Below are 275,416 nucleotides of genomic sequence, written 5' to 3' on the forward strand. Positions count from 1 at the left end.
GAAAGAAAGAAAGAAAGAAAGAAAGAAAGAAAGAAAGAAAGAAAGAAAGAAAGAAAGAAAGAAAGAAAGAAATTAAATGAAGGATGGAAGGAAGCAATAGAGGAAGTCAATAACATTTGTTGAGAAACAAAAAGAAGGGAAAAAAAGAGGATTGGGTGAAGGATGGAAAAGAGCAGAATAGATGGAAATCAAGAAATGAAGGAAATAAAAAACAGGTTGTAAAACAAAAATGAAAGTGACAGAGGAGGAAAAATAAAAGAAATTATTTAGGGATAGGAAGAAGTGAAACATGGAAAAGGGAATGAAAATGGGCAACAAAAAATAAAATAAAATAAGGAAACCTCAAAAAAAAATGGGACATACTAAGAAGTAATGAAAGAAATTAATTAATGCCAGAGAGGAGAGATAAAATGCAAAGACAGAGGCAACAGAAGGAGAACTTCTTCAGTTTATTACAGAATCTGAGAACAATTTTAACAGCAAATTAAAACAAAACAAAACAAGTACTCTTCACTAAAGTACTTGAGTAACTGTAACTAGTTACTTCTGCAGGGTGTCACTGACCCGGACTGTCTTTTCGTATGGACCCTCTCTTTGACCTGGTGGGCGCCCTGCCTGTGATTATTCCACCCAGGTGTGCAGGACAGACTGAGTGAAGGGAAACGGCAGTGAGTTAAAGACACGTCAAAGCCCTCATTTGATCCATAATTGATCGTCTTTATGTGAGCTGGGTGGTGAGTGGAAAACAGAGGGAGTCTGATCTAGATAACAAGCGCACCTACCTGCGCTGTGACGGCTGTACGTGACCGCAAGTTGGAGAGAGGCGAGCGGGAGAGTGCCTCGCTTCCATCTCTTGATGTTTTTTCCCTCTTTTCTCTTTTAATGAGTGTCAGAATGCAGGTTTCTTTTTCTAAGGAAGAGGGGGAGGCAGGGGAAGGATTGAGGGAGGGAGAAAAACAAAACAACAAGAAAGCAGAAAAAGACCAAAAGAGCAAGCGTTTCTGATAAAGTGCTTACGGAGCATTTATAGCAAGTTCTGCAGACATGCGGTTGAGCACTGATGTAGGGCACAAGCCCACAAGTCATGAGGGGGTTTATATCAATGATTAGAAGCACACAGCGGGAACAGAGAGCAGGAAACACAGATACGACTGGGCATAAAATGCTAACACAATGATTTTCACTAATGGTATGTTCACTAAAGCGATGGCCACTCTTAAAAAGCCCCCTTTGAATCTTTCTATCACATTTCCATGATTTTAGTCTGCCATGCACATGTTTAAAACTGTTTCGGCCATTCATAAAGAGTGACCTGTTGAGGTCATCAAAGGGCCACCAGTTATACAAATAAAATTCATGAGGTGCACTGTTCAGACTAACAGCTACTGCATTCTTTGTGTTTGGCTTTGAAGACTTTAAAACAAGAAGTCTTTGTTACAAACACAGGCTGTATATAAAAGATGAAGGTAGACACAGTGACGTCACCCATCTGTTTTTAAAGCATTTTCATAATTTTAGCTTTTTGAAAGGAGGCGTCACAGTGAGGGTGTGAGTGTTTACTGATCGAGGAAGCTGTGGGTTCTTTACCCATAGACGTGAATCCGAAAAATGTCACCCTGTGATGGATGTTTGAAAGAATGGAGGTTTGAGGTCCTTCACTTTTCAAAATCAGAATCTGTACCTGCAAACTGAAGCTGTGCAGATTGAAAGATGCAGCCATTCACCAGGCAAAGGGTTTATTACAGCCAACTTTATACATAATTCCCTATTTTCAGAGGCTAAAAAATTATTTGACAAACAAATATAAATATTAAATACTGGGATTTTAAAAAAATCTATTTATTTTTTTAATACTACTGCCTGAAGTCTAGAGCTCACAATCAGATTCTGTGTTTCCTCCCTTTAGATGCTCTGCTAGGCCTTTCCTGCAGCTACTTCCAATTGCTACTTGTTTGTTGGTTTCTTCTTGTTCTTGACTTTCATCACGTTGCTCATTAGAGGATGTAAAGGGGTTTTTCCTAACCAAAGAAAGGCTTTGCATTCATCCAATTCAGCTGTTGTCTCTGGTTTTTGGGCCTTTTGGTGTTGCTGAGCTGGCCAGTGCACTCCATCTTTACCTCCACCAAGGATGCGTGTCATTCTGTCTGTAAACACGATAGCTCAAAAAGCTTCCAATGAATTCTGATAAAACTTTGTAGGGGTGTAGAGTTGGGTCATGTTAGCAGCTCATTAAAATTTGGCTTACATCTACCAAGGTCTTCAAGATCAACTTCATGAATTATTTCTCAAAACCTGACAAAAAGCCTTATAACTTAGACGCTATGAATCTTACAAGTGTGGTGTGTATTGTCAATGTATAGATTTAAAATATCATTTCACATTTGACCTCTGACCTAACTTTTACATTTCACATCTGCCTTTCTTTCAAACTGACCACACAATGTGCTTTATCTTTAAAGAAACGATTGTCAAGAGAAAGAATGAACTGCCTAGGTGGTTAGAAATCTACCGTAATATAATATTATATAGTAAGCTCAAGTTATTCATGTTCCCTGAAGAGTAAATACTGCCCAGACAGTGAGCTGCCTTGTTGGAGGTTTGCACTCTGAGTGCTTCTTGTTTTGTTTGCTTGCTGATCAGACCATCTCCGAGGAAGGTTTCTTTTGTTTTTTCAGCACAGTGATGCCTTCTTCACGTGTATTTCTTTTCACCTCATATTGAAATTTCCAGTAAACACCTCCCAAATACCAGTTCAGCACATGAAAGCACTCATCAGTCAATTGTCCAATTACTTCTGAGCCTTTGAAAATGGGGTTATAACAGTTTTTGCAACACTTCTGTTAAAACCCTGAATTAAAGCTGAATGCCTGCACTTTGTTCAAATATTAATTATTTGATTTACATGCAAATTTACAAACATCATGTCATTTTCTAACCTGAGGACCTCAGTGTAGCTGGGTATAAAGAAGACCACAGTTTGTGGCCATGATGTGCCTGAAACAGATGACCATGTGATGATATCAGTGACGTGGCATCAGTTTGCTACGTGTTAAAAAAGCAGAGGTGGAAACTGAGGGGCTGGGGCAGTGTGACACGTGAGTTTTAGTTACAGTTACCTCATTATTTGAAATGCTTGTTACATTGCAAATAAAAATTTGACATTACATTGCATTATAATTATGATGGAAAATAAGTTAAAGCATATAATAACTTCTTTCATCTATCCAGCAAACAGCTGTTGTCCCTCACTTCCTCCTCTGTGACTACAGGCAGGAGAATCTGTTTACTTCTGCCATCACAAAATGTAGAAAAGACAAAAGAGATTGGAAACAAAAGGCTAATGGCCCATCCAATAGAAGAGATGTTTGTCTTCTTTAAAGCCATGAGTTATATTAATAAAACAACAGCGGCTGTCACAGTGTGCGCGTCTTTCTAGACAGGACAGCAGCAAGAAGGCTAATGTGATCACAGCATCGAGCTCCATGAGGAACAATAGATACAATCGCTTTCCCAAACAAACAGAGGGAATGATGAATACTGCAACAACAAAATGCCAATAAAGAGGAAAAGGGTTTTAATGACTCCTCTTAGTAAACGAGAGGCCCTCCGTCTCCTTCATCTTCCTGCTCCACAACCCCCCCCACCTGTCCTCTCCTCTTTCCTCTCGTCTCTCTTCCACTCCTCCACCTGTCTGTTCTCGCAGACTGCCGCTGACTGCCGGAGACGTCGCTGTGCAATGAGCTCTGACTGTGAGCTTGGCTGGTTTGGGACACTGGGCTGATGTGACAAGCGCTGTCCTGGCCCTGCCTGGCCCTGCCTGGCCCCGTCTCCACTGTTACACAGAGTTTGTGGTGACTGGCCATCTCCATAGTGACAGGTCTGTCACAGGATGTTGGGCAAGTAAGAAAATAAAACCACCTGTCTGTTACTTAACAGGTGTGGGGAAGCACTGAGGACATATGCTGCATTAAAGGGAAACTGGAAAGTTGGCTAATGGAAACTCCTTTTAAAAAGTAATGATTTTGCATATGAGTATTTTGTTTGTTTTACAATGGTTAAGTGGCAGGAGCGCTCAAGGATCAAAAGTACCAGTACATCCCCCCCCCCAGTCCAGTTTTAGCAAAAACCAGAAAAGAGTGAATAGGCCTAGAAAGACCAGGAAATATAAAGAAAAGTGAAGAAATTATAGATGGAAAAATAGCCCACAGAAGAACTATCCTCTCAAAAAGTATGTTAAAATCCTGCACCCAGTTTGTGTTACTCTATTTCAATACTTGTGTTAAATAAATGCACTACGACAAGTAGTGGATGAGGTTTATCAGATGCTCATTGAGACAATATCAGTGTCAGTCATGGTGGATGACCTACAAAAATAAATCCACCCCACTCAGAGCTGATGTCTTTTTCTACTCTTGATGTGACTGATCACAGAGCACGGCATCTCAACTACATCCTCTATGTTGTGGGAAAGTTGGCAGTTTAGTTTGTAGGAGTACTCTTCACGTTCTTGGATAATCAGGAAAATGCTTTTTCTGCTGTGTAGTTCAGCTTGTTTGGACAGTGGAAAAAGTTGATGTTTTCAGACCAAAAGCTGGCATATTTATTTTTTTACACCACCGAGGACTCTCGTTTACAGAACCCTGTATGAAGCTGTATTTTTGGCTAGGCTAGTGCTGAAAGAAGGGATGGAGTTAGCTTTAAACTACATTGTTGAGGAATCAAAGTCTAACATTGATTTACTATAAAAATGGTGCATCTATGGCTATACAGTGGGGGAAATAATTATTTGATCCCTTTCTGAATTTGTAAGATTGCCCCAAAGAAATAAACAGTCTCTTATGGAGAAAGAAGAAGCACATTATGGTCATGGCATGGCCTAGCCAGTCTCCAGACCTCAGTCCTATAGAAAAGAGGGTGTAGAAGGAGCTGAAGCTTCATGTTGCCAAGCAGCAACCAATAAACTTAAAGGATTTAGAGAGTTTCTGTAAAGAGGAGTGGGCCAAAATCCCTCCTGAGATGTGTGCAAACCTGGCGACCCTACAAGAAACATCTTACTGCTGTGCTTCCCAACAAAGGTTTCTCCACCAAGTACTAAGTCATGTTTTGCTTGGGGATCAAATAATTACTAACTCAGTGACATGCAAATCAATTTATAATGTTTATGTAACGTGTGTTTTTCTGGATCTTTGGTTGATATTCTGTCGCTCTCCATTAAAATGAAAATCCCATAAAAAAGTAGAGACTGTTCATTTCTTTGGAAGAGAGGAAATTTAAAACTTCAGGAGAGGATCAAATAATTATTTCCCCCACTGTAAGTCTGTATCCTCGTTAAAGGATGGGCCAGTCTGAACAAAACTTTGCATGAACATCGTCACTCATACAGCAGTTATTAACATTATATGTTTTTCAGAAAGATTTATTATAAAACACAATTTTTTTTTCCTCCAGCAAATATGATGCTACATTCTCCGTTTGCATTTGTTTCACGTGTCATTGTCCACGTGTAACTTCACAATCACCAAAATTTGTTTCCACAATGCAGTTTTGTTTGACTCAACACTAATAACGGAATGAAGAATTTGAAAAGCACTGGAGGCCTGGCAAAAGAGTAAACTTTAATATGTTCTTTATTCATTAAATGTAAAGTGAAGTATTTCAAGCCATTTTCTTAACGGTGATGAATTGTGTTATATTCCTAATATTAAGCCATTCCTGAACCAGAGACATGTCAGAAGTGTCTTACCTGAGCTAACGAGAAAGAACTGGACTGTTGCTCAGTGGTCCAAAGTGCTCTTCTCAGTAAATTTCAAATGGAGGTCTAAGAGTCTGGAAGACGAGTGGAGAGACACAGAATCCAAAGTGTTTGAAGTCCGGTGTAAAGTATTCACAATATTGAATTCAATTTTATTTATATGGCACCAAATCACAACATTAGCCTAAAGATGCTTTATATTGTAAGGCAAAGACCCAACAATACGTACAGTATGTGATGATTTGGGGTACCATGGTGTTGGTGGTGGTTGGTCCACTGTGTTTTAGCAGGTCCAAAGTTAATGCAAGTCCACCACGATGGCCTACAATAATTAATTAATGAGCATAATGTGATCTTCATCCACCCACCCATTTTCCTCCGTTTAGCCTTTTGAGGGTTGCAGGGGGCTGGAGCCTATCCCAGGACAAGAGGTACATACTTGGTCTCTCACAGAGCTCTGGATATCCTTCAGCTTAATTTTTCAAAATGGCAGCCCAGTGAAAATCAATGGTATGCCTTCATCATCTGAAACAAAGCATTGCAGGACTTGTCAGGAGAAGCTTGTTGTTGATTGGAGAAGTTTGCCTGTGGGAAATGGAGACTCTGCTGTCTTCACCCATGCTGAAAACATCAGACAGTGATATAAAACTGTATATTAATTACAAATATAGACGTTCAGTTTTTACACATCTGACTCCAATGCAGAAATTCTCCCTCCTGCTCTCATTCAGCTTCACATTGTCTCACAGCTGCATAGAAACTGGCCTGGAAACAGCCACCAAGTGTTTATAACACTCATTCAGCTGATATTCTGTACAGAAGTGAAAGAGGCAAAATGACAGTAAATTCAGCCTGATTGAGCACCAAATAAAATAAAAAGTGTCACCATGCTGCCACCAGTGTACCATTAGATAAATGCAAAATAAAACCTTAAGTGCCACAATCACTAGAGTGCAATTAAATATGAAATAAAAATGCCAGAGGAATAGACACCAAATGGCTATAACTGCTATCCCATATCAGCATCGCCAGCCTGCAGCCGTAAAGCTTGTGTTTGTTTGCTCCTCTCCATTTTACTGGTGTGTTTTTATGGTCAGGCCTCAATCATATACAGTATCTTAATGATGATGGTAATTAGACAGTGGGCTGCAGGGATGATTTAGCCACACCAAAATGTAGCGAAGGAGAGAGCAGGAGTGTAAGAAGCCAGAGGAAAACAGAAGAAAGTCAGGGAAAAAATGAGCGAGTGGGGCGATTGATCTGTGGGGTCATAAACAGCTGGGGGTCAGAATCATGAGCTTCTCTTTGGGCTGGTTAATACAATTAGTCAGACTTTACTCTGTTGGCTCATGAGCATATAAACACCCCCGTGGTCTTTTATTAATGCACTGGGGGATATCAGTGATAAATAAAGCACAGACCACTGTGTGTGTGTGTGTGTGTGTGTGTGTGTGAACAAGCAGGTGGAATAATGATTAGATTTCCATTAGTAAAAGGGGTAATGAATGTGTGTGTGTGTGTGTGTGTGTTTGCACATACAGGACTGTTAATGTCCGTGTGTGTGGAGTAAGAGGTGAATTAAAAGTGCATTGACTATGTGGCAGCACATGCTATATATTAAGGTCAGGCAAAGCTGCCTCAAGCCAGAGGACCTATTCATCTTGCACAGGAGGTTCTCCCCCCCGCCCAACTCGATAAAACCACAGCCCCCACACGCCCACATCCCACTCCACCTAACCATAGACCCCTCCCTCTGAGCACATAATCAAATTAATTAACAGTCCTTAGATCCCACGCTCATTAATCTAGCCGCAGTGGTCAGCGAAAAGAAAGCCAGCAGGGAATAACTTTGACCGTGGCAGTGATCTAATGAGTCAAAGGCAAATTTTGTTTTTTGTTTGTTTACTTTTGTAGTTGTTGCAGTCCGAAGTTCTAATAACGAGATTAGATGTAGTAACAACTTCTCATTCATTACATCTTTACTTAGGAGCTAAACTGTTGTAATCAGGCATGTTTGCTTTCTGGCACAATGGATAAACACAACTGAGACGTTTACTGCTAGCAGTTCTTGCTGATAGTTGAGGTAGTCCTGCTTTAAGACAGACATGGATCTGTCTTATGAAGCTGGATCGAGTATCAGTGACAACGACACAGTCTATTCAGTTCAGGTTTACCCTTATCCCTCAACCTGCACTGCTTGGTGTAAATTTCTTGCACATTAGGCAGGGTGGTTCTGATGGTCCGTTCAGCTGAACGAACCACCCTTTAAGGGCCATGAAGTCCTGTTTAGTGCAGTTTTCCATCCAGGTGGTGATGCTCCCATTTAAGATGCTCTCGATGGTGCAGGTGTAAAAGTTTCTGAGAACCTTGAGTGGGAGCTTGAAGTCTCTCAGTTGCCTGAGGAGGTAGAGATGCTGTCTGGCCTTCTTCACAGTGATGTTAATGTGGTGAGTCCAGGACAGGTCCTGTGAGATGGTCACTCTCAGGTATTTGAAAGGGTCCACTCCTTCCACCTCAGCATCAGTGATGAGAAGTGGATGGTAGTCACACTGCTGCTTCCTGCTGAAGTCCACAATCAGTTCCTTGGTGTTTAATCAAGGCTGTAGGAGAGAGGAATAACATCTTTGGAGAGACAAGAGTGAGGACAAAACATCTTAAATATGTTTAGAACTACAAATGAACTTTATGAAATAACTTCATGACTTTAATGCTTTGCCTAGAGCCACATTACAAAAAATCTATTTTGTCCTGTTTCGTTTAATGTTGGATCATCAAATTTAATGAAAACACTGTTATATGGGGTGTGATTGCTAGCTCTACATTCAACCCTCCTCCATAATCTGGACCACTGCTGCCAACTTTTGTTTAAGAAAACTCGCCATCAGTGATCTCAAAGGTCGAAGGCTGTATGTACACAAAACACAGCGACAGCGGATGATTTCAGGTTTCCAGCCTATCTCCAAAAGTCGCAGATGTCACTGGAAAAGTCGCTAAATTTATCGCTAGTCGCTTATTGGAAAAAAAAAGTCACTAGGGGCTTTGAAAAGTCACTAAATCTAGCGACAAAGTTGTTAAGTTGGCAACACTGCACCTCTCTCACATCTGCGTGCATACTTTGCTCCTCCTCCCCTGCTCTGCTGCATTCTGTCGTCACATGACTCAGTGGCGCTGAACAGACATGTGTCGGCTGCAGTGACTGAAAGCATGAAAACATTGCAAACGGCGATGTTTGTATTACGAGTGTTCACTACTGTGGCAACACCACCAATTTATACAAATCCATGAAAAACCATAAAAGAGATAAGTAAAAGAACTAGAAAGAGGAGGAAATCCCTCAGACAGACTCAGACCCCCAGCACAGACGCCACTGGCAGAGGCCTTTCAGAGAGGCAAAGATTATCTGGGTAGTACATACTGTATAATGGTGAAAGTAATTTTTCAGTCATGACTCATGTCAGATCTTCAGTATCACTTAATTTTTGAAGTGTTATTGGTTTCAGCAATATTGGCCCTGGTATTGATCCAATACTCTGTATTGGATCAATACCAAATTTTGTAGCATCACACGCCACCATGATCTGTACTCAAGAGGCAACACTGAGTGATATTCAAAAGCTGACCACTGTAACCTTGCCTATTTACACCACCTCTATGTTTTAAGCGAAAAGAAAGTACAGTAAACAGAAGCACTTTTAAGGACTTTTAAGGAATTACGACCATTTTTATACCCAGTCTATATTTTTGAGAGTTCATAATCCAAAACGTACCACATCATCTCTAAAACGAGGTAAAGACAATAAGATGCTTGGTTGCCACTGGCACTGGCTACTAGTGCTTATTGATGATTTGACAAAATGCAGAAGAAGAAAGATAAATTCTGTGAGAAAGCTTTATTTCCTGCTTAGATTCAGCCAAATGCTGATAGGTTGGCTGGACAGCATTTTATAATACTTGTGGACAATGACCCAAAATACTGTGAAAAATAAACACAGGCTTTTTTGAAATACTTGGCAGTGGTCAAGTCAACTGAATCACCTGATGTAAATCTAATCCAGCTGCATATTCTTTGCTGAGGACACACTTTCAGAACTACGGGTGCAGCCTTGTCAGTATTGGTGGTTGGACCTGCTTTTTGCTTCTTCTTTTCTGAGTCTTAATTAACAGCTCCTCCCATCTAATACAGGAAAGGATTTCACCTGCTTGGAAACTTATTTAAGCTGGTTTCCTTCCAAGACGGCTTCTCTTTCCTCCTGGAATGCTGCTGCCTTTTAGGCATCCAACTTGGTTTTCATTTACTTTGGTTTGATTGTGTTGTAGTTATCCCTAATGAAGTCACATGTAGTTTATAAGTCAACACCTAGTTTTCTTTTGTTTGCATTTTGCCAGATTGTGATTAATGAATTTGCTCAGTGAAAATTGTTACTGTGTTGTGCTCCGTTCTTTGTTATTTGCTTAACGAGCCAAGCATAATAGTATGTCCAAGCTACAAAAGCTTGTACAAAAGTATCCATATCCACAGATATGTCTGTTAGGTTGTTATGTTAATTAAAAGGGAGTCCTAAGTCAGCTGCAGAGTTGAGATGAACACGGGTGAATGTTAGTGAAGCTAAAAAAGTTTTATAAATGTCACTCCATTTTCAGTTGTAAGATGCTAAATAAACTTGTACATCATTTTGTACCTTTTGTTAGAGCTCCATTTCTCTACTATTACATTAAAATACAAAATCTGTCATGAAAGTACAATATGGTACTTTATTTTCTGAAAGTCCAAAACTAAAGGCAGAGAGACCCACAAACAAACCACTGAAGACGAGTTCTAGAGGTCTGGAAATCACCAACAAAAGAGCTTACTAATTTTTTTTTTAATTGGGAAAGTATTAAACATAAGCATTTATTTATGATCATGAATGAATATATAAAAACACGGCTGTAATTCTGTAAAGGTTTTTGCAATATTTTTTGGTCAACCCATTCTGAACTTCAGTTGCATCTTACTTGTTTCATTTCAGACTGTTGTTTCTCTTGCATGCAGCCAAAAATATTTGAAGGACTAGTTCTGTGTTAGTGAAAATTCTGTCTTGATACACCTTCCTCTGTGCCAAAAGTGTTGTTAACTCTGCTGATGCAATCAGGCATATAAATAAAACCTCAAGAAATTCAACAGTACTTTTTCTAAAGATCAAAAAGCCTCCTTTGAAACGTGGCCTGTCTGTTTTGTCTACTCCAGCTGTGGAGTTTATTTTGGATCATAAGTCTGTCTCACCTTTTAAAATTAATTAATTGATACTGCGAGAATGCAGGTGCTGTACCTGCTAATGAATTCACTAGAGTGAGCGGTAGGAGATTGATTAATTCATGACAGGTAGCTGTTTCCCTTGGCCTTGGGGCTCTCTTGTGACCTAATCCCACCTTCCTCTACCTGCTTCTAGACCGTACCCTCCTCTCCTCCTCTATCTGTGCTTGCTCCCTCTCACTCCTCTGGGACCCCTCGTGACACAGAAGGAAACTGGCTTATTAATTAAAACTTCTGAGAATTAACTGCTATATTTTTCACTCCCCTGTTTAGTTTGTTCTTTCATAAAACAGATCCACCTGGGCCTTTGACTAAAAAGTTATGTTTGGAGTGATCAAGGAAATAAGCAAAGAGAAGACAAATGTGAAAAACACACAGGTAAGAAGGTGAAGAGAGAAAAAGAAATCCTGTTGGATGATAGAGTTTTTCTGTACGGGCATGGAGGCTCAGCCAGAGAGGAGAGTGGCTATATTGATCCCTCTCCCCCTCCTCTAACAAGGAAAGATTTGAGCAGATTTGTCCTCCATGTCTGGAGGAATACATTCCTTTCAACCCCTCACTTCTCCCGTTTATCTCTCTACTCTTCTGAAGAGCAACTCCAATCCCTCCACCCCAAAGCCACCCGCCCCCCCAAAGCCTGCAAGACGGGGGAAACCCTGTTTCTGAAGGCTGCAGTAAGCCTCCCAATGTACACACACACACACACACACACACACGCACACACACACACACACACACACACACACACACACACACACACACACTTCCCACATGCCGACACAAACTGTCCCTCTATTACTGTGAGTACATATTACGTGGTCTATAGCTCATGATTTAAACCTTATACTAGCCTTGTTGTTGCAGCCAAGTCTTCGGCTGCTTTGATCAAAAACACAGTCCTACCAAGCATTCAAATGATGCCAGTCTGCAAACACAATATGGTTTCCAGTTCAAGTGTCTTCATGTTTTATGCAGCACACCTTTGAGCAGACTTTTAATTTGTCCAGGGTAACCCGACTGCGTGGATGTTCCTTTGGTCCCAGTGCACACGTGTGTGAAGTCAGGCAGCTGTAAGCACAATCTTTGGGTATTGCTTCTAAAAGCTGCCATTCAAAGTCTTAGTTTTGGGATTGGGTTTGGTAGTTAAAGGATTAGGTAGGATGATTTTTGAACATGTTGATCAGTTGATCACTGTATATAACTGAAAGAGCAGAAGTCATAAAATCACCAAAATAGGCCTTAAAAGAGTAAAAAGAAAAATGTCCTTAAACTTGAAAAAATAAAAGTATCTCTACTTCATAAAAATATCCCCAGGTTTAAAAATGTGGCTACTTTTCAAAAGGTTTTTACAAAAAAAAGTCCAAAAATTTGCAAAAAGTTTGTCACCAAAGAATTCAGCCAATCACAAGGCCAAACCTGAACCGTCAAACCAAGTCCTTTAAACGGTTGACATATTTTTTAGCAGCATCCTGTTTGCACGTTATATGGCTGTCCTTGTTTTCCAAAAACTCCTTAACATTTTGTTTCCAAAATGCTCTACGACATAACCCCCACGTAGCTTTAAATTGATAAGATGTTATCGTCCTTTTAATCTACATAATTCAGCGTGACTTTATTGCATTCATTTTGTAGTTCATAATTTATGTATTTACTTCATGTATTTGTGATTTAATTTTCATACAGTTTGATTTTGATTTTTGTTTTTTTTTTGCATCCAGGTAAGGCTGTTTCATCTCTTTCACATACTGAAGTGAGGCCCTTATAACAGGATGTACTTGAGTTGAAAGAAGCTAAAATGGTTTGCTTTGGATGTGGTGGATGCTGATTAAGTGTTCTGTTTTTGCTCTTTTATGATGGATTTGTCATTGTTGAAACACTTTTAATTGCACTAATATGCATGAAAGATGTTATATACATTTTTATTGATTGATATCGCTCTATTGATTGATGCAACTTGTTCCTCACAAAGAAATACGAGGAGCATTTGTGTATACACCCACCTCTAAATGAATGTGCACACATGTGAACTACACACCTGACTTCTGCTGTCTAAAACTCTGTGTAAAACTGCAGGTTAATAATCTACCAAATAAAAAAAAAATCTGGCCTGCTTAGAAATGGACACACACAAAAACACACAAACATACACACATACCACATATCCACACTTAATCGCACACTCACACAAAGTCAATATGGCTTAGCTGAAGACTGCTAATATCCTATTTCTGTTTGTCATCTCCATTAATGTGCTTTGTGAGTGAGGGGATGCAATCAATTTTGGCCTATTTCCAGTATATCTGACTAGCTGGTCACCGCAGCTGGACTGTGTGTTACTGAGGATGGGAGAAGGCGTGTGTGTGTGCGCGCGTGTGTGTGTGTGTGTGTCGTGTGGGGGGTGAGAAGAGGTGCCTCTGGGATGAAGCTCCCTTCACAAGGGGACAGCTTTCTGTCCCCATCTCCCCTCCCCCTCCTCACTAACCTCCCGGAGAGGCAGTGGAGTCATTTGCTCAGTCTTATGATGTCGTCATGGTGTGTTACTGGCAAGTCGCGAAGCCCTCACGCAAATCCATCCCTTTCGATGCCCCCACCCCCCCGCACCCACTCTCCGCTTTTCTCTGTCCCCCTGCCATTCAACACCTCCTCCCCTGGCTCGCTGACCCACACCACCACCACCAACATCACCAGCACCACACAAGCCTTCTCAGTGCTTCTCTCCTACCACAACTCCTCATCCCTCAGTGGTCAGTGCGCAGGAAGAGCTGCTGACGCAGGCCAGCAGAGGTAACAAGCTTACCTGCGGATAATCTCCTAAGAGAAATTTCAAGGGAAGAAATAAATGTGTGTGTGTGTGTGTGTGTGTGTGTGTGTGAGAGAGAGAGAAAAAGAGAGAAACGAAGGCAAGAAGGATGGATGGAGGAAAACTTAGCAAAGTTTTTAGTCCCTGAATTGCTGTGCCAAGCAATTCCTATTTGCCAAGCCAACTTCCCCTCTGTGGTCAAGCACTGTTCTCACATGCCCTCATTGAAGAGAGGGGAGAGGAGGGGACAAGGAGAGGAAGCTGGGAAAAAGGTGGACTGACATCTAATCATATATCAAATAAACCCTGAGCATCTAAGGAAATACCTCATATTTGTGCCACCAATAATATCAGCTGGGTTTAGACAATTGTCACAAAAACAGAAGCACAATTTTTGTATGTGTGTGCGTAGTTTTCAGTTTGTTAATGTATATCTGCTGGATCGACTTGGCTCTATTAGCACCAAATCAGGGGCCATCATGTGAATATGTCCATTTTATGGTCCTTATCCTGGTTTTATAGATAGAGCGTTCTGGTTTGACCAGGATACGTATACAGATGGAACTGATCGCTGTTTTGCTGTTAGTGTCTTGAAACAAAAGCTGGAGCTATACTGGCTGCTGAGAGAGAGTGGTCCCATTTCAGGGACTCACAAAATGTGCATAAGGAGGTTGGGTGCCTGCTGGTAGCATACGTCAAAGGGTTACGAGCCAGGAGACCATGGTTTGCGCTCTGCTGGGACCTTTGAGCTTTGGGTTTCCACTGACTCACTGATTCATTTAGTTTTGTCTTGCTTTTTATGTTTACCGCTCAGTTAGTCTTAAGCACTAAACAGCACTTTTTTGTGCAATTTGTGGAAGCACTTGTGATGTCTACACACATTAGTTTTATACATAAATTTATGTACATTTATATTGTAGTAAGTTTTCTTTTTCATAAACCAGACATCTGTCTGTTTCTCCCTTTTCTGTAGTTCTTTAAATGTTATAATAACATAATAACATATTTAGACTTTTCTTTTAAAGACTTGATATATGTCCAATATATTGCTTTATGTCCCTCCACACTAAAGTGTGAGTTCTGTATTTATTGTGTATGCTGTATGCAACGCTGAAATCAAAATAATGAATGCGGACATTTGCATTAAGAGTTTTGTCCTCTGTTGTGAAAACTGAGCCAAAGCAACACTAAAGCACCGTAAAAGTCAAGTAATTAAAAATGCCATGAGTGTGTGTGTGTCTGTGTGTGCGTGTGTGTGTGTGTGTGTGTGTGTGTTTGGGGTATTGTTGGGATCTCTCTTTTAATCAAGTCCAACTTTAATGAACTGTCTTTGTGCATCACTTTCATTAGCGCATTTACTCAATCAATAAGCACTGTGTATTCAAGCAATTCAATGAAAACTATAATGTGATGGTTAGATTAGAAAGGAATGCTGCGTTTGTGTGTATCTGCGTGTTTTTTCCATGTGCACATGCATATACACTTTTGTGTGGTGTGTTTATTTGTGTATATATATTTGTGCGTATACATTTACGTGTGTGTGTGTGTGTGTGTGTGTGTGTGTGTGCTGAGGCTGTCTTAAACTCCTCAACTTTGAGAAGCCTCCACACTTTGTCATTCCACTTCAGCCAGAATCATCAGTAGCAATATCAGTCATTCAGTCTCTATCTATCCTTACTTCTTTCCCATCATGCAGCAGTTCCGCTGCAGAATGCACTGATTAGCCCTCTGACCATTTAATTAATTGGGCCCGGCATTTAATTATGACAAACTGCATTACTGCAGCGGCACGCCGGGGCTCAGGCAGGTTATGTTCGGTAACAATTTGATTTGAGTGAAAATGGGGAGCACTGATGGAGGAGGGGGGGTTTATTGAGCGGAAAAAGACATATGATGAGATTAACAATAATCAGAGCAGCGGGAATAGCCCATGACCAGCCGGGAGGGGGGGGGGGGCGGGCAGGGTGAGTGAAGGGCTGAGATGGATCAAATTAGGTTTTTCTGTTCTCATTAGGATCTGGAGAGCAAAGTGATACTGAGGGTGTACATGTACGTGTCTGTGGGGTCGGTTGGATGGAGAATTAACAGGCTCAGAGTGTCTGTATATTTTTACTGAAGCTGGGATGATAATCTAATCTACATTTTCTGCTGCACTCTTTGTTGGTTTAATAGTGAGAGACGATAATTTATTCAGTGGAGTTTATTTTCCATCCATCCATCATCCATCCATCCATCCATCCATCCATCCATCCATCCATCCATCCATCATCCATCCATCCATCCATCCATCCATCCATCCATCCATCCATCCATCCATCCATCCATCCACTTGAAAACAATTGAAAACTGTCCAAATGTGAATTTGGTGTTTACCAGGAGGGTATAAAGTAAAGGATATTAATACCTTAAACCCAATGCTATATTTTTTAAATTTCCAGTTGCACAATTGTAAGGCCAGTTCAGATGATAGGGTCAGAATTTGACATAAACAGCATGAACGCATGGATCCATCGTGTCTTAGATCAACAGCTCAGGCTGGTGATGGTACAATGGTGTGAAGGATATTTTCTCAGGGAACTTTCGACCTCTTAGTACCAATGGAGCACTGTCTAAATCCCACATATGCATTGTTGCTGACCATATCCATCGCTTTTATGTGAACACATTGTTTGATGGCTGCTTCCAGCAGGATAACGCACCATGTCACAAAGCACAGATCATCTGCAGCAACTGCCAGTTAGCATTCTAGCTGACAAAAACAAGTGTTGTAAGGCAGAAGGCTTTTTTTTTTCTCCACTTTGGTCTCATCTGTCCAAAGGACACTGGTCCAGATACAACTCTGCAAACCTAAGCCATGCTGCCATGTTCTTTTTAGAGAAAAAAAGCCAACCCTTCAAAAACAAGCCACACTTGTTCCGTCTTTTTCTAATCGTACTTTCATGAGCTTGAACAATAACATGCTAACTGAAGCCTGTAGAGTCTGAGATGTAGCTCTTCGGTTTTGATGCAATTTCTCTGCACTGTCTGACCTTAGGGTGATTTTTCTGTAGAATGATGGAATTAAGTGCATTTGATTATTAGCACCTGGTTGGTAGCTTCTTACAATCTTACTGCTCACTGCCAGAAACAGTAAGCATTCTGGCTTGATTAATTCTTAAATAAATAATGACATATGTCTTGTTTTGTTGTTCATCTCAGGTTGTATTTGACTTATATTCAGACCTGGGGCCTGTACTAAGAAGCAAGATTTGGACTTATCTGGTTAACTTCAGGGTTAATCCTGTACTATGAACATGGTTCACTTCTTACTGACATCACTGCTTACTGACCAATCAGTTCCCTGAAAAAAGAAGATCCCTCAGACCTCTGCACTTAATTCCTATGGAGGCAGGAAGGGTGTACTTAATTTTCACACAGCATGTCTTCATTTTGTCTTTGTTTTTGTTAGGTAAATAATGACACAGTGTAATGTCGTGTTGCATAGTTCATCCGAGGTTGTGTTTACCTGATTTGCAGACCTGGTAAGGACCAGATCATTTTTATTATGTCCTAGCATGTAAAATGTTTTATCACTTTAAAGAGGGTGTACTTTTTATCATGACTGTATTTCATTAGTAACAACAAGCAAAGTTCGTTACAATTTCAGTTGTGTTTAAGGATTTCCAATAGCAAAATACTGTCATTTGAAAAGGTAGAGTGAGCAGGCCATTTGACAGCTTTTTTAACCTCTTTTAACTTCATAATTTTTAACCTCTCTACCTCCTACTGTTTATTATGTATAGTTAAGTTTGACAGCGCTCATCTGTCTCAATACACACAACCAAAAGCAATCATTTAAAATTAGTTAAATGATCACTTCATGCACACAGTGTTCCTTTACATATATTACATATACATTTATATGTATTTACATTCCTCCACCCATAAAGCACACTGTGCATGCTGTATACAAATTTACCTGCTACAAATGTATATAATGTTTTGATATCTGTTCTTGTGTTTTATATATATAGTGTTTTCTATTTTATTTTATTTTATTTTATCCTTCTTCTCTGTACTTGAGCTGCTGTAATACACAAATTTCCCCATAATGGGATCATTAAAGTTTTATGTTATCTTATCTCTTAAGCTATATTTTATAAAATGAAATAGTAAGAAAATAAATGTAAACATTTAAATACTGTGCTGAAATAGTACATTTGCTGCAGACAGAAATTCAGCATTTTAAATGCTAATGTCTTGAATAATCATATGTTGAGCATATATGTCTCCAGAGACTAAAATGTACAAATGCAAAAACCCACTAAAAGAGTTAATTATAATCACCTTAATTGTACGGTATTTTTAAAAAATCTAAACAATGTATCCCGTGATTCTTCACAGTACCATTTTGGTAGGACGGATGCTGTCGCTGGCTGAAGCTCCAGTAATAGAGAGGCAGCATATTATAGGATCAGAAATATACTTTACATATCCTTAGCTGATTTTCTTTTTTGCTGTTCATACCTAAATTTCCCTGACAAAAAATGTCTTGTTGTAAAGCTTCGAAAAGCTGTTTGAGGAGGGAATTTAAGGGATGAACTCTCATTCAGATACACTGCATTCTTACATTAGTCCTCTGTGCTGTGTACCCTGCAGCCACACCACAATATGATAATGCCCATGTGAATAGCGAGGGGAGTGGGTATGGTAAAATGATGAATTATGATAAATAAGGCCATAGCATAGGCATGAAGGAGGGGAAATCACCAGTCTAATGCACCATGGTGAGAATGTGTGTGTGTGTGTGTGTGTGTGTGTGTGTGCGTGTGTGTGTGTGTGTGTGTGTGTGTGTGTCCTGGTCAACCAAGCCTCCCTACATCACAGCCCAGGAACACTGACAAAAAGAAACAGATTGGATAGAGAGTGAGAGGTGTGCCTGGAGGGAGGGTGAGATGGAGAGAATGAGAGAGGAATGGAGGAAGGAGGGGGATGAAAAGGCTGTCTCCCAGACACATATATTAACCCCCTGACTCCCCCCGACACCATGAGTCTGATCCCTTCTGCTCACTCTGTGCAGATTTAACATAGCAGGACCTCCTAATGGGGGACAATATTGGCTTGATGCTGCCACAGAGCGATAGCATCCCCACAACATGACACCAACACTGACACAACGTCACCCTCGCGTGGAAGTGGCTTTTCTTGTCTTGTCAGCTGGAATGACTTTTTTTGTTTTTCAGTTTTGTGATCCAAAAATAAAAGAGACAAATACAAACGTCCCTGAGATCAAAAAGAAAAAAAAAAAATCCCCGGCTGACTGATGCTGTGTTGTAACTAACGTGTACACAACTCAAGAAGAACAGAGATATTATACACACTCTCTGGGAGTCGCTATGGCAATCAACAACAAATCGATCAATCCCATTGGACACGCTGATGCTCGAGCTAACGCTTCATGTCCCCATTGACCATCTCACACCACACACAGATCGTTCAGCCCTCAACCCTTGTCTAGAGTTGGGGAGCCACAGTTGTTCATAAAAGCACTGTAATCCAAATGAGGTGCACACCAGAGGAGCATTTTATCAAACCATCCTGGTTACAAAGAACAACAACAAAAAAAACAATCAAATGTAAGACAAAAGTGTCTCAAAAAAGGAGAGTGGTCTGCCTTAGAAAAGAATTCAGTTACTTATCTGGAGTCTATAAGTATTTAGCCATCTCCACTTTTCCATGAAGTGGAATTCCCACTGTGACCCAAAAACGGCCCAAAGTTTTTTTTTTTTGTTTTTTTTTTCATTTATAAAATATGATTAAAAAAAACAAAAAAAAAAACAGGTTTGCTTCCACTGCTTTGTGTATGAAAATACAACAAAAGTTGATAAATTAAGTACATCACAGCACAGAAGTAACACAAAACTCACATTATTAATTTAAAGTGTTTAGAGCCAAATTCTATTTGCAGGTAGGAAAGATTATTAAAATGAGAAGAAATAATAACTGACACAAAACAATTAAAACAAAACAAATACAAAACAGAGACATCATTAATTTTTCATTTTTTTTTTGTTCTTTTTGGATTAAAGGCAAGGTATTTATCATTCAGCTTAAACAATGAATGAACAGACACCAAAAAAAGGCAAATGACAAATTTTAAAAGATGGAACAAAGTTGCAGTTCAGACATCAAATATTACTACATGGACAAAAGAAGCTGCAAATTCTCCCCATTTAAATGCTCTGTTGTTTGATGAATTATATAATTGATCACCACGACACTTTTAAAGGAATGCACTTATTGTAACAAAAGCATTAATCAAACAAATGTAAAGTGACGTTTATGTGCTGCCCTTCTCTCGATTCGTCATTGTCTCTCACCTGCACACGCACACATACAGTAGTGTAAATATACACACATTTGCAGCTCTGAACAGCCGACAGATATCACATCTGTCACTCACACACACCGCTGTGATGACAGCTAATCCATTACTGGTATAGTGAAGTGATGTGTTTGGTGCGGGTGTAATTTTTGTGGCTCCGTGTGGTGAGCCCCCCTCTCACAACCCCTCCTCACACTGTGGTTTGGTTCCCTCCCTCCGGAGCAGAGTTCAGACACATAATCCACCCTGCTAATTGGCCCCTGATGCCTCTGCAGTGACTCAGGTACACAGAAAAACACACACATGCGTGCGCACACACACACCGATAGATGAGTGATCGCACAGAGCAACTAAAACTAACAGTAGAAGACAGGACGAGAGAAGAAATGCAAGCTGTGATGTGAAATACAATTCAAACCATAGTGGAATGTATATGAAGAGGATCAGTCTGATTGAAATATCACACCCCAACTTGTCAAGTAAATGTATGTGAATGGTACATGTAGTAACACAATCAAACAGAAATTCTATTGGAGGATGAGAAATGTTTAGAATGATTATTTTTTCTGTATAAATGCTGTTATATGGTAGTTTTCTGTTCTCTCTGGGAAATTAAGAGCTATCCGTATGAGCAGGACCAGCTTGTTTTATGTTGATGTGCTGTGGATGCTGGTTTGAGTGTGTAGGATCCCAGGAAGATGATGCTAATGGGGATCCTGATCAAACAAACCAACAAAACAATGTCTGAAGTAAATCTTAGAACCTCTGCCATGCATCATCTTTCTCTAACACACCATACTCACAACAATCTGATTACCATGAGTTTAATCAAATGATAATGTTGGTCTACTGTATAATGAGGATTTGTGCTATAATATCTCAGGTGTTGCTATTTCACCTCCTGTCACCTCCTATGTCCCTCCTCCCCCCTCCCCAGTGGGTGGGTGGGTGGGGGGGTGGGGGGTGGGGGGTGGGGTCAGCATGCTGAGGGCAGCAGTTTCAAGACGTCCTGTGAGCGCATGGGTAAACCTGGCTCTATATATATGCAAATCCCATTCATTCCCCTTCCAGAGCGTAATTGACAATCTATGGGGGTTATTGATCTACACGAGGATGTCTCTATACACATCTGACTGAGGACATGCATGTTTGTTTATGCATGTCTACAGATGGACTTTGGATTAAATTAAAGATGAGGGCCAAAGACCCTGAGGTCAGTGTCTGCGCAACTGTTTAACTGTGTGATAGCAGCCTTTAGGGTCCAGATAAAGGTTAATAACGTAATGGGTGAAGTTTCCTGTAAGAGGAGCCGTTGTCTCATTGTAACCTTGCTTGAACTAAAACACCCTGTTAACTTTGTGAGACCACAAATGTTCATAAAGTTCCACAAGAAGAGGAAGAGAAACAAGAAGCAAACCAAATGACTGCTTCAAAATGCGGAGTTTGCAGTACAGCGCAACCTTCTAAAACTCCTAAAAATGGACTGGCATTCTTCACACAACCCTCTTTTCATGCCTTTAAACTGGTTGGTGTACCTTAAGAATCGACACTCAAAAGATTCATTGGGCGTTATTTGGGCATTTTTGCCTCCTTTATTTCTTTTTCTGTCTTTTCCATTTTTGTTCATGGGTAGCCCTGTGATCGACTACTGACCAGTCCAGTGGGCACCCTGCAGTTCACCCTATGACAGCCGGGGTGGGCTTTACCCCCGTCCTTGCTAGGATGTTTTAAAGCTTTGCTTCTTATGTCATATGTTTTACGTCTTATGTCATTTTCTTCTCTGTGCATTCCAGAACCATAATTATATTAAATACGTTACAATAGGCAACTGCACACGAACATAGCAAGCAATCGTTAGCAAATGCATTATAGTTATAACTAAACTTGGCATTATTATTGCTACCAGTTCTAGTATTGAGATGTACTGCAGTTCTGCATGTGGTTTATCCAAGTTGTGTTGCCATATTGAGCAGAAGCCATCGTTTGATTTCTGAAAAAAGAAAAGAAAAGAAAAGAAAAGAAAAGAAAAGAAAAGAAAAGAAAAGAAAAGAAAAGAAAAGAAAAGAAAAGAAAAACTACAATGTAATTTTTGGATTGGAAGAAAATTACTTTTAAGAGTATTTTTTTCTCCAGGGGATGTCCCCCAGCAGATTTGGTCCCCTTCAGTATTAATTCCACAGGTCCATCCCAGGTCTTTTGCTGGTTTCCCCTCTCTTCTTTCATTTTTCATTCTTTCTTCCCCTTTTTCATCTTTTCATCGAGTAGGACCCTGTAGTAGTTTTTTTACTTTGCTGTTATTGTAGTTTTTCAGTGATTATAACAGAATACACATATTGTGTTTCAGATACTTGTGTTAGTACACTTTCATTAAATACAAGATATGCATTTCATACACATTTGTGAAGTGCATAACTGTCATGCTATGATTTTGTGACCTCTGAGCATACATGATACTTCTACAGTGAAGAAAATTTTACATACATAAACACATATAATGAGTGGTTATTGAGGTTTTGCAGACATGTGACCAGTAATCAAGTAATTCTAACTTGTGTAACAGTCATGATGACAACATTGGATCAAGTGAATAAGGCCTCTGACAGGTCCCCCTCAGTATTTGTGAGGGAAAAATGAGCATTCCTGACTGGTTGTGAGTGTTTGCGGGAGGTTGATGGAAAATGAACAGTAAAAACCCATCCATACAGGCCTCTCAGTGAATCCATGGCAACCATCTGTCACTGGGGAAAAATGTGTATTCACTAACCGTTGGATAAAAATCCTCTTGTGATTGCTTCATCACTAGCATACTGCTGCAGTCGTAGTTTGAATGGAAGTGACAGGCTTGTCTACAAACACTGGTCAGCTATTCTCCAATCTTTAGTGAAGCGGTGAAAACTACTGGCTGTGGACGTCTCCGTTTCCAAATTGTACTACTCAGTAACTAGTAGATACTGAGTATTTGCAGACAAACATGTAATCCTACAGGCAAGTGTTGAAATCTGTTGGCAACCAAAACAATCACCAGGAGGTTTTTGGTGCTGCGCCCATAAATTTCCCCCAGTGAGAGCCAGTAACCTCCTGGAATCACTGCCAACATGTCAGGGAATACACATTTTTCCCCGAGCAACCAGTGGGTGTATCGCACCCAATATGGTGGACAACTCTTGAGCAATGTACACATGATGTCACATGAGAAACCCCAATACCAGCAATGCTTGTTAGCTCACTAGCTAGCAATTATTAGCATCATTATTATCAGTGCATATTAAAACCTCCTGTACTTTTATCTATACGAGGAAGCATTTTGTTATGTGTTAAGAGTGAATCACATCATTAGGGCGGTTGTCTGATCTGTTCTTATTTCGGGCCAGAAGTCTAACATATCGAACAATTAAAGAAAATGCTGCTAATACAAGGAGATCCTGATGTTTCCTTATTTTACAACCTCAGTGTTTCTTTGTAATCACAGCTGAGGAACTGAATGTGGAAAAGCAGACATATATCCAAAAACTGTACTTATTTTTTTAGACATATCAGGCTGATCATTATTGATTGTGTAAATCAATAGTTCATTAAATGATTTTGGTCCATGAACGAAAAAGAGTCTGACACCCTTCCATTACAGGGTTTCGTATGTAAGGAGCCTAGAATGTCTGTTACTGATCAGCTACACAGTGATGGGCAACAGGAAGAATGCTTTATATATGTTTATATTTATGTTTACAATTTAACCTACAGCAGCTCCTCTCATCAAACACATACATATACTCACCTGACTGTCATTATCTGCTTTGATCTTCCTCGTTTTTGCTGTAAAGATAACAGCCATTAAAAATGCCCATAACCTGTGCAGGCAGTGTGTGTGTGTGTGTGTGTGTGTGTGTGTGTTTGCACATCTGTGCTTTCGCTGCTCATATTGCAAACCTGTCTCTTCAGCAGGAGCAGCTTCCTCATGTAGAACTGGGAAAGTAGATGTTCATGCACACAAACAAAACTGTTTTGTGTGTGTGTGTGTGTGTGTGTGTGTGTGTGTGTGTGTGTGTGTGTGTGTGTGTGTGTGTGTGTGTGTGTGTGTGTGTGTGTTCCTGTGTGTGATCACATGAAGAAGTATTTACCAGCTGACCAGTGTGTCACTGACAGATTGAGATTGGGACGCTTTCGGCACACAGAGGATTTATGGGTGCTTTGACACCGCTTTCCTCCTAAATCACAGCCGGACTAGGAACGATGAGATGGCCTGGGAATCAGGTCCGATGGGCTGAGCCTCCCCTGGGGTTACAGTCACTGATTCTACTCTCTGCACTCTCTTTTACACCCCCAACCAGCCTTTCATTCTCTTTCCCAGCTCAGAGAGAAGGAAGGAGAAAGAGAAAACGATCTGATAAAAATTTAGATTTTCTTCTTCTTTGAATTTTCAGATATCCTCTCCTCACACACAAAAAGAGATCTAAATCAGTCCACATTAATTTAATAAACAAAGGCAGCAATTTCCACTGAGACCAGTTGAGTTTTATGTGTCTCTGATTATCGTCATCATTTCTCCAGGTTTTCTTCCTTCTGCTGCTCTCCCTCCATTTAGACTTGATATTCTCCCCCTCGCAGGGCTAAAGATGGGTCACTTACATCGATTTCACACCCAAAGCTCTGATAAAGAGGAGAAAAAAAATCAGGTGGTTCACTGCTGTGTGTTCAGTGTCTGTGAACACAAAGGGCAGTGAGATAGATGAGGAGGATTTAGTAGCACGATGAAAAAGGGTGCAGTTAAATTATGCACTCTTATGTAAATGGTTTGCATATGGAGCACAGACACAGTAATTCATTGTTCAAAGGTTAAACTGCTATGGCCAATTATATGATTTCATTTGGTTAAGTGGTATTAGCATATATATCTAGTTATATGTGTCTGTAAGAGTAGACAAACTGTCTTTGTGGTTACTTCTTTGAGAAAAAATCAGGATTCATTTAGCTCACATGTCGGAAAACACACAAAGGAGTGAAAGGTCTTCACGGGTCCTCCTGCTTTGAGATCAGATCCAACTCCTCCGTTAGGTTAGGTCAAAATTAAATTCAGACTAATGGAGTCTGTGTAGCTGCCACCATTGGTCTTTGTGTTAATGTGACTGATACCTGAAAGTATCAGAGTGGACTCGCCATCAGCTTGAATTAAATTCAGAAAAAATTGACATATATCACTACTTTTCCTAAAGGTGGATTCCCACCAGTCTGCATCTCACTAGAGAAATCCATCTTTGGGATCCACATATGTGCATGCTGTCATTCAGAGACATTCAAATGTTCATGCTATAACAAAACTAAACCAAAAACAACAAAACCATTCAAAGACAAAAAAAAAAAAAAAAATTCTCTTTTTTTTTTTTTTCAAATCCTACTTACAGGAAGTCTTTGACCAAACCAACAAAGCTAATAACCAAGTATTTAGTGTATAAATTAACATTTTGAAATCCTTTTTTTGATTGATCTGTGGAAATATTCTAATGATCTGAGATACTGGATTTCTAATTTTCATGAGTTTTAAACCAAAATCATCAAATTCATGAAATTCAAATTTTTTGAGATGCCCTGCCTTTAAATTGCAGCCGTTCCACTGATTTTCTGAATCTGTGCATCATCAAGTGTTTCATGTTTGATTCATGAGTTTCTGAGACCCTGTGACTTAAAATAAACAAATTTCACAATGCATTTTAAGCAATAAACGGCGCAAAAATACAAAATGTAGCAAATTTGATACAAATTCTGAAAACTTAATTAGGGCCCGAGCACGAACTGTGCGAAGGCCCTATTGTAATTGCTTCGTTTATTATTTTTATTTTTTTTTTTATTTTTATTTTTATTATTATTCAGGCAAATGAATTGGCTTTTTGGGGGCTTTATCATATTCAAAAACTCATGAAACTTTGCACATGCGTCACACCTGGTGAAAATTTAAGTATTTTAATGGGCTCGGGCAAGGGCGCGCCCAAATGGCTCGCTAGCGCCCCCTAAACTGGAGCCCCACCGCTGTGTTTCACGTACATGAATGAAACTTCATACACATGTATATCATGTCCAGGCGCACAAAAAATCCTCTTGGAGCCATGCCCTAAACCCAACAGGAAGTCCGCCATTTTGAATTAATTATGCAAATTTGGCGATTTGCAGCCCTCACACTTTTTCTAATAACTCAGAGGTTTTAGACGTTATCATCTTCATATTTGGTTTGTCTAACCTACACCCCCAGGGGAATCTAAATCTCGAAAATGGTGAGTTTTTGCCAAGGGGGAGGGGTCCTTATGCCCCTTTGAACTTTGATCATTCGCCATGAAATTTTGATTGCCTCTCATTCATACCTACATGATCCAATGTGCATCAAACTTCTCCAGTAGGATGAGGGTGCCCCCCTGAACACATACATATGACAATATTTAATATCAGTCGCAGCGCCACCTAGTGGGAACAGGAAATGTCATATTTTACACTTGGAGGTCCAGCTCCAAGGTGGTTTAGCAGAACCATCTCAAATTTCACCTGGAAAGCCTTAAGAAGTTGGACTTACTGTGTTTTCAAAACTGTGAGTTTTTGACAAAAGGGCGTGACCCTTATGGGACGGCAAAGTTCGATGATTCGCCATGAACACAAAAATGGCTGTAACTCAAAGCCAACTTGCCCAATCTGGCTCAAACTTCAGTGGTGTGATAAGCATGCTGCCCTGAACACACTCATATGCATAAAGTCCATAAACGTTAGAGCGCCGCCTAGTGGCAGCTCGGAATATCTTAAAATAGCAAGTTTTTTGAGTAGCCCCGGAGCTACGTTTTATCTACATGTATGAAAATGTACATGCTCATGTAACATCCTAAGACGTACAAAAAAGTCTCTTGGACCCATACCCTAAACCCTACAGGAAGTCGGCCATCTTCAATTGAAGGTGTCAATTTTTGCGATTTCCACGCCTGCTATTTGAACGAACTTGTCCTAGGGCATTTTACCCAGTGACACCAAATTGGCTCCAGATCATCTACACAAGTAGCCCATCAAAAGTTATTCAGGGTTTTGTAGAATATTGAACGGTGTTGCCATGGCAACCCTCTGAATTTGGACTTTTTTCAATTTCAAATTCACAGAGATTCTAAACATCAGCCCCTGGGCTGTGCTTTCTCTATGTACCTGAAAATGTGCCTGCTGATGTAAAATGCTAACATCTACAAAAAAGTCTCTTGGACCGATAGCCGAAACACAACAGGAAGTCAGCCACGTTCACTTTAAAGTGTCATTTTTGCAGCATTTTTCGCCTTTTCCAGGCCTTTTTGCCTCAACTCCTCCTAGGGCATTTGACCCAGTGAGACCAAAATGGCTCCAGATCATCCACACAAGTAGCCCATCAAAAGATATTCATGATTTTGTAGAATATTGAACGGTGTTGCCGTAGCAACCCTCTGAATTTGGACTTTTTTTCCATTTCAGGCCCAGATAGGTTCTAAACATCAGCCCCAGGGCAGTGCTTGGTCTGTGTACCTGAAATCGTGCATGCTGAAGTAACATCCTAAGACGTACAAAAAAGTCTCTTGGACCGATAGCCGAAATCCAACAGGAAGCCTGACATGTTCTAATTAAGGTTTCATTTTTGCAGCATTTCTCACATTTTTCAGGCCTGCTATTTGAATCATCTTCTACTACAGCTTTTCATCCAGTCACACCAAAATGGCTCCAGATCATCTACACAAGTAGCCCATCAAAAGATATTCATGGTTTTGTAGAATATTGAACGCTGTTGCCGTAGCAACCCTCTAAATGTGGGATTTTACTCATATACCACAGTGCACCAAATTGTTACATCTCTGACATACATTGTCCGATGTGCCTCAAACTTCACAGGCTTAATGGGAGGGTAAGGGAGACTGGACACACCCCTCTATCAGCTTTGTTTCACACTCATAACGCCACCTAGTGGCAACAGGAAATCAGTAGGACACTGATACTCATCATCCTATGGTCATTACAGTTTCATTGATGGCTGCAGGCATTACATAGAGCATTGTGACATATTAATTAGTGGGCACTCACCGACGCCACCTAGTGGGAGCGGGAGACGATCGACGCGAAGTACGGCTAGCCTGCTGAGCCGTCAGCAGCCGGGTGAGCCAGCTACTCTCTCGTCTGCGAGAACCTCCGAGCGCGGTTCGGCTGGAGCGTGCCACGGGTCGACGCGCGGCTTGGCTGGAGCGCGCCAGGGGTCGACGCGCGCCGGGTGCGAGGGCCCGCTCATCGCCGCTTGCGGCTTTAATGTTTAAATTGATATTTAATTTCTTTTAATTTTTTTTATTTGTCAGTTTCAAAAAATTTATAGGGTTATAGGGTTAAGTGACTGTAAATCTTCTTACAGCATATCTGTTTGTTGAACAAAGTTTATAAAGCTGTATAAAGACATGAGACTTTATGGATGGCCAAACTGAAACAGATGTGATTTTTCAACATGTTAACTAAGGGAAAAATGTTGAGACAGACAGTTGTAACGAAACAGAAAGAAAACAGCATTTCTCCAACGCTGTTCAACACACGGACTACCCTGAAATGAAAAAAAAAAATAATAAAATTTTATAAGGTCAAGGCAGCAGAGGGGGAGAAATGAAATGGCCTTAAGCAAAACAAAAGATTAAAAAAAGAGAAAAAACTGTGAAGGAGGGAGGCAGAGAAATGTAAGGTAGCACAGAGGTCAGATGTAGAGGGGTGAACGGAGGAAGAGCTCTGTGTGTGTGTGTGTGTGTGTGTGTGTGTGTGTGTGTGTGTGTGTGTGTGTGTGTGTGTGTGTGTTCAGGAGGAAAGCAGATTGTTTATGGCGATCTTGTCACGTTTCGTCTCTCTGGGACAATCAGGAGATTAAGTGTTGAGGAGTGGCTGGGGAGCGGCTGCAGTCACATGCCATTACTCACTCCCTGCATCACAATTAGTGCAAATGGCGCATTACAGAGAAATTATCATCAATATGATATTAAGAGACGCTGGCTAAACCAATCAGGGGGAAAGTGCTTATCCACTGGTAACCAAAGATGACTCTGAGGCTGCGGCGAAGCGGAGGTGACACTGACATGGCCTCTGAGCTCTGGGATAGATGGTCTCACAGACTGATTAAGAAGGTGAGAAAACAAACAGATCTACACAGAAGCATACTGCCACAGAGAGCGCACGATCCTCTAACAGCTCTAATCAGCAATGATTTTTCAGCCTGCAGTTTGATTTCTATCTGTATCAAAGTCACAAAATGATACACACTCAGACTGGTAATGATGGCGTGAAGAGTGAAGATTTAATTTAATGTTTTTCCATTTGGACACTTGACAGCAGTATAGGAAGCAGTAGAAGCAACACTGGCTACATCATCACCGTGCTGATGTGGTGAACTTTGATATTTACACACCCAGCAGACTCAACATTTCTTTGAAGTTGTATTTCCTGCACGAGAATGGATGTTAGCTTAGTACTGATGTACTTTCAACTCCCAGGCAAAATTAATATCTGAATCTGAATTTAAGGTACTAGGGGATTGTCTATGTTCAGCCTAATACAAAAAGAAAGTCTGTAAAATATCTTTTCAAGTTAAATTAAAAACATTTGATACATTCTGACCAATTTTATTCAGTATCTGTCTGGTATCTTGCCCGCAGCAATCTAAGGAACTGAGGAATTAAGCAAGTGTGGAGGTGCAGTTCTTCTAATAGCCACTTGACCTCCAAAAGAGAGTCAATCTCCATATAGTCCCATGTTAAAATGTCCACCTTTACAGCATCAAAGAACAGTTTTCTGCCTGGAAAAACAACAACAATAAACAAAACACTTTTCGTCTTTATGGATAGTTTCCTTCTTCTTAGCAACAAAATTCACCTGTTATCACTGCAGGGGTTGATTCTTTTATTTAGCCTATGTTAGGGTAATTGGTGAGTCTAAGTTATAAAGCCAAATGTATCAATGAATAAACATTTTTCTTTTCTTTTCTTTTTTTTTTTTTTTTTTTTTTTTTTCTTTTTTGGATTGTTTCATCCAAAAGGGCAACTAATATGATTCCCGTGTCAAGTGTGCAGCAGTAGTTCTTTGGAGAGTACGGCCCAAGTGACAAGCTGCTGTTTCCCTAAAGGTACAATAACTTCATTTCAATTCAGTTTTATTCATATTGCAGCAAATCACAACAACAGTTGCCTCAAGGCTTTGCCTTTATATTATAAAGTACAGAAACTACAATAATACAGAGAAAACCCAACAATCAAACGACCGCCTGTGAGCAAGCACCGGGCAACAGTGGGAAGGAAAAACTCCCTTTAACAGGAAGAAAGCTCCAGCAGAACCAGGCTCAGGGAGGGGCAGCCGTCTGCCATCTACCTGCTGGGGGTGAGGAGAGGGGGACAGGACAAAAGAGGATGAGAGCCAGAGATTAATAATAACAATAATGAATGATTAAAGAGTGGTGTAACATACTTTATTTTCTGACAGCTTGTTGTTGTTATTCACTATCTCTACTAGTTCTGCCTTTGAGTAACTTTTTTGTTCCCCTTTGGGGTTAAAAGGTTGAGAAGCTGCATGTTTATCACTAACAAATCAACCAGACCGTGTGCTACCCTGCTCTCATTAACAGCAGCCAGGGGCAGATTTCACAGTTAGACTTTTGTCAAAATACTCCCCATGATGTTTGCCTTCAGTTCAGGACACCATCTCACACTTTCTGATGAAATAGTGCTGCAACCAAGGATGATCTTTGTCAGAATTAACCTGGATATTTCCGATCTGGGGAAAAATGAGCAGCAGTGAAAGAAGATTTTGAAAGTCAAACCCTTGGGAAACCTTGTCCCACTCATCTGTCCTGCTGGTGACAAAAGTAGTGTCAGATAACTTTTTGGGTACATTTATATGATGAAATGTGCTGCAACTCCACACGCCACTCAGGGTAAAAAAAAAAAAACCAACAAAAAAACAACAACAACAAAAAAACCCCCAAAACAACTTGTGGCAATGTTAGTTTGGCATCTGATGGATGGATGGAATTTACAGGAGACCAATTTAGAGATGCAAAGACGTGCAAATTAAACATGACTGCAGCACACGTCAGTGTTTTCTTCCCCTGATAAGGCAGGGAAGAATAAAATGCTTGCTTTGCTTTTTTTAGGTGAATCACCTTTGCTCTACTCGTGTTGTAGGAGACGACTGCAAATCCTACAGTTCTAATATCAGCTGTAATTCTCCACTCCTGCACTCATTCTCCTCTCTCCCCGCTGCCCCTCTCTCCTTCATTACTTCTCCATATGTAGATAGCCACACATTATTATTTCCCTGCCTTATTTTGCTGACACAACACTGGCCAAATGAAGTGAGATATACAGCAGGGCTTATTGGTGGAGATGGCCAATTCCTTCTGGCCAAAAGCATTAACAAAATGGGCCACACTTTGTCTCCTGGTAGTTTTTAAGTTTTTCTCCAATGATGGGCTATTTTTAGAGCTTAATCACATGTGGAAAATAACAAACAACAAATCAAGTCAACTTTCAGCTGTCCAGAGCTTTCTGCTAAGGTAGCCTCTAAAAGGATTTACAACTGGATACAGAAAACTAAATCCCAGCCTATGATCTCATTATAATTAGATTATATATATATATATATATATATATATATATATATATATATATATATATATATATATATATATATATATATATATATATATATATATATATACATACATACTATATTCAGAAACCTGGTAATATAGTAAGATCCAGAAGTTCTTGGATAATGATACAATTTTTTTATAATGGACCACCTGACTGACATGCAGAATTTCAGCTTTAGTTCAAAGGCTTTTACAAAAATTTAGCATTAACTGTTTAGGAATGACACTTGTTTTTATACACAGGTTCTCCATTTTCAGAGGCTTAAAAATAATTGGAAAACTAACATAATTTTAAATATAAGGATTATGTGTCTTAATTATGTATTAGTTTGGATGAAAATCCTTTGCAGTCAAGGATTGCCTGAAGTCTAGAACCCACAATTCACATGAGAATTCATCCTGCTACTTCGATCAGCACTAACATCATCAATAAACACTCATAGGTTGGTTCTACTGACCGCCCAACCACAGGGGGCCACAAGCCAGTGTACTCCTAGCATTGGTCCCAAGCCTGGATATACGGGGAGGGTTACATCAGGGTCTGTGGAGACTCTTTTAGATGTTTTCTGGCAAAAACCTAATCTGGTCTTACTATTCTTGAGTGTAACCTGTGATTTGCATTTTGTTGTAAAACGTCTGTATTTACGTTTCTGAAATTGATAGCAGACCTTGACAATGATGCACGTGCCTCTGTGACAGGTTTCTTGACAAACACTTCAGTTGTCTTATGTGTTCTTGTAAAGTTGTTGGTATCTCTCTGATATGTTTGTCTTGCTTTCTCAGTCTAATGGTGGCCTCCCTCAATTTTGTAGACATTTCTTTGAACTATCTGAGAGTTCCAGTGAACAGCTATCAAATAAGTGTAATGAATAAATACATAATACAATCATGCATAATTCAAATACATAACACGGGTTCGACACTTGGACTCAACTACAGTTATTTTATCAGCTTAATTTGTCAGGAAATAATGATGCAACAGGCCATGAAAGTACTTGTCAGTCAAGTGTCCAATTACTTTTGAGCTGTGAAATGTGGGTGGAGCTTCTTTAAGAATGGTTGTTATTCCTAAACAGTTAATGCAAAATTTTTTGTAAAGGCTTCAAATTAAAGCTGCAAGTCTGAACTTCGATCACATATTGATTACTTGATTTAAGATTCAGTGTGGTTATGTACAGAGGCAATGCTAACAAGTTTGGCCAGTAAGTTGCATTATAAACTTATGTAAACATTAAACATCATGTACTTGTGCAATGCACATACACACATATCTGCTAATTAGTGCTAAATAACAGAACAATAAAATACTAGTTTCACGCGCCACAACTGAAGTACAAACTTCTTAAACAGTCTGTACCTCATAGTAGACCATAGTAATTCCATTAAAAATACATATAAACAAATATAAACACAAACATGGCTGAGAGGTCCAGTTCACTGACTCAGATTAACCAAAGTGAAGCCTAGGAGTCATTTTCTGTGGACAGTGTGGGGACTCTTGTGTATCACAGCATCCGTGCGTCTAACTCAGTATCCCTGATGGATGAGTTTAACACAACTTCAGAAATAAGAGGAAAATTCACCAATTTGTGTTAAATAAGGTAACACAGACTCATTGTCTTTACTGTATGCTTACCTATCATGCTTAATGTCATACATAGCCACCCCCCAAATCTGAAGCAGGAAGAACGCTTCTTTTAGTAAATACTAGGGGATACACTGATCCTGTCTTTGGATATGAGTATGACCCTAACAGCTATATCAGGGGTCAGTGACAAGGATGAGCTAGCAGTTGTACATTAATTCCTAGCAGGAGAGCAAACAGCATGGAGGACGCTAACAACAAAAGATCAACAGTTTGGAGGTATTTCATACCTGCAGGCCAACAGGTTTTTTGTTTGTTTGTTTGTCTGCAATAGACCACACTGTGGTCAAGTGAGCTGACACTCCTGCAGCACCCTGAAGAGCATGGTGTCCCTGTCAACTTCCCCTTCTTTTGCTGCGTGTTCTCATTCTTGTTATGGTCGGTTTAATACTTGTTTGGAAGCTGTTATTCCACTTATGGGATATAATGAGCTGTCTGTGTCAGCCATGATAACCGCAGTATGCAGGAATGGCTCTCACAATGAGCTGAAATGAGACTAGTGCAAGTGTAAATAATGTAAATAATTTTTCCTATTATTAATTTTTTTTTATCTTGGTCCTGTTGTCTTTTATCATATATTAAAAGACACTAATTTAGAAAATGTAGATTCTTGGATATATTTACAAAGTTTGGAAAGCAATATTTAAGTTAAGCCTGATGTTAAACAGCAGAATGATTCCCAGTCTCTTCATCACATTGAACTTATTTATTTAACATTGGTATCAGATACCTTGTACTGGTTCCCTGTTTGATATGAGACCTTATGCTAAAATTTGCATTTTTTAAAATGTATTTTAAATTTACACAGCTTACATTCAAAATCTATCCTGATACTGTATATAATTAGCCTTAAACAAACTTTTTTGCCTTTTATTCATTGGATAATTAAAGACAGACACAGTGCTGCCAGGCACAGGATACATGCTGGGTGATTCTGCCAAGTGTAACAGGACAGCAAGTGACACATTTGAAATTTTGCTCAGTTCATTAGAAAGGCACCCAGTAGAGCGCATACTTCACACACCCCAAATTTTTTATGTGCCCATACTATACTGTGATAGATACCACCCAATAGATACCACCCAATAGATACCACCCAATACTCAGTCATAATAATTTTCAGCATTCTGGATCATTAGATCTGGAATCATCCTTTGATCAAGAACAAATTTTGCTGTAAGACGGAACTTATTATGTTGCACTTTAATTCTTTTTAGAGGATTGAGACTTATCCATATAAGGTTAGACACAATTATGTGAATATGGTAAAGAATCCTTTTACAACATCCTGGATCGAGACTGTGACCCAGATCACCACAACAGACACGACCGAAAACATGACCTTCCTCCACCTGTCGGTGGGTGAGGTAATAAACCCATGACACATGAAGGTGGTGTCCAAAACTAATTTCAGTCAGTTTTACATGAGTGAAAGTGGACGTGACTATATTTTGATGTAGTTCCAGATTTAAAAAAAAAATAAATAAAAATCCAAACATTCTTTCACTGAATAACCATTCAAGGGATTGTGCAGTCTTGGTGGAGGTATGTGCTCTCAGGGTTTGGAATTAGAGTTTGCTCTGAGTATGTGTGTATGTGCAGGCAGGTATAGTATAAATAGTCTGGGCAAGTGTGTGTGTGTGTGTGTAAGAAAGAGAGAGAGAGAGAGAGAGAGAGAGAGAGAGAGAGAAAGAGAGGAAGAGCGAGAGGCAGCCAGAGTGGGTCTAGGTGTGGTGCGTACGGCCCGGCTCATTTCACAGCTGTATAGGGATTAGGTGGTGGAGTGCGGTGGGGTAAGCTGTCTCTTTTATCTCATTCAAACATGTTGCTAATTCAGCAGAGAGCGGCTGCCGCGGGAGCCTGTGCCACTAAGCGCTGTATCATTCTGCCTGCCGTGAATAAACTGCTAGTCCTAATCCCCAATCAGCCGCCGTGACATGGATTATCACCCGCGACAAGCGCGGCGACCCAGCAGAGAGGAGAGGAGAAGCGAAGAGAGGAAGGAGAGGAGAAGGTGTGGAGGGAAGAGAAAAGGAAGGACAAGGGAGATGAGGGCGAAGGAAAGTTAAAGAGAAAATAGAAAAGAGATGCAGTGGAAAATAGAAAAGAGACAAAAGAAGGGGGTTAGATAAAAAAGGAGAAAGGTGATAAGGAGAGGACGAGAGAAGAAAAGGGAAAGAGGAGGTGTTGAAAGCAGAAGGAAGGAAAAGAGGAAGTAGGAAAAGAGGGATGATAAATGAAATGAAGAGTGGGAGAGGGCAAGGAAGAGAAAGGAGAGGGGATGGAGAGAAAATGAGGTGATGTGAGATGAGTGAGAAGAGGAGGATAGAGAAAGAAAGGGGATCACCGGGAAGAAAAAGAAGGTGAGAAAATGAGCAAAGAGGAATAACAGAGAATTAGGACATGAAGGAAGGGGTGAGGAAAAAAGAGAAAGAAGAGGACAAGATAGAAATTACACAGTAGAGGAACGATGTGGGAGGAAATGAAAAGGAAGAGGGAAGGAAAGGAGAGAAGAGAAAAGAATAAATTAAGGAGAGAATGTAAGAGGTGACAAACGGTAGATAAAAAAAGGTACCGTAGGTAAAACAGAGGGGAGGAGAAAGAAGAGATGAGAAAAGAGTGATAAGGAGATAAATTAGAGGAGAGGAACAACACTGTAAAAAAGAAGAGTTAAAGCTGGAATAACAGAAGATGAGATGAGAGAAAAGAAGAAAAGAGAGGGGATAGGTGACTGATATGGGAAGAAACAAAGAAATGGAGCAAATAAGAAATGAAAAAATGAGGGAAGAAGGAAAAAAGAGGACAAAATGGGGAATGGAAAAGAAAGGAACTTAAGATGGGAAAAAGGACATGGAAGAAAAATCAAAGGAAGGAAAAGATGTAAAGATGGTAAGGATAAGAAATAGTCTGCAAGAAAAGAAGGATGTATGAACAACAAACAGAGAGGAAGGAAGAGGAGAAGATAAAGATTACACTTTAGGAGAATGAAGGAGGTAGACAAGGGCAGCGAGAGGAGGGAGATGAACTGTTGTGAAGAAGATAAGGTAAAAGGTTAAAAAATGGAGAGATAGAAATAAATGGGTAAAAGGAAGGAGAGAAAAAGAGGCTGTAGAAAGAAAAGATGGTATGAGGAAAGAGATTATCTGACAGCAAGTGGTAAGAAAAGGAGAGCAGAGAGGAGGAGCAGCCGGAGATATGATAGAGAGAAAAACAGAAGATCGGGGAGATGAAGGGACATGAAAGAGGGTAGGAGGAGAAAAGTGAAGAAGAGCAAAAGACAAATGAAGAACATAGAATGTAGACAAAATGGCACCTGAAATAACACTTAACACTTTTAACAGTTATTGCAATAGAAAAAGGAAATCATAAAACAAACTTTGATTTACACTTACAGAATTTAAAAATGTCCTCAAATTGTCATGGCCGGGGAGGAAACAGGCGAGGAATGGCTGACACGAAGGACTCCAGAAGTCAGCGTAACTTAAAAGGGATTTATTTAAGCAGGGGAAAAACAAATACAAAAATCTTGGAAGGGAGACGACGGGCAAACACAGGGAACACACGGGCACACAACATCAACGACGCCACAGAGAACAAAACAAAACTGAGGGCTTAAGTACACACTGGGTAATCAGGGCAAGAGGAAACAGCAGGGAACAACAGGTGAGGCAAATGAAACTAATTACACAGGGGAAGCAAAGCTGAACACAAAGCACAGGAAAACCAGACTGTCAAAATAAACAGGAAGTGACAAACCAAGGAACATACTGACTAAACACGGGGAACAGGCACAGACTCAGGACAGAGACGCAGACATATCACAACACTAGGAAATAAACTAACACAAAACGCTGGGCCAACGGCCCAGGACATGACAGTACCCCCCCCTCAAAGGCCGGCTCCCGACGGCCAAAACCAGAAAACAAAACCAGACAAGGGCGGGAGGCGGGGGACCAGGAGGGAGGGCCCGAAACAAAAACAAAGACAGGGAGCAAAACAGAAATCACAGGGCGTGAACAAAACAAATCAAACCCGTACAGGAAGAAAACAAAAACACAGGACCAGAACAAAAGGCGACGGCACAAGGCCGGAGACAGTCCAAAACAGGGGGTCGAAACAAGGAACAGTCCAGGAGCTATGACAAAACAAAAAACAGCAGGGGAAAAAACAGTCCACAGTTCAGGGGAGTCAGTGGGAAATCCAAAAAAAAAAAAAAACACACAGTTCAGGAGGCCGCAGAGGCCAAGGGGCCACAAAGCAAAATCCCAACGAGGGAGGCCGACCGCGCTCCCAGCGGCGGCGGCGACGAGGACGAGAAGGAATCACTGGAGGCCGACCGCGCTCCCAGCGGCGGCGGCGACGACGAGGAGGAGTCACTGGAGGCCGACCGCGCTCCCAGCGGCGGCGGCGACGACGAGGAGGAGTCACTGGAGGCCGACCACGCTCCCAGCGGCGGCGGCGACGGGGAGCAGGCACCGGAGGCTGACCGTGCTTCCAGCGGCGGCGGCAGAGACGAGGAGAAGACACTGGAGGCCGACCGCGCGGCATGCGGCGGCGACGAGGAGGGGTCACTGGAGGCCGACCGCGCTCCCAGCGGCGGCGGCGACGAGGAGGGGTCACTGGAGGCCGACCGCGGGGCATGCGGCGGCGGCGACGGGGAGCAGACACTGGAGGCCGACCGCGGGGCATGCGGCGGCGGAGAAGGGCGACCCCGGGCTCTGGTGGGGAACCCTCGGGTGACGTGGAGCGCTCGGACTGAGCGGAGACCCCCATCGGCTCGGACTGAGCGGGACCCTCGTGCGCGGAGTGCTCGGACTGAGCGGGACCCTCTGGCGCGGAGCGCTCGGACTGTGCGGAGACCCCCATCGGCTCGGACTGAGCGGGACCCTCTGGCGCGGAGCGCTCGGACTGAGCGGAGACCCCCATCGGCTCGGACTGAGCGGGACCCTCTGGCGCGGAGCGCTCGGACTGAGCGGGACCCTCTGGCGCGGAGCGCTCGGACTGAGCGGGACCCCCTGGCTCGGACTGAGCGGAGACCCCCATCGGCTCAGACTGAGCGGGACCCTCTGGCGCGGAGCGCTCGGACTGAGCGGAGACCCCCATCGGCTCGGGCTGAGCGGGCCCCTCTGGCGCGGAGCGCTCGGACTGAGCGGGACCCCCTGGCTCGGACTGAGCGGAGACCCCCATCGGCTCGGACTGAGCGGGGCCCTCTGGCGCGGAGCGCTCGGACTGAGCGGGGCCCTCTGGCGCGGAGCGCTCGGACTGAGCGGGGCCCTCTGGCGCGGAGCGCTCGGACTGAGCGGGGCCCTCTGGCGCGGAGCGCTCGGACTGAGCGGAGACCCCCATCGGCTCGGAGTGAGCTGAGCCCATGGGCTGAACGGGGCCTACATAGTGAGGCACCGGATGCGTAGGCTGGGACCGCGGAACAGGGCACACTGCTGCTTTATTGAGCAGCAGGGGCTGCTCGGGGAATAGCCGAGGTGCAGGGGACTGCGTGGAAGCAGGCCGGGAGACGACTGGCTGCGTGGAAGCAGGCCGGGAGACGACTGGCTGCGTGGAAGCAGGCCGGGAGACGACTGGCTGCGTGGAAGCAGGCCGGGAGACGACTGGCTGCGTGGAAGCAGGCCGGGAGACGACTGGCTGCGTGGAAGCAGGCCGGGAGACGACTGGCTGCGTGGAAGCAGGCCGGGAGACGACTGGCTGCGTGGAAGCAGGCCGGGAGACGACTGGCTGCGTGGAAGCAGGCCGGGAGACGACTGGCTGCGTGGAAGCAGGCCGGGAGACGACTGGCTGCGTGGAAGCAGGCCGGGAGCCAGAGAGAGCGGGCTGTGAGCTAGGGAGATCTGGCTGCGTGGATACAGACTGCGAGCTAGGGAGATCTGGCTGCGTGGAAACAGACCGCGAGCGAGAGAGAGCAGACTGCGTGGAAGCAGACCGAGCGCTAGGGAGATCTGGCTGCGTGGAAACAGACCGAGAGCTAGGGAGATCTGGCTGCGTGGAAACAGACCGAGAGCTAGGGAGATCTGACTGCGTGGAAACAGACCGAGAGCTAGGGAGATCTGGCTGCGTGGAAACAGACCGAGAGCTAGGGAGATCTGGCTGCGTGGAAACAGACCGAGAGCTAGGGAGATCTGGCTGCGTGGAAACAGACCGAGAGCTAGGGACATCTGGCTGCGTGGAAACAGACCGAGAGCTAGGGAGATCTGGCGGCGTGGAAACAGACCGAGAGCTAGGGAGATCTGGCTGCGTGGAAACAGACCGAGAGCTAGCTGACACTGGGGCCTGAGAGGGAGCTGACACTACAGAAGGAGCAGGAGCTGAGGGAACTGGGACCAAAACCGAAGGAACTAAGACAGGGGCTGAGGGAACTGACTGAGAGGGCACTGAAACAGCTGACACTGGGGACCGAGGAAGAGTTACTGGAGCTGACTGAAGGCGAGGGAGAGCGACTGGAGCTAGAGCTGACTGAGACCCTGCTGCTGCAGCTAACACAGAAAACCGATGCGAAGGCTTGGACCTGGCTGCCCCCACCCGCGGAACAGGTGCGAGTGCCGAGGTCAGCCCGTCCGTGGCTGCCCCCACCCGCGGAACAGGTGCGAGTGCCGAGGTCAGCCCGTCCGTGGCCGCCCCCACCCGCGGAACAGGTGCGAGTGCCGAGGTCAGCCCGTCCGTGGCCGCCCCCACCCGCGGAACAGGTGCGAGTGCCGAGGTCAGCCCGTCCGTGGCCGCCCCCACCCGCGGAACAGGTGCGAGTGCCGGGGAAGCTGGAGCTAAGGGAGCTGGAGCAGGGTGAACAGAGGGAGCTGGAGCTAACTGAGGGGTCTGGGACTGCGACTGAGGAGGAGCTGGAGCTACAGCTGACATGGAACACTGCGACTGAGGGGGAGCTGGAGCTACAGCTGACATGGAACACTGTGACTGAGGGGGAGCTGGAGCTACAGCTGACATGGAACACTGCGACTGAGGGGGAGCTGGAGCTACAGCTGACTTGGAACACTGCGACTGAGGGGGAGCTGGAGCTACAGCTGACTTGGAACACTGCGACTGAGGGGGAGCTGGAGCTACAGCTGACTGGGAAGACTGCGACTGAGGGGGAGCTGGAGCTACAGCTGACTGGGAAGACTGCGACTGAGCAGGCGCTACAGCTGACTGAGGCGAGAGTGGCTGGGGAGGAGCACGGCGACGCCGGGAGCGCTGCTTCCTTCGCGTTCTGTTGGAGTGGGAAGCACGATTCTCAGCATCCAGGATGTCCACCAGCAGAGGTGAATCAATAATCTCCACATCATCTGGCAGCCAAGAGAGGTCTGGGGAGGCGGTGGGCTGTGGGTGAAAGGATGAAAATGACGAGGTGGGAGAGGTGAGTTGAAGGGATGACGGCGGATCCGGAAAGCGAGGCAGCGCCTGTGGTGCTGAGCTGCAGTGGTGCGGAGGAGACGACGGAGGTGAGATGACCGGCTGCAGGAGAGGTGAATTAGTGATGGCTTGGAGGAAAAAGGTTGTGTCTTTGCCCTGGACAGGGCGACCAATATTATACAGTTTAGCTTGTAAGTTTTTCCGGAGCATGATTATGGAATGGGCAAGGGAGGCAGTGTCAGGATGGGTGAGGAGCCAAGTGGAGGAAGAAAAAAGTCTGCAGCAGAAAATTGCCTGAATAATCTGACGGGGTTCATCAGTGGCATGAATGATGTTCCTGGAGAGATCTATGAGCTCCAAAATCACTTCCTCTTGCTCGGAGGGGCTCCTGGTATCCGCGGGGTCCATAGTCTGGTCGCGTCGTTCTGTCATGGCCGGGGAGGAAACAGGCGAGGAATGGCTGACACGAAGGACTCCAGAAGTCAGCGTAACTTAAAAGGGATTTATTTAAGCAGGGGAAAAACAAATACAAAAATCTTGGAAGGGAGACGACGGGCAAACACAGGGAACACACGGGCACACAACATCAACGACGCCACAGAGAACAAAACAAAACTGAGGGCTTAAGTACACACTGGGTAATCAGGGCAAGAGGAAACAGCAGGGAACAACAGGTGAGGCAAATGAAACTAATTACACAGGGGAAGCAAAGCTGAACACAAAGCACAGGAAAACCAGACTGTCAAAATAAACAGGAAGTGACAAACCAAGGAACATACTGACTAAACACGGGGAACAGGCACAGACTCAGGACAGAGACGCAGACATATCACAACACTAGGAAATAAACTAACACAAAACGCTGGGCCAACGGCCCAGGACATGACACAAATATTGGCAAAAGAATTTTTAGAACCTTATTAATCCTGATACTGTTGCAATTTACAACGTGATATAAGAATAACTGCATTTGTCCCTCATATGCTAAATACTAAACCTGTTGCCTGCAGAGTTTGCACTTATTTTTTAAGTTTGCTATATTAACATTTCAGATTATACTATATGGACAAATGTAAATGGACTAGTTGTTATATAGCGCTTTTCTACTCAGTCTGAGCACTCAAAGCACTTATATAACACATTTTTACATTTACCCATGCACACCCATTTATACAAGCACTTTCAATATTAACTCAGCTAAGTGCTTTAATTTTCTAGCATTCACACACATTCACACTCTGACGGTTGCGTCAGAGAGCAACTTGGGGTTAAGTATCTTGCCCAAGGATACATTGGCATGTAGCCTGGAGTAGCCAGGAATCAAGCCGCTGACTTTCCGATCAGTAGGTGACCTGCTCTACCTACTGAGCTACAGCCACCCAACTGGGTACTGGGTACTGGGCCACCTACACTTTACACCTGCAGGAGCTGCTCAGCTTTGGAAACCCATGCCATGAAGCTCCCAGTGCACACTGTTTGTGCTGATGTTAATGTGATCAAAGGTTTGGAGCGCTGCAGTTGTTGAGTCAGCAGAGTGTTGACAACTTTTATCACTATGCACCTCAGCTCTCCGCAACTGCACTGTAATTTTACATGGTCTGACACTTTGTGGCTGATTCCCTAAATGCTTCCACTTTGCAATAATACAACTTATAATTGTGGAATATCTCAGAAGGAAGAAAATTTCACCAACTTACTTGTTGCAACAGTGGCATTCTGTCACAGTACCACCACTACCATAACAGAATATTAGCATAGCAGCATTTCACTCACCAAAACTTAAGCACCAATGTCTTGGATGGATTGTACCATGAAGCCAGCCATATTGTTTTTTCAGATAATTCCAAAAGGCACCAAGAGCATAAACACAGTTGGGAGGTCTAGTTCAGAGGCTCTCTGGTGATGCCTAGCAGATAGCTGCCAGCTATAGTAATCTGTGTGACCATTTTAACATGGGAGTCTATGGGATTTACTTACTTTTAGAGCCAGCCTGAAGGGACCACTAGAGGAGCTACATATATTGGGTCTTCCACATTTTTGTCATTTTCTGATCCTGAAGCTGCCACTCCATGAGGAATGGAACAGAAAGTAATAATAATAAAAATGATAAGGAGAAAGGAGGGTGGGAAGAAATAAAGGAGACAGGATAGGAAGGAAGGGCCTGTAGTCTGGATTACTAAGTCAACTTCTTTAAAGCCAAGTTACCTGACTGCCTGATGATGCATCACCAAGGTTCCCATTTGTATGTTTGTTGTCCCTATTGTTTTTGGTGTTCCTGCCTTTATATGTTTGTGTGTTTGTGTCTTGGAGCTGTAGATTGAATCCTGCCCACAGGGCTACAGCAAGCACATGTGGGACACCGAGGCTCAAACAAGACCCCAGAGAAAAACAGGGCCCTTTACATCTGCTAACAGCTCTCCCTCAAACACACTGCATCTCTCTCCCTCTGTGTGTGTTTACTTCAGAACTAATTGAGATCTAATTGCTGTAACACGGTGTAAAGCTCAAGCTCAACCGTCACCAGGGAAATATCGCTAACAGCCAGCTTTTCCCGCAGGGGATTGTGGGTAGCAGAGATGTCACATCTACTTAATCTCAAAACAGAGCCTCTGAAAACAAACTTTTCCCCTTTGCAGATTCAATAAACGACCACAGAAAAAAATGATGCCATAAGAGTATCCTGGTAAACTACACTGAAATCCATCAGCTGCCATCTGCAAGACTGCACTGGTTTTATCAACTTAGTGCTCTGCAGCATCCATCCATCTGCTCAGGTAGTTGACTGCAAACTTTTTTATTTTTTTTTCTACTACTTTATGACAGCACATTTTATGATGAGTGGTATTGTCTTAATAAAGTGAAGCAGCAGATTTCAATCAGGTATTGAAATAAGCAGAGCTAAGTGCATCTCTTTGCCTCAGAGGCGGATGTTGCCTCAAAGGAGAGATAATCATCAATGGCATGAAAAAGAGATGAGCTATTGATATAGTTATGAAACCAATGTTTCAAAACATGCCATATCATCAGTACAGCAAGATGCGATATTAAATATACATCTTCCTTTCATGGTGATTATAGAATTACAGTGAGAAGCAAGTGAAACTATTAAAGGATCCTTCATTATAGAGGTTTATGAGGAGGATTTCTTCACAGCACTGTTGTGTTCCAGAAGTACAGTAAGATGATTGTGCTGTTGGTGTATATTATAGCCATATTATGACTTCAGTAATAATATGGCTGCTATGACTAAGGAATTTAAATAAGTTATTTTCTTCCAGCCGTATACAATTGGCACCTATCAGCTTGGTATTTTTTCAGTTCAGTTCAGTTTTGTTTATGTAGTGCCAAATCATAAAAGACACACTGTGGAGGACACCCAGAGATTAATAATAACTAATGATTAAATGCAGAGAGGTATATAAACATATACAGCCGGTTTCCTTGTCATAGATTAAGCATGGTCCTAGACTAAAAGGAAAAAGTCAGTGAAGACCACAATAGGAAAATTTATTTAGTCCAGGATTAGACATAATCCCTGTACGGGAAACTGGGCCATAGAGAGTGAAAACAGGTGAGTGAAGAAGAAACACAGTGCATCATGGGAAGCTCCCAGCAGCCTCGGCCTATTGCAGCATAACTAAGGGATATTTCAGGGCCACCTGATTTAGGTCTAACTAGAAGCTAGTTTTGAGCTAGTTTTTCGGCATCACACTGAAACATGATGTTTGTGCACACTGCTAATGTGCACGCTGAAGGACATATCAAAATGACTCCAAGATTCCTCACAGTGTTACTTTAGGACAAAGTAATGCAATCCAGAGAAACTGGTTCGACATGGTTCTAAGATTTTTAGGGCTGAGTACAACAACTTCACTTTTATCTGAATTTAGAAGCAGGAAATTAGAGGTCATCCAGGTCTTTATGTCTTAAGACATTTCTGCACTCTAACTAGTTGGTGTGTGTCATCTGGCTTCATGGATAAATAGAGCTGGGTATCATCTGCATAGCAATGAAAATGTATACTATGCCTTCTAATAATACTGCCTAAGGGAAGCATGTATAATATAAACAGAAATGGTCCTAGCACAGAACCCTGTGGAACTGAATAATTAACCTTAGTGTGTGGAGTCTATTAGATAATATCTATTATATAATAAATATGATTCAAACTAGTGCGGTGCAGTATCTTTAATACTGTAACTACAGCATATTCTAATCTCTGTAATAAAATATTAGGGTCAACAGTATTGAAAGCTGCACTGAAGTCTAGCAGGACAAGCACAGAGATGAGTCCACTGTCAGAGGCCATAAGAAGATCATTTGTAAGCTTCATTAATGCTGTTTCTGTACTGTGATGACTTCTGAATCCTGACTGATACTCTTCGAATAAACTGTTCCTCTGCAGATGATCAGTTAGCTGTTTTAAAACTACTCTTTCAAGCATTTCCGAGATAAAAGGAAGGTTGGAGTTTGGCCAATAACTACTGTATCTAAGACAAGTGCTTTTTAAATAATGGCTTAATTACTGTCACCTTAAAGGCCTGAGGTACATAGCCCATTAATAGAGACAGACTGACCATATTTAAGATTGAAGCATGAATTAATGGTATGGAGGAAGTAACTATTGAAGTAAACTCAGAGAAATCAATCAGAGAGAAAGAGTCTAAATAAAAAACCTGGGGTTGTTCTTGTTGTTCAAACATTGATGAATAGAAATACATCCTAGCTTTATGGAAGGTTTTTTTTTTATAGAGGAAAAACTATTTCTTCAGGCTAAATGAAGATCTACTAAATTAGTGAGACACCATTTCCTCTCCAGCTTATGGGTAATCTGCTTTAAGCTAGAGGTAGACACCAAAATTAAATTGCCTATATCAATTAGAATAAAATGAAATAAGCAAAATAATTACTGAGCTAATTGGCTTAATGGCAGACTCCTGATTCTATAAGGTTGACATCATAGACAGGAATAGAATAGAATAGAATAGAATAAAATAGAATATAATAAAATAGAATAGAATAGAATGCCTATATTATCATTATACAGGATGTGCAATGAGATTGGAGAGACAGGGAGGGGATAAGAGTCTGATGTGTCACCATACCACAAATGAATAGAATTTAGATGCATGAAATAGTGAATGACTTAAAAGTTGTATTTCTTTAAAAACAAACAAAAAAAAACAGGCTCCAGCAATACTAGTTTGTGTAGGAGGTGAAGACACTCCGTGGGCATCTGTTCACAACCATGTGCTAACTGTATTAGTTGTCACTGTTTAAAAAAACAAAAAAAACCAAAGACAAATCTATTTAATTTCTTGTTTCCAATAATCTGATCTATATTTCTCACTTTGTAATGGACAGTATGTTGGTTTTTTGTACTGTGACCAGTTTTAACTGGGGAGATGATGTCAGGATTTCAACCATGTTTGCTCAGACACTTTTATGTTACACAGGAAGTCTCTTTCCTTATTGTTCCTTATTGTTTTCCTTATTGACACCATCCACCCATACATTATCTGTCACTTATCCAGTTCAGGGTTGTGAGGCCAGCAGTCTAACCTGACATGCCCTGAACTCCCTCTCCAGGGCCACTTCCTCCAGCTCTTCTGGGGGGGAAACTAAGGTGTTTCCAAGCCAGCCGAGAGATGTAATCTCGCCAGCCCATCCTAACTCTGCCCCGACATGGTTCAACCATTATTCCGTGTACAACCATAGTGATGGCTTGTTTCACATTGCCAGCAATGAGTCAAACTCATTCCCAGTGGGTGCTGGACTTGTTAACTTTCATGGGCAAAATTTCTAAAGGAGTGAAGGATCTTGGGTTTGGTGGTCTCAGAATCTTGTCTCTGCTTTTTGCAGATGATCTGGTTCCGCTGGCTTCATCAAAACATGACCTCCAGCTTGCACTGGGATGGTTTACAGCTGAATGTGAAATTGCTGGGAAGAGAATTAGCATTTCCAAATGTGAGACCATGGTTTATGGCAGGAAAAAGGTGGATTGCCCATACCAGGTCAGGAACGATTTTCCCGAGTGAAGGAGTTCAAGTGGCCACAGCTGACATTAGCATGCCAAACCAGAAACATGCTTGAAGGTCTCCACTGGTGCCCAAGGACCCTGCAGAGACCCAACAGAGGCCAGACAGCACATCCTGGTCCTATCCAGACAGCATGGGCACCCAGAAAGAGGAGTCCATAGCACCACAGGAGCCGAGGGACAGGGGATAGACCAAAAGCTCAGGGAGGACACCAGGGCTCCAGGGAACACCCCAAGTGACACAGGATGACCCAGCCCCACAGAGAAAATCTGGAAATGTGAAGCCCCCACATACAGTAGCCGCCACAGCACACACCCCACCACAGTGAGTCAGCTCCCGTAGACCTCCATGTTAAAATGGTCAACATCAGAGAAAAATAATGTGTTTAATGTTTACATCCTGGTAAACATTAAACACTTTTAATCTGTCAGAATTATATCAAAGTTTAGCTGCTGTAGCGCTAACTGTGTATTAGGCATCACCTCAGCTAATTGGATTCACTGAACTTGGTTCTGTAAATTGTTATGGAGGTGTCGGTTCCTTTTCGAATGTTTTAATGGATAGTTAAAATTTTTTTTTTTTTGACTGACATACCACCAGCTAACAATCCACAAATGTACGTACCTGGTAATCTTGTGTATGGTTGGTTTTTTTTTTTGTTTGTTTTTATTTTTTCCAAGGCTGTGTTTTTTTCAGTGAGTAAAATTCTTGCTTTATGTTTATAATAATTTTAAAAAGTATGTAAATGAAAACATAATTACATAATTTGTGTTTAAGGGTCTGGAAACACAGGAAAACAAGTTTTGCTTTTATATAAGTCTTAAACGAATAACCTTTAACTATGGCTTGACAGTGACATTAATGCTAACCCCATTGCATGTCAAAAATGACAACAGTGATGTGTTACTGAGCCAACAAACATGTATACCCTGCCCTGCCCACTGCCTCTTGACTGGTCTATGAAACCTACCAGTTACCACTGTCAAAGCTGATAAATCAGCCAATCACATGCATGGATGTGTTTAATCACACATTAGTCTAATGCATATCTCCTGGTGTTCTGGGAACCATTTTTACTGCTGACACACACACACAAATAACAGCCTATTAGGGCAATCTTCCGCCCCATCAGTGCGTTAACTTTCTAATTTACTGTGTTCTTGAAGTGGAGGAGTGAATGAACATCCCAAAGAGGAGTCAGTCTCCCACGCAGCAGGAGCTGTGAGGCCCCCTGCAGCCTCCACAAACATTTAGATTATCTGAGTTGTTACTGTGATACACGCTTTGTCAAAACAGTGCTGATGTCAGAGTGGTGAGAGGATTTTTTTTGTGTGTGATATTAAAAAAAGACTTTCAATGGACTTTCATTTCCTATAAATTCATTAGACTATTTTCATTATGTTTCATTTCATTCACTTACAGTTCAGCTGCTCTAATGTCTGGTCTAACCCAGGAATCCCGTCCATTTTAACACAGCAGGCTAGAACTGGTTTTGGGCCACACCTCTTAATCTTTGAATTCAGGTGTTTTCAGTTCATTTGCCACAGGTGTATAAAATCATGCACCTAGCCAGGAAGTTGGACTTTAGAAAAATTTGTGAAAGAAAGGGTTCGTGAAAGAGCTTGTTGGTACTGTAATAGGATGCCACCACTGCAACAAGTCAGCTCATGAAATTTCTTCCCACCTAGATATTTCATTATTAGCTGTAAGTGGTGTTTTTGCAAAGTGGAAGCATTTAGGAACCACAGCAACTCTGCCACAAAGTGTCAGACCACATAAAGAAACAGGGTTGCTGAGTGCTGAAGCTCATGTATGTAAAAGTCAGCAGCGCTCTGCAGCTGCAGAGTTCCAGACCTCCTCCAGTGTCCTTACAGCTCACTAAAACCCAATTGTATCATTTTTCTTCTAGGCTCAAAAATGTGTCACTCACGGTGTGGTGAAACTTGTTCAAACCTACTGTCAAACCAAACATGTCTCCATACACTCCCAATCTTTTACTATGAGACTGAAAACTGGCTTGTTTTTTGTGATCAGTTTAGTCATTTGTCCCATGGCTGAACTTTCATAATCCTTGCCAACACAGAACATGGTTGGGTAATGAGATGCGGTACCTGCACGAGCGTATGCTTGCTCTGTTTGGTGGTTAAAACTTCACGAGCACCAGGGCAGAGACAACAGCAGATGAGAGAGGCTGAGCAGCCAAGTAGCCGTGAAAATCCTCTCTACACCTTTCTCCTCGTGCAAGCAAATCCCTATGAAATGGAATCATTTTTTCTTTCTCCACCTCTTTATCTCATCCCATCCTCCTTGACAACCCCCTTCTCATCTTCTGGTCCGTCCCTTCTATCCAAACTGCCACCGTATTGTGCCATGTAGATTACCTTTTTATCCCTAGTTTCTCTCCAGATGCTTCTCTGATGGCCTCATTTTCATAAAGCTACAATGTTCTGCAGGAGGAGAGAGGTAAAAAGGTAAGTCACGGAGGGAAGAGAGAGAGCGCCAGAGAGATGGAGAGACAAAGGGAAAAATGAAGAGAGAGGGGCTAAAAAAGTTAGTGGTCAGCAACACCGCGGGCATCATAAATCAGATTTCCCACAATCCCCTGTGGAGGGGCCCTTCGCTCGGCCTTGAGTGGACACGCTCAGCGGGGCGCGGAGCATCGATTGGCGTCGCCATGCCGATGCTGACTGTGCCGGGTTCGGAGGGTGAGAGGGGCGAAAGGGTGAGGTGTTGGAAGGGGGTGTTGGGTGTGTATGTGTGTTAGTGGTGGTGGGTTGGAGTGGGTAGTGGGTGGGGCGGTGGAAGGGGGGCAAAGAAATCTGCCTCAGCATCAGACTAAAACAGCAAACCAAACCCAGGAAAACGTGTGTGTAAGTGTGTGCTTGTGTGGGTGTTTGCGCAGGAGAATGTGCAGACTCGGGGGTAATTTCTTCCCCAATCAGCACACCCTCACTCACTTCAACACTTGCCCCTTTCTTCTTGTTCGTCTTCTTCCCCACTCATCACAATCTTCTGCCCACTCACTCCGGGGTAAAGAGTGGGAACAGGACCTTCCTGCTTCCTCCTGTAGGGTTTGTGTAGAGAGGCCGAGATCCAACTCACACAGCCGCGGGGCTCGACTCAAACACTGAACCCTGGGCAGGAAACACAGCCCGATTAACCAACATGTCAACTTTATCTCTTAGTAGGTTTGAATAAAATTTATCTTGTTTAACTTAAGGGAGACTGAAGGCGCAGTGTTAGCAATGCTATCAATTGCCTCATTTTATTATAGAAACTATTGTTTAGTTTTGGTTGTATTCATTATTTGTCAGAGAGATTGCACAAAATCATTGTTCTCTTAAGAGAAAATATACCTTGTACCAATTTTAGCTGCAATCTCTGGGCTGCCACTCACAGTTAAATACTATAAAATACAAAATACATATCCAAGATATGAGCATCATTTAATACCATAAAACTACAGGGTGGGCCATTTATATGGATACACCTTAATAAAATGGGAACATCAAACTTATTGGGAATTTCACAAGAAAAACAATGGTGTGCTTGGTTTTAATGTAAAGTTATTCATTCATGAGTTATTTACAAGTTTCTCTTTGTTTACAGCCATTGACAGAGGTTAACACATGAGGAGCGGATAGAAATTATGATACGAGATGTGCAGCACCTGAAACTACGGATACTGGAAGCCTGTGCTAGCATTTCTCCTGCGGTGTTGCTATCAGTGTGTGAAGAGTGGGAGAAGAGGGTTGCATTGACAATCCAACACAATGGGCAGCACTTTGAACACATTTTATTAGTGGTCAGAAACTTGTAAATAACTCATGAAAGAATAAAGTAACGTTAAAACCAAGAACACTGTTGTTTTTCTTGTGAAATTCCCAATAAGTTTGATGTGTCACATGACCCTCTTCCCATTGAAAAAAACAAAAGTTGGAGCCACAATGGCCGACTTCAAAATGGCCGCCATGGTCACCACCCATCTTGAAAAGTGTCCCCCCTCCCATATACTAATGTGCCACAAACAGGAAGTTGATATCACCAACCAGTCCCATTTTATTAAGGTGTATCCATATAAATGGCCCACCCTGTATAAATACATAAAACACATACAGTGTAAGCCTTGCTATTCCATCAGTGTTTAAGCATAATATATTTGTCTATATACATATAACATATTTTTCACTCTGAAACAGCAGCACTTTTTGAACTTAATGAAAAGCTGATGTCATGGTTTGGTAGTGTGGCAGGCATGCACAGGATGCAAAGCACGAACTCAAAAACACACAGCTTTATTGCTGGCTACTCCTGAGATACCAGGAAACATGGAAAACTCAACAGGAGCAGATAATTCAACAGACTAGGATACTAAGGAAACCTCTGAACATGAAAACACACTACCAATTAGGGATGACATGACAAAGAACAGAGGGAAAACTCAGGGCGTAAATACACAGAGGGGTAATTAGGGAAACGAGAAGCACAAGGATACACGACTGAAACCAATCAGGGAAAACAAGAAAAAGGAAGAAAAACTAAACACAATGCACAAGAGACAAGAGACAAGGGACCATCAAAATAAAACAGGAAATGATTAAGCATGACAGACAAAGATGCAGACTTGACACTGGGAACACAAGGAACAAGGAATTAAATACAAATAAACTATAAGCAAGAAGGTGACTCGGAAAACTACAATTCAAAGCTGAGAATGCAGATATAACATTTTATCCCCACTGGGGACGAATATTTAGCAGAAGCAGGGACATGTGGACCAGAGGAGCGTAAGTTTACCGGCCCCAAAATTCCTCCACAATGATATGAAAGATTGATACAGTCATGCACGAAAGGGCAAATAATAAATGGCAAGGATATGCTCATTTGAAGCTTACTTTTTTAAACATCACAAACAGGTGTAATCTGGGAGGAACTCCCTCAGAGTATTCTTGAGAAGTTTAGATGTATGGGAATGTAAATTTTATGAAAGAGGGCAGGAATTTTCCACCACAGCAAAGCATAAAACTTTTATTTTGTGTCTGATTTTAGCTTTTTTACTTCTTTTAATTTTTTTTACCTATCTGTCCATTTCACTGAGGGTTGTTTTTAAAATGCAGGTGAATATGAGCATAAAAACAGATCCATGTGGTACCCTACTCCCAAAAACAGTCATCAGTGGGCCTTTCTCATTTTTTCCCCTCTCGTGTTACTTCTTCTTACGATCTCTCTATTCCTTCCTCATTCTCCTTTCCTCTCCCTTTCACTCCTGCTCTTTCATAAATTTCATTAACAGAGAAATCCCATTAGCTCCCTCTCTGGCCCTGCCTCTCAGGGTTAACAACTTTGCTTAGCCATGTAAATTCAGAGCTTAGTCAGGCCGATTCTCCACACAGCCACCACCACATGCACGCTGTCCTCGCCACATTAAACTCTATCTTTGGATGCGTTCATGTGTGTAAAAATGTGTGTGCATGGACTGGGTGAAGGAAGTGAGGGCTGTGTAAACCTATTCCAGCAGATAACCTGGATAGTGTGTGAGAGTGTGTGTCTGTATCTCCATATCATATACATACTGTACATATTCTTAGTGTCTGGTGGATGAGGTTGAGGGGGATGGAGACTTATCTCCTGTGGGCAGGACCGAGGCATCTTACCGCTGGCCCCACACAACCCTCCTCCTCTTCCTCACTCTTCCTCCAACCTCCTTCTTCCCTCTCTAAAGCTTTAACACACAAACCCAAGAAGATTTACTCCACATTGGCACCACCATCGGCTTGCTGGCTCTCAAACAAAGTGTAGCAGCTTAAAGTGATATTTCACATCAGGGGAGCATTTATTTCTCTCTTTTATAACAGATATGTCCAGGAAAATGTGGGTGCTTTTCGCCATCTCACAGATAATTCTAAGCTAAAAGTGTGGGATATAAACTGAAAAATATAGTATATGCAGATCAGTTATTGTGGTTCGCACAAGTTTTACTTTCACTTCACTTTTTCTTTCCTTCCTGGCTCAAATCCACTGATATAGTTTGAGCTCTAAAAAGAACATACCGGCCTGTTTATCCATCCGATCATTTTCTTAGCGCTTATCCAGTTCAGGGTCGGTCTATCCCAACTGTCACAGGGCAAGGTGAGAGCCACGGTACACCGTGGACAAGCTGCCAGTCCCACAGGGTTATAAAGTTTTAAACATTTTCCAATACGAATGGCTGAAGATTCTTAGGGATTCTGATTCAGGTCAGGTCATAGATGAAATAAAAGGGCTTTTGGTTTTTGTAGTCCCAGCAGTCCCAGAATATATTTTCACATAGTGTATTATGTAATCCAATATCAGCATTTAGCCATCTGAGGTCTAAGTTATCATAGGTCATAACCCTAACCCTATCATAACCCTATATTTTGGAGAAAGATGAAAAGGGGTCAGCTCCAGTAATGACTTACACATCCCTCCAGAAGTACTGGAACAGTAAGCTCAATCCATTTGTTTTTGATGTAGACGGGAAAAATTGGGGTTTGATATATATTAAAAAAAAAAAAAATCAATATGAGACAAAAGATCAGTATTTTATTTCCATGTATTTACATCTGGATCTGATACACAGTTCAGAAGATAGCACCTTTTGTCTGAACCCACCCATTTTTCTACTGAACAAAAGTACTAAAAAACTTAAAATACAGTCTCCGCTCTGATTCATCCCACAGGTGTTTTATTGGTTTGAGGTCAGGAATCTGTGCAGGCCAGTCAACTTCTCCCACACAACTGGCTCATCCATGTCTTTATGGACTTTCCTTTGTGCACTGGTGTGCAGTCATGTTGGAACAGGAAGGGGCCATCCCCAAACTGTTCCCACAAAGTTGGGAGCATGAAATTGTCCAAAAGATCTTGGTATGCTGAAGCATTAAGAGTTCCTTTCACTGGAAATAAAGTGCTGAGCCCAAGTCCTGAAAAATAACCCCTCCCCATGCCATGGAAACCCTTTCCATGAAGCTGTCTTCACTGTTCTTGAGCTAATCTGAAGGCTACGTGAAGTTTGGAGCACTGCAGAAAGTTGGTGACCTCTGCGCACTACTGTACATCTGCTGACACCGCTCTGTCTTCGTGGCTGAGTTGCTGTTATTGTTACATATGTATCCTTTATTTAACCAGGTAAATAGACCTGCCCGAGAGGGAAGCAAAAATTACAACAGATAAAACATATCACAATTTAACAAGATATTATCAATCAACAATCTAAACACAGATATGCAAATTAAAGCAGTTAAAAGCAGTCACATTTACCACAAGACCTATTTTCACGTTTCCTCAAAATGGACTTAAACTCCCCCATCGTAACCAGTTCTGACAATTTCAGATCCTTTTGTAGATTGTTACAGGAAACAGCAGCAGCATATTTAAAAGCCGTTTTCCCTAATTCCATTCTTACTCTGGGGACATGTATTTGTATTACATTTTGAGAGCGAAGTTTATGTTGGTTAAGACTCTTACGCATATAGAGACACAGATTAGAAGGAACCAGCCCAAGTAGACATTTATAGACTAATCCCAGTTGCTCCCACTTTCCAATACTACTAAGAGTTGACTGTGGAATATTTAGTAGTGAGGAATTTTCCTGACCGGACTTGTTGCACAGGTGGCATCCTGTCACAGTCCTATTCACTGAGCTCCTGAGAGGACCCATTCTTTCACATGTTTCTAGAAAGCCTGGGTGCTTAATTTTATACACCTGTGCCCGGGGAAGTGATTGGAACACCTGAATTCAATGATTTGGATGGGTGAATGAATACTTTTGCCAATATAGTGTAGATTAAAGTGAATAAGACTTAATATTTAGTTGCAAATCTTTTGCTTGCAATAACTTAAACGTTTGCATTCTTCTTTTGTGATGCTTTTCCAGGCTTTCACCACAGCCTCTTTCAGTTATTTTTTGTTTCAGGAGGTTACTCCCTTCAGTCTCCTCTTCAGCAGGTAGAATTTATGCTCTATATGGTTTAAGATTGACTGGGCTAGTCCAAAACCTTCCACTTCCTGCCCCTGATGAACTCCTTTGTAGTTTTGGCAGAGTTTGTTTTTGGTCATTATCTTGCTGCATAATGAAGAATCTCCCAATCAGTTTGGGTGCATCTTTATTTAAATTGACAGACAAAATGTTTCTGTAGACTTCTGAGTTTGTTGTGCTGCTGCCATCAAGTGTGACATCATCAATGAAAATGAATGAACCCATCCCAGAAGAAATGATGCAAGCCCAAGCCATGACATTACCTCCACTATGTTTCACAGATGAGCTCCTATGTTTGGGATCACAAGCAGATTCTTTCTTTCTCCTTACTTTAGCCTTTCTATCACATTGGCAAAGGTTCATCTTTGTCTAATCAGTCATGATTCATGTTGTGTAACAGGAAATAGTCAGATGGTGCCAAATCAGGAGAAAATGGAGGGTGATCAACCAGCTCAAAGCCACAGTCATGCACAGCAGCCTGGTGAAACAGGACCAGTGTTAATTTTGACAGCAAATTTTGATTTAGTTTTAGTCATAGTCTTCTGATGAAAATGTAATTTAGTTTTAGTCATAATTTTGTCATCTGAATAGTTTTAGTTTTAGTCTAGTTTTAGTCTAGTTTTAGTCGACGAAATTATCATAAGAATATAGTCGACTATCTACAGTCGATTTAGTCGACTAAAATATAAAGGGTGTAAAATGTAAATGTTTTTTCTTCAGATCCCTTGAATTAGTCATTATACACACTTACACAAAATAAAAAAATGTTTTAAAGTTGTGGAATATTATTAATAATATTAACATTAGCTTTTCACCTGCTTCCCACACACCTGATCATTAACACCACCTTACTGAGATAATACAAGCGTTTTACAGCAAGACACGCTCTGAAAGGTACAGGGCAGTGTTCAGGACTAAGATTAGGAAAGGCTAATCCACCGTGGATGTGGAGATTTTCTCTAAACACGAATGCTAAACTGGGAAAAACACTTTACCCTGCATGATATTAAAATGCTGACCTTTGCATGGAGATCTGGGTGACTGGTTTACAGATGTTGTTTAAGATTTGTCGTGTTTTTACCCGAGATAGTCGCCCCACATGGTTTACACATCAGTTTGTTTGTCACAACGTCAAAGGACAAATGTGTCCATACATCGGCTCTTCTCTTTCTCCCTGCTGACATCGTTTACATAACTTAGTTCTATCGGAAGGAACGACCAATCACAGGCTAGTTTGGCCTTCCCGGGTTTAGAGCAAATTTGTGCAACTGTGCGTTTGATTGGATGTTTTCCTAACTTGTCCTGCCCGGTCACAAAATTAAATAAGTTCTGATTGGATTTCATCCCCGCCAAGCAGTTTCGTCTCGTTTTCATTCGTTGATGAAAGTGTCAATTAATTTCGTTATTGTTTTTATCATTTTAGGTAGTTTTTATTTAGTTATCGTCATGAAAAAAAGGTTCGTCGACAAAATCTATGACGAAAATATTTAGTCAACGAAATTAACACTAAACACGACCCCCTTCATCAGTTTTCCAGGCCATTTTGACTTGATTGCCTTTCACAGCTGCCTCAGCAAGTTGACATAGTATTCTTCATTGACAGTATGGCCTTTTGGAAGGTAGTGAATGAACACGAGGCCCTTTGAATCTCAGAAGACTGAGACCATCACCTTCCCTGACGATGACAACACCTTGGTCTTCTTTGGTGGGGGAAAAGACGGGTGTTTCCACTGCATGGACTGCCGTTTGGTCTCTGGCTCACAGTCATCTTCAAGGCCCTCCCTACCCTCTTGAATTCAGCTGCCCACTTTTGCACAGTTAATAAAGCCAGAGCATTGTCCCCTAATGTAGCAACCATGTCAGCATGAATGTCCTTGGGGGCTAACCCCTTTTTCTGCAGATATTTGATAACACCATGGTACCAGATTTTATCCATTTTTTAAAAATGTGTCTAGTACCATTTTTCCAAGTCCTCAATTCTGTATCGAATGGGTTTATCTGAAAAGAAAACCTGCCATTAGCATCAGTAAAGGTTGAATTTAAGGCATGCCAAATTTAAGTACTGTATGATAACTCCTTCTTGGTCAGCCTATGAACTTTTCAGCCCACCCTCGTACACGGGTGAAATTGGGCTGGAACAGCGTTTTAGGTGCAGATGTCTCTAAGTTGTGGTTGCAGTACTTCAGCATCAAGCTAGCTCTATAAAAGAGGAGCAAACGTAAAGGGAGTAACATTTTTTAAGCGGCAGCTTTACCGTAAGTGTATGTTAAGTGGAAATTTTTCTAACAGCTCAACAAATATCAGCAAACACACAAACTGTTTGTGTGCAGTTTGCAGAGCTGGGAAGTAATGACGTACAAATACTTTGTTACTGTACTTATGTAGAATTTTCAGGTATCTGTACTTTACTTGAGTATTTATTTTTTCTGACAACTTTTTAATTTTAAACCATATAATCTATTGTAACGTTGTAAACACACTTCCACAGTCGGCGATGTTCACAACAAAGGTCGTCTTTATTAGCAGAAAAACGGCTGCTGTAGGCCACAGCCACGCCAACCACAACTACAACAACGGAACAGCAACACACACACACAGGCAAGCTCTCGGTCTTTTCTCTCTCACCATGCTGCCTTCACGAACCTCCCGAACAGTCCGAAATCCCACAACATCAACACGCTCTCTAACTAAGAGAATCGCTACATTGCCCCCCCTCACTAAATCCCTCGCCCCGAGGGATCCCGTACAAAGTCTCTGAGGTGACCTGGGGGTCTTCTCTGCCTCTGCAGCCCCCTTGTAGAAGACACTTGGGGCTGTGTCTGCTGTCCTGCAGCACCCTGCTTTTGATCTGGGATGGGGTGCAAAAGTGGAGGAAGCTGTGGGGCAGTAGAAGGGGGCACAGTCAGTGAGTCTGGGGCTGTGGCTGTTTCATTTCTCAGGGGGGTCGACTGGACCGGGCGCACATCACCCTTATATGGAGCCAGCCTGTCTCTATGAAGGGCCACTCGTCTCCCTCTAGTCGGCAGCTGAACCCTGTACACCACTTCCCCCAGCTTCTCTACCACTACACAAGGCCCCACCCAGTGGCAGTCCAGCTTAGGGCACCGGCCTTTCTTCCTCCTCGGGCTGTACACCCACACAAGGTCACCGGCCCTGAAGTCTTTCCCTTTTACCCTCAAGTCATAATTCCTTTTCTGTCTCATTCCCGCTTTCTCCAGCTGATCACGGGCAAAAGCATGGGCCGACTCCAGCCGGTCCTGCAGTCTCCTGGCGTATTCCGGACCCGGTACGACTACCGGAGCGTCCGGAGGCCTCCCCAGTGCCATCTCCGCTGGCGTCCGTAGCTCTCGCCCCAGCATGAGCAGGGCAGGCGTACACAAGGTGGAATCCTGCACAGCGGACCTATACGCCAACAAAACAAGGGGGAGATGCATGTCCCAATCACGCTGGTGCTCTGCAGTGAGGATGGCCAGCTGTTTCGCCAGGGTCCTGTTGAAGCGCTCGACGAGCCCATCACTCTGCGGGTGTAACGGTGTCGTCCGGGTCTTTCGCATCCCTAAGCGCTCACACATGACAGAGAAAACAGCCGACTCAAAGTTCCTTCCCTGGTCACTGTGAATGGTTTCTGCCATCCCGAACCTGGCAAACATGCCCTCCACCAGCCTGTCGACCACCGTCTCCGCCTCCTGGTCGGGTATGGCATATGCCTCCGGCCATTTTGTGAAGTAGTCCATGGCAACTAAGACATAACGATTTCCTCTGTCTGTGTGTGGAAAAGGCCCCATCACGTCCACTGCTACTCTCTCCATCGGGGCTCCCACTGCTAACTGCTGTAGCTGGGCCCAGGACTGGTCTGAGGGACCCTTGTGCGCTGCACAGAGGTCACACCGGCGGCAAAAGTCCTCAACATCCCTCCTGAGCTGCCCCCAGTAGAAACTCTGCCGGAGCCGCCGAAGGGTTTTGGAAACTCCAAAATGCCCCAACCCGGCGGTTCCGTGGGAGGCCTTCAAAACTGCCTCCCTCAGGGCCCTGGGGACCACCACCTGCCACCTCTCCTCCCCCGTAGCTGGCTCCTTCCAGGCTCTCTGCAGCACTCCGTCCTTTACTCGGAGAGCTGAAAATTTCACAAACAGTCCTTTAGTTGCAGGTGAGTATCCAGCCACTCCGCTCCACTGCGGTCTTTGACCAGACTCCACCCATTGTAGCACTGGCCGGAGGTCAACATCCTGCTCCTGTTGCGCTCTCCACTTGAGCGGGTCAATCACCTGTGCCACTCTGCAGGCCAGCTCACCTCCGCTACACCCGGAATCATGCTCTCCCCCAGCCCGGAGCTCCTCCTCCCGGGCTTCCCGCTTTTCGCAGTACCGGCAACCAGCTGGAGCACAGGGGCGGCGGGACATGGCATCTGCGTTGGCGTGGTGAGCCCCCGCTCGGTACTTCACTTCGAAGACGTATGGCGCTAATTCCTCCAGCCAGCGTGCAATCTGCCCCTCTGGCTCCTTAAACGCCATTAGCCACTGCAAGGCTGAATGGTCTGACCGGACAGTGAAGGGCAGGCCACAAAGGTAGTACCTGAAGTGACTTATTGCCCGTACTATGGCCAGGAGCTCCCTTCGCGTCACACAGTAGCGTCGTTCAGCCTTATTAAAGGTTCTGCTGAAGTACGCCACCACTCTCTCCCCCGCTGGCCCCACCTGGCTCAACACTGCCCCCATTCCGACATCGCTGGCATCTGTGTCTAGAATAAACGGCAGACTGGGGTCCGGGGTGGCGAGGGTGGGAGATTCTGTTAGGGCGTTTTTCAGCCGCTCAAAAGCCTGTTCACATCCTGCTGACCAGTCAAAGTCACTATCCTTTTTCTGCAGGCGGAACAGGGGCGCAGCAATACAGGAGAACCCCCTTACAAACCGCCTGTAGTAGGACGCCAGACCAAGGAAGCTCTTTAAGTCCTTCAAGTTTGTGGGGGTTGGCCAGTCCTTCACCGCCTGCACTTTCTCCTCCAGCGTACTGATACCCTCACCCCCGATTTTGTGTCCCAGGAACTCCAGCTCTTTCCTCATAAAGCAGCACTTATCAGGGTGGAGTTTCAGGCCCGCTGCCACTATCCGCTGTAGAATCTGCCACAGGGATGCCAGAGCTGCCTCGAAGGAACTTCCGTGGACCAGGATGTCGTCCAAGTAGACCAAACATTCCTGTCGGGGAATATCGGCCAGCACCTTTTCCATCAACCTTTCAAACGTGGCCGGCGCATTGCATAGGCCGAAGCAGAGAACACGGAATTGCCACAGCCCCCTGCCTGTGCTGAAAGCAGTCTTTGGTCTGGCTGCGGGGCTGAGGGGCACTTGCCAATACCCGCTACGCAGGTCCAGCAAGGAGAACCAGGAAGAGCCGGAAACCAAATCCAGGCACTCATCGATGCGGGGCAGCGGGTATGAGTCTTTCTTAGTCACACTGTTCAACGGCCTAAAATCGACACAGAATCTCATTTTGGGGCTCTTCTTCTTTTTAACCATCACAACCCCCGAGGCCCAGGGGCTGTCGGAGGGTTCAATGACGCCAGCCCTGAGCATCTCCCCGATCGCACTATCAGCCGCAGCCTGATGCGCCAGGGGGAGGCGGCGAGGGCGTGACTTCACAGGCCGTGCATCTCCCGTGTCAATGTCGTGCTGCAGGAGGTGAGTTAAGCCTACCTCGTCTTCTGACAGAGCAAAAATGTCCTTGAACTCCAGCAGCACCTGCCACAGCTCCTCCCGCTGTGGATGATCTAAATCTTGGCAGCTACGTGTCCATATGTCCCTCACTACTGCCAGTCTATCCCCCTCCCCCATTACAGTGTGCTGGTCTGAGGCAGGAGAACCCACCACGGTGGCTAAATCAGGGTCAGGGGACAGGGGTGCAGGGGGGTAGATCGGGGGCGGAAGGTGTGCCTCATGGTGCACCCCCGCTGCTCTCGACTTTGGCGGGTGTAGGTTCGGGGCCTGTGCGGGGCGCACCAGGTCAACCATGGGGCCCCCTGGAAAGGTCAGCGTGTTATTCCCCAGGTCTAAGACACTCTGTGAGGCCCGCAGAAAGTCCAGGCCTAATATGCAAACGTCCTGCACCGCTGCCACCCACACCTCCAAGTTCACTCCCAGGCCCCCCACCTGAATAGGGACCAGTCCTTTTCCCAACATCGGGGCTAACTCACCAGTCACTGTACGCAGTTTTACTGTAGTTGGTTCCAACTGGGTTCCTACCGGCACCACGTCAGGTCTCATCAAGGTCGCAGTGGAGCCAGTGTCGACCAGAGCTGTGCACGGAGCCCCTGCCAGGGTGATGGGGATGTGACAAAAATCCCCTGCACGCGTCCAGCCCACCACCCTCGCGGACTCTGTGCTGTCGTCTGCTTCTGGGGGGAGCTGAGCCCCGCACCCCCAGCTGTACCGTTGGGCTCTGTCCACCGGCGCCCCGGCGGATTGGGACACAGAAGAAGGGGCCTGCGCCGTCCCGCCTACGCAGGCCCTGAGGCGTTTCCCTGAACACCGGCACGGTCTGGGCATCGCACGCTGATGTGGCCCAGCTGTCCGCACGTCCAGCAAACAGGAGGGTCTCGGCGAGGACGAGCACCGCGGCGTGAAGATTGTAGAGACACGCCTCGAACCAGTTCGGTCAATTCGGCCGCCCAAGCTGGCACCCCCTGGCCCGGGGCCTCCGGCACCGCAGCCCTCACCACCGGGTCATACTCGCTATGGTCGCACCCCGCAGAAGCCACCACGGCCTCCCTCTCCAAGGCCATCTCCAGGGCCTCGTGCAGATTGCGGGGGTGGGAAAGTTGAGTCTGGATGCGCAGCTCACCAGGGATAATGGCGCGGATGAACTGGTCTCTGGCCAGCTCGTTCTGCATGTCGATGGGCATGTGGGCATATGCTTTCTTCGCTAGCATCTCAATGTCATTAGCCAAAGCGCGAAGCGGCTCACCCGGTTGTCTCCGTCTACTCGTCAGTTCGGACCGCAGGACAGCAGGCTGGCCACACTGCCCAAACCGCCGCTGCAGAGCACCAACCAGAGCCCTGTAGTCACCCCTCTCCGCTGGGCTAAGCAGTAGCAGGCATGCCAAAGCGTCGTCAGTGAGGCACAAGGCTAGCTGGAGTGCTTTAGTGTCTGTGGACCAGGCCGCAGCATGCGCTAACAGTTCAAATTGAGCATGGAAGGCCTCCCAGTCAGCCTTACCGGAGTACTTGGGGGTTTTCACATTCGCCTGGCAGGGCCGGGCGCCACTATCGCCAAGCACGGGCCCCGCGCTGTTCGGGGCGGGCGTCTCCGCGCCCGCGTATATTCCTGCAGTCGATGGGCTAAAGCCAGCGGCGGCCGCCAGGCCTCTGGCAGTCCGTCTGAGGCGGGCCAAACGCTCTCCGGCACTGTCCGCTCCCTCAGGACCCAGCGTGCCCCCAAAGTCACTCATCTGTGCTTCTCTAGCTTCTCTCTTGATCTTCGGGCAGGCCCCGGCCACATCTCGCTGCGCTGCCATAGTTAGCGCAGGCTGTCAACTGAGGTAGCCGAAGCAGGGCTAGCCGACGGTTAGCAGTTTGACTTCTGACACCAATGTAACGTTGTAAACACACTTCCACAGTCGGCGATGTTCACAACAAAGGTCGTCTTTATTAGCAGAAAAACGGCTGCTGTAGGCCACAGCCACGCCAACCACAACTACAACAACGGAACAGCAACACACACACACAGGCAAGCTCTCGGTCTTTTCTCTCTCTCCATGCTGCCTTCACGAACCTCCCGAACAGTCCGAAATCCCACAACATCAACACGCTCTCTAACTAAGAGAATCGCTACACTATGTATCATTTATAGCGCTATACTCAGGGGTTAAAGTGGGCTGGACCTAGTGCAGATGTCCATAAGCTGTGGTAAATTGGGGTACTTCAGCATCTAGTTAGAGCTACTGAAGAGAAGCGAGTATAAATGGAGTAACGTGTTGTGGCAGGTAATTTTAAATGCAACATTTCTAAATGCTCAACAATATCAGTAAACACACAATGCATCTGCAGTTTATCACACAGTGTGTCTGTTAGCTAAACAGACACTAACCTTGCATAATTCAAATGCCGCATTTCCTTTAGTACCTACTAAGCGCAGGTCGACTCGACTTGGCACGACTCGCCACGGTTTTGTTTTGTTTCCATTACTATTGAGGACCGCCTCAGTGTGGGTGGAGTTGATATAGCAACGCGGGCAGAAGTTCCATGACGTCATCATTATGCAACTCAAAGTGTGTTAGCTTTTGTCTACACTGCTGTGTTGTACGATGGTACCCGTAAGCAGCAATTAGCTCGGAGACCTCATGAGAAACTTTCTCATTTCTCGTCTCATCTCCCACCAAGCACAGAAATGTCTGCACTTCCTCATTTGACCACGGTGTTGGTTTGTGTGCCTCCAGTTTACTTACTTTAAAAATGGGGCGGTTGATTCTGGAGAAGGAGTCGCTCTTATGACTCCGCTAGTGATGACACTCCCTGGCTAATCAGTGGCATGTTGTTCTTCGATGTCACATTTTTGGATCACCTCGGATATCTTGGAACCCCGGCCGAGTGGATACTAAAAAAAGCAACTGGTACCTGGCACCAGGTATTAATGGAAATGCCTACAAACCGTGCCGAGTCAAGTCGAGCCGCGCTGAGTAGATACTAATGGAAATGTAGCAAGATTGTATGAAAATACTCTGCAGTTTAGTGCAGGATAAACAGGTTAATTTGTCGTACTGTATTTACAGTACAGCTCTGTGTTGGACTGGTGCACAGCAGCTGTGTTCATGGTCACAGGTTACATGAAGTGTAGCAGAGATGAATTTGAATCAAAGCTGATGATACTTAGATTCATTCACTGAATTCAACATTTATACACCCTGTATAAAGACAGTATAAACAGTATACTGTCAGTGTAGGGGATGGAAATCAGCCAAAAAAGCTTGTTAAATACCGGATTACATCTTTTTGAATTCAGTTCATCTACACAGACCAGTAACTCTCAGAGCAGCTGATCACAGCCTGCACACCAAGAAAATTTACAGTAGAAAGTTGTGATTCTTCTCCCCACACAGAGCCGCTGATCTTGTTTAGGTGTGGAGGCACAGTCACCCACTACAATGTAGATAAAATAGAACTGTTTTTAAATTCCCTTTCACAATACATTCATTAGGATTAAAATTTAGACTGGAATAACATGTATATTTTCATGTAATATTATTTTATATTATTATATTCATATAGCAGGTTCAGTTAGCTTTACACAAAAATAGCTGGTAGAAATGTCCTGGAGCTACTTTTACTTTCTTCCTTTGAGTACATTTCATAGTCTGTACTTTTCCACTTTTACTTGAGTCAAGAAGTTGAACACTTCAACTTTTACTAGAGTATTTTTTTAACATAACTACTTGTACTTCTACTTAAGTACAGAATGTCTGTACTTTTGCCACCTCTGGCAGTTTGTCACACAGTGTGTCTGCTAGCTAAAGGTCCAGCTGCTGTATTTCCCAGGGAGAGAAAAGCATGAGAGAGAATTTCACTCAGAGGTGGAGAAAGATGTTAAAAAAAAAGACAGAACAGGACAGGAAGAAGAGAGGTTAGATTTAAAGGTAAGGGCTGCTCAGTGACATTTGTTAAACTAGAAATCTAAAGCTTACACGTAATGTCCTCATTTATAAATCAGATATTGGATCTGTATATAATGTGAAGATCTGTTTTTTTTTCTTATTGTGAAACATCCTGCAAAACAAACTGAGGTATACTAACTTTGATATACTGAAAATACTGCAGTTTAGTGCAGGATAAACAGTTTTGCTTGCTGTACTTACAATAAAGCTCTGTGTTAGACTGGTCCACAGCAGCTGTGGTGTTCATGGTCATGGTTAGGTTACATCGAGGGCAGCAGAGATGTTTGTTTCTTGAATACGTTTCACCTCTCATCAGAAAGCCTTCTTCAGTCAGAAATGAAGAAGGCTTTCAGATGAGAGGTGAACAAAGAAACAAAAAGAAGTCCAGTCGCCCTTTTTTTCAAGCTCCAGAGACTACTATGGCCTCCATGACTGAGAACCTACACAGACATTTTGGTATTGTATAACTGTGTCATCTGCATAAAACTGAAAGTTAAATTTGATATTGCCAATTGTCTTGACTACATGTATATAAAAATGTCATTTGGTGTCACTATGGAGCCCTGACCTTTGACCAGAAAAAATGCCAGTTTCCATTAACTTAGAAGAGGAGTTTTAGCCAAAACTGCTATGGATCCTTTGTTTTAGGAGTAGAAGGAAAAACCTACATATTGAGTCCTTGTTTGTTAAAAAAAAAAAAAAAAAGAAACACCTAAAGAAATGTTGCTAATAAAACATAATCTAAGTGGCAATACACAGTAAGCTGTACTGATATACAGATTATAAAGTGAGATAGGCAAGATTTTGAGAAGCTCTTATTTCCATCACGACCTCTCAAGTACATTACAATGTTTGTGCTTTGGACACTTACAAAAGGAAACAAGATGGTGTATTCAAATCATAATTGATTGTTATGTTTGCCTGTAGTCATTTAAACTTATGGATAGTTTTTAGATTTGGTGTAGAACAGTAGTGTGGCAGGCAGGATGTGGACCCAAATGCAGGACTCAGGAGACTGAATGTAAACTTGCAACACAGCTTTATTGCTGGTAAGTTGCAGGAAACAATCCAAGACATGTGCAGATCAGGGCTGGCCCAAATGAGCTGAAAAGATATAACTGGGAGACACATTACCATGAGGGAGGACGTGAGAAAGAACAAGGGGAAACTGGCAAAATATATACACAAGCACATGCTAACAAGACGGTGGGTAACAGGTGGGAACACAGCTGGGGATAATTACTCAGCACAAGACAAAGGAAAGCAAAAGTGAACACAGGACACAAGAGATGGGACACTATCAAAATGAGACAGGAAGTAAGTAACACTGAGACAGACTTAAGCATCCAAAACTACCATAAAGACAAAAAGGTAAACCGACACAGAGACAAGACTGACTTCACACAGGAGGCACTAAGCGCGAAACACCGAGACGTGAGTAGGACAGACTGGACATGAAAGGACATGAAAGGGAGCTATATCCAAACAATGAACCAAGGACTAGAAGCAAAGAAACTCAGAATCCCTAGAAAATACAAACACTCAACAGAAGACCATGAACCTATCCCAGATAGCTCCAGTAAACTAAGCATCAGAGTCAGTCCGAAACATAAAATGCTGGGTTACAGACCCAGGATCGTGACAAGATTAGATTCAGATTAATACCTGTAGTATTTATATTAAAGTATAATGCCCATGATCAAATTCTTGATTGTACTACTGCTTTGAAATTTTAACAATCCACCAAATACCTGGCATAAAAAGCATCAAACAGATTTCACTTGTTCATGCACAAGTAAGTGAAAATAAATGAGTGTATTTGTATACCAGTTACTCTCAGCAGTTCTTATTTGTCAATGCTAAAAAGACTCAACATGCTTCTTTTTTTCCTTAACTCTGCTCCAAATATCAATAAATCTAATCACCAAAAACCAGCCTCCTACTATCTTGGTGCTGATAAAAAAAAAAGAGCAGCTGAAACAGCCTGCTTGATTCTCACCTGAACAAAGAGAGGTTATCGATATTTTTCCACTAATCAATAATAAAATAACTAGGAAACCTTAAAACCTTGCAGAAAAAAAAAAAAAGCACAACGCTCCAAATTTCCCCTGTCAGCAAATCACAAACCAGCACTTTTTAGTTTCATCTTTCATGTGTGACTGTAACAGCTCCAGCCTGTGCATTAAGTTAAAAGATCCCTGGCTCCAGGGATGAGGATTTGACCCATGAACAAGAAAACATGTCAATAGTGTTTGAGGGTCAGAGGTCAAGTGGCATAAACCTGTAAGCTCCATTATGAAACACATCTGTGAGGTTAACAGCAGGTCTCTGATCCATTTCCTGCCCCGGGCGACCAGAGCGAGGAGGGACGACATCTTCGAGCGGTCAGCACTGACTCCGGGCTGACCCTATTCACTGCTCAAACTCAGGTGCTTTTTCACTCTATTTTTGGAGCAGGCTGCTCAATGCTTTCCTGATTGATTGCAATTCTGATCAATGGCTGGCAGTGGCTGGACTCCTGTCCCAATCATGGATCTATAGCAGCTCCCTTCCCAGGCCTGCAGTCTGCAGTCTTCCTTCACTTCTTCCTTCCTTGTCTAGGATTGAAGGAGGTTTATCAATGAATCTCAGATCCCACCCCCCCCTGTCTGCACACTCCAGCCACTTCCTGACCCGCTCAATGTCCTGTCTGTCTCCTGACACACACACACAAACACACACACACACAGGAAATAATGATCCAGTGGTTAACAGTTGGTTAAAAAACCTTCTCCACCACCTTTGAATAGTCATAATAATGACTCATTAATGTTGATAATAATAAGCTATCCAACAAAACTGATACTCAGCAGTTAGGACTTAAAATGTAAAGTGAAGGAAGAAGTAAGAGCTGTTAGTATCTGACAACTTTGAGCTGAATGCATGTTTGAGATTTTCTATATTTCTGTACAAATATGACCTTAAAGATGGTCTTATTTTAACACAAGTTGTGTTTTGGACACTTACAAAGAAAGAGTCCGTTTTTTGTTGTTTGCTTTATCAGTCGGATGCTTTTATTTAAATAACAGAGCTCCAGTATTTTAAAGTCTGATCTTCACAAAATAGGATATTCCTCAGAACCTCAGAAAAAAGTTCTTGACACTAATCAGCCTGCGGATGATTACCAAACCATCTCTAAAGGGTTTTTATTCCAGCAATCCAAAGTCAGACAGACTGTAAGAACAAATCTCTCACATCAGTTAACATTTATGTTCATGAGTCCAAAATTAGCTGAACATTGAACAACCCTGCTGTGCATGGCAGGCTGGCAAGAGAAACTCTCCAAGAAGAAGAGCCATTTGTAAAAAGCTCACATGGATGAGCCAGTGAAGGAGTTTGAGACCAAAATAGAACTTTTAGTTCTAAGTTTTAATTTTGGAGAAAATAAAAAATACGAATCTTATCCCATGTGTGAAACACATCACTTCATCACACAAGGTACTTTCACATATTTCCCCCCTCAGAGATATGAAATAATGGATTATTTAAAATTATTATTATTATTAATTTGGTTCTCTGTATCAAGTTTTAGCACTTGCATCAAAAGATGATTATTTTCAGGTCAGATAATCATGCATAAGTAAAGAATATTTCACAAACTCTTTCTTCCAACTGCAGGGCTGCTAAGTGGCTATCAGTGCCAATAACTGTTAATTCTTTTCAGTCTTTGGATTAACTCCATGTAAACAAACAAATCACTTCAGGATTTTCAGTGTTTTACTGTAACAAATATACAGAACTGAAGATCTCCATGGTGAAATGAACAACAATGAAAGGAAGCTCAGACAAATATACATATTGGCGTACACACACTGGTTTGTTGCAAGAATGGTCTTGGGTAGGGGTGGGTGGGGGCTTTCATTCACCCTCTGTGAAAGCGCTTTGGACATCCCTGGGATGAGGAAGGACTGTCAAATCTTCCTGACTGCACTGCAGCTCTTCTCTGTTCCTCTGTAGGATCAGGCCTGGATGAGAGCCGGCTGCAAAGGCCCAAAGCTGGGGGATTCAGGCCACGGCCGGCCAACAGAGCCGGCCGTCACTCAAATGGGCAGAGGGACTGAAATTGTTCAAACAGCTTCCACAGGATCAAGAAGACCACTCTCCTCGGCTTAGAGAGAGGCTGCTGAGAGGAGAGGAGAAAAAGACGTCATGTGAGACAGTCTGAAGTCCACAATCAGGCCTCAGCCTCCAGCTTTGAGCCTTTGTTTGGGGATAAAGAACAAAACAATGCGTTTAGATAAAGACTGTGTTTCTCTGCACCGTGTAATGATAAGAACCATAAACAAAGAGGTGATCAAGTGATGGATAAGAGATGGTTTGGTATAACAGAGCGCACTGGATGCCACTGTGATGTTTGTGTGTATCACTTGGTGTTGGCTCTCACTGCGGTATTGTATCACTTCCTGTTCCTGTTTCGGAGCACAGTGTTTTGCTGTCTGTTAGCTGTTATATCTGTATAACTAGATTTATCTGGATAATAACATATTTTAGTGTAATCTTCACCTACTTTAAATAGCATACTCTTTGCTGAATCACCTGTATTCACATTACTCACTTTATTTGTTTTTAGAAATTCGCTAGCTTAGCTTAGCTAGTAGCTTAGCCCTTAGCCGACTCACTACCAGCATGGCTTCTTCTCCTGTCTCTCCTGCACTTTCCTGCTCTGGGTGTCACATGTTTAGTTACTCCTCGGCCTCCTTTAGCAGTAACGGTACTTGTAATAAATGTAGTCTGTTTGTAGCTCTGGGGGCCAGGCTTTCTGAACTGGAGACTCGGCTCCGCACCCTGGAAAATCCTACATCTAGCCAGGCCCCTGTAGCGGGTGCGGACCATGGTAGCTTAGCCGCCGTTAGCTCCCCCCCAGCAGATCCCGAGCAGCAGGGAAAACAGGCCAGCTGGGTGACGGTGAGGAGGAAGCGTAGTCCTAAGCAGAAGCCCCGGGTACACCACCAACCTATTCACGTCTCTAACCGTTTTTCTCCACTCGGCGACACACCCGCCGAGGAACAAACTCTGGTTATTGGTGACTCTGTTTTGAGAAACGTGAAGCTAGAGACACCGGCGACCATAGTCAAATGTCTTCCAGGGGCCAGAGCAGGCGACATTCATGGAAATTTGAAACTGCTGGCTAAGGCTAATCGTAGATTTGGTAAGATCGTTATTCACGTCGGCAGTAATGACACCCGGTTACGCCAATCGGAGGTCACTAAAATTAATATTGACTCGGTGTGTAACTTTGCAAGAACGATGTCGGACTCTGTAGTTTTCTCTGGGCCCCTCCCCAATCAGACCAGGAGCGACATGTTTAGCCGCATGTTCTCCTTGAATCGCTGGCTGTCTGAGTGGTGTCCAAAAAACGACGTGGGCTTCATAGATAATTGGCAAAGTTTCTGGGGAAAACCTGGTCTTGTTAGGAGAGACGGCATCCATCCCACTTTGGATGGAGCAGCTCTCATTTCTAGAAATCTGGCCAAATTTATTAACCCTCCTAAAAACTGACTACCCAGGGTTGAGACCAGGAAGCAGAGTTGCAGTCTTACACGCCTCTCTGCAGCTTCTCTCCTCCTGCCATCCCCCCAAAACCCCATCCCCATAGAGTCGGTGCCTGCTCCCAGACCACCAAAAACCAAAGCTAAAATCAGCAAAAAACTATTTAAGCATAAAAATTCAAAAACAATAAATAATACAGCTTCATCAACTGCACCAAAGAATAAAACAATTAAATGTGGATTGTTAAACATTAGGTCTCTCTCTTCCAAGTCCCTATTAGTAAATGATTTAATAATTGATCAACGTATTGATTTATTCTGCCTTACAGAAACCTGGTTACAGCAGGATGAATATGTTAGTTTAAATGAATCAACACCCCCAAGTCACAGTAACTGTCAGAATGCTCGAAGTACAGGTCGAGGAGGAGGATTAGCTGCAATCTTCAATTCCAGCTTATTAATTAATCAGAGACCCAGACAAAGTTTTCATTCTTTTGAAAGCCTGACTCTTAGTCTTGTCCATCCTAATTGGGAAAATCAAAAACATGTTTTATTTGTTATTATCTATCGTCCACCTGGTCCTTACTCAGAGTTTCTGTCTGATTTCTCAGACTTTTTATCTGATTTAGTGCTCAGTTCAGATAAAATAATTATAGTGGGTGATTTCAACATCCATGTAGATGCTGAGAATGACAGCCTCAACACTGCATTTAATCTATTGTTAGATTCAATTGGCTTCTCTCAAAATGTAAAGGAGCCCACCCACCACTTTAATCATACTCTGGATCTTGTCCTAACATATGGCATAGAAACTGAAGACTTAACAGTATTCCCTGAAAGCCCCCTCCTGTCTGATCATTTCTTAGTAACATTTACATTTACTTTAATGGATTACACAGCAGTGGGGAATAAGTTTAATTACAGTAGAAGTCTTTCCGAAAGTGCTGTAACTAAGTTTAAGGATCTAATTCCTTCATTGTTATGCTCTTCAGTGCCATGTGCCAACACAGTGCAGAGCAGCTACCTAAACTCTGCTCCCAGTGAGGTTGATTATCTCGTCAATAGTTTTACATCCTCACTGCGTATAACTTTGGATACTGTGGCTCCTCTGAAAAGGAAAGCTTCAAATCAGAAGTGCCTGACTCCGTGGTATAATTCACAAACGCACAGCTTAAAGCAGATAACCCGAAAGCTGGAGAGGGAATGGCGTCTCACTAAATTAGAAGATGCTCATTTAGCCTGGAAAAAGAGTTTGTTGCTCTATAAAAAAGCCCTCCGTAAAGCTAGGACATCTTACTATTCATCATTAATTGAAGAAAATAAGAACAACCCCAGGTTTGTTTTCAGCACTGTAGCCAGGCTGACAAAGAGTCAGAGCTCTGTAGAGCCGAGTATTCCTTTCACGTTAACTAGTAGTGACTTCATGGATTTCTTTACAAATAAAATTTTAGACATTCGAGAAAAAATTATTCATAACCATCTCAAAGATTATTCTTCATGTTCGGCTGCTTTCAGCACTGCTGGTATTTGTTTAGACTCTTTTGCTCCAGTTGATCTTTCAGAGTTAACTTCAATAGTTACTTCCTCCAAACCAGCAACATGTTTGTTAGATCCCATTCCTACTAGACTGTTCAAAGAAGTCTTTCCAATTATTGATGCTTCAATCTTAAAAATGATCAATCAGTCTTTATTAGTTGGCTATGTACCACAGACCTTCAAGGTGGCTGTAATTAAACCTCTGCTTAAAAAGCCATCACTTGACCCAGCTGTCTTAGCTAATTATAGGCCAATCTCCAACCTTCCTTTTCTCTCAAAGATTCTTGAAAGAGTAGTTGTAAAACAGCTAACTGATCATCTGCAGAGGAACGGTTTATTTGAAGAGTTTCAGTCAGGTTTCAGAATTCATCACAGTACAGAAACAGCATTAGTGAAGGTTACAAATGATCTTCTTAGAGCCTCTGACAGTGGACTCATCTCTGTTCTTGTCCTGTTGGACCTCAGTGCAGCTTTTGATACTGTTGACCATAACATTTTATTACAGAGATTAGAGCTTGCTATAGGTATTAAAGGTACTGCACTGCAGTGGTTTGAATCATATTTATCTCATAGACTCCAATTTGTTCATGTAAATGGGGAGTCTTCTTCAGACAGTAAGGTTAATTATGGAGTTCCACAGGGTTCTGTGCTAGGACCAATTTTATTTACATTATACATGCTTCCCTTAGGCAGTATTATTAGAAAGCACTGCATCAATTTTCATTGTTATGCAGATGATACTCAGCTTTACCTATCAATGAAGCCAGATGACACACATCAATTAGTTAAACTGCAGGAATGTCTTAAAGATATTAAGGCCTGGATGACCTCTAATTTCCTGCTTCTAAATTCAGATAAAACTGAAATTCTTGTTCTCGGCCCCACAAATCTTAGAAACACGGTGTCTAACCAGATACTTACTCTGGATGGCATTACTTTGGCCTCCAGTAACACTGTGAGAAATCTTGGAGTCATTTTTGTCCAGGATATGTCCTTCAATGCACATATTAAACAAATATGTAGGACCGCTTTTTTGCATTTGCGCAATATTTCTAAAATTAGAAACATCCTTTCTCAGAGTGATGCTGAAAAGCTCATTCATGCATTTATTACTTCTAGGCTGGATTATTGTAATTCATTATTATCAGGCTGTCCTAAAAGCTTTCTGAAAAGCCTTCAGCTGATCCAAAATGCTGCAGCTAGAGTACTGACAGGGACTAGAAAGAGAGAGCATATTTCTCCCATATTGGCTTCTCTTCATTGGCTCCCTGTTAAATCTAGAATAGAATTTAAAATTCTTCTCCTCACATACAAGGTCTTGAATAATCAGGCACCATCTTATCTCAAAGACCTCATAGTACCATATCACCCCAACAGAGCACTTCGCTCTCAGACTGCTGGCTTACTTGTGGTTCCTAGGATACTTAAGAGTAGAATGGGAGGCAGAGCTTTCAGCTTTCAGGCCCCTCTTCTGTGGAACCAGCTTCCAGCTTGGATTCGGGAGACAGACACCCTCTCTATTTTTAAGATTAGGCTTAAAACTTTCCTTTATGATAAAGCTTATAGTTAGGGCTGGATCAGGTGACCCTGAACCATCCCTTAGTTATGCTGCTATAGGCCTAGTCTGCTGGGGGGGTTCACATAATGCACTGTTTCTCATTCACCTTATTTACTTTGTTTATACTCCACTCTGCATTTAATCATTAATTGATATTAATCTCTGGCTCTCTTCCACAGTTCTCTTCCCTCAGCCCAACCGGTCGCGGCAGATGACTGCCCCTCCCTGAGCCTGGTTCTGCTGGAGGTTTCTTCCTGTTAAAAGGGAGTTTTTCCTTTCCACTGTCGCCAAGTGCTTGCTCATAGGGGGTCGTTTTGACTGTTGGGTTTTCTCTGTATTATTGTAGGGTCTTTACCCACAATACAAAGCGCCTTGAGGCGACAGTTTGTTGTGATTTGGCGCTATATAAATAAAATTGAATTGAATTGAATTGAACTGACTGATACTGACCACTGTCTGTTTTACCATTCAGTTTTTTACCATACATCAGAGATCTCACACACACACACACACACACACACACACACACACACACACACACACACACACACACACACACACACACACACACACACACACACACACACACACACACACACACAGAAAAAGTACTCTGAGATCTGATAACAATATAGTTTGAATTGCTATCAAAGAACTGTCATAAACACACAAATACAGAACAACTCAGAAGTGTGTGTAGTTACAGTGGTCTTAAGTGAAACTGTGTGACACCTCAGAGCCTCCAATAACTGATGTGAGTAAAGTGACAGCATGGACAGGAATCAGGGCCCTCCCTCTCACACATTCTTTGGCATTCTGAGCTTAAAGTACTGCCTACACTTTGATTCCAGCGGCATACTCAGATACAGCACACTGTAAATTTCAACCTGTGCATGCAAATAGGAGGCAGGAGGTGCCATTTCTGACACCAAGAGGTGTAAGGACATCATATTAGAGATTAACAGTTTTGAAGCATTCAACATCTTTTTTTTTTTCTGCAGCAACTGTTTTGGCATCTTGTCATTACATTTTAGAAATCTCTAGTTACCCACTCCATCCAGTTGCAAGTGACTTGCTTCAAGTTAGGTCAGATCAAGGTTCTCATCTATCCCTTTATATGGAATTTTCACCCATTTGACCTACTCAGAAAGAAATTTTATAACAAAGGAAGTGTAAAGACGAGTAGTATGTGACTTGAGCTGAAACAGTAACATCTTCTGACTCTGAAGCAGGAAGCTAACTCTGAATCTGTTCGTTTTAGTTTCATGTAAACAAACTGTAAATTGAAGAGGTTACGTTACTGTATGGCAGGTACCATTTAAGAGGTCAAAAAGATACTGGTGGTTCAAGACAAGCCCTACACTGACCAAGCATTTCAGGTCAACTGTATGTCTAGTGTTTCTGACAGGACTGACACCAACTGCTGCTGCACTAAAACAAGATATAAATTAACTGGGAGAAAGTAATGTTATATATGGCTATCTACTCACTGATTTATTGACTTTAATAATCATCTAAAGTTAAGCATTTGAAACAGTTTCCTTGTAAACTCATGACATGAGGATTTGTTTAACTGTACACAATGATGTCAGCATCTTGTTGAAGCAGGGAGCTTTTTGTGCACGGCACATAACACGTAAAGAGTCCCTACATAAATACATGTTGACAATACATGTTGTTTTGTTTCATGTTTCATTACAGAGCTTCAGAGGACAAAACAAGCTAGAGATCCCAGCAGCTTGACCTCTGACCTCATGTGCTCATGTGGAATGACAGGAGAAATAAAAACATAAGGAGGGGAGGAAGGAGGTAGAGTAGGCAGAGGAAGGGGAAAGGGTAGATAGGGAGAGGGAGTTAAATTTTTCAATAGGACTGTCAAGGACACACAAAGGTCCAGCCCAGCTCCACTCACCTGAAAACAATGTGCCTGGAGACCAAAAAGCAGCACATGCGAACATTTGTTCACCATTCCTGGAGAATTTAGAAAGACGTCAATACAAATCACAAAGTGGTTTATGAGCTGTGGGGAAGTGACTGCTTTCTTTGAAAGATTAAAAAATAAATGTATATATTCATTCATTTACCCATGCTTAGAGGAAGGGATCTGACAGACACACACACACACACACACACACACACACACACACACACACACACACACACACACACACACACACACACACACAACCATCTACCTCCTGCCTCCCTGGGTGGCTGTTAACAGTGTTTCACATGTGTGGAGGAGCTCCTAGGAGAGACAGCAGGGAGGAGCGTCACAGGTCTGCCACTTTCAGAGATCACCCCAGTAAAAAATTTATGTCAGAGACACCCAGTGCCAGTGTGTGTGGTACGGGGGGGCGTAGGTGGGAGCCAGTATAGAAGAGCACTTGAGTTGATGCATGTTGAATGTCTGGAATACATGTGTTATTGTAATGGTACAACAGTCTTGTATGTGTGTTTACTGTGCCATTTTTTAAATGTTTATTCTGATGGGTCACTTGTGATTTCACATGCTTCTCTGGTGGTCCCATTTACTGGGATGAAATATTGTTTTTTGCCTTCAGTATGTGTGAAGAATGAAGAATGTGTGAGGAATGCTTCATTACTCAGAGGATTCAAACAACACTTTGATAACTTTGGCAGTATATAAAAAATGTTACCAGGACTGATGAAAGGCAGGACTTTGCATTTTCAATAATAATTAATGGTTACCATGACCTACACACACACACACACACACACACACTCAGCCACTTTATCGTGTACTGTTCGACTGCCTGTTAAAGTAAATATCTAATCAGCCAATCACATGGCAGCTACTCAGAGAAACCAGCACCAAGGGGGAAAGGCAAAGGTCAGATGATACCAGCAGCCAGGGAGTTGCAAATATACTTTTCCATTACCTCGCATTCTAGTTTGATGAGGCTGTAAGATGACTTGTGGGCAGCGGAGCACCGGGTAGCAGGTGAATGGCACGGTTGTAACACTGATGGGGGGACAGGGAAAATTGCATGTCTTTATGAAAAACCTCTTCCAAATCATGATATTCAGCAGAGATGGCTAAAAGGTCTGGAGTTTCCATACTAGCACATGAAGTAATATTCTCTCCTGGGGGAAAAGCACACTGTAGACTGAATTCATGGCAATGAGGGCTCCACCCATTTATCTTATTTTATGCCCAGTCAATTGTTGGGCTGTGATCTTTCAACCAAAGGTGGCGCAGAATCAGTGGGGGACGAGCTGATTTACTCATGAAGGTTTCCAGAGAGTATTAGGGATGCAGGTGTTGTCCGATGGGTAATGTTTGCCACAAAACTGCCATTTAATGCTGTGACCTGGAGAGACTCGGGTAATGTTTCCTATGGAATGCCTGGTTGTTTTGCGAGACCTGTACCAGAAAACTTTGCTCTGCTGCTGAGTCCACTGAAAAGCTTAAACAGACAATGAATTCATTTCATGATAGATTTTAGCACAAAGTCTAGATAGGGATTATTCAAATATGCCAGCAACCTCACCTTTAGTGCCAGGGCCTTTACTGCTTTTTGGCTACCAAGAACAGGTTGCAACAAAATGGCTCTTTTGCCCACAATATAGGCACTAACCTGCAGTTATTCTTCTCTGTCTTTCCATGGGAGACAGATGAACTCTTCCTAGATGCATGGGCTCATGATTAACATCTCCATGGTTCTCAGCAGGTTCTCAGCAGCTTCCAGGGCACCTCCACTGGAAGCGGAAGCTTGGCAGCCCAGAGCCCCATGGGAGTTGTGGTTCTTAACGCAGCAATGTTCCCAAATATGAACGGTGTTCCATTTCATCTCTGAAATATTCAAACCATGCAGGAAACACTTTTTAAAGTGCCTTCACCCCCCCAACCAGCAAGAATCCAGAAATCCACTGTATGACCTACCACAGTCCTTTTGTCCCCACAGGATATTAAATATGCAACGGAGCATCTGGATTTGTTTCATTATCAAAAATGCTCTTGAATGTATATATGAAGTCTGAATAAGACAAATCCTCATTACTATTTAGTACAGCCTGAGCCAACCTAACCCTCTGGAGTCTGTGGGGCATAACTGGCCATTTTTGACTACTTGTGATTTTACCTTTATATTTTACCTTAAAAGCCTTGCCTTATTTGGTATCCTTTCTTTCAGCACAACCTCACATGTGTGACTCTACAGTTATTTTTTAATTTTAGCATAATGTCTTAACACGTTGGACCTAAAATCACACAAAAACATAAAATCAGAGTAGAAAAAGTTCAATTGTTTTTAAGCCAAACTGCATAATAAAAAGGTCCCAACAGAATGTGAACCACCGCTGACAAGACTTACTGTACGCCACTGTCACCACTCGAGCCTCATAACACAGATCTCTAAAAAGATGTCGACCACAACTGATGTCAGAAGGCATCATCATCATCACTTGATCTATTTATCCATTCATTTCTCTGAATATTCAATAATTATTTAAATCCATTGTTAACAATCAACAAATTATAGTTAGTTAAATCTTAGTTAATAGCTATTTAACAAAAGAATGATTAGTGATGTCACAGAACACAACACATTATACAATATATAATTCTGATAAGAAATCATTTTCAATTAGGCAAATGAATGACAAAGTAACAGAAAATATTAATGATTGTTAGTAAGCAAACATCAATCATCCACATTTCTTCCAAGCCACAAGTCTTCCTCACACATCTACACACCGACTTGTTGATTCTTCACCTTGAGCTGGATGTTGCTCCACCCATCACCATTTACATCATAACTTCCCTGTGCTGTGTGACACAATGCACCAATGTAAAACAAGTTTTTCAGGGAGGCCGAGCGGGAGCACAACATTTCCCCAAATGCAGCCCCGTCAGATTAGATTAGGATTAGACTGAAGCAAACAGGATGTCATTCTGTGTTAATCTCCCCTAAACTCAGTTTAGCTCTACCACAGCTGACAGCTGAGGCCCATTTGGTCTGAGAGGCGGCCAGTCGCTCCTGCCATTATCAAGCTCGCCTCTCCATCCACGCGCACGCACGCACACACACACACAAAAAGGACACATACACGAACACACACAGTTTACAGAGTTGGGAAGGCCTGGAAGGAACATACCAAAGCTGGCAGCCACCTGAGGGAGTTGATCCACACAAGTGCCTCCGTCAGCAACTTCCTCAGAGCTTTTTAGCCACTTTCCACTTCTAATACAGCTCCTCGTCATGGGTTCACAGTGTTCCACTCCACACACGTTTTGGGTTTGACATCCTCGAGGCCTGAAGAAAAAGTTACACAAGTCTTCCCAGGTGTGAGGAGATGACGGGGAGGGAGGAAAGCAGCCTCATTTCTACCAGCCCCCACACCTTGCTTCCATATCTCTCCATCCTGTCTTATTTGTCCCTTTTCTATCCATTCCCTCCATGTATGGTCCATCAGCACCCAATGACAGGGAGGTCTAGACTGATTGACAGGTGGCTCATCAGGAGGGACATGTTCAGCCTATTGAAATCTACTTATTATTAATAATTCACAGACAAATCCCTCTCCTCCTTTCTCCCCCTTTTCCTCCAACAACATTGCAGGTGGAGGCTGAAAGTGTTCCTCAGTAGCTCTTTGACTCGCCTGCACACAAACATACCTCAGTAACATGCTCTTTTTAGGGCTTTATACCTCATCACCACACTTAAAAATAGCCTGAGCACTGAACAGAAAGTCCTTTCAATACGTATCCTTATTTTCCAAACATCCACATCACCTGTAAAAAGTAAAGTAAAGCAAAAGATCACATAGGTTCCATTTAGGTATGAACCAATCCATTATTTTATATGGATATCATTCCAGTTATGACCGAAAAAGCTGGCTGAGGTATAGGTGACAGTAGGCCGTTCTGTGGGGAAGACCTATCCCATTCATTTCTATGTTTATCAGACCATGCAGCAGCAGCAGAGCACTGGCTGCTAGTGGGGGCGCTAACATGGAGGATTCTTAGAGCAAAGGATCAGCTGCATTTCACAGCAGTTCAGTTTAGTTTTTGAATTCACCTCAAACTGTTGTTAAGGCCTTTTGAAAGTTGTGTCATCAAGGATGATATAACCAAAGGGGTAAAAGGGTATAAAGGGGTAAGGGTAGTAGTGGCTGACGTTGTAAAGCATGTGCTTTAAAGGTTAGGAGATCAGCTCCTGGTGGACTGCCTTTTTCTTGCCGTGTCCCCACATCTGAAATGAAATGAATCCATCACCTCTACGTGTCACGGGTTTGGACTTTGTTGTTTATACTGCTTCTGTCATTTCCTGGTACTTACCTTACTTACTTACCTTGTCTTAGTGCTTTTAGTTATACTCTTGATGCTTGTCCCCTTTCTGGCCAATTTTCTGTCACACCTTTTTAAAAACTCTAAAAAAACTCCCCTGTTTGCTGTCAGTGGCTTTGTTTTTACAACACCTTCGTTTTCTAACTATTTCCAGCATCTGGTGTGTTTCATCTTTTTTGTTTCGGGATTATTTGTATTTTGTTTTTGTTTTTTTACTTGTGTCTGTCTGACACTGCCTGACCTCCTTTGGATAACCTCAGCCTAGACTGAAGAATTGGATTTTTAACATTTGAATCCTCCTCTTTCCAGAACCCTTGCAGGCAGAGGCCGGACACGTGTCGTCCAAATGCCATGTAGGAGAAGACTGAATTATCCCACACACTTGCAGACAGGATCCTTCAAGTGGTTTGTCTCTCCATTATAATATCTTAAATGTCAAACGAGCTTCCAGTGATGAAAACAAAAACTGTGGAGTCATATGGAGACGACATCCCTCTTGTTAATACATGAAACATACAAAAATACAAAGCTTTCAGTATGTTTCCTACAGTGTTTTCTGTTGTTTGAGGTTTGACTTCTTTTTCTTCCACCCTCCACTCAGTGCTCTCAATTCTCAGTAGTCACAAGCTACAAGAAGATGGAAGCCTTAACATATCAGTGAGTGTTGAGATAAGGGACAGAACAAGTTTCAAAATCTTTTTTTTTTAAATGCAACACTTTATTTATTGCAATTGTATTTTTCTTTAGAGAAGAGAGTCTTAGCTATTTAAGCATGTAAAGGAACAGGTTCTATATAAAACTGGTTTGTGTCGACTCCATCAGGCTCTCAAAAAAGTAAACAATTTTAAATCTAAAGTTCTGAAGTATGTTGGAATAAACTGAGTGGTTCTTATAAAGAGCTTTTCTACTCTGAGCACTAAAAGTGCTTTATGCAGCATGCCTCATTCACCCGTTCATACAAGCATTTCTTTCTAAGGCTAAGTGCTTTCCAGCTAACATTCATGAGAGGATGTAGATCAGATGGTTATTTATTACATAAACGACATAGTTCTGACTGTGCTGACAAAATTCTGACAGTGTGGGCAAAAAAACTGATTGACAAACATGTTTTCAAAGAGATGGGGCACCAATAGATGATTAACTAAATAACCCCTTGTGTTATCCATCCATATTTTTTCTTCCACTTATTCTTTTTCATGGTCAAAGGAGGGCTGGAGCCCAACACAGAGAGACAGACAACCATTCACACCTATGGGCAATTTAGAATCACCAGTTAACCTAACCCCACTATCTGCATGGCTTTGGACTGTGGGAGGAAACCCATGCAGACACAGGGTGAGCATGTAGGCTCCACACAGAAATCTCCCTGTGGTTGATTCATCACCAGGGCCTTTCTGCCATGAGGCAACAGTGCTAATCACCGCACCACCATCCTGTCCTCCTTGTCTTATATAGATCATAAATAAGATAATAATAATAATAAACATACTCTAAATTATCCCATTTCAAAGGCAGTGATGGAGAACAGGAGCCTTCCATCCTCCTCCACTTCCTCCTTTTACTCTTCCTCTCCTCCATGTTCTTAATCTCCATCTCTTTCAGTCTTCCTCCAACTCCTTCTGAATCTGTTTGGGTCCTCTGGTGCACTTACTGAAGCTCACTGGAAAAAAATAATATAGAGTGTCAGACAGATAACATTTTAATACTGTTTCAGTTGTTCATTCGATTAGTCTTAATCCTGATTTTCTTTTTTAAAGTGGGATGAGTGTGTTGGTGACAGAGAGAGTGTATGCACTGTTTGCTTCAACTAAGTATGATTTTTTTAAATCGGCATTCTTGAACAACAATACTGTTCAAAATGATTGCTACACATAAAATATGTAACCTAGAAACAGGTTACATCAGTTCACTTACATAAGAGTTCATCTTTCTCTAACCTGCACTTATACCTTAAACAACAAGTGTCGGCCATGCTCACACTCTATCAAGTCTGTCACATCAGGGGCTATGCTGTAGATTTGTCTTGCTCTTGACTGGAGTGGTGATGGAGTTTCCCATTATTTTCACTATGATGTCTTCAACTCAGGAGAAACAGACATCATTCTTGCCAATCTCAGGTTTAACCTTTGCTGCTGGACCATGGGGATGCAGAAATTCCACTTTCACATCTTGGTGCTCAGTATCCACAGCAATGATCTTGGCAAAACACTACTGCTAGCTATGGAATATGGTATTAATTTAATTGACATTTTATCTATCTATCTAAAATCTTAAAGGTGCAGTGTGTAGTTTTTGGTAACACAAATAAAGCCATTAATGAATCTGGCAGAAAGTGAATATAACATAACAAGTTTAACTGATGTAATTATATGAAAATAAGAAATGTATTTTCCTGATATTGGAATAAGTCCTTTAAACCTACACTGAGGTGTGTCCCTCCATAGAGGCCACCACCGTGCAATTTAATAGTTTCACCACTAAATGTTGACAAAATCTACATACTGGCCCTTTAATTTAATATATAAATGTAATGCTGTGGAAATTACACAATAATAACTACAACCTGTCTACAGGCTCTACAAGTCAGAAGTGCCTACAAGTAGCCTACAAGGTTAAACAGTGTAATTCATTCTCAACATTCTGAAATAACACTTTAATCCTGCCAAAAAATGCTCTGTACACTGCAACTAGCTGTTTCTTCCTCACTTGTTAGCTGTCCATGTAACCTCACTAAAATACCTAAATTCAGGCCCCTACTGTTAATACAAATGATCATAAGTGGAACAAGGTGATGACATGTTCCAGCTGTGACTGTAGGAATATCAGTATTGTGTGTCAAAAATATAAAAACAAGTCAAAATTACCTGAACATGCGTGTTTGTGCAGCATTCAGCACAGATAGGAAGAGGAAAGGGGGTTCTCAGGGACATAGGTGATCATACTATTTCCTGATTTAGTGAGGTTTATGAAAATATCTGACAGAGTTGACAAAAAGTGAGGATGTAACTCTGACAGGCAGATTTGTGGGGAAAATATTGTTCACTTTATGTATTGTTTCATATATTTGTAATTATTTTTAAAAACTGGATGAATATATTTGCACACTTGTTGAGTTTTTAAAAGTTTTTTTTGGGTGGGTCAATATTGTGACAATGTTGTGAGGACAGGTACAATAACATGGATCAGCTAAATACCCCCCCCCCCCCCCCCCCCCCCCCAAAAAAAAATGCTTGATCAAAAATATTCTGGGGATGCACACTGCTCTAGATTTAACTTTGTAAGTATGTGGATCATGATGAATTTTTTGATTTTTTAATATAAATTATACTTTTCTGAGTAGGAAATGTTTTGTTCCAACGCTCAAGAATCAGTGATATACTTTTGCCATTTACCTGGATATCCAGTACAGTATCTGTGCTACACTTGAATGATGTAATATAATGAATAGAAGTAGCTGCATGGCTGTGTTTAGCTCTTTCTTCAGGATATTAAGACAGTCTGGCTTTTAAAAAGAATCATTTAAGCTTTCTGGCCTTTCTCCCCTCCCGTTACTTCCTGGCTGGGCTAATAAAAGAATTTCCAGCTCTGAGCAGAATGGAGGACATCCCCTGTTCCTTTTCACTCTTCTTTTGAGCACTTCTTGTTTTTTGGAGGTGAGCTAAACGTCTCCTCCTCTTTTCTTCATTTCCTACCTCTTAGCTTCCTATTAACCCTCCCCAAACCACCCAGAGTCCACCCAAATCCGGACTCAGGGGGAGACAGGCCGAAAATGAATATGGGGGGCTGAGGAGGGTCAGCTGAAAGGCATGATGGGACTTATCATAGAGCACATATGGGAATTGTGGGGGATTTGAGCGGGAGCGTAGCGGACACAGGAATGGATCAGCCTGTGACATCATTAACCAGAGGGAGCTTCCATCCGCTTGGATTTCTAGGATTTCTGTAAGCCAGACAGTGAAGGGTTGGGAGAGGCCAATTGGTCGAGGGGGAAGTGGTTCTGTGGGATTGAGAGAGCCGAGACTGTGGTTGGCTGAAAAGCTGATATTGTGGTTGATTTGAAAATTAAAAATGAAACTGGGAGATGAAAGTAGACAGACTGAGGGATTTTCCTTTCTGACCTCTGTGTTTCTGGTTTGTACATTTTTTTTTCTTTTTCCTCCAAAAACTGAGCTTTATATCCTCAAAGCACACACAAACACAGATGCACCCTCCCTCGTGTGGCGGCAAACCACCGGCACAGTTTGGGAGTGTCAGTGGATAAGTTTGTCTCCGTCAGCAAGTCTGGTTACTTGATGGTTGGACTTTGTCGAGGTGTTGTTTTTTCTCCCTTCGTTAGACTCGGCGTTAATTACTAATCTCACGGTCCAGCGCAGGACACTTGTGCTAACGTTAACGCTCTCTCACTAATGAGGGGGAAATCAGACAAACAGAGGGGATTTACAGCACAATGCATGCGCACTATTTCACTGTCACACACAAACAGACAAGGAGGCAGAAGCTTCGAGAGAAGCCACAGAGGATGAGTGCAAATACTGGAGAAATATGCTTTATTTTACTACGACAAAAAAAACAAATGTGTGCAAAAATGAAACTAGCTGCATGTCTTCATTTACAACTTCCCTGTGCTTTGATATGTTGGGACATGGTTTTCCAGAAGTTCTCTAATGATAAAGGTTACCAGGCTGCTGTTATCAGAGTGTGCTCAATCAGAGAAACAAGATCTTTGCATATTTTTTGCTGTACATGTTTTTGCTGCTGCTGTATTTGTGTACACACAAATACAGCAGCAGCATCCTTAAACGCTAAACCAGCAGAACACACACCAGATGCAGCAGTATCAGGGTAACACCCCCATCAACACACACACAAAACTAATTTTTATTTCTATACATTTGAGGACCTTTGTTGACGTTTTTAAGACAATAGCAAGACTGCTAACCTTAAACCATGTAATGGTGTTTGAGCTTCAGTTTAACAGACTTCTCTCATTCCCTTGATGTTCTCATTTTCCCTCTGTCTTATTTCCTTGTCTTTGTCTCCTGAGTTGTACCAAAGTGACCCCTAGATCACTTGAATACATTTTTGCCATAATTGGGTTAAGAGGTCAGAGGTCAAGTTTTTCTGAAAATCTTGTGAAAACGATAACTTGAGAACTATGTCACCTAGAATTTTCAAATTCACACCATAGATGCATCTACTAAATATCTCGGATGTATTAGTTCTTACCTTTATGATGCCAGTCACACAAAGTGACAGCATTCTCAGTGGTTTATATTTATTTTGATCTTAGCATTTTTTTATTCTTGGTTATTACTGAGCCATTTGCAGGTCACTGAGGCTCATGTGAACTCCATTAAGATCTACTGAGTCCTGGTAATTATGTCTTCTAGAACTTGTACTTTCAGGGGATTTGTGCCACCTAAAGATTCAACTGCCAGGAGGCTGAGGGCAGCACTGGTGACTGACAGTATTTTTTTTCTTCAGTCACTGAAAGCATCTTTTTAAAGCAAACAGTGGAGGGATTCCTCAGTTCTTCCCCCTGTTATACTTATTTTCCTTGTATTAAAATTGCTTTTGTGTCTGAGTTTCATAATTTAGTTATTGTTACTTCCTGTTTTACTTTGCTAGTTAGTTGTCTTCTGTGTCTTGTATTCAGTTTTACTTTACTTGTTTTCCCCACTTGGGATGGATGATGCCGGGGCAGACAATGTGAACACGAAGGGTGTTTAGGGAGAGGATGTAGGGCCTAGTTGGAATTGGGCCTTAGCGTGGGCCCAGTTTCTGGGATGCATTTGGATGTCTATAGAGGGATCTATGCGGACATTTCAAGTCCGGAAACCTATTCAAATGTGAAATTATGTTTTTTTTTTTGTTTTGTTTTTTTTAAATCATCAAATATATAACCTTATCTTCTCTGAAAAGGTCTCTACAACATGGAAAATATTAATTTTCCCAAAAATCTGTGAATTTGAGAAACATCCAGTTTCTTAAAGTCTTGTCTTGTCTAAATATCTGAATGATTCTTTTAAAAATGTACTCACTTTAAAAAAAATGACCTTCCAAATATACAAAATTGTTCCATAAACATCTAACTCTACAAAAACAAGTCCTAACTTTCAAAGAATGTTCTTGACTCCCCAGAATGCCCTCTCCTCCACTGATGTACCCTCTCTCAAGGTGTGAAACTGGTCCTCACAACAACAGACGTACAAAAATACAGACACACACCCGAGCACACACACACACACAGATGACACCTTCGCCTTCCTGTCCCGTCCTCCCTCAGTGTGTTGCCCCCTGAGGGACACCACAATTAATGACCCTTCTGATCAGAGCTGCTGGGGCAGGTGGTGTCCTCCGAGAGTGTACATCATGACTGCATGTGTGTGTGATCAGGATGGTGCGTATGGAAGAGCTGAGGGAGGCACCTCTGGGCCCAGGTGATGTCACAGAGTGCTATCAGTGGCTGCACGTGTGTTCGCTCATTCTCGTGTGTCTTGTGCGCACATTACTTGCCGGTTACTCTGCGCCAGGTGACGGGTGTGTGTCGGCAGGCCGAGTGTGTGTTTTTGCTGAGCATGTGTGGACGTACGTGTGTGTCGGGGGCAGACGCAGCATTTTAAAGCTCGTGCTTCAGCACAAAGTGAGCTGTGGTAGCTAACCATCAGCGCTTTAGCAGAAGCGTCCGGTTCTGATGGGGGTGGTGGGGGTAGTGTCAAACTTTTCTCCCTTCTGGCCCGAGCTCCCTGCTACCCCCACCACCACCATCACGCACACATCCACCCCTCCCTGTGGCACTAAATCCTGGCAGGGCGATGAAGGAGAAGCTGTCAATAAGAAAACAGGCCACGCAGAGGTTCAAACAAACTGCTGTTAGAGACACAAACTAACAAGCCTCAGGCCAAGGCCTCCTCTTCTTTGTTCTTCTTCTTCTGTGGTCTTCAACGTCGGCTTTTTAGTTGCTCAAAGAGTCCTTTTATCACGCACGTCACCGATTCCACCCTCTTCAGCACTTTGTTCGTTTGATTACACCTGTTTATGTGCTGCTGATGTTGTTTGCTCAGCCACTCGCTGCGTGTGTGTGTGTGTGTGTGTGTGTGTGTGTGTGTGTGTGTGTGGGTGTGTGTTCATGTCGCTGGTGCGTATGGGCGTGTGTTCTGTTAAACCAACGTGCTGACACAAGGTCTGTCCAGTTTAGATACCGAGCACTGAGGGCATTTGCTGAACTTGAAACTCATTTCTGTGTCTTCAAAGTTTACACTGACATGCTCACATTTACACTCGTTCAGCTTCTGCACGTACAGGTTCTCTAGGTGTGTGTTTTAGCTGCAGGCTTTACTGATTTCAGCAAACACATGCAGGTTGGGAAAGGCATATGAGTGAAATCTGACATAACTGCCCCCCACCCCCAATATGCTTAATCTGCTTATCCAGATCCCTGAAAATTAAAATCACTGCATGGACTTCAGAAGAGCAGTGTCAGTCATTGTCAGGGAGTGTCCTGTTTATGGTAAATGGACTGTTACATACAGTAAATAGCATTTTTCTGCTCTACCTAAGGACTCAAAGTGCTTTCTACTATAAGTCTCATTCACCCAATCACACACACATTCACACAAGCACTTTTTAAATCTAAAAGTCTCACACACCAATGAATTCATTGGGGCCCCAGCCCAAGAATACTTTCAAAAGCAGACTGGAGAAGCCGGGGATCAAACCACCAACCGTGCGACTGGGAGATGGTCTGCTCTACCGCCTGACTCACAACCCTCCCCTGCGATGGTAAATGGACTGCTACTTATAATACACAGCACCTTTCTGCTCAAATTGAGCACTCACATCACTTTCTACTACAACCTTATTCACCCAATTACACACCCACCTTCACACAGTGCTTTTTTCTACGTCGAGGCACTTTCACCCTCATGCTCCGATGGATGCATCAGGGGCACCTCGGAGTTCAGTAGTTTACCCAAGAATACTTTGACATATAGACTGGAGGAGCCAGGGATTGGTCCACCTTCTGATTTTTCCCTGGGTCATCCACCTACCTGCTGACTGGTAGATGACCCGCTCTAAAACCTGCTCATTGTGCTGCCCATTTTGGCAGCACAATGCCAAACCATATTCTGCATATATTCCCAAAACAAGGATTTGTTTAGGGAATGCAAAGTGGCATGTCTCCAGTCCTGGCCTGTCACCCAGCACCTATAAATATGACAAAGGAGGCCACAAACTGTTAAGCAGCTAAAGGAAAGAAAGGAGAAACATTTGGTTTTGAAAAGTTCAGCAGCTGCTGTTCTCCAGTCCCAAACACAGAATGTTGTTAGAATGAAACACAGACGCGGGCCTCTGTCTTAACTTTGCTTGAAATGTGTTGTTGGAATTAAATGAAAAATGAGTATTTATTTAAAACATTTCAACAACCAATTATCAAACTCAGCATTTTCTTCTTTGTGCTGTTTTCAATTAAATATGGAGTTTAAGTGCTTTGAAAATAACTGCATTGTGAGCTTGGTGGAGGGATAATACATGCAGTTAAAACAACAAGTGCCTTTCACTGATGCTGGTGACTCATGCTGCTACAAACAGGCCACCGCATAATACTCGCCACAAGGAAGCTACAAGTGTCTTTATTTTTATAGGTGTGTTTAGTTTTTCATGTCTGTCAACTGCTGCAGGTTAGCAGTAATACAACAGAACAGCAGCAATTTCATAAAGTCTTGGCTTAAGACTCCATCATTCAAATTTAGAAAAACTTTTTGGACCAACAAAGTGTGACAAATTCTCTTAAACATGGCTGAAGTTGCTCCGTTCAAGAAGCTGCTGAGTGTCCTGTCCAGCATGTTGTCATGCAGGCCCGCATGTGCTGTGACCTTAGATGCTGCCCATAATTAGTTTTTATAAGGCATAATGAATGCTTATGCATTCTCTGACCAGCTCTGATTAATATTGATGAGATCCCCGTATTGCTGACATGCACCTTTTCCAGAGAGGCTTGATTATGACCCGTGCATGTTAACACACGAGTGGGCATGAAGAGGGACGAGAGGGGCAGGCAGGTGTTGCTTTTCATCTAAAGTGTAAAAATCATAGAATCGAATGAAAACGTCACAGTGAAGAAAATGACCTGACGGCAACACCACAAGACAAACTTTACTCTGAATTATTACAGATTATTTTATCTGCTTGCTGAATATGAATCCTCCTCGAGTCTTGTAGAGAGGGAAAAAAGATTTAACACAAAGATTTCATCCATGTTAAAATAAGAAATTATGACACTGATGAATTAGCGTTTCATATTTTAAGGTGCAGGCTTCACTTCATATCTATATAGAGCAAGAAACCCAGAAATTCCCCCTTGAACAGAACTTGGCAACAGTGGGAAAAGCAAAGTTCCTTTTCACAGTAATAATCCTCCAGCAGAATCAAACTCAGCGGGGCAGCCATCTGCCTCAACTAGATGGGGGTAAGAAAAAAAAGATGAGCAATGAGAAATAATAAAGGTGGGAAGGTGGGGCAACCAGTAACCACATATCAGAAACATGCAGGTGCGGCGCCTGAGATGCACTCAGAAAGGTAAAGGCAGAGAGGACAGAGTGAAAAAAGCACAACCCACAGGAGGTAGATGGCACACAATTAATGGCACACAATATTAGTATATAAATGAACGGGAGTGCAAAAAAAGAATAAGTGGATAGTGCATCATGGGAGGTCTGCTAAAGCAGGCTAAACCTATAGCAGCATTTAATAAAAGCAATGATTCAGGGTCATTTGATCCAGCCTATAAGCTATATTGAAAAGGAAAGTTTGATCTGGCTCCGTTGTACTTTTGGAAAGTCTTGGAGCCACAAGTAAACCTGCACTCTTAAGGCAAAGTGGTCTGTTGAGGTCTTTAAGATATGATGGGGCCTGATCATTCAGGACTTTGGGTGTGAGGAGAAGGACTTTAAAAGAATTTCTGGATTTATAGGCAGCAAATGAACATGGAAGAAATATGGTCTTACTTTCTTTTCCCGGTTACTACTCTCACTGCAGCATTTTGGATTAACTGGAGGCTTTTCAGGGAGCTTTTAGAGCACTGCGATAATGAGGAGTTACAATAGTCCAGTGAAGATGTAACAAATGCATGGACTAGTTTTTCAGTATCACTCTGTCATGATCCTGGGTCGTTGGCCCAGTGAGCCTTATGTTCTTTGAGTTGTGTTGTTTAGTTATGAATTAGGATTTTAGTTTGTCATTGTTTTCTGTGTTAGTTCCTGTTTCCCTGATGTTGTCTTCCCGTGGTCTGCGTTCAGGTGTTTGTGTTATCCTTCTGGTGTCAAGTCTGTGTTATGTTTTGATTCCCTCATGTTTGGTCAGTGTTCCTGTGTCTCTTTTGTTTCTCATGTCTTTGTCCCTCATCCTGTGTTTTGTTACTCTTCCCAGTGTTTTCCTGAGTGTTGTGTTTACGTTCCCTCTATGTCTGCGTGTACCTTGTTGGTTACTTCCTGTTTTATTTTGATGATCCTTTGTCCTGTGTGCCTTATGTTTGGTTTTACTTCCTGTGTCTTGTTAGTGTGTTTTGTGACCTGACTTTCCCCAGGTGTTTCCACTCCCCTGATTATCCCTTTGTGTGTTTGTTGTCTGCGTTTCCCCTCGGTCTTTGTCGCGTCTTAAGTTTTGTTCCTCGTTTGTTTTCCCCTCTGTTTGCCTTTATGCTTTGTGTTCATGTTTATCGAGTTTATGTTTATGCCTCAAGGTTATGGTGATGCTTCAAGTTCATGCTGTGTTTTGCTAAGTCAAGTTCTGATGTTTGAGTAAATGTTACAAATGGGGCGTTTTTAAACAAGAAGACTGCTCAAGTCACCTGTTAACATCTGTTACCTGTTGAGAGATGACGTCTTTTTCACTAATGCACCTTGATTATTTCAGCAAGACAATGTAAAACCACATTCCGCACATATTTCAGCTGCACAGCTCCAAAGTAAACAGTCAAACTGTCTGAGTGTTAAGCTGGTCTGCGTACAGTCCAAAATGAAAACTATGGCAAAAAGAGGTCCTGAACTATTAAGCAGCTGAAAAAAAATCTTTTTTTGGAATCCAGGTTGTAACAGTAACTCATTCTTTGTGTTATGGAAGTTTGTCAGACTAAAATTTCATGCAATCTAAATTGTAATAATATGTGAGTATTTGTTGATGATAAAGACTGACCAGGGATAAACAGTTAAATGACAGACTGATTAATCTTAGAGTATCAGTGGAACACAACATTTTAAAATCAGTTTAAAAATCTGACAACTAAACACAAAAGGAGCCTTAAGTTAAAAGTAGCTTCACTTTGGCCCCATTTTGAATATATAGAAATAAGTGAACGTGCTTGGTAAGAGGTAGAAAATGCATTAATAATCTCAAAGTAGACCCATCACATTCAGGTGGGAGTATAGCTGTCACTCACCCACATCACCTGGATTTAGCCCCGCCTTCAATAATTCAAGAAAATGGAAGGTAGAAATGGACTGTCCCCATTAGAGCCACCTATCTATCTACAGTGTGTCACAGCAGGATGTTCGTTCCCTCACATTCATATTCCATCATGTTTAAATCCACAGACTCTCAGTAGCTCTCTGGTTAAAGTAACTGCTGAAACTTAGAACTTTAACTGCTTATAACTTTAATATAAACATCTACCATATATATAGAAAACAGGGGAAAACGTAATAAGGCCCCTTTAATGTGACAGCTGATAATACCAATATAAATACTACTTTACCAAAAAGGCAGCATTACATTGTTTACCAAAGCACAAGGACATATTTTACTGCATACTTATACACTATGTAAAAATATTAACACTGCTCGCAAGAAAACAGGCTGTTGTGACGGTCGCTCTCCTTCACGAGCAAAAATGAAACACCTCTTCATGTCGTCACTCACTTCTCCCGTGTGTTTCATCCCTGCTGACTTCTTGCAGAGTCTATAATCGTGTTACACATGTATAAGGCTGGAACACATATAGAAATCATAGGTGTTTAGTGTCCATGGGCAATGTACACACTGACTCATAGCACACTGGGAGAAATAAACTCCTAATTGAAGACAGAAAGAGAGAAACTCATTTACATGTAACTGATCTGTATGAAAGCAGCAGAATAAACTGTATACTCTCAGGAATATAGTTGCAGGATCAGTCCATTAGTGGTTTATTGGTGATTCTGAGTTGGCTGCAGGTAGCAAAAAATACTACACAAATCTTAGTCCATTTACAACTATATAGATCAGTAATTTTTCACCTTTCTTTTGAATAGGTCCACCCTGTATGAATTACTTGTTAATCTACTGCACACACTCATTTCAGCAAAAAAATAAATAAACACTTTTGCAGACAAAAGAGGCACCAAACATGTCTAAGAGAAATGTGGCTTTCTTTCAAAGAATAGATTTTTATCATTTTTTTAAATGAAAGTTCAAAAATTGTCTAAAAATCTGCATTCAGAAGTGCCTTCATTTGACATGCACGTGGACCAGAAAATAAGATATTCATAGATCTGTATTTTTTATACACTTTTCTCATGGTAAGCATGGCAAATTGGAACTCAACAATAGGTTTTGTATGACTTTTTATAATGAGTAAATTATTCAAATTTTTAGTCTCTGTGAAGTAACCAGCATTACAATAAATAGTACAGTGATTTTACTGCTGAGGAGGGGACTTCAGGCAGCCCAGCCTTTATAAGCTGGATCTCTAGAAGGCAGCAGAGCCCGAACATGTGTGAAGATGTTGACTTACACGCTGTTTGTGTTCTAATACTCCCAGAAATATGAGGTATTAATTTAAAAAAAAAAATGTGGATACAAGTCTAATTATGAATGTGCATGCAGTGTTTGCATCAGTGTGTGTGGAGTGTGACTCTGCCTGGCTGGAGTGAGAACTATCTCCTTGGTAACTTACCACCTTTCCCCCATCTCTCTCTCCTGAAGTTGACCTCCCACTGAATATAATAACACCCCATCACTTCCTGTTCCACAATAACACACACACACACACACACACACACACACACACACACACACACACACACACACACACACACACACACACACACACAGAGCTGCTGCATGGCTTATGAATATTTAATCAGAACTGGTCTTATGACATGCAGTAATTATGCTGGTGAGGAACAGCCCATCTGAGCTATGCAGAAGTTGATGATTAACTCACCAGGCTGCTAAAGGGACACCCGACACTCAACCATGAACCAGAGCAGTTCATCAGTGGGGTTGCCTTCTCGAACAAGTGTCACACAATCTCTCACACGGTGATTTTATCTGTTCATGTAATTAATTTCTGACTCGTCAGGGTTAAATTCCCAATCTCAAGGTTTTTTATTTCCACCCTTTAACACAAAAAACAAATTAAACAAAAAAGTCCTGGAAACTTGGATCCATTTTATTTGTTGTACTCTTTCAATAGCACATCCCTATTCAAGAAGTACCACATGTGCATCTGTAGATGACAAAGAAGGGCGTCTAAAAATGGTTAAAATGATAAGTCGTTAAAATGATAAGTAGTTTGGCAAATCTAATTCAGAAACTTTGACATTCAAGTTTTGGCCATATTTGGATGAGAGGTTGAAGTGCTAAGTTATCAGCTAATGCTAACTAGCTACATACCAAACTGTTGAGGATTACAGAAAACCTCTGCTGGCAGTGGCAAAGACATTTAGTCTTAACAAAAAATAAATAAAATCACCCACCATACAGCTGCTATGAAGGAGAAAACTCTCCATAAAGGTCAAAAAAATGTTTGTAACAAGGTGTAAATGTGCTCTTTGGAGTCAGCCTCAAGTACAACTCCAGAAACTGTAGCTTTTGCATTGGCTTTATTTTTTAATGGCTTTTTAAGAAGTTGCTGCTTGGTCAGGATTTAATTATCATATGAGCGTAATGAGACTTTTTAGTCGTGTGCTTACTTATGAATGTTTAATAAGGTTTAAATTTTTTTTTTTTACTAAAATTTCTCCAGGAAGTCAACGCTGACACTTTGAATATTTTCTAACAAAGGTGATAAACCAGTAGCATCATGTCCATATAAGCCTTAAAATTCTCCACCTGTGACTCTGGAACAACAAGTACACCAGCTAACATTTGACATATTGTTGTCTAAACCAATCAGAACATTCAGAGCTTTAAAATTATAACCAGAGATTTTTACCTCATTCAAATGCCTTAGTGTGACCACAAGCCAATCAAACTGCAATATGAAAACATCCCAAAAGAAAAGCAGGTGCTGGTGCAACCTGAGCATCAAATGTATGAGAAGGTGAATACTGTGTTGAGTAACCTCCCTGTTTTATGATCAAAGCCAGTCACAGGGAGTTAGCCGACCTCATGCTAATCCTAACTGAAGGTCTGTTAGGTTGCTGTGTGACTTTTTTGTTGCTAGGATGATTGCAATGGCAAAGTTATTGCCTCAAGTGCCAGTCATGCAAACTGTGAAACACATCCAACTTCATTCAACTGCATCATGTGTGTTTTCTGGTTTGGGTCTTCTAAGGTGAAAGCTGCTAAATGTTTCATTTGTTGACTCACAGGATTTTGTGATTTTATTTTCACTGTTAACTGACATTTTTGTAAACTGAACTTTTTCACAGACCTGTTTAGGGTCTCTCACATTGTGGCAGCTGGTACAGGCTGCAGCCCATCCACACACACCATCCCCACCCCCAGCCACCAATCCGCAACCCTGAACTGGATGGATGGATGGAACCTTTTCACAGCAAGGAAAAAATCACAAAGCAGAATATGGTTTTTCAGGCTGAAATGAGTAATTTTATCACAAGTTTTTGTCTTCAGGGTTTAGGAGAATTGAACTGTTCTGATTTTACAGCTCTGTCTGTACTTCCTACTCTGCTTTTCGTGACCACTGCTCTGCAAGCTCCACTCCTCCGTCCTTCCATTTATTTTCCCTCTGGATTCCCTTAAGCTGTCACTCATTCCATGTTCTTCTTACGTAACCGCAGAGGGCTAGTGGTCTGGCAGGATGTGGAAGATGAATCTGTCTCATCAGGAGCAGGGTGCTCTCCCTCTCCGGAGGGGATTCCCGTCCACTCCCCTCTTGACAGTTTTGATGGATCTCCACTTGCCATGTTTCCAGAAGCAAATCCTGAGGTTTTACCCAAACGCCTCACTGCTTTGTCGGGTGAGAGATGCACTGTGGGAAATTTCACTAATGAAAGCCATGACATTTCAACCCTAACTTCGGCCCAGCTCGACCTGACAGGCTGCAGATGCGGTTTGTCCTTCTGCTCAAAGTCAGCCGAATCAGAGGTGAAATAAGAATTTCAATATTTTACTGTACAGATATTCATGTTACATCCCCTCCGCTCTTCACTTATATAAAATAAAATAAAATAGCAGTATATGGAAAAATGTTTGCATATCTACAAAGTACAAGTAACTGTGATGAAGAACAGTAAAAAATGTGTTTGGCTTTATGTTGAATAAATATAAAATTTGAGATGTTCAGTTCATGTTTTCTGAACAGATGTCGTGGAAAAAAAGGAGAAACTAGGATGAAATAAGAAAACAATTAATATGTTAATATAACTGTTTATTTATGGTAAATGGTAAATGGACTAGTTCTTATATAGCGCTTTTCTACTCAGTATGAGCACTCAAAGCGCTTATACAACCTGTTTGCATTCACCCATGCACTCCCATTCATACAAGCACTTCCATTTTTACGAAGCTAAGTGCTATTAATTATTTTATTCACACGCATTCATACTCCGACAGAACGGTCGGAGAGCAACTTGGGGTTAAGTATCTTGCCCAAGGATACATTGGCATGTAGCCCGGAGTAGCCAGGATTCGAACCGCTGACCTTCCGATCAGTAGGTGACCTGCTCTACCTACTGAGCTACAGCCACCCCGCACAGAAGCACAGAAGCTTTGTTAGGTTCAACCAGAGCAAGGTTAACTGTTAGGTGTGGTTGTGTTTCTCTCTGTGTTAATCCTGTGATGGACTGGCAACCTGTCCAGGGTATGACACGCACTATGACAGCTAGGATAGGCTAAGCTGCAGGGGTGGAGTGGCCAGTCGGGACAACTTATGGCCTGAGGGTCATTTTGGCTCGCTATTAGGCTGGGAATAGTTAGGAACCAGGTCAGTTCAAACAGTACAAATCCCAACTTCAAAAATAATGTTTTAAAAGCAGTTTCGTCTACACTTGGTGTTTTATTTTGATTTTTCAGATTCTGTATGTGTCTGATTTTCTTACCTCCTTATCTGCTCTGTGCAGCGTGATGCGACATCTATTTTAAGTGAGATGGAGTGGTGATCCACTTTTGGAATGCTTCTGAAATAAATAACCAGACGAGTCGAGCCAGATAACCTGTATCCTCAAACATGTTATCTGCAGTAACCATTAGCATGCTTGTATGTATAAGTAGCAGAATCACCAGTTCATCACAGAACAAAGCTGAATGAACACCTGAAGTCACAACAGAGACAAGTTTGTACAGATGTCCTGCTCCTGAAGACGAAGCAGGAAGCTAATTAACATGTCATTACATGTAGCACCAGCTGCTTTTTTTTTTTTGATTTATGAACATGTGCATGTGATCTTCCCCAATCCTTTTTTTTTTAGTAATAAGTAGTCTGTTACATTTTCATTTAGAGCTGATACCCATCACCTTTCAAAGAGGGCCGAATGCACCACAATGAAACCCACAAACAAAACATTCCAGTAAGGGTGAAAAAAACAAGCAGGAACATTAATAAGGTATTGCGGTGATTTGTGTTGAAGCTGCATTTTTGCGTGTCAGTAAAAACTGCAGAGGAACTGATTTTTCTGTTTGAGTCGATGTGTTTAATTACTTCCCCTTCTAAGAGAATCCAAGAAGTGAAAGTGTGCAACTAGGTGGAAACTGATATAATTTTATCTCATTCTTGAATAATTGTAAATTGCAATACTCAGAATCACAAAACCCCTCCCAAGTTTGTACTTCTGCCGACTCTGAGCCTTTTGGCTTCAGCACTAACACTGCTGACCTGTAAATATTTCCTTTAACAGGACCTACTGTGCTTTTTGTTCTTGTTTATCATATATATATACTGTTACAGAGGTGGATGCACACATTAAAAATGTTTGAGACACTGGATGATGAGCTGCACTAAGTGACAATATGAGATAAATAAGGATTATATTCAGTTTTGAGTCATGCCCTTGTAGAGTCCAAGAATAAAAGATAGAAATGGCCATGACAGTGCCACTGTAACACCTGAGGAACAAACAAGCCTGCTTTTGTTTTTTTTTTAAATAAAACTTTATGGTTGGTTCAAGAGGAGCAGATTAGAGGTCCAACGTGAAGTCAGTCCTTAAATCTTAATAAAGGCTATGCAAATTTAATCCATGCAAACAGGCTGTGGTGAGTGAACTGTGGAGGATAAATTATTTATGGAGGCCTATCCGACCCAGAGCTGCTGGCAGAGTAAGGGCTAACCGATGTCCAACTGCTCATCAGGCTGATGATGTGTGGATGTAATCATGCTCGATTGCTAATCTACACCACCAAGGATTACAGGTTGTGGTGTCAACACAGAATTGCACAGTAGGACATACTTTAGTACAGTAAATATGGCACACAACAGGAATGAGAGATATGACTTTCTATAAGACAGGCAGGAAACAAGGCCTTTAAGTTACTGTTAGAGGATAAAGCTCCAGGAGCACTTGTATTACATGGAACAACTTTATTATTCCAGCACTTTTCAGCAGGTACTTATTCCTGCTAGTGTGATTTTTAGTTCATCTGTGAAGGACCAATGAGCTCGTGCAATGGCGAGGCCTCCGTTCCTTCGCAATTCACAAGAATCACTTCAAATGTTGGTGAAACTCGCACACAATAATCACAATATTGGAGCTTCACCCAAATTGTGCTCAAGGTCAGGTCATATTTGTTGATTTTTAGGCACTTTTCCATTTTCATGTTCCTCCCAGAACATTGGTCAGACTTTGATGGAGGTACTTTCAGGACCAGCACAAGCAATATGCGGGCTTGTGACCCCCTGAGGTTGGATTTGTCTCCTCCCAGTCTCGACCTGAGGACCTGTCACATGTAAGGTGAATGTGTTAACTGCTTCTCTAAGGAGCCAGATTTTAGTGAAAAACTCATTAAGTCTTGGATATGACTGTTTGGGAGCCGCTTTGACTTTTCAGTGGGTTTAATGTTCATTAGTTTGTGCAACACAGCAAATCAATGACAACAAAGCTCATAACTTTCTTTTGTGATGCAGCATGAGCCGGATGATCTACTACATCACTGACATTCTGTATTTTCTGTATTTTTTTTCTAAAGAAGCATTCTATCATCAACTAACAGCTTGGCTATCAGTGCAGTTTTACTTAAGGGGACCTATTCTGCTCATTTGCTGCTTCATATTTCTAAAGATGTTCTAGAGGAAATCTGCATGATTTACAATTTATAATAATCCTTATGTATCCTATACAGGGACTTGCCAAAGCCTCTCACTTTATTTGCTGTTTGAAATCAGCTGTTTAAGCACCTTTCCCCCTCCTTTTAAACCATCTTCTGATTGACTGCCTCTCTCTAACAAAGGATTTGCATTGAAAAGCAGCTGCTAGTTTCACACCCAGAACTGTTTTCTTGAGATGACCATCATGCTACAGACCAATACACAAGGCTAATCACACATTTATTACTTCTAGTCTGGACTATTGTAATTCATTATTATCAGGCTGTCCTAAAAGCTCCCTGAAAAGCCTTCAGCTGATCCAAAATGCTGCAGCTAGAGTACTGACAGGGACTAGAAAGAGAGAGCAGATTTCTCCCATATTGGCTTCTCTTCATTGGCTCCCTGTTAAATCTAGAATACAATTTTAATTGTCAGACGTCAGAGTTATTTGATTCACCTGTGTTCCCCACTGTTTGCACTCCCCCTCATCAGCCCTCTTGTATTTAAGTCCTGTGTTTGTTGTCGCGCCCTTGTCATTGTGTTGACTTCCAGTTCTGCTGTGTGCTTCCTGCCCTGGATTTGTGTTTTTGCTTTGGTTCTCGTCTCGTCAAGTTTTTTTTGAGTCTGTAGTTGCTGCGACTGGTTCTGTCCAGTCTTGCCTTTTGTTCTGCACTTAAGCAAATTTTACTTCCACCTTGGGTGTCTTGCATTGGGGTCCTCTACGTTGTCTGCCACAGCATTACATGACACTGCTGGCTTACTTGTGGTTCCTCGGATACTTAAGAGTAGGATGGGAGGCAGAGCCTTCAGCTTTCAGGCCCCTCTTCTGTGGAACCAGCTCCCAGCTTGGATTCGGGAGACAGACACCCTCTCTATTTTTAAGACTAGGCTTAAAACTTTCCTTTTGATAAAGCTTATATTTAGGGCTGGATCAGGTGACCCTGAATCACCCTTAGTTAGAAACACTCAACCCTTAGTTGAGTGTTTCTTTTCATTCACCTCTTTTTACTGTTTATACCCCACTCTGCATTTAATCATTAGCTATTATTAATCTCTGTCTCTCTTTCACAGTGTGCCTTTTGTTGTGTCTCTCTCCCCTCATCACCAACCGTTTGCCTGGCCCCTCTCTCAGCCTGGTACTGCTGAAGGTCTGTTCCTGTCATCAAGTGCTTGCTCATAGGGGGTCGTTTTGACTGTTGGGTTTTTTCTGTAATTACTGTAGAGTCTTTACCTTACAGTATAAGGTGCCTTGAGGCGACTGTTTGGTGTGATTTGGTGCTATATGAATAAAATTGAAATGCCAGTAGTTATGATCAGATCACCTGAGATGCATTTTAATAACTAGGTGCCAGCAGACAAAATTAATCAGGTTCTGTACGTATGCATTCCCTTCCAAATATTGTCAAAACCTTTATAAAGTTATTGTCTTTATATACAATTCAGAGTTTGGGAGCTAGAGCCAACACATTAGATGATGGATTGATTCAAAAGTATAATATAGTAATAAATTTGTAATAGAGATTGAATGGAAATGTTCAGCACTGGGCTTCAATTTGAAGCAGAATATGAAGAGAAAGACAGTTAAATATTTATCACAGTTACTTTGAGCACAGACTGACAAAGAACGGACAAAAACTGAATCAACGTGAGCACCAGAACAAAACAATGAACTGAAAACAGAACGATAACAACAGCAGCAACGACCACAACAACAGCAGTGAAGGAAGAGAACGTTACCAGTTAGAGAAACAACCACAAGACAAAAAGCATACAACAGCTGGCCCCAAACTGCCAACATCTCTCACCACAAAAAACTACCTCTAAATGAAAAGGCACCATGTCAGACAAGTAGCTTCTCTCTTTCCATAACTCCCTTTACTTTCTCTGTTTCCACCTCCTTTGCCTCACACCGCTCTGTCACCGAGCGAGGGCTGCTGTGACAGTTTGAGCACCCTGTCTCCGTATCGTCAACACGCCGCCAGCAGCGCTGAGTCTGCACTCCTTCACCGCAATCACTTCTACATTCCGTTTCTTTCTCCTGGTGCATCTCATCCCACAGAACGGTTCCTCTGCTCCGTATTAAACAGGCTAAATGAGGACATGCTTTCATAAGGCAGGAGCTTTGAGTGTACCCCATTTTAAGTTACATTGCAGAAGAAAGAAGCTGCTGTTGTACCATCGCTTTCTGGCACTCTCTGTCACACAGTGTGATTACATTTTTTTTTTCTTTTTCTCCCTCGCCGTGTTCCAAATGGTATTCTAAATTTAACAGAGAAAAACTTTCAGCGACACAACTCAAACTTTTACCACGGCATGTAGACCTGCAGTGTACTGAAGCTGTCGTTACTGATCGTTGGCTTAAACTGATTAAATGGCAAATGTGTGTGTTATCCTGACCATGACAGTCCGGTCCGGTTCTTTCCGGTTAAATACTACAAGCTCCAGGGCTTGAGCCACTGTTTTGTTTTGTTTTTTTCAACAGATCTATGCAACCCGGTCTTAAATCACAGCTGAGGATGAAATATTTAGTCAGACACTGAGATAGGTGGAAAGAGAAAATTAAAACATTCTGGATGTTGAGATATTACTAGTGATACTGGAGGAAAGAAGGGATGAAATGACCCTTTAAATGAACCCAAACTGAATCAGTGTGAGACATAATTAGTGCTGTAGTTTATACATTAACAGTGATGATCTCTGACATATCTGTCAGGGACTGAAATACATTGTGGACAACCAGGATTTGGCAAGGAAGGACAAAAAAGGCAAAATCTCTGGGCTTGCTGCGCTCAGTTAAATAATTTGTTTTTAAATTGTCAACTATAACTGTAATAAGAATATAAAATATCCTGTCCTGCTTCCAAGGCCTTAACAATTTTGAAACAAAAGTATGAAACAAAATAAATGACTCTAAGGAAAGTTTTCAGGAGGAAATTCAAGTGAGAGACCAGAGAATCATATTTGACCATCATTATCTTACAGAAGTAGCCCACAAACAAAGAGAGCACTGAAGGAGGATGGCATACACTTTCAAACACCCTACACCAAAGTATGAATCCACTGGAAAGATGAGGTGAAGAGATACAAAGGAGAAGGGGCCAATGACTTTTGGGTGAGAGGACTCATATTAGCAGCTTAAGGAGAGCAGGAGGCTGGAGCATTGGGAGAAACTGGAGCACTCCTGGATACCAACAAGTGAAGTGCATTAACCAGAAACAAAACAATGTAGAGTGAGTGTGGGAAAAGCTAATGGGATTCAAGAGGTAAACTTTTATCCAGGCCCCTACAAGCAAGTGAAAGAGAAAGAGAAGTGATCACTGGGACAAGAAACACTGTCAGCTCCTCAAAAGTATAACAGCTAAATATAGGCTTCTTTCAAATTCAAATGAACAGATAGATGAGAAAAGTTTGAATTTTTGAAAATGTTGGACGGGAAAACCATTGAAACTGTATTTTGGCAGGTGTAGAGATGGGCCCTCACCCACATGTGGATTTCCTGTCAGGGAGCAGGGATTTAAGAGGGATCAGTTACCTCATTATGGAAGCCACAGTATAGTTCTAGTTATGTAAATACTGTTGTTCATCAGTTGACTTGGAAGATGTGAATGGATTGAGGACACCAGTAAAGAGGTAATGACCAAACTAAAAAAACCAAAAAACTACAAATGATCTGTTTAAAGGAAACACGCCTACGAAAAATTAAAGAGATCTGGTTTTCAGAACATATACTGTAGTTCAAATGAACAGGGTGGAGAGGAGGAGGAATCAAATTTGATTTGGAAAAACAAATTACAGATAAGGAAGGAAAATACATACTGGTAAAAGGAAAGCTAGAAAATGAACTAGTTACCTTGGTAAATATAAATGCTCTGCTGGAAAGGAGGAGATGCATCAGATCATGATCCACTATTCCTACAACTTCAACTGAAACCTAGAAAAGGACAATCAGGAGACTTAATGTGGGAATACTGAATAACAGAGACATAGTAGAGGAAGTGGAAAGATAAATTAAATAAATTAAATATAGAGATGAAAATAACAATGGGGAAGCGGATCTGACCCTGGTGTGTGTGTGTGTGATGAACCAAAAGTGGTTCTTTGTGGAAAATTAATAGCAAAAACAGCAATAAGGAAACTTAGAGGCAAATAAAACCAATTCAAGCAAAATTACGGGAGTGAGAGATAAAGTTTCAGAACACCAATGGATGGACAGAATACAGCCAAATTAAATAAATTATAAAGAAAATAGATGATACCTCACTAGAGGAGGTGGAAAGGAAAAATCGATATTTAAAGCAGAGTGACTATGAAATGAGGCCAAAATCAGCAAAACTTCTAGTAAGACAAATATGGAAAAAACAGACCAGAAACACAATACAGAAAATTAAAGACCCACACTCAAATAAACTAACCCATAATCCAGAAAACACAGAAAGGAAATTTCTCAATTATTACAATAACCTCTATACACAACCACCAGAAGATGATACAGCAAAAGATTTCTTTAAGTAACTGGACCTACTGTCAGCTGGAGCTTCTCAAAATGAAACACAAACAGCAGAAGAAATAAGCAAAGCTATAAAATTATTAAAAAACAAACAAACAAATCTCCTGGTAACGACGGGTGCCATCCAGTAGGATGGCATAAAATATTTAAAGAAGATTTAATATGAATACTTCATGCCTCCTTTAATTGGACTGTCAAAAATAACAAGATGCCACCATCATGGTCAGAAGCGATAATCACAGTAACTTCAACCAACCAAGGATAAAGAAGATTTTAAGGTGCCAGTCAAAAGTTTGGACTGGTACTGTATATCAGAAATTATACATGATGATCAAACATCTTCCAACATCGTCCACTTTACCCTGAGATTTAAAATCTAAGGGTGAAATAGTCAAAATAAACATATTACCCAGACTCTTATATTTCCTGATAGAGGTCCCCCAGGAACAATTCATAAAACGGCACAAGACAATATCAAGGTTTGTTTGGGGGAAGAGAATCAGATATGAAACTCTCCAGCTACCCGAGGACATAGGGGGAATGCCCCCCCAAACTGAAACTGTATTTCTTAGCTGCCCAATTAAGATCCATATACTGCTGCTGTAATCCAGATTATGTGGCAAAGTGGAAAATATACATATCTCCCAATTCAAACAGTAATTGGACACAAAAACTAAATATAAATAACTAACTTATGACATCAACTTTATACCATCACATTATGATCAAATATACAAATATTGGGTGTATTACAGCCTGATGTGTACTGGAAACAGAAGGGGACCTGGAGAGTTTCCAAAGTCTGAAAGTGAAATACAGATCCCAACAGATAAGACACTACTATAGGAAGGAAACACAGGTGGACCCCTCCAGGGAAATGAACGAAGTGATAGAAAGCAAAAAGCAAAAACATTAGAATAATCTAATTTTTAATCTTATTTTATGTCAAGCATTTGAATCCAGTGGGAAACATTGATCAAATTATATAAAGAAGAAATGGGAGGAGTTAGAGGATAACAGCAGAGATGTATAGCTCACCCTACAACCACCAGTTCAAGAACCTGGAGGGTGTTCACCTGGAAAAATCTGGTGTGATTCACACCATGAATAAAAAGCAAAGAGCTAAAGAGAACATGGGAATGCTGGAGAGGATGTGGAGTCTACAGCGCTGGATACATGCACATATTTTGGAATTATCAAAGACTAAATGAATTCTGGGAAACAATATGTTAACTGATGAAGCAGATACTTGGCCATACAATCCCCAGAAAAGGTAAAATACAATATTGTTGCTATTTTAAGGAAGAAACCATCAAAAAGAGAGACACATACAGTACCAGACAAAAGTTTGGTACTGTAGATGGTACTAATACTAGCAACAAATGAAGACTTTCAGTAAAATAAAGTGAGACTGGAATAAGAAGGGATCGACCCAGAAACACTGTTCGCTGTTGTGCATATCTCATGTTCCCCAATTCTTCTCTTTTTGTTTGAAATGACTGGCTGCTCTGGCACAAAGATATATAATAGTACAGCAAAGTTTATTTCTTAAAAGGAAAAAAAGAAAAAAAAAGAAAAATAAAGTGAAACAAGCTGAGTTTGAGGCTGATCGGATGAAGGTGTTCTGATATTATGGCTAAAAATTATGGCTCCACTCTGTGTGTAGAGAAAGAGGCATGCGCACACTCACACAGGTATTCTTACTTGGTTATCGCTGTGAGGACATTCATTGATAATAATGAGGTCCCAAGTTTTGACCCCTACATTTAACCATAAACGATGCCAAACTATTAGCGTAACCTAAGCCTAACTAACTTTGGCCCTAAAACCAGGTCTTAAACCTCAAACAGGCCTTTGAAGGTTTCTTGCACGACTTCACTAATTTCCAAGTTGCACTGAGAAGAGCAAACATCTAAAGACTGAAGTGTGAAGAGCGACTTTATTACTTGACCAATGGGTTTCGGCCTGTAGCCTTCAGAGACGTGTGTATCTGGAGCTTCAACAGATAACCTTAATGTTTGATCTTTGACACCAGCGTAGCTGACAGGAAACCTTGTCGGCGAGTTGAGTTAACTGTGTCCTCTTTCATGGCAAACATGACAAAACCCATTTAACAAAGATCACACTGACACACACTGATGCATTCTATCTGAGGAGGAGCCACATTTTAGACATGCATCAGTTGGGACAGTATATGTCTGCCTCTGGGTCCAGGTCCTCAGTGCGTGTGTCCAGCTCGGTGACACCGCAGTCACTTTGACTGTGCAGCTGCACCGTGTTCCCCAACATGAGTGCCTGCGTGGCATTTTGCGGGTGGAGAGGGTGACAGGGTGCACGACAACGGACGGCATGGTCCTGACACTGCCCTGTCACCTATGAGAGTCTTTTTAGCAGAGAGCAAACATGAGATCCACCCTCAGGAGTGAAGACAAGTCTCATTCAGAGGGGGAAAGAGCTCTTGTGCCACATGGGATGAGACGATGCTTAAAATCTGGTTTGGGTTCATGTGGTGGGACATCACGCAGTCCTGATTAGAGACAGCAACAGACTGAAGGGCTGAGAGAGCGCTTTTCTTTTTTTTTTCTTTTTTTTTGTAAAAAGAAAAAATCTAAACAACAAAGCTCTGTGGTGATGTAATACTGTGTCCAAACCCACACACCCCCAAGCCTGTGAGGAGGCAGGTTCATAGTGGAAAATTAAAAAATAAATAAATAAAATAAGAAAAATAAAGCCTTCTGTCCAAATGTCCCAATAAAGCTCTGTGCAGCCTGGAGAAGCACATTTCAGTAAGAACATGCAAGAAGATCATCAGTTAGAATCTGGGTGACACATTTTGTTGTATTTTCATCCCCTTTCAGTCTTTTTCTGTCTCATTTTTTAACTCTATGTATGTACACAGCACTGAGAAGGCCAAACGCAGACTCATCCATCAGATCACCAGATGGAAAATGATTCATTACCTCAAACAACACGTCTCCACTGCTCTAGAGTCCAGTGGCAGCGTACTTTACACCACTGCATCCAACGCTTTGCATTGCTCTTGGTGATGTAAGGCTTGGATGCAGCCGTGGAAACCCGTTCCCTGAAGCTCTCTACGCACTGTTTATAAGCTAATCTGAAGGCCACATGAAGTTTGGAGGTCTGTAGTGATTGACTCTGCAGAAAGTTGGTGACCTCTGTGCACTATACTCCTGATCTGTTAAGTACGGTGTGCCACAGCTGCCAGTACTGAGTGAAGACACAGTCACTATGATTTTATGTCCAATATTTCATGTATTGTGCTGAAGAGGACTGGGCCATACTTTTATATAATATCATTTTGTATGACAAAATGTTGCAGTGAGTCAGTGTAACCTTTGTTGAACCAGTCAAGTGATTCTGAACACGTTTCTATCCACATTGGGAAGTTTAAAAAGGCAAAGCCTCAAGTGAAAATGTGGGTATGGTTAAAGTTCTGGTTTTATTTTGCAGAGCAATTACAAAAAGTAATTAGAGTTGAATAATTTTCTTTAAGTAACGTCGCACAAAATGGAAATCCTTGTTTTGTTTTTTGTTTTTTAAATCCCAACACACAACTAAACAGATTCTGGAAAACATCAAATCTGCTGCAAAGAAACTCGAGGTCTGCTTTGGCCAACCTAAAATTGGAGCACACACCATAAAGCTTATATAAATGTGTTTTATCATCTTAGAAATATTTCACAAAATATAATGTAGTTTCCAGATTTACAGATAAAATTTTTCATGCGTTTATCTCATCACAACTGAATTATCCTACTAACAGCCTGTTAACCTGAAAAAAAAAAATCTATTAGGGGATTCCTGACTGTATACAACTCAGCTGTCAGGCTTTTAACCAGTACTAAAAAATAGACCCATCACCCATCATGTTTTAGCCTGACTCAGCCTCTGCCTGAGGATATCAGGGCAGCTGAGTCAGTGATCACCACTAAGTCACATCTTTTGGAGAGCTTTTTCTAATTTTACTTGAGTTTGAATTTCTTTTGAACTGTGTTTTATTTTCCTTTTAGAATTTGTGTAATTTTGCTTTCTGGGTTTTTAAGAACCTGATTTCAATTTTCTGTCTTCTTTTAACCTCAAGATTTTTTTGGCTGGTGTCATTTTACTGCCCTTGTCAAGCACTTTGACGTGCATTTTTAGAAGTGCTCTAAAATAAAAGTAATTACTATTACTGTTACTATTATAGGTAAGAGGGAAAACCCAGTGTAATAACTGTTGGGGTGAGAGATCAGTTTCTGCTGTGCAATATTTGGATGTTTGGTTCCTTTCGATTTTATTTCCAGAAATGAGGAGCAGGCCTACGAGGGAATGACAGGAACTGAAACTTCCTACCGTGCACACATGGTCAAGCTCAGAGCTGAGTCATTAAAAACCCACTTTTTCAAACACCTCTAAATCTCACCTCATTTCAAGGAATAAGGAGGCGGATGCATTTACAGCTCTTCTCTCCACCCAGTTTAAGTTTCACTTTCAGACAAAAGCATCTGCCAGATGATGCAAAAAAATAAAATAAAAAGTTTTACCACGGAGTTTCAGATTCACTCAGCATCAGTCTGGGTGCTGTGGAAACACATGCAGAGCGTTTAAAACATGTCAGGACAAAGTGAGAGTTCAAAAGTCAAATAATTAGCTGAGGTCAGTCTTTCTAACTCAAGCCAACTACAGAAGATAGTCCACTTCTCCATATCGAGAGAGATATGGATATAAAACTATCATCTTTCAAGCCTTTAACGGTGGGTTTGGTTGTCTAGATCACAGATGGGACACAAACAGAGCGTGCCTACCATCCATCCTCGTTCATAAATATGAAATATGAAAAATGAAATAAAATGTAATCCAAACAGTCATTCTGTTGCTCCTAAACATTACAGGGAAAGCAGCTGTACGGAAACCAGCTGCTGGTGGACTTTTCCGAGGCTTCAGTCATGCTTTGTTTCATCGACTCATGCAATGTTTGTGGAGCGCTGGACCAGAACCACAGTGGTACTCAAACTATTACATTTCAGTAAAGTTCTGTACAGTAAAGTAAATTTGCACTCATTAAACTGTTTTTGTCATACAAGAGGAAGAAAACTGTATGTACTGTATGGAGGGAAAAGCTGTAGGGTGTATTAGCCTCCGCTGCTGTGGTTGATATTATGCTGTCGTTTTAGTGTTCCTACTGTCATAACCAACAACAGCTTAATCTGAATCCGAGAACTGATCACCTCAGACTTGGCAGATGTGTTACACACAGGACATTTATGGAAAACTCTTACTCTCACCTAAACTTAACTCCTAAAACCAAGTGATTTAAAAAAAAAAAGCAAAACAGAGAGACCGATCAAAAGTTCTAACATTAAACATTTTATCACTCTAATGGGCTAAAACTCAAACTGGATCCCACAAAGGAATCTGCACATGGGAATTTCACCCATTTAACCCAATTTTGATCATTTAATTGTTTGCATTTATTTTCTTGGGTTTCCTGTCAGTTTCTCCTGTTGTGTAGATGAGCAGCAAAATCTGCACGGGCACACTAACACAGTCACACAGATGCAATCAGTGAGTGTATCCTTACAGCTGTTCTCTTTTCTGAACAGTAACTTTTTCTATTTCAAGCAACCACCAAAGCTTCAGTTTGCTGCTAAATTTGAACGCCTTGAGTCTCATCCAGGGTTTGCAAAACTTATATCTAAAGGAAATTAATTCTGCCTAATTTATGTGTGCAGATGCAGGAAACCAGCAGGAGACAACCAGCAGGTCCAAACCAGGATCTGCACTATACTGATCACCCATAACTGTAGGAAATGACTCTGAGAGGGTTTTACTCTAAATTAGGAAAAATCGCTGTTAACCATTCGCCAAATTAATATAACATAACCAGAAAAGTATTCTTCAGTCACTACACCATATTCTTCAGTTGTTACACATAATGCAAAAAATGTATGGGCTCTATGGGTTATATATGAACTGAAGACCAAAGGAATGTAAGTACAGTGTGTGTGTGTGTGTGTGTGTGTGTGTGTGTGTGTGTGTGTGTGTGTGTGTGTGTGTGTGTGTGTGTGTGTGTGTGTGTGTGCTCTCAGTGTAGGAAGTGAATCTGTGGTGTGGCTGCAGGCCAGGCTGAGTGGAATAATTGATTGCCGATTGACCCTCCGTTGCCACTGAGGACAGTCCTTTCCACTGCATTACTGCACAGACTCATCTGGTCAACAGCACAGCTTTACAGCTTTGTGTGCGTATGATACAGCATGTGTGTATTTATGTGTCTGCCCGCAAACCGCAGCCCAAACCAGACGCTACTATCAAAGCTAAAAAGGCTGGAGTGACCTGTGACACACAAAAAATGAAGTTTGAGAAAGAGGCGAAAAAATGCTGAATCACACGCACCCACACAGACACACAGAGGTGAGGAAGTGAGGCATGAAGGGAAGTGATAGTGGTGGTTTGAGGGATTCAGCAGGAACTCGACCCCTCGTTAAAAGGTTGACTCAGTAAATCGCCTCGTGACCAATGTCAACAGGAAATAAAATAACATGAAGGAAATTCTGCTTAAGTAAATTCCTGGCATCAAATTATGAGTGGAAACTGCTGCTGGCTATAAATGTAAGAAATAAAAAGCACAATAACTATGCATAAATATGGAACTGGAAGAGCAGTCGCTGGCTTATTTGTGACACTGCAAATGACTTTGATAAGAGTGATTCTGAGGTAATTTTGCCTTTGTGGCACATTTTAAAGGGTGTATTTTCCACTTTCAGGTAAAAAGCAGGTTATTTTCTGCTACTCGCACACCACCCCTCCTCATCCCTGTTTAGACATCAGCACATCATCGCAGCCCTCTCATTTATTTGTTTGTTTGTTTGCCAGTTAGTTTATTACTGTATTTTCAAAGCCTGGGACAAGGTTAGATTTGCTGTTTGGGCATATTTTCTCCTGTGATAGCATGTTTGAATTTGTCTACTCAGCATGCAGCATGTCAGAGTGTGTGTGTCTGCGCGCGTGTGTGTGTGTGTGTCTGTGTGTCTGTGTGTGTGTATGTGTGTGACAGCGTGGAGCTGGTGGAGGCAGGGCACGCGCTCAGTCAGGGGTCGCAGCAGAAGCACAGCACCAACAGTGCCAAATTGCTTTTCCTGGTTGTGTTGGGTGGGAACCAGCACAGTTGGTGTGGTGAACACCCCACCACCACCACTCCCACCACCCCTCATTCACCCATGCTCTGTAGGGGCTCCTGGCCCCAGGTCACTAACTCCATCACAAGATCAGGAGTAATAATTATTAATACCCCATGAGTGTTAACAGTGTGCAGGTGATTTATCAAAAATGTCGATTACATTTTGTGCAGGGTGACAACTTTTCAAACCTGAACACCTCCCTCGGGAGCGCGTTCAACTGGAGCATGAGCTAGATGGAGGTCGTTTCTGCTAAATGAAAAGGCCTGAAAGGCACACAGGAGGATATTTTTAATAAGATAACTCGTTTTTTTTTTATGATTTTTTTTTAATTTGTCAGAAAAGAACATATCAACAAACACGGTTTTGTTACAGTTAACCATCTCTGCAACAACAAAAAAATGCCATTAGGACCACACAAACAACAACAAACAACACGTGTAGGTGTAAGGCTGGTAAAACAGCATTAACGAAACACGTAACATGTGTTGACCTGTCAGGTGTTCACTGATGGTGGTTATTAGGTGTTTATAAAATAGGCAGCTTAATTGACTTGCTCTGTCTTCTTAGTGTCGTTTCCAGAAGAGGTTAAAACACTGTGTAAAATATAAATAAACACAATGCAAATATTTTCTCTCGCTTTTTATCTTAACAGTTTGAGATATTTGTCATATGTGTCAGATGACCCCCCCTCCCTGAGCCTGGTTCTGATGGAGGTTTCTTCCTGTTAAAAGGGAGTTTTTCCTTCCCACTGTCACCAAGTGCTGCTCATAGGGGGTCGTTTTGATTGTTGGGTTTTCTCTGTAATTATTGTAGGGTTACAACAAATGAACCTTACAATGTAACGCACCTTGAGGCAACTGTTTGTTGTGACTTGGCGCTATATAAATAAAATTGAATTGAATTGTTTCACCAGTTTAAAACAATAAGTAAAGTCTTCCTTATATCAGCACAGATGTTATATAAGAAGGCGATACAGCACGCTGACTGGAAACCTTTGGGAGATTTTGAAACCTAAAGATATTAGCTGTCCCGCCTCTACACACAAAGATCCAGTCAACAGCTGAAACAGGAAACTATTAGCCAGTCATGTTGTTGTGCTGATGCGACTCAAAGTGCTTTAGACTATAAGCCACGTTTTAACCATGCATTCAAACACTGCTGTCTTCTATACGCTTAAAGCACTTTATCAGGTCACATGTCTTTGGACTGCGGGGGGGAAGCTGGAGTAAGTGGAGGAAACCCACGCAGGGAGAATATGCAAACTCTACACAGAAGGGTCCCAGCTGGGGTCTGAACCAGGAACCCACTTGCTGTGAGGTGACAGTGTTAACCACTGCACCACTGTGCTGAAGAGGGTACCCAGCCATGTGCATTACTTATATATTATATCATCACTGACACTTTTGAACTATGCACTGATTTAAAACACTCGGTGGTCCCTCTGCTCTTTAACTCATAGGATGCAGCTCCATAATTTTCAAATAGAATTTGGGATTTTGATTGGTCAGACCACAGGACAGTTTTCTACTATGAGCTTGGTGCTGGAGAAGGCAGCAGTGTTTCTGGATTTTTCTTTCCATGGTAAGGTTTTAACTTGCAGCTGTGGATGCAGAGACACTGTTTTCAGGAGAGCCCCATGACAGACAAGAGTGGTTAAGAAAATGGATGGTTTTCAGGAGCGTTCTGAGCCCATGCACTGATTTTCACTACAGAATGTAAACAGTGCTGCCAGAGAAGCTTTGTGTTTGTGTGGAGAGATTTAATGGCATCGTGGACTGAAGAATGGATGATGAATTCCACAAATTCTACTCTTAAATTATTGAACCGCAGTCACACATGCTCACAGAGTGGTAAACCCTCTCTCAGATTCTCCTGTTGATATTCATCATGCTACTGACCTGTTACCAAATAATCTTATTATCCATGGCAGACTCCACAAGGTGTTCTACACAACATCCTTTTGCTGACCCTGTCTCAACTTTCAAACATGCTCCTGCATCAAATTCATAATGAGCTTATATTTCTCTAAAAAACACTCCAATTTCTCAGTTTCAACATTTGGTATGTTGACTTCAGGTTGTTTTCAATTACATATAAATACATATTTTTTTACAATTACATATTTTTCACTGCATTTCTTAAATTGTGGATTTATGAATCCCTCTGGAGATTTAAAAACTGTAACAACACTATTCCTATCTGAAATAACTTTGACTATCTTACTAAATATTTTTAGAATTACATCCTCATCCCTTCATTCTTAATGGAAAACCCAGAAACTGTGGAATTATGCAAATAAAGTTCATTTAAACTCAACTCTAACTGCCAGCAAGTACAGTGAAAACAGCAGAAACTGCACAGCAGCTTCAGTGTGTGAGCCGACACTTTTACGCTAACTGATATTCCTGTGATGCGTTAGCACAACCTGGCTGCAGGTTTTGTGTGTCAGTTGAGCCTGTCAGTTACTGCAACCACATTTGTGCACCATGTTTGTACAATATGATCAAAGTGTATCTTAAAACAATAATAAAGTGCTCCTGGAAACAATGTGGGACAAAATCAGCAGTTCTGATGCACTTCAGTCCCCAATATCTGCACACTTCTGGACAGCGAAGGCAAGATTCTGAAGATCTCAAGAATGAAATTGTAATAACCTTTCTGCAGAAGAAAACATGCACATTTAAATTTTTATTATGCATTTTGGTTACTTGACAAATAACCAAACAGCTTTCAGGGTTTCTCCTAAATCTGTAATCAGGACAACAGTCGTGTGTACAACAATAAAACAGGTGCAATAAATTCAGAGGGACTCACATTTGAACATTTTTGACCTTTCAAATTAAGGAAAAAGTCGCATTAAATCTTTGAGTTCTGAAAATCTTATCTGGAGTTTTTGGGCACGTGCAGATGTTTTGCTAGCAGGGATGCTCTAAACATGCAGCCTTTTCAGTGTAACATTTTGTGTTTGTCTTTGTGTTTCCACATTGAGCTGCAGTGCAAGAAAACTAACAAAGAGAAAGATCCTTACACTGATCAGGCTTTAAATATAGAAGACATCCACCTGATCTGTGTGGCTGTTGAAGCCATGATCTGTTCAGATAAACTGAAAATAAAGGCTGGAGTTTGTCCCTCATTGCTCCCACTGAAACCACGCAGAGAAAATATCTTAGGCACAAATCACATGGAATCCGATCTTTTTCACTTTTATGCCACCCACCTGACCTGAGTGTCTGGCCACAAGAGTCACAATAGATGCTGACAAATAGTTAAAAGTGACCCTTCAGATCCTGAAATTTGGCTGTTTGTGTGAAACCGTTCAAACACGCTTGGCTTCAACTCCACACCCACGTTCACTGGCTTCGACCACACAACAACTTATAAACGAAAGTGGAAATGCAGACTTCACATTTAAAAATTAATGTGAAAATCCAAAGAAACAAAGAATAAAAATCAACCCAAACTGAGCTCTCAGTGTTGCACTGTGCATCACCACAGTGGCTTACATCTAAGATTTAATGTACTGAGACTTTTTTGAAGATCTCAGATTTACACCTCAAATGTGTGATGTGAGCGTAGACTTAATGTCCAGTAAGAACAGGAGGAATGCCTAAAAAACTGTGACTGTGTCCTCAAGGCCACATTAAGAGCACCTGTCTGAGATGATGCTCTCAGGTCTGAGGTCTCTGACCAGTTTCAAACGAATGAAAAAGAAAACTGTCTGTCACAACCCTGGGTTTTTAAGGACAACAACAAGACGGGGCAAAGGTGGTGGAGGCTGTGACTGCAGCTTCCACTGTGTTTGTCTGGACTTTGTGTTTATGGTGGGTGTGTGTGTGTGTGTGTGTGTGTGTGTGTGTGTGTGTGTGTGTGTGTGTGTGTGTGTGTGTGTGTGTGTGTGTGTGTGTGTAGGTGGGTATACTGTAGGTAAGCTGAGCCGAAGAGACGCTGACTGTGTTGAATCTCAGCAGCAGAGCAGCTCCAGACGCCAGAGACACGCCGCACCTCTCTCTCTCTCTCCATCCCTCTCAATTCACTCACTTTGTTTCTCAGATGCGGCTCAGATGGACTCTGCCCTGATTTATGGAAAGAAAAGCCCACTGAGTAGTCATGGTGATATCTCTCTCTGTCTCATACACACACACAGAGCACACGGCTGTTCCTTCATTCCACTGCACACCACCACAATCCCAATGTGTTGTGTGTGTTGTGTGTGTGTGATAAGCACAAATACACTCTCTGGTTCTCGGTGAGATGACGGCTGTCACACTGCTCCCTGTTTTCTCTGAGTCAGCAAAAAAGGGGAAGGAGGAGGAGAGTGACGGAGAGGCTGAAAGGTGGTGGAGGAGAAGGAGGAAAAAAGGAGAGATGTTAGGAGAAACGTTAAATTTGAAATGAGGTGAGAGCTGAAAAAAAAAGACTGCAAATGAATTAGTTTGTGAACTGAGGAAAGGAAGAAAAGATGGACACGAATGTGAAGTAAATGACAACAGTGATAATGCATGTGAAGATGGAATTTGCAGAAATAAGGACCTTGAGGCGACTGTTTGTTGTGATTTGGCGCCATTGAATTGAATTGAATTGAACTGAATTGAGAATTGAGTATTAACTAATGAACTGATTCATAACAGATGTTAAAACTTCTGTGTTACAAAGAAAGGAAAGAGAAAAAATCGATTTTAAGCAGTAAGACTCTTTAGAAACTATAAAAGCACTTCCACCCTTTGACTCACTCATGCACACAAAGATACACACAAGTAATGACTGTTTTCAGCTGTTGCTCTGAGTGTGTTCAGAGCTTCAATAACATGTGAAACTGTTAGATTTGTCTGTTTTGGGGGTTCTAAATGACTAAAGGTGAATGTAGTACTGACAGTAAAGTCCATAAAGTTTTTAAAATTCAAAAAGCCATAAAGGCACCAAAGAGAAAACAGACATTTAAACATGCACCTGCAGAAGCTGCAGCTGCAGGCCTGTACTGTGTGGACCCCACTCCCACAACACACACACACACACACACACACACACACACACACACACACACACACACACACACACACACACACACACACACACACACACACAGTAAGTTATGATATGTGTTTGAAGGCCCGCAACTCAACGGGCCTGACGGCGGTGTCGCATCAGCACCAACACAGGGCGACATACGTCTAAACCCACGCTGCTTCCACCCTGAGAGGAGAAAAGACCACTTAATGCTGCTTAGGGCGCGCGCGAACGCACGCACGCACAGACACATACAAAATTCGTGGACATCTAGAGTATCATGCAAAACTGCCCTGTGGACACACTCAAAACAAAGTGAGTGAGAAAGAGCTGTTCATCTACCTCGCTGTCCGGCGGTGGCAGGGATCAGCAGCCCCGCGACTTCATCCATCCGTCACCGGCTGAGCAGGCGCGCCGAGGCCCGCTGACAGGCGGCCAGAGCCGGTGCAGCAGAGCGTAGGAGGAGAGGAAGAGCGTGGCCCTCTATCAGCCAGTGTCTCCCTCACACACACACACACACACACACACACACACACACACACACACACACACACACACACACACACACACACACACACACACTCGCTCGCACAAATCTGGAAATCCTGCATCTCCTGATGCAGGAGATGAGAGCAGCCTCTGAACCAACAATCTGCGCTCCACATCGGCTCCACCAGACTCGGCGCGCCCGGTGCAAAGATTTCTGTCACCGGCTCTCACTAAACCGGACGAGCCGGAGCCGAGCGGAGCTCCTCTGCAAAATACTGAAGCATAAAATGTCGCAAGAAGGAAAAACCGAAATTAAATTAGGGAATGATTCGAAATTCATAACTCAAATTCTGTAAAACTTTTTCGGCTTTACCAGTACAAATATTAGTAGGTTGCCAATAATAATAATAATAATAATAATACAGAAACCGCGTCAACCTCTCCTTCACATTATGAATCTTTGCATTGTCAACCTTTTGCTTTACTTCAATTTTTGTTTTCTTTACGGGTTTATATGTATATATATTTTTTTTTTTTATTTTCATTTTTAGCTATTTTGGCATTTAATATTTTATTTTTAAACGGCTATAAATATGCTGACATTCTTTTTAAATGGTTTAATTTATTTTTAGTTGTTCTTTCGCTTATTAGAGAGTTCAGTCATATTTAATAACCTGTAATCTACTATGATGGTTATTATTATTTTACAAACACACAAAATTGGCCCGAGAAAAATAAACAAAACCGCGCTAGATTTCTGACTTTTATGAATAATTTATGAATCATTTTTTCTTATTCAGAATAAAAGCTGTTCTGAAAGAATGACGGCAGCGGCAGGCTGACAGATTTGGGACAGAACTTTTTATTAAACATTATGAAAACAAGATTCTCAACAACGTTCCACTTTGTAGGGTTTTCACTTGTTGACAGTCAGGACACGTTCATTGAATAAATATAGAAATCATATGTACAGATATAAATTTACAGCACTGTGCAGAAGTTGGTTTGCTTTTTATTCCCCGCAGTCTTTAAGTCCACATGTTTCAGCTCTTGGTGCTTTGAGTAGATATGAGAACATCTGAGGTTCGACAAAGGCCAGAGAAATCTAATTAAAATAAGGAGAGTCAGTGGAGAGAGTCTGCTGTTTGTCTACATTTTGGAACTATTTAATTTGTTAGTGAATTCGCAAGAATTAAGTTACATTTTATATCCCTTTTTTGTTCATTTGCTTCACATGTAAGAATTTGGGGAAGAAATAATTCATTTTCTGTTTTCCAGTTGTTTTCCTCATGCGTTTGGATCTACATCAAACATTTCCAGCCTCTCTTCCTGCACGGTTCGCCCTCCAACAGGTAGGCTGAGCACAGGATACTTCTGCACAATATTGCACATATATCTACGCAGCAGAAAACACACGAACCAGGGATTTCTTGTTGACAGAATAATGCATCGAGTTACTCCAGGATCAGAAGCTCTACCAGCAGTCTTTACTATTAGCTCTCATTACGACGCCGAGCTGCAGATTAAACCCGCAGGCCCTGCATGATTTTTGTCTACAAATAACGAACGTAAAAAGAAATAATAATTAAACTAGAAGTCTTTTTTAATCATCGGGTTGGTGCATAGAATTTTAGCAGCGAATGCAGTCCAGGTAATAACTGAAGGTTTCCCCTCATCGAATTTACATCCAGGTGTTTTTTTTTATTTTTTTGTTTTTTTAAACAGATCAAAAGGTCCTATGAGTAGAAAACAAAATGTCCAGTTTGATCTCTTCTTAGTGCAGTATAGGCTCGCCTTTGACATTACACATGTTCAGTAAAAGGAGGAGGAGAATATCATAGACGATTTGCATGCTGTTACATACAAACATTTGTATTAAGACATTTCGAAGAATCCAAGCAACAAAAAAGCAAGTTTAAAAAAAAAGAGAAAGAGAGAGAGAGAGAGAGAGAGAGAGGGGGAAGGTAAAATAACACAGATTACTGTTTTTCTCTACACAGTATGTACAGATGGAAATAAATACAGTCTAAAATCTGGCTCAGTTAATCTCTTTTTGTCTTGTTTTTTTTTTCTTTTCTTTTTTTAAAACAATAGAAAAATTGATTGAAAATAGCAGTTAAAGACGCATCCAGTTTTTACGCACTACAGCAGATTGTTTAGCATTTTTTCTGTCCTTGTACCTCTCCGTTGTGGGGGTGGTGGATGGGGGGGGGGGGGGGGGGGGGGGGGGGGTACATTTTTGTGGCTTTTCGCATACCCAGGCCTTACTGATGGCAGAGGAAGAGGAGGAAGAGGAGAAGCGAACCACGGGCCATGCTTTCCATACATGTGGAAGAGTCAGGGAGAGGTTACCATACATGTCCTGCATGCAGGGTTGCAAATTGGGATGGGGGGGAACTATTAGACTTGCATTACTGAAAAGTCTCTGCATTACAGGCCCATAAAGTCTTTCTTGGCAGGTGGTGTATTGCTTCTTCTGCTTCTTCTTTTCAGTTCATTTAGTCTTTAAAAAAAAAACAACAACAAAAATAAAAGACAAAGAAAGAAACTTTTGCCTCGTTTTTAAGACAAACCCATTGCTCTCTCTGAATTAAGACAGTCACATGTCGTTTTGGTTCAGTAAGACTTGTGATAAGCTTCTGCTGCACCAGAGAAAAAAGTCTACAGGCTAAGTGATCCCAAGTGCCCATCTGACAGGCTGCAGCGGGCTTACAGAAGTTTAGATTGAACATATTTAAGACTGAAAATGCGCACGAGGATTGCGTCCGTGCACATCTACTGTTTAAGTCTTTTCAGTGGAGGGAATAACTGTAAACAAAATACAAACGAAGAAAAATATAAATTAATGTAAGGAGGGTGTTGAAGTGAGGGGTGCATTTCAGAGTCTGTGCTACAAATCACCAGTCTCTCACATGAAGAATTCGGTGTTTGCTTGTTTCCCAGACGGATCTCTCGTGTTCGCAGGTCCGCCGGCATTGTAGGTCCGGCTGGCCAGCTTCTCGTACTTTTCCTTGTATAGATCCCTCTCCTTGACTAAGCGCGCCACGTCCTGCTTGAGCTGCTCCACTTGATTCTGCAGGGTGCACTTCTCGGTCTCCAGCATGTGCCTCTGCTGCACGCGTTTGAAGCGGCAGGACTGCGCGTAGCCCCGGTTCTTCAGGGTGCGCCTCTTCTGCTTCAGGCGAATCACCTCTTCTTTGCTGAAGCCCCGCAGCTGGCGGTTCAATTCCCGCACTGTCATGCTGACCAGCTGCTCGTCCGAGAAGCGGTCCTCCAGGCGGGCGTGGTGGCCGTGGTGGTGATGATGGTGGTGGTGATGCGCTTGGTGATGGTGGGCCGCCGAGGCCGCGGAGAGGTCCTCCCCGACGTACTGCTGCCCGCGGAAGCCCTCGTAGGCCTGGTGGTGGTGGTGATGGTGGTGCGCGTTGCCGATGAGGGCCTCCACCGCGTCCTCCGGCGTCAGGTTGAGCGCCTCGGGATTGATGTGATGCTGGTAGCTGGGGATCCAGTACAGGTCCTCCAGTTGAGGCTTCCCCCCGTTGCTGTGATTGTTGTTGCCGCCGCTGTTGTTGCTGCTGCCATTGCTGTTGACACCGTTGGCGAGGCCCTGGTTGGGCTGCGCACCCGGGCTCGGGGCGCAGAAACTGGGCGAGGAAGGCACGGAGGAACAGGGGGTGCTGATCGGCGTGGAGGAGAGGGAGCCCGACGGGAGGCGATGGCAGTAGCGGTCGGCCTCTGGCGGCTCCTTCTTGACCTCAAACTTCATCAGGTCAAAGTCGTTGACATACTCGATGGCCAGAGGGCTGTTGGGCAGCTCTGCGCTCATGGCGAGGTCGGTGGCCATGTCAGTCCATGCGACGACTCCTGCCCTCACAGCCAAACCGACGGCGGGCAGTCCTCTCGGATACAGATTGTGAACAGGAATAAAAGCCTGTATGGTATATATATAGACACACGCACACGCCTGGTGCGTGGAGCTACTGCAGGGCCAGCGAGTGGGTAGAAAACTTATTAAGGTTGTTTGTCCCTAAGATAACTTCTATATTTAGTGGCGTGAATATACCTCTGCATGTAAATGAACTTGTACACCTGCCAGTTCGCCTCCGCTCTCTGCTCTTGTTGACAACTTATCCCAGGTCAAATGCACGCTTTAATACCAGGAGCCCCCACAGGGTGCTTGAAACTCGAGCCCAGTGAATTTGGAACCACCAACCTGTCCTGTCCTCGCTTCACCTCTCCAACCCACTTGCTTCCTTGTGATTTACAGTCCTCGGTTCTGCTCGATCGAGTGACACGAACAGATCTCGTCTCCTCCGCTGTCCAGCCGTGTTAGAAATATTTTCCAAGCATCCCTCCTCCACTCCTGCTGTTTACAAGTTGATCGCGAGCTCCTATAGGCTGCTAGCTGAAGTCACTGCAGCATGGCCCGGATTTAAAGTTTCTCACACAATCACAGCGAGCAGTATGTGACTCACTGAGAGCTGCTCAGGCGTGCGTAAGAGGTGTGCCAAAAGTCCCAGGAATCCAGAAACCGGAATGGCACGCGCATATGGTCACAAAACTCGTGAATTTCACATTAACTTACAGGCAGTTCTCTCACTTGCAGGGGCAGGAGGAGACTGGTCCCTGGTTGTTGTGGTCAGTCCATATATTCATTCAAGCAGTCTACCTGCAGGCTCGGTCCCCTCGGTCCTGTCCCCCCTCCCCTCTCTCTCTCTCGCTCTCTCTCTCTCACCGGGTCGCGCTGTTGACCTTTCGTGTGGAATTTTATACAAGAGGTGATAAATTCCAGCTGTTTTTGTCTATGACAGCCCTATCAACGTTTTTCACAGCTCCACGGTGCAACCACGCAGTGTCACTGAGGCGCTGGAAGGCACTCTGCACTTATAAAGACAGCGTGGCCCTCCGACCCTCCCACACCGAGGTTCGATGGGCCAATGAGGAGGAGATCGCTGCCGCGTATTTGCATTCTCCTATAGGGAGAACCTCCCAATTGTCTGGCAGCGGCCGGCCGAGGACAGCCGAACGCAGCCGAAGGGGGGAAAGAGAAACGTGGAGGGGAGAACAGGTGCAGCAGATCCCCCCCTCTAGTGACCGAGCAAGCGCTACTGCACGGAGGAGCGCACGGAGTAAGATGAGAACTGCGGGAGTTTCTCAGAGAAAAAGATGTTTACTCAGAACGGAGAAACACTTTGAGTGGTGGGAGTCTGTAAGGTAAAGAGGCTGTTCAGATTCACAGGAAAGAAAACGACCTCCAAGTCTTTAATTCTTGGTATTTAATATCCTGCAAACATATAGCAGCTTTATAGGCAGCATATTTTACCCAATTATAGGCTGCGACCTTATGCAATATGAAACTTATCTGACCCTTTTTACATTTAATCCTAATCGCCGGAATGCAGGTATATGATACTGTTTCCCTGGTATCAGTACATAATCCACTGTAAATTGTCAATAAGTATTTTTACAAAGTTTATGGTTCCATTATGTGTTTTACTGTAATATTTCCAAAAATGTATATAAAAAAGTGCTTTTTTAAAAGACAGCCCCTGCTGACGTAATAATTTAATCACAATCACATTTATTGGCCAAGTTGAGATCTGCTGTGTTTACACACATAGTAAAAGGAAGAATAAACAGGAGACATTCAGCTAAATACGGACAAGGGAGTAAAAAGAAAAGAAAATATATAGAGAGGGATGATTTCAAAGTGCTGGTGGAAAACTAATGTACAGGTTTAAATGTTAATATCCCCTATATAACACACTCCGCCGGGCTGGTAACTGCAGGAGCGCAAATCAAACGTATAAAGGAAAAAATAAACGTAAAACAAGCATCTACATTCCTACTAAATTTACTTAACGTATCACATCCACTTTTCTCTTTAAGGCTCCTCACAGGAAGCGCCGCTGGCACTGCGCACGCACACACACACACACACACACACACACACACATCTATCAATCACTGATCGATTTAAAGCCGCGCACCCCTTTGCCAAAAGGACGGGAAAAATCAATCCGCATATCCGCAGTTCTGCGAGGAGGCCGCGAAGTGGCCGCGCACGGGGTTAAGTGTGATTGGATAGTCTTGGCTGTTTTCATTCGCAATTAACCACAAATTGCATCCCAACTCATCTCCGCAGATCGACGGATAATTAAACCCCCGTCGCGCGCATCTCCATCTGGGACGCATACGTTTTTGTTTTTTTTTTTTCTGTCTGGAGTGGAGGTGGGGGGGTGGGGGGGGGGGGGGGGTGACATGAAGGTTGATGTCGATAAGTATCATGGGAGCAGGACTTAAACAGGGGACATCGCTGCACCTGACCCGTTTAGTCTCTTCAGCAGCGCCCGCACCCCGGAGTACCATCTCACTGACACCTGAGTGATATATCCGCGGGAGAAAGTGCCTATCTGCGGGGAAAAAAGAAAGAAAAAAACAGGTAGCAGTAAGTTTAACTTGGTCAGATGTGAAAAGGAAAACCTTGCGCAGCTGCTGAGCTTAACTTCCAGTCCGAAGTGGCCATGAAATACGCGCCCCCTCTGCCTCAAATCTGCTGGCAAGGATGAAAAGATGAGTGTGAGATGAAGGGACGGAAATCATATCAAGGTATTTTAAGTTTAGGTGCGCTAAGTCATTATTAGAGTTTTTTTTTTTTTTTTTTTATCTAATAAGCAGGAGCTGGCCCTCAAACGCCAAGCTAAGCAGTCTGCATAGAAATAGCGCATTTAAGAAGATCTGCTGTGTCCATTCATTGTCAGGGGAAGGGGAGTGTCTGCGGCCGAGGGCTTGGGACATAAATTTTTGAAGTCAGGGTTTTCATTGTGTCTTTGCATACTGGGACTTCGCTGCAAGTGCAGTTCTACCGATTTAAGCAAAACGGACATCAGCAAGGTGGAGGATCGACGAGGATCACTTTGAGCCAAGGTAGCCAGCATCCAGACCAGCTCCAGGAGGTGGCTCAGGGTTATCTGAGGCCTCCAGGGGTTTTGTCACTAATGCCGCTGCGGAGGAATCAGGTTTAATTGTGCAAGGAAAGGATGTGACACGCACGCATGCATGCGCACGGAGGAGCGAAGTTAACAGGGAGGCTTACTTTAGAAAGCAAGTTTCACCGCATTTCGGAGGCCTGGCCTGTATACAAATCTGGTTTGTTCCCCAAAGAAGCAGAACACGTGACAACACCTAATCTGAGCTGCAAAGTGAACAATTAGTAACACACTTCTGCTTTGCTATGAGTGGGCTCTGAATTTTCAGTCAGAGTGTGAGACCCGAGGACATGATGGCATCACTGAATCCAGGGTCACATCTAGAAAGACCTGAGAACCCACATGGGGCAACATGCACAGATTTCTGCTGTCCGAATGACAGAGTGAACTCAGCACACTAAGCAGTCCATAGGTGATGATCACAGACACTTAAGACAACCGAAATTCTTGATCTCCTGTGGAAAATACTCCTGTGGAAAATGCTCATTCAAAAACATTCACCTTGCTAAATCTGTTGTGTGAAAAATGGAAAGACACCACGGAAAGGAAAGCTAAATTAGGAAGAGGTGCTGGATGGAGACGTGAAGGTGACAGAGTGTCAGCTTCAGAGTTTTGTGGAGGGGAGGGCGCTTCATCAGAGTGAGTTCAGTGCCATTAAACTGCATTTACTTACCAGCTTTACCAGGTCTGGCTTTATTGTTGTTAAAGGGGTTGATTATAGCCAAGAAAACATAAAAGTATCTGAGAGTAAAAGGGTCAAAAAGAGTGGAAATTTGCTAACTGGAATACTGTAAACACTAAAAAAATATTCTTATTTTAAATAAGTGTTTAATTTGTACTAGTTTTGAAGTTTACTTACTTATATTGAGTTGTGTGTACTTTTTGTCAAAATACAAGGAGTAAACTTCTGTATTTGAAGTAAAGAACACCAAAGACTCACTGGGCTTTACCGTCAAGTGCTTCATTATGATCATTATTTCAGTTATGTTGTGTGTTTCATCTCGATGGTTTTCAGTGTTTGTGTGGCCGAGAACAAGCCAGCATATCTACGAGCACTTCTTTCTATGCCTCAGTGCTTTCTATCTAACACTCACACTTCTATGAACACATCGGAGAGCAACTTGGGGTTCAGTATCGTGCCCAAGGATACTTTGGCGTGCAGACTGGAGCAGAGGGATCGAACCACCAACCTTCCAATTAGTAGATGACGTGCGCTGCCTCCTGAGCCACAGCCACAGAGGAATAAATGGAGTTGTTATACTTTTGTGGGCAGCACAGTGGCGCAGTGGTTAGCACTGTTGCCTCACAGTTAGAATGACATCTGGAAGGCCTGGGTTCGATTCCACCTTGGCCGGCCTCTCCCTCTCTCTGTGTGGAGTTTGCATGCTCTCCCCGTGTCTGCGTGGGTTTACTCCGGTTTCCTCCCACAGTCCAAAGACACTTACTGTTCTGGGGTTAGGTTAATTGGCCACTCTAAATTGCCCACAGGTGTGAATGTGAGTGTGGATGTTGTTTATCTCTCTGTGTTGGCCCTGCAATAGGCTGGCGACCTGTACAGGGTGTACCCTGCCTCTCACCCTATGTCAGCTGGGATAGGCTCCAGTGACCCTGAGCAGGATAAGCAGAAGTGAATGGATGGATAGATGCTACACTTTTGTAAATTGGATTGAGGTTATGTGATGAATTTACCTTAAGTACTCTAGAAATAGTGCTCACCTCTCTTAACTTAGCATAACTTTTGTTTGTTTCTTTTGTTCTGCAAAGCCAGCTCCTTAAATTCTAGAGTGACCGTTTTTGTTTTTTGGGGTGACTGGTACCTTTGAGGGTCAGTGTTGGCCGGAACCTGAGAGGGAAAAAAAAGGATTTTGAACACTTGAACACTTTCTCACAAGCCAGTTCTTATCAAGTCTCCAACACACACTCTCACACAAACACACCCAATGAAGGATCACAGTTGACCTTTCTTTTGGTCTCTTCGAGTCTCCGTGGACAGATGATTTCTCTCCCTGTCTTCTCTCCATCTCGTGCGCTTTTACTAAAAATTGAAATATTGATCTTAATTAGAGTTTGCCGAGCTCAGCAGCTCATGTTGAGGGTTTTAGACAAGAAGCAGCAGACATCTGTCTAAGGCACTTACATCTTCAGTGTAAGAGAGCAGCGTGGGTGAGCAGGAGGAGGAAGGAGGGGGGAGGAAAAACGTGTGGTTAGAAAAGAAGAGTGATGGCTCCCTCTCTCCTGCTTTTTCTGAGAAACATGTTAAGCTCTCTATCTCCGCTTGCTGCTGTCAATACCACTGAGAGAGAAGTGAAATGAAGAGTGACATGCACACACACAACTCAAATATCTATTCTGGCTAAATGTATTCCTCACAGTTTGACTGGCATTTTGTGGCAATCTGTACTAAAGTTTTCAACTTGGTCATAGTCATCATCTCAGTTCACGCTTATTTGAACAAACTGTCCGAAAGGATGCAGCCCCCTCTTCTCTGTTTGAATAGAAACACTTTTAAGTGGGCTTAGCATTCACGCTGAGTGCCGGCTAGTGCTGTAAAATTTGGAAGCGAGATCTTGTGGTTGTGGTTGTCAAACTGAAGCGCTTAGAGCCACTGCTGGCTCTCTTCCACAGCACGTCGTTTGTCCCGTCTCCTCCCTCTCGCACCCAACCAGTCGTGGCAGATGACCCCCCCTCCCTGAGCCCGGTTCTGCTGGAGGTTTCTTCCTGTTAAAAGGGAGTTTTTCCTCCCCACTGTTGCCAAGTGCTTGCTCATAGGGGGGTTGTTTGATTGTTAGGTTTTCTTTCTCTGTAATTATCCTAAAGTCTTTACTTTACAATACAGAGGCGATTGTTTGTTGTGATTTGGTGCTGTGTAAATAAAATTGAATTGCAGGTGGGGAAACATGGATGAACATGAATGACAAATGGGATTTTAATGGAATGAGAATAATTGGATTAACACTTTTGTATGCCAGAATTTGTAGTGCCACTAGTGACCACTTGAGGCTGGGTTTAAAAGAGTGTCAGTCCCTGTGAAGTCATGTTAGCATCAAAGATGAAATGAATGTGTTTACAGTCTGGCACAAGGACAGCTGTAACCTGCTGATGTCAAGCAGGTATTACCTTCAGCATTACAGACAACTGAACACAACCTGACGACTGCATTAGAGGAAAAGTCAAAGGGATCACCACAATTCATGGTCCAAAAATCAGCCTCTCTGATGCTGTCAGCCTTTTATTATGAAGAATTATTTGTTTCCAGGGCACAAAAGGAGGAATAAATAAATAAACAGAAAACCAAAATAAACTTTATGGCCGCTGCCATTGGTGGGTGGAGGGTGCTATAATCAGCACTGTTTGCCTTCTACAATATAATGTTCATCTCTGATATTGCAGCGTGAAGTATGAAGAGAAAAGCATAAGTGAACAAATCACATTTAAGCAATGAATGATTTTGATGCTCAGAATTTTCTGATCGTTTTTGTCGAACACCACGGCTGCCACAGTTCCAGCTTTTCCACACAGAATTACTGTGGCCAAAAACAAACAAATAAATAAGCTTTACTCAACAATGTAACAACAACTCGACTGCATCTGTGTGAGTGAGTTTGTTGTGAGAAATGAGAGAAGTGGCTGCAGCAACAGAAACAGTCGCCTTACTTTAATCAGCCATGAACTGCGTAGATAAAATGAAGCTGCAGGAAAGCAGTGACTGACAGAGACCCCGACTACATCCAAACATGTCTGTAACTACACTGTCATCATAAGCATATTTTTAATGCATTATCAGTTTTTCAGTTTTAATTAGTACCAGCATATTTTCACGCCCTATGTTACAATATACCCGAGTAATCCGTAGTGGGGTTGTCACTTTACAAACTGGGCCAAAATTAACAATGACTTCAACATACACAGTGGTTTGTTTGTGCAGCCCACAGAACTCCATTCAAAAATTGTGAAACACAGAAACGGGCCACACGGTCACACTTAGGTGACATCTTCCCTCACTGCCATGGACACAGCCAGACGGGCTTAATCCTTTATTAGTTTGTCAAATTAGCAAAGCAGTGTAAACATAGATGTGCGTCATCAAGCCCAGTGACATCCTGACGTGTAGATACTCTCCCAGGATAGAAAGTCAGTTGGAGGCTTGTTTCATAATAAACTCCACTGTGTTCATCATAATGGGGGAGAGCAGTGAGTGGCTGCACAGTAAACACTTGTTACAAGGAAAAGCCGCCTTTCAGAGGAGCTGCTGGTGAGAATAAAAGGAGAAAATAACTCAAACAACACAGGCATAAAAGAATGATCTGAAAAGAAAGCTACTTTGTGTTCGTGCAGCTGAACAACACAAATACATGTGAAAAAAACAGGACTCAGGTAGCCAATCACACACTCCCCCCAGCTCCTCCGTGTGGTTCTTTTTCATCTGCTGGACTGTATGGTGAAAAGTAAAGTCAAAGTCAGATTGAATAACTTAAAGTAATGCACAATATGATTTTTTTTCTTTTTTTTTTAACTCTGAGATATTTCTGCAGTTTATGGCGGAACATAAATATGTGACATTATACTATACTAATAGCTTTGATTCAGTTATCACTTTAAACCGAGTTGTCAGAATTATAATACTGTTGGATCAACACACTTTCATATATCGAAGGTTTACACACACATACACATATGGGCATGAATGTTATGGTAATTTTGGGCTTCTAATGATTTCTTTGAACTGTTCCTTTTCCAGGGTGGAACGATTGTACAGCATACATCTTTAATGACTTCAAAAAACAAGAATTGGATGCACAATTTTGACTTTTTTTTAGGATTTTCTTTAATCCACACACTCAAAATTACATATACCGCTTAAATATATACACACAATATTGCCAAAAGTATTCACTCCTCTGCCTTCACACACACACAAACCTGAGTGACATCCCATTCTTTATCCATAGAGTTTAATATATCGGCCCACCCTTTGCAGCTACAACAGCTTCAACTCTTCTGGGAAGGCTTTGCACAAGGTTTAGGAGTGTTTGTGGGAATTGTTGGCCATTTTTTCCAGAAGCACACTTGTGATGTCAGACAAGTCTCAGCAGTCTCAGCTCTAATTCATCCCAATGATGCTCGTGATGAATGCATGTAAAATTGTGATTAGAACTGTAGTTATCCATAAGTACAGAAGGAAAGGAACAGTTCATGATCTGAAGCAGAGCACATTATCTGTGACACATGGTGGATGAAATGTTATGACATGGACATGTGTGGCTGCCAGTGCAACCTGGTAAGTAGTGATTATTGATGATGTGACTGGTCATAGATATGTTCTGCTCAGATTCAGCCAAATGATGCAAAAATGATCAGACGGCACTTCACAGTGCAAACGGATTATGACCCAAAGCATACTGCATGAAGCAACCCAAGAGTAAATTATTTTTTATTCAAGTATTAAAAACAGTCCTTATATTTAAAATGATGTTAATTTTTCCAATTCATTTTGAGCCTCTGATAATGGGAACTATGTATAACAATGTAATTCCTAAGAAGATAAGTAATAATTTTGTGAAACCGCTTGAATTGTATCAAAAACAATTACCAGATGGAATTTACTGCTTTATTGTCAATCTTACACCACAGCAGAGAAATCGTGTGTTCACAGAGACAAAATATATAATACAAGGAATATAAAACAGGACAGTCAAGATATTGCTTGAGTATTTGTTCAGTCTGGTAAAGAGAATGTATTCTGCTCATTTCCAGCTCCGTATTATTTTATCTTATGAGATTTATTCTTAAACTCTATTACAATGACTTTATGATTTACAATTAAAATAATCATGACTTATATAGTGACTTATATGACTATATAGGACCTTGGTCCTATATAGAGTCGGGTGTTCCAACTAAGGAGGGAGCTACAGACTCTTGCTGCTACCTCCACTTAGGAGTGGGTGTCCTGCAAAGCGCACACCAAGCGCACAGTGTGCAATCGTGACAGATGAAAAAAAACCAACCCCAGAAATTTTTGTAACTATGTAAAATATGTTCAGAGAAACTCAGCAAATAAGAGTTAAAGCTACAAAAAGGACCGAGGGATGTTTGTTTTTAAAACACCAGTGAGATTTCTTGGGTGTGTCCCCCCCACAAAACAGTTTTTTTTGTTTTTTTTTAGGAGGGATGCTCCAAAGCTTTTTCTCAACTTTCAGAAGCAGCTGCAAGAAATGCCTGGAGGAGGTTGTTGCTGCTGTGAGGTTCTGCAGGTCACTAAGGATTTAGGAATTAGCTTAGAAGGAGTGTTTATAATCAGTACAGGAATTCTGCTCATTCCAAAATGTTCATTTTTTCCCCCTTGTGCACATGCATGTGTTCACGTGGTGACCTAGCTGTGTATGAAGTAGTCTGCATGTGTTGCACTGTTTGTTTGTTGCCATCACAACGCATTGGTTAAATTGCACGTTTACATTTTAAAGCTGAGGATACGATGTCACACTCACACACACACACCGTCACTGACACACAAACTGTGTGTATCATAGTTTTATCAAACTACTTCAGTTATATTAGTGGAGGCCTGAGCTGTGCAAAGGAGAGGAGGAATCACTTCTTCCAGCATGTTGTCTGTTTGCTCTGAACTGAAACGGTCACAGAGCTTAAACACACAGAAAGGACTGAAGTAAAGGCGGAGAAGCCTGGAAGGTAAATGCTGAAGGCCATTTAAAACAATGTTGTAATGTCAGAGGGCATTCTCAGTACTGAACATTGCTGACCTTAGCTCAGTAATGGGCTTATCAATGGTTATCAATCATGTTATTATTTTTTAAAGAAAAGGAGGAAACAGTGTATGTTTAAAAAAATGTGCACACAGCCCAGAATTACTGTAACAAACACACATGTACAGTGTGAGAGGTCATCTGTGTGGTACGCAGGGCCACCTCGATATTTGGTCCATATTGACATGATAGCGTCACACACATCCAAGATGCTGTCATGGCCTTCAGTCTTAGACTCAGTGTTTTTAGTCCTTGGTTATTTAGTTCCATTTATATTTTGAGTGTTGCTTTGTATTTACATCTTTGTGTGTTTCAGTTTCATCCAGCTCCTCTAGTATTCCATTCGCTTTTGTTAAATCTTTCAGCTGTGTTTCCCACCTGTTACTGCTCCCCTCATTATCTTGCGTATATATATACTGTCCGAGTTTTGTTCTTTGTCCTGTCATCCATGTTGCTGTGTTCCTCTTATGTTGTGTTCCCTAAGAGTGTTCTGGTTGTTTGGATTTTTTGGTGTGGTGCCCCGTTATTGTTTGGATTTCGTGTTTTTTCTGGACCAAGAAACATCAAAGCTTGTTTAAAATGTATTCCCGTCTCAAGAGTCCTGCATTTGGGTCCGTAACATTTTGCCCTCCACACAGTGTTTTGAATCTTTAATTCCACCACGTCCCATAGGTGCTCTAGTGGATTGAGGTTTGGTGACTGTGAAGGCCGTTTGACTGCAGTGAACTCACTGTCGAGTCCAAGAAACCAGTTTGAGATGATCTGATCTTTGTGGCATGACGCGATATCCAAAAGAGACTCACTGCTTTGAACCTAAATGGAGTGAACAAGAACACATAAAAGCTCATCCTATTGGTGTATCCATCACCAGTGCTTCTTGCAATCAAATGCACAGGCTTCAAATAAATGCTGTTGATGCAGATGCCCATGAGTTGTGGTTGCAGTATTTCAGCATCTACCCAGCACTACAGAAGAGGAGCGAGCAAAAAGTGAGTAATGGTTTGTTTTATTTAAACGCAACAAATATCAGCAAACACACAAAGTTGCAGTTTGTCACAGAACGTTTGCTAGCTAAATGTACAGTTGCTGCATTTCCGTGGGAGAGGAAAAAAATGAGCAAAAAACAGTTTTTTAAAATTCCTTTAGTTTTTCTCTGCTCCTCTTATACAGACATTCAAGTGGCGTATATTCATTATAGAATTAGAATTTCAGCTGAAATAACGTTTGTATTCCCTTAATGTGACAGAAGTTGACTCTTAGCTTGACAAAAACAGGTGGTAGAAATGACTTTTTACTTTTATACTTTGAGTACATTTCAGAGCCTGTACTTCTGTAGCTGTACTTCTACTTAAGAGACAAATCTGTGCACTTTTGCTACCTCTGCTTCGTTGTAATGAGTGGTCGAGTTCCCGCTACAGCTTTAACACATAAACAGAAAAGACACTTTCTCACAAACACACAGACACACACTCACAGTGTGACGAAGGTGAGGTCACTCTGTGCTCGTGTGTCTCATCTCCAGGTTTTAAACTGCCATTTTTGTCACCTCCTGCCAGGCTCTCACAAACACACTGGGGTCATACACCACCACTCCAATTCAGTTTATTTACATTCTATCTATAAGGCAGCATTTCATAATTGGAACGAAACCCCGACAATCACATGACCCCCTTTGAGCAAGAACTTGGTGACAGTGGGCAGGAAGAAACCTGCGGCAGAACCAGGCGGCTTGTTCAGGACAAAACAGATACTAAACAGAAACACAACCTATAAACACTCTGACAGCACTGACATCACATTAAAAAAAACAAACAAAAGACTACAGCAACACACATTAAAAGTTGATACTTTATTTTTTTATTTTTACAAAACCTGATGAGAAAGCCGGCATTGTAAACATCCAAACTGATATGTAAAACATGTCGATAGATTAAAAGAATAAAACTTTCAGGCCCTGAGTAAAATCATTCAGAGGGAAACGTGTCAGGACAAACCTGAGCTCAGAAATCACGCCGCTAAATTTGATAAAGCTCGTCACGTCCAGCCCCACTGCTTTCAGCCAACTTACAGGCGAGGCTTGATCTGCAGTTTCTTCTCTGTGGAAGAAGAAAAAAATGCTCAGAAGATTAGGAGGAAAAGTATTTGCAAAAATTAAATGACAAAAAGGTACAGTTAGAAAATGACAAATTGTGTGTTTGTTCGTGTGTAACTGACACTGTTGAATCCTGCTCAAACACTGAGTGATGACATCTCAGTTGATGAGCAAATGAGGAAGAGGACAGGAACAGGACAACAGCGATGGATGGAGGTAGGTGGGTGTGTGTGTGTGTGTGTGTGTGTGTGTGTAGTCTGGCAGTGATGCATTGCATCTGAGCTAATTTATGCAAAGTGAAGAGGAGCTTGTTTGGCTCAGTTCCACCTTTAATGAGGCTCTGGGCGGTGCAGTGTGTTAGTGAGAGACCAGTGTGTCATTAGTATTACTTAACAGCACAAACCAACCGGACAGCTGGGGTGGACAGATGAGCCACTGATTGTGTGAGCTTGTATTTTTCTGGAATACAAAGGATGAGCTCTGGTCTCAAATGTTCTTCACACAACAAAGCAAAACAAGACAAGACAGCGTTTCCTCCTTCTTCTGGTTTCCAGGTGTTTTTACATGTTTCTCAGGATGTGAGGGAACTCTGAGGAGAAACTTGCAGTCGATAGCTGATAACACTTCCTTCCATACTTACTGCAAGCCAACTTGAAACGTCTCACACTATTATTTTGAAAAATGACCTAAACTAGCTTTATTTTTAGTGGTCACAGGACGTAAAAACTGCATTCATATGAGGGTGGTAAACAAAGCTCTTCAAAAAGTGCCTCTCAACACAAATCCTAACTTATGATCTGTTCATACTCAACTTCTTGAGGACTTTGATACATTTCAAAATAGAAGCTGTGCTGAAAACCTTCAGTAGAAGTTCTGTTACATGTCCATGTACCTGAGACTCTGAGATTTAAAAAAAACTCACAGCATGTCTACTGCAAGATTATTATTCAAAATTTGGACTGTAACTATATGTTAATATAGACGGTCAGAGGTCAAGATGATTCAGATTGGTCAAAGGTGCGCCTCGATTCCAAGCAAGATGAGGTAATATGGAGAGGGAAAGAGGAGACTTAATATACTGGAGCCTTTCTATGGGGAGTTTGGATGTTCTCCCCTGCAGACATGCATGTTCAGTTACATGCAATTCTGAACTGCCTGTAGGTTTGAGTATAAATCAGCTGTATGTCAGACCACTGATGTGTCTAGGGTGTACTCTGCTTCTACCAAGGCTGAAACACCCTCCACATTATGCATGAATTGAGTCTTTTGATTATTTTTAATAAGGAGCGCGCAGCTCCTTTTACAGTGCACAGACTTTAACTGACTTACTGAATCGTTCTGTCAGACAAATACAAATAAAAAATAGTAATTAAAAAAAAAATCATCACAAACATACTGGACCAAGTCTAAACTTTTTATCTGTTCGTTGCACTGTGACAGCAACAAAGTATCAAAGTTGTGTTTCTCATGACGCTTTGAGTGAGGAGAGTTTTGGAGTGTTTCTTGTACTTCTTGATGGTTTTAGCAGAAACAGGATGCAGTCTCAGAACTCAAACTACCCTTCAGCATAATAACTTTATCAAGGAGAAAATCTCATTTTTAGACAAATAGAACAGGAGTGGAAGAAAAATATTTACTTCTTATCAAGAGGCACAGGACAAAGATGTGAGTCCTTTTGAGTTTTAACCATCTAATTATAATTTCAGTCTTTTTTTGTACTTTTGCTGTCATGCTTTTTGATTATTGCCTTTTAGTTGTGGAATCAGACAAAATAAAGGAAATCATAAGACAAACTGAGTGAGAATTTTGGAATGTGTGGTCAAACAGGTTGAACACAGGTGTTAGATGCAAACAAATGTTACACCAGTGACACTCAGTGTGCGTGCGTGTATGTATATGTGTGTTCAGCAGGCAATGGTGAAGCCTGGTGAAAGCGAGGAGGGGGATGGGATACCCTCTGTCCTATCCTCAATCTTTCAAGTCTGTCAACAGAGAGCTCAGCTGTGCTTCTATCCACCCAAAGACCTAAATATTATTACCTCTGTCCTCTGAGCATTATTACTCCTCCACTGAGCAACACCAGACACACTTAAAGCTCACCTCCTGATCATCATTATCAGTCTACAGCTCAGATAGACCACCACTCCACAATCCCATGAATTAAGCAGTGATCCATTTATGACAAAATAAAGTTCCCCTCAAAGGATCTGCAGACAGACAGTCAGCACTTTTACACTGAATGAAGCCCAGTTAGTCCTCTTAGGCAATATTCGATGACAGCTTACCTTTTGCCATCACTCCTATTAATTTAAACATTCTACCACATCTGGAGATACAGAGCAAGTAACAAGGACTCTCAGAAACTGAGACAGGATGTAAAAAACTATCTCAGGACGTCTGTCCCCACAGCATCACTGAATAAAAACGTTATTGTGTGCATGTGACTATGGCAGAATACAATTGAGGGCATGTGTGTGTGTGGAGGGTTTAAGCTTCAGACTGATCATTTGCCCTTAAAAACCCCCCATGATAAAAACAATTAAAATAAAATAAAATAAATCAAGGGTCCAGTTAACCATACCCAGGGCAGGGAAGGGTGAGTGTCTGGTGGCCGTGCCTCGGTACATGGGGCCCAGCCATGCTTAGCCTGAAGAGATTGCATGGGTCCAGCCTACTCTGGGCCCACCACCCACAGGAGGGGGCGTAGAGGTTTGGTGCTGTGTGGACTGGGCGGCAGTCAGGGTTGAAGGTCCTGGAATTCTGCTCCCCAGCTTTCAAAACTAGCTTCCAGTACATGGAATGTTACTTCTCTGGTGGGGACGGAGCCTGAACTGGTGCGTGAGGTTGAAAGATGCCAACTAGATGCCGCTGGGCTCCCCTCAAAACACAACTTGGGCTTTGGAACCAGTTTCCTGGAGGAGGGCTGGACTCTGTTTGCACTCTGGAGTTTCCCTAGGTGAGAGGTGGCGGGCAAGGTGGGTATACTTGTATCCCCCTGGTTTGCTACTTGCACATTGGGGTTTTCCCCAGTGGATGGTGCTTTCTTGCACAACAGTTCAGGGTAACCAGACTTCTTGGAGTCACTTGGTGGGATGCTTGAGAGTGCTGAGGTACTCTGGGGACTCTGTGATTCTGCTGGGGGACTCCAAAGCTCACATGGACAAAGACAGTGTGACCTGGAGGGATGTGATCTGAACCAGTGTGGTGTTCTGCTATTGAACTTCTGATGTAACCAAAGTTTGTCCATAACGAGCACCATGTTTTAACATAAGGCTGCTCATCAGTGCATGTGGCACCAGGACACCCAAGGTCGCAGCCCAATGATCAACCTTGTAATCATAGATCTGCAGCCATATGTCTTGGACACTCAGGTAAAGAGAGGAGCAGAGCTATCAACTGATCACCAACTGGTGATGAGTTGGATCAGGTGGTGGGGGAAAATGCTGGGCAGGCCTGGTGTACCCAAACGTATAGTGAGGGTGCACTGGGAACGTCTGGCAGAGGCCCTAGTCTGTGAGATCTTCAATTCCCACCTCCAGCAGAGCTTCGATTGCATTCCAAGGAAGGCTGGGGACATTGAGTCCTAGTGGCCCATATTCCACGCCTCCATTGCTGAAGCAGCTGCACAGAGCTGTGACTGAAATGTTGTTGCAATTTTATTGTTCTATAAGCATTAATATATGATCCAAAAACAGGACACCTACACTCTACTTACTGACCTCATCAAATTTGTATGTTTGAATTCTATTTTTAGATTCAATCTTTATTCTCAAACCCTTAAACACCACTGAGGTTGCAGCTGAGAGAATAAAAACTGTCGGTAGCAGGTTATGTTCAGAGTTTTGGTTTACAATCAGCTTGAAGTTCCACATTTTCACTGCTTTTCTTTAAAATGAGAACCCTATTTGTCACATGCTGTTCTCGTTTAAATTACCGGCATAAAACAACAGGGTTAGAACGTGCTGTAGTGAAGTAAGATGTGCATTTTGTAGTTCATCTTCTGCATATTGTATTTTCAGCACGGTGGACATCCGGTGTCACATCAAGGTCAAGGAAAAGAGGTTAGGAAAAGGAAATAGGAGGTACTTTTGGAATGCACCCCAGCTTCATGTGACCACTTATCCTGATCGCTGATGTTAGGGTAAGTGAATCCAGATAAAGGAAAGACAGATAGATGATGACTGTGGCACAAATCATGATCCTTTTCCTCAGTGGGAAATGTAGCCCAGTAGGCTAACTGTAGCCAAGTCCAAATACAACATGACCACTGCTCACTCTAAGTGTTGTTGGGTGATCTGTGGTTATACCTTTGACTTGCACTGTATCAGTAGGCAGTGTGTCTGGTGCGTCTGCCTCCTCTGGAGAGCTGGAGAGGGAGATAAACGATGGCAGCTCCAAAGAACCCGTGGGAGGCACCCCCGATAATGTCTGAGAATCCTGTGGCATGATGACAGACAGATGGGGTCTGAAAGAGGAGAAAAAACAGAGGGGAAAAAACAAAAAACCACACAACACATGATCAGTCACCTGGGCAGAGTTTTAAAAGTCATGATAAAGGTTGATCTGAATTTGATACCTTTTCAGAGGCTCCTTGGTGCGTGCTTTCTTGACTGGAGTGCTCAAAGTGTTGCTGGCACTGCGTTTGACTCGTTGCCGGTGCTGCAGCTTACAGCGGGAGCCACGTGGGCAGGAGCCCGACTTAGAGAAGTCTGGACACACCAGAGTGTGTTTCTTCTTACACTGGTGATCAAAACACACATTTGTAGTTTCACTGCATACATAAACAAAGTACTACTCATAAGATAAATATGGACAATATGGGTGGATTAATGTCTGACCTCTAAAACCTGTGAACTAGTGTACCTTCATTCATTTTGAGCCAGTCTGTCCACATAAAGACAGACATGTCAAAAATTAATATTACATTGCGTAGAGTCATGCATGTCACTGCAGTCATTCACCGTGAAATTCTGCAGCATAACCCAACTACTTTTTATCATTTAAGGGGGTTGCTTTGCTTTAAGCCGGACTGAGGTGGTCTCATTAAACAAACACTGGGTGCCGCAGAAAACCCCAAATCCAGGAAGGCCCACTATACACAGTCCACTATACCCAAAGGATCTGCTGCTATCTTATTGGTGCCAGAAACCACAGGACACCCACGGAGATCAGAGGTCCATGCCCAACAAGTCAGTTTGTTGTTTGGCAGCATGAGGGGGACTTACATGACATGGCATAAATAAAGCTGCAGACTAGTGTAGTTTAAGTATCAGAAATCTTCAAGTACTGGAGGACGGTAATGAATTTCTGACCATTCAAAATCTTTCTTTTTTCTTCCTGATGTGATTCAAAACTTAACTAATCTACAACATTATGAAACTTAATTTTGGCTGTGATTGGACAACATGCAACATCAAGGAGCTCTGCTCTATAATTGTACCGAAATTACTATCAGCACTAGTATCAAAAACTTATGATTGGACCTTTGTTTTTCATCACTTTAATATGATGACCTCTAAGTTTACAGGCACGATCCTACTCTGATGAATACTGTATACATTTCATGGCTTTACAGTCTTCTAGCTATATTTTACAAAGCATGCAAAAGGAATAAAGAAGCAGTGTTCCCTCATATTAAAAGATGACACTGTTTTGTAACAATTGAGATGTAATTAAAGACTGGTTCATGAAGACCTGTATTGCATCCAGTAATTTTAATGACTCAATCTTAATCTTTGAGAGAAAACAGTGAAAGACAGAAATCTGTTTGAGTGGTCAGCTGATTTCACAGATACTGAGTAGGCCTGTAACAGGATTTCAAGAGGTGAAAGTGAGGCCCCTCTCCTGATTAGGTATTTTATATGACTCTTCTTTGTAAGTTACTTCTTTTAAGAGACTATGTCTGTGCCACCCATCTCTTTTTACATGCAAGCTGAGAAAGTGGGTCACATTTAGTGTCATTCTGGGGAGTAGTGTGCATGAGAGAGTGATGCATGTTTGCAAGTGAGTGTGTATGACAGTGTAATACGGGTGTAAATTGGTAGCTTCATTCTCCACGAGATCTGATCCCTCCCACCTGTCAGAAAAGCTAATTATATTCACTCTGGGATGCAGGCTGCACGGAGTGCATGTGTGTCTGTGGAGGGGGTGACGAGTGCAGGACTGGGAAGCACACTGGTCCAGAAATAGCGTGTACCAGGGTTTGTGTGTTTGTGTGTTTGTGTGTGTGTGTGTGTGTGTGTGTGTGTGTGTGTGTGTGTGTGTGTGTAGGGGTGAGGGATCTTGAGATCCATTTTCCAGGAACACTGTGGACTCTTGGTCAACCCTCTCTGGAGCCCAGTGGCCCTGACTCGCTGCCATCAGAGCCCCTCTCACCACCCTCACACTCATGTTCCTGCACCCCCTGGTGCCAGGAAGGCCCAGGATCAGCTTGCTGTCAAATGTTTCTCTGGATCATCTTATAGGACTGTGGTTTTGTCACATTTCTTTAAACAAATCAGGTCCTCTACTGGTGCCCATCATGACGAATCCTATTTGGTGCATGACATCACCGTGAAACCTGCCCGGTATCTTGGTATATGATGCACCAGAATAAATAACTTTTATAGATTGAGTTCATTTTTACGGGTACTATTAAAAAATTTCTCCAATTACCAGATGAAAATCCAAAGAGATTCAAATTATATTAGTATAAAATACAAAGGCTGTGGATTGTCAAATGACAGTCAGGATTCCTGGCTCGAAGGTGCAGGGAAACAACCCTCTTTTCCCACCAGTAAAAATTCCAACGTACTGGCAGCAAGCTGACAGGATACAAGGACACCCACCCCGGCCCTCCACCTCTCACCAAGGGCAGACTGGAACAGTGTCCAGCTCCTCTCCAGCTGTGTGCTGAGGTGAGTCAGACTATACTGTACCAGTGAAAAGTTTGGACATGAATGGGTGAGTGTGTCCAAACCTTCGACTGGTACTGTATCTAGTTGGTAATTCTCAACCTCCCACACTAGCTCAGACTCCTTCCCCCACCAGAGAGGTGATGTCCCATGTCCCAGTCGCCAGACTTGCTAGCAGGGTATCCGTCTACCAGGGCCTCCGCCCTTGGCCGCCACCCGACAAACACTGCACCCTGACCCCTATGGTGCCTCCCTTTGGGTGGTGGGCCTACAGGAGGGCAGGCTCATGTCTTGTCTCCTTTTTCAGGATGCACCCAGCTGGGCCCCATGAGCTAAGGCCTGGCCACCAGGCACTCACCCTTGAGCACCCTCCCCAGGCCTGGCTCCAGAGTGGGGTCCCAGTAACCCTGTCACAGGTAGTGTAAACTGTTTCCTTGGCCTTTCTCTTATGGGGGTTGTTGCTCAAATACCTCCAAAATAAATTATGTATTAATGGTGCCTCACACATGTATAAGTTTCCAATGTCAAGTGCACAAGAGACAACTAATGATGTTATGTAGTGTAGACACGAAGAAATCCAAAAATCTCTGCAATTTTATGTTGAGGAACGTTATTCTGAACCAACTGTCTTTCACCTGATGACAAACCCCTCCACGTCTTTACTTCTGAAAGAGTCAGCGTAGCTGGGATGCTCTCTTTCTCTTTTTTTTTTTAAATAACCAAACTAACCTGAATTAGCTTTGACATTTTCCTTTGAATAATTATATCGGGTGGCATGGGTAGGTTAGCACTCTTGCCTTAGAGAAAGAGGGTCCTGCACTGACTTGGGGCTTCAGTGTGGTGTTTGGATGATCTTCCTTTACCAGTGTGGATTCTTCACGCATGCTAGATGGATTAGTGCTTCTAAACTGGCTGTAGGTGTGAGTATACAGTAAATGCTTGTCTGTCTCTCTATCGTAGACCTGCGACAGACTAGTGACCTCTCCAGGATGTACCCTGCTTCTCACTCTGTGACAGCTGGGACCGGCTCCAGCCCCACCGCGACCCTGAACAGGATAAGTGTAAAGAAAATGAATGGATGGACAGATAATTATACAGCAACTTGTTGAGCAAAGGGACAACCAGTCTTTTGTGACCCTAACCCTTTTTTGAAATGTGTTGCTGGCATCACATGGAATAAGCTTATATTTTACAAGAATACTAATACAACTTCTTAGTTTTGGCAGTTAATGTGCTGTATTTTTCATCGGTTAAAATAAAAGAAAAAAAATAGACTTGAATGAGTTCTAAATGATCACATTCTGTTCTAATTTACATTTTACACTGCCTTTGAACTTTCTTGGATATTGCTTGTATAAAACAATGTGGGAGAAAGCAGTGATGCAGCCCTGACAAACACCTGCAATTAGACAGGCAACTCTGCACATCTAAATCCATATGTGTGATGAAAGGATCATGATGTTTCTTTGTCAGATACAACTTCTCCCAGCATATGCTCCCAACCCTATTGTGCCTACCATTTAAAAATGACACCAAAGGACTCAGGACAGAGCTGCGTTAAAACTGAAGTGGTTGTATAGAAACCAAGTGTCAGAGAAATGGACTGTAAAAGCTCAGTCCACTCCCCTGAAGCTCCATACATCCTCATTTTCATAAAAAGACAGAAGCAGTGAGAAAGAGAGAGAGAGCGAGTGAGAGAAGAAATGAGAGAAAAGAGCTAAAGTGGACAGAACATCTTTATCCCACACCAAGTTAACAATTTTCCACTTGATTTAAGGAATGCTGGGATGTCTCTGGGGCCTATTAGAAAGCTCTCTGCTGGGCCAAAACCAGGAAGAGTCAGCACATTTACCAAGAGACTGAGAGAAGGAGCAAAAGAAGCAAGAAAGAGAACAAGGAAGGGAGGGTGAGAGATGGAAAAGACAGTAAAATAAAAAAGAGGATATCACATGCATTTACAACTTTGGCAGCAAGCCAACAATCGTTGAGAGCAACTTAGAGTGAATGGAAGAGAACAATAAGGTTGACAGATTATTAAGATTACAAACTGAAAAAGGGAGAAAAAGGGGGATTTACCGTGTCGCTACACTTTAGGCTGTGATCAGATTGACATTAGTATCTTCCTAATTCATTTCAATATGAATGATGATGATGAGTGTTAATGCAGTGGGGGTGCCAATGCAGAAAGCTTAAGTCAAAGAAAGAGCCAGGGCCATCCTGTTGCATTGAACTGTAGTATTGAAAAGGGAACCTGGCTTCACTTCTTGGGCACAATTCTAATTTACGTACAAGCAAACATTCTCTGTGCTCAGTAATTTACCAAATGATCATTCAGACGGAGGGAATAAAAGCTGCTGAAAGATCTTTAGGAAAATCCTGTCACTTGCTGTCAGGATTTGGCATGGATGTGAAAGTGAAACTGGTCTAAGACCAAAATCTATTTCCTTAGCAACTGTATAAGCAGCACACTTGCATCAAAACAAACCTTTAAGTGTTTCCTAACAGAGAAAAGCCTTAGTGATTCTGGGATGTTACGGTGAAACCTTCAGGGTAGTACAAGAAAAATAAGGCTTTCAACACTTGGAGTGAGGCCCAACTTCAAAGACCAACACAGCATCACCATGATGGCATGCTGGCACACAGCACAGTCCAGGCTGGTTTTGCTGAACGTTTAGCCTCAAACAGCAGATCTCTGTATCAACAGTCTCACCCTGAAGGATGAATTCATGGCACACAACAGAAGATGATCCTGAATGGCAGCTCAGCCAAACTCAAATCAGATAGGATCTTTCTTTATGGGTCTGTTCCCTGAACTTTTTCATCACACCTTCAATATTTTGTAGTTTTCTTTGTATACCCTTCATTCATTAGCTCACACATCTGCAACCAGACCAACTGATCTGTCATCTCACATGTTGTCTCCAGTTAAACACACAGGAAAGACTGAAAGCGAACATGCAATTTTTCCCCTGCTGGTGTTACATGCCAGCAGTGATGAGTATAACCAGCCCTTCCCACAACACTGAATTTCTTTGAACGGTCTTGTCACACACTACAGTATGCACAGCTTGATAATGCATCTGAAAATCTTTTGCTTTGCATAGTTTTGTTGTTAGTGGGAGCAAATGAAAGGCAGTTGTGAAATATGTGAAGAAGCTTGATACAAAAAGGGCCAATTCACTGATTCATTATGAGGCTAAAGAGCAGCTCAGACAGCTCTCCGTTGCAGACTGGTGCGGATGCTATTTTGACGAGCTAAAGTGGCTGAATGGAGCTTATGAAAGCCAACTATTTAGCTAATCTTCCAAAAAATATGGATTACTGGCCAGAGGCATGCAACAATCCCAGGTAACTGTGAGTTTCATGTGTTAAGAAATCTGAAAGAAGACAGACCTCATGAAGGAGCTACATTCAACTAAAAATGAAAGTAGGGGGAGTAAGAAATGTAAGAAATTTAGGAACGCACAGAAAAATCCTGCGAAGAGCAAGTGAGACAAAGCTGGGATGAGACAGGATGGTAGCAGGTCTACAAGGAGGAGGAGGAGGGAGAGGAGGAGGAGGAGGAGGAGGGGGAGGAGGATGGAGGACAGGAGCAGACTTAACCCCTGAGCTGCTGAAGTGTCTGCCTGCCTGGCCTATAGTGCCATCCTCAGCAGTTTTCCCATCTATAATTACTGCCTGCTATCCATCATAGAGCCGCCAGAGCATCGCAGCGCAGTGCTCCATAAACACACACACACACACACGGGGGAAAATCACAGACCTAAGCACTTCAGCTAATAGAATAAATATTAATATCCCTTTTGTTTTCTATATCCTCATTTCCCCATGCACTATTTAAATGAGGTTTGACAGTGTGAAAAAGCATCTGTTTCACACTCAAAAATAAGCACAACAAAAGGGAGACCAAGAGGCACAAACACAGGGGGGAGGGGCAGGATTGGAGGGTGTGTTTGAGGTTGACATGAGGGCAGCGAGTGTGTGTGGGGACTTGAGCACTGAGTTGTGTGGAGGTGGCTCTCTTACCCATCAGACCCTCAATGTGTCACTCAGACACTACAGTTATGCCATTATGGACCACCACCCCCTGCAGCTGTTCCTGCCTTCTGAGTGTGTGTTCGTGTGTGTGTGTGTGTGCGTGTGTGTGTGTGTGTGTGTGTGTGTGTTGGGGGGGGGGGTGTAGATTGGTTACCAAACTACTTGTTTACCTAAGCCTTAACTTAAGGGAAACTTTATACATGTTATACAATCTAACTGTATGCTCAAATGAGGAGCAGAGCTTAACGAAAGAACTTTGAAATCAGATAACGGCATCAGTGTAGCACTGAATCCAAATTTAGAGCCAAACAGCATTAAGTCCAAATAACACTGAGATCATATGCTTGTCATCTATTGTTTCCATCATTGCATTTAGACTGACACAGTGATATAAGTTAAACATGTGGAAGTGAGCTAATTAGGTGAGTTTCAGCTAACCAGTGTTCACAACTCCAATTTGAGGTGCACTGAAAACTGCTCACTGCCTGGATTTGGTGTAAAAGTGTCTATATAATATGTGACGAGAGAGAAAGTACAAAAGTGACAGAAGAGTCTGTCTTTTTAGACTTCTGTCTTTTTTACCGGAGGGCCAGATTTAGACTTTATTAATACACTGGGGAATTTCAAGGACCAACAACAGCACACGCACAGTAGCCCACATTATGCGCAGTGTGACCTACCACATGTGGACTTGGGTTTCCAAAGGTCTGTGTAATACTTACCAAGACACTACCATGCTGGGACCTTATGACACATAATGCGATCACAAACAGCCTGTGACGTCCAGTGTGTAAAGTCTGATTTAAAGTGTTTTCATGCATTTGCACGAGTGTTTACCTTCTCTCCTTCAGGACAGTAGCCTTTAACAAAGTCCTGACATACTTCAGCTTTGCGGGACACGTAGACGTGACTGTAGGGACAGTCATTGTTATTACAGATGCCCTTCAGGAAGTAGGAACACACCGGCATCTGGGAAGAAACAAACACGTGTAAACCATATGAACCTGACAAACTGCTCAAAGAGCTTACTAAACACAGGTTAAAAAAGAACCACTGTGAATGGGTGAACCACATTCACAGACATTCATACAGCACTTTACTCTCATTTAAGTGCTTACTAATTCTCATGTGCGCACACTACGATGGGTTAATATCCTGCCAAAGGGCACTACGACGTGTGGAGTGGGGGAGCCAGGAACCGAGCCACTGTTCTGATTGGTAAATGACCTGCTCTACCTCCTGAACAGCAGCCACAATTTATTGGTGAGATACTCAAAACCTGCCCCAAACTCCCAGATTACTGTCAAAATTTAAATGTACCTCTGAAAGCAAGAAAGAGAACACTGGACACAGAAAATAAAGGGTGGAATTAGCATATGAGTTAGAAAAGCCAAAGACAATCCATCAGTTCAAAGCAGTGTTTGTTTAAATATACATGACAAAACCATCAGCACAGGGAGGCAGAGAGCAGGGGCGATGAGGGGATGAGATAACATGAGATTATACAAGTTTGTAAACACACATGCAGTTCTAAAAACCACCACCAGACATATCCGGTGTGCCAAGTGATCTGTCACACTGAGCAGCTAAATGGCCTTAATTGCAGTTGACAGCAGCCGAGTGAGAGTGAATGTGTGTCTTGACAGCATGTGTGCGCGTGTGCAGAGAGATCTACTGATTTGGGTGCAGGGGTGAGCCTGGTGGAGGTCGGTCTAAATATACCTCTGAGGGGGATTCGGTGAAGAAAGATGAGGGAGGAGGCGGATTGTGAGAGGGACTCCACCCTGTTGAGATAGGATCAGTTCTACCTAATTAACTGCTACAGAAATATTTATCCAGGCTGAACCTCGTCCAGCTCTCATGATGTGTTTATGTGAACTGGATGTGTGCTCAGACTGGGCCAGGGAGAGCAAGTGGTGAGCGAGATGGCTGGGGGGTTGGGGGTTATGCCAGGGGAGTTGGCTCAGGGGTATCTGGTTTCGAAGTATTTGTGGTAATGGGGGGAATGGAGGGTGGGGTGAAGGAATTGGGATTCTACACTAGAGCATGGATCAAGTTCGGAGGGGTGCTAGCTGCATAAGCCTGCACACCCTTTCTGTCCACATACAGTTCTGCCTAAGGAGTCTGCATGAAATCAGAGCGGGTGTATCCCATGAAGGGAGGGGCCAAAAGTTTGGGGTGGGGGGGAAGCTGGCATTACAAAAAGACAACTGGGCTCTCAGCACTTATAGGGCAGTGTGACAACACACACAGGTGCAGAGCATTGTGTGTGTGAAGGGTGAGGCAGCAGAGCACCTGTTGGTGGGTTACTGGTCTCTCTTTGAGACCAGAAAGAAAAAAAAAAAAAAGATAGCTTTCCCTTTTGTTTTTTTTTAAAGCTTCACCACTTTCACCACTGGTGATGAGGAAAACCCCCCACAGTGGAGCAATAGGATCAATGAAATATTTTAGATTTTTAAAATGAACACAAATGCACATAATCATGTTTGAAACATGTGTCAACTATTTTCCTGAGAGATTATTTCACGCCTTATCTGGATGACCAGCAACATCAACAGATCAGTGTTACGCAGAGGGACAATTTACTGGACTCAGCCTCTTTTCACACCAATACTTCAACTGTTCGTCTGAATCTGAAATGACTGGAGTCTTTCAGCGGCAGAATATTGTTTGAGTTTAGTGTCTAAGCTCTGATAAATATTTATCCCTGCTGAGGCTACAGGTGGATACTGGGGTGGTGGAGGTGTTGAAATGCAGAGCGGCAAGGAGAGATGGGAAAATCTGAACTGCCTAATTTTACAGAACCGTGTGTGTTCAGTATGACATTAGGAGAGTGAGTACAGCTCAAGCTGCCTGCCTGTAGTAGCTCACAGGCTTTGTTCCCTTTTTCCTCTCAGTTTGTGTTTCTTTCAACAATGAGAAAAATCCAAGCAAACCACATGAGACCAGTTATTCCACTTACTGTCACAGTAACGAACAGATAAAAATTGGACAAAAAAGTCAAGCACCAAGTTTGGGAAAACTCAATGTCTGGTAAAAATTGATTTCAAATGCATCCATAATTTTAAGCAATCCAGCTGATGCACGTCAAACCACTCATATAACCCCGCTGGCAGGGGTACTGAGACTGAAGAGCTGAGGAATCATGTTCCAAAACCTGTGCTTACACTCTCACATCAGAGAAAACAAGGAACCCAATTAAATCCGTAACAGCCTATAGTAAACTGCTCACAGATTTCCAAGACAAGAGGTGGTTTGCAGATGCCAAAGCATGGGTAACCCCTACACAAGTTGTGCGTCTAAAATTTAGGCTGCTCATTTAGCCATAAGCCCAACCCTGAACCCGCCACCCCCACCCTCCAATCAGGTCAGGTTTTCCTCACTCCTTACTGCGCCATGGAGACAGGAGACATGCCAAGAGCGCAAACATGATCCATGAAGACTGCAACCAATAGTGTGTCATCTTATAGTCTCACACTGTACCAACCCTTTGCACTGAACTCCTATAAAATATGTTGTCCAGCATGCATGAGAATGAGTGTGTGTGTGTGTGTGTGTGTGTGTGTGTGTGTGTGTGTGCACATGTTACCTTCTCTTTAGCCACCTTGTGGGAGAATGGACAGGTACCATCTGCCTGCTTGCATGTCCCTCTCAGAAACCTGCAGATAAAAATAAAACGAAGCACAGACGGTGACAGAGCTGTAAATGAGGAGCAACTGTTTTTCCCAGATTTCCCTGATAATGGTTCCAGTATGCTGGTTATTTATCACAACAAGAGTATTTTAGATCTAAATATGGCCATAATTTGTCATGCCAAATGATTTTGTTGCTGTAACAGACCAAAAACAGTGTTTAAAGATAGCTGGATGCATCCAGATTTGGCAAAGAAAGAAGAAAAAACGCTGATGTTTACTGCTGAAGTTTTTTTCATTAGGTTCCTTGAAAGTGGAATCTTTTAGCTGTAGTTGTGTCCCACAGTGCACACAACATGGTTGAATCCATGAATGGATGAATAGTATGGATATTTTGTAGCCAACAGTTTTTATAGTTGGATTCTTGTATGTCTGAAATGAACCAATATTTTCAAACATCATTGTTTTTGCATTGACTAGTTTTGTTCAGAACAAATGAACTCCTCCCCGGTGGCTTGGGGCTCCTTTTGTCCCACTGATAATATAGGTCAACTAAACCAACCAAACAGGAATGGGATGCTGGGGCTCTCAGAATACAGGCTCAAATCTCTCATTTAAACCAGTGTCCACATAAAATATGCACATAGGAACATATCGTCACCCTCCTAAAATAAAGTAGTTTTTCAACAAAAAACTTATTTTTGCCTAAATCATCATATTTTTGATATTTGGTTCATTTTTTTTCTGAAAAACCAGGCCATTATTTTAGGAGGGTGACAACACGCAGCCTCATTATGTAAGACGATGCTGTTTCTCTACAGATTACATTTAGTAAACTTCAAGTGAAACGCTCAGACGACGGAGCAGAACGATGATTAAAAAAAGAGAGAGGTCCTTACCACAGACACAGCTAAATGTTGAAAAATAGATGCCAATTATAGCAGGGACTCTTTTTTTAAAAAAATAAATAAGTGCACAGGATCCATAGCGCAAGTGTATGAAAATGGTGTGTATCAAACAATGATCTACAAACTCAAGTCCAGGCATCTTCGTCCAATGATCCTTTTGTGAACCTGCCTCCTCCTCCCGACCTCTCAAACACACATTCAGCCATGAACACTCAGTACAAAGCAACTCATGAATTATGCACACAAATGAAGCTGCTGGTGAGTGGTCTGTCCAGTCACGCTGTGCTCTGGCAGTGACCATGTGGCCACCCTGCAGCATTATGCATGAGTCTCCACAGTATTTGTAGGTCACAACAATCAGAGCGATCACTATACATACAGGTATCCCCCACCTTGTGATAGCATTTAAAAATAAACATTTGAGGTTTTAATGGTGGACATGACACATTTATAATGACGATATCCAGAGTAATGGCTGTCACAGAGCATCACAGCTTTAACTTCAACACTGCAAAGTTACACAGTCTAAATGTGCAGGTGCTGATGTTGTGCTGGGTGAGAGTGGAGAAGGTGGAGTGTGTTTCAGCCACTATGGTGTCTCCAGTACAATCTGTGACTTTGTAATTTATGCACAATACTAGAAGATATCATTGAAAACTAATAGCACTCTGTTCTGAAACTCTCATATTATAACATAAGGTAAAAGGACTCTATATTTACATTTAATATCAGGGAAAAAGAAGACAGACTTTTTTGATTCCTGCCACTTCCTGCTTTTCAGCTGCTCTGACCTCCACAACAAGGGTGTCAGCAACATACAGCTCTTCAGAACTCCAGGGTGGGAACAAATAACACTGATGATTTGAATTTTAACAATAAGGTGGATATTTAAGTAACATGCCATATAAAGTGAAATTAAATGTGTGAGATGACGCATCAAGCATAAGGCTTCCTTGCATTTAATAAGTCACCTGGTGCAGACGGCCACTTTGTCGGGGTCGTGTATGAAGGGACAACTTGTGCCACGGTTACATTTGCCGAAGCGGTTGTAGTACATGCAGTATTGCTTTTGCTGCTTCTTCTGACGAGCGTGGCGAATGATGGCGAGACTCCGCTGGACTGCACGGCTGGATTCATGAAACACACATAAACCACACACATCCACAGTAAGTAATACACAACTGTGGTAACTAAAGATGACAAACTAGGTTAGGATTTAAGTTTGAACAATCCCCCTGTGAAGATTTCAAGGTAAAGGTATTCCCAGAATACTAATTTTAATATTACAAGATTACATCTGGCATTTCACTTCTTAGCTGACAGTGACAAAAGGCCATTAATATTACTGCAGAGAGCGAGAGGGGGCTCAAATGCAAAAGCCTTGGCTGGATTTGCTTTCAACACAACAAGACGGTCCACATTTAACTTTGGAGGACCTGTAACTTTGTTTGGTCATTTTTGCATACATGCCCTTGAATATTTGTATACAAGTGTGTCTGATGAGTAGAGACTACCTGGCTAAGTGACGAGTGCTGGAGGGTTTGGCCATGACAGGAATCATGTGGGAGACCTGGGGGCTTGAGAACCTTCCTAGAGGTAGAGAAGAGAGACAAATGATTTAAAGACAGCCTACTGTGCTGTGAAAAAAATATTTGCCCACTTCTTGATTTATTTATATGTACATTTGTCACACTTACAGAACAAACAATATTAGACAAAGGAAACAATACACAAGGCAGTTTTTAAATGTCTTGTTAAATCATGGATTAACTGTGATCAACTACATCTTTTGGAAAGCTGAGTTCACTTTCACTGCCACACGCAGGCCTGATTACAGGCAGACATGCAGAACTGAGAAATTACTTGAATAGAACCTGTTTGATAAAGTGAAGCAGGCTAAAAAAAAGCAACAGATCATGCCATGATCTAAAGAAAATCAAGAACAGATGAGAGTCAGTCTGGAAAAGGTTGCAAAGCCAATTCTAAGGCTTTGGGACTCCAGCAAATCATGGTAAGAACCATTATTCACATTTGGAGGAAACTTGCAACAGTGCTGAACCTTTCTACGAGCTCACAGAAGAACCCAGAACATCTAAAGACCTGCAGGCCTCACTTGGCTCAGTTAAGGTCAGAGTTCATGGTTCAACAATGAGAACGAGACTGGGCAAAAATGGCATCCGTGGGAGAGTTCCAAGGAGAAAACCACTGCTGACCCAAAAGAACACAAAGGCTCATCTCACATTTGCCAAAACACATCTTGATGATCCCTGAGTGATGGTGATGGACTTAAAGGATGTGTTCACCACAGCCATTTCCATCTTTTTTGTAAAATCCACTACCGTCTGTCCTTCTGCATTTCTCTCAATAACACCATACCTACCTAACACCTTCTCATCACCTCTGTTCCCTTCACCTACATGTCCACTGAGGTCTGCTCCAATCTCGACCCCCTGGGGATATGCTCTACCACCTCATCCAACCTACTCCAGAATTTTTCTCTCTCTTCTAACTGACATCCAACCTGTGGGGCATATGCACTGACATCATTCAACATCACCCCTTCAAACTCCTGTCTCTCTTCACCTCCACAACACCATTCACACTCTTCCTTCAAGATTGTCCATTCTCCATTTCTCTTCCTCTCTACCATCTACAAGCAATCATCCCATCTACAAACAATTTGTTTGCCAAGTGATAAATATATCAGCATAAAAGGGTAGCTTTTGTTTTTGTTTACCATTAATCTATAAAATGCACTGTCCTGATGTTAAGCCTTGCCTTAAATATAACCACTTTTAAGGTATTCTATCTATCTACGTCAGCTATGACAGAAAGGAAGCTATCTGTATGTGCTCTTGTGTAGCCAAATGGAATAAAAACTAATATGTGACTGGTTATTTATACTGTGGTGGTTTGACGCATTAGTGCCAATGCCAAATGTGACATCCAGCTCTGTCTGAGGGCATTATAAACACTATGTACCCAATGCACGTCACAAACAGTGGAGGAAAATGAGTAGAGGAAAGCAGGACAAGAAGATGAGGAGGTTGTAGTTACAGATGGCAGTTAATCTTACTCAGACCTCTAAATTTGGCACTTTTCTGGCTGTTAAGACTCTTGTCAAGTGTGTGCTCTTCATTACAGTATGGTGGCTCTGTACCAAGAACAAATGTGAAGCATGCTACAAAGATGTGAAATCACAACTCCTGTTCGGAAGACACCCGAGACGTGTCTCTAGATGCAGGAATCTGTGTTGCGATGCTGGTCACGAGCTGAACTGATCAGAGCTTCTCAATTTCACCTGCGGCTTTAGTGGCAGCAGAATGTGTAAAAGAGAGGTAGAGAAGTATGAAGGAGGTGGAGGCAGATCCGGGCTTTAATCTCCCCCTTCCACTTCTCCAGGCCCTCCCCCTCACCTCTCTGACAGATGACAAGTTTATTATTTCAGATGGCAAATCCAGCCAGCTCCCCTAAGTCTTTTAGAGGATTTGTGAACAGAACTACAGCCACAAACATGAATATACACTCTTATACGCACACTTACTGCCCTGTTCCTGGAATAAACATCTTAAATAGTGCTGGGTATCTAAACTCTGCATTGTTTTATATCAACTGAAATATGTCCAAACCTACGAATACAGCAATGAAAGGTATTGCACTTATAGAATTGAAATTTCTGCTGCTAAGGGTCTCTCCATCAGAGAGAAAGACAGATTTTACACCTAAGGAGACGGAGACTGACAGAAGGATTGGTGTCACACTTACAGTGATGCAGACGGTATACTGGTCTGCTGTGGTGAACAGAGAGCCGAGTGTGGAAGTAAAGCTGTTGATTTACCAGTCAATCCATGTTTCTACCGTCACCTACGGCCACAAGCTTTGGGTAATGATTCAAAGAATGAGATTCAGGATACAGGTAGACAAAATAAACATTCTCTGAAAGGCGTCTAGGCTCTGCCGTAGAGAGTGTGAAGAGCTCGATCATTTGGGAGGGCTTGGGCAGCTAACTAGGATGCCTTCTGGACACCTCTTAGTTGAGGTGTTTTGGGTATATCCAACTGGAGAAGACCCTGGGAAAGGCCTAGAACATGCTGAGCAGATTACATCTCTTGTCTAGGTTGGGAGCACCTCCATGTCCTTCAGGAGGAGGTGGACAGGGAGAGGGCCACTCTCCTCACCCACAAGCACCCCCGCAACCCGGTCCCTATCCCTCGTACGAGGCAAAATAGATAGATGGATGGATGGCAGGAAGCCAACCACAAAAAAACAATTATATTGAATTTGGGTACAATATAAACAATAGATTATCTGCGAATAATTTCAAATCTATATTTAGCTGATACAAAGACAAAATGTGATCCTATGAATTCCACACTTTGACTCATCACACCGGAGGACACGTCATCTTTAAAGACTTAAGAGGAGGCAGTAGTGTTTCTGGTTCTTTTTTTATGCTTTTTCTTGGATGGTAGACTTAACTTGCGTTTGTGGCTGCAGAAACAAACGTCACTGACAAGGGCTTTCACAAGTGTTCTCAGGCAATGCAGTGACTCATACACCAAAACCATGTACATTATTAATACAGTGCCATATGAGTGCCTAAAGACAACTAGAGTTTTTGAATTTTTTAACAATTTAAAGTACCACACAAATGAGGAAATTGCAAATAAACAGGATTTGCAAGTCATTGCATCCTATTTTATTAACACTGTACACAGCATCCCAACTTTTCATCACGCAGAAGTCACAAAGTAGTGTTGGATGATTTTGTCTTTTACACATCAAATTCTGTCCATAGACTGAGTAGTGTATTAAGGTTCAATTCATATTACAGTTAGTCAAGTACAGTTATTTTATGGCATCTCTTTCATGTGAAAAAAGCTGGGAATATTAGTCAATGTAATGAAATTACTAACTTACAATAACATGACAAATGTTATTTGTAGTCAGCTCAAAATGCTTAAGTTAAATAACCTAAATGATGTGTCATGTTTAGATGTGACTCAAAAGCTGATTAGATACAGTCCAGTATTAACAAGTAAACCTCCCCGGTCTTTTCTACAGTATTTTCTTTTAGACAAAACAGAATCGCTACACTTTCTGTTTCACGAGGTAAACATTCCAAAAACGTAGTTTCTGAGCGGCACATTTAAAATAAGTATGAAGAAAATCATTCAAACTCTTTCAGCCTGGTTGTTCTTGATCAGATCATAATCTTTAGGAGAAAGCAAACCACATTTCAGGTACATTTTGAGTTTCCACAGCGATTGAGTGAATGATTAGTCCTCTTTCAATTTCACCGTTAACTCTGACTGAACCAAACATCTGCCAGAAACACACAACACGTATACCTGTTCGATTGATGGACATGTTCGCAGCCACGGTGCGAGACAGCTTATTGGCCGACACACGGTATAAGGAGCCACGAATCCAGCACATGCTGCTTCCTCTCCACTGCTGTGTGGATGCTGGGTGTCTGTCATGGGGAGCTCGAAGACGGCTCTGAAGGAAACTCCTTAGAGAAAGAGGGATTAAAATAAAAGAATATAAGACAATCAATTTTTTCACAATTTTGGTTTATTGCTACTTAGAATTAGCCATTTAGTTCAGTTTACACATTGTAAAATTTTCATTCATGCATTGCTCTGAGAGAATAGCGCCTGCTAGAATACTTTCCGCACACCCTCTCTTTCAGTTCCACCTTTCTTTTACCCATCCTCTCCTCAGTTCTTCCAGTATAACTCCTTTCTTCACTTTATGTTTCCCATCCTGTAGTCCCCCCTCCCTCTCTCTCTCTCTCTCTCTCTCATGTCACAGCACTCTGTTAAATTGCTCCTCTAATGGAAAGGACGGTAGTGTGGAAATGGAGAGAATTGAAAAGAGGAGAGGAGGAAATCAATGAGATAATAGGCAGGGCAGGGGGCCAGAGCAGTGAGGTTGGCCCCTACACTCGAGTGTAGAGACCACACACACACACACACACACACGGACACACACAGTATTACAACACACTCCTACTATGGTATGTACAGTACACAAAATCACAGGCCTTTGCACATGGTTCACGATTCAGGAGTCACTCAGTAGGCCTGTGTATGTGTGCAGTATCTGCACATGTGAGTCTACAGTGTGTGTGTGGAGCTGCTGGGTGGTGGTGGGGCGGTGCAGGGGTTATGGCGATAAATTGCGCTGTCCTGTCAGTTCTATTTGGGGCGGATTGGGCTGGTGTGCAGGGCGCCGCTGGAGGTAATTTGCTGCCGTATTTCAGATGGGCTGGAAATGGGTTTAGAGCGAGAGTTCATGCCTCCCATTACAGAGAAGAGAGAGAGGGTTACCCTGAACGCATGGCGCGCACAAAACAACTGACATGGATGCTTAACATGTCCAGAGCTGCTGCACTGCTGCAAATAATATCAGCCATCAGCTGTGTTCACATACACGCTCTACCTGACTGTGTGCCATAACTCAGCAGCACAGACACTCAGTTTCACTGATACAAGATCAGTGGTTGCCCTACACAGGGCAACTGCAGCCAGGGGAGCTGTAATAGAGGCTAATGTTGGAGTGCTGACTGCCACCCAGGGAGGCTTAAACAAGGACTGGGTGGCCTAGGGAGCCACAACGGAGGTTAATGGGGATATGACATGAACAGTTAACACAGAAGGCAGTTAACCCTGACACAGGGCTGTAGTGAAGGGGTGACTGTTTGGATGTTTTCTCACTAGGTTCATACGTTCATTCAAGTCTAAATCTTAGAGCAATCGTCCAAGTGATTTCACACATCTCTGGACCAGTGCGTTAATCTGTGTCGTCCCCATCACAGTGTAGTTGTTCCTTATTGTCACCAGAAATGATCACTGTTTGATGCACACACCTCTAATCTCGTCCCCATCCAATGAAGAGATTGGCTCAGGAGATAGAACAGGAACTTTACTAATCGAAAGGTTGGTGATTTGACCCCCAGCTCCTCCAGTCGGCACATCAAAGTGTCCCTGGGTAAGAGACCGAATCCCAAACTTTTCACTATGCATCTATTAGTATACATTCATGTGAAAAAGAAAGCTTCTTTATGCTTTCTCTATGCAGTGGTTTTAGTGTTTTTTAGTATGATTTTATGACAACATTGTTTCAGTTCATTGAGGTTTACAGACATTCATTTATGCTCAGCTCTCTTAAGATCTCGTCACAGCATTTCAGTCAGGTTGAGGTCTGGACTTTGACTAGGCTATAACATCTGCTGTAAATTTGCTAGTGTTCTTGGGATGATTGTCCAGTTGCTAACCCAATTTGAACTGAGCTTTAGCGGTCAGACAGATGGCCTCACATCTGATTCAACAATATTTTGGTATAGAGAGTTTGTGGTTGACTAAATGACTGCAACACTCCTAGGTCCTGTGGCTGCAAAACCAACCCAAGTAATCATCTCTCCACCACCAACTGGTACGAGGTGTTTGTGCTGATATTCTGGTCTTAACCTTGGTGTGAATTTGCTGACATGAGTTCCTTTCACGGGAACTAAAGGGCGGAGCCCAACTCCCGAAAAACAACCCCACACCATAATCCCCCTCCACCAAACTTTACACTTGGCACAGGGCAGTCAGACAAGTACCGTTCTCCTGGCAACCAACAAATCCAGACTCGTTCATCAGATTGCCAAATGGAGAAGTGTGATTCGCCACTGCAGAGAACACGCCTCCACTGCAATAGAGTCCAGTGGTGGTGTGCTTTACAACACTGCATCCAACATGTTGCATTGAGGTTGGTGGAAACCCATTCCATGAAGCTCTCTACGCACGGTTCTTGACCGAATCTGAAGGTCACATGAAGTTTGGAGGTTTGTAGCAACTGACTCGACAGAAAGTTAGTGACCTCTGCACACTATGCACCTCAGCATCCGCTGACCCTGCTCTGTGATTTTGCATGGCCTCCCACTTTGTGGCAGAGTTGCTGTCATTTCCAATCACTTCCACTTTTTCATAATTACCACTAACAGTGTTATTACGGAGGAAATTTCATGACTGGACTTGTTGCACAGGTGGCATCCTATCACAGTACCACACTAGAATATACTGAGCTCCTGAGAGCAACCATTCTTTCACAAATATTTAGAGAAGCAGTCTGCATGCCTAGATGCTTTTTTGTGGCCGTGGAAGTGATTGGAACACCCAAATTCAATGATTTGGATGGGTGAGTGTAGAGAGTACTTTTGGCAATGCAGTGTATACCTGAATACTCTAGATGAGAAAACTGCCAAAGCTCCTGCTTTTATACAGGTGGCCATACCTAGTGATGTCAAATTAATCAAGATTAATTGATCAGCAGTACCAGGCTGCTGATTACCCTAATTCCTATGGAAGCAGTAACGCTGTACATAGTTTTTCAAAGGACCACATTGAGTACTGTAAACAATTTATTTTTCACATGACTATAAATAAATAGAAGTGATTAAGGTGCTGAGAATAAAACACATGAAATTGCACCTGCAAGCTCCACAAGACTGGAGGAGGAAAATGATACTGATGCTGCAGCTCTGAAAGAACACCATTTTTTGGTAATGAAAAACTAATGAGTTAGTTTTTTAAGCAGGCAACACTGTGATATAACAGATTAATTTTTAATGGAATACACACAATATACACCATAGTAACACTTGAACATCATTGATGTATCATTAGAGCCACAAAAATAAGAGTGAGCAGCACACTTTCATGTGAAAGACTGAAAAGATAACAACCATGAGAAAGACCCAGAATGACACTCATTGGCATTCTTTCATGCAGCCTAATCGTCACCAGTGTCATGTTCTACACAACATGATTTCTGTGAAACTGTCACTACAGTTGCAAACATATTTGCCACAACACCCCACAAACTACAACTACAAGCCCCAGGCACACACTTCTTCCTTCATTCTGTGTGCAGGTTATTCACACACTCCACTCATTTACTCACACACTACACTTCAGGACCTTTCTCCTTGCCATTTTATGATGCTAATTTAAACATCAGCTAACTGTAATTAAAAGGTTATAAACCCACTGGCTTTATAACCTATTCTTAAAGGGCATACTTTCACCCCTATGGACACGGAGCTTGGGGATAATGTAGCCCATCCTCAAAGTTGAAGGTTGGATTGGTAAACCATCTGGCAGTTAGTTCATTTATAAACAGCAAGACAAAACATCAATTCTTTCTCATTTATACTGCACCAAATCACAAGGAACAGTTGCCTCAAGGCACTTTACATCGGAAGTTAAAGACCCCACAATAATACAGAGAAAACCTCAACAATCAGACGACCCCCCCCCCCCCCCCCCCCCCCCGTGAGCAAGCATTTGGTGACAGCAGGAAGGAAAAACTCCCTTTTAACAGGAAGAAACCTCAGGCAGAACCAGGCTCAGGGACGGGCAGTCATCTGTCGTGACCAATTTGGGACACACAAACGCACGCACACGCACACACACGCACGCACACAGGCGGTGTGTGAGAAGATGAAGATGAAACACTCGGAGCATCAAGGGAAACCCCCTGCAGCCTAGGCCTATTGCAGTGTAACACAGAGAGAGTTCAGGGTCACCTGATCCAGCCCTGGCTATAAGCTTAAAAGTAGAGAGGGTGTCTGTCTCCTGAATTCAAACTGGGAGCTGGTTCCACAGAAGAGGAGCCTGACAGCTGAAGGCTCTGCCTCATAAAAACAAGTTATGTTTCAGTTTTGTTGAGTGAAATTGTTTCTATTAGTCCATTCCTTAGCAGTAATTAGCAGGTATCTGTGTCTAAAGAATGCAGTTAGACAGCCTGTAGATGTAGCTCATAGACCCAATCCTGACTCCGAAGGTGGATCGGGTACCATGACAATGAACTAATCTATGCTGTTCTGTTTTTACTGCACCATGTGTCAGCAGCAGCACCCCTTTGTTAGTGGGGGAGCTGAGATAGCATGGAGTAAGTTCACAGCAACAGTAGTTTGTAGCATGCCGGCTATAATGACAACTTTTCTTTGACATGAAGTCCAGTCTGGAGGTCTCTGACTCAAAGAATGATTCCCAGTCTCTTCCTCACAGCAAGAATTAAAGTTTATTCACTTAACACTGGTATCAGATCTATCAAAAGATACCCAAAGTCAAGATATCTCTTGTTTGAGAGGGAGACTCTTTTTTAAAGTAAATGTGGAAAACAGCAGAGTTCCCCAAATATTGCACAATAGTCAAATAAACCATCACAAGAGATGATTCACTGCTCTCAAAATACCACTTTCACGAGTGTGAGAAAAAAATATTAATTGGTCAAACTGACTGACTAATATCTAATTTATTTAAATGCCTTATTAACCTGAAGAACAATAACAGTCAAAACCACAAACACATTCAAATTAGAACAAGCGCACCAGTGAGCAGGTGCGGGCACTCGGCTGTTTTGGATTCACAACAGGGGTGTGTGTGTGTGTGTGTGTGTGTGTGTGTGTGTGTGTGTGTGTGTGTGTGTGTGTGTGTGTGTGTGTGTGTCAAAGTGCAGTTATAGTAAAGTCAGTGAACAAGTGTGTGAAGTTTGATGGGTCTAGATTGAACAGTATGCATTTATGGTGTGAATTTGAACATCCTTAGTGAGATCATTCTGAAGTTACTGCATTCACAAGGTTTTCAAAAACCTTGACCTCTGACCCTTAGCGTGTGGTCAAAGCCTCCGTGATTCAAACTCATCTGAGAGTTTTAGTAGGTTCATCTATGGCAGGGCTCTTCAACTCCAGGCCTCAATCCAACACAGGTCAGGTGTGTTGGATCAGGGACACATCTAAAACCTGCAGGACAGGGGCTCTTGAGGCCTGGAGTTGAAGAGTTGAAGAGCCCTGATCTCTGGTGTGAATTTGAACATTGTAGGTCATATCATTCTCAATATATGCCCAAGTTAATGTTTATGTGGAACAGCGACCGCCACCAAGGCTATGACAACAGCTCGACTCTCACTTCAAAACAGCCAAACTAAAAAAATATAAGAGCAGCAGGTCCTCACATCACAGAAAGTGGGAGGAGTTTGTTTCCATTTTGCTTGATTAATTTACATGATAAGTGTATTTACTGTTGGATTAAAATTCTGCTGATTAATAAAGTTGTCCAGCTCTGAAGCACAATTTATGTAATGTTCACATTTTTAAGTATGTTAGAAAGCATAACATAAAGGCTGGAGGTCACGGACAGTAAAAGATCTTAAACTCATCAAAAAAGAACTGTAAAAAAGGAAGAACTAGAGGACAGGGCAAGGCTACAAAGAAACTCTCTCGAGACTTTCCTGTATGTCTGACTGTGTATGTGTGTATGCAGGTGTGTGTATATGCACTGATCTGACCATGCAATGCACAGATAAAGGAGAGCGCAATTCAGCACTACCGGTGCCGTTGATGAATGATCCGACTTTTGTTTTAGTGACAAGGAAGAATTTGGAGGGTCGTGCAACTGCTCAGAATAATGCTGCCCTTGTCTTATTTGTCTGCAACCCCAGCATTAGTAAGCTCATATTGGGAAACAGTTACCCTTGAAACAGAGCACAGCAAAAACAGTTGTCTGGCTAATTCTAACCGAGAGGACTGCTGCTCTTCTTTAGACATTTAAAGGACGCCAAAGCAGTGGAGTTATGCCTCAGGATCCTTTAGAATCCAACTTAAGGGGAGCTGACTGTCGTGTGTAGAAAGTAACATTAAAAAGTATTTGTTTAGAATTCAGCGTTAAGAGCAATAGAAGAGGATCTTAACACACAACTGTAGGTGGATGACTAATGTGGTAAGTAATGAGCAAATGAATGAATTGTGGTATAAAGTGGAATGAATGAGGCTGTGAATGCGGAAAAGAAGAGAGAAGTGAAGAAGAGGGAGCGCTGCTTCACTTTATTGCCCAGTCTCTTACATCCTGTACTGATCAATACTGAAGCACTAAAGGAGATGAGCGCCTGGACCAAGTGTGTGTGCGTGTATATATATATATATATATATATATATATATATATATATATATATATATGTGTGTGTGTGTGTGTGTGTGTGTGTGTGTGTGAACATACACACATACATGTCTCATAATGTTGGAGGCTTTAACATTTATGCCAGAAATAAAGCGGAGAAAGGTGGAAGACTGACGCAAACTTTTATCAAACAGAAAGACATAAAACACAAGAAAGAACAGCAAGAGAGCAAACATGGGGGATAGATAATTAAAGAGTGGTTCAGGGGAGAGAAAAATAGCAAGGGAGATGAAAGGAGGGTTGGGCTGTAATTTATCCTCTAGTGTGCATGCTTTACGGCTTTCTTAATTCAACTCCTGCTACTATTAATGGAGTTAATGTTGAGATTATATCTATTTTCTGGTGGCGTGGCCTGAAATACTGCAGCCGATTCCCCCGCCCCTTCAAACTGACACCCAGTACTAAATCACTCGCCGTGCCTGTTATGGCTAAAACTAGGGAAGAGAACAGCATGTTGGGTAGAGGCAACCTCACTTCCTGTGGGCCTGGGAGCAAGATATTTCTGGGACTAAATGGATGAGCAGGGACTGCACCTACTCTAAAAAGTGGTCCATTGGATTAAACCCCCAAACAAAAAATATAACCCTCTAATGGATAGCATTAATATCACCCCCAAAAATATGGGCTCTAAACTCAGGTAGCTTCAAGATCCCAACAAAGCAAGTAATTTCCAGTGTTGTATGTGCATACGGTAGAACTGCTTCTACTATTTTACTGTTTTTAGTACCTACTCTAAAATGTGTTGCCAAGAACAATTTTCAAAAACCTAAATTTACATAGTCAACAAGCACAGAGGAATAGTGGTACTATAGATCAGTTGTGAGTGAAATCAGCAAAATGGTAATGTATAATACTCAAACATAACAGCAAGCTTGGTAATTGCAGTCAGTGTTCATGAGTATTGCAGTATTCAGAGCTGGCAACTAAAACTGGGTGATTCGAACATTATATTGGCAAACAGTGACTGGTCAAGTCCATATCTGGTTGGTTTTATGAAGTGTTTTATTTTTCTAATTTAGTGGACTGACTCTGTGAAAATTTAACTAAATAATTAACTTATATCCATCCATTTTCTTCCACTTATCCAATTCAGGGCTGCGGGGGGTGGGGCGGGGTGCTGGAGCCTATCTCAGGGTGAGAGGCAGGGTACACCCTGGACAGGTTGCCAGCCTGTCGCAGGGCTAACAGAGAGAGGCAGACAACCATTAACACTCACATTTACGCCTATGGGCAATTTAGAATAATCAATGAACCATCCCCCACTAACTGCATGTCTTTGGACCGTAGGAGGAAGCTGGAGAACCTGGAGAGAACATACAAACTCCACACAGATGGTGGATGATTTGAACCCAGGACCATTTTGCTGTGAGGCAACAGTGCTAAACACCACGCCACCACGCTGCCCATAGTTAACTTGTAAAGTGCAATTGTTTCCTTCCTCATTCTTTCATCCATTTTGTTGTGTTAAGATTTCCATGTCTACTAATTTGTGATCTATCCCAGAGCCTATGCTAGGTAAGCTAGCTATGCAAATATAGGCAGAACATCTCTGCAGTCACTGAGTGTGTCTGATACTGTCCACAGCACAGACTGAAGTAAGCAGAACTGGCAGAACTGCTTCTACGGTAAATAAGAAAATCAAAACATTGTTCAAAAAACACAGACTGGAACCTCATAACTCACCGACACTTTGACCTGCTGCAGCATTTATGATATAACCACTGATAAAATGGTTTACTAAAAGACCCGAAGGTGGTCCTGAAACATTATACACTGTTATCTTGTAGTTCTGCTACTGTGCAAACTGACCTTTAACAGCAGAACTACAAGATAACGATAAGCTTTTGGACAGACACTTGTGTTCAGTACTTGAAATCTTTTTTGTTGACTGAAGATAGAACTTTAGGGAAAAATGCATTTAGATTTCTTTAAAAAAAAAAACAACAACATAAAAATGTTTAGTACATGTATGAGCTTGAGGAAAGATAACAAAATATTAAAAATAAATGAAATGATACAGTATCTCTTCTAAACTTTTCTCTATAGGTTACACTGGACTACTGAGTGCTCAGGTATGTTTTTTTTTTTTTTTAAGATGCATGTGAGTATGTCAGCTGTGAGCAGGCACAGAGATAAGAGCTGAGTACATATGAGAACAGAGGCCAGTGGGTCTGATAGGCCAAAGATAAAGAGCAGTTCTCACTAGTTAAGAGCAGAGAATATGAGCTCATGCTCCACTCAATAGCTTCAAATTGATAAAAGTGGTGGTGGTCTTTGGAGTTAAACAGATAGATAAAGCATGAAAAAGGAGTGGGTACCATGGGGGGAGGGGGGCCCTCCCTGGGGACCCAATGTGTCCCCCTCCCTCCCTATCTCTTTCCTCACTTCTACACACTTGGTGATATTTCACAGGATGTCAGGGGGCTCAAATTGAAAATCCCTTGATGAATCAATATTTACTGCAGCAGCTAAATGAATAGTAATAAGTCACCAGATGCTGAATCCAGCCACAGCCCAGGGCCCTCTGTCTCACCAAATCTGGATTGCACAAATGAACTCTGCTCATCAACAACACACAAAACACAAATACACAAAATGATTCAGTTATAAGTGGGCTACTCTAACAACTTACAAGATCCCATCATCTAAATGACAAGCACAGCACTGCTGTACTTACCAACTGAGACAGCTGTAGACAGTATGAAATCTGTGATTGACTCTATGTAAGAGCGAGGCACAAATCTGAACCCTCAAGCTCTTTGTTATGTTAAACTGAACTATTTTGCAGGGGCCAAATTCTGCAAGATACAATGCAAACAGCTGAAATATTTGACGAGCTAGCAGAGCTGCTTTTCAAACCCAACCACGGAGACCTCTGGATTTAAATACTGTTACTTTACACTCTCCAGGTGTAGCTGGTTACTAGCCTCTGCTTTCTGGACCGAGTCTCCAACTCTCCAAAATTAGTAAATAGTACAACACGTTTATTGTTTCCATATGTACAAAATAAGGCAATCCCATATACTATAGCAAATAAAAAGAATAAGACATGTCATCTGGATCTCAACACTGAAGCCAATGCCTTAACCCTCTGAGGCCTAAGTCATGGGTGACAACCCCAACTCTAACCCCAACTGTGACCCAAACCTAACCCTAACTCTAACCCCAAACTTAACCCCAAACAACCAGAGTATGAAACTTTTGCTTTTAATTAAATGGTTCTCCCAAGGCTTTACAATCAGGAAACAAAGAAAATAATCATTACAACATTACAACACAACATTACAACACAGAGAGACAGTTTTGTTTTACTCCAAAATAAAGGTTTGGACCTCTGAGTGTTAGGTGTCTTAAATGCACATTCTTTAAACTGGCCAGGAGGGGGGAATCCACTAGTTACAAAAAAGAAGTCTGACTGTGAAAACTTCTATGAGAAAAAGACTCCAAATTTCACTTGATTTGTTCTCAGTCACGAGTTTCACATCTTCTTTAACACCACATGTTCATTTCATAAATCACAGCCACATTTAGAATAAGAGATAAAACTCCTAAATCATGTTAGCCTAAAATCAATCAACCAATAATTGACCTCCTCTAAGACATTAATGGACTCTCTCAGTGCCATATCACTCACTCACTCACTGGGCTTAAATGATTAATTCAACTTTTCAAATATTATATAAATTGAATCTATTTGAATTCTGGACAATTTCTCAAACAAAACAAGAAACAAGGACATATCTGCAGGATTCTGGAAAGAAGACATTTTTGATGGACAACAATAGTAAAAAAACAGTGAGTCCAGTTAACGTGGATTTACTGTGAAGATTAATGAATGAAGATAAAGAAGGAGGAAGAGATGAGGGCTGCAATGAGGAAAAAAAAACCCACCCAGCCACCATCTCCCTCTGTCTGTATACATCCTGGATTTGATGCGTTCCTTGCTGGGATAAATTAATGTGAGGAGCACACTATAGTAAATGGTTTATTCTCTGGGTTATCTACTGTGTAAAAATGAGCACCATAAATTTCCCACCTCTTCCGCTCATGCTACACATGCCTGTGACATAAAAGACAGGGCTCTGCTCTGCACTGAAGGATATTAGAGACTGAATCCCATTAAAGCCGGACCTGAGGAAGTGTGTGTCTGTTAATGTGGATTACCTGGCAGACTGGATCCTCTTGGCACACCAGGAGAGGGCTGGGTTGTAGTGGAGGGCCTGCATGGTGCTGGAACCCGGATGGGTCACCATCTTGTAGCGTGTCCTGAACACCCTTTGGGAGGCGGGGTTACGATGGGAGGAAGAGGTGGCATCTATGGGCAGGGATGATTAAGAAACAGAAACCAAAGTTAAGTGAGTGTGAACAAATGCACATTTACATCATCCTGAATGCATAATGTGTGCATACACGAACAAGTTTGTCTGAGGACTCTGGCAGGTGTGCTCTTTAATAAGCTTCACATATAAAAATGAGAGGGAATAACAAAGGCAGAATTTTTATGAGTCTAATAAATCATATGCTCTGTCTCTTTGCTCGCTGCCATCATTCCTCCTACCCAGCCTCCCTCCTTCCCTCTCACTTTAAGTCTCATTCGTTATATCATTTTACAAATCCATCAGAGAAGAAGCATAAGAGCAGAGAGATCGGAAAGGGAGGGGGGGGGGACTAAGTATTGTTATTTATTTATTTATTTGGCTGTTTATCCATCAAGTTGTTTTATGATGGCCTGGGCTGGCTGACGCACAGAGAACAGAATTTGCATTGAGGATCGGCCAAGTCCCTGTACACTACACTACACTACACTACACTACACTACAGAGGCCTGCAAGCTGAAGTTTAAATTGTGAGGACATCATGAATAATTGTAAACGTTTAATTTTTTTAGTAGCACTTCTCTGTTCTGCAGTTACTGGTAGTCATCACTAATATGTCAGATAAAATTTATTTTTCTGAAAAACTACCTACTTTTATTTTCCGTCCATTATGACACAATAATCAGGATGATTGATTATTGTGGCATATCCCATTTCACAATGTTGCATTCATTCTGTCTTTTTATAAAGCCTGTGCACATTTTTGCACTTTAGCTCCTCTCTAAAAGCCAAGAAGATAAGAGAACCTTTGGTCAGCAAGATCCAGATACAAGGAAAAGTGATAAGATTTCTGCAGATGGACATGTGGAAGGGTCCTCATCATTTGCAGCATGCTCAGTTGAAGTGGGGTACTCCCTGTCATATTTGCTTCCAGGTTACCCCCACCTCCTCCTTCCTCCAGAGGAGGACAGCAAAGGGTTTAAAGCTGGCAGGCAAGCTTTTAATTTCCTGGGACTGAACTACACCTTCAGCCACAAACTGTAGGCAGTGTCTGGGACTGACCCTGCAGGGCCCGACAAGGTTGTGTTAGTATTGGTAGTCCATAGATACTACACAGAGCTTTGCATACCTTCATGTTGTAGCTGTGTACTGTCAAAAACATGCAGTAATGTAGTGTACTCTTGTTCATGTTTGTTCTGTAGTTGGTCCTTCAATGGTACATTATACACAAAGAACTTCTTTGTAGTAAACTGGAACAGTCTTAAAAATAATTGCATCTGTACACTGCAGCCATCGTGTGGGCTTCTCATCTGTGCTTTTCTGATCTTTGATGTGGTGAACTTGCTGATGTTCACATTCTTATTAAAGTCAACTTTTCAACCAGTCAGCATCTCAATGGTCGGATCACAGTTGGGCTGCAAGCTCTTGTTTTTTTGGAGGGCAGAATGCAAGCACAAATGCAGTGATGGTATACCAGAGCCCTTCACTCTGTATCATTCACACAGGTCTTCTAGCAATGCAACATCAGGAATCCCACATTAGAGAGACGGTGAAGAGCTCACTCATTCAAGAGGGGTTCATTTAAAAAAAAAAAAAAAAAGGGACACATTAAAAGGAGTCAGTCGAGGTGCTTCTGATTAGGAAGCTTATTGGACAATAAAGTTTTCCAGACATGTCTTTTTATTGTGTATATTAGTTATTAAAATGCGCTTATATGTTATGTGTGGAACCATAGTCTAGTTGTTTACACATTCACTTGAAAAGCGATAGGCTGCTGGTTCAATTCCAGACACAAATCCCCTTTGGGGTTGCGTCAGGAAGGGCATGCAGAGTGACCCACTGTGACAAGGAGCAGACAAAACTTGTTTTATGCATTTATATGTTATGCCCCTTTTTTACTGAAAGAAAAAAAAAGATTTAAAAAAAAATTAAATTTTGACACTCAAGAAAAATCTACTGTTTGAAAGATATGTCCTTTATTTAATTCAGTGGAGAAACTGGTTGAATGATAATGGCCTCAAAATTGACCAAACTAATTGTGATTACAAGTTTTATCCTAAGCAGCATCTATAAAAGGTGGAAAAAGGATAAGCTCCATGTCTCCTTAGAGATCCTGCGTAACTGTTTATTGAAATACCAGAAAGCAGTAAAATATGCAAAGTCTGCTTATTTCTCTAACATTGTTTCAAGTAACAGTCACAGGCCTCATTTTCTTTTTAGTGTTTTTAATTCACTCGCTGATCCTCGCTGTAATGTAAACCAAGCCAAGGTCTGTCCTGCACTGTGCGAAAACTTTAAGAAATTTTTTGTGGAAAAAATTTCTGCCCTCAGGCCTTCATCACCTCAGGCTGAAACAGACTCATCTGCACCTCCTCCCAGCAGAGCTGTCTTTGAGCAGTTTGAGCCTGTCACACTCTCCACACTAAAGGAGGTGATTCAAAATATGAGACCTGTAAACTCTCCCACAGACTGTGTTCCGTCTCGCCTTTTTAAAGAGGCTTTTGATTCAGTGGGACCAACTATCCTCGCTCTGATTAACAGTGCGCTTGCATCTGGTTGTGTTCCAGCTGCCTTTAAACATGCAGTTGTACAGCCTCTAATCAAGAAGAAGAACCTTGACCCTGATGTTCTTTCAAATTACAGACCAATTTCTAAATTACCATTTTTATCCAAGGTTCTTGAAAAAGTTGTTTTTAAGCAACTTCAAGCATTTTTAAGTGAACATGGAATGTGGGAAAAGTTTCAGTCAGGTTTTAGAATGCGTCACAGCACAGAGACGGCTCTTTTAAGAGTTTTTAACGATCTGCTTTCAACTGTGGACTCTGGTAGTCCTGCAGTTTTAGTACTTCTAGACCTGTCAGCTGCCTTTGACACTGTGGACCACGAGATCCTTCTATCCCGCCTAGAACATGAAATTGGCATTAAAGGCACGGTTCTGACTTGGTTCAGATCATATCTTACTGATAGAAGTTTCTCTGTCCATCTAGGAAACTGTTTTTCTACCACAGCAAAGCTTTCTTGTGGAGTGCCTCAGGGGTCCATTCTGGGCCCAATTCTTTTCTCATTGTATATGTTGCCTCTAGGGTCGATTTTTAGGAAACATAATATTTGTTTCCACTGTTTTGCTGACGACATCCAGGTGTATATGCCCATCAAACTGAACAGCAGAGATCCATGGGAACCCCTGCTGAACTGTCTAAGTGACATCAAGTCCTGGATGAGAAACAATTTCCTAAAACTTAATGAAAGCAAAACCGAGGTCATATGCTTTGGTAAATTTGACCCCTCAAGCTACTCCTCTGGCACTCCGAGTCATTTGGCTCCTCACTGTCGTGATGCTGTGAAAAATCTGGGTGTCATTTTAGATAGTAGTTTTAAAATGGAGAAGCAAGTAAGTGCTGTTACCAAAATCAGTTTTTACCAACTCAGAGTCATTGCCAAGGTAAAACCTTATCTCCCACAGCAGGACCTGGAAAAAGTTATTCATGCTTTTATTACTTCCCGCCTGGACTACTGTAATTCTCTGTACTTTGGCATAGATCAACCATCTGTGCGCCGCCTGCAGGTAGTCCAGAATGCGGCAGCTCGTCTTTTAACCGGTTTAAAAAAGCATGAACACATTACCCCAGTCCTGTCATCCCTTCACTGGCTCCCTGTCCGTTTTAGAATCGATTTTAAGATTTTATTGCTTACTTTTAAAGCCTTAAACGGACTGGCACCTTTGTATCTGTCTGAGCTGCTTCACTGTCACACCCCTGTAAGAGCTCTGAGGTCATCGAACCAGCTGCTCTTACAGAGGCCTAAAACTAGACTAAAACAGAGAGGTGATCGAGCTTTTGCAGCAGCAGCACCAAAGCTATGGAACGATCTACCTCTCCATATTCGCACAGCTCAGACGATACACACATTTAAATCTCTATTAAAAACACATTTCTTTTCCTTGGCATTTGGCTGCAGTGCTACCTCCTTTTAGATGATTGTTTTATGGTATTTTATGGTACTTGTTTTAAACGTTTTAATTTTTAATTTTCTTATGTTATTTATTGTTCTTAATGTTTTTATTTATTTATTTTTATTTTATTATTTTATTTATTTATTTATATATTTTTATTTTTATTTAGTATAGTCCTTGGGGTTACAGATCTTGTACAGCACTTTGGTCAACGTCGTTGTTTTAAATGTGCTTTATAAATAAACTTGACTTGACTTGACTTGACTATAAACTTTGATTGACCTTCATCAAAAGTTATCTGACGCAATCAGTTTGGCTATTAGACTCTAAAATTCCCTTTCTTTCCCACACACCCACACCCACACCCACACCCACACACAGACACACTTCTTCATCTGTTCCTTCTTTACAAATTATGTCAAGTACTTTATACTCAATTTATACTTGACTCTGGAGAGATATTAGCTTAGTTTGGCAAACCCAGGGGTTTTCTCATGTTTGACACATTCTGAGATATGAGCTTTATCACTCATAAAAAATAATAATGTCACCATTAACAACAGGAAGAATAATCCAAGTTGTGGTAAGCCAGGCATATGCTCATAGGTAAGCTTTTGCGGAGAGGGCTTCCATTACTTTTCAGGATTTAATTTGCCACAAGCTACATGGTACTTGAAGAAAAGCTAAAAATCTTCCACTGCTACAAGATTTAATGCAGCATGAATCAGTTGCTCAACGTATTCACTCAAACTATTAAAGAAAAAAGAAGTCATTATCTGCACTCTCTCTTCCCCCCTTCTACCAATCATTCAATGCAGTGGTCAGCGACAGCACTCCATCTTCCTAATGAGTAAAGAAAAGAGTGAAGAGAGGTTTCAGAGGGGGGATTACGAATGAGTTTATGCACCCGGTGAGGAACTCATTTCCCATTACCTCTTTTTCAAGTCTTTAAGTGCCAGTTGTTAGGATTGTTGCTGTTTTAATTAGCACCCAATAACAAACCGTGACCACAAGGCCTGTGGTGAAGAATAATAAAATGATTCCACTTCCACCTCTGCTCATTCAACTTTCTCTCTCTCTCCCTCTCTCTACTCCTCCCCCTCATTCTTCCTCCTGTTCAGACATACTGGTTTCATTTGTCAGCCTTGATGCGGCTCTGGATCAGCTGAAGAATTTATGTCAGACACACATTTACTGCTCAGATAAGATAGAATCGATATACAAGACCCGTCACCGATGGGGATATCCTTCCACGATTAATGTAAATATACACTAAATATATACTAAATGAAGAAGTCACGATAACATTGCTTAATTAATTTGGAGGCCTTGCCCTAAACTTTTATCCAAATGCTTTTAGTCACCCCTGGGTTTGTAAAGATGTAATACATACTGGTGCTAATGCAGTGTTTCTTCTTCCCCCTCCACATGCTTATACACCACTATTGCATTTAGAGGTTTAAGCCACCATTAGTAATTATTAAAATCTGTCTTTCATCCTCTCTCCCCTCACCACCAACCAGTCAGGGCAGATAGCTGCCCCGCCCTGAGCCTGGCTCTGACAGCTTTCTTCCTGCTAAAAGGGAGTTTTTCCTTTCCACTGTTGTCTGGTGCTTGCTCATATGGGGTTGTTGGTGTTTTCTCTCTAATATTGCCGGGTCTTTACCCTACAATATAAACATCTATACATGTGAATTGAATCAAGTAGTTTCTGAAAAGGGAGTGAAAAGCAATCTGTGTATTATAGTGTTAGAACACTACATCCTAATAAAAATTATTTTACCAGGTTTTCAACAATAATATACATTTTTATTTGTGAAATGTTAGAAAAGACACTTTGTTGAATTAGATAACACAGACCGATCATTCCTGTGTGTGCAATCATTTCTCAAAGGCCCATTCCGATTAGTGAGTGCCGTGTTTTTAATCGGAATGAAGTTACTGTGAAAAAGTCTAAGGCTCAGGTCACGACAAATTAAAATGAATGAAGCCAGGCCAATGTTACTTTAAATTAACAAAACTGTATTCGGGATATTGTTGTCACATGTATTATTTTAGAAAAAGAGAGAAAGATATACTGTGGTAATGATTTTAATTGTACTTCTGTTCTTTGTTGGGTTTTGGGAGAAACCTAGCTTAAAAAAGAAGACAGTACAAGAGGGAGCCTTAGAAGGAGAATATGGGTGGGGGTAGTCATTTGTACAGGATTAGTTGCCTGGCTTGTAGTCACTTTTTCTCCCACAATCCATCTGTACTCCAGTCAGAGCTATTTGGGCATCCTGGGAGATGACAAATAGGGCTTGTCAAAGGTGCTGCCACGATTCCCACCCTGCAACCTCATACACCCTCTCTCACCCCCCTTTCCTCCCAACCGGCACCTCAATGTGCCTCTAAACACTCATTGCAAACATCATGACATCAACCGTGTCCAAGACGCTGTCGCACAGCTGTTCCACCTCTGCTGGTGTTTAATGACATCTATAGTGAGTTGTGCTGTTGGTGTTTTCGTTTGTGTGCGTGTCAGCAGGGATGGATGGACGGCGTTGCTCTGATTGTAAACCACTGCAGGTTGTGTTGGTTGAGTGGCTCTTGGAGCAATGGGGTTTCAATCTTCTACTATAGGATCATGACCAATGAGCATGTGAACACATACACGCACACACAAACACACACTTACTCACACATATCCACCTGGGGTCTCCATCTTCCCTTAATAGATCTTTGACAGTGGCCTGCCTTGCAAGTGGTGCCCTACAGTGTGAAGCCACCATTTGCAGACGCATGCAGCTCGCATCCGTCCATCCATCTCTCACTGACTTGCTGCTGTGAATCTACTGATAATCTACTCTTGTCACCTCACACTGCACTCATTGCTCCTTTTGCAAGTGGTCTGCCTTCCTGTCACAGAACCACGTTAACCACATGTTTTTCCACTTCTCAAGATATTCTTGTTTTGTGCTTCTGGCTCAGTAGAGGTGAAAGGAAGTTTGATTATACCAAGTAGGCATCATCAGTGCCAATTCTATCCTTATTAAGCAGACTGAGCATCAGCCATGACATGACAAGTTCCTTTAATTCTTATTTCTATTAATCAGTCAACTTTTAGTGTTTACAGATCATTATTATTATTATTATTATTATTATTTAATTCAGAGAATTAGAACCAATAACTTAGTTCACACTGGCACATCATGAGCAGACAGTGTCAGTGGCAAAAAGAACCAGACAAATTTTATTACAACAAATACATTATTGAGATGTATTTGATATTTATTTGTGACAATAATTGTTATGTTAAGGTGTTTATGTCTATTATGTTTAATTACCTACCTACATTTGTATTGGCATATTTTGTTCCCTGATGTTTTTTTTGTGTAGTCTTGTCTAGCAGCTAAATCTGGTACATGTCTCCTCTTAAGAGATTTGTGTTTTTTCTACATGGTCCCTGACAAAAAAAATAATACAAATACAAAACCGTTTCACCTTCAGTGGTCCAGCTGAAATTCAGCCATTTACAGTCTCCAAATAGGTTAATACGTTTAACTGTGATCTGGTGCATTTCAGACATTTAAGGCCTCTTAAGACCTGTTGGCCACCCTGCTAATTCAAAAGACATCAAAAAAGGTCATGACCTATACAACCATACTGGAAAACTAAAAAAGTGAAGTCAGCCATCTTAGTGGAGAGCCTGCATTCAATACTGTGCAAATACTGGAACAACAGCACAACTTTGGAAAACAGAGGGACTTAAGCAATGAGACAATTGGGTACATTTTAAAAGATCCTGCTTGTGTTTCTTGCCCTTTCTGGCTCTTTGTTGTAATGTGGTGGTGACAGAAATGGTATACATCTCAAATAGATCCACAACAATCCTAATATCTAGAGTGTGCTAAATGTAATTTGGGTGTAGTAGCATCTCAAAACAAGCTTTTTTTCCTTCACTTCTCCCCTCTATGATTATAACAGCAGCAGACAAACCCACTCAAAACTTGCAACGAATTATTAATTTTAGATCCTACTTCATCAACACGAAGAGACAGATGGAGCATCACAGAAGTGGATCTGAAAGTGTTGAGCTAGAGTTCCATCCCTAAGATGACTGAGCCTCGTATCACAGGCTAGACTTTAAGTAAACTTGTCTTCCGTGCTCTCTTTCACACTCTATCCTAAGCTCTCTAATTCAGGCTACTGACAGGCCACCACTCTGAGCCTCCAATCCCGCATCCTCTTAGGGATCCCCCAGCAGTCTTCATCTCCATACCTGACGGATAATTCCAGAGAACAGCAGTCCCCTTCTGCCCCCTTCCCGGGACGACCCGATGGATCATAAATCTTATTATTGACAGTGCCTGTTCCCCTTACCATCACATGTTCCCATTCCCTGGGGCTCATCCTCTGACTCCCACAGCTCCATCTCTCTCAAAGAAGACAGCAGTGCCATCCTAACACCAGACTTAACAAGCAAGTTACCACAATTTAATAACCCACTGGAAGTCAACACGGTTATAATAATATGATCTCTGCATGTTTGACACCAAGCAGCACTTTCTGACAGATGAGCCAGACACGTCAGAGTTTGATATCCCGCCATGCCAAGAGAGAACTGCATTCTGTGGTCTTGGAATTACTGCATCCAGTAACTCATAAAAGAGTGGATCATCCAGTCACAGAGTATGAGCAGAATGTGAGGCTGGTAGGATATGCTGCATGTTAACTAGTTTAGCATCTTGTTTAAGGAAAATTAAGAAGGACGGAGAAATGTGCCAAACGATTGTAAAAGTTTCACATATTTCCATCTAACACTTAATGCTTGAAGCCCTCTTTCTCAGTACAAGTATACGGTATTTTTTTTAACCCACAATGGTAAACTGTGGTCTATTCTGTCTGCTGTTGCAGGACATAGGATATGAGTAATTCCTGATCTCTTATCAGATATCAAATATGCGTGTCTGTTTAATGTTTTGTATAGACTGACCAGGTACAGAATTAAAACCATTGACTGCTCAAGCAAGTAACATTGATCACTTTATAGCAGCTTCTGGCATTTATGTGGCTGTTACAGATCAAACACACCAAAACCAATAAAACAAAACAAAACAAAAAACCAAATGCTGGTTTACTTTACCACAATCTTTGAATTAGGCAGATGTATTTTTTTTTTACTCTGCTGAGGTGAGTCATCTCACACTGTGCTGTGGAGATACCAACAGTATGCAGCTGTGCATGCTGCAGGGGGGAGGGTACAGCATTCACGCCACTACGTTTATTTCACAGTTTTAGTTAATTACTTTGAACATTTTGAATATAAATATCAAATATAAATCAACTAATTAATACTATATTATTATTTTATTATACATGAAGCTAATCAGTAGTATATAAAAAAAAGATTTTTTTTAATCCTCTTTTTTTTGGAACAGTAAAAACACAGTAAAGGTGTGATCTACTGGCTCAGCGAGCTAGTGGAGTCCAAATATTACAGTGGACTCTGGCATGCCACACAATCAACCATCCCACAAACATCACAGTTGACCCTCAGAGGTTCCATGCCCTGCCCTGACACACACACACACACACACACACACACACACACACACACACACACACACACGCACACACGCACACACGCACACACGCACACACGCACGCGGCATATGAAATTGTTAAAAAACATTTACAAAATGGCACAGGCTCATGAATTCAGAGGACCTGTGTCTATTTTGAATTCTCTGTATGACCCCGATCCATTCCTGCAGACTAAAAAAAAAAAATCCACATGATGAGAAAAAAAAAGGAAATATAACACTTGGCTACAAGTGTTATATTTACCAAAGTATTTCTGTATGATGGACCTGCTACTGTCTTTTTTAGACAAATACTCAGGGGTCCATTAGTATGTCTGGATGAAGTGGTGCCATTAGCAGATGCTGTCAACTGATGTGTTGGTAATGTCACCACAAAGAGGCGTGTTCGGGGGGAAGAATGTGCTTTGGAAAGAGAAGGGGGAGGCTACGGGCCTGTGGCCTCGTCCATCATCACAGTAAAGCTATCAGCTGTAACATATACCAGCTGACCTGGGAACCCTCATTGGAAGGGCAGCCCTTCCGCTCAGCCAAATGCAAACACAAACGCACGCTGGTAGTTTGTCGCTTATATAAGCAAAAACTGAAATGGTATAAAAAATAGAGAAAAAGCAATATCGTACTGCTTCTGATATACTTCTATGGTTTATGAAAGAGCATGTAAAAGTTAATCTAGTTATCTAGTGCCAGTATATGATAGTCTAGTTTTGGAAAAAGTCACAACACCCAACTCCAAAGAAAACTAAAAAAAAGTGTCATTTTTACACTTTACATTTTTACTACAAGCTAGTGTAGCCCTAGTTCCAAGATCAGATACATGGGGATAAATGGGGTTGCGTCAAGAGGAGGATACAGCATAAAATCTTGTAAAAACATGTGGATCATAAAGAATTAGATTTCCATACTGGATCGGTTGGGGCCTGGGTTAACAATGACCACCTCCAGTGCTGCTGGCCAACAAGGTGCTGGTGGAAAATGTGCTACTGTTGGTCTAAGACAAAGGAAGAGGACATGGGGAAGCCCTGTTAGGAAGCAGTAAGAGAGGAGGAAAGGCAATAATGTGGAGGTGAGAGTAGAGACTAAATCTAAGGAAAAGGAGAGAGTTAATATTATGGAGAGCTGGAAGGCAGATATATTGTGTGTGCAGGAGACCAAGTGTAAGGAAAGCAAGGACAGAAAAACTGGAGAATGGCAGGGGAGAATGTAGCCGAGCAGCATCAGATGGTAGTCTGTAGGTTGACTTTGGACATGAAGAAGAGGAAGTGATTGAAGACAAAGGCGAGGATTAAATAGTGGAAGCTGAAGAAGGAAGAATTCAGTGGACAGGAGTGCTGGGAGGACAGCAATACGGCAAAGACTGAGGTGGTAAAACGTTATGACGATGTCCCCCTGTGCCTTCCCATCGTTACTTCAGAGTTGGTCCAGACAGGCTAGTTACCAGTAAATGAGACCGGCTAGAGTGAAAACCAAAAACAGCAGCTACGGATCTTCAAATATAAATCTCTGAAAAAGGAGTTTAAAGTATGACAGAATTCGAAACTTTTTAAGAACCTAAAAAATACACTGTTTAGTTTTTTCAATTCATTCATTTTTTCACATTGTTTAAAGTGAAATAGAAGCTCAGGCTGAAAGAGCCTGATTTAAAGAGAAGTAACTGTATGCTGCATTGCACACTGATCTAAAAAAGAAAAATCATTTGGTAGTTCAACATTAAGTATTAGCTGTAAACTTGGCAGAATAAACCAGGAACAAATGTTTTACATCTTTCCAAAATGGTGATCAGTTTTGGGAAAGACTACTACACTTTTCAGGACTGCTTATCATTCCATCGGAGTTCATTAGATTAACTGTAATTTGGTTTAGGGCCATAAATAACCAATGCTCTTGTCTGTTATATGTAATCAATATAAACTTTGTCACTTTATCGCAATCTATCATTTCAAAACACCATACTATCTTTAAAAATGTTTTTTTAAACAGACCATCACTAGACACTGGCAGCACAACCCTTAAGTATTTTTCCAAATGCTGAATATTATTCAGGTAGACCTGACAACATCCTCTATGAATAATTAAATGTTAATAGCACCTATGTGCGCTTTTCTAGAGTAAATGTATGCCCCCATAGCCATAACGAACATCAATAATGTAAATAAGACAAGGTGAAAACATGCGTTCCCTGTGAACTCAACTTTGACTCTGATCCCAACCCTGAAAGCTGACAAAATCTTTAATGGTGATTGGGAATCACCTCAAATACTTCACGTGTCCCAAGAAAACACACTGTGTTATGTTTGGTCAAAGGGATGACTGGCTGTCAGCACATCCCATTAGACACATCAAGAGGAAGAGCCTGGGGCTTAGGCCACTTAAGGACTGCCATTATTCCATACCTTATATGTACATCTATTTGTGAGTATAGAGTCTTGGTGTGTATGTGCAGGTATTTGTGAGAGAGTGAGGTTAAAATGTGTCTCATAAATCCCTTTCCAAGTGCAAAAAGGGCACTTGAAGTTAAGTGAATGCACCCCTAAAGAGCAACCTAAAATTTAACAAGGAATGTAAACTTTTGCCCTGAAGCATACACATCGACAGCTCGAAGTATCTAAGCAGCCAGTGGGGCAGCAGAAAACACAGAGGAGTGATTGAGTTAGAAAAAAGAAACATGTATAGATCTATGGGCAGGCATTAAGTTCTTCTGTTCTGTTTTGGCTCTTTATATTGCAGCATTGACAAAGATCTGTCCACTTTAATGATGTCTGGAAATGGAAACTCTCAAAGCAGCAACACTGAGCTCAAAAGCACTATCAACATGGTAAGAAGATTACATGGTAAGAAAATATAACCTCAGGTGCTTCTGAGGGTTGAGGGGTGAGAGTTGGGTCCCTGGATGCACAGAGAGGGCGACCACCAGGATGAACCCACTTCCCGAATGGCAAGCCAGGACAAAGTGGCAGTGGATAGGGATCCTGCAAATCCTTCTACACAAATGGACGGTCAACATTTGTAAATATTTGAATTTTCATTAAATTATTATACCATTATATTATACCAAATTATTATACCAAATTATATACCAAATATATTATACCAAATTATAATACCATCCATCCATCCATGGATGGATGGATGGATGGTATTTTAAAATAGTTTATTGGACTGTTTATTTGCATTTTTCATTATGGTTTTTACCAGAGATCAACAGAGCTTCTCAGTCCATACTGAATAGTATTCATGTTTAAAATCCCAATCCCTCATGTCAAGTCTGTCAGCTCTTGAAGTTGGCCACCAGGAGTGAAACCCTTAGGTCGGGAGTGAAGCTTAGACTAGTGGGTGTTTTTGATCATGAAGGTCATCTTGCAAGGGCAGCCACCCTTCCCTGCCGACCTCAGGCTCCACCAGGGGGGCTCTGCACCTGCCTGGTGTCTAAGACTAAAACGTCTTGCTGTTGCATCCACAAATACCTTGTGCCTTTTTATGATATCTTATCTGGAAAGAGACTTGAATAAAGCAATATTAAGAGAGACGAGCTAGTGTGTGTGGACTTACACTATGTTGGTTTGATTTGGTTGATTCATCATACTGAGTGATGGGTTGAGGGCCCTGCAGTTTGTCAGTCACCACAGACACAGGGAGCTGAGGTGACTCACTGGTAGAGATTTAAGGCAGGACTCAGGTTCTGGTTGCAGATGCCAGTGTGGTGTACATCCATCATGCTGCCGATTCTTTTGGGCCAGTGACTGATGGACCCTAGTCAGCCGGTTGGACACTGGCCCTCAACTTATGTTTCAGCCACAGAATGAGAGACAAGGAGGTGATGTACAAGCCCGCAGGGAGACACACAAGCATCATGAATGTGTCAGAGTGTTAAGAGAGACGGAGAACTGAGCACAGGCTGAGGAGAAAGGTGGTCAGGGTGTTGAAAAGGGACCCAGAGAGGCCAGACGATGGCACTGCAATAAGGAGCATGCTTTACACCGCTCTCACATCTTTCAGAGGACAAGGTTCAGCTTCACATACATCTGCACCCCTTCAAGGTCAGGGAACAACAATACTGGCAACAGTTTGCCACTTAGTTCTCACACTACCAGACTATCCACATCATTACCACCATGAAGACAAAGAACTAAATAAAGCCTTTCTGGATGATCCATATATGGCTAAAAGCAAAAAGACATTTTTTTACAGATACTTTTAGGTTTGGGGCTCGTTCTGTAAAAATTATTTCCCTTTACATAAGAAACTGTTGCAGTTTGTGACTATGCTGTAGATATTACTAAGGATTAACTTAGCAGACTTCAAAAATTTGTAATGGAGTTTTATTTTATGATCACTGTTCAACTCTCACCATATGTTATCATTCACATATTATATGGTTATTATAGTGTTTTCATAGGATGCTCATTAATTTATATGCTATTTACATTAAAATCTATAATCTATATTAAGACCTTACCCTTTCTTTTTATAACTTCTTCTCCCTCTATAATAATAACAGCTTTTTTTTGTTTTTAACTCAAGATGCCACATATATACATCGAACGTGTCTTTATGTTACTGTAAAGTTTTGTGCATGTAGTAATATGCAGAGTATAGATTTACAAATGACCCTGGGCAATGACGGTGATATTCAACCTCTGACTCTCAATGTAATGAAGGCTGCCTGCTGGAATAACTACACAACTTGCAACTTGACAGTTCAGTCTGGCCCTGGGCCATGATCAGCTCAGTAAAGTGGGGGCAGGCTCCTGATATGGCACTGCATTACCAGGGTGAAAACTAAAGCTAAAGGTTAGTAGGGGGAAAGAGGGATGAGCAACAGCCGAGTTTCTTGTTGGTCTGGGTGCTAATTTGGTGAGGGGAGGAGCCTGAGAGGATTCCACCCTCCCGTCCTTCATATAGAGACAACAAGCAGGTGTTCTGAAGAAAACAGACCAACAACAACAAATTAAAAATAAATTAAGAAGTAAAATCCGGCCCTATGAATGCTGGAAAGTATTGACAGGTGTCGTCCCCTGTAGATGATACAGGTAGCAAGCAGAGATGTCATGTGTGCCAAAAGCTACAGGTTGAAACATCTGTCACTTGGTATTCTTGTGATACATCACTAGCCCCTTTTTTTTTTTTAAAGAGGAGAAAAGAAAAAGAAAAGGGACAGAAAGAGGGAGAAATGGGAAAAAAGAAGAAATGGGGGGGAGAGAACAGGGAAAAAAGCTAAAAGTAGAGGAAAGAGCACAAGTAAAACCCAGTGGATTATCAGCTGCTGCACCTGTGACAAAAAACTCAAAAAACTAACAGCACCTGAGAGAGAGAGAGAGAGTGTCATGACATGTACTTCATAATGAGAGTGAGAAGCCCCCCCCCCCCCCCCAAAAAGCAGAAGGCAGACAGAGAAAGACCAAGGAGACGTGGGCCCTCCGCAGCCTCCCAGGACACAAGTCATCAGTGCTCCTAAGGACAACTGCGTGTCCACCTGTGCAGAAGGAAGAGGGAGGCCCTGGACAGAGCACCCACAGTCAACGGGCAAGAGCCTCAGAGAACCAGAGGCAAAGGTCAGCCAGCCCCACCAGAGGCCAGCCACCCTGGCACGAGCCAAGGACAGGGCCCAGACGCCCAAGAACCACCCAGCACGCCGCAGAGCCCTAAAGAGGCCCAAGCCATCCCCAATCACAATCGAGTTGAACAGGTTGAATTTGATCTTGGAGAGACGGTCGGGGAGGACCAGATTTTGTTCATACTCTCAAATACCGCTGCCACCTTCCCAATACGGCATTTGACGTCCACCTCCGCGTTGCCATCTTGGTAGATCATACTGCCAATAGGTGAACTTCTCTACTTCTTCCAACTTCTGTGTACCAATGAAAATTCCCCACCATTGATCCATGCTGCTGACGTGCATGATCTTTGATTTCTCAGTGCTGATTCTAAGGTCAACTTTTCTGGCTTCTCCTTGCAGGTCGATTGTCCTTGTAGCTTTAGCTCATTTTCCTCGAGCAGGGCAATATCGTTGGAGAAGTCCAAGTCGCCAAGATGGTAGTGGTCGGATCCATGGATGCCGGCCTCGGTACAGGCTCCAGCGCGCCGCATAACATAGTTGGGGGTGACGAGGAGAAACAGCGGCGAAAGGACGCAACTCTGCCTGTTGCCGGTGGTGATCTCAAAGAAGTCGATAGGTCCTTTTCCGGTCTTGACGCAAACAGCTCGATCGAAGGTACAGGTCCCTGAAGATGTTGATGGAGATGGAGATACTAGCTGCAGCTGCTTGCTAATCATGGTGATAGTGATCAGTTCTAATAGTGATCTGGTGAAACTCTCAGGCCGGCCTAGCGCCGGGTGATTAACCGCTAACAACAACCCTTAACAGTACTCACCACCCCCAAAACCATCAATGTCTAAGGTGCTGATAAAATTGAGAGGTGAACAGCAGTGAAAACGGGGGCCACCTAAGCAGCCCCACCAACCAACCTTTACCTAACTTAGGTTTTAGGCTCATTCAGTAAAAATAATTTCCCTTTACATAAGAAACTGTTGCAGTTTGTGACTATGCTGTGGATATTGCATTTAGTCCTTTATTTCATTAGATCTGAGACAGTTAATGCAGTTTGATTTTATGATTACTGTTCAACTCTCACCATATGTTATCATTCACATATTATATGGATATTATAGTGTTTTCATAGGATGCTCATTAATTTATATGCCATTTACATTAAAATCTATAAACACTCCTATATTAAGACCTTACCCCTTCTTTTTATAACTTCTTCTCCCTCTATAATAATCACAGGTTTTTGTTTTTTTTTTTAACTAAAGATGCCACATATATGCACAGAAAATGTCTTTATGTTACTGTAAAGTTTTGTGCATGTAGTAATATGCAGAGTATAGATTTACAAATGACCCTGGGCAATGACGGTGATATTCAACCTCTGACTCTCAATGTAATGAAGGCTGCCTGCTGGAATAACTACACAACTTGCAACTTGACAGTTCAGTCTGGCCCTGGGCCATGATCAGCTCAGTAAAGTGGGGGCAGGCTCCTGATATGGCACTGCATTACCAGGGTGAAAACTGAGGTTTTGGGGGGCTAAAGGTTAGTAGGGGGAGAGAGGGATGAGCAACAGCCGAGTCTCTTGTTGGCCTGGCTGCTAATTTGATGAGGGGAGGAGCCTGACAGGATTCCACCCTCCTGTCCTTCATATAGAGAAAACAAGCAGGTGTTCTGAAGAAAACAGACCAACAACAACAAAGTAAAATTAAATAGTTAAATAAAATCTGGACCTCTGAATGCTTTCCTCCATTCACAATCAACTGCTCACCTCATATTGCGTTTACACTACACTTTTCTCTTTAGTTTCAGTGGATTCTACCTCGCCATGTCTGCGTATGTGTCCTCATCTTTATCTGTCCTTCTCATGTGCAGCATCCTCACCCACCCACAGCCCCCCTTCATTCCTTGGTGGCATTCTGGGTGCAGCTGCCAGGGCCTAATTGGTCCCTCTGGGCCAAGGAAGAGCTGGCAGCACCCCGGTAAATTGCTGATCACAACCAGGAGAAGTGGGCATATGCTAGAAGCGGACACTGCTGCCGAACCACTGGCATAGTCTGCTCACAACACAGCAGCAAACACACTAATAAAGGTCCTTCAAAGTCACAGCTAAACTCCGAGCTAAGACTGCTTACTGATCACAGCATCAGACCGTGTAGAAAAATATACTACTTTATACATGAAATCATGTTTTATACCAAAAACGTTACGTTAAAAGTATCTACTAGAACCATTACTGTTAAGTAGATGCTGCGGAAATACGTGTTCTGAGATTTCAGTCAAGTGATCAGTTTTCTAACCTGCCATTATTAATTCTTTTAGTCAAGCACAATCAAGTATGGTTTTATTTTTCAACTGAAAAAGTGCTTTTTTAGGGTCAAACAATAACTTATTCCTTCTTTTGCTCATGTGAAAAACTCATGAAACTATGATATCAAAAGTTCTCTGGAAACAGCATAAAATTATTGTTACTGATGAGAACTGGAGCCATTAGGTTAACAGCAGTCAGCACTCTGCTGCTCACTTTCACAAAAAATCCAGCCCTCTTAAGGCTTCATTATTTTATCATGGTTCTATTATGATAGTTGGCAGAATATGAAAGAAGGCCTAGAGACCATTTGGTGACCCCCCCCGGAACCTCTGGTTGCTAGGGAAAATTCAGCAGCTGGTTGGCGAGTGGTTGCTGGAGGTTGCTGGCTGTTGCCAGGTGAACTGGTCACTGCAAGAGTTCTGGACGAAAACCTCCTTGTGATTGTTTTGGTCACTAGCAGATCCATACTTGAGAAAGTTTTTCTACCACTTGGATGGCAGTTAGCACGTATTTGCAGACAGGTGTGACACAGGTGTGACCCTAACACAGGTCAGCATCTTTCGTACAAACTATGGTGGACTGTAGCAACCTGCTAGCAACCAAAGCAATTATAAGGAGGTTTTCGGTACAGCACTATATACTTTTCTGAAACCAGTTTCACCTTGTTGTTTAGGGTTTCAGCAACTGATTTCACGGTGACTGCCAGCAACTCGCAATAGGTCAGAAAATTTTCCACAGCAACCAGTAGTTGCCAACCAGTCAATAGGGCAAAAGGGTGGGCTAGATACCCAACACCCAATATATGGACAGGTATACCGTGACAACTGGGAGTGTGATCCTCTGCCAAAGTCAGGTCTGTAATTTGCAGTTTTAAGGAAGCTGACCCCAGAACCCAAAATATCATACAGAAGGTTCTTGAAATTCAGCTTGGCTTCTTTGTGTCTAATCTTTCTGACAGACAACTTTGACAATTCTAAGAGGACTAATATGGGTCTTTCTTTACTTTTATGGGGTAACACTACTTTGAATTTTCTGTGTTTATGCTGGAGTTTATATTATTAATGGTGGCCATTTTGCAATCAGTCCAGCATTACTGTCATTGAACAAGATGATCAATGATATCAGCGTGTTCTCCCACAGAGACAGAGTGAGGTATTTAACAGCTAAGCCACCCAAAGACAGGACACAAATTAACCACACACACCACAGGCACACACACACACGCGTATATATACGCACACACAGAAGAAGCCCTCTGGACACGAGGTAAATTAACCACTTCCCACAGAGCAATTCACAAGGGAGCAGGGGACAGTTAACGGTAAACGATCAATACTGCCTTCTTCAGGAGAGCCCACACAATATTAGCCCCACATGTAGATACATATACCACAAGTGCATGTGGAAACACATAAGAAATTGTCCAGTCACAATCCATATTTCCTCTGTGTAAACGGAACATTTTGAGCCCAAAGAAGGACAGTTTGATTTATCTGTAGCCAAGCAGGTCTGTGAGGTCATGATGCTTGTCTCTGTAGACAAGTGGCTTCCTTCCCCCAACTCCCTTTTTTTTTTTAAAAACTCCTCTTTAACTCTGAAGCTATAATGACAGGAGACAAACTAGCCATTTCCCCCAGAGCAACTCACAGGGGACAGAAGAAAATGAACTGCCCCCGATCAATACTGCACTCTCTCACACATTCATGCTTCTGACACAAAGCAAAGAGTGTCCCACTGTGAAAAAGACACTGTTCTAATCTGATTTGAGAATTGGAAATAAAATGACTATGTATGTACTGACTAGCAAAAAAACAAAAAACAAACTGTGTTCATGTGACTTACACAATAAGTGAGAAGTGCAGAAACTAATGAAGCCAATGTGGAAATGTTTCTTTGTGTTTACATTCATGATGCAGCCTGGTAATTTATCACACTCTGGTTAAGGTCAACCTGCTTTCTTGCAGCTACATACACTGCAACTCAATATCTGCTTTCATGAATAAAACTATTTACTTGGAGCGTAAGGCCCACAATTGAAATAATATACCCACAGCAGTGCATGGCTGCTTTAAATAAAGCTGTCTTTTAGCTAGCTGACTTTACACTGCATCACCCTCCTGCATGTTTTTTTTCTTCACACAGACAATCCTTAACAGTCCATTTCATCTTACCCGGTCCATTTCTGACTCTTCAGACTGAAATGATCAACAGTTTGATGCACTTTAGATTTAGATGCTTTCCATCATCCCATAAAATTGCCATATCAGAGCCAAACCATTTCACAGCATGATAAAAGCCCCCCCAAATCAGCTAGAATCAAACAGAACAAGAAGAACAAGGCGGCCTGTGACAGCTGGTATAACCTCCCACAGAGCCCTGACCTTACAGTTTAACTCCACCCACTGCATAACTTTTAAAAAATGTTAAAAAGTTGATAATGAGGCAGAGAGAAGCTTGTGGGGAGGGGCTGAGGAGGAGACTTGGATGTGGGATGGGATGCGTCTCAGTAACCCTCATAGCACAGTAAAATGAAGACTGACACTGAAAGTACCTCTTCTGAAGACGCAACTCCTGAAACACGTTAGTGTGTTAGCTGGAGGACTGTGACGGTTGCAAGCCGCATCAATTCAAACCATTAGATCAAACCCCGGTAATGCCCAAAGCCAAAGCAAAACAGAGTCAATGGCTATTTCCATGAGATGATGAGTCATTTGCGAGCCTGATGTGAAATTATTAAATAGTAGGTTAGCAAAAATTACATTTTTCTGTAAATAAAGACTAAGGTTCATAGAATTCCCCAGAAGGGCAAAAACTGGAGGAGATGCTTTCAGAATTCAGCAATCTAGGAACACATCATCGAGTCTGCTAACTTAGCCTCTTGGGGGCAACGGCCAATTATTGGGCTCTTGCAGAGTAGCCAGTGAATATCTGTATAAAACTTCCTTTTACATACAAATCAGTCTGAGAGACGTCTGCAGTGGAATCAGTTTACAAAAACAATCTCTGCTCTCATTTTGAAAGTTCAGTGTGTTTTAACCAGCCAGCCACAGCTCGTTTGTGGTTGGAACCCAACTCTGTAGCGGACAGCAGCTGGTGACAGCAGACCACCTCCTGCTGTGGGGATCCAGAGCAACTCATATCAGACACTGCTTGAAGCAGAGAACTGGTTTGTGTGCCAGTACTCACTTGAGACACAGCTGATCATATTGCTCAGTTATTAGTCACAGAGCACTTGGTCAATCGTGTTTGCAGAAGAAAAACCTATGAACAGCAAAAGCTCCTTTCAGGGCACACAAACATTTGCACAAATACCCAATTGATGCAAATAAATGCATATGCCTCCACCCTCTAGCACAAATGGAACGTAGATCTACAGGAAACACCATCAATGTTCAAGAGTGAAGTTAAATAAAGGTAACAAAAAGCAAAAGCCTGCTCAGATGTTAGCTGGTAGTTTTGAGATTTTATTTCAGAAAATGTAATCAATTAAAATCTGCTCCCTCACCATAAAGACTTGATGTGGAGTTAAATATTAGCTTTTTATACCATTGACTCTCTGTGTTGTTTGTACACCACCACTATATTCTCCATGCTCTTAATTTAGGGGCTGCAAATTCCAATCAGGGACATTCTGACTCACTGTTGTCAATTAGTAATTTGTGGAACTGATGAAAATGGTTAAATGTTGACTAGCTGAGGTGATTTTTTCCCCCCATCCTGGCATGGCTTTAGCAGAGAACTGAAATGCTTTCATCTGTTAAAGAGTCTTCTCTCTTCTCCAAAAATATTTCATCTGTCAGTAAGAAACAAATGAGAGTGAGACAAATCTGTGACTAAATCATTACTGAAGCAGAACCAGAAGTATAGTGTGAATGAGTTTTAAGTGCAGGCATAAATGTTATTAAGAAATAATACACTGTGGTCGTGGCCTTCCAAAAATTAATAAAGTTAAGTGTCAAGTTGGATCCTGATAATAGTTGTCATGGTTGCCAGTGATTTTAGATGCCAATCCAAAAGCACATTTGCTGTGAAGTTAGAGATTGTACTTCCAGCTTGAGCGAGGCACAAGTTCATCGGCTGCTCAACGTGCTGAGGCAGCAGCACACATGCGCAGAGCCCCCTCTGCAGCTCGCTGGCAGCAGTGCAAGAGGAGGAAGTGCTTTTGCACAGAGGTGTTCGTGTACGAGGTGCGTGTTTGTGTGAATCCTGAATCTGGCTGTACACCCTAACCCACTCACAGGTGAGTATAAATAGTACTGACCCCTGATTCTGCAGCTCCCTGACAATTCTGTGCTGGCCCAAAAAGACATGACTGAATCAACACCACCAGTTGTCGACTGACCAATCAGTGCAGTGTGCTGCAGACTTCAGTCGACCACTGCAGGCCACAGTCAAACTAGCAACACTGCCAGTAGACTGCATCTGATAACCAACCACAAGCCAGGTTTTATATTTAGTGCAGACCAACTAATCATCAACACGTCATCAAAATATTATATTTACTGAGAATTTTATTTTTGTTCTGCTATGTAAGTGTGAAATTATTTAGCCAATCACGAATCAGACTTTAATTATAAGTCTCTTTTATGAAACAAAAGTTGGGAAGCTGTGTAACAAGTATAACAAAAGAAAAGAGAATTAAAGAATTGAGAAATCCTTTCAAATTGAAAATGTTATAAAGACAAAAATAATGCTGGATCTTAATCCACAGGGTTTAATGTGATGTCGCCCCTTTGCAGCTATAACAGCTTCAACTCTTCTGAAAAGGCTTTCCACAAGGTTTCGAGGTGTGTTTATGGGAATTTTTGACAATTCTTCCAGAGGCACATTTGTGAGGTCAGACACTGATGTTGGACGAGAATGCCTGGCTCACAGTCTCCACTCTAATTCATCCAAAAGATGTTCTATTGGGTTGAGGTCAGGACTCTGTGCAGGCCGGTCAAGTTCTTCCACACCAAACTCACTCATCCATGTCTTTATGGACCTGCTTTGTGCACTGGTGTGAAGCCATGTTGGAACAGGAAGCGGCCATCCCCAAACTGTTCCCACAAAGTTGGAAGCATGAAATTTTCCAAAATGTCTTGGTATGCTGAAGCATTAAGAGTTCCTTTTACTGAAACTAAAGGGCAGAGCCCAACTCCCGAAAACAACACCACACCATACCCCCCCCAACCATACTTGGCACAATGCAGTCAGACAAGTACTGTTCTCCTGGCAACCAACAAACCCAGAGTCATCCATCGGATAATCAGACGGAGAAGCGTGATTCGTCACTCAAGAGAACACGTCTCTGCTGCTCTAGCAGAGTGGCGATGAGCTTTACACATTGCATCCAACGCTTTGCATCGAGCTTGGTGATTTACGACTCGGATGGAGCTGCTCAGCCATGGAAACCTCTTCCTTGGAGCTCTACGCACCGTTGTTGAGCTAATCTGAAGGCCACATGAAGTTTGGAGGTCTGTAAGGTTTGACTCTGCAGAAAGTTGGGCAGCACTGTGCATTATGCAGACCCCACTCTGTGATTTCACGCAGCCTGCCACTTTGTGGCTGAGTTGCTGCCATTCCCAATCACTGCCACTTTGCTATAATACCACTAACAGTTGACTGTGGAATATTTATTAGTGAGGAAATGTCACGACTGGACTTGTTGCACAGGAGCGACCCATTCTTTAGAAGTAGTCTGCCTACCTGCTTGATGGGTGCAGGAAAATATATGTGTGTGTGTGTGTGTGTGTGTGTGTGTGTGTGTGTGTGTGTGTATGTATGTATTTGTGTGTGTGTGTGTATTTGTGTGTGTGTGTGTATTTGTGTGTGTGTGGGTGTATTTGTGTGTGTGTGTATTTGTGTGTGTGTGTGTGTGTGTGTATGAATGAGAGAGGGAGAGAGAGAGAAATTCAGGAGAGATGTTCTCAATAATATTGCAAATATAAAACAGAAGAAAGGAGCAGGAGCAGGAAAACATGTGCCTGAACTAAGCAGTAACTAATAAACATTCAGCCTCAGAATTTAGGGTCCATGTGTTAAGCCGCAATTACTACAACGATGATCAACAAATCTTTCGTGGTTGTTGTTGCCTGTAGCACCAGTTATTAATATCACACTCAGACCTCATAGTCTGAGCACCTATCACAGCTACCAGAGTTGCCATACCAGAACAGTTACACCTTCACTACCGTAACTGCCAACCAAATAACAGTCGGATCACAGCGGCACACACTAGAAATCAGAAGAGCTGCTTCAACTTTAGCAGGACATACTAAACATACTATTTTATGGTGCCTTCAGGGTGCATGCAACAGATAAAAATAAATACATTTCCTCCCCAACCACACATAGAGTTGAAGACTTAATTACACTGCATCTGTTCAAAGCAAATCTCACTAATTAAAGGGTTTAAGCATTAATTATTCAACCAGAGAGTGAGGGACTCTTGATGAGGCACTGAGGAAGCATGGGAAGGTGGTGATTGAGGGGAATGCAGTGTCTTCTCAGGCTATAAAAACAATCAACCTAGACCTGGCTAATCAATACAGCCCTAGCAGTTATCTTAAAGACCTTTAACAAGAGCATAGCAACTGACAAACACAAACAATCATCTATTATTAAATACCAAAACACAGCCCAGGCTGTGTGAGGAGGACAGGAGGACGGATGGGCAATGGTACAAGTACCACAGATCATTATGCCCTCCTTATCCCTTCTGACTGATTTTTCTCTAGTTTTAGTTTAGTCTGGTAACACCAGATAGCACCTGCAGCCCATTCAGATTTCACAAGTAGTTCAGCTCCTCCAGGATGGTACATCCATGCGTGCCATTGTATGTTTGTATCTCCAAGCACAGTATGTCCTCCACTTCCTTGAGGAGATACCAGGAAGTAGGCTGTTAAACAAGCAGCGCTGGACAGGACCATAAAAAAGGAGAAACAGGGGAAGTACTGCCAGCACTGTAGCAGGCTGCTCATGTGTTTCCAACCAAGGAGGCACGAGGGCCCAGTGCCCTTTGCTGGGACCTGTGCTTCAGGGCCAGTGCAATGCAGATCGACTGGCACTCACCAGAAAAATAAACAGAACTGCTGGGTCCACCACTGGCACCCCATTCTCTTCATGAAAGTGCAGGTTCACACTAACCATATATAACAGATGTGAAAAAGTCTGGAGATGCTGTGGTGAATATTATGCTGCCTACATCAGCAGTGGTTTGGGGAGGCATATCCTTGGAGGGCTGCATAGATTCCCCACGCTACTCAACAGTACCCTGACTGCTATTAGGTACAGGGATGAAATACTCAGACCCACTGTCAGAACTTACGCTGAGCAGATTTTAAACTTGAGTATTTCATTCATCACAATCTGATGTGTGATTTAATTTCCCCTCACTTTTTTGAGCTGGATGTGTGTCAGATAACACTATTCATCCATTTTCTTCCACTTATATTCAGGTTCACAAGGAGGCTGAAGCCTATCCCAGCTGCCATAGGGCGAGAGGCAGGGTACACCAGGTGACAGGTTGCCAGTCTCTCACAGGGCTACCACAGAGAGACAGACAACCATTCGCAATCACAATCACACTTATGGGCAATTTAGACTCACCAATTAACCTAATCAAAATAACTGCATGTCTTTGAACTGTGGGAAGAAGCTGGAGTACCCAGAGAGAACCCACGCAGACACAGGAAGAACATGCAAACTCCACAGGAGAAAGGCCCTGGCCAGATGGTGTATTTGAACCCAGGTCCTTCTTGCTGTGAGGCAACAGAACTAAATGCTGTGCTGCCCATTAGAACCAATTCAAGAGTTTTAGTTCAATCTCTCCAATCTATATCTGTCAGTCAAAGCTGCCCTAATAAAATTAAAAAGGAGACCAAATACTGGAACCAAAAGCTAGGCTAAGGGAAGCCTACACTTTGCTTGCATGCAGGGAAATCAGGGACATAAAAGAAAGTTAAGGCTATGAGCTCAGAGTTTTAGATGTCAATCATGACTGGAGAAACACAGTCAAAAATCACAGAGGCACAGAGAGAGTGGAAAAAAGTTAAGTTTCCCCATGGGAGAGATAAAGAGTTAAAGGAAAGAAGGGAAAGGAGATAATAAGTGGTGACCAAGAGAGTAAAGGAGATATTTAAAGGGATGGGAAAAGAACATAAGGGACTGGTGGGAGACATGGTAGAGGTGCCAGTGAATAACTCACTCAGACCAGAATAGATTTGCAGGGGTTCGGATGTCCAGGCCAGTAGGACTAAAACGGAAATTTGAAAGCCTGAAAAAGGAAAAGGGGGGGAAAAAAAACAAAGAAAAAAAAAACAAAAGAAAACAAAGAAACTACGATTGTACTATTGTGCAGCACTACATCACTGATGCACACAGTGTGGGAAACGTGTCTACTTGGTAGTGCAAGCAGGCCTGGGTGCTTGACAACCACCAAATTTTGTTCTGTGGCCTAAATGTTTTCAGGAGTTTCCAGAATCCTGCATGTGGCTTTTACCCACTGGGAACGCCATTTTCATCTACCTCTTATAAACTGTATCCTGAAGTGACTTTGTTTCCTGATGAGAGGTTTTTTCTGTTGAATGCAAGAAAAATGTTGCACCAACAGAGCTAATAATAAAACAAGGCACAGAGAGACTAATATTAGCTACATAATGTTTGTTTAATGTTGTTTTTTTGGCCCCTTATGCTGTCTGCCAATACTGTACCAACCACACGTCAGAAACCTCCCACGTAAATGGCAAACCCACAGGAATTATTACGACAACACGTGTGTGCAGACATATGAAGGGGAGCTGGGTCGGATCGTGTTACTGTCATGGGGTCAGGGTACAGCAGGCTGCGGGCTGACCAGCTTTACCAGCTGACAAAAGGTGAAGATTTATGGAGCAGCTCTTAACAGCCCCTGACTTTCCCCTCCCTGCTACCCGAACACACACATCTATGTTACACAACAACACCCATAACTGCACAGGAATAACAACTGATTAATGAGCTGTTAAGGAAGAGATTTAAAAAGCTGTTAAAAAGGCCGTGCTGCTACTTTTGCAGTTAGTGTTTTATTTAGTGTCTCTTGTTTTGTTTTTTTGTAATAAACCATAAAAGCTTTGCATTCCCATAGACTAGTCTAAAAACTATGCTGCAGTATTTCAGGATTTTGATAATGAATAGATTTTTCTTGCTGGAAGCTACTGACAGGAGAGGTGAATAACTTTGACCTGCTCTGGAAAGGGCTCGAGGAATCTGATGCAGCATTCACAGGATCTGCTCGAACAAAGACGCTCTATCCTGAAACCAGCAGAAGCCACAGGAGATGACGCCAACATCCCTATAGCAGACACAACAAGATGCTCCGATGGGTTGGAACCATTTTGGGAGACCGACGGGAAGCCTACACAATATTTGGAAGGTGGTTTAATGTTATGGCTGTCCAGTTTGGCAGTTGGGAAATAAATACAGATCTGGATCCAGAAACAGAACAATTTCAAAAATGAATCATTTTTATTTAGTGCCAATCCCCATATGTAGTAAAACTGTTATGTAGATCTGTCCATATATTTAAATATTCCTGCTAACAAACAAAACTGAACCATATAACCTCTGTGGAGGTCATCATGAAATACACAGGAAAAACTGCAAAATGATGTATGTTATTCTGGACTGGGAGTGCATCTGTTTAGATAGTGTGACAATTTATCATCATCGCAACCATCATTAAAATTACATAATAATAATGACTTATTATTGTTATCAATTTTGTTATTATTATTATGAATTACTACTGGCAAGAGTTTATTCCATACTGTCATATCTAAATATAGCAACACCCATTGGCCCAGCCAAGCCATTTACCAACAAGCAACACCCATATAGCCTGCCATGTGTTCTCAAACCATTAACAGGGCTCTGCCTGCCTCCTGTTGGGTTTCTGATTTATTCAGACAGCCCGGCACATGGGCCACTCCTCCGGATACCAAGAAAACATTTACCTCCTTAACTGGAAAGGAGTCACAATCAACTCAGGATAAAGTTTCTGGACTCACTAGTATTGATGACACATGTCAACACGTGCTACTCATCCCCACAATGTGGAGTTAAAAAACAGCCCCTTACAATACCACACAGGTAATCTTCGAATTTGCTCCAAAAAGTATACAGAATAATAGAATGACAAGGAATGCTCCAGATAATCCTAAGCAATTTGAATCTGTCGTCATCTGAGCAGGTTTAGCAAAGAACAAGTGTTCTCTACCCCTCGAGCGTCCTCAGGAAGGCCAGGGAGGCATGTTAAACCCAAATGAGCGAAAATTTTAATTATTGCCAGCTGACAGTTTGATGAGAGTCCAAGAGGGAGGAGAAGGAGGGGCTTTCTAGCACAGTTGGGGTGAAGTTACTCATGTGGGCATACTGTAGCTTCGGTGGTCAGATCGTTGGCATGTACGGCTCCCCGGGCCCTGAGAGGTTAATCAAAATGCCAAATGTTACAGTGCACCATGGCACAGAGCTATACTAAGCCAGTAATGCGCAAGACGCCATCTTACACGAGAAACTGAACGATTCATGCAACTGAATAGCTATACTGCTTATATATAGCCACAAAGATAAATGCACGCAGACACTCGTGCCATTTCTTCCTTGCATGTATGTGCACAGAAAAGTGTGATGATTAAAAGTACACAAAGTGGTCTCTTGGCATCACTCCAGTGTGGCCTGAGATAAAAGACGATGTGGAAGATGAAACTCTGACATTCTCTTGTTTATTATTCATTTTTGTTTGCAATGATTACAAGAGCTTGTGTCTAAATCATTAAGGCAGCATTACATTTGTGGATGCGTGGTTTGTTTGTGTGTGTGTGGGCGCACATGTCTCACAGAGAATGTGTGTGAGAGAGACAAATGGTGACACAGACAGAGAGAGAGAGAGAGAGAGAGAGAGAGAGAGGAGAGAGAGAGGAGAGAGAGAGAGAGAGAGAGAGAGAGAGAGAGAGAGAGGCCACAGACAGTTCAAGACAGATAGAAAGAGAAGACAGAGGCCCACCTGTTTGACACAGAGAGCCTGAGAAAGTGCAGAGGAATGAGCAGAATGAACATGTGTGTGTGTGTGTGTGTGTGTGTGTGTGTGTGTGTACATTAGTTTAATGTCCATACTTTGGACCAACTGATAATACTACGGGAGCACAGGGAAATGGCATTTAGAGAACGGTATGTAGAAATGCAGCTGTCTGGAGGAACATACAGAACAATTCACACACACAAACTACTAAATCATTTTAACAATAAAACGTTAGAAAAAGATCAGCATGCAAAAATACATATGCTGTGGAGTGACAGTGCGCACATAGCTGAGCGTTCCAAACAAGCAGTGACTTCATGTCCTCTATAAGCTGCTGCTGTGTGTGCAAATGCAGGAAAGTGAGACAGTGAGAGAAGACTGCAGGACAAGTGGCCACGGTGTGAAGGAAAAGTGGGAGAAACCGGAGCAAGTGTGAACCAGAGAGTGATGCAAATAAACAAACAAAAATAAACAAAGGTTTGGCGTGCCAAGTGAAAGTTTAAAAAAAGCACGGGCTGGGTAGCATGTACATGTGTCAGAGCTCAGAGCAGAAAAAGGCTTCAATACTTTACTGTCCAAAAGCTGTGGATTGTTTTTGTGGCAGAAGGTTTTTTGTTGTTGTTTGTTTTGGTTTGTTTGTTTGTTGGGATGGGGGTGTAGTGTTCACATGAGGCAGTCCTCACATGCATGCTAAATGCATCCACTGTGTATATTTTATTTTCTAAGAACTTTGTGATAGATAAATAAATAACTAAGCAACACAATCCGGTGTCTCTCCAGTGAAACTCTCATCTTATGGACGACTCAACTAAATGGTCTTTGACTGCACCCCCGCTCGGTTCTGCAGCTTCTGTGAGCTTCATGCAGGTGCGAAAAAACCTGATCAAGTTCAGGCCTTATGAACCATCTAAAGCAGAACAGTATCAGATCATAATGTCCTTAAAAAGTAGGGGAAAAAACCCAGCAAAGACCCGACAGACGCATCGGACCCTTCAGCTGATTGATTGTTACGGAGTCCAAATTTGAAATTTTTGGTTTGGTATATGGAGGAGGTCTGATGAGAGGTTTAACAGTGAGTGAGACTGTTATGGTTTGGGGCTGTATTTCAGCCTGCCATGCAATACCATCTGGAAAGCATCTGACTGGCAACAGTTTCATTTTTCAACATGACAATGATCCTAAACACACCTGCAGTAAGAGCATACCTTGATAGAAAAACACACAATGGAACACCATTAGTCATGGATTGGCCTCCCCAGAACCTGGACCTCAAAATTATTGAAGTGTGGGATCATCCTGACAGAGAACAGAGCAAAAGGCAGCCAACATCCAAAGAGCTTTGAATGTCCTTCAAGAAGCCTGGAGAACTGTTCCTGAAGAAAACATTACAAGAAAGCTGCCTCAGAGGCTTCAGGCTGTGTCGAAGAATAAAGGTGGTCACACCAAATATTGACTTTCAAGCTTGTTAAATATGCCAGTAGTTTATTTTTGAGCAATTTCTCATGTACATCTATAGCTGAGTGTTAATAAAATTGCCCGTGTGACATTTGGGACATATAGCTTTGATTCAGAAGTGCCTTTTTGTTTATACCATTTGGGAAGAAAAAATATAGAGATATATATTGTATATCGCCATTCAGCTAAAAAAAATTGCAATATTATTTCTGGTCCATATCGCCCAGCCTTACTTGAGACTACAGCCTACTATCTCAAATAAAAGTTCAAATGTGGTTTATCCATCCTTAGTTACGACTTGGCGCTACATGAAACCTTGAAAGAGTTATACTCAGGAAATAAAATATTTTTTATTGGGAACACTAGCACAGCTGATGCTCACGACCTGCAGTATTCCCCAGATGTTGCTTCCTCCTTCCCAAAATTAAAGCTAAGGACTGCAGAGTCCTTCCTCAGATCATACAACAATGCAGTTAAAAAATAATCTTCTTTTATTGTTTCAACACGTTGTGGATTACTCGTTTACGTTCTGCCGTGAGGGGATTTGCAGAGTTTCCTCTGGTGGACAAACTATGCAACATCAACTCTCATATGATGGCTGAGGGGCAGGTCTCCCTTCTCTTCTTTACTATTTTACATTTTAGCTAATATCAGCTGATATATCGGTCGGGCTTTACTCTTCATGGGCTGAACATTGCAGTGAGAAACTTGATACTTTCTGGGCACCTCTGTTTGAATGTGTCCACACGTTTATGTGTATCCACTGATATGTATGCACAAAGTAGAAAAGGTCTGAGAAAGAGCAGGGCCTTGATGCAGAGCAATGCATATGATTTATGGACAAAATAAATGGGATCACTGTTGGCACGGTAACTGGATCCCTATAGGAGCAGGAGGTGAGGAAGGAGGATTCTTTTGTGGTGCTAATGGGTTCCACATTGTGTAAGGGCAAAGGTGGCAGCGCTGCCAGTGTAACAGAGCCATTCTAATTACAACACACAAACAGGTCACCACCAATCTGACAGCAGGTGTGTGTCTGTGTGTGTGTCATCTGTACATATTACCTCAACATTTAGAATTCAGTTACTCTCTAACATTCTACAGTCTATAAAACACCTGTTGGACTAATCAGTAACAGAAACGACTCTTTGTAACACGATTACGAGCCGGTATCTGACGCGCACTTTCCTGGATGTAGTCTGGATGAGTAACACTGCGTTAAGAGAAAGATACACAGCAAAACTCAAATGTCTGGCACAGCAGAAGGTGAAGGGCTTGTTCCTCGAAGAGGACCATCGTTTGGAAATACTTCCGATTTAGCCCAAGTGAAATTAACAAAGAAGAAATAATGTGCAAAGAGAACTGTAAATTTGTAGAGTTGTGTTTGCACCACAAACACAACTTGTTCAGGTCACAACACAAACTGCAGGATAATCACTAAGGCTAAGAAAAACAGTGCAACATGAATCATTCAACAATTCAGTTGTCCACAAGAGTGAGGCTGTGCAGTGAGTCTGCATCATATCACAAAGACGCACTGAAATCACCAGCACAATCTGGCCAAAAAAGTGTCCAATAAATGCAGTGAGCAGTGAATGCTTCCTACTGAACAAACATATTGTCCCCTGTGCTGTGGAAGGCCTGCCACAGCTGTCCGGTACTTTTATTGCAGTGTTACATACAACAACAACATTTCTGTCACTAAATGAACGCACAGAGCTCAAAAGAATGCTGTTTCACTGTGTGTGGACTGGGAGGAGCAGGCTGTCATTCATTTGATTTGTTTAAGAAAAATTACAAATATATTAAAATGTCAAAAATCTTTTCTGTTTCATGTTTTATTTCTATTTCATATTTATTTCCAGAAAATTTAAGTTCACAAAGTCTCATTAACTTATGGCTTTATTGTACAGTTCAGACATAAAATGCCTGCAGTCTGCAAAATGATACAGTGTGCTGGGTTGGGCATATTAACAGAGCAGTGAAGACAGCCAAAGCGAGGAAAAAGACTGAGTGAGACTGGATGAGAGATGGTGAGGGAGGGAAGAAACTGGAGTGAGATAGAGACCTAAAGCGCTCCAGAAGCCTGTCACATGGGGCCTGAAGCCGCACGCCTCAGCACTCTTCCTCTCTGTGTTCTGTCCGCTCCTGACATTTATCTGCTTTATTAGATTATCTGGGCTACATGGCTGTCTCTGGGTGTATGCAAGCACATACACACACACGCACCTCTCAATTCATTACAGTCCTAACTGCTTACTTAGGTTTATGCCCTCTTTAAATTAAACCTCAGATAACCAAGCACCTCAGAAAACACGGTCCCCTGAACGTGGACAGGAAGCTGAAACTAGCACACTGAGGAGGAAATTAAGAAACATTGTTTGTGAGTGTATTATCATGCATGTGTGAGTGGTCATAAGGTTGGTTTTTAACAGGCTCATCTATAGGGAATGTGCTTCCCATCATTAGTAATTCAATTTGCTCTTTATTAGCAGCTCTTATCAGAGGCACAGACGGCTAAGAGCAGCATTCCTCACTTCATCTTCCTCTGCACTCATCCCCACTCCACCTTTCCTCTGTCTCTGATTCTGAATGCCCATCTTTAATTAGAGAGACATGTTTTCCTGCTGTCCTGTCAAATGACATTAAAAACTGGGAAATGATTAAGATACGGAGAAGGGCAAATGATGTAGGAGGGGTGGGAATCAAAGCACAAAGTTGTGTTAAAGCATCAGAAAAAGAGGAACAGCGTTTAAGATGCAGAGCCATGGGGACAAATAAAGCCTAATGTTAATAGTGATGGTTTTTCTAATGTCTTCTGACTCCATTGAGTATGGGAGATTATACTAAGATGGCCATGAGCCGTGTAGGGTACAGACAAAATGACCGGAGGGTTCGAGGGGCAAGTGGAGGCAGGAAGGGGGAGAGCGAGGGGGAGCGGGGTTGGGGCTGTAAAAACAATGATTGCTTTCCATCAGGTTAAGCCTATATTCTACAGTTCGTTAAAACAATCCAATTTGCAAAAGGATAATTATGCATTAGCTCCTTTTTATCTACTGGAAGGAGAGTGGTGCCAGGGCTTGATAGCAGTGGTGCTGCCTGCCTCCACCTCTGCAAATTACCCGCTATCGGCACTTGTTCGCCATCACCGCTGAATTGGGCAATCAATTAACCTCCCCCCCTCCTCCTCTTATAGTCTGCCTGTACACCTCCCTGTGACAGCTGGCAACACAAAGCCCGTACAAGGACGACATAGATTGGAACTGCTGCCCTCTGCTGGACATGGCTGTAAGAGCTACAGCTGAAGCTTCAATTACCAGCCAGCTTTGTCCCAGTTCCACATTACAACGCAGATGTATGCTGGTCGAGTATGCACTGTGTTCACACTGGATAAATAAATAAAAATAAAAAAAAAATACAGTACACTAAACAACAACAACAAAAAACACCCTCTGTACAGCTGAAGGGCAAATTAGGTGCAGAAATCAAAAACTTTGGGTTTTTGCAGCAGGTTGTAAATGTGGTCACTTCACCTCTCACACTGGGCCTGCTAACACTGAATTCTGGGGATTGGTTGCAGTTTTTTTGGCACTTCCATGTTGGTTTAATTTTTTTCAGCCCCAGAGGTCGTTGCTTCTTTAAAACCCAGAGAGGGACTGTGAATGCTGAGCCAGTGCAACAAAGACAGAGGAGAAACAGTACTGGGAACAGGAACAGAAGGAGCAGAGGAGAGGAGACCATCAGACACACAAACAGATCCACTTCATCTGGTAAAAACCAACCCTTGGTTGCTTTATTTAGTGTAAATTCAAATAAAGTTTTTTGTGTTGGTTTTGTCAGACTAGTTTTTGGTGTCTTCAGTGTGGAGAAAAACAATGGTAGTCCAAAGTTGCTAATGCAAGGCTGGCTTTAAAGGGTTACTCATTTATGAATGTGTTAAATTGTTCTGATACTTGAGAGTAAAATCTTTTCTTATTGTCAGGATGCATCATTTCAGTGCTTTAATTGTTACAGTAATGATTATGTTTGGTTAGATGCATTATATATTTTCATTTTTTTCCTGTTCTGAGAACATCCCCACAAACAAGAGATAATGGGAGACCGAGCCACTGAGAGTGTGACGTAATCAAACATGCTCCCAACTGATGACCATTGTCGGCCATCTTTGTTCCGACTGCTGAAAGCTGTCAAACGCTTGTTTAAAATTGTTTGTAATGAGCCTACACACTCCAGAGCTGCCACTCTCAGCAGCCTAAACGATTCTTTCAGGTTATATTTTTCCTTTGCTCAGTTATAAAGAATTGAAAAGAATGAAGAAAAGCTTCAGGGGAAAGAAATGGGAAAAAAAATAAAATAAAAATTTTAACAATAATCTGAAACAGGCAACGGAAGAGGTTGACTGACAACCACGCAAACTGAAGCTGCATATACATTTACAACAAACTGTATATATTTATAACATAAAATAAGCAAATTATAAGGATTAATATTATATTTGTACAATGATAGAGTTATAACTCTCTGCACCCCACAGCTACCAGCCGGCGTGCTTCAACTACTGTTTGTGTATCAAAGTGTTTCTGTACACCCTATAGTTTAACATTTTAATAAAATCAACACTTCTCAATAAATCAGGAATAATAAACAGATATGTGACAATCAAATATTTTTGAGATATTTTACGTTTTTACTCCAGAGTCCCCTCAAACACCCTGGCAGGCATTTATCTAGTGAGTGTAGGCTGTCAGATCAACCTTTACCTCGTAATGCCGGGCGTGGAGCGCCCACAACTATTTAGTCCAGAGGAAGCTGTAAAACTTTGATACACATCAATGAGTCAGTTAACCTCACTGATGACTGCGGTGACAGCGACACTGAGGTGAGTTGTTGAGCATTTCCAGTACTTCTCTGTCAGTAAGCTCTTCTGTTTTTGCTGCTGTTAGCTACTGTTAGCTGGAGTAACAAGGTGAGGTGAATCCAACGTCAATGACTCGGACACTGAGCGAATAAACTCTCTAAAATAAATACTACAGTGTGAAAATGTAATTAAACTGTTTATCAGAGGGAAAGTTTGACTTTTTTAAGATACTCAAGCCTAACATTAGCTGGCATAATATTAGCTCATACCAGCTGTTTTTGTTTAGTGGGAGGGTTACATATCTAATCTGCTGAAAATCAGTAACTGTAACAATATCAGGAATAAATAAGCACCTTTATGATATGCTAGAGCTATCAAGAGCTGAAATCAGGCTATTGCAGTATTGGGAGTATAATACATTGAATGCCATTCACAGAATCACTCTAAGCACTGTTTAACAAACGTTTCTGAAATCAGCAAACACCCATTCTAATTCACTGACCCTTAATTTTTCCATTCATCATTAGATTGAACTCGACTTCTCACTATTCACACTCTTGGACTCAGCATTTATCGCTCACCTGTCTCTGTCGGTAGGAAATCGATGACATTTGTAATTCTGACCTGTCCTTGGGTCAGTGGAAGTTTTGTTATTATTGTTTATGGCACAGCAAAATCGAGCACCTTTTGTGGTCATACTGGCAGAAATTCACAAAAGTCTCAGAAACCTGATGCAAAATACACTTTGCCTAGCAATAATCACGAGTCGCATGCGAATGGCAGCTTCAGAAGTCACGTGATTTGCAAAGCACACCACCAAAAGCACTTCGCTCAGTCTTCCCATTATCTCTCTGGAACATACCCAACCATGACCAATGTTCACCCCAAACACAAACATAATAAAGAACTCTGGGGAGATCTTAAGAAGCAGAATAATGCTTGCTTGACAGGCAGCTGAGGTGAGTTTGGGCTTTGAGTTGCTCCAGCACCACCAAATGGCTTTAGGATATTACTGTTTTCAACCAAATAATGGGCGAGGCCTTCAACCTTTCTGGAGTGAACTGTACTGTATGGCTACACACAAGCAAGTGTGTAGGAGAAGAGTCGGAATCCTACAACGACTTTTACCACCCACAGCTACAGGATTTTTGCACTTCCGCTATAAGACCACAGACAGTTAACATGTATCTTAACCAGCTATGTGAGATTAATTACGAAACACGTGTTAATTTCCATGGTTGACAGTTCATTAGAGTAATTAGTCATAGCTTCTTACTTGTCCTTGATAAGACAGGGGAAAGCCGCCTCAACTTGTGTCTGCCAAATGACACAAGTTCCCTGGAGGGTGTCCTCCTAACTCCCATGGGATTCCTGGCCAAAGTATATAATCGGCCCCGTGGAGAGTACTTCACAGCTGATGGGCTGCTCCCTTTCTCTGATCCACCGCCACTGTGGTCACAACACAGCATGTAGACACATCAATAAGAGTAAGAAACCATTAAGTGTAAGAAATCTTGAACCCTGATTTGATGAACTCTGAGGTGGGAAACTAAGATTTCAGCTCCAGAACAGCTGGCCAAAGTTAGCTGAATCAACTCTGAGCATATTCACTCTAAGGCACACATGTTCCCATTTACTGGGAGAAAAACTAAAGATCAATGGAGCTCTGATACAAGAAATGCTATGAAGCCCTAGATTAGTTTTATTTAAACAGTGGTTACCACACTAACACCAAGTTTACCGCAGCACCACCTACCGCAGTGTAGGAGGTGATCCTCCTACACTGCGGTTGGTGGTGCTGTGTAGGAGGATCACCTCTTACTGGGGCACATCAACATGATAATTTCTAACAGGACAAAATCAATAATAAATATAGTTCTTTTATGCCTTGCGCCCTTCAAGGTACAAAATGAGGTCTACCTGTGTCTTATAGAGTGAGTTGTGATGCTGAAAAATGTATTAAATGACACAGTCAGACTCTGAGTTATCAACTTATCAATTCATCAAGTTGATAACCACCTTCAAGTTACTGCTAAGTAGGACTGCCAATATTAGGGTAGGTGAAGCCTGAGAACAATGAACCTGCTTCATAATAGGCTGAATGTCACTTACCCTGGTAACTAAACTACAGTTTAAGAGTTTTCACCTTTTCCACATAAACATGATCCTAACATGAACAAGGACACATTAAGTACTTGGCTGACCCCTCCTGACAAAGATGCAGGAGTATAATTAGGGTGCAGGCCAAGAATAAGCCTTGATAAGAGCCAATCATATCATGTCCATGCTCCAGTTACTCACCTGTTAGTAGATCTTCTAATAATTTTCATCCTGCTGCAAACCTTGAACCCTCCAGGTGAGGACGAGGAGGAGGATGATGACAGGGAGGTACGCTGAGGTAAACTTAGGGACACAGAAAGCCCTCCTTTCGACCCTTTGTTGCTTTTCTCTGCTGTCCAGTGGAAAGCAGATCTACGACGGGTTGGTGTTGATCCTGCTGCCCCTACCACAGATGTATTCTGCCCCCCAGCTTTCCAGCAATAGCGGCTACTCTGTGAGGAGCCGGTAGAGGAGGCTGCAGTTCCCTTTTTCAGTTTTACAGAAGGAGAAGATCCTGGTTTAACTTTCCTTGTGGCCTCTCCTCTGTCCAGGGCTCTCTGAGCAAGAGTCAAGGGTTTGGGAGATGGAGGCTTTCGTGATGTCTTAGCCTGGGCTCCAGCAGAGGAGACCCACCGATACTTTGAGGTCTTGGCAGCTACAGTGACCAGGCTAGGCCTTCGAAGTAACTTTTTAGCAGGGGTTCTCTTAGTGACTGCAAATGAAGAGGGGCTTCCTGTGGCAACTGCAGCTTTTGAGAGAGATGTTGGGGCAGCAACTGCTGACAGTGAGGAAATGGAGCTAACTGGTTTGAGCTCCACTCCTCCAGCACTCTGACCTTTTACCCAAGTGAACTTTGATTTCTTTGAATAAGATGCACTGCCCTGGGCCTTGCTGCTTTGTGAAGACAAGTTAGAGGAAGTTTCTTGTAATGCAGTAGAAAGAGCAGGGAGAGCTGGGGTGGTTTTAGCAGCTGTGACGGTTGATGGAGATGTTTTAGCAACAATCTGTTGAGGGTCAGTTCTGGTTTTGCTGGTCAGGGAAGGTGTGATCTTTACTTGGGAACTGCTCTGTTGAATGGCTGAGGCACTGGTTATGGCAGAAGAGGATACTTTGAAAGAAGCACCAGCTTTCTGTTCCTGCAGACCTTTGTGCCTGTTAAACTCTGCCACTGACCCTGGTTTTCCAAGAGCATCTGTATATTTTCTCTCCGTTGCTACACCTCTAATCTCCATCATGCTGCTTATAGGTTCCTTTTTCTTCAGTTGTGATGTCCCTGATGATAAAGTGGCAGTTTTGGTTCCCGCGCTGCAGCTGGACAGTGGCATGCTGTGAGAGTGATGGACAGAGGAGGAGGTAGAAGCAGAGGGATGTCCAGCAGAGGACTGGGGGCTCTTGTTTCTCAGAGAGTATGTTTTCCTCCAACTTCCACAGCTCTGAGGAGAATAGAGCTTTCCTCTGGAGCTGTGAGGGTAGGTCACAGATGCACTTTGACCTCTGCCTCTGGCTGACGTTGAAGACTGAGTGTGACTCTGCCCCGTTCCTGTAAACGGTGTATTGCCATGGGCACTTTTATGTTTATTGATGAGATCTAGAAATTTAAAAACAGGAACAAGCATTAAAAACAAAAACAAAAAAAAAACACCCAAAAACAAAACAAGCATAAACTCACACATGTAAATTGGTGATTTTGAAAATAAACGAAACCTTTAGACTTTAGAGCTCTGCTGTCAAATGTCTTTCTTGTACACTGCGCGATGTATTGGAACAAAAACTAATTTGGCTGTAGGTCAAGCATCATTGAGGCGATAGTTATTTATTTTGTTTTTTTAACAAAAAATTATTTGTCAAATATTTATTTGACCTCTGACCTCTCCTTCAAGGTCAATAGATCAATCTGAAGGTCACTTATGTTTTACATCTGCCGTTTTTTAAAGTTGACCCCAAAATAGGTTATATATTTAGATCTTTAAAGAAACAGTCAAGAGAAGGAGAATGAGCTGCCTAGTAAATTAGAAATAAGCTGCAGTATATTATTAATAATAATCAGCTCAAGTTACTCATGTGCAGTTATTTAAAAAAAAAAAAAAAAAAAAAAAAAAAAAAAAATATATATATATATATATATATATATATATATATATATATATATATATATATATATATATATATATATATATATATATATATATATATTACCATTACCTACTCCTACATGTTTGTGTACTCATAGTAAACATCTGTCATGTGACCTTTATATTATCTGATTTTTATGCACTATAAACTTCTTAAAGTATATTTAAAAAGAACAAAGACAATGAAATGATATCCAAATCCAATATTAATCCCCTGAAAGTATATACTGCCCAGAGAGTGAACTGCCTTGGCAGAGGTTTGCGCTCTCATATATACAACAAAAGGCAAAAACGAGAGAAAACATTTTGTTTGTTTTAATAACTTTACTGTTCTTGAACATAACTCCTGAAACAAGTAAAAGTACAAACATGTCCAAGTTACAGAGTTCCTTCTTAATAATTTTACCCAGCTTTTTTGGAATGATTTACATTCTGAGTTAAAGGAGAAAGAGATTCAGAAGTAAAGTAGAGGAAGCAGAGTCGAACATCGCTGAGGCAGTTTCTCCTGCATGAAGTCCAGGTTGCTGGTTTTCCTGTGAGGTGCTTTGGACCAAAAAGCTGACTCCAAGTTCTGAGAGGTCATCATCTGTCAAAAATCATCTTCCATGTTGTCACATTGTGTAGAACGGATGCAGGTGTGTCCTAATCTCCCAGAGGAGTCCAAGCTGTCGTCCACAAACAAACCTACACACACAAATTCATTTAAAACATAAAAATCAACCAAAACTCAGCAATGATTTAATAACTTCACTTTCTGAAAATTATTTCCACATCATTTGCTGTATACATCACAACACTTGGAGCCTTTAGGGAATCAGAGCATACAGAGAAAATTAATAATAAAGTGAAGCAATTTCAGGTTTTGCTTTTCACTATGTATATTTTTATTAATAATAATTTGATTATCAGAATCTTTACCCAACATTTCACTACATACTGTAGGTGTAGTGACACTTAAACGCCATTCACTACAATATACTAGACGTCCATTACTTAGATTCAACACTCTGTTGAGGAGGCCTGTCATATATTAATTTAGAAACTCATTAATAAAGACAGCTGTCATGTTAAATAAAATAAAACTGCATGTTGTCTCTGACGCCTGTCTGTTTTCAGTTCAGAATGAATGTGTGCACGCGTTTTCTTAAAACAAATGAACTTAAATCAATAGTGTCATCTCTAGTCTTTGCCTTGGCAGAGGGCAGTAAATCAAGGAATGACAGAGTGACAGCTGTCCGTTTAATGACCCCATCTCAACTCTTAACTCTTCAGAAAGTTATGTGGCAACATCTGGACCAATAACACAGCATTAAAATCATTATTTTAAAGGCTGCATGTTGCAGCCATTGCTCTTTACCACTGTATAAATGTAACAGGGCTCAGTGTTAGTTCTAACAGTTTGAGCTGCTTCAGGCTTTATTTGTGAAAAGCACATTAGCTTACTAAAAATGACAGCTAGCTAGTTCTGCTGGGACGCAATATTTTCACAAGCTAACATGATCCTAAAAGAATGGGACTACATACAGTGATGCCAGTGTTTGTCATGTCAGCACATTACCTTCAACTGATGGTCAGGCTGAGTCCACCAGTGCACACGCCGAGGATCAGGACTCCATTCTTCATATCCATATTGGATATTTTTAGAGAGTGAATACAGAGTCTAACTGTTCTTGTAAAAGCACAAACACTTCTTTAAAGGGTCCCCTTAGCAGTGCAAAGCTATCCCTGCAAACAGGAGCATAAAAAAATCCAGACGGCTAGCCTGCATCTCTCTGTATCAGAGAGCTTACCACATGGCTAATTTGAATGACTTTTTTCTTCAAGTACCAAAAGAGTGATGGAAATGCTAAATGATGAAGCTAATCAAGCAGCTAATCTAATAGTTACTCTAGCAGCTAACAGGAAAAGGAAATGGAGGAGTTGAATCACCATTTTCAATGTCAGAAAAAAAAATCTGTATTCGTAATTCGAGTTTTGAACCATTTACTTATTTCTCTTTTTAAGCTGTATTTTTAAAAAGATTCTAAAAATCAGTTTTTATTCTGAATTCAGCTTTTTTTATAATTAGGATTTTATTGCGTGTGTGTGTGTGTGTGTATATTTCCATTAAAGTATTTATTAATGGATTAATAGTTCATTTAAATATATTTATTTATAATTCTATTAAATAATCAAATAATTACTTTATTAATGTCTAAATAAACAAAAAAGTAATTTGTAAATAAATTTGCTAATGCATATTTTATTGCATAATTCATTATTAAATCCCAAAATGCTTTATTTCAATGTGCATATCTCTCCTGGTCCTCCACAGCAACAATGGTTCATTCCTAATAATTAGTTAGAAGTATGCATCCATACACATTTTGTAGAGATCCTTGTTAGACTGTAACTTAAACACCATGTCAGTGTCCCAGTGAACAATACAATATCATTTGTTTACATCCTGTCACATGTCAAGCATACCTTATTATATATAACCCATGAAGTTATTGTTGTTCTGTGTGTGAAATGTGCTCAAGTCTTTCACACTGATAGCTGTCATGGATGACTTCTGATGTTGCAATTGGATAATAAAATCAGAAGAAAGATTTCTACAAGCAGCTAGAAGCAACAAGCTAACTTCAGCTCATAGTTTTGTTAAAACTCAAACTACAGTGAATACCGGTTATTCCAGCTTGTCAGTCACAGTAGGGCTGTGTCATCACACCATCCATGAAAATACCCATTTTAAAAAGTGTAATATGGTGACACTAATGATAGAACAATGCCATGCGTTTGCGTCCCCAAGTGTACACAATGAAACAAACCCAGATATGTCTGAGTGCGAGAGCCTGTGCAGGCCTCAGAGTGAAATTTAATACCTAAAAGTTAAAGTTGTAAGTTTCCAAGAAAAAAAAAAAAAAAAAAAAAAAAAGTCAAATCTGTCAAGAAAACAAAATTACTGAGAAAATAAGCTGGAAAAAAATTTGTTTTTAGTCAATGACTAATGCACAGCATCACTTCACTTTTCAAGGCTGTTAGCAAGAAATCCCCATACTGAACTCTTGGGATTGATAACTCGTGGGAAATGTTATTAAAACCCTGATAACAAACTCAAGCTCATTAAAATTAAAACGAGTCGCCTCCAACCTGAACTAACAACACCAGTCTGTGTGTGTGTGTGTGTGTGTGTGTGTGTGTGTGTGTGTGTGTGTGTAGGGACCTTCTCTAAGTCATATTCATCTATAACTTTGTTTAGTGTGCACATTGGTGTTCCTGGCATATTAATTAAACTCAGAATATGAATACAGAGGTAGTGAGATAACCATAACACAAAGAAAGCCTACAAAAAGAACAATTACACTATTATTTTCAAAAATGATTAATTAGTGAATTATTAAAACTTTAATATTTCAATTTTTAAATCACAGTTGTCATCAATGTGAGATCGTCCTAACACCCCTACTCTACACCACAGTCTAATATAGTCACTGACATTCGTTTTATAGATGTGACTAATGATTGTAACTGTGCGGTTTTTACATCCTGGCAGTGGAAAGCACAGGTAAAAATCCAGAAATTTCAAAATGGCTGCCTAGTGGTGAGAGGTGCTTGTAGAAAGATTTTGCAACATAAGTGTGCAACCCTGCAGCAGTCCAAATCAGCATCAGATCACACTGATAATGGAACAGGCTGATAACCCTGATATATACATGGCTCAGACTGTGTTTGTGTGTATAATATATATTAAGAACTGAGGCTGATTTCTTAGTTTAGAACATACTGAAGACCTCGAGTTCCCCTACAGGAAATCCTGGAGTAGTATGTGAGACTGTGACTCTCACCACACTCAGGAAGGAAAGAACATCTCTGAGATCAATCTCACCCCATCCTTCAAGTCATAGGCTGGAAAAATCTATGCTCATCAGTTTTCTCTGCTTCTCCTGAGGACTTCTACACGTGCTTTCGCCTCTGTCACCTCTACTATGTAAAAAACTGATATTAATACTTATTACTTTAGTAAGTTAAGTATTTAAAACTGGCTTTGTTATTTAGCTGTGCTGTATTCATGACAAGAGTGCGAGAGCCTTTAAGAAACTCTTAACTGTGACAGAGAGCTGACAGACTGACTTCCACAAGATGACAGCATCCGTCTATCAGCGGACACTAATGCTTCCGTTTAGCGTTTCTGAGCCCGTTACTGTGGCTGCGTAGCTGGGGCTAAAGCTAACTGTTCACCTTCTTTTTACAAACAAACAAAACGTGGACGCCCGACAACCTTCAAACAGCGCTTAATTTAAAGCACGTAACAAACTTTGTTAAACCGCCAGTGACCGCTACAGCTGTCACCATTTACCTAGAGAGACTTACTTTGTAGAAGTTCAATTTGCCTCTTCAGTGCTTCTCTCTCCTCCATGTTTACGACAACAACCTTTCGTCATTAAGCGGCGACGCATTTGAGAATGACGTATTTTATGTTGACCAATCGGAGTCTGAATAATACAATCATTGTTCACCCTCAAAAGGGACTTACAGGCCCTTTTAGAAGAAATGCGGTATAAGCATTTTTTCGGTTTTTTTTGTGTTTTTTTTTACTGGACGGTGAGTATAGCTCTTTGGAGACTCAAACTGTTACCAAAGCACAGCAAACACTAAGACTGTGTTTGATCTTCATGCAGCATGTGTATTTGACTGAAAGGCTGATGACCAGAAGTGTGAAGGACTTCTCTGCAAACAGTGACCTGGTTAATGAAACACACAATCTGTGTTTCGAGCAACAATAACAGGCTGCCTCTTTCCCCAGAAACGTCTTCCACGGAAAACTATTAAAGTGCGTGGATTATCCAGATTCATTCAGGGAACTGTTTATTAGAATACAATTTTTTGTATTTTCATACTGTTCAAACAACTAAGACAACATGATCTCAAATTCAAATCTATCTTTTTGGAATTATATTGAATTGATTTTTTTAAAATTTAAACACAGAATTTTGCGGTTGTGCTCATGTGCAAGGTCTCAATTAAATGTCTTCATTTTAAAAGTTTACCAAAGCAATAATTACACAATGATGAAACAAACCCTGAAGCTTCTCTCATCTGCAAAAAAAATAAAAATATATAAAGCTCCAAAGGCAGGTCACATAACAGAGGATCACTACCTGTCAGAAATATTAATCGGATATATCTACATCTGTAAAATGTGACAAAAACTTCATGTACCAGTAAGCAGTCAGTATGCTTGTGATTGGATTTTCACATTCAGTCAGGAGTACCTGGCTGTCTGTCAGACTGTACTGAGGGCTTAAAGCCTGAAACACGGTCACGGACACGCGCAGCGGTCTGTCAGACTGTACTTCTTGCTTAAATCCTGGGTCACGCGCACGGCTACAGGCAGCTGGTTGTCGAGCGGTTTGAAAACAGCGCCGTTAATTCCTCAGGATTCCCTGTTTGCGCTGTACGAAGTTAATCATTCCTCTCAGGGAAGTATTTTTTTTTGGCCTTTTGTTTGTTTTGTAACTTTTCTGTCATGGACCAAATGTCAGTGACGCTGCTGTGAAATGAAATGAAAGAGGAAGTGAAAGTTAGAGCAGTTGACTGGACGTCAAACAGAAAGAGAGAAGACTCAGATAGTAAACTTTGAAGTTGCTCCATAAGTGAAGGTAAAACGAACTAACACGAAGCTGCTCATAAATACTTGCTGGAGAAACTGGCTCTGACTTCGCTTTGCCCAAAGTGTTCGTGGTAAAGTTAACTCTGTAGCTCGTGCGCGAGCTAACTTTGAAGGCTGGTGTCAAAATTGATAACAGGTGTTTGTTTGTTTGTGTATTTACTCTGTGTGTGTGTGTGTTTTCCATGTGTCACTGTTCACTAGGTACCCATTTACATCTTCTGGCCTGGACAACATGGCATCAACAGATAATGTGTACTTCATTTTAACAAAAAACCCTGAATACAGTTACAGCTGCAAAGCTGGGGGTATTTTTTACATGTCTGAACATAAGTACAAATTGGAAAGCAAGAAATCTTCCCCTGCATTAAAGTTGACAGTTGTCTCAGTAAACTCAGGCATTGGAATACCGCGTGACTTAGAGGCCAGCAACTTGGAGAGGCTCAGTGTCGATGAAGTTGAGCTGCTGCAGGCCCTGTCTGATGATGCTGAGAGGCTGAAATGGTTCAGGGAGAAAGTTGCTCTCCAAACAGCAAGACCACTTGATAAGGGTGCTGCAGTGACTGTGGAGGAAGATGGGAAGAAGCTCAGAGGCATCATTCGTTATATTGGACCAATCATTGAGAAATCTCGTTTCCATCCCATCCCAGGAGTGTTTTTTGGAATAGAACTACAGGTTTGGGTTTTATTCTGTTCTGTTTTTGTTTTTTTAATCTTACTCGTACATGGCATACATATAGTTTTGGTTTCATTTTGCTCTGAGATTTCTGCCTCTACTCAAAGCACAGTGGTACTGATTGGGACTGGGTTTTTTGCGTTCACAGAAATCATGCAAATTGAAAACATGCAGTGAACTATTGATGATTTGCCTCTTAAATTTTAGTGCATTTAGGCAAATCTTCATATTTCAGACTTTTAAAAAGTCTGTTTTTTCCTGTGAAGATTGACACAATACTACTCCACAATGAAACGGCAAGCATGGGTTGTTGAAGTGATTTGTACTTTTATAAACATAAACGAGACTCAATCAGTATTACGTTCGTAAACATTCAGACCCAAATCACAGCACTGGGTTAAAGCACCTTTGAAAGCAGTGAGTCATCTTCTTACAAGCTCAGCACAGCTTTCTTTTGTAATCGTTATTGTTCTTTTGAGCTCTGCCCAGCTGGATGTAAAGCACCACTGCACAGCTATTTTCAATTCTTTCCTTAGAAGCTTTATTGGATTCAGATTGTGAGAAGTTTTGCTTTATGCTTTCTTGCAACATGCATCAGGATCCTGACCACTCTGGTTTTCAGTTTGATTGTTCTCTATTTTTCCTGCATCCATCTTTTCTCTGTTCTGATCTGTCTCCCATAGCCTGTCACAGAAGAACATCCTGAGAGCATGATGCTACCACCACTGTGTTTGATGGCAGGGAAGGTGTTTATAAGTTAATGCTCATTGCTCAGTTTCTTCCCCGCAAGTCTCAAGATAGTTCAGTCTTGGTTTCATCATCTCATGGTCTCAGAATTGGAAACCTTCCTGTGAGCTGTTATGTACTTTTTATTCAGGAATACCTTGCGTCTCGCTGCTCCATTATTAAGGCCTGATTGGGGGAGTGCTGCGCCATTACGCTTTTTCTGTAAGGTTCTCCCATGCTCAAAAACAACCTCTGGATCTCCTTCATAATGACCAGTGGGTTCTTTGTTGCTTGTCTGACCAAGGCTCTTTGACCCTAGAGTTACCTAACCCGGCCGAGGGACCTTATCTGTCTGTCCCTCCACAATTCACAACAGTCGTTACTCCTCCTTCAGTATTGGTCAGAATTTAATTAAACTTGCACACAGTGACCACCTTGACCCTTAGTACAGTGCAGGTTAAGGTCATGTTTGTCATCTTACTTATTAACCTGTGAATTGTGATAGCTTGTGAGCTGGGAGAGCTACTCAGTCATTGATGTTCTGTTTTAGTATCTTGGAAGACTTGATGATTCTGAAACATATCCAACAGAGAGTAATGGAGGCTGCCATCTTTTTGGGCATGTTGAATGCCACAGAAGTTTTCTTGTATTGTTCCCCATCTGGTCTCACAGATCTGAAGCCAGTTCAGTTGGTCTCCTGTCTTGGTTTTTGCCATCAGTTGTTAGAGCCTTTACAGAAAGACGTGTTCCTGATCACGCAGAGTGAATTTATTAGGCATGGATGGACAAAAATTAAGTTGTGGAAACATCTCAGTGACCACTGACAGAAATAGTGTGCGCTATAATGAATTTGTGATTATTGTAACAAAGTATCTAAAAACTGTTTCAGCCATTTATTTTTGAATAAATGATCAAAATAGCCGAGAACTTGTTTTGGGATATTTTGACTTGCTTTGTCGTTGTGGAGTGGTGTGTGGAGACTGATGAGAAAGAAAAGAAAAGAAAGCCAGGCAACTCCACAACTGCAAGGAATGGTGGGAGTAAATGTTTTTGGGTGGAGACAAATTTAAGAGGTGGAGATCTCAAAATGTTGATAAAAGGAAAAGAAATGATTTGCATGCCAGCGGCTCAGTGAACTGTAAAGTGAGTGAACTGATTGTATGATTGTGGTGACGGTTGGAGAAATGAAACTGAGGTTCAGCTCAGATGAGATGCTGTGCTTCTTTTTCTCCAGGAACCAGACAGAGGGAAGGGCAATACTGATGGGAAGTATCAGCAGAAAAGATTTTTCCAGTGTGAGAAAGACTGTGGCATTTTTGCCCCATTCAACAGAGTTATCCCTGTATCACAGTCTATGCATGAGCCCTCCTCACAAACAGAAGAGCTACAGTTGGGAGACAGAGTGACTTACTTCATCAATAATAAATGCCGCCATGGAATGGTGCTGGATTTACTGGACATAGACGGGCAACAGTTTGTTCAGATCTCCACAGTAAGTAATCCTTTTTTATAAATTTTTGTCCCAAAAAAAAAAACAAAACAAAAAGATCTCAAATGAGAAGTACCCACATATGGAAGATTTTCAGAGCTTTTCAAGGCTTTCTTATGTTTGACACACTAAAAATTGATTAAATTCAATTTGTTGCTATAAATCTACATAAATTTATGGCAAAAATAACAGTATTCTATGAAATCCGATTTTTTTTTTTAGTAAATTATTACAAATAATAGACTGAAATATGACCTATTTATATAGGAAGTGGACCCTTTGTTATGACACAGTTGAGCTTTAGTGCATCATCGCTTCATATCGACTATGTAAGGGAGCTGAAGGGTTTTCCACTCTCTCCGTGTGTCTCAACCTGACGCAGCTCGGCTGCTCCAGCTTCAGCATCTCGTATTGCTGGACTGGTGAATTGTGTTTTGCCACTGGGTTTAACAACCTCTGTGATTGAAACCCAGCTTCATTTTCTGTGTCGAGCACAGACGGGCAGCTGCTGGGTTTGCTTTTGTGTGTTAACTTTTTGCAGCTGAATGTCTTCTTTGATAATGATTCAATATATTTTAATTTCATTAAATTTAGAATTTCTGTTGTGCTAAATAAATCCAAGAGACAGAGCACACAAAGACCGCAGCCTTACTGAGGCATAAGTTACATCCATCACACTAACTAGTGTCTACTAAATGCTAATGCTAACATTGCCATATAACTAGCTTCAAAATAACTTAATGTTTGATAGCAGGGTACATGTCCATCAGAAAATATAAAGCAGTGATCCTCACATTCAGGCCTCAAGTGTGTTGAAGCAGAGACGCATCTAAAACCTGCAGGACACCGGCTCTTGAGGCCTGGATGTGAGGATCCCTGAAATAAAGACACTAAATAACATTGTTCAGCTGTGATAATCTCACAGTGATTGTAATAAACAACTTTTCATTTCTCACACACAAACTTTCCTCACCAACAACAATTTCCCACATTGTTTCACTTCTGGCTGACTTTCACTGTGCTTTCTGTATATGTGTTGAATATCTTCCATTTGTGTTGTGGCTTTTGCACTTGTGTTTTCTAATTTGTGCAGAATTTTGACATCCAGATTCATTTAGCTCATCTTGCGCAGAGATGAGGTTTCACAGCCATCATAAACTGGACTAATCGCCTCTGTTAAATTTATTGGACATAATTAGAAACATAGACACTTTCTACATACCGTAGTCTCATAAAGTTGGTGTATGTCAGAGAGAAAATAAAGCCATGAGATGATAGTTGCCTGCTGTTTTTTTTTTTTGTTTTTTCTTTTCACCAATCAGATTACATGTGGTCATCGTATATGTGCCCCTGCTTGTCTTTGAGTTCACAGCTTTCTTAAGAATCTCAAATAAAATTCAAGGCTGTCTTCAGCAGAGTTAGCGGTGTACAAGACAGTAACATTTCTTTTGTTTCTTTGTGTTTTCAGGACAAAGATGAATCTGGTAAGACAGGTGGTGAAGTTAAAGTTCCATTAGACATGGTCGCCAAAGGAGAGGTGCCTGCAGGTTTGAGCATCTCTTTACATGAAGAAGAGTAAATCCTTTTTCTACATTTGTGTCTTGCGTAAGCCAAACATATTTTTCACTGTAGAGCCAGACAAAATGGATGTTGACACACCCCTGGAGACTGACACAGATGATCTGTATACGGGTCTGAGTTTGAACTCTATGGTAGAAGTGACTCTGGGTACACGCACCGCATATGGCATTGTTCGCTGGATCGGCAATCTGCCTGATCGAAGTGAAACTATGGTTGGTTTAGAACTGGTAAGTCCTTATACATTATCATCTAAAGCGGTCTTCTATGGCTTTCTAAGGAGTTTTGCATATTTGGGTTTTAGCTTGTGTCTAATGTTGGATTAAATTTGAGCCACTGGTCTAATCAGTCTGTGCTCCCATCTGCAGGAGGAAGATATAGGAGTGAGTGATGGTACCTTCAAAAACCAGCGTTATTTCACATGCCTTTGGAAGAGAGCCCTGTTTGTGAAGATGAGCTCATGCCGTCCTGACTCACGCTTTCAGAGCGTGTCAACCAGTCACAATGAGAAAATGCAGGTGGAGGACACCGGTTAGTACGAGAATGACAGACTTACATTATATAGACAGTTTTTTTGGGCCACACCTCTTAATTTTTGAATTCAGGTGGTTCAGATGCCACAGGTATATAAAATCAAGCACATAGCAAAATGGGTTATTCACATGAGTTTCCATAGCCAAGCAGCTCTTGTAAGGCTTAATTGGTAACCCAGTACCTCAGTCCATATAGTGTACATCTTACTGGACTTCAGTGACCCTTGTTCACAACCGATTTGGGAACAAGTGTATTTTCTCAAAAAAATGTTGGTTGAGGATATAGTTCTGTATGGAGTTTGCATGTTCCTACCATGTTCATGTGGGTTTTCTCCGGGTATTCCGGCTTCCTCCCACAATCCAAAGACAGGCAGTCAGTGGGGTTAGGTTAAATGGTCACTCAAAATTGCTCGTAGGTGTGAATGTGAGTGTGAATAGTTGTCTGTCTCGCTGTGATAGCCCTGCGGCAGACTGGCAGCCTGTCCATGGTGTGCCCTGCCTCTCACCCTATAGCAGCTGGGGTAGGCTCCAGCCCCCTGACCCTGAAAAGGATAAGCAGAAGATAATAGCTGGATTCAATTTTTCAGTTAAATTTTATTTATATAGCTCCAAATTAGAGATACAGACCGTACAATAATTACAGAGAAAACCCAAAAGTTAAAACGACCCCCTATGAGCAACCATTTGGCAACAGTGGGAAGGAAAAACTCTCTTTAACAGGAAGAAACCTCCAGCAGAACCAGGCTCAGGGAGGGGCAGTCATCTGCTGCGACCGGTTGGGCTGAGGGGAGAGAGACAGGACAAAAGACATGCTGTGGAAGAGATACAGAGATTAATAATAACTGCAGATTAAATGATTAAATACAGAGTGGTGTATAAACAGTAAAAAGAGGTGATTGAAAGAACCACTGCATCATGGGAACCCCCCCAGCAGACTAGGCCTATAGCAGCATAACTAAGGGAGGGTTCAGGGTCACCTGATCCAGCCCTAACTATAAGCTTTATCAGAAACGAAAGTTTTAAGTCTAATCTTAAAGATAGAGAGGGTGTCTGTCTCCTGAATCAAAATGGGAACTGGTTCCACAGAAGAGGGGCCTAAAATCTCTTAAGTTTTCTAGGAACCACAAGAAAGCCAGCAGTCTGAGAGCGACGTGCTCTATTGGGGTGATATGGGACAATAAGGTCTTTAAGATAAGATGGGGCCTGATTATTCAAGACCTTGTATGTGAGGAGAAGGATTTTAAATTCTATTCTATTCTATTCTATTCTATTCTATTCTAGCTGCAGCATTTTGGATCAGCTGAAGGCTTTTCAGGGAGCTTTTAGGACAGCCTGATAATAATGAATTACAATATTCCAGCCTAAAAGTAATAAATGCATGAATTAGCTTTTCAGCATCACTCTGAGAAAGGATGTTTCTAATTTTAGAAATATTGCTCAAATGCAAAAAAGCGGTCCTACATATTTGTTTAATATGTGCATTGAAGGACAAATCCTGGTCAAAAATGACTCCAAGATTTCTCACAGTCTTACTGGAGGCCAAAGTAATGCCATCCAGAGTAAGTATCTGGTTAGACACCATGTTTCTAAGATTTGTGGGGCTGAGTACAAGAATTTCAGTTTTATCTGAATTTAGAAGCAGGAAATTAGAGGTCATCCAGGCCTTAATATCTTTAAGACATTCCTGCAGTTTAACTAATTGATGTGTGTCATCTGACTTCATTGATGGATGACGATGGTAAAGCTGGGTATGGATCATATAGTTCATGTTTCTTCTGGCAGCAGACGGACAAATAGTTTGCAGAAATTCAACTTTGTTTCCTTCCACTTACTTAAAAGATGCATTTCTGTTTTCTTTTCCCCACTTGTCTGTTTTTAAAAATAAAGTAACAAAGATTACAATTTTCTGAAGCATTGTTAGCAGCATCAGGGCTGCGGTTGCTAGCTTGTCCAACAGCTGAGTGTAGCACTCACTTTATGACAACCATTTGGACATTTATGTGATTGTGTAATATGTTTATATGCATAATAACATGCGTGTTTGTGTTTTGCTTTAGTGGATCAAACAGACCACAGTACAGATGAGTTGCAGACTGTTCCACCTATCAGCACAGAGCAAGTTAATCAGCTTCTCATTGGACGAATGAGGGGGATTCAAGGACACTGTAACTCCTGCTACATGGATGCTGCCCTCTTCGGGTCAGGATAATGAATTATTATAAATACTGTATATTGTAGATGAATATCTGGAGGGTTTCTTTTTTTTATTATCCTTGCAAGGCAGTTTGCTTTATTTCCAAAAGCTGTTCTACATGCTGTAGATTTTACTTACAAAGGCACATTTTTAGCTCAGCTCTTTCAAAGAGAAGGTCGAGCTATTGCCATAGCCTTGCTGTCAGTGGCGTCTGTCCACAAAAACTTTAACGTTGGCCACAACTTCTATAACGTTCAAGCTAGAGCACTCAAACCTTACACAATCGTTCTCTATCACAAGGGCTACATTCTGACCAAGGGCCATAACTGACACAAAATTATCCCCTTTTTTTACTTTAAAATCAAACAATGAAATTCTTATAGCATTGGTATTTTCAGTGACATATCATAACAACATAAATCATCTATAAAGTGGGGGTGTGTGAGTGTGTGATGGATCAAACATGCTGTGACTGCAACTTGTTGTGTTCTGATCACTCAAAGTCACACTAGTGACTGCATGTTGTGAACATTTGTAACGTGTCATACCTCTGACCACACACATGATAGTTTAACACTTTTGAATAATACAACGCTTCCACAACACATGAAATGTGTGATTTTTACTTGCATCGTCTCTTAGCCTGCTACATGTAGCTAGCGCTGATATCACCATGAATGCAGTGCCGTGTCCTCCTCCTACTGGCTGGAAATTGTTTGGTGGTCCCTCGATTTCTACTTCGTAGCCAAGATGGCCACCACATTCAACTTACTTGGGTACTCGTATAACTAATACTGTACTTGAAATTGGTGAAACTACCTGTGCGCTCAAAATTGTGAGTCTACGTATAAAAGCAGTTCATGTAGAATTTAAAACATACTGAAAGGATCAGAACTGGCTTATTGTGTAAAAAATGACGTTTAATCATAATGTTAGGGAAGGTGTGGCTCCACATGTTAACTCAGTTTCTTCCTTTGCTTTCAGTTTGTTCTCCTGCTCCTCCGTGTTGGACTCCATGTTGTTCAAATCAACAACACCTCAAGATGCCCCAATTCAGAAAACACTGCTCAGTGACATAGTCAACCCCCTCCGCAGGTCTGTGTTTTTAATGTATTCCTCTCATGGATTAGATTACATTTTTGCTGTCATTAAAGTTCTGTGTGTTCTGCAGTAAGGGCTTTGTAGAAGCAAGGCACGTCATGAAGCTTCGACAGCAGCTGCAGAAACACGGCTACAGCAAGTCGTTCACCACAGATGAGAAGGGTCTGTTTAAATCCAAAAGCTTTTCTGGAAGACAACCATGCTGTCTAAAATGGTTGAGTCTGAAGTGTTTGTGTTGCTTTTGTCTTTCAGATCCAGAGGAGTTCCTCAGTGTCATCATGCACCATATTCTTGCCCTGGACCCTCTGCTAAAACTGTACACTTACTACTGTTAAATTACTGCTTCCTACTGTATAGTTTGAGTGTAATGAATTTTCAGACTCATACATGAAATGCACACAATTCTTTTTGTATTGTCCCGTTTTTAGATCAGCTGCAGGTAAAGTGCAGGAGAGTTACTGCTATCAGATTTTCCTGGACCAGAACCACAGCCTGGTTCTGCCTACAGTGCAGCAGCTACTGGAACATTCCTTCCACAGTGCAGGACTCAAGCTGGCTGAGGTGGGAACACTGGGCTGTTAGTCACTGACTTTAAAACTAAAGTTCCAGTTTCACATTGTTTTTATCTAACAATTAGAAATATAATAGCATTTATCAAACTATAAGGGCAACTGCATATTAATATTTTAGTTACAACAAAGTGGAAACTTTTTTCTTTTTAACACATTAATCCAACAATCGATTTAACTGTTTTCTCACTCGCACATAATGTTTTTCCCTTGTATGGTTGGTTAACCAGTAGATGGCTCTGTTGGACAGCTTTCTAAGCAGACCTGGAATCAGTTCACTTAAGTGTCTTTATGGTTTCTCATCTTATTTCATTGTGCCATCACTCCAGGTCCCATCCTGCCTCATCCTCCAGATGCCTCGCTTTGGGAAGAAATTCAAGATGTTTGACAAAATTATTCCCTCTCTGGAGCTAGACATCACTGACCTCCTCTCTGAAGGTCTGATTAAGCATACACCATTACAACTCGCAGGGACTAGTGTAATTTAACACAGTGAATACAACACAAGGTGTGTCTTTCAGGTCCCCAGCAGTGTATACTGTGTGGAACCCTGGCACGGGTTGAGTGCATCGACTGTTTTAAAGATCCCGTTTTCAGCCCGACGGGATTCAAAGTCTTCTGCAGGAAGTGTTGGGAACAGGTTTGTCACATTGTCTGGAAACCTGAGTCATTTTGTTCGTCTTTGGCTTAATTAGTGAGTGTAGAGGGAATGTATTGACGTCATTTCTCCACGTGATACATCCCGCCTCGCCACAGATTCACCACATTTAGCTTCTATTAGGAGGTATGACTGAGATACAGAGAGGAAACAAACAATTAAAATCACAATCAAGGATGATCTGTACCATGAATGTGACAGTCAGTGGTCTGTCAGTGTTGGAATATGGACTAAAATTTACTTTTGATATTTTCTGTACTATAGGTCATCATATTTTAGGGTAGGATTTGTCAGTCTGATCAAAATTCCAGGTGGTTCGAGGGATATTTATTAGTTACATTTTTCTTCAGTTTTACAATAGTGCATTTATCTAGCTATGCAACACATGGCATTGTTTTGCTTATCTGTGTATAAAAATCTATGGTTGGCTGCTTTCTGAATGTGTGTGTGTGTACTGGATTGGACAGCAGCTAATTAACTCTGCTCTTTGTGCATGACATCACCTGCTCACCATCTGCTGTTTAATTGCTGGCTTTAGTAAGTACAGCTGAAACACTTACTCAGTCCAGTGGCATACATTCAAGCCTTAACTCTAAATCAAACACTGCATAAATTTGGATATTTTATGAAATATTCAAATTAGTTTTGTCAGACATCAACTAGCTCCAGCTTTTTAAATGGTAAATTTTCCTTTTTTTCCTTTTGTCACATAAAAATAACAGATGAAGGGCATGCACAAGTAAGCAGGTCATGCTCAGATTACACACTTAATTGTGGTTTCTAGCTAGCAGGCCGCTCTCCTGTTGAGCCAGTTCCCAGAGTTCTGTAGACGGGTGCCCGCTCTACTTTTAAGATTAGGCATCAGACTTCCTTTTTTTTAATTTATTTACTTTTTTTTAATAAAGCTTATAGTAAGGGCTGGAGCACATGTTCCTGCACCTTCTGTTATTTATGCTGCTATCCACTTAAATGATGATGTAGTGACTAGAGCTGTGCCAAACCATGTTGTCCATAATAATACATAATTTTTTACGTGATATAAAAATGTCATATGACAAATGTCAGTGACATAGCAACATCATGATTTGGTGTTCCGTAGCACCACAACAATGAGACAAGCCAAAGCAGTGAGAGCTGAGTGTCAGGCTTCAGTGACGGTTTGGTAAAACGGGAGTTACTTCAGCACAAAGCACAATGCTCTGTGAAATATGCAGGAAAACTGTTCCTGCTAAAGGTGGAAACAACAAATTTCAGACCAACCGTGCGATGGAGGAGGAGATGTTAAAAAATGACTCCAGATCAAACATTGATCTGGAGTTGATCTGGGGTTAAAGGAAGGCTTTAAGCAGCTGGTTAAAAAGCTCAACCCAAGATACAATATCCCAGGTAGAAAATATTTTTCAATTTTATTGTGTGACAGTACTATGAGGCTCCTGAAGTGTTACAGGATAAGGTAGTTTAGTTCTTGTTTAAACTAAAATGTTAAGCAGGTACTGTTATACTTTAATTTTCAGGGAGAACACTACTTCAGTGAAATTTGTTCTTACATCTGACTTATGCTTTGTCGCTGTACATTATGCCAGGTTACTACTATTTGACTCTAATGCTGCTGCTACCATTGACACTGATGCTTTGAATTAGGTAGTCTGTCATCAGTGACAGGAGCTCATTGGAAATGAAGGATTGAAAATATCCTTTGTTTCAACAGAAATGTGATTATTGCAAGTTTCCTTTAGATGTCAAGATCTAATTTTGAGGCTATATCTACTGTAGCATCCCCAGTATCGACCCGTCTAAGCATCTCATTTGTTGGATGAGGCTCTTGTCTTTTTTACATTCTCATTTTTTTTTTTTTTTAAATAGATATCTGTACCCTAAACTATACAGTTGTCATTCTCAGCTTCTACAGTCTTTTATGAGCACTAGTCATGTATAGCATGAGTGGTTTTTAAAACTCATGCCTCACTGCATCCCAGACACCAACTATTTTAACCTAAGTGACTCACCTGACACAAATTTCATTGTGGACATTAAGCTTAGGATCGGGACTTTGTCATGACAAAGCAAGTAAGTAAATATTAATGACTAACCCCATGTTGTGGATGGGCTCATCTCAAATGTTCTATTGGTTCATGTTTTATCCATTGTTGTTGTCTCCTTCCTGCCATATTATTGCATTTGTCTATGCAGATAATGGACCATCAACATGTATTTTTATTGAAACCAATTTATCCGTCATGCTACATTTTTCCTGTGCTAATGTGCTCGGGGACCTATAATGTTTGTTTTGTCCCTCTTGTTTTTCACGGCCTCTCCATACTTCTCTTTTCTGTCTTCTCTTTCCCCTTATCCTCCAGCCTGGGAGAACAGCCACACTGAGCATTTTATTGGAGTTAAAAGAATCTTGTCCTTTTTTATTTTTTTTAACTCTTAATTAATGGTGTCTCAGTGCTTGTTTGCTTTTGGGAACTAAAGAAGCATTTGGACTGAGAAAAGACTAATGACAGCCTGGTGGGAATGTTTAAAAATGCACTATATTGCCAAAAGTATTTTGTTTGCTTTCACACGCGTATGAACTTGAGTGACATCACATTCTTAATCCATGGGGTTTAATATGATGTCGGCCCATCCTTTGCAGCTATAACAGCTTCAACTCATCTGGGAAGGCTTTCCACAAGGTTCAGTAGTGTGTTTGTGGGAATATTTGACCATTCTTCCAGAATTTCATTTCTGAGGTCAGACGCTGATGCTGAATGAGAATTCCTGGCTCGCAATCTTCACTCTAATTCATCCCAAGGGTGTTCTGTTGGATTGAGGTCAAGACTCTTTGTAGGCCAGTCAAGTTCTTACACACTGAACTCATTCATCCATGTTTTTATGGACCTGCTTTGTGCACTGGTGTGCAGTCATGCTGGAACAGGAAGGGGCCATCCCCAAAGTGTTCCCACAAAGTTGGGAGCATGACGTTGTCCAAAATGTCTTGTATGCAGAAGCATTAAAACTTCACACAATGCACAATGCAGTCAGGTAAGTACCGTTCTCCTGGCAACTATCAAGCCCACATGCGTCCATTGGATTGAAGATGGAGAAGCGTTATTTCTCACTCCAGAGGACACATCACCACTGCTCTAGAATCAAGTGGCAGCGTGCTTTACACCACCGCATCTGACGCTTTGCATTGCACTTGGTGACGCAAGGCTTGGATGCAGCTGCTCGGCCAATGAAATCCGTTCAATGAACCTTTCTACGCTCTGTTCTTGAGCTAATCTGAAGGGCACATGAAGTGCCCTTCAGATTAGCTGAAGGGCACTATAGAAGTTTCGAGGTCTATAGTGATTGACTGCAAAAAGTTGTCAACCACTGGGCACCTACGCACCTCACCATACGTTGACCCCGCTCTGTCATTTTACGTGGCTTACCACTTTGTAGCTGAGTTGCTGTCATTTCCCAGTTTCTTCCATGTTGTTATAATACCACTAACAGTTGACTGTGGAATGTTTAGTAGAGAGGGAATTTCATAATTGGACTTGTTGCACAGGTTGCATCCTATCACAGTACCACGCTGGAATTCTCTGAGCTCCTGAGAGCGACCCATTCTTTTACATATGTTTGTAGAAGCAGTCTGCATGCCTAGATGCTTGGGTTATACACCTATGCCCATGAAAGTGATTGGAACACCTGAGTTCAATGATTGGGATGGCTGAGTGAGTACTTTTGGTAATATAGTGCATCTTGTGTTTTGTCCTGTTTGTTGTTGGTGGTCTCTGCGCTCCTCTTTTCTCACTCTGTTTCCTCCATCCTGGTTCTGGTGATGGTCTCTTCCTGTTAAAAAAGTCATTTTTCCTCCCTACTGTCACCAAATGCTTGCTCATGGGGGGTTATCTGATTGTAGGGATTCTCTCTATACTATTGTAGGGTCTTTACCTTACAATATACAGGTAATTTTTTAGACAACAATCTAAACTGATTAATGTGAAAAATAACAATAGCTGTGCGTGTCCTTGCAGGTGCACTGTCATTCTCAGCGACGCAACCATAAACCAGTGACTCTGGAAATCCCAGAGGGTTACATTGGTCGTAAAAATCCTCACACTATCACCAGAGACAAACTGGAACTGTTTGCTGTGCTCTGCATCGAGACAAGCCACTACGTGTCCTTTGTCAAATATGGACCAAACTCTGAGGACTGGATCTTTTTTGACAGCATGGCAGACAGACAAGGTAAGCGGGCCATTTTATGCATACCCAAGTTAACACTGAGTACCTTTTGGCATCTTCTTTCTGATTGATCTGTCTGATTTAACTTCAGTAGTTACTTCCTCCAAACCATTAATATGTTTATTAGATCCCATTCCTACAAGACTGCTCAAAGAAGTCTTACCATTAATTAATGCTTTGTTCTTAAGTATGATCAATCTGTTTATTAACAGGCTAGGTACCACAGGCTTTTCAGGTGCCAGTAATTAAACAATTACTTAAAAAGCTGTAACTTGGCCCAGCTGTCTTAGCTAATTATGTACATATTGCAAATCTTTTTAATCTCCGAAATTCTTGAAAGAGTAGTTGTAAAACAGCTAACTGATCATCTGCAGAGGAACGGTTTATTTGAAGAGTTTCAGTCAGGTTTCAGAATTCATCACAGTACAGAAACAGCATTAGTGAAGGTTACAAATGATCTTCTTACCTCTGACAGTGGACTCATCTCTGTGCTTGTCCTGCTAGACCTCAGTGCAGGATCCGATTATAGAGATTAGAGCATGGCATTGGTTATTACAGGTACTGCACTGCAGTGGTTTGAATACTATCTAATAGTCTCCAATTTGTTAATGTAAATGGGAAGTTCACACACTAAGGTTAATTATGGAGCGCCACAGGATTCCGTGTTAGGACCAGTTCTATTTATATTATCCATGCTTCCCTTTAGCAGTATTATTAGAAAGCAGATGATACCCACCTTTATCTGTTCATGAAGTCAGATGACGCACACCAATTAAACTGCAGGAATGTCTTAAAGACATGAAGACCTGGGTGACCTCTAATTTCCTGCTTCTAAATTTAGATAAAACTACATTTATTGTACTTGGCCCCACAAATCTTAGAAACAAGCAGATACATACTCTAGATGGTATTACCTTGGCCTCCAGAAAGACTGTGAGAAATCATGGAGTCATTTTTGACCAGGATATGTCCTTCAATGCACATATTAAACAAATATGCAGGACCGCTTTTTTGCATTTGTGCAGTATCTCTAAAATTTGAAGCATCCTGTCTCAGAGTGATGCTGGCTATTTTCCATAGTGTGTCTTTGTCCTGTCTCCCTCCCCTCACTGCTGGAGGTTTCTTTCTAATAAAAGGGAGTTTTTCCTTTCCACTGTCACCAAGTGTTTGCTCATAGGGGGTCATTTTTTATTGTTGGGTTTTCTCTGTAATTATTGTTTAGTCTTTATAGTATAAAGCACCTTTAAGGCAACAGTTGTTGTGATTTGGCGCTATATAATTAAAATTGAATTGAAATTGAACTCACTTGTCTGTTGTGTTCAGGAGAGATGGATGGCTTCAACATCCCAGAGGTACAGGCTTGCCCAGAGGTCGGCAAATACCTGGAAATGTCTCCCGCTGAGCTAGCCAATCAGGCGCCTCGAGATATGAAAGGCGTAGCAAAGCGTCTCTTCTGTGATGCCTACATGTACCTGTACCAAAGCACCACCATGTGCCTCTATCGCTGATGGGACTTCACCACACAGGAAAACACTTTTTTTTTTTTTTTGCTGCTCCTAGAATTTCCTTTGCTGGATTAATTTTCCTTTCTTTTTTATAAATATGCAAACATTTAAGATGTGTGTGTGTGTGTGTGTGTGTGTGGTGCTCGGGTCCTGGAAATAATTTATAGCAACATTAATTTTCTAGTGTTGCATTGAGAGGATAAACTTAAATTGCTTTCTAAGTAATTTTGCACTATAATCTGAAGAAAATAACTGGCTTGTGGTGGACATGAAATACATATTGCACTGTAATAATAGTGTTTTGTAATTTACTGCAAAGCTTTCATTTTATTTACAGCTTGTATATTGAGAGTAGACAGTACTAATGATTCAGTTTGGCTCATTATAAAAGCTAATTCACCAACTCAATTTTAAAAGCTTATATTATTTTGGATGTTAGCTGGATTCTTTATAAATTTATATTTCACACCAGAAATTGTGTTTATTCTTGACATGAAATTTGTGTTGGCAACCTAAGAGACATGATGTTTGGGGTCATATCACAATGGAACACTGTACCTTTGACCTTTTCCATTTTTACTGTGTTTATTGACTGGTTGTCGAGCGTCTCCTCTAACTGGCCGTTAGAGGAGACGCTGTTTTTGGCACTTTTCACGTTGGTTTTTCAGTCCCAGTTGTTGCCCCTCAATATAGTTTCATCTCTCATTTTCTTAAGTGCAGCCTTGGTGTAAAAAAACACACTTCCATGTTCAAGTTAAAAATATTTCCACTTGCGTTTCCTCCTCCCAAAGGCAAACTTTCATGTACTCATGTTGAGTGCAGTTCTTTTTGTTTTTGTTCCCCCCCCCACTTTGAGTCTGATAAGATAATCTCATAGGATCTAGGATCCTTTTTTACATATTACACAATGTTTACTTGTGTTGTTTCTTAAATGATTCTTTTCATGCAATAAAGAGATCACTTTTGTCTCATCAAACATGCTTTTCTTTCTGATTTCAGTGCTGTTGGTGTTACTTTTGGGGGGGGGGCAGTGGAACACAGAACAAGCAGCAGATTAACTGTTGGTCAGATCCTCACTGGAACCTAGAATGTCTGTTAATGTACGTACATGTACAACAAAATGGGGCTTTTGTTGGCCTTGAAGTGTACTTGGGAGTCACACCAACCTCCGCTTGATCAGTCCAGCGTGTGTGCTACTTGCTGTGATGCGAATACACACAAGGTTTTCTTCCATTAAAGTGCAAGAGTCTCCTCAGCTCTGACTCCTTCTGTCTCATCTTTTTTTCAGTCGGTGCCTCACTGGATATTTGTCTTCGTTCCGGATGCTTTTGATCCTGCTGCCTACCGTGCTTCCCCTTCATCTTGCTGTGATCAGCTCTCTGAATGACCTCTACATTAGTTAGGAGTGCTGCGTTGAGCTGTGCTTTGTGATGAGTCGGGTTCTTTGGTATACTCGAGGACACGGATGGCTGCAGCAGTTGGAGCAGCCTTGAGTCCTAATACATGGCCCTGCAACTCAACAACACAAGCTATAGTCCGACATGCTCAGCATATTCAAGCATATTCACTATTATGCAAAAAAGTACAGATTCTGCAAGTGTGTGTTTACATAAAGGGGACAGTTCTGCTTGTCTGAGCAGTATAGAGGAACTATTCCTGGGTTTGTTGAAAGAAAATAACATAAAACACAACTCAAAGCAGCAGACCTTTTCCCTATCAAAGGCAGGATGACATTTCTAGTCTGGCTACACTGGAGAAAAATATACTTTTCACAGAATGAGCAGACAATCTGGAGTTATGCTTTCCCTAGCCATGGGACTTGATAAGGTTTTATTGATACCAATGCCATTATCTAATCTGTTTATTTATCGGGTTCTTTATCAGCTGCCATATTAATTCTTGACCCAGTTTTATATAAAGAAACAAGTATACTGACAGATTTTCAGTGTAAACACAAGTGCTTTATTATCTAAATCCCAAACAGACAAATGCCTAATACTAGATGTAACATCAGTCTTTCAGTCAACATTAAAATGGAGGAAATGGGAGAATATTTGCATGGCGTTCATTTTCATTCTGACTTTCTCAGTCAAAATGAGTTAAAATTGTGTTCACCTGTGCGGATGAGCTGCTCTGATGGGAAACAGTAGCAGTAGCACTTGAGTTCCACATACAGAATGTCAAATACATGGCACTCCTGTAAATGAATTCCATGTTGCGTAGAGAGGTGTTTCAGCATGTTGCTGATGTTTCCACCCCACTTGAAATAATGTCACACATAAAAACTAGCAAAGCTTCAGACTGCTTTGTCCTCTCTGCCATGACTCCTTTATTATGGCAACATGAGATGTGTCTGTATGATGCTGATTTGCTATAAGTCTGCATTTCCAGCACCTGCAGATATTGATAAAGGAATTAGATGATTCTGTATTTTGGATAATTTGGAATCAATTCAATTTAAGGTACTTGTATCTGTCTTCAGTGTCTGCAATGTTGCCTTCTGGTAGTGCAATCCCCTCAGTGCTGACTAATTTTCCTCTCTTAGTTACCATCCAACTACACTTCTCCAGTCCGAATGACATTCCGATATCATTGCTGTAGATTCGTGGTGTGGATCAGTGAATCGATATCTCATTCACTCCTGGCATACAGCTTGATGTACGAGGAGCTTAACGGCAAAATTCACAACAGGTGTTTGATCCTCGAATCGACCAATAAATGTCCTGGTTCAATTAGAGCTGGTGTTTAAACAGTCGTCCTCATCATGAACCAGGACATTTATTGGTCGATTCAAGGATCAAACACCTGTTGTGAATTTTGCCGTTAAGCTCCTCGTTAGAGAACAGCAACTTGTGCAAAAAGTTCTGAAACATTTAACAGTTGGACATGTGCATTCAAAAGCTTAGAGAAGGTCACATTAAGTTCACCTGTAAAGGTTTGAATGCATTTTAGGCTCGTCCTGAATTTTCACCCAAAAGCCAAATATCCCTAACTTTTTGTGAGTAGTGTATATATGTATATACATATATATAAAATTTACGTCAGTTTTTAAAGCTCATTAAACGTTTTGTTTTTTTAAGATATGTGCTTCTCACAGCACAGTCACTACGATCCTCATCTTTGACTGCCTTTTTGTAAACGTCACATCACCAAAGTGTACAAAGTGTACTCTTTTTCAGTTCCCCCTCTCCCCTTGTCATCTGAATAGCCAGTCTTGTGCCAAAAAGTGATCGTCTGCCAAAAAGTGATTTCCGGTATTTGCCAAAAAAATTATTGCAGGTATTTATATTGTTGTAAATGACTTGTTGACCTATAACCTGTCAAGCATATCTCAAACATTATCTCTTATGAATGATATCAATTCATTTTGAGTCATAAAGAATTCCTGTCATGTGGTAGAATCTGCAGTTAGCTTTTGGCAACACCTGTGGCCAGTGTTGCCACCTTAGTGACTTTGTCACTAGGCCTTTTCAGACCACCCAAGGGACTTTTTTTTCCCCAAAAAGCAACTAGCCACAAATTTAGCAACTGTTTCCGATGACTTAGGTGTAATAATGTGACATTAAGCATACTTTATAGATTTGATTGCTAACAAATTGTACAAGTTTTACAGTAAATGCATATTTATAACTCACTGCTCTACTTACATAAAATAAACTTTGGTGTCAGATTTTATGCATATGTATGTGTTCTTTATAATAACAGTGGAGTGACAACTATGTTGCTTCAATACACTACAATACACTACCTGGTAGTAACAATAACAATGATACTGATAACACATTCACATGGACCACAAACACGAACTGAATAGTGAATTGTGAAAATTTGACTATATGGACTGACACACAAGGACTACTGAAACAGCATTATTGCTGCAATGTTTGAATCGATGTGTTCCATTTGTTTTGTTTTAATAAATGATGAATGCGTGTCCTTAACTGATACATAACTGATACATACCTGGAGAAGATCTTAGCTTACTCTACATTCAGTAGTGGTTAAATGGGATTCTTCTTCAGTTCCTGCAAACATGAGTTGACAAACATCTTCCACCCTTAATGATAGAGCACTACACTCTGTAAAACATTGTGTTTACTTGTTATCTGTTTCAGATCTGAACACATTCATCTTCTCTGTGTTGAGTCAGGAAGCTTCCAACAGGAAGAACATCAAATACTATCCATCTTGATTGACTGGAAATCGTTGCGACATCGTTCTCCTGAGCCTCTGAGACAGCAGAATATGACAAATCAGAGAGAGCCACATAATCAAGAGCTCACTGCATCATTCCAGCTTCATGTATTAATGTATTTTATGGACCTTATGTCATTGTGAAATATATTTTTTTATTGATCTATAAATTATTTCACGTTATTTTATCTATAATGTTTTTCAAATTTCTGATTAAGCCAGGTTTTTGGCCACTTTCCTTTAAATAAACATGCATTAAAGGCTTTTATGCACATCTGCATTCTGGTTTAAATCCCACCTTTAATACAGAAAAGTCCCTCTTCACCCATGAAAAAAGGCTTTTATTGCCCCCTCTCTCCATAGCCACTAATGACTTTCATAGCCATATGCTCTTTCAATTACTTATCAGCATTAACATTCATAAATGTGCCGTTTAAGCACACATGCTAGCCTAATACAGTTTCTTTATGGGTGGGTGAAGTTGTGGCTTTCATCCCAGTCTGACATTCACGCGCAGCAGTGGATGTGATGATCTTTAGATCATTTTTGAAATGTGTATGTCAGCTCCAGTGGGACTCTGATCTACATCCATCATGATGAGCGTATAAACTCCATTGGCTGTCCAATGTTACATCTGCATAATTAGCAAAGGAAAGGTTAACTCTCTAATTTGCAGCTTCAAATTTTCTTTCCCCTGAGTGTTTTCGATGTCTGTGTTCTTCAGCCAGCACCCATGACAGCTGAGAAATGTGAGGGGAGTAAATTGTGTTTTGTGAAAGATTGAAAACAGGCTGTAGAAAGTTGGTGTGTGAAATCTGATAAAGGAAGCATGTTGTGTGTTTGTCATACTCAGGGAGAAGCTTCCCGGTGGGACTGCAGCTGATTTATCCATCACAATAAACCCAGAGATGAGTTTACCCATAATGGGACCAAGGGACGTGACTTTTAGTGAGACACCACAGATCGATGCCCCGTAGACTGTGGGCCCTCAATGCTACTGGTGGCTTACTGGTAATTTCCTACTTAATGTGGCATGTGAATGATACAGCCACTGATTTGCAACCTTAATATTGGCACTTTGAGGGACATACATTTACTCAAAGGTGCATTCCAGTTTCAAAAGCAGAACCACAAAAATCTCTTTAAATTAGGTCTGGAATGAAAAAGAGTCTCCTGACTGATCTGCATCTGCCAAATGAAGACATTAGAATGAAGAAAGCAATCAGACAGCACTAATATCAGCCAAGATTGCAAAATTATCTAAAAATGTTATTGTATTTAAATACTTTTTGGAAAGTTTGTAGTAATGCTAGTGACATGAATTTGTGGATGATAATATTGGCTGGTGCACAGCTGTGATCCAGATGTGTAGATAATCTTCTCTCTGTCATTACCTCAGCATAAGCATCATCACTTTTTGCTTTCTGCAGCTTTTTCTGTCACATTAAGCACTTGCTTCTGTTTGTCCCTTTTCTTTTATTTGCCAAATCTGACTTTTCTTGTTTCTTTTTTACATTCAAATTTAAATTGATATTTCTAATAGAACATTGACCAGAAACAAATGTTTCCCTGTATCTGCATTAATTCACTGCAGCCATTCCAAAGTGGCTGTACGGGCCAGATTTCTTCAGAAAAGAGAGCAAACATAATATGAATCTTTACAGTCTTGAGTCTACATGTGTAAAATGAGAAAATGCCAAACAGCCAACCCGACAGATTTCTGGCTTGCTCATGATGCTAAGGGTAGTTAGCATGCTTATCCTGGTTAACTTTATGAAGATGTCAGATGCAGTCACCACCACACATTTTACATTTTGTTTCAGTGAAGAAAAAAATATGCATTGTGCTTGAGATGTTCACATGATGTAGTGTTATTCACAAATATTGTGACCTGCATCCTGGTGATGCATGTTTATTTTTCTTAAAAGCTTCACATCAAGCCATGGCAGAAGATAATTAACCTTCTGAGAGCATCACCACAGCTATAACTCAAACCCTCTATTTTAGAGAAAGGCAAAACTAACATTTTGGAAGATGTGATCGACTTAATACTTTCTCTGTTGCCAAGACTTGGGCAAACAATTAAATACAAATAGAAATGACATTTTCTGTTTGTTTAGATTTCAACTTGCGGTCGTCACTAATGATGGCTTAGACCTCAGAGAATCAGATATGTATTAGGCTGATGGGCTGGTCTTTGGTCACATTTGAGTCAAATCACTGGCTGATTGATATGTGCATCTCTAATTTAAACTCATCCAGATTCACATGCGCATCATTCCCACTCCCTGCTCTCTCTACAGATCAAAATGCCATCTGCAGTCAGAGTCCACAGAGACTCTTGCCTAATCTTTTCAGTCAACCTGTCCATCATCACTGCAGAAAAGAGGAAACTCTATTCGGTTCTCTGTCAACATGATCCCATAAAACTTCAGTATGTTAAGGAGACCAATGTGTGACTGACAGTGTTCCACTGTATACTTTTCTATCCAGATTATGAATTATTCCAGGCTGCTAGTAACAAAGGACCTAACTTAAAGATCTGATTTAAAATGGGTTTAAAATGGGTAAGTTGTCTGTTAAATATAGACACAACAGGCTTGAGTTAGGTACCTTTTATGCTCGAATGATTCACAGGTCAGTGTTAAGTGGTTTGACAAACAAACAAACAAACAAACAAACAAACAAACAAACAAACAAACAAACAAACAAACGGTGGTCATACTTTTCCATCAGTCCTCTCAAAGCAAACATTACACGTATTGTTGTGTCTATATTGCTCATTTCTGACAAGAAAAAATACTCACTCACAAATCTTTACCTCTCATCATAATCTCTCTTCAACATGTTTGCTGTAGTTGATCAGCTTTATTGCGCTATCATTAGTGCAGTTTTGTACATGGAAGGTACACAATACCTTTGTGATGTTGTGAACTTGTATGCATATGACAGATAGTTCCAGGTAATGCTGCACCTTAAACCAATGGTAATAAATGAAAGCCATTCTAATGGAATGAATGTGTTTATGTCCTTGAGAGATAATGATGATGAATGCATGGCTTTGAGTGTTCAATTAAGACACACCATTAGAAACAGAGGAAATGTGTACGTTTGGCTTCATCTGATTAAACCAAGACCTTTGAAACTCTATAGCAACAGTGACAAAACAGAGAGCTCAATTCTGCAGAGAAACAACATGTAAACAGAGGAGCTCAGTGCATCCTCTCTAAAAGGTACATGAGTCAGGCTTTGGATGAGACCATAATTAGAAGCCAGTCATTGGTCTCCAACCTAATATCCTCATTAAACCCAAAGCATAGATGTAGTAGTGTTTCTGAACTGTAGCACAGTAGTGCCAAAGGTACAACAAAGCAGATAGACTCATGTTTATTACATCAATCAGTTTGTGTTTGCTGAAAGAATCTGAGAAACTGAAACTTTTTTCAGGACAGTGGTGAAGACTTCTGTGAAAAACAGTACACCCCATGATTCAGTAAGTTGTAGAATCACGTTTAGAAGTAATAATTAGAAGTAATGATTTTCTGTAAGACTATAAGTTTCTCAGATTGTCGTGGAGGAATTGTGGCCCACTCTTCTTTACAGCCTTGCTTCAATTCTTTGACGTTTGCAGGCATTTGTTCTTGCACCGCTCTCTTAAGGTCCCATCACAGCATTTTGCTTGGGTAGAGGTCTGGACCTAGACTGGACCACTGCAGCACCTTGAGGTTTTTCTTTTTCAGCCATTCGTCTGAAAGCTAGAACACCTTTGGGACATTATGTTTTGGTCCATCCAACACCATCAGGTTGCACCTTAGACTGTTCAGGAGCTCACGCAGATCCAGATCCGGGAGGAAATCCCTGAGGACACCGTCTGTCATTTCATTAGGAGCATGCCCTGATTTTGTCAGGCATGCAAACAAGTATGTTGGGAACATACAAACTCCTGAGTACCGTTTTGAGTTGCTACAGTGAAACTTTAGCTAGCCTGGACTAGCCTGCTGCAACATTCATTTTTAGACTGCCTTTGAATTCAACCCTCTGTAGGCTCTATCAAGCACTGTGGCATCCTTTCATTCGTAAAACATTATGCATCCATATCAATATAGATATCATGCATGATTTTTTCCCCCATTGAGGTCTGATGTGTTTTCAATGTGTCCATTTAATTTTTTGGAGCAGTGTATTTTCTCCTGTTCTACTGGTATTAAAGTCAGCTAAACTTTCCATTCTTTCCTGTGCTTGGATCCATTTAGGTAACGTTGACAGGCTCCTTCATGCCCCTTTAATTCCAATGGAAACAGTGAAGCTGTGCTTTTTCACAGGACTGGAGATTAATGGCCAACAGCCAGCCTAACACACCTGTTTTTTGGATGGTGGGAAGAAGCTGGAGTCCCTATAGGGAACCCTTACAGGCACATGGAGAAAAGGCCCCAGCAGGGTTCAGACCAGGAACCTTCTTGCTGTGAGACCACAGTGCTTGAGTCATTGCCATTCCTTTAGCACCAACAGCCTGCTTCCTGTGGTCAAGACACAGTAGCTACAGGGTGGAATTCCAGCTCTCTTTATTTTAAAGGTTCTCTTAACCATAACGCCACATAGCATCTAAACTGTGTTAATGTCAGGACTCTTAATTGGCATTTTCAAAAGTTATTTTTCAGTTATTGGTTTACTTGTGTGCTTGAGTGCCATAAATTGACCCATTTCTTTGATATTATTAAACCAATGGAGTTTCATATTTTTCTTTCTTTTTCTTCTTTTTTTTGTCTTTCTCTTCAGTTTTCGTGGCTCGTCTTGACTGCTAAGCTCAGTCTAATGAAAAACAAGAAAACAGTTTTCATTCTGAAGCGCTGCTCTCAGTCAGTGGGGACAGCTGCTGTTGCTGCTGTCGGTCCTTGTGAAGATAATGCTGATCATGTTTCTTTTTAATGATGTTGCTGTTGTTGTGAGAGCAGCTCCAAGGGTCATGGCTTTGACAAGCATTACCGGTGATACTGCCGAGTGCTGTGGTTCCAGTCAGTGATATAAAAATATTCAACTTTTCATTGTAACTGAGCCAAGTGATCCTGACTGAATCAAAGAGATATGTTTTTATGTTTTCTGTTTTAAACAGCTTTGTAGCCAGTTAAGGACCGTGTATGTTATGACACTGCATTAAGGGTCACAGCTGGTACTTTTTTTTATCTGATGTTTGGACTGTGAGATGTTGTGTGAGTCAGTGCACCCTCAGCTGTGGCTGCTCAGGCAGAAAGAATGCTTAAAGAGAGAGTTCACCTTCTCATTCACTGGCAGCTGCAGAGACTGATTGAGACAGACTGTAGTGGTGATTATGACTGTGGCCAGGGGATCTTGCTGTACCAGCTAATGTGGCTAGAACACATTAGTTTAAAATGAAACCACACGCAGCAGCTGTGTGGGAGTGCAGTGAGGCTAATGTGTTGGCTGAGAGTTTTATTGAAGCTGCAGTATTCATGAACTTCTGTGAGTTGTTAACTCATCTGTAACAAGATAGGCACACAGCTCATAGTAACACATTATGATTGGTTAATGTTAACATATGTAATGTCTGCCAAATAAACTGTTAGAATACAATATACCACATATACACTCACTGGGCACTTCATCAGGTGGACTTGTTTAACTGCTTGTTGCTTGCGAATATATCATCAGCTAATCATGTGGCACCGTCAAGATGATCTGCTGAAGTTCCAACTGAGCATCAGAACGGAGAAGAAAGGTGAGTTATCTGACTTTGAATATGGCATGGTTGTTGGTGCCAGATGGGCTGGTCTGACTATTTTAGAAAGTGCAGATCTAGTGGGATTTTCCCAAACAACCATCTCTAGGGTTTAAACAGAATTTCCAAAAAAGAGATGCTACCCAGTTGTCTGGATAAAAAGGCTTTATTGATATAATGGCATGGGGGACATTTTCTTAATACATTCTGTGCTCACTTGCTACTAAGGGGCCCAAAATGTAAAGGGATCGACATGGTCAGCAACGTCGATCCCTTTATGACCACAGTGTACCATCATCTGTAGGCTGCTCTTTAGCCTACAGAACACACCATGTCATAAAAATAAATAACCATGTTTTTATTACTCTCTGGCTCACTTCCACAGTTGTATTTTGTCCTGTCTCTCTCACCTCATCCCCAACCACTCGCAGCAGATGACTGCCCCGCCCTAAGCCTGGTTCTGGATCCTGGTTCAGAGATTTTCCTTCTCACTGTCGCCTAGTGTTTGCTCATAGGGGATCATTTTGACTGGTTTTCTCTGTATTATTATAGGGTCTTACAATATAATGTGCCTTTAGGCGACTGTTGTGATTTGGCGCTATATAAATAAAATTGAATTGAATTGAATAAAGCTGAAGTCATCTTAGGCTGTTTCTTGAACATGAAAATAACTTCACTGTACTCAAATGGTCTTCACATCTACCAGATCTCAATGCACTAGAGCACCTTTTGGATATGGAAAACTGCAGCAACAACATGATGCTGTCATGTCAATATGGATCAGTTTGGTGTTTGGTTATTTCGGAAGTTCTTTTGTTCTTGTGTAATGTGTTTTGCTTTATTTGTCTTGCCTTGTTACTCTGATTTAGTTCGGGTGTGTTTAGTTCTCCAGCTGTGTCTCATTATGCCATTATCCCTGGTTGTGTCTGTGTGTATTTAATACAGAGACACACACATCTGTGTGTATTGTGCCCACATTGTAATTTCTTTCAGGTGGATGTTGAGAGAAAAATGCACAAGGATGCAGTTTGTTGTTAGAGACGTGAGACAAGACTGCACCTAGTCCTGCATTCTGGGCCTGCAACCTGCCTGCTTCACAGTATTTCATGACAGAGTGATGTAACCATGAAGGACCCAGCAGGTGTGGAGTTCAGTAAATTTTAAAAGTTTTATTTTTGGACAATGGGACTAAATGGACTCTGGGTTGCTGCCTTTACATTCAAAAAGAGACACTCGGTCCAGACCTAGCTAATTCAGGTGGTGTTGGGCCATCCTCAAGGAATTTGTAGTTTCCACGACCTTGTTGCAGCTGGTTAATCCTCCACCACTACAACACCTGGATAACTCATCATCCTTGCCACTGCAGACAGCCAGCTCCTTGGCTTCACTGCAGCCTACCAGTTTATCCCCATCACGGCATCCAGCTCTTCATAAACAGAAGTGTGGATCCCCACAGCGGGACTGGCAGCCCCAGACTGTCAACACTGCAAGCTCTGCACAGCCTCATCCTCCCGACACCACGTGCATTATGCAGAGACAGTTGCTTCACCTGAGGCCTCCCTCAAGGCAGAGCACCCTATACTCATTCCTGGTCCCAGGGTGGGGATGGTTCGGGCCTCAGCTACAGTTTCTGCCTTCAGAGTCGGCTGTGCACCCTAGTATGCCGTCCTGTTCATTGGAGGAGTCCTCCAATGTGCGCCCTGCTGGTCCTGTGCATCCTGTGTCAGAAATGCTGGCTGTGGGCCTTGTGCAGCCCAAGCTAGTGCTGCTAAAGCCTGCCAAGCAGCCCCAGCTTCCAGAGATTCCCGAGAAAGGGCTGCCAGAGTCATAGTCATCTCTGGCTTTAACTGGACCTGATGAGCAGCCTTAGCCTGAGGGTCTGGAGCCAGTGGATCCCACTCCGCCTGAGCCTGAATCCAAGGGTCTGATGCCACCTGAATCAGAGGTGTCCCTTTGCCTTCATTGACATCGGGCCCCGAAGGTCTCACTGTCACTGTCGTTGGTTCCCAGCCAAAACATCAGAAATGTTCCACTGCCTCTGCTAACGTCGGCCTCCAGAGAGTCAGTGGCCTACTGGCCATCCTTCAGAGTTACTCCATCTCTGCCGCTGGCCATCTGGCGACCTCCAGAACTATTTTGTACTCACCCATTGGCCAGCCCCCTGGACTATCTTCCTTTTGTTCGGATTCTGGTGCTCCTTATGTTTTTTTTTTGGTTCTGTTTTGGTCCGTCCTTGAGTTCTGTGTTCTGCTCTTGTTTCTGGTCTGCATTCCTAGTTCCAGCCCAGCTCCATTTTATATTCTGTTATGGTCTTCAGCATTAAGGCTGTTTTTCTGTTATGTCCTTACTCCCAAGTCCTGAATTCTCGGTCCACAACCTGCTTGCTTCACAGCATTTCATGACAATTTTCTATTTTCCAATATAAAGAAACAAAGGGTTCAAGACTTTGCACAGTACTTACAAAGTAACAGAAAGTAGTGAGTACTGTAAATTACAGGTAGTACTTAGTTTAATTTCCTGCCCATAGTTCCATTTCTGATGACATCTAATGCATAAAAGTGACAGAGGAAAATGGGATTTCCAGATGAACCATTGCATTATTATTCCTCACATGGAAACCTGTTGCTTCTCTCTTCCTGTAAATCAGCCTTGTGACCACTTTATCCTCTTTAACATCTTTAAATCTGTTTCCAGCTGGACACTTCCCTCATCAATAAAATTAAATCCAGCCTTCAAATGGCACCGTGAAATCACTCTCACACATCAGCTGAACATCAAAACCTCACCGCAATTTAACAATAACTAGGAGTCAATACAGTTTACATTGACTGCGCCTTTGTGTGTTCAGGCCAAACCTGAGCAGCACGCACTCACCCACACAGTGAATAGAAGATGAATCATTCCCATATAAATGTAATGGTTAAACACAGGGGGAAATGTCAGTGAATGTCCTTATTTTTGTCAATATCTGCTCATTTACAGTCACAATATATTTTCATTTGATTTTAATAAAAGTGCTTCAGAACTGTTAGAAAGCACTTTAAACTGATTGGGAGGCATTAGTGAAATAAAACAGTAAAACATGAAGACAGGAATTAAATATCAAGCAACATAACAAGGATGAAAAGGCAAAGATTAGACAAGTGTCTTCCAGGAAAGTCATTACTAATATAAAAGCCAGTCTGGCCTAACAGCAATATAAAATATTAAATGTTTTATAATCATCTTCTCTCTGTGTCATCTTTCAAATCACCCTGCTCTATCTTCATAAAATGTTCCCTTGTGATTTCCAGAGGGGAGTCTGAAGGTTATCATGTCCTGTGAGTCAATGTAACGTCTGTCAAAGACGTCATCAAGAGCAGCGACACTGATTCGAGAGCAGACATTCAACATTGACTCCAATCACACAGGATAAAACGTGAGCCTGAGGCGAATATACAGTGATTACAAGAGGCTTTTATTTTGAAATTTAAGAGGGGAAAAAAAAAAAAGTTCTTCACTGCCAGAGTCTGTGTGCTACATGCGTTCATAACTGAAGGCTTTATCACGTGTCAGTGTGTTTTTTTCCTTCTCCCTGCGCTCAGCTTCTGGCCACAGCTGGTTGCCCATCGACACTGGCAGCCTGTTTCTGCTACAAAAGGCTGAAACAGAGCTCTGATTGGAAATGACATAACAGTAAATAAACAGCTTTACTTCAAGTTTTACATAGAACACTCCCCTCCATTTTTCTCTGTAACTGGACTTTTCAGTATAAATATCACTGCAAGTAAACAGCGCAATGATGCCATCAATATCTGTGTGATACAATAGATTTTCAGTGTTTCTTTCTTTTTTTAAAGGAAAGTTATCTTTTTCTGTAATACGGGACAAAGAGGAACTATTTAGAGGTTCATGCCATCACATGAAGCTTTGAATGAAGAGTATGAAAAGCCATTTAGCTCATAACTAAATGGCTGAAATAACTGAGTTTCCAGTAGGAAATAACTGAGTTAATTCCTGCTGGCATTTTGATATCGCTGACTGACATTTACTGTATACATTCGGTACCAAACTGTGTTCATGATGTTTTAATATGCCTGCTTTTGTTTATGGATGTCACCACAAAATGTAGATGGTATTTGTGAAGAGTGTTTAATAAGCTGCGTTCTTTGAGCAGGTCCTGCATTATGTTATTTATGTTAACTGGCAGAAAGGATTGTGAAATATGGTATGACTGTCTATTTTAAAAAGTGAGTACAAAACTCACAACTTTGCTCACAATCTTACAAATGTTGATGTTGCACGTAACTGATTCACAGTGTGCGCTTCTTTTACTCATGTGCAAAACTCTTGATCCACCTTTTATTTCTCTATACTTTGCTACCAAGAAGCTGCAGTGGTTTGAATCATATCTATCTAGATTCCAGTTCCAAACACTAAGGTTAATTACGGACTCCTGGAGTTCTGTGCCTGGACCAAATCTATTTACATGATCATTATTACAAGGCATAGCATACATTTTCATTGCTATGCAGATGATAGTCATCTTTATCTAGTCATGATGCCAGATGACACACGCCAATTAGTTAAACTGCAGGAATGTCTTAACCTCATCAAGAAAAGCTATGAGCAAAAGGCCTGGCAAGTAACCCATTAACGACAGTTTACCAATCAGTTAAAATCCAGTCTGGTGTGAGACAAGTATGCCTACTATCACCATTCCTATTCCTACTGGTGATCGACTGAGTAATGAAGAAAACACAGAAGGAAGAAGATATATGCTTGAGTATCTGTACTAGCGGGGTGGTTTGTGTGATTTTTGCCCTTGTCATTTACGTGTATGTGCATGCAGACTAACAGAATCACCCATCTCATTCCCCATGAAATAGTCATCGGAAAGCTAAAGTCTGTACCCTACAACAGGGGGCCGTATGAAGGACCCACACTTGAGCAGCTTGAACAGGAGATGGGAAGTTATTTTTGACAATGAATGCAAATCCATAAAGTTATCTTTCAATGGGTCAAAGGAGCCATGGAAGATAGTGACTCTGAAATCCCCAATCATCAGTAGGCAATATATCCCGGGGACCAGGTCTACATTCAAAAGGAAGTGAAGCCAACCCAGAAGGAATGGACCCTATACAGTTACCTTAGTAATCCCTACTGCTCTTATGGTTGCAGGTGAGAATGTGTGGTTCCACTTAAATAATTGCAGCCACACGTACCTACATCACAGACCAGATCCTGAATGAGACAAGAGCCCATACAACAGTACAACTGGGAGTGGCAGTGTCATGTCACAGACACAGGAAGGGGTTGGTGAAACCACCCCAAAGGGCCCAGATTATAAGAAGGTGAGTTTGAGCCAGGAGTTGAAGGACCCTCAGGGGCTGTAAGGACCAAATTTATGGAAGAAATAATCCTGTATGGTAAAGCCAGCTAATAAGCCTAACCACACTAACCCTCCTGCTTTGTATGAGTAGCAATGGGCAGGAACAAGAGATACTAGTACATAGAGGTATTGTGCAGAAAGAACCCTTAATTGATTTCGTGTTAGGACTAGGAGTTAGAGCTACAGAAAAGGGGAAGCTGCCCGTTGAAGTAATGACTCCTACATATGTAAAGGCTGTGTATATTAGGCCCAAAATTGTCAATGCTTATGCTAAAAACTCACACTGTGGCACTTGGGGCATGGAAACAGTGGAGGCTACATCTAAGTTGGGATACTGCCAGAACATTAACAATGGCAAGATAATTGCCTCAGAGAAGGCATTGGTAATGATAAAGTTATTACAGAAATAAAAAAAAAAAAAGGAAAAAAAAACCCCACAAATTACCAACCATATTAAAATCGTCAGAATGGGAGTCTAACACATTTTACCAGTGACTTAAATTTTCTATTAAAAGGTTGGAAAGCAAGACTGCATAGTGTGTCACAGAGGAAAACCCGCCTTGGTGTTACCAATTCCATTTGATGGGGTGCAACAGTGCTTTGCAAATCCAGGCCAAAATTGTTTTGCTCAGTGTCTCTTATGGAAGGCCAATGATGCACAGTCTTACTGTCCAGATGATTTGAGTGATGAAAACGATGATGAGGATTATGATTATAACTATACTACTGACATGCCAAGTATAGTAAAGCCTATCACTGCACCTCATAATAGAACCTGTCACTCTGAAAGACAGACCTGTGCCATGAGATTAAAAAAAGAATGAGAATATAACAAACAATGACACAAGTGATATGAGTAATGTTATGCTTTTATGTCACAGATGGTCCAATATCCAAATATGAGTTGAACTTTAAGATATGTGATACCACACAACAGGCAAGGATGCAATGTTGGTGTATAGTGAATAGAAAAGGAGGAATGGCTGGATTTATAATGGGCCACAATGAGACTCATGCACAATGGTTGCAAGTTTACGATTTAAGCAATGGCATATGGCCCTTAGCTGATGTCTTTTGGTTCTATGATAAAGAAAAACACATAAAGTCAATATTACCTACAAACTGGACAGACATGACTGAGTGTGTCCAAACTTTTGACTGGTACTGTATGTGCGCCAGTTCAGCTAACAGGACAAATCACTGTGCTAGAAATTGTCAAAGCAGTGGCTATGGCTAGCTTTAAAAACCATGTAGCTGCATGGAAGGAAAATGAAAATGTGTATGTTACAGTACTGGTGATCAGATGCCGTTGGGTATACCAATAGAACATCGGACAGTAAGAGAGGATTAAGTGGCTCAAGTGGCTGGGTCAATTCCAATAGTAGATAGCATTGTAAATTGCTAAAAATACTAGATGGATGAACTATTTGTGGTATAAGCTATTTGTGGTATAAACAACAACAATTTCTTAATTGGACTATAGAGGCACTGCAGAATATAAATGAACAGTTACATTCCACTTCCCTGATGGCTATGCAAAACCAGCTCCTGATAGAAATCTTGCTAGCTGAAGAACAAGGACTGTGTGGCCAAGTTGCTCTCCGACACAAGCGTTGGAGTGTGAATGTTAGATAATAAAAGCACTTAGATTAGTTAATCATGGAAGTGCTTGTATGAATGGGGTAAATGTAAACACGTTGTATAAACGCTTTGAGTGTTCAGACAGAGTAGAAAAGTGCTACAGTATATAAGAACTAGTCCATTTGCCTTACCATTTGGATGTACACTATTCTTCACATGGATAAAAGATGAGCTTAAGTGGCCAGGGTCTTCTTCCCACAGTGCAATGACATAATAATAGAACATTCCCATTTGTAACTATTTTCCCATTAGTTTTTCACTACAAAAGGTTAACCACAACCAACAATACCCTCAAGTACCTGTCACCAAGTTTCTAGAATTTCACCAAATCCATTGTGCACTGCATGAGTCCTGCATGTGTATTTGTTCGCTTGTAGGCGCAGAGACAAACAAAACACAGAGCTGCCTTCACCCCACCTCAGAGAAAAACACCTACAGTGCTATTGAAAGAAGTCACTATGAAATCAGATCAGTAAGGTGTTCTAACAAGTATTGAAATGTGTATCTCTGAGGATTTATGATGCAATGTCAGAAAGAAAGTGAGCCTGTTTCAGCTTTCAAACTACTAGAGATTGTTTCTGTAAGAGGCATTTACATCAAGCTCAAACACACACACAGCTCTCTAATACACTCATTATTAAGTACAGATGAGTCATTCTCTGTAGTTTTCTCAGTCCGCCTTATTGGCTGTTGAGTTGAATCCCAGTTTGCTTGCGTCGTACAAAGTTATAGCTATATTGACCATATGTGAAAAATAACATCCTTATTATGGTAATTACCATAATTATATTTTTGATTACTAATGAATACTAGTTAAGGAATTTGAACTGCATATGTGAATCCCACACAGAAAGTCAGAGCTTACTGTATATTACTGCCAGATTCCAGCAATTATTTGGTGAGTACAAAAAATGTTTTTTAACCTTCAGCCTAGAGCTGACCTCCTTTCTGTTTGTTCAGATTTGTTCCTTTGTGGACTGGTGCTGACTTTTAAACAACATTTCTGTGTACAGTGTGTGTTGTCATTGCTGGACACCCGCTGTTTGCAGCTGCATGCCCCCATGCAGCTCAAAGAGACACCACAAGGCTGTGAACCCTGAACGGAAACTGATGGGACCAACCCGTCCAGATGTGTCACGTATCCACTCATCACCTTGGGACTTCATCATCACCCATATCTGACACTCAGCGTGTCAAGAACATTCATGATAGAGTTCACTTTAAAAGAGGTGTAGCTAACGTTAGCACATCCTGTGATTGGACATTGAGGACAAATAATAAAACTTAACAGCTTGGGAAAGGGGTGTGGAAGATGCATGTGTGCATTACTTTGTGAAAGTAAATTAACTTTATTGTTCCCCTTTATTTACTTTGCTTGAAGGTAAATAAAGGATCAAATGTCAGGTTTCTTATTACTTAGACAGACTCAGCCCCAACATCTTGAACTGCGTTTTGTGACAGTAGTCCTTGCTCTGCAGCCTCAGTGAGCTCAGGGTAGTGGACATGATCCAGTTCTGGTTAGAGTAGTCATGCAGCAGCAGATCTTCAGAGCAAAACAGGGACTACAGTCACCAGCAGCAGTCCAGCAGTGGAGCTGGACTCTGTCTGGGGACCACCACAACAGCAACCTGAGCCGCCTACCATTAGTGAAACACTAATGGGAAAGGCTGGTCCTAGCTGTGTAACAGCAACTGAAATGTCAAAATAAGAGTGTAGGGATTGTCCAGTAATAAACTGGCTGTAGCATCACAGATATAAAGAAGTGCATAATTTTTATACAGGATTATTTTGAAGTAATGTGCCATGTCTATCAAAAATTAAAAAAAAATAAAAATAAAAAATTCACATGATATCCAAAGTTCTGATTTTTAATCCATATCAGCACTTTGGGTATCATTTCTATTCAGCTGATCACTCTATGGGCTTTCATTTACTCTAAATCAGTCTGGCCTCTGAGGAACAATGTTGCCCACCCCTACCATAAAAACTTCATTTAGACATAACATGAGCACAGATACAGTATTGTGAAAAGCTTTTGAGCGACCTCTCATTTAAAAACAAAATATTAGGAAAATGAGAAAGTGCAGCAATGTATTGAAACATGTGTAAACATACTTGGAAATACAACATAAAAGTCAAACAAAAACAAATAACTCTAGCAAGTCAATATTTGGCATGACCACCTTTATTCTTCAACAAAGCCTGAGAATGAGTGAAATGAACAGAAACTGTTCAAAGAAAAACCTTAGAAAGCCTGGACAACTACTGCTGAAGACCCCTTTAAAAAATCACAAGAAAGTCTGGCTCCTTCAGTTCAGTTTTATTTAAGAGCACCAAATCACAGCAAATTCCCTCAAGGTGCTTTATATTGTAAGGTAAAGACACTACAATAATAGAAAGAAAACCCCAACAAACAGATGACCCCCAATGAGAAAGCACTTGGCAACAGTGAAAATGAAAAGCTCCCCTTTAACAGGAAGAAACCTCCAGCAGAACCAGGCTCAGGGAGGGGCAGTCATCTGTTGCGACTGTTGGGGTTAAGGAGAGAGAGAGACAGGACAAAAGACACGCTGTGGAAGAGAGCCAGAGATTAATACTAATTAAATGAAAAGGGGTGAATGAGGAAGAAACACAGCAGCCTTGGCCTATAGCAGCATAACTAAGGGATGGTTCAGGGTCACCTGATCCAGCCCCAACTATAAGCTTGACGAAAGAGGAAGGTTTTAACACTCTTAAAAGCTATTGGGTGTCTGTCTCCTGAAGCCAACCTGGGAGCTGGTTCCACAGAAGAGGGGCCTGAAAGCTGAAGGCTCTGACTCCTTAAGTATCCTAGGAACCACAAGCAAGCCAACAGTCTGAGCGCAAAGTGCTCAACTGGGGCAATACGAAACTATGAGGTCTTTAAGATAAGATGGGGTCTGATTATTCAAGACTTTGTATGTGAGAAGAAGGGTTTTAACTTCAAATCTGGATTTAACGGGGAGCCAATGAAGAGAAGTCAATATGGGAGAAATCTGCTCTCTCTTTCTAGTCCCTGTCAGTACTCTTGCTGCAGCATTTTGGATCAGCTGAAGGCTTTTCAGGGAGCTTTTAGGACATTGTGAAGTAATAAATGCATGGAAATAATAAATGCATGGAAGTAATAAATGCATGGCCTATTTTTCAGCATCATTCTGAGACAGGATGTTTCTAATTTTAGAAATATTGCGCAAATTCAGAAGCAGTCATATATATTTGTTTAATATGTGCACTAAGGACATCCTGGTCAAAAATGACTCTAAGATTCCTCACAGTGTTACTGAAGGCCAAATTAATGCCATCCAGACTAAGTATCTGGTTTGACACTATGTTTCTAAGATTTTTGGGGTCTGAGTACAATAACAAGAAATTAGAGGTCATCCAGGCTGTCAAGTGAGTTGAGATCTTGGTTACCCGATAGCCTATGCCTGGTACTATGTGGACAATTATAATTCAGATTTATAAAATTGTTAAAGGATGATTTATATGAAGTAGAATCAAATGATAAGTGTGTGTAATACAGAGATGATCTGCATGTATGTATTAAGGAAATTGTGAAATCAGTGAGCTGAGGGTAAAATGAGGAACTCGAAACTGTTGCCTATAGGGATAAGTAGGAGCAAAGAGGAAAAACAGGCTGAAAATAGTCTTAAATGGAAAGTACCTAACCCATGTATTAACAAGAAATGAAGTAATGTCTAAGCCAAATACCATAATTGGAAATTGGACAGTGGAGTGATAGTTTGTCATGATGATGTTTGGAAACTAAGGTGGGTCTTAGAAATAAACTATAAAGCCTGATGCACAGAAGCATCAAACGAGAATTTCAGGAGCTTCTTCCTCGCACCAGAACTACTCTGCAAAGGACAGGCCCAACCCTTCTGTGGAATACCAGTTTGACTTTAAACGGTCCTGCGTGCTTTCTCCCTGCCCATTCGGATGAAGATTGGAGGTACCTTCGCTGTCAGATTTCTATCTTTTGGATTTCAAGGAGGGTTTTTGCACAACAGCAAGGATTATAAAAGGGACAGTTAATGGAAGAAAAGTGACAACTTTCATTCGGGACTTCTCCTTTTTCCCCACTTCACTGAGGCAGTTTAAAGGACTAGAGTTTTGGGTGTGGTCGCTTCGGCCGAGTGACTCACTCAGAGTCGGTCCTTTCAAAAAAGGATTTATGGACAAAATTGGACATCTTCAAACCCCCTCTTCATCAACCCAGCTCATAAGTATTCCATCATGATTTAGATCTAGTAATTCTGAAAATTATGCTCTATGATTGATTATGTTGATTTTGAGTTCTGAATTTCAAGTTGATTACTGAATTTTAGGGATTGATTAAGGATTGATTTTGAGCTATTTGCAAACTGCTTGAGCTGATACCTGCAAAATAAAATTTGACTCTAAAAGTCAGAATAATTCTGTTGAGAATTATTTCCCCATTTTTGGTGCAAATAAGTCTCATGCAATAGTAAAACCCTAGGCAAGTTAAGCTCTAACATCTAGCTCTGTTTTGATCACACTAGTCTACTGAAATCCACTTAAATTTCACTTATGTCCCTTGGGCTTTTTTGCCTAGCCTATAAACTTTGATCTGGCACATTTCCAAGTGCACTGATCAATAGGGGTGAGCCTCCATAACTGACGGGACCAAACCTCAGACACCACTGCAGGAGGCCTCCCTGACGGGTGATACTGAGGGATAGGAGGAAGCGGGGCAGACATCAGGATTAACGGAGGTTAGAAGCCAGGCGAGTCACCCTGCCACAGCTTTAAGTAGTGCTATACTGTACCAGTTGGGGTAATACTCCACTGATATGTAGCCAGGACCCTATGAAATGGAGAAGCTGTCACAGATATACCTGTGGGATCTAACAAGGCCTTTATGTCTTTAACCAACTGTATCGGCAGTCCGTAGTGTTTTAGCAGCTTCCACAAGGTTTCCTTGTCCACACTACCAAATGCCTTTTCATAATCCACAAAGTTGATGCACACACTCAAATTCCACTCAGCTGACTGTTCAATGATGGGCAGCAATCTGGTCAAGATATGACCTATTTCTTTTATAATCTTCATAGTGGTGTCTTGGTAGGGAATCAACAGCTTCCTTTGGGTCAACAGCATCTACCCAAAGTGACTCTGTTGAGGACTTTCCCTGGTACTGACAGTAAGGTGATTCCTCTGTAATTAGAACAGTTTCCCAGATCTCCTTTATTATGAGGTTTTATTATATAGTCTTCATTCCAGTCCATTGGAATTTGTTCTTGTTTCCAAATCTCTCGAACAGAGGGTAGAGCATTTCTACTGTAGTGTTGAGATTGGTCTTTAGTGCCTTTACCATTCTTCAACTTCATTATTGCCCTTCTGATTTCCTCTCTTGTAAGTCTTTCACAGTTGATTAGCACATCATCTTCTTCAGGTTGGACAGCTGGGGGATTGGATGGTGTAGGTGTTCAGCAGCTCTTCGAAGTATTCTGCCCAATGCCTTAGCTGGCCTTTGTCATAATGACACCATCTTCCTTATTCTTGACTGGACTCTGTAGATGATCACACGTTCTGGACATCTTCCTAGTGGTGTCATACAGCTGTTTCATCATTCCACTGTCTGCTGCTTTTTCTGCCTCTTTGGCTAGTCCATTTTTTCTGCCCCAGTGATTCTCTTCACTTCATTTTTTGCATACTTCTTGTGCCATCGCTTTTTGCTGCTCTTATGTAACTGATGTTTAGTTTTGCCTTTCATTTATTTTCTCACTTCAATCTTCTGCATGGTTTCAGGTGTTATCCATTCTTTGTGTTGAAGCTTCTCATGTCCAACAACTTCCTGACATGTATTAGATGTCAGTGCCTCTCTTATACTGCTCCATTGGTGTTCTATGTTTGCCACATCTTCCAGATGGTTTTGTAATATTTCAGCTGTATTCAAAAGCTTCAGTATTCCTCCTTTTTCTGCACATATTTTAGCAAACCAGAATTGTACTTCTTCCTTTTGTTTATTATTGTTTCTTTATTTTTTTTCTTCAGTTTCAGCTTAATGTTTGCTGTCAGCTGTGTCAGCCGATATTGATGTTCCTGGTTGAAAGGAGGATTTCCGGTCCTGTGGTTGTGGAAGCGGACCATGTGGAGTGTGTGTGGAGTGAGGACCCAAATGCAGATCTCAGGCAGGGGATAACAGAAAGCAAGCCTTTATTTATGGCTGATAACATACGAACAAAACTTACAAGAACAAAGAAACTAAACCAAAGAAAATCTAAACTGGGAAAATAAACTAGACCAAGAAACACAGGGGCTAGGAAATGCCGAAGCTAGAGCATACTGGAAACTTGGAGAGGAAACACAGAACATATACTCCCATATACAAAAATACTCCTGACAAGAGACAAGGGGAGACTGAGACAATAAATACATCAAGGGATAACAGGTGAACAGGCAACAGGTGGGAGCACAGCTGAAAGTAATGACAGAAGACGAGGCAAGGAAGTAAAACTAAACACAGAACATGAGAGACAAAAGACTGATAAATTAAAAGAGGAAACAACTGAACACAGAGACAGCAACGCAGACTTGACACGACACAGGAAGTCAGACACATGAATAAACATAACACAGGAGACAAGACACAACACTCAGGGAGAAACACAGGGATACTAAACTTTAAGGCCACTGGGAAACTTAAGAACCAACTAAGTATACTTGAGGAGAAAACACATGCAATAATATAAACAATGAATAACCAATAATGAACTGGAAAGAAAATAATGCACTAGGGAAATACATGAAACAATGACATAAAATAAACTAGTGACTACAAAGACACAGGAATGAGCTACAAAAGTCCATTAAACTCAAAAGAACAGACCCAGGGCTGTGACATGTTTCTGTAGCAGCTGCAGTTTTACGGGGTAAAACCCAAGGCCTACACCCATTCCTCCTCCTTTCTCATCTGGTCATCTGACCGACCATGGTGAAGTTTTGATCACAGTTGCCCAGGCTTTTTTCACTCTGTCCATTCATAAAGTCATATTTTCACAGTAACACAGCAGTGGCCAGAAACTCCAGTAGTTATTACTGTATTCAGTCCATGAAAGTTTCCCATAACTATGATTAACGGGTAACCGCTATAATCATTAAAGAAACAAACAAAATGGTAACAAGTACCCATAAAAACAAAACAAACAAACAAAAAATAAAACAAAAAAACCCCCAAACCACATCTGATTCTCACCTATTTGCACCAAAGGGTGGAGCTGGTCCTGTCACAAATAGAGAGGTGTCCATTTGAAGCACTTTTGGTACAATCAGACCATTCTGGTATTAATAACAGCCTTTTTTGCTTGTTGAAACATAAATGGTTTATTGGTTATTGTTTGGTGTGGTTTTTTTTTTTTTTTTTTTTTTTGTTCTGACAATACATCAAACATATGCACACATACCTGCTGACAAACAGGGTAGATCACATCACTGTGAGCTTTGTTCAAAGTTCATGATGCACGCTTTGCATTATTTATGAAGCACAGTTGTAAACTCATATGTGCAGCCTAATGCCTGTTTAAGAACTCCAGGTGCTGTCTGCAGCACCTGTGAGCAGCAGAGGAGTTGTCGGTGGTCTGGTGGCAAATCCAAAAGCACCGTCTGTCACCCATCGACCTATATGCAAGGTGCCTCCAACACACACACACACACACACACACACACACACACACACACACACACACACACACACACACACACACACACACACACACACACACACACACACACACACACACAGAGCTTCTCTGTGGACTGCTGTCAACCTGTATTGTTTAAGTTTACTCTATTTATTTAAAGTTTCCAGTGCAGTAAAACATTCCTGCAAGGGCATTCTTACTGTGCTCCTGGAACACAGTACACACAGACACTGCAGGCAATGTCAAATCTATCATGTCACTTCTTGTTACAACGAAATGTACAGTGTACACATTGTGAGAAGTAAATACCATCTGTTTCATGCATTATGTTGTTTTTCACAGGGGGTTAATGTGACTGATCAAATAAAATGCAGTGAATGTCACATAACAGTTAAAGCAAAGTGTTTACATTTGCTAACTTTAATCACCATAATTCACAAAAAAGGATGAAGCTACACAACCACTATTTAATTGAATGGGTGTTTTATTGCTTACAACTCAACTTCAGATTATTAATAAAAGAGACCTTTTTAATTTGACATGTTTTGTGGACAAAGCCAAACTGGTGGCAGAAACAATCTGGGATAGACTCAAACCCGTGTCTCTGCAGCAGCCTCAGGCTCATGTTTCACCCTCTCAACCAGCTGAGATGTAGTGGCACCCTACTTTGTATATCTTGTGGAAAGACCCAGCAGAAACTAAAGATGTACAAATCTCTTGACTCATAAAAATGTGCGCAGTCATATCGGGGGCATTAAGGTGATATTTCTTGATTGATTTGTTTTGTGTAATGGACAGATGTGCAGCCTTTGGTTAAAGGACAAGGGCACAAAATGCAGCAGTCCAAGATGCAGACTGATAAAGTCAGATTCCACATAGTCACTGCCTCGAATACACAAACAGTGAGGGAACAAAGTCTGTGCTTTGTGTTTGTGGCCTTTAGTCTTGTACGAAATATTAAGGTCAGTTTTAAGGTCACAGTGCACATGAAAATGCCGTGAAAGCAATTTGCTCACTGAGCTGCATTTACCACAAACACTTTGAAAATTAACACAGCCCTGTGACAGCCTGGTGACCTGTCCAGGGTGTACCCCGCCTCTCGCCCTATGGCAGCTGGGATAGGCTCAGTTTGCAAGATTTGATGTCATGTTTGTTATCTTCTATACATTTCAAAGATGAAATGAGAAATACTTTCCTATTTTTGGGGGAAATAATAATTATATCTTGCAGAGAATCTCATATATGTGGGATGATGAGGGATAATATACTGTAGGCCTTAATAACACATTACAACATGCAGAAAACAGAATACAATTAAAAAAACAAAACAAACAAACAAAAAATGTCTCAGTCAAGAGTTTGGCCTTGACAGATTTAATCCTCTTTGAGTCTGAGTGTCCGTCCCAGTGGGTGGAACGCCATTCTTCCAATGGTGGTGGAGAGCACTGTCTAACCAGTCCAAAGCCTTTTTTTTTATTTGGGTTGAGATCTGATGATTGCGAAGGCTATGGTATATGATTCATATCATCTTTACACTCATCAAACCACCAAGTCGCCTCATGTGCTCTCCACATCTCTGCAGACCAGTGACTGTTCTTTTTGCATCAATGAACTCTCAAATGTGCAGTCATCTTTGCAGAGTGCTCCATGCACTGGGGCCCTGCTATAATCTCCCTTTCTCAGCAGCTATTCTCAGTCAACTAAGGAAGAGTTCCACTTTTTAATTTTTTTTTCATTGGCTCATGAAATGCTTGTTCACACTTTCATCAAAAACCATTTAGACTGTGGTAGTTCAATAAAAAGAAAGTCTCTAAGAAACCAGCAGAAAAAGAATCACGTTACCTGCTGCTTAAGAGATCACACTGTCGACTCGCATCTCTCAGAATTAATTTTTAAGGTCTTCTACTTTCCTTTAAAGCTTTAAATAACCTTGCTTGTCTTACCAATGAGACTCTCTCATTTAATCACAGCACAGCCAGATCACTGAAGTCCTTCAAAGATTTTCTTTACAATGTATCTTATCTCTTCCAGGCTTCCATTTTTAAGCCCTTAAACATGAAAAAAACAAAAAAGAAAAAAAGGAAAGAGGAAAATAAAACAAGCTCCACAAATTGAATAAAAGGCAGCATTCAGTAAGTTAATAAATTCAGGTGAATGACTAAACAGTCTGTACTGCTGGTTAACTTGATTCCAAAAGATGGCACACCACACAGCTATCATAAAGAACAAAGTTTTACTTGTTATTTAACATCACATTCTAATACCCCTAACTGGCAGATGGCTGCCCCTCCCTGAGCCTGTTTCTGCTGCAGGTTTCTTCGTGTTCAAAGGGGTTTTTTTCCTCCCCACTGTTGCTTGCTAACAGGGTGGCATCTGACTGTTGGGTTTTCTCTGTTATTCTCGGGTCTTTACTGTACAACATAAAGCTCCTTGATGTTGTTGTGATTTGGTGTTATATAAATACAACTGAACTGCTGAGAAACTCTGCCTCTCTAAGATGCTCTTTTTACAGCCAGTCATGTTATTGACTAGTAAAAGACCAGTTATGTCTCACAGTAACACACAGACAATTCATCTCAGATCAGTGAAAAAGCCAGAACTAGCTTGTCTAGCACACTGATTGGTCTCCTGTCAAAGAGCACAGATTTGTGCATGTGCAAAACAACCAGAAAATGCTGCTGACTTAAGTTTCTCAGGTTTAGTCACTGTTATTTAGGTTACTTTTTAATGAAGCTCAACATATGTGATTGTATTTATTCTTCCCGCCTTCACTACTGCATTGTTTTGTTGCTGCTCAGTGTTGTTTTATTCTTGACATGTGAAGCATGGAAAGAATAAAGCAGCCCTAACCCTGTAAATATCAGCTTTACAGTCTGTAAACAACCATTTATTGGTGGGAATCAGGTAAGTCTGTATGCGTTCACAGGGCTGAAAATCTGTTTTTTCATGTAATGTGTATGAGCAGCATGTTGGTATCTAAGTTGTCAAGTATCAGCATCAAGATCACTGGATACTGCGTGCTATAGACAACAATTCCCTACCCTCCTGATTTATGCCTGTCTTAAAAATGCAAAAGCAGATGTCACTGTAGTATCCCTTCCTATTAAAACGAGCCAAACGAGCAAAAAGCTCTGGCCATCCCCATCACATTCCTTGGTTCTTATTTTTTCTTTCCTCTTGGGATTTTGTTATGAATTTCAAATTATTTGGGCATGTTCAATCTTTTAATACACTCCATAGGCCAGTATTGGCCTCACTAAAGAATCTTCCCCACAAGTCCCCACGGTCTCCAAAGATATCCCCATTCAGGCCATTCAGTTCAGTAATTCCAGTCCACCCTCCAGACTCCGACCTCTGTGGTTCTGCACAACTACAGAACTTGTCTACCTCTGAGAACTGATTGAAATGTTCAGTTCAGTTCAGTTCAATTCAATTTCATGTATAAAGTGCCAAATCACAACAAACTGTCGCCTCAAGGCACTTTATACTGTAAGGTAAAGAACCTGCAATAATACAGAGAAAACCCAACATTCAAAACGACCCCCTATGAGCAGCACTTGGCGACAGTGGGAAGGAAAAACTCCCTTTTAACAGGAAGAAACCTCCATCAGAACCAGGCTCGGGGGGGGCAGTCATCTGCTGTGACTGAGGCTGAGGGGAAGGAGACAGGACAAAAGACACGCTGTGGAAGAGAGCCAGAGATTAATAATAACTAGTGATTTACTGCAGAGTGGGGTAAGAAACACTCAGTGCATCATGGGAACCCCCCCAGCAACCTAGACCTATTGCAGCATAACTAAGGAAGGGTTCTGGGTCACCTGATCCAGCCCTAACTATAAGCTTGATCATAAAGGAAAGTTTTAAGCCTAATCTTAAAAATAGAGAGGGTGTTTGTCTCCTGAATCTAAATTGGGAGCTGGTTCCACAGAAGAGGGGTTTGAAAGCTGAAGGCTCTGCCTCCCATTCTACTCTTAAGTATTCTAGGAACCACAAGTAAGCCATCTGTCTGAGAGCAAAGTGCTCTATTGGGGTGATACGGTACTATGAGGTCTTTAAGATAAGATGGGGCCTGATTATTCAAGACCTTGTATGTGAGAAGAAGAATTTTAAGTTCTATTCTGGATTTAACAGAGAGCCAGTGAAGAGAAGCCAATGTGGGGGAAATATGCTCTCTCTTTCTAGTCCCTGTCAGTACTCTAGCTGCAGCATTTTGGTTCCATAGTACTGCCTGTCCTGTCTGTCCTGTCTCATAATACTAATCTGTACTACAAGAAGCAATAGAGAGCCACTGAAGCATCAAGTTTATCCTCAGTCTAATAGTGGATTTAATCTTCTACATTATGTTAAATATATGTAAGTCGTAACTGTGGACCTTTCCAAAACCCTACGCCATGACCTGATGTGCACCTCCCTAGACAGTAACCTCGCTGTAACTACACGTCACCATCAGTGCAGGCTGCAAAGGTATAAATTTTACAGGGGCCTCAGAAGTATGCGGAAGAACCATACACAGCTACAACAGCCTGACACCACCTCATCATGCTGGTCACCAGCTTGGTCACACACTGCTCATTTTATGGCATCCCATTTTTCAACCAGCATTTATTGCAAGTCAGCCGGTGTGGTTGTGTTGGTCGCTTTGGCATGAACACCACACCCAAGCTGATCCTACAAATGTTCATTGTTTTCTGAACACAATCCAGAAACACCTTAGTCTTCTCTGGGCCAAAGCTCATTTAAAATGGACTGAGGCAAAGTGGAAAACTATTCAAAATTGCTTCTTATGAGTGCTCAGTTCGAAAGTCTGCAGCTCTGATGGGACGGAGTACACTAATGCTTGTGGAATTGGCAGCTTGCACATCTGGAAAGGTACCATCAGTGCTGAAAGGCATTTGCATGTTTTAGAGCAACATAGGCTCCCATTCAGAGGATGATGTGTTTTTCAGGGAAGGTCGTTGCATATTTCAGCAAGACAATGCTGCATTTTGCATCTCTTCCAACAGACTGGTTTCATAGTCTGGGTGCTGAGCTGACCTGCCTGCAGTCCTGGTGCATCATGAAGCAAAAGACACAGCAAAGAAGACCAAGGACAGCTGAGCCGTTCACTTGTTAAAAGGAGAGGGGATGCTACATGGTGGTAAACACGGTCCTGCCCAGCTTTTTTGAGATGTGTTGCTGCCATCAAATTGAAAGGCAACTCATTTATTTGATTATTTTTTAAATTGTACATCAGTTCTCAGTTTAAAGATCTTTTTTCTATGTTCTCTTGGCAATAAAAACATTTGGATTGATCAAATTTCCAGATCATTGCATTCTGTTTTTATTTACATTTCACACAGCTTCCCAACTGTTTTGGAATTAAGATTGTATAAGCAGTTACAATAATTAAATATACACAATATTGATTGAGTAATATTATGTATATGATTCTGCATTAGGGGTACTTTTATTTTAAGTATTTGCAGTATATATTTTAGGTTATTTAAATAGAACAATGACTTAAGTCTTAAGTAAAGAGTACAAATGCATGTTTATCCCTTCCTAAAGCAGTTTCTGAGTAGGTTTAAACTTTTGTACAGGTACAGGCTTTTTCATGTGAGACATGAGGGTGCAGGGCTGCATGAGCCTGAAAATCTTGTCCATTCTTAGACTAATTTTGCACCAAAATATTCGTACTTCCTCTAACCTTGTTCTACTCTTACATTTTCTGGAAACACCTGCGCTGGGGCAACTCATTCATTCTTTTTTTTCTCCCCATTGTTACCTTCTGCAGTCATATTAAATTCTAAATTGTACGTTTATTAAATTAGAATACAAACGCGAAACTATGAACACAATAATTGCTGTTGGTGAAAATGTACTCCACTCTCGGTCTTCTCCCATGAGAGCGCAGAGGTTCGCTCCGCAGCTGCGTCTGTGCGTTCTGCTCCATTTCAGGGAGGAGCGCAAACTGTCCAGCACCGGCTCTTCTCCGCGTGGAAACGCGCACCGTCTCAGCCACCGGACGGCGGAGGGACACCCGGAGGCATTCATAAGGGCAAACTGTCAACCGGCTGCTCAGTTCGCAGGGTGTTGCCAGTCGCGCAAATTTAAGGAGGAAATAGTTTGTTGTAATCTATTTATTCTACTTTTGTGTGTGCACTTTTCAAAGCGAGCATAAATGTCACCGCACAGCACGCTCATCTCTGGGAGCTCGTGGTTGAAATGGACGGACGCATTTCTTTACTTGGGTCTGTTCGTGCAGGCGGCGGTTTGGGAAACGGTGAGTCCACTGCAAACACACAGCTTCACCTCATCTGCATTATCATGAGGAGAGCAGGGGCACGATGATTCTAACACTAAAGGGAAATAAAGTTGATAAAGAAAGGCAGCCTATTCTACTAACCTAAAACTGTTTGACTTTTCAGCAACTTTTAATTTAATAAATTTAATTTATTAAATTTATTTATTTAATTATTTAATATGTTATTTCCTGCATAGTGGGACTGTGCATTTAGTTTGCAAATGTCATCATGGGTGTAGTTTCTGTTTGAGTATTGAGGAAGACACATTAAAGGGGAACTAAGGATCCCCTCCCTGAGTTACAACTCACCCTAAACCCTTAATTCATGTGTTAAATGAAGTTTTTGGGTTGATAAGTCAAATTGACACAGTGTAAGCTACGCTGAGCTACGTGTTCAGTCAGAGAGATGGTGGAATCAACACTATACTTCTTCAGCCTCTAATTACCTAAAAGTTCTGTCTCACCTGTTCTTATTAAGATTATCACAATACTAGAATTTGTTACAGACACACAGGAAAATACTGGATACTCAATTTTCAATTCAATTCACTTATATATATATATATATATATATATATATATATATATATATATATATATATATATATATATATATATATATTAGTGCCAAATCACAACAAACAGCTGCCCCCAATAAATAAAATACAATAAAATGAGCAATAATAATATAATAACTGCAAAGTACATTTTAATATTTTAAGATTCTCTTAGGTAGTTCAAACCTCCCAAAATATACACTGTTTTTAGGTTGCTGTGCTTCCAGTGACTTGGCTCCATATTTGCGTTGCTGATCAAACAGAGTTGCTGATGCAGGTTTCTCATAGTGGCTCATAGACTTTTCTCAGCTTCAGTATCTTAATGATAACAGACGGCTGATATGCTGTTGGGTAATTGCTAATAGTTAAGCAGTTAGTTAACTAACAGCTAATAGTTAGCAATATATAGATAGCAATAGTCTAATATTGACAAATCTTTGTCATAAATTAAAAGAAAAAAGCATTTTTTAAAAACATTATAACAAATATAAATTAGATAAATTAGTTATATGGTTTTGTAGTGGATAATTTTCTGCTTCTGATGTAAACATGAACCTATCTGAAAATCATTAATATCTACATGCATATTATTGTGAATTTAAGGTGGAAACGGCATGTGTCACAAGCACAAAACGTGTAAATGAGGAGCTGTTCTCTGTAGAGCCTGACCTGCTGCGTTCATGTTTGTCTGGCACTTCTGATCAGAACTAAGATCAGAACCTGCTCGATGACGCCAGTGGTGTCAAATCCCCATTAATCATGTGATTTAATAATCAAGGCCCTGTTTTTAAACTGATTTAGAGGTTTGACTTCTGTTTTTTTACTTTACTTTTTCTTTTCTTTATAAGGAAAAAGTAGAATTTGAGATTTACCTCAGCCATCAAGAGGAGGAACTCGTTTCACAGAATGAACTTATATAGCCTAAATAAATACTGAATAAATGAAATAAAAGATTCAGTGGTATCTCCTGTGGCTCCATTAACCCTGGATGCTCACTTGACTCTTCTCTGCCTTTGGCTCCAGAAAGACAGAAAGAGAACAAAGAAGTGTTTCCTCCTTGTTTTCCTGCATCTACTATGAACATGTCAGTTTGAAATTCAAATGATGTAAACAATTTAGAATGAAGCACATTTCTGTTGCATTTTATCCTTATTTGAAGATTAACTCAAAACCACTGTGGAGGGATTCCTCCTCTCTGGGACGTGATGGAGGGCTCTGCGTGATCCCTGTTCCCGAAAGCTGGTAATGATCCTGTGTTGCCTCTTCCTTTATTAGCTGTTCCTCCAGAGGATAATGTCTGGATGTCATTAGGACTCAAGATGCTTTTTAACCTCTTTCTTTTCATTATATATCATTTTATAGATGACAGCAAGATCAGTGTCTCTTGTCAGTTACTGACCTGCTGGAACACTTTACTGCCTTTTATTCCTTTCTTGCTGATATTGTGATGAACAGCACACTGGCAGTCTTGACTTAGAACAGTTAAACTTCAGGGATATCAGTCTGTCCAGTTAGGAAGCATAAACCATTGTGAATCCATTTCAGCTGCTTTGGTGCAAATGAAAGTGATGACAGGTGCTCTGGAGAGGCAACAACACGAGAACCCCCCAAAAAGGGAATGTTTTTGCAGGTGGTGACCACGGACTGGTGCGCTCTCCTTCTCCCTCCTGACTGACGTTTCTCTAGATTAGTCTGGTAGCATGAGATGTGGTACCTGCAACCCATTCGGACTGCACAGGTAGTCCAGCTCCTCCACTTTGGCGCATCACCCGAGCCCTACAAAATGACCCCCTGCGGGCTATTTGTGCACTTTCCTGACCAAACTGACAGAAACAGACTGCATGAGGTTGGCACGGCGTCTGTGGGAGGCATATCTTTGGAAGGTGACACAGACTTCCACATGCTAGCCAACAGTACCCTGGCAGCTGTTAGGTATGGGGATGAAATCTGACCAGTATAAGTTGTGACCCATTGTCAGAACTTATACTGGTGCAGTGGACCTGGGTTCTTCCTGGTGGAGGACAGTGCCCCGCCTCACATGGGCAGCGCTGGCAGTTCCTTGATTCCACAGGCACTGACTGACCCTCACATTCCCCAGAATCCAATTGAGAAACTCTGGAATGTTATGAATCGTATTTGATGCTGCCAAATAGCACTACAGACTCATCATAAGAATGCTGATGCTGATGAGTGCACACAGACACACGGGGGTCATTGACACTACTAAACCACATTATGATGCACATCAGAAAAGGCAGAGAAAACTGTTTTACCATTATGTCAAAGATATACTCAGTATGTATTATGATGAATGGATATCAGCATTAGCATGTTAGGCAGCCAGCCTGGGTCTGTCCTGTCTTATAATACTAATCTGTACCACAAGAGGCAATAGCAAGCCACTAAAGCATCAAGTTTATCCTCAGTCTAATAGTGGATTAAAATTTCTACATTAAATCTATGTCATAGGTAAGTCATAACTGCAGACTCTTTCAAAACCGTATGCCATAACCTGTCGTGCACCTACCTAGACACGTCACCATCAGTGCAGCCTGCACAGGTATAAATGCTGGCAACGGCATTGGTCTCTTGCAGAACCTATATCATAGACCCTGAACAATTCTTTTGTGCACCTAATGGCACAAATACAAACCACAAAATATCTCTTATCATATTGATATATGTTTTTCTCCTTTTTTGATATTCTAGTCTTGCTAACAACTGAGCTAAGTTAACTATAACCTAAACTATAAGTTGGCAACATGTGTGATAGCATAGTTTCATCAGTGACTTAGAAATCTGGGTGCCCGGGTGGCTTAGTGGAGAAGCTGGTAACCACATACACATGCTGCGTTGCGGTGCGGATGGTGCAGGCTCGAGTCCCGGCCTGTCCCCAGCTTGCCCGCGTGTTCTCCCCCCACTTCCTGTTTCTCTACTGTGGATAAAGCAGTAAAGATAAAAGCTGCTGTGACCAAAAAAGAATTCTGCAGTTTGAGCAGGAGTTACTATCAAGAGAATCTAACACTGCTTTTTAAAGAAGTTACTTACACATAGCTCCTTCAAATAGCCTGAAAGGAACAACCACATTGTAAATCTGTATCATTACATGTTTTTGATCCAGTTCATGGTGAAAAATTCCAGGAAATAATAAATTAGATTTTTTTTTCTGCTCTATTTACTGTAACTTTATGTTAAGGAAAAAAATTCAATAGAAATGCTACTAAATTTAAAAGCTTACATTTCAACACCACGTTTGTGTGACCAGATTTAAAAAACATGCATTAATAGATACAGCCACTTAGGGGGCGGGAGAACAAGCTGCAAACAACAGAAGTTCCAGAGTTGTTGGAGCAATTCTGTAATAAACCAGTGACCTTTGCCAGGCAGTTTATTTTTGATGCTGTCATGCTTGTGAACTGTGGTGCAAAAGCAGTGTCAGTACGCAGTGCACCTTTGGTGTTGTTTTGGCTGGTTTTGCAGGTTTGTAACCCACCACATGCCTTGGGTCACCACGGCTTGCACAGCTGGAATGCCGGCTAGACTGTGCAAGTGGATCGGTCTCTACATGTTTTGGTGTCACGTAAGAAGTGACCATCAACCATAACCATGGTATTACACAAGCACCAGACAAAAGCCAACATTAGCTTTTATGTGTTCTGGTGTACTGGTGGAATGATTCTCATTTGACCTCTGTCTCCTTAATGTGTCACTATATTCACCAGTAAGTCTATCTGTAGTGTCTATAGTGATGGGCACATATTATGCAGTGAGATTTTAAAGCTTTTTTCTCTCTATAACTGATGAGAATTGCAGCAGATAGGTTTTATGAGAATGCTTATGAGAGTGAACAGAATGGTAACAATGTGGACTATAAAAGTAAAACCCCAGTGCTCAACAAGGTGAGCGTTCCCTGTTTGTTTGATGATATGAGGGACACATTGCATATAATAGATCATTTGATCTGTTAATAAAATAAAAACACTGAGTAATACAATTTTGAAGTTTTGGATTGCTCCATGGAGTTTTTTTCACAACTAGACTCCCAGTTTAAGTGCATATACACACCAGTGAGGCCATAGACATTCTTGCTAATGGATTTACACTGTTACTCTGATCTTCAAGCACTACAGAAGAAGGAAAAGAGCTGCACAACCACAACAGGGAAAAAGACGACTGCTCATTCCCTGCTGTGGGTACAAATATGGCAACACGCCCTGTTGTTTGTTCCAAAATGATCCAAGAGTTTCCACAGTGAACAGTCCTACATGTGGCTTCACGTGTCAGGTCAGTGTGTAATGTGGCTGCAGCTGAGAAGCAAGAAGGTTGGTGGGTCAATCCCTGGGTGCTCCAGGCTGTATGCCAAAGTGTCCTTGGGCAAAATACTGAAGTGTTGTATAAAGTGCTTTTTGTGGCATCTACTGTCATTTAGTCCTCAGAGACTTTGCAGAAATCTGAAATACTACTGTTGTAATATAGCAGCTAAATTCTTAATGAAAAATCATTACTTGTAAAGTTTCTAAAGTCAAATATACATCTTCCCATTAAGAGGAGTAGGAGTATAGAATACATTTGAAATACACAAGTACAAGTACTCTTGATATCTTAAAAACAGGTATTGGGTAACTGCTTGTTTTTTTTACATTATGCCGTTTCTATCCTATCGCCAGCAGAAGCGTCTCCCAGAGCTTTTGAGCTTTAATAATGACCTGCTACCCCCTGTCTCCAGCCTGAGGCAAGTTGTTCTTCTACCTTAAAAACAAGGTGTAAAACCTTAAAATCAATTCTAAAGGCCACAGGCAACCAGTGCAGAGAGGCCAACATGAGGAAGTGTGCTGTCATCCTGTGAGTGCCCCTCTGATGGCTGCTGTTTTTTTGTTGAAACTGAAGGCAGCCAATTGATTTTTGCCGCAGATAATGAGTGACATTAACTCAGTTGCTGGAAAGACAGGAAGGGCTTTTGTGCCTTGAAATGAAAAGAATGACTTCACAGATGCTTTTGAGCTGACAGATGGTTGACTCTTATGTTTCTTAAAAGGACGTGTAGTTTATTATAGTCACATCAGCAATTTAAATATAAAATAAACAAACAACAACAAAAGAACTGTAGATGTCTGTTTCTAAAATTTGAAGTGATCCTTTCTCTTCTCTGGACGCTACAGTTAGATAAACATGTTTCCTAGTCAGTCTTTTCAACTTGTATCTGAGCGTAACATACTCAATTTTTATTTTTTTATTTATTTATTACTCAAATTCTACATCCAATGAAGACCATCACAGAGGGAAGAAAGCAATGCTGAGGCGGAGAGTATTTGTCGTAAAGGCCTCCTCTATCTTTCATCAGCTACATGCATGTTGATGGAATGACCATTTTAGTTATTATTCCAAACAGTAATACTATCGTAAGGCCTAGATTAGTGCAGCGTGGCCTGTGTACATATATTAGAGTTGTATGTAGCTCAGGAGGTAGAGCAGGTCACCTGGTTTGATCCCTGGCTGCTCCAGTCTGTGTGTCAAAGTATCCTTGACCAAGATACTAAACCCCAAGTTGCTCCCCGATGTGTTCATTGGAGTATGTGTGCGCACACGTGTAGAAAAAAGAGTGCTTGTGTGAATTGGTGAACAAGGCATAATGTGCTTTGAGTGCTCAGGCAGAAAGGTGCTATATAAGAACCAGTTTACATATGTAAGGGTTACAGTGGGATTTGGCAGGTGGGGGAAGCCTAAAATCGGGTGTTGCAGAATTACTTAGAAATAAGTCACATGATAACTTGTTTTGTGAGCTTCAGTAATTTTTCATTGTGTACAGGCTGTGATCAGCTGACCTGTGCTGCTATTCAGATATTCACTGGTCTATGTGGATTCAGCCAAGTCAATTCAACAAAACATAAGTGTGTGTTTTGTGAGCTGTACAGTTGTGGATGCTGTGAAGTTTGTATAAAAGGTAGACTTTGGTGAGTGCATCTAATAAACATCAGCACCTTAACATAAATGCATATATGGTACCCTTGATGTAGCGCAGTATTGACCATAAACACCACAACTTACTCTGTACCAACCCCACATACTGAAACTTCACTGTAAACTTCATCACAGTACTGCAAACTAACCAGTTTAGCCTGAATAAACTGCCCAGTACAGTATTTTCAAGCAACCTTTGAATAACACAGAATTAGGATTCAAATTTTTTGCATTTCACAAAAACATAATCAACACATCATGTATAGAGCCTGATTAAAAAAAAACAAAAAAAAACTCTTGAATGAATTCAGATGTGAGATTCAAATTGATCTTATCTAGTTTATCAAATGTTACTTTCTGAACAGTCCTTACCGTTAAGAAAATAATTTAAAAAAAATCTTCTGTCTTGTCTTTGTTACATCTTTCCCCATTGGGTCACACATTGACACTTCTTTATCTCCCTGAGAAGAAAGCAACTGTACATTAGCTAGAAGACACATATTTGTGACACACAAACTGCACAGAAACAGTTTGTGTGTTTTTGCTTTTTGTTGTGCTGTTTAAAAAGTTGTGTGTTTAACAAGCTGCTACTTAAAAAAAATTGTTACTGTTTGCGCTTGCTCTAGCACGAGCTAGATGCCGAGAAGCTTACTGTAGCAGCTGCATTTACATGTGCACCATGAAAGCATCACAGAGATGTGAAAGAAAAAGGGACGTACTGAGGGTGTAACCAGGCTCTGGGATGTCATTACAGAGCAAGTATTTTCCTTACTGTCATGTGAATCAACAACAGGCTGCAGCACACAAAAAATGAACCCAGTCCACAGTAATATGCATTAACCTGTTTATCAGATTTAATTGCTCATTATCTGAAGGTTGCTGGAATGCAGATCTGAAATGTTATGGCCAACTTTAACCCTGTGTTTATGTGTCACCAATAATCCAAGAAATTTCAGTCTTTGAGGGCAGGAAAGGTCACAGGGTCCTTACAATAGAGATTTTGGCCTCTTCATAAAGGAAAATCATCAGGACTGAGATGAAAATACTGAATGTTGTACCTGCATTCTTTTTAAGGGCCACACTGTTACCTAGATAGGTATTTTAACGCAGAGTTAATATCAAAATATAACTGATCTTAAATCAACAACAAAAAAGCTTTAAAGTGAAAATTTCAACAGCTGATCTGTGGATGTTGTTAGCTTTGGATAAAGTTGGGTTTGCTGTTTCCCTCTCTCTCCAGTCTTTGTGCTAGTATGTATTAGTGTGTATGTCTTGTACAGATGGGAGTGTATGAACCCTTAGTAATAAAGCAAACATGCATATTTGCCAAATGCACACACATTTGGGGTGGTGGCTGTAGCTCAGTAGGTAGAGCAGGTCACCTACTGATTGGAAGGTCAGTGGTTCAATTCCTGGCTACTGCAGGCTGCGTGCCAATGTATCCTTGGGCAAGATACTTAACCCCAAGTTGCTCTCCGACCGTTCCGTCAGAGTATGAATGTGAGTGAATGTTAGACGATTAAAACACTTAGCTTAATGGAAGTGCTTGTATGAATGCGTGTGCATGAGGTAAATGTGAACATGTTGTGTAACTGCTTTGAGTGCTCATATCTGAGTAGAAAAGCACTATATAAGAACTAGTCCATTTACCATTTAATGTGTGTGTGTGGGGGGGGGAGATACAGGAACCAGTGTATCATTGAAAAATAAATGGAAAATGAAAATTGCAAAATGCCTAAGAGGTATGATTGAAAACAATATTACACACATCATAATGATGCACTGATTGCTTTGTCCTTTGCAACTCTGAAATTTTGAATGCAAACAACTGCGGCCGACTAAAGAATGCCTGAAGGAAACCGGTGCCTGCAGTAATGACCTCTTTCAGACAGTGATTGGATTTAAATGACACTGCAGCCACAAAAACTGCTGCCAGTTACGATGGAGGGTTACAATAATTAAAGTGCTGCTCAAATAGCACTCAGGCGCTTCTCTCTGAGTGAGTCTATTATTCTGCATCTATTAAAGGAGGGAAGCCATCAGCTAGGTTGTCCTGCTCATCTGAGTTTCTCCAAATTCCCTGCACATTACTACACTGTGTTGCGTCATAAGAGAGCCTGTCGTGTTGCTCTCTTACTTGTATAAAGGAGGTTCGTTCTATAAACCTGCAGGGCAGATATGACTGTACTGTCTTGTGTCACAGTGAGGCCGTGCTGCCAGATCAAGTCTTTCAGCTACGTGCAATCGTGTGTTGTTCCTGTTGGTTTGGACTATTAATGATGTGGGAGTTTCCAGGCCACCCAGATGGAAGACATTATGGAAATATTTAATATTTTCACTCCTCCTTCCTGTACAGTAATATGTTTAAAGGGCTGATAGATTTATCAAACAGTGCTTAAAATAGAAAATAGCCACTGGAAAGAGGGGCTTCCATCATTATATGAGCAGCTCTTACAGTCTCATATAAGCTTATTAGTCTGTGTGACATCTAAAGGAGAGTTTGATAATTATGTGATAAAATGACTTGAATAAAACACTATAAAAGTCAGAATTATTACAGTGCTCACTGCTTTAATATCCCAGTTCACTTTGAATTAACTTTCAATCAACAAAGATGGACGCAGCTACTGTGATGTCAGCCTGAAAATGAATGTTTCTGCCCTTGTTTGCAAAAAACAATAACAAACAAACAAAAAACTTTTTTTAAAAAAAAAATTCATGACCAATAAAGAGAGACTGAGCCCATAAACTCAGCTGGAAAGTGAAGGCAGAAAGTGGGTTTCCCAAAGACTTCTATAAGACCGGAAGTCTTATTGCAACCACAGCTATCGCCTTCTGGTGGCCTTCAGATGCTTAATGTTTCCTGAGCCAGAAACTATGTTTTATACTGTCTATGCTTAGAGTCATGTGGGTTTGAAGCCATGGTGGATGTAGCTGTGAACATTGAACATTTTCAGAGTTACGGGATTTTAAAGAATATAGTGATGGCTACGTAGAATTGCACTTTTAAATTCACATTATTTTCTTCTTGCATTTTCTTATGTATTAAAATGAGTTTAAACTCAAAATTTTTGAGATTTGCTTGATCTTATATGGAATGATCCAGGAAGGGCAACAAGCTGGCAGCTCAAACCTCTGCCTCTTCCTCTTGTCTTTAGGAGCCTGGGAGAAAGAGAGAGAAACACACACACACACACACACACACACACACACACACACACACACACACACACACACACACACACACACACACACACACACACACACACACAGAGGCAAAGGTTAAATACAGAGCCCATGCTGCAGGGATCTTCTGTGTTTTGACAAAGCTGGCAGCTCTGCCCACTTAAACTCCATTTTGAGATGTGCACACAGAACTGCAACAGCACGCAAAAACCTGTGGTCAGATATTAACAGTCAAATAATATAAATAGATAAATGTTACTTGCTCATAGCGGATGCAACAAACTGTGACAAGGGGTTGCCTGTAGGGTCAAACGCTGGGAAACAGTAATATCAGGTGCATTTCATCATTGCCTTGGAGCCATGAATATAACTCTTAAAAGGAATTTGTTCCAGAGGCGTATGGTGACTTTTTTCAGAACGGCAAGCCCCCTCCAAATAAATAAATAATAAAGAAAAATAAATCTTGCTTTAATCTTATCCAGACAAATTAGGCCAGATTAAAACTTAATGCTCTGACAGTCTCTTGCAGCACTCTTCTTGGACCTTTTCAGCGCTCTTTATTGACTGTATAACTTTTATTGCTACTATAGGTATCTAACTATTTACTATTAGCTGACAATGAGTGGTGGAAGATTTTTTAGGACCATTTTTTTTTTATCAAAAGTAGCAGTAATATACTATGAAAACACCTCACTACACAAATTATTACTGGCAAATTCTACTCAAAGTATCAAAAATAAAAGTATATATTCTATGTTGCCCATCAGTGTTTTATGGATCAGTACTAGCAACCACATCAACATGAATGTCCTTGGGGGCTAACCTCATTTTGTGCAGATGTTTGATAACACCATGTTGCCAAATTTGATCCATTTTCACAAAATGTCTCTAGTGCTACTTTCCCCTGTCCTCAGTTCTGTATCCAATGTGGGTTTATCTGGAAAGAAAACATACAGTTAGCATCATTAAAGTTTAATGCCAGCTTTAATTACTCCTTCTTAAATAAAAAAATCACAACATTACATAATTCTGCAAGGGACATGGGAAAAAAATGCACTTTTGAGAGATCCTGCAACATTTTTGCGAGATCCTGCAAAAGTTTTTAATTTAAGGCGCTTCAATCTTGATACGGATGCTGCTGTATCAAGTTTGACACGGAAGATCATGGCCTTGAATTAAAAACCTTTGTCGGATTTTGCAAAAATGTCTCTGGTTCTGTACCACATCCCCTCTCCTCTTGGTGGAAAAATCCACATCAGCCAATCAAGAAATTATATGGCAACGTGGCATTTGGTTGCTGAGGAACAGGTGAAAGTTGTGGGAGTGACAGTGGTGAAAAACAGGCAGCGATAATGATAAGTGAGTTTTGAACATAATGTCGCATCATTAAAGGTACAACCACCTACAGGACAAAACATGCTTCTGCTTTTGCCTGTTATTTTCACCAGGTTTGATTAGTCAAAATGTCAGAGAGCTGTTAAAACAAATGCACAACAACGCACACAGTTTTTCGCTATTGCTAGCAAAGTGGAGAATATAGCACTATATGCAAACATCCTCCTTAGAAACTCATAGAAACATACTGGCAAATTGCACCAAGCCTTCCATATGACAACTGGATTTATGGCATTTAACCTAAAATATTACTTCCTTCACAACTAAAGAAGCCTGACTATACTGAACCTGAAACTAACAAACAATGCATTAACATTAGTGAGGAAGCTAACATTAGCTAACTAGCATTCACTATTAGGTGTACACAATATACCCCCAAAATTATGTCACGATTCATAGAATTTTGCAATATATCTCATGATACAGAAACAAAAATACTAAATGACATGTTATTAGTGAATACATCTTGTAATCAGCAACATTTGTTAGTATGAACAAAATAACGTCCATCTTAAATCTTTTTCCGATGAGCTGCTGCCGTTTGATGACAGACTCCATAATTCAAAGTGTGAATCTGTGGCAGCAGGATTATAGTACAATAGTAGTGACACAGGATAAGTCACATGTAAGCACAAAAGTAGCCTAGGTAGTATTTTCCCTGGAAATTTTAAGTAATTGTACAACGTCACTGCAACACTTTAGTTTAACAATAACAATAACTAAACTAAATTAACCTTGTAAGTCTTCAGGAGCCTGCACACTATTGTCACATAATAAAATTTAAATAGAATTTTTCCAGCTGGGATGTTATATCTTGGTTTGAGATTTTTAACCAGTTGCTGAAAGCTTTTGCTTACCACCACATAACCATAAATTACATCAGTAATTTCCATCCCCCATTTTCTCTTCCTGTCACATGGAGCGGTTGAGTTGGGTTGCTTACTTTTGGGTTGCACATCACAAGCTGCTATCTCCTCTCCTGCCTTTATAACCTGTTTGTACTCAATGGGGTTTTGCCTCAAGTGATGAAATAAGTTTGTTGCTCCCACCTTTCCTATTGTGGGAACAGTTTCCTTGTATAGTTTGCAGACTTTTGTGCTTTGTTGGAAGTTCTTGAACTAGCTCTCTTTTAGGTACTAAATTGGAAACTGACACACACACACACACACATCTCTAGGTTTGTGTAATTTTTGTGCACGCTAGGAAACACAAAGGCATGGCTACATATGATTGATCTGACACTTTTATAATGTAAAAATTTATATTTTTATATATCATACAGGATGGTATGATATGGCACTGGACTACTTACTATTGCTTTGAAAATAAAGAATTCACAATAATTTCTTAGAAAATACAAAGAATTGTCTTTGTGTTTTTGCAGTTCCATCCTGGCAGGGAAGGGATTCTTCAAAAGAAATATTAGAAAACTCAGTAGAGCTTTGGCAGGAACATTTTCTTTTTTCCTCCTTTTTTTTAGTGTATAAAATACTTTATTTTGAGTATGGATTGGAAGTTCCTAAAAATTGGAGTTCATTCACATATCTTTTCAAATTTCAACAAAGCAGCCCCAGCAGTGCCCCAGCACCCAGAAGGTAGGAGGGGCCCAATCAATGTCACTATCCAGTTGGCCCCTCCTTCCCCATTACACAGCAACATAGTTGCTGTGTAAAATGTGACAGATTATAAATATTCCACTATGTGATGGTTCTATCTTGTAAACCAAAACCTAACTTTATTTGTGCAGTATACATTTTACTTATGAATTTAATTTTAGCTGCAAATATTTAATCAGTCATTTTACATGCCATTGATTAAAGATAGTTGCCTTTTCTGAAAGGTTTTGATGGTGGGGGGACATGCTGGGAAATATATGACTCGTACTTCCTGACCTTGCTCTCTGTTTGTGGAAAATGCGTGTGAACCTGTTGACATAAACTATGCTGCTATGGGTTGCGAGTGTCTTGCAGAGTAGTCTGTTAGCAGAGCAGCATTATATTTATCGAGCCAAAGCAACAAAACTCACAAGCATAAGGAGAGAAGAGAGCAGGATGAGTACTGTATAACACCAAGACTTTGGATTTGAGAAGTGTTGTCAATGACCGCTTCATAAGGTTGAAGGATAAAATTCTGATGGGTGAATACTTTGTTTTCATAAAGGACTGAAGCATTATTACCACTTACATGTTGAAAATACTCATATTATGATTATGTTGCTTTAGCAAGGGTAAATCTATTCTGGGCTTGTGGTAGCCTTGTTGAAGAAGATGGTGTGAGTTTATAGCATGAGCTTGAATAAACGTCTCCGTTCCTCCTCAACCTCTGACTGTGGTTTTTATCCAAGGTGCTGATCAAAAGCTGGAATGATGCTATTGATATAATTGATTATTGTTATATATTAGTTTTGCACCCACACGGTGTTTGTGTGAGTGAGGATGAGAAAGAATGTGAGAGTGTCTTTGCTTGGGTATGTTATGGTGGTAAGGGCCCATGGCCTCAGGGCTAGTCATAGAGTTGTTAAGCCTGTGCATCTTTTTGAGGTCTTCTTTTGAGAGGTGATTTCAATATTTGTGACTTAAAAAAGATGGAAACTTGACAGCTTGTGTAGTTGTATGTTGACTGCTTGTTGTCCTTCAGGGCTTTATGTGGGTAACATCACTAAAAACAATGCATAGTATAAAAATCCAAAGTGCAAAACACACACAGTCACACACTTTTATACTTTATAAAGGGAGAAAGAAAGAAAGAGGTCCTACTTAATATTTCTCAACAGCTATTGCAAACAGCACACACATTTCTAATATACAGGACTGACCTACAGATAACAACTTGAAAGATCCAGGATAAAAAGTCCTGAAACTGACCAGAAAGTGTTTCTGTCCAGTAGCAGTGAGCGTCTCCTCCTGTGTTCAATCCTGGACACTGCAGTGCTGTGAGAGCACTGGGTCAAATATCACGCTCCCCTGCAGTGTCACCATCTGACCTACAGGCAGGTGTTCTACTTGAGCTTGTTCACACAATTTGAATCAAACACATCCAAAGAAATCAATTGCATGCCTTTAAAACAATTACAAGGATTTCTTCTCACTTGTCAGCAAAGTAGACCAGTTTTATAACTTGACTGCACAATGTAATTCAACTGCCAGCTCCAGATGCTGTTGGAATTTACATTTTCTTGGTACATGTGACCATAATCTCAGATTTTTATAGATCTAAGCTCCTGGCATCCTCCTGTTCATATTCCGGAGAAGGCGTGAATGGAAGCAAAAATAGAGAAGCTTTGACAGCAAATGTCAAGGCTTTAAGTAGAAGTCATCAAACACCCACATTTTCTGCTGTCATGGGTTCTGATTACAGTTCATCCCAGGGGTTTATCCCAAGAGTTGAACCTCTGTATAGTAGATTCTCTAAGCCCTCACAAGGAGAAAGATGAAGCAAATACGAACACTGGGAAGGAGAATGTTAAGGGCATATGGATGGATAAAGTCACACCTCAGCGTGCCACTAAAAAAAGCAGCGTCTGCCTAAATTCACTGATGAAATGCTCATGAAATCCTTTAGCTTGGGCTCATGAAAAAGTCATGCAATGTGTTCTTGTACTTAATGTATATGTACCAGTAGCGATCCCTCAAGACGAGCAAGGCAAGCAATGGTTTTCTACTGAAATATAAAAATAGATATCAATTAAAATGTACCAAAGTGAAAGTGATCCCTCACCTTTAATTTCAAAGTGTTGTCGTAAAGCTTCTCCTCTGTTTTGATCCATCTTTTACATCACTGCCATGTTATGGCCACAGTTGGCTGTTGTCACCAGAAGCACCTTTGCCTTGGATCCCATTGGAAACTGCAGCATGTCACCATTTAACGGGCTTGTCAGTGTCCCATTAACAGTGGCTGGAACTTGTTAAGCTGAGAGGCAAACGTTTTTTCTGTTTGTTTGCGCATGCACATTGTGGATAAACCTCCAGTCTTTGTAAGACTGATGGAAGATTCGTGTGAGGCAAGCTGCCACTGTCTCTGCTTTCATTGCCCTAAGATCAGTTACAAGCAGTGCTTTGTGTGGAAACAGAGATAGCATTAGCAAATAGATGAGCCTCTGTAATTTATCATGGCAAAATAAGTTTTCTGTTTCTGACCACCTTAACTAAAATATGATTTTAAGACCCTTTCAGTTTGGACTAGCTGCCATTGATGCCATTATTCAAGAAAACCCACAATTACCCCAGCTTCCAAAGTTTTCCAGTCTGTGCACCCTTCTGGCCTCTGTGAAAGAGGTATTACGAACACAGGAATTGGCTCATCCCCTTACTGTCTCCTCCCCCATCACCACAGCAACTTCACGCCCAAACCTCACCACTGCCAGCCAGCCCCACATCGCAGCAACGGCAATGACTCAACTCCTGAGCCTGGTTGTTTTAAGACTGGTTGAGCCCACATAATTTAATAGAGATTTAACCCCTTAACTGGCAGCAAAAAAATCACCTGACAAAAACTACATAACGCCTTCTGGTCATTATTGGCTCTGAACAACCCATTTCATAGCCTATTAATCGGCTGCGTCTGGTCCGCGGGCCGAATGAAGTGCATTTATATGGCAGGCTAGACCCGCCCATTTTGACTGACACCTCATTCGGCCAATCATGTTAAGAAATGGGTTTCCCAGAGCCAATAATACTCAGAGGGCGTCACGTAGCTTTGTCAGGTGATTTGGTGCAGCCAGTTACATGATTGGCCGAATGACGTGTCAATAAAATGGGAGGGTCTAGCCTGCCATATAAAAGGGACTACAAACGGCCCGTCACCGGGCCCTTGCCAGTTAAGGGGTTAAACATGTCTGTTTCTGAGGGGGTTACATGAACGGACTGAGTAAAAGTGTATTCAGCTCTTTAGTCAATCAATAACAAGACTGAGTTTTCTACACCTAAACCTGTGTTTTGTGTTCTGTCAAAGGGGAAAAGAGTGTGGTTTCTGCTGCTGAACAAGAAAATGAAAAGACCAATTTTCACACTGTGAATAATGCATTTAGCTTCAGAGCCTGAGCACATCGGGACTGTATCTGTTTCAGAGCTGACCAATAATAACATTCTGTCTCCTGGAGTATTTTGTCTCATTTTCTGTTTCTGAGTCAGTCTTTTGTGTTTCCAAGACAGCTGAATTAAAGACAATGTGTTGTGCTGGTCACACTGCTTATTGAGAGACTGCCTCTTGTGTTCATCATTCTAAGATTGTTCAATGTACTCCTCATTCAAAGATGACTTCTTGTTGCCCTGTCTGAAACTACATACTGTGTACCTGAACTGGTTCCTACTGAAACTATGTATTGTGTCCCTGAGCTGGTTCTTCCTGAGACTGCCTATGTTTCACAGCCTGCAACCCCAGAGGCCGTTGGTTTTTCCCAGCCAGCTAATTTGAGACTAAGTGTTATATGTAGTTGAGCCAATTTCCCAAGAGGCTTTATGTTCCACACCAAGTTCCCCCAGAGACTGTTGGTGTTTTGCAGAATGCACCTCCAGAGACTGTTAACCATACAAGTCTGCAGGCCTCTCCAGAGACTGTTGCTCCACCTGGGACCTCCCCTGAGTCTATGTACCCTACACCGATACTTGCTTCTAGGGTGGGGTGGCCGGGGTCCAGGCCATTCTTGCACCCTATTCTGTTCCTTGGGTGAGGGCAGCCAGGCTCCAGCCTCAGCTTCGGTTTCTGGATTCGACAGAGGGTCCTGCATGGCCCCGCTATTCAGGGAGGACAGCGAGTCCTGCTGAGCAGCCTCTGCATCCTGAGCAGCTTCTGTTTCCTGTGTTTGAGCTGCTGGAGTTTCAGTTGCCAGAGGAGTTGGATGCGAGACCTCTTGCGCAGCCCCAGTCTGAGCAGCCTGTTTCCTATACAACCTGTGCATTCTGTGCCTGAGCTGCTGCAGCCTCACTTTTCAGTAGAGAAAGCTGTGTGACCTGCTGAGCAGCTCCAGTGATCTGAGCATCCTGAGCTGCCAGAGACTGCTGCGCAGCCCCAGTCGTCCGAGAAGACTGCATGCCCTGCCGTGCAGCCCCAGGCTTCAAAGAATCTCAAGCCTCCTGTGTTTCCTGAGCATCTCAAGCTTACTGCATCTCCTGAGAATTCCGAGTCTCCAACATCCCCAGTGGGTCCCATGAGATTTCCTGTTGCCTTTGCCGACACCAGCCTCCAGAAAGTCACCTTCACCTCCGCCAGTTTCCATAGGGGTTCTGTCTCCTATGTTGTCGGTCCCCAGAGGGTTTCTGCCACTGCCACCAACCACCCGAGGTGCTCTGTCACCTTCATGACGTTGGCCTTCTGCTAAGCTGCCAGGGGGTCTTTGCTTTTGGTCACGTGATCGACTCTCTGAGGTGCTTTGTTTCCACTGCTGGCAACCCGGCCATCCACAAGCACTTCTCTGTCTCTGCCACAGGTCATCCGGCTGGTCTCTCGAGTTCTTCTCGCTCTACCGCTGGCCAAGCAGGCAGCCCTCAAGAGTTTCTCTGCCTCCATTGCTGGCCTCCTGGTCAGCCCCCTGGGGTGTTTTGCATCTGCTGGTGGCCACGTAGTGAGCCCCCAGCCCCCCTGAGTTGCTTCACCTTCATTACTGGACTCTTTCCTGTGTTCTCTCGTGGCTGGGCAGACCCCCAGAACTGTCTCTTTTCTGGACTTTTGTGCTTCCTGTGTTGTTTGTGTTCTGTTCATTTCTGTTCCGTTTCCCAGCCCCTGAGAGTTTTCTAGCATTTTGTTTCCATAGTGTACAGGTTTCAAAAAGTTTTCTAGGGTTATGTTTTAGAAGTCTTGAGTTCCATTTCAGACTTCGTGTTTGGCCTTAATTCCTTGTCTTAAGTCAAATAAAAGACTTGTCTTCACCTTGCCTGCCTCAATGTGTCTGCGTTTGGGTCCTATTCATAACAAGTAGTCTGCATATCCTACAGACCCGTGACAAATTCAGCTGTGATTTTGTTATTAATATATTTTAATATATGATTTTAATATAAAATCAAAATGTAGGCTATTATTTCTGAGCACATTAACTGTTGTTTTTTTCAGGGATAAGTGGTCCTCACAGAACAGTCATTACAAACACATAATTTTAAAGAATATGATGCATTACTATAAATTCAACAGAGTATGAAATGTGTGCACTAAGCTCAGGAGTAATATTGAGCCATATAACCCAGATAGGCAATATTTTCTGTAGAAAAATTATTTTTAGTTTTGATCATTTATATAAATGATAAATTGATTGCTTCTTATATAGTACTTTTCTACTCAAACAGCTTTATACAACATGCAGTCTGCACATTCTCTGCTTGCCTTTCTGTAAAAGTCACTGCTCATCACGGGTAGGGGCATAAATTGCTAATTTTTGTCACTATTTTGACTTTAAAACCAAACATTTTTCATTTAAGAACTGAACATGGCTCACTGTTGGCAGTTCATTGACAGCATGTAGGGAGCTATGGACAGCCTGTCTGCCTGCAGAGAGCATCTGTTGTCAGATGGAGGCAGTGTCATGTAAGTGGTACCACTAGAAATGTTGGCTTGTGTCTTGCTTGTGTTATTTGTTCATTGCATATGGCACAAAAAAAAAGAAGTGATTTTTATAGGAAGTATATCTTAAGTGCATGCTTGGCTTTTCAGAGCCAAAGCACCCTGAGAAGAAGAAGATGGAATGTTAGACCCCTGCACAGCAGAGGCAAGAGATTAAGGGAGACTGAGCAACTCGCATTTTAATGGGTCCCCCGCAAATCACATGACTTTTGAGGCCAGCATTTCTATTTGTCTGTTGTGTGGTGTTAGGCTCTGTGTGTTTTGCATTGAGTGTCTGAAAATTTCCTCAATGTCTGTGAGAATGTCCACCAAATGTGTTTGATTTTGCTGTGCCAGCAGTTGCACCAATAACAAGAAGATTTCCATTGACCTCACGGTGGGTCAGAAATAAAGAGTCCAGTGATTTCCCACTGACAAAGAGAGGTGAGCTGGCTCAGTGAGTGTGAATAGTGAAGAGTAGAGTTCAATCCGAAAATTAATGTAGAGAACTAAGGTTCAGCGGAATGGAATGAGTGTTTGTATGTAAAGCTGTCCCACAGCCTGATAAAGGAGATGTGGAAATCAAGTTAATTTCTGAGCAGATCAAAGTGAAATTAATTTTATTGATTGAACAGGTATTCTCGATGTGTCTCTTCTGTGTACTAGAAAGTGTAAGTTTATAGCACAGTGTCCTGTATTAGGATCATATATCATGATCTCTAACCTAGAGCCCAACCTGCTTGGAGCAGAGCCCTTGTCATAGGCTATTGCATAGAGGGGAATTTTTATTGGTAAAAATATTCAGTAACTTCATGGTCACTGTAGTAATGCCACAGCTGCAGTTGAGGAAACACACTTGGAGGCTGGAATTCTCTTCACCTGATGTGCAATTTATTTACAAGTGCTATTTACAAGGAGGGTCAGGATGGTGATATGACCAAAAAAAAGATACAAAAACTATAGAAAAACAAACTTAAAACTGTTCAAAAGAATTCAAAAATTAACTAAACCAAAGAAACCCAAAGGCTAAGCCCATGGCTGCTGGGCTCTAGCCAAAACACTAGACCTGTTATGCCTCCCTCTCTCCTTCTCAGGAGCATTAACTCTGGCTTATAAAGCCTAAGCCCCTCCCCAGACTAAACCACACAAAAATTCATCAATTAAGTCTCCCAATTAGTGATTTTCTACCTATGAGCAAAACACAATTACTTCCTTTAAGCTCTGACTCAAGATCATCAAAACATTAGTTGGTTTCCTGTGTACCAAAGACTGTTTCACAAGAAAAGACAAGAAAATCCCCCCTCTGCATTCTTACTCACCTAGTAAGATCCCAATCTCCCCTTACTATAAAAATATTTGGAACCTTCCGCATCCTGTTTGGCAGCCCAGATCTCCAAGATGGTGGCAGCATGGAACAGAGCATTCAACAAACATTCAGTAATATTGACATGACTTGACTTGGTGCTAATAAGTAGTGATGGGCAAAGCAAGGCTTTCTGAAACACTGAACCGTTTGAAGCGATTGTGCCGGAATTGTGTCGAGGCTTCGAAACAATCTGAAACACATCTCTATAGTGACACCCAGTGGCTACTTTAGCTCATTCCACATCTGTATAATGACGTTCTCTGAAACAATGAAACGCACAAGTGCTGAACAATTGTAAGCGAGGGTACTTATTACACCACACTATCAATAATTATGATCTGCACATGTTTTGGGAGAAACCAGCATCCAACGAAGCAAGAAAAACTCTCGCCCGCAAGCTGTGACTGTAAAGAACTGTGTTTTAATATGTGTTTCAGTTGCTTATTAATTCAGTGTAATGCACAACAAATTAATGTATGAAATAAACTATTTTGTAACAAGGCTGCCTTCACTTTCTCCTTGGTGATCGTGTGCTTCTCCTCCACCATTTCTTTGAGTGCTTTCCTTGATGGCAGGTTGTAGCTGGGGTCAAGCTTTTGGACAAAGGCCCTAAACCTTCATCCTCCACAATAGTGAAGGGCTGCAAATCCTTCACCACCAAGTTCACCAGAGCCTCATCCAACTCTTTCTGCCTGCCTTTTAAAAGAGAACATAAAATCAATCCCAAAAGAGTAAATGTAGAGTAAAAGTAAATGTATCTTGAAAAACCCCTTTGGGTATGAGGCTGTTACTTGGCCATACAACAGCATTGCCAAAATATGCTAAACAACCAAGCTGTGTTATAGGGAGTTTCTGTTCAGTGTGCTGTCACATTTCCATCTGAAAATAATATAGTCTTTGGGAATTACAGTTAATATTATGTCAAATACACACAGACACAAATATATTGTGCCTTTGGTGGTTTTTGCATAAATAAAGACAGGCAGGAAACATATTGATTCAATACAATTCTCATTTTTCAGCATTTGTTTGCTATTTCAGTGTTGACAATGGAGTCCTGTAACGTGGCTGAGATTTATCATTGTTTGGGCATTACTGAGTCCCATTTCAAACTGTGGCCATTCTCAGTGAGTTATAATGCATTAAGGCTCAATCTGAATAATCTTTCAAACAATGCATACCTTGATTAGATGGCCCAGGAACAGGCCTACGTACAGAGGGAACGTTACCTTCCTCTGAACCCTCTAAAATGGCAGGATGGGCACTCCTCAAATGGCGAATCATAGAAGATGTATTATTGGAGTAGGCCAGCTGCTTAGCACAAATCATACACCTGACTTTATTTGGTGTTTCCAAATGGAAATGCTCCCACACTACAGATCGGGATCTCTTACAGGGATGTTCCATCTTAATCTATCTAGTCTATGTGACTACACCTGAAATTGCTGTACTATCTCGTACCTATCTTTATCTCGCTGCTACTATCACTAACTATATTTTAAACTGAATTAATTTAATGTAATCCTACCAGTCTGCTTTTAAGTAACCTATGAATAAATATTCTAACTTGACTAATCTATCACTCACTAAATCACGCTATCAATTGCAGTGTCACTATATCAAATTCTTCCTCCTCTCTCAAAACCTCTCGCCTCTCACAAAAAAACCTCAAAGTTTCGATGTGTTTGGGTTGACTGGCAGCGGGTAAGCCACCTATTGGAGCTAGGTTTCGGAGCAGTGTTTCGAAATATCTGAGCTTCCTCGATACAGTGTCGAAGCGTCTGTTTCGAGCGTCCCATCCCTACTAATAAGTGGTTTTGAATATGTGGGCCCATTGTATTTTATTTTTCTATGGCATGGAAATAATGAGAATGTTATAAATAACAAAAATCTGCATACTATTG

At 41.6% G+C, this 275,416-nt stretch overlaps 4 protein-coding genes across 4 annotated transcripts in view; 2 read left to right on the plus strand and 2 right to left on the minus strand.

Moving 5' to 3' along the window:
* Positions 1–117,337: 117,337 nt before the first annotated feature.
* Positions 117,338–119,919, minus strand: mafaa (MAF bZIP transcription factor Aa). The gene has a single exon (XM_030728357.1). It carries the CDS (start codon positions 118,946–118,948, stop codon positions 118,013–118,015), a length of 936 nt encoding a protein of 311 aa, XP_030584217.1. The 5' UTR covers positions 118,949–119,919; the 3' UTR covers positions 117,338–118,012.
* A 10,772-nt stretch (positions 119,920–130,691) lies between these two features.
* On the minus strand, positions 130,692–206,161 carry zc3h3 (zinc finger CCCH-type containing 3). Its single transcript, XM_030728345.1, has 12 exons — positions 206,075–206,161; positions 199,791–201,177; positions 198,766–198,938; positions 162,594–162,744; positions 151,772–151,935; positions 147,935–148,010; positions 147,392–147,547; positions 145,470–145,539; positions 142,718–142,849; positions 135,526–135,689; positions 135,257–135,414; positions 130,692–130,953 (listed from the first exon to the last, which is right to left on the minus strand). The coding sequence occupies exons 1-12, from the start codon at positions 206,118–206,120 to the stop codon at positions 130,922–130,924; spliced, it is 2,709 nt and encodes a 902-aa protein (XP_030584205.1). The 5' UTR covers positions 206,121–206,161; the 3' UTR covers positions 130,692–130,921.
* A 903-nt stretch (positions 206,162–207,064) lies between these two features.
* cyldl (cylindromatosis (turban tumor syndrome), like) lies at positions 207,065–223,805 on the plus strand. The gene is made up of 15 exons (XM_030728346.1): positions 207,065–207,363; positions 207,576–208,047; positions 210,008–210,265; positions 211,731–211,809; positions 211,895–212,070; positions 212,209–212,371; positions 214,431–214,572; positions 215,552–215,662; positions 215,739–215,830; positions 215,921–215,984; positions 216,097–216,229; positions 216,567–216,675; positions 216,759–216,877; positions 220,903–221,116; positions 222,437–223,805. The coding sequence occupies exons 2-15, from the start codon at positions 207,607–207,609 to the stop codon at positions 222,619–222,621; spliced, it is 2,286 nt and encodes a 761-aa protein (XP_030584206.1). The 5' UTR covers positions 207,065–207,363; positions 207,576–207,606; the 3' UTR covers positions 222,622–223,805.
* A 29,490-nt stretch (positions 223,806–253,295) lies between these two features.
* Positions 253,296–275,416, plus strand: part of ghrhrb (growth hormone releasing hormone receptor b) — a 78,251-nt gene continuing 56,130 nt past the window's right edge. The window contains exon 1 of the mRNA XM_030728355.1: positions 253,296–253,502. Within this exon, the coding sequence (XP_030584215.1) occupies positions 253,401–253,502 (102 nt within the window). The 5' untranslated portion in view covers positions 253,296–253,400. The remainder of the gene's footprint in view (positions 253,503–275,416) is intronic.

Source organism: Archocentrus centrarchus, chromosome 4 (assembly GCF_007364275.1).
Source record: "Archocentrus centrarchus isolate MPI-CPG fArcCen1 chromosome 4, fArcCen1, whole genome shotgun sequence".
In the NCBI taxonomy this organism is placed as follows: Eukaryota; Metazoa; Chordata; class Actinopteri; order Cichliformes; family Cichlidae; genus Archocentrus; species Archocentrus centrarchus.

Bases quoted from the DNA above. Each gene is read 5' to 3' on its own strand.
- cyldl (XM_030728346.1), top strand. From the start codon at position 207,607: ATGGCATCAACAGATAATGTGTACTTCATTTTAACAAAAAACCCTGAA. The intron at 212,071-212,208 runs GTAAGTCCTTAT...TCCCATCTGCAG, and splicing joins CTATGGTTGGTTTAGAACTG to GAGGAAGATATAGGAGTGAG. The intron at 215,985-216,096 runs GTACACTTACTA...TCCCGTTTTTAG, and splicing joins CTGGACCCTCTGCTAAAACT to ATCAGCTGCAGGTAAAGTGC.
- mafaa (XM_030728357.1), bottom strand. From the start codon at position 118,948: ATGGCCACCGACCTCGCCATGAGCGCAGAGCTGCCCAACAGCCCTCTG.
- zc3h3 (XM_030728345.1), bottom strand. From the start codon at position 206,120: ATGGAGGAGAGAGAAGCACTGAAGAGGCAAATTGAACTTCTACAAA. The intron at 147,548-147,934 runs GTAGTCTCTACT...TCATGAATCCAG, and splicing joins AGCACTCGTCACTTAGCCAG to CCGTGCAGTCCAGCGGAGTC. The intron at 145,540-147,391 runs GTGACTTATTAA...TTTTATCTGCAG, and splicing joins AAAGTGGCCGTCTGCACCAG to GTTTCTGAGAGGGACATGCA.